This window comes from Cricetulus griseus, chromosome 2, assembly GCF_003668045.3.
Source record: "Cricetulus griseus strain 17A/GY chromosome 2, alternate assembly CriGri-PICRH-1.0, whole genome shotgun sequence".
Taxonomy (NCBI): domain Eukaryota; kingdom Metazoa; phylum Chordata; class Mammalia; order Rodentia; family Cricetidae; genus Cricetulus; species Cricetulus griseus.
Window position 1 is genome coordinate 178,736,250 of NC_048595.1, and position 288,358 is coordinate 179,024,607.

General features: G+C 39.9%; 7 protein-coding genes and 6 pseudogenes across 7 annotated transcripts; 1 reads left to right on the forward strand and 12 right to left on the reverse strand.

The window, feature by feature from the left end:
- Positions 1–5,154: 5,154 nt before the first annotated feature.
- LOC100761033 lies at positions 5,155–9,600 on the reverse strand (annotated as a pseudogene).
- A 5,354-nt stretch (positions 9,601–14,954) lies between these two features.
- On the reverse strand, positions 14,955–23,596 carry LOC100762078 (interferon-inducible GTPase 1). The gene is made up of 2 exons (XM_027400955.2): positions 23,416–23,596; positions 14,955–18,015 (listed from the first exon to the last, which is right to left on the reverse strand). The coding sequence occupies exon 2, from the start codon at positions 17,993–17,995 to the stop codon at positions 16,652–16,654; it is 1,344 nt and encodes a 447-aa protein (XP_027256756.1). The 5' UTR covers positions 17,996–18,015; positions 23,416–23,596; the 3' UTR covers positions 14,955–16,651.
- A 6,635-nt stretch (positions 23,597–30,231) lies between these two features.
- Positions 30,232–41,147, reverse strand: LOC100760047 (interferon-inducible GTPase 1). Its single transcript, XM_027400953.2, has 2 exons — positions 40,947–41,147; positions 30,232–32,456 (listed from the first exon to the last, which is right to left on the reverse strand). The coding sequence occupies exon 2, from the start codon at positions 32,435–32,437 to the stop codon at positions 31,196–31,198; it is 1,242 nt and encodes a 413-aa protein (XP_027256754.1). The 5' UTR covers positions 32,438–32,456; positions 40,947–41,147; the 3' UTR covers positions 30,232–31,195.
- A 1,741-nt stretch (positions 41,148–42,888) lies between these two features.
- On the reverse strand, positions 42,889–191,544 carry LOC100759759 (interferon-inducible GTPase 1-like). Its single transcript, XM_035440135.1, is given in 2 exon segments — positions 42,889–45,344; positions 191,466–191,544. A coding segment is annotated over 1 exon segment (1,242 nt). The 5' UTR covers positions 45,326–45,344; positions 191,466–191,544; the 3' UTR covers positions 42,889–44,083.
- LOC100761789 lies at positions 76,251–77,510 on the reverse strand (annotated as a pseudogene).
- Positions 87,641–89,841, reverse strand: LOC100761502 (annotated as a pseudogene).
- LOC100761212 lies at positions 100,048–105,417 on the reverse strand (annotated as a pseudogene).
- Positions 107,402–108,643, reverse strand: LOC100762960 (interferon-inducible GTPase 1). Its single transcript, XM_035440137.1, has one exon. The coding sequence runs from the start codon at positions 108,641–108,643 to the stop codon at positions 107,402–107,404; it is 1,242 nt and encodes a 413-aa protein (XP_035296028.1).
- Positions 137,282–138,509, reverse strand: LOC100760925 (annotated as a pseudogene).
- Positions 155,929–157,268, reverse strand: LOC100762669 (interferon-inducible GTPase 1-like). Its single transcript, XM_035440136.1, has one exon. The coding sequence runs from the start codon at positions 157,266–157,268 to the stop codon at positions 156,027–156,029; it is 1,242 nt and encodes a 413-aa protein (XP_035296027.1). The 3' UTR covers positions 155,929–156,026.
- On the reverse strand, positions 178,957–191,575 carry LOC100760635 (interferon-inducible GTPase 1-like). Its single transcript, XM_027400948.2, is given in 2 exon segments — positions 178,957–181,221; positions 191,466–191,575. A coding segment is annotated over 1 exon segment (1,257 nt). The 5' UTR covers positions 181,202–181,221; positions 191,466–191,575; the 3' UTR covers positions 178,957–179,944.
- A 9,598-nt stretch (positions 191,576–201,173) lies between these two features.
- On the reverse strand, positions 201,174–211,242 carry LOC100762377 (interferon-inducible GTPase 1). The gene is made up of 2 exons (XM_027400947.2): positions 211,103–211,242; positions 201,174–204,125 (listed from the first exon to the last, which is right to left on the reverse strand). Exon 2 carries the CDS (start codon positions 204,102–204,104, stop codon positions 202,848–202,850), a length of 1,257 nt encoding a protein of 418 aa, XP_027256748.1. The 5' UTR covers positions 204,105–204,125; positions 211,103–211,242; the 3' UTR covers positions 201,174–202,847.
- Positions 211,243–241,858: 30,616 nt separating this feature from the next.
- On the forward strand, positions 241,859–251,061 carry LOC100760341 (annotated as a pseudogene).
- Positions 251,062–288,358: the final 37,297 nt, after the last annotated feature.

The window sequence follows — 288,358 nt, forward strand, 5'->3', positions numbered from 1 at the left end:
TTTTCCTTCTGTTTGTTTTGTTCAATTCCAGTGTGTTAGTTTTGCTTTATCTTATTATATTATATATTTTATTTTATATATTTTATTTATGTTATCTATTAGAAGTCTGTTTTCTAATGAGATACAGAAAGGGAGTGTTTCTGTATGGGACATGAGATGGGAGGAACTGTGAGGAATATAGGGAGGGGAAACTGTAATCAGGATATAGTATGTTAGAGTTTATATTTTCAGAAAATTGGGGAAAATAAAACAAAGAATAAAAAATTCTGTCCACAATGTGGGGCAATGGAAACACTTTTTCATGGTTTGTGGAAGGACAAACTAGTCTAGGTATTGTGGAAATTGTTGTGGATGTTTGTTTCTTAAACAAACCAACAAAACTATTATAAATAGTTTTTATTAACCCTTTGTCCAGATATATCAATCCTAGGCATATATCTAAAAAACTCCAAGAACAGAGATATTTGCTCATTCATGTTCATTCTAACTCCATTCCCCATAGCCAGGAAACAGAAACCGTGTAGATGTTCATTGATAGACTTGTGAGTAGGCAATGAAAATATGACAAATATACACAGTAGAATTTATTCATCTGTACAGGATAATAAAACCACAAAAATTTCAAGTCAATGGATGGATCTTGAAAACATATTGTGTGATGTTTCCCTGATCCAGGAAGACTAACATCACATATTTCTCATATATAGATCCTAGAACTGAATCTTTGCATTTGAGTCATTCAACTGGAACAACCATGGAAGCCAGGGAAATGGAATGGGTTCAATGTAGAAAGGGAAGTAAGATGTTAAGGGAGGGTGTTATAATTGATTTTAATGTTAACTGGCCACAAATTAGACTCCCTTGATATGGAGCCTCACCAGAAGTGCCCTGGTTGTCTTAATGAACATTGGAAGACCCACCCAGATGCCAAGAGAAAGGCAGGGAATGAGCACTTGCCATGTGCTGTCTTGATATTCCTTCTAACTGTGGGTTGATTTACCTAGTCTCTACTCTGGCTCCTTCACTGATATCAGAACAGGCATTTCCAGGCATCTGACTCTGGATTAGAGATTCTCCAGGAAACTTCCAGGTTTTTCTGTGCCAGTTGGACTGCAGATGTTTCCAGCCTTGTGGCCTGAACAACTACAGAGTTGTTGGCCTGCCTAGTGAGAGATAGCCATTGTGCAACTGCCCTGACTGCTGAGGCACTCTCCTTAATGGAGCTGCAACAGGTTGTCAGCCTCTCAGCTGGGACTCAGCTCTTGATAATATTTCAATGTAAGCTGTCTTAATATAGTATTCTATATTATGCACATATTATAGATATATTCACTCTATTTTGATTCTCTTCCTCTACAGAATTCTAGTGCCAAGGGGATTAGTAGAGAACAAGAGATATGAAGAGGGAAAAGTGAATATCAGGGAGGAGGAGGGAGTGAGAGAAGCAATCACTGAGGATGTCTGAATTCTACTATTTTATGTGTGAAGTTGGAATGCAGGTGTGCTGTCTGTTGATTAAATAATTTTAATAAAACATTTCCCTTCCTCTGTGGTTCTGTTTAATACACAATTTGATATAAGTGCATTTATATCAATCCTCTATTCATAATATAAATTATAACATAATTTATATAATGATATGATAATAATATAATATATATTACATAATATAAAAGAAACTTATATTATGAATGTAGAAATAGTTTATATATTTCATTATATAGTTTAATATAAAGGCAAAAATGATACACACTGAACATCACCATAAGTCATGCGGTCTCCTTGGTTCTTTTCAATATTTCATTTCATTTTGTTGAGATTTCTGTACATGTTCCCTCTTAAACCCTAAAAATTCATAAGAATGCTAGTGTGTATTCCAGGTAGGTAACACGGTGCATGGTGAAATTTAGCCAGCAAAGGGAGTGTACAGGGGAAATAATAGACAGGCAGAGCAGGGGCACCCAATGATCCAGAAAGGACAGATGACAGGATAGGTTTCTGACAGAAGAAACAACTAAATGGATTTACATCCATGGAAAGTAATCAAGAAGAGGAAATGGATTTGAAGAAGTTGTGTAGATTTCAGGCTGAGTGAGTGCTAAATAAAAAAAAGCATCATAAACTCAAAGAAGAGACAGACAGACAGACAGAGAGAGAGAGAGACAGAGAGAGAGAGAGAGAGAGAGAGAGAGAGAGAGAGAGAGACAGACAGACAGAGAGGAAGAGGAGGAGGAGGAAAGCAAGACGTAAAATAGATGGATGCAAGGAAAGGAGGGACAAAAGAAAGGAAAGAAGGAAGAAAGTAAAGAAGGATGAAAAAGAGAAAGGACAAGGAAAGGGAGAGAGGAAGAAAAAAGGGAAGAAAGGAAGGAAAGAAGGAAGGAAGAAAGAAAGAAAGAAAGAAAAAAGAAAGAAAGAAAGAAAATGTGCAGGAAATTGCAAATTTCTTTATCTTGTGAGTGTAAAAGATCTGTGGTCTGGATGAGGGCAGCAGTCTAGCACACTTGACTGGTGCTCTGCCTACTTCATTGTGGTCAGGAAGAAGAAGAACGCGAGGGCTTTCTCAATGCAGAAGTTGTTCTAAAAGTCATGAAAAAGGGTGAGGAAAGATGTCACAGGCAGCTCTAGTGGAGATGGAGAACATGGAGGGAGGATCTATTTGACCTTAGGGACTATTTGAAATTTATCTGCAAAGGCCAACAAAATAGTTTCTAAGACTTTGTGAATCCCCTGACATTGACCCATGGTTCTTTTCTTTTGTAAGTGGAAAGAAATCACACTTCTCCAAGTTCTCAAGATTTATAACCAAATTCTGAAACATTATCTTATCTTGACAGCAAAATTCCTGGTTTTGTTCATGAAAATGGAACCATCCTTCTAACAAGCCACTGATATCTGCTGGTAGCAAGTAGTTAACATTCTGTTGATTACAGAAGTTGGCTTTTAATTGTGCCAAGGAAAATAACACTCTTTGGGAATACGGCAGAGCTTAATAACTGGGCTCAAGATACTGAACTCATTATTGCTGTGCGTGGACTGGTTTCTTCTCTTTGAATATTGGAATGTGTTCTCTCCATCAGCGGAAAAGAACGTGGTGCAACCAACCTCATGTGTATTGTCAGACCCAAAGGAAACACCATTTATTGCTCACACTTTGGCTCAAAACAGCCCCAATTTAATTTGTATATTAAAGTATTTCAATGAGTTCTAGTCAGCTAACAAAATCAGTTGTGTAGCCAGGTCCATTAGTTCTGCCTTTACTAATCTTCATTACAGCAGATAATGAAGACCAGGGCAGTGGCTTAAGAAGTTTTACTGGAGTTACTGTATGCAGAAATGAGTGGGTAATGCTCATTCAAGAAGACACAGCTTATTGTATTCGTTAAAGTTCTCTAGAGTGACAGAACTTATGGAATGAATCTCTCTATATAAAGGGGATTTATTGGAATGACTTACAGGCTGCAGTCCAGATACTCCACCCATGACCTTCTGTGAATGGAAAGGGCAAGAATCTGATTGTTCAGTCCCACAAGGCTGGAGCTCTTAGCTGGTCGTCTGTGTAGGCTGGAATCCCAAAGGAGTAGATTCCAATGCCAGTGAAGGAATGGATGTGCTAGCAAGGGGAAGGCAAGAAGATAACGAGCAAAAGCTTCATTCTTCTATGTCCTTAAATAGACATCCAGAAGAAAGTATGGACCAGATTAAAGGCTCTTGCCTTCCTGCTTCAGAGATCCAGACTAGAATTGAATTCACACACTTCAACCCCAGCATAAAAATGTATTCTTAGTCTAGCTTAGCAAATAAGTGAATTTATTAGGGTGAGGGTTGCTTATGGGAACATGGATCACTCAGAAGCAGATCATCACTGAAAATTCCACCTCACCAAGGCAATGACTTACCATAGTTGCAGTCATGCAGCCCCTGGATGATTTACAGGCACCTCAGCTGCTCTGAAATCCCCATTGCTGTAGAATGCTTTTTGCTTATATAACCATGAGGAGAGCTTCATAAACCTGATATGTTCCTTACTTTCTAAGACTTGTGATTTATATTTACTTCCTGAGTATTATTTTCTTTTATATGTAACATGCATCTGTGTGTGGGGAGTACATGTTTATATGTGTGTGGACATGTCAGATCTATGTTGTACCTCCATCTCAGATACTTTCTACCTTTGTTAGCATGGCAGGGTCTCTCAACTTAATCCTGAGATTGTAGATCTACACAGTCTAGGAAGCCAGCTACTCCACGGTTCCACTGTTTCTGCTTCTGAGTGTGGAAGGACAAGGTGGTTGCTACACCAACTCATCATTTATGTGGGTTCTGGAAAGTGAACTCTGGTCCTTATACATTCATGGCAAATGATTTATGCACTGAGCATAGAGCCTCCAACTTCCTGGATTTTCATTGAAATGATTTGATGGGAAGAAATAGGTACAAAATACCTATTCATATCTTTTGTGTGTGTGTGTGCCTTCACATGTTTGCCTCTTGTATATGGGCATGTGTTCATTCATTCCAGTGTGTGTGTGTGTGTGTGTGTGTGTGTGTGTGTGTGTGTGTGTGTGTATTCAAGCGTGCAGGTAGGGTTGAAAGAAGGAGAGGGAGGTAGAGAGGTGAAAATGGATTGGGGATGTCCAATTCTGACATATTAAGAAGCATAGTTGTTGTTGGGGTTTCTTTCCAGCCTGGTCCCACAGCTTCTTTGCCCCAATAAACACACAGATGCTATATTAATTATAAATCTGTTGGTTGATAGCTAGGGCTTCTTATTGGATAGCTCTATCTTGATTATTAATCTTTAAATATATATATATGTAAATCTGTATATATATATACATATATATATATATGGCCTTCTTTTACCAGAGAACACCTGGCACTTCCAATTCTCCTGGTCTCTATATGCCGTCTCCTCATGGTGCCTCTCTGCCTCTCTCATCACCCCAGAATTCTCCTCATTCTGAGCCCCACCTATCTTCTTGCCTCTGTTGGCCAAACAGTGTTTTATTCATCAACCAATAAGAGAAACATATACATAAGGACACCTCCCATTACATGGTCCTTATCTTTAGGTTTTCCCATGGTGGAAGTGGATTTGCTGGTATAAAGAAAATATACCACAGGGGTAAATTTATATAGTGATTCCTGGTATTAACCATTTGATGTTGTCATGGTCAGTAGCTGTGGGTGAGGTGAGTTTAAACTATTTTTTTTAATATGTCTAAGTAGAATTTTGGCATCTTCAGTCACTGTGTCAAGGAAGATATGATGCAAGTAAAAGTGTTTCTAAAGCAAAGACCTGTAGCAAGGAGCCTACCATTAGCTGAGGCAAATTTCTCCAAATATTTCAAAAATATTTGTTTGTCTTAATGTTTCTTCTTTGTTAGTTTCCAAAATATAGTGAGATTGAATGATTTTTTTCAGTTGTTCAACAGGCACTTGGGAATCATTGGCCATGAATTCCAGGAACTCATCATCCAGTCAAAAGAGGACTTCATAGTGGTTTAAGCTTGCTTTCAGGTTTTTCATACTATCCCTGAGGTTGCCCATTGCAGGAGCAGTAGACAAAATTCTAGCCTTGAAGGCTTCCAACCAGATAGTCTGCAGCATAAACTTGGGTTTTTTGTCAATGGATGCCTTTGTAATATTAATCATGGAAAGTGCAACATTGTTGCGCATTTGAGCAGGAAGATCTTTTATCAGGGTGTCCATGAGGACTGGAAAATCATAGTCACACAAATCACTGTTAGAAATCAAGAAAATATGTGGTGCCTTCATGTTATTCTTGCTAAATGTATCCACATAGTGGCTTCGGATATTCTGCAGGATCTCTTCTCTGTAATAGGTACCAGGTTTGGATATCTTTTCATTGTCTAAATTAATGTCCACCTTGGTTCTCACCATGTAGTAATTTTTTTCATAAATCTGATTGCATTTGCAAGTTGTGTTTCAAGATTTGTAAAATGTGTGGCAGAAACAATAATGAAGAAGTCATACTCTTGGAATTACACTTTCTCCAGATAATCTTTTGGTGGAAATTTCATAGTTCTAATGCCAGGCAGGTCCCATAAAGTCAAACTTTTAGTTTTGGGGTGTTCTCTTCATGGTTGTCTCTACTACCCCAACTTCAGCTGCACCTTTGTCTTCTGGTCTAACGCCACTCAGGGCATTGATGAAGCTGGACTTCCCTTCACCAGACTCTTTGGTCATAGCAGTTTTTATTGGGGACTTATCAATATTTTTTAATGCATCACTGATTACAGAGTTTGCCCCAAAATTTTTCCTTTTTTCAGATGAAATTCTATTAAACAGATGGTTTCCTGAGGAATGAGTTTGTTTTCTCTCTTAATCTTCTTAAAATAAGCAGTGAATCTCCATGTTCTTCATCCTGAGCAGAGAATAAAACTGACTCATAGCTCTCTCTGTTTGAAAAGGACCCTGAAAGAAGGAAGGGAGAGTGAGTTGCAAGAGACTAAAGGTGCCTTTATGCTTAGCACTGTATTCTCTGTGCTGCATCATTAGTTATGTTGTGATGTTAATTAGTTTGCATGTATTTGTGCTTTCTTTATTGTCAACAAGATACAAGCTACAGTCCTTTGTTTGGGAGAAAACCTCATTTGAGGAATTGTCTCCATCAGATTGTTCTGGGGGGATGTTTATGGGGCATTTTCTGTATTGAGTATTGTGGATGGTAGCCCCCTTGAGCAGATGATCCTGGGCAATTTAAGAACGCATTGATGACCTATGACTTTTTCATCAGCTCACCAGCTTCCCAATTATAACATGGAGACTTATTTTTTATTTAAAATAGAAACAAGCTTTATTTACATGTCAATCCCAGTTCCCACACCCCTCCTCCTCCTCTGCTCCTCACCAACCCTCTTTCCTATCCACTTTCTGCTCCCTAGGGAGGGTGAGGCCTTCCATGGTGGATCTTCAAAGTCTGGCATATCATTTGGAGCAGGGCCTAGGCCCTTCCCCATGTGTATATGCTGAGACAGTATCACTCTATGTGAAATGTGTTCCCAAAGTCCATTCATGTACTAGGGATACATACTGATCCACTATCTCTGGCAGTGGCCCCATAGATTAACCAGACCTCCAAACTTACATCTCCTTTAGGGGGTCTGGAACAGTCCTATGCTGGTTTCCCAGCTATCAGTCTGGGGGGACATGAACAACCCCTTGTTCAGGTCAGCTGTTTCTGTGGGTTTCTCCAGCATGGTCTTGACCCCTTTGCTCATCACTTCTTCCTTTCTGCAACTGGATTCCAGGGTTCAGCTCAGTGTTTAGCTGTGGGTGTCTGCTTCTGCTTCCATCAGCTACTGGATGAAGGCTCTAGGTTGGCATATAAGGTAACCATCAATCTCATTATTGGAGAAGGCCTTGTAAGGTAGCCTCTCCACTATTGCTTAGGTTGTTAGTTGGGGTCAACCTTGTAGATCTTTGGATATTTCCCTAGTGCCAGATTTCTCTTGAAACCTATAATGGCTCCCTCTATTACCGTGTCTCTTTTCTTATTCTCCTCTATTCTTCCTCTGACTTGATCTTCCAGCTTCCTCATGTCCTCCTCTCCCTTCTTCTCCCTTTCTCTTCTAACCCCGCCCAAGCTACCAATTAGCTCAGGAGATCTTATCCCTTTCCCCTTCTCTGGGGGGGACCATGTATGTCTCTCTTAGGGTCCTCCTTGTTTCCTAGTTTCTCTGGTGGTGTGGATTATAGGCTGGTAATCCTTTGCTCTAAGTCTAAAATCCATATATTAGAGAGTACTTACCATTTTTGGCTTTTTGTGACTGGGTTACCTCACTCAGGATGGTTTCTTCTAGTTCCATCCATTTTCCTCTGAATTTCAAGATCCCATTGTTTTTTTTTTTCTCTGAGTAGGACTCCATTGTGTAAATGTACCACATTTTCATGGAGAATTACTTTTTAAAATTTATTTATTAGTTCAAGATAGGGAACAAGCTTGTTTCACATGTAAGTCCCTTCTCCCTCTCCCTCCCATCACCCCATCCCTCCTCCCCCACCCCCAACTACCCCCACACCCCATCAACCTACCACTCCTCTGGCAGGGTAGGGCCCTCAATGGGGGCTCTGCAACGTCCACCAAATCTTCCTGGGCTGGGCCTGGGCCCTTCCCCATGTATCCAGGGCCAGAGTGTAACCCTTCACGTGGGATGGGCTCTCAAAGTCCCTTCTTGCACCAGGGAAAAATACTAATCCACTACCAGAGGCTCCCTGGAGTGCAGAGGCCTCCTTATTGACATCCATGTTCAGAAGTCTGGATCAGTCTTGTACTGGCCTCCCCGACAGCATCTGGGATCGATGTGCTCTCCCTTTTTCAGGCCAACTGTTTCTGTGGGTTTTCCCAACCTGGTACAGACCCCTTCGATCTTCATTCCTCCTTCTCTTCAACTAAATTCCAGATTCCAGCTCAGTGTATATCTGTGGATGTCTGTCTCTGCTTCCATCAGCCACTGGGTGAGGGCTCTAGGATGGCACAAAGAGTAGTCATCAATCTCATTTTAGGGGAAGGGCTTTTAGGTTATCCTCTCCACCATTGCCTGGATTGTCAGATCATGTCATCCTTGTAGGTCTCTGGAGATCTCCCTAGTTCCAGATCTCTTCTCGGCCCTATAGTGGCTCCCTCTGTTATGGTATCTCTCATCCTGCTCTCTCTCCTCTATTCTTCCCCCAACTGTATATTTCTGCTCCTCCATTTCCTCTCCTCTACTCCTCTTCTCCTACACTTATTGTGGCAGCTCCCTCCATGGAGAATTATTTTTAATTAGAAAAATTTCAGCTGATAGCTTAGGCTTGTTTCTAACTAGTCATTATAATTTAAATTAATGCATATCTTTTATCTACATTCTTTTAATTTAATTTTCATCTTTTTATTTTATTTATTTTTTTATTTAATTTTTTTCATTTTACATGCTAACCCCAGTTCTCCCTCCCTCCCCTTTTCCTGTCCCAATCTTCCCCATTGCCACCCCCCATTCAGTCCTCAGAAGGCATAAGTCCTCCTTGGGGACTCAAGAAAGCTGGCTGGCATACCAAATTGAGGTGGTACCAAGCCCTTCCCCCCTGTATTAAAGCTGAGCATGGTATCCCACTTTAGGGAATTGTCTCCAAAAACCCCAGTTAATGAACCTGTGATTGGTCCTGGTCCCACTGCCAGGGCCCTATCCAAAAGATCAAGCCATATAACTGCCACCCACATTCAGAGTACCTGGTTCAGTCCCATGTAGGTTAACTAGCTATCAGTCATAATCCATGAGCTCCCACTAGTTTGGGTCAGCTATCTCTGGTTTTCTCCATCATGTTCTTGACACCCCCACTTGTTCATATTATGCCTCCTTTTGTCATCAACTGAACAGAAGGAGCTCAGCCCACTGCTTGACTGTGAGTCATTACATCTGCTTCCATCAGTTTACTGGATGTAGGTTCTATGATCAAAATTAGGGTGGCCACTAATCTGATTAAAGGGGAAGACCAGTTAAGAAATCTTCTTCACTATTGCTAGTAGTCTTACCTGAGGTCATCCTCGTGGATTCCTGGGAATTTCTCTAACACCAGGTTTCTCTCTAACCCCATAATGACCCCCTCTATCTTTCATTACTCTCCCCCTCCATCCTTCCCTCAACTCTGCCTTCTTGGTCCCTCAAGTTCCCATCCTACCTCCTGTCCCTTCTACTGTACTCCCAATTTACCCAGGAGATATTAACTATCTTCCTTTCTTTGGGTCCTCCATGTGAGTCCCATTTAGGATTCCCCTTTTTACTTAGCTTCTCTGGGGTTGTGAATTGTAGCCTGATTATTCTTTGCTTCAGGTCAAATGTCCACTTATGAATGAGTAATACTGTGTTTGTCTTTTTGGGTCTGGGTTACCTCACTCAGGATGTTTTTTTCTCGTTCCATCTATTTCCCTGCTACAGATTGTTTTTGAGTTAATCTTGTATCCTGAGTCATTACTGAAGGTGTTTATCAGCTGTAGGAGTTCCCTGGTAGAAATTTTGGAGTTACTTACGTATAATACCATATCTTCTGCAAATAGTGAAAATTTGACTTCTTCCTTTCCAGTTTGTGTCCCCTTGATCTCCTTTTGTTGTCTTACTGCTTTAGCTAGAACTTCAAGTACTATATTGAATAGATATGGAGAGAGTGGACAACCTTGTCTTTTTCCTAATCTTAGTGTTATAACTTTGAATTTCTATTTTGTTTGAAGTTGGCTGTTGGCTTGCTGTATATTGCCGTTATTATGTTTACGTATGTTCCTTGTATCCCTGATCTTTCCAAGACCTTTATTTAGAAGGGGTGTTGAATTTGTCAAAGGCTTTTTCAGCAACTAGTGATATGTTCATGTGGTTTTTCTTTTAGTTGATTTATATGGTGTATTACAGTGACAGATTTTCATATGTTGAACTATTCCTGCATCTCTGGCATGATGCCTACTTGATCATGATGGATGATTTTTTGATGTGTTCGTGGATTTGTCTTGCCAGTATTTTTGAATATTTTTGTATCAATGTTCATAAAGGAGATTGTTCTGCAATTCTCTTTCTTAGTTGTGTCTTTGCGTGGTTTGGGTAAAAGGTTAATTGGAGCCTTGTGAATAGTTTGGTGATGTCCTTTCTGTTTCAAGTGTGTGAAACAATTTGAGAAGTATTGCTATTTTCTCTTTGAAATTCTGGTAGAATTCTGCACTGAAATCATTTGTTTATGGGCTTTTGTTGGTTGGGAAACAACCAACTGCTTCTATTTCCTTGGGAATTATAGGTCTATTTAAATGATGACTGCTTCTATTTCCTTAGGAATTATAGGTCTATTTAAATTGTTTACCTGTTCTTGATTTAATTTTGGTATGTGGTACCTATCCCGAAAATTGTACATTTCTTTTAAAATTTTCAATTTTGTGCAGTAAAGATTTTCAAAGTATGACCCACTGATTCTCTGGATTTCCTCAGTGTCTATTGTGGGTACTGACCAGAAAGCTTCCTGTTTCTGGCTAGCACTCACATTATTGGAGTGTGCTATGCAGGCTAATGAGGGAGAAAAATCCATCAACCTTATTACCCGAGTGACCCCTGGCTTTTTTCAAAGATCAGTCCCCATGGGAAGAACACTTGCCTTCCTCTTCTACAGAAATTTGGTTATCTAAACCTTGACCACTGCCCCATGAAATCAAGACCCAAGGTCCAACTATGCCATTGCCAGCTTATTTTCCTCTACCTTACACTTGGATTTATAGAGACTAGTGAGTTCCAAGTCCCTATATTCCAGTGTCCAGAGTCACTACTTCATGCCTCATCGCCATGGGTCTGAAATGCTATCTTGTTTGCAAGTAGGACCCATGTTGTAATAGAGTCCTGTTCTACCGTGTGTGAACCTGGAGCACCCCTATTCTGTTAGAGCCATGCCAGTGCTGTGCTGTGTTCCCCAGGGACAAAGATACTGTCACATCCCTTTTCCTGGAAATGAGCTATTGAGTCACTTTTTAAAGTCATAGATTGTGTGTGTGTGTGTGAGAGAGAGAGAGAGAGAGAGAGAGAGAGAGAGAGAGAGAGAGAGAGAGATCAGTACTCTCCTGAGCCTCAAAAATAAATATGAGCCTCAAGTCTTGTGTGTCACAGACTCTGAGCTCAGGACACTCACTTTACTGCAGCTCTGAACACATCTGTCCTAGCTTGAGTGATGCTATAATTTCTTGTGTTCTACATATATCTTGAACCTTTGTAAATAGCCCTGACTTACACTGAGTCTTCAAAAGCTTAATACATTGCACATAACGTCCATAATCAGCACACTCATCAAAAATTTTCAGAAGAATCTTTCCCCTTTTTTATCTGAAATGTGCTGTCCACATTCTTTATTATAAGCAAAACCAAGCAAACCAACCAACCAACCAACCAACCAACCAACCATCCCAAATGAGAGCAAACCATGCCTGGTTACTGTTTTCTTCCCAATTGTATTGGGACTTTCATTACTAGAAGAATTACTGAAAATGGGAAGAACAGAATGTAGTAAGTATATGGGGAACTGGAATATCCTAGGAAATATGATGGTTGCTTTGGCCAGGAAGACTTTGACATGACTGTAATTATATCTGGGGATAAGAAATCTGCCAGGCGGTGGTGGCGCACGCCTTTAATCCCAACACTCAGGAGGCAGAGGCAGGGGGATCTCTGTGAGTTCGCGACCAGCCTGGTCTACAAGAGCTAGTTCCAGAACAGCCTCCAAAGCCACAGAGAAACCCTGTCTGGAAAAACCAAAAAAAAAAAAAAAAAAAAAAAAAAGAAAGAAATCACCAGAGTCCTGTGATTAAAGGCATGAACAACATTGCCTCACTTGGAAGAGGAACTCTAAATTTGGAACTGCTTGCATTAGATCTGCAGTTTTGTATGCCTGTGGGGGGCATTTTCTTGATTTATTAATTGATGTAGGAGGACCCAGCTCACTGTGATGAGTGCAAGCCCTAGGAATGTAATCCTGGGTAAGAAATCAGGGAGATCAAGCTGTGGAGAGCAAGTCAGTAAGCAGTGCTTCTTTGTAGTTTCTTCTTTACTTCCTGCCCTTGCTTCCCTTGATGATGGACTGTAACCTGCCAGCCAATTAAATCCTCTCTGTTCTCAAGTTGCAATTGGTTAGTTTTAGTCAACAGAGAAACAAGCTAAAACAATGCACAAATTGCTTCTTAGGTCCTGTGACACCAATGTCAGTATAGTGATCAAAGCTAAATCATCTCTCCTATTGTATGACTTTTCCTAGGAAGATATGAAGAAATGTCTATTTGCCCCAGAGAGGGCTCCAATGATAAATTAGTGATTCCATCCATGTTCAGGTTGATGAGTCAGTGAGTTCATTATGGTTTTATTAGAACTTTATTATTACCCTCTGGCATCCCCTTAAGGCAGGCACGAACACGAGGATAGCTTAGCAACCTGGGACTGCACTTGCCTTGGGTTTTACATACACTCCTCTTCTGACAAATCACTGGGAAACCTAGGACCTTCACCTGCATGTATTATTCATGGGAATTCCTGTCTGCACCTACCATCCAGGCACGCTTCTCTAGCTGAGGTGCATATGTACCCACTACAGACAAAAGATAGCATTCCTTGTGTCCAAAGGCCTACCAATACCTACCCTCTTGTGCCTAGCTTCTGCTCAGATATGAGTGGGTATGGGATTGAGGGGGCTGATTGCATGGACAGCCTCACTTCCATAATCAGCACCCGGTGTACAGACAAGACAAGCAGTCCTCCTCAATTAATCTTTGACTCCTCTGGTCCCTGTTCTAGACAGAAATTGTGTTGTACTATTTTTTCCTGAGGAGACACAAGCAATTGACTTTTTACTCGCATCTGTAACTGACCAAGAAACAGTGTCTTCCTAGTCTAGTTTCGTGAATAGGTGAGTTTATTAGGGTGAGGGATACTTATAGGAACATCAACAACTCAGAGGCAGCTGTATCACTGAAAAGCCCACCCCAGCAAGGCAATGATTCACCATAGCTCATCCATAGAACCCCCTTATGCTTAGCAGGAACCTCAGCTACTCTGAACTGCCTTCCACCCAAAATCCTTATTGCTTACTAACTTTGAGGAGAGCATCATGAAACTTTGAAGTTTCTATATTTTCCAAGAATTGTGTTTTTTATTTCTTTCTTGAGTCTTATTTTATATTTTAAATGTGTCTCTCTGTATGGTATGTATGTTCTCATGTGTGTGGTCTATCAGGTTTATGTTAGACTTCCTCCTGAATTTCTATTTTTTTCATCAAGTTAGACTCTCTGAGGTGAATCTAGAGCTTCTAGATCTCTGCAGCCTAGCTGGCTAGCTTTCTTCATGTTTCCCCTCCCTCTGCCTTCTGCACTCAACATTTTTATGAGTTCTGGAAATTGAGCTCTGCTCCTTCTATCTGCATGGCATGACAAGTGCTTTATGCACTGTGTGTGTGTGTGTGTGTGTGTGTGTGTGTGTGTGTGTGTGTGTGTGTGTGTTTGTGTGTACAAGTGTCTCCCTGTGTTGAGTCTATTGGTCTAAGTTGATTGTCTTCCTTGATCAATGACTCCTCCATCATTTTAGAGACAGTTTCTCAGTGAACCCTGAGAGTGCCAATTTCTAGACCATCTTGCCAGTGAAAAATAGATATAGATCTTCACTTAACAGACAATCATCTGTGTATAACATTCCTGGTTTTTCTAGTGCATATCTGTGAGCACAATGATCTCATGCCATTGACAATAACTGTTGGAATTTGTGCTTGTCTTAAAATGCTCTTAATTTTCTGCCAAATTTAAAATATAACTTTGTGGACATAGTAATATTAACTGGCAATTATTTACATTTAGGGGTTGAAATATATGATACCACATTTTCTGTTATTTATGGTTGCTAATGAGAAATTTGATGTTAATTTTGATATGTTTGCTTCTTGAATTGGGGCTTTCCTTTACAGCTTTAATATGGTTTTTATGCATTTATTTGTACCTTTTTGTGTATGGCCTTGTTACAACAATTTTCTCTTTTTGGGAGGACCAAGCACTGTCTACCCTCTTCTCATAAGGTTCCAATAAAAACTAAAGTTTGGTTCCATCAAAGTTTTCACCTTGAGTGAAATTTACAGCAAACAGCAAAGTGGCATGATACAAGGGTGATACACACACACACACACACACACACACACACACACACACACACACACACACAAACCCCACTAGCCTTTCTCTATATCAACTGCAAACAAATAGAAAAATAAATTGGGGGAAATAATCCCATCATAATTGCTTTAAAAAAAGAAGAAATGAAGGAAAAGAAATTCTATGGAATAAAGCTAACTGAGGACATGAAATACCTTACAATGAAAGTAAAACATCTGAGAAAGGTATTAAAGAAGACCCTGAGAGATGGAACAATTTCTCCATGATCATGGATTAGAAGAAGCAATATTGTGAAAATGGCACTTTTATTGGAAGCAATCTACAGAGTCAATGGAATCCCAATGAAAATTCTAATGTCTTTCTTCACAGAGACAGAAAAACATCTTACAACTCCTATGGAAGCACAGGGAAGCCTTGACAGCCAAAGCAATCCTGTATAAAAAGCATATTGTTGGAGGTATTGATAAGCCTGTTTTCAAGTTACACTACAGAGACATAGTAATAAAAACAGCATGGCACTGACACAAAAGCAGACTCACAGATCTATGCTATAGAGCAGAGGACCCAGGTACAAGGACATACAACTACAATCATCTGATTTTCCACAAAGACACAAAAGAAAAATCAATTGGAGAAAAGAACTTCAACACACAGTGCTGGGAAACCAGACATACATGGAAGACAATAAAATTAAATTCTTGTCTCTCACTCTGAACAGAAATCTACTAAAAAATTCTACTCCAAGTAGACCATGGACCTCAACATAAGACTGGACACTGCAAATTTATAAGGAAAAGCAGGGAGTCCACTTAATGACAGGGGAATAGGCAAGGACTGTCTGGATCAAATTCTGATTCTCAGCAAATGGCAATAATCAATAAATGGGACCTTGTGTAATAAAAACATTTTGTATAAATAGACTATTGTCAAGCAAAGAAGAAACACCCCCACAGAATGGGAGAAACCTATGCCAGTTATAAATCTGATAGAGGACTAGCTAGAATGTATAAAGTATTTTTAAAAAGTAAATCCTAGGATAACAAACAAACTAATAAAAATGGGCTGTGGAACTGAATGGAGAATTCTCAAAAAGGAAAAAAAATGTCTAGTTAGCATTTGAAAAAATGTGCAACATCGTTGGCCACCAGAGATATACAAATTAAAACTTCTAAGGGGCTGCAGACCTAACTAATGTCTGCCTCTCAGTGAGGGGTGCTCTGTGTCCCTCCTTCCTTTTATGCACTTGAGAGAAAAGACTACCTAGTCCTGCTGGTCCTGTGCACTCCACAGTCAGCTCAGCATCCTCTGAGGAGCCAAAGCATTTACTCTGTGCAAAGTGCCTTGTCTAGGCTCATCCTGGCTTGAGTATGAGATGCCTCTGCAGGTCCTGGCCACAAGTCTGAGTTGCTGAGTTAGATGCCCTGAACCCTCATGGTGGAACTAGACAAGTTGTCCTCTGGGCTCCACATGCACCTGTAAGTTAAATAAGATAAATGCATTAAAAAAAGAAAAAAAATTCAAATGTCCTTAAGGGAGTCACATTAGTTCTGATTACTATTAAGGACTTAAAAATATCTGACTATTGCTTTGCTACATATGATTATGTTGAACATTGAAGAACCTATTTCATTTATATTATCTGTCCGAATTATGAATATATGTAATCCACATTTTATAATTTTTTGTTAGGACAGATATGACAATTAAATAATATGAATTCAGAATTCCACAATAGTAAAATTATTGATTTATTGTCTTCTTTAAAACTTAAAGCTATCACAAGATGAGATGTGTAGTTTAGTGACAAAATGCTTGCCTAGCACGTACAAAGCCTGAGTTGGAGCTCTAGCCTCACAAATAACTGAATAAAAAGGCTATTGTTGAGTTAACTATTTGTTTAAAAATTTACAAATCTGTGTTTTTTATAGTAAAATTGAAATAATCTGAATATTAAAAATTATTTGAAGATTACACCTTATTCCATTACCAAAGGCCAAGATAAAACAAAACAAAACAAATGACAACAAATCCTGTCAAGGACATGAGATAAGAGTAACACTTATCCATGGTCAGTAGCTGTGGGTGAGTTGAGTTTGAACTAGGTTTTGAATATGCCTCTCTGAGGAGAACCTTGGCATCTTCAGCCACTGTGTCAAGGAAAAGAAGCTGAAGGTAAAAGGTTTTCCGAAAGTAAAGACCTGTAGCAAGGAGCCCACCATTAACTGAGGCAAATTTCAAAAGCTTTCCATCTAAAGTTTCCATTTTCTTAGTTTCCAACAAATAAGGAGATTTAATGATTTTTTTCACTTGTTCAACAGGTACTTTGGAATTCTTAGCCATGACTTCCAGGGATTCATCATCCACTCCAAAGAGGACTCGATAGTGGTTTAGCTTCACCTTCAGCTTCTCCACATCATCCCTGAGAATGCCCACTGCAGGAAGAGTAGCCAGAAGTCCAGACTTGAAGGCCTCCATCCAGATATACTGCTGCATAGACTTGTGCTTTCTGTCAATGGCTGCCTCTGTAATATTAGACAAGGAAAGCACAAAACTGTGGCGCTTTTGATTAGGAAGATCCTTTACCAGGGTCTTCATCAGGCGTGGAAAATCACAGACAGATAAATTATTATTAGAAATGAAAAAAATCTGTGGTGCATCCATGCCATTTGTCTTTAAGGTATTTATATAGTAGTTTTCCATCTTCTGCAGGATCTCCTTTCTGTCAAATGTGTGTGGCTTGTCTTTTTTTTCATTTTCTAAATCAACATCTATCTTGGTTCTCACCAAGTAGTAATTCTTTTTCATAAATCTGATTGCTTTGGCAAGGTCTAGTTCAAGTTTTGTAAAACGTGTGGCAGAAAGAAGAACGAAGAAGTCATACTCTTGGAATTTCACTTTCTCCAGATAATCTTTTGGTGGAAACTTCATAGTTCCAATGCCAGGCAGGTCCCACAAAGTCAAAGTTTTAATTTTGGGGTGTTTGTATGGAGTTCTCTTCATAGTTGTCTCTACTACTCCAACTTTAGCTGCACCTTTATCTTCATGCCCAACCCCTCTCAGGGCATTGATGAAGCTGGACTTCCCTGCTCCAGACTCTCCTGTCACAGCAATGTTTATTGGGATGTCATCAATATTTTTTAATGCATCAGTGATTGCAGACTTTGCCGCCCGAATGTCTCCTTTTGTCAGGTGTAACTCAATTGAACGGATGGTTTCCCGAGGAATGATTTTGTTTTCTGTCTTAATCTTCTTAAAATAATCAGTGAAGCTGGACTCCAAATCTCCACTGTCTTCTTTCTTAGCTGTATCAGAGAAGGCCTGACCCATGGCTGTGTTGGAAGAGTGCCCTGAAAGAAGGAAGGGAGAGAGGGTTGCAAGAGATTGAAGATGCCTTTGTGCTTAACATTGCGTTCTCTATGTTGCAGCCTCAGTTATGTTCTGATGTTGACTAGTTACCATGTATGTATGCTTTTTTTTGTTAACAAGATATAAACTATAGTCCTTATGGAGAAAAATCCCCATCTGAGGAACTGCCTTCACCAGATTGGACTGAGGAAATGCCTATGGGGCATTTTCTATATTGATGATTGATGTGGGAGGTCCCAGTCCATTGTGAGTGGCATGCCCCTGGGCAGGTGGTCCTGGGTAATTTAAGAAAGTAGTATTGAACTTTAGTTAAACTTTTTTCATTGGGACTGTCAGCTCCACAATTATGACATGAAGACTTATTATTAATTATAAAAGCTCAACCAATCGCTTAGGCTTGTTTATAACTAGCTCTTATAAATTAAGTTAACCCAGATTTTCTATTTACATTCTTTTACATTGCTCAATTACCTTTACTCTGTACTGAACCGATACTTCCTTTGACTGCAGGTGTCTCTGCTTTTCTTCCTCCCAGAGTTCTTTGTCTGGCTGTCCTGCCTATCTCTCCTGCATGCATAATGGCCATTTAACTTTTTATTAAACCCATCACAAGGTGCCTTGCAATGACACATCTTCATATTTTACAAAACATTCTTCCACAACATTGAACTATGTGGAGCAACACAGTAAACAGCATTCTCCCATTGTTCCTGCCTCTATTCCTTCAGAGTTTCTGCCCTGATTCCCCCAGTGATGGACTGTGATCAGATTATGTAAACCCACAAAACTGTTTTCTCTTCAAAATGCTTTTGGTCATGGTGTTTATAAAAGCAATAGAAAGCAAACTAGAGCAAATTTCTAATAGCTCTCAAATAAACCTTTCATTACGGAAAATGAAAGTAAAGCAAGGGAAATAATATAAAAAAATCTGTATGAGTCTTTTAGCCAGTATCAGCAACTATAAAAACATGAGCAACTATGTTGCATCTAACCTTCTTAGAGTATTACATATGAAATCAAGTGTCTTCTCCATCTGTGCATACTTCCTTAAGTGTGTGCCTTCAAATGGATGGAAACTTAGTCAACATATGCCTAGTTTTACACATTGAAAATTATATAATAACGAATGATACTTGACATCAGTGTTTAATCAATGCCAAATCTCTCATGATCACATAAATCTAGTATGTTTTATTTTTGTTTTCAAAATATTTCAGTAAGTTTTGTTGAAATAATTCTGTATTTGCCTAGATTTACTTACTTACTTTTTTTGTATCTAATATATTCAGTTTATTCATTTAGGCCAGAAATACAAATATACACAAGACATATTTTTGGAGAAGCATATTTAAATTTTTAAATGACAATGTCAAAAATATTCAGGGCAGTAGTGGTGCATGCTGGGCAGTGGTGCTGCATGCCTTTAACCCCAGCACTAGGGAAGCAGAGGCAGGTGGGTCTCGGAGTTCCAGACCAGCCTGGTCTACAGAGTGAGTTCCAGTATAGCTAGGCCCACACAATGAAGCCCTGTCTCAAAGGAAAAAAAAATCAAGAATCCCAACATGTATGCACCCACTAATTGAGAGTGTGATTTTTCTTCTCTACAGGCTATGCAGAAAATATACTTGGGAGTGATGTTATTAAAATATTTATTTATTTAGAGACAAGGTCTTGCCATGCAGCCTAGGTTGGCCTGGAACTCAAGCCCCTAACTTCCTCTGCTTTCCAAGGGCTAGAATTCCAAGCGATTGCCACTATGTCTGACTCTGATGCCATACTATCCTCTACCTGAACAAAATAAAATGTATGCTTAACAGGCTTTCTGTTGTTAGCCATCCATTGAATACTCACTTGAATCAAATACTGAGTACGCTACCAGGGTCAAAGTCTTAGAGCAGCCTAGGATGCCAAGAAAAACAGATGCTCATCAAATGGTTTTTGATCATTCTGAAGGTGTTTGTCTTGCAAAAATCAATTAAAATATTTTATCTGCCTTGCTATGACTGCAATTTCCTTCCCAGCTAAATTAACTCTTAAGACTTTTTATTTTCTTTACATTACTGTTTTTACTAGTGTAAAAATGCTGGGGCAGGGTGGGCAGTTTGGTTTGGTTAGCTTTGTTTTTGTTTTGTTTTGTTTACTTTCCAAGCTTTCAATTTTCGTTTATAGTATTATTTTGTAAGCAAGAAAAATCTACTTCTCCTAAGAATGTTCCTGCGCCTTTAAATCCATTCCACTCTAAGACTGTCCTAAAGGTGGAGAGCGCCAGGCATGCCACACTGTTGGGCCTTGTTCTCATTCTGGAGCATATTCCTTGGAGGCAGCTGGAGTATGGGTAGAATGGTGGGACCCTGCACGCGATACACTGTGACCCTCCTCGTAATATACTACATCAAGCACCCAGAAGGTGGTGCAGCACCCGCAGTTAGCTCCTTCTGAAGCGATAAACCAATGTGCCCAGTGCACACACATTTCCTAGGCTCTCCACTGAACTGGGCAACGACCCCGTGTGATCCCCAAAGTGTGCAGTGCTCGGATGAAGTGGGGATTCTGAATCTCACACCTGGTGCAACACAGGGATGACCAGCCCCATGGTGCACCGGCCTGGAACAAGGTGACAGACATTAAACGCCGATCTGAGATGCTCAGGATCACCTGACCCTGCTCGAGTCACCACATCCCACCCCTCCAACTCGGAGCGGAGGGAGCTGCCCATCTCCGAGATAAAGAACATCCATGAGCTTACTCTGTCCCCAAGAACTGATCTCCTGGTCCTTGCTCCAGCCCCTGTGTGGTACCCTTGGCCTCTGCGGTGCAAAGCACATACCCACATCTCCCAGAAAGCAGCCTTCCCCTGAGCGGGCCTCCTTGCAGCTGGGCGGCTGGGGACCCCCTGCCAACCAGCTTTGTGACTCTAGAAGCAGGGCTTAACCAGGACCAAGCCCTAGATTTACTTTCCTTATGTCCTTTTCATGAGGTGCAGCTCATCTCCATGACCATGCAATAATATAAAAGTTCTTTACCCTTAATGTCCATGTTCAAATCCATTTCTTCAATACAACATTTCAGTGTTCTCAAGTAATTATTTAGACTCATTATTTTCTTTTAAATATTTTATTTTATGAAAGCAATCTAACTGTGCACTGGAGACATTGGTCAGTTGGTAGAGAGCTTTCCTAACATGAATAAGGCCTTGGGTTCAATCCCCAACATCTCATCAAATGCAGACACCTATGGATCCCTTTAATTTTGGTAGTGGGAAAGTAGAGCTAAGAGGATCAGTACTTCTAGGTCATCCTTGGTACACAGTGAGTTAGAGGCTAGCCTGGACTACTTGAGACCCTGTGTCAAAAAAAAAAAAAATGATTTAGTTCAGTAAGATTACTCAGCTGGTAAGTACACTTGACAGGTTTAGGACCTGAGTTTAATTGTTGGCTACTTAGCTCAGATCTCATAGTTCTGCCCTTTGTTCTCCACAAACCTGCCTCCAAGTCCTCACTAGGCAGCACAATTAGGGAGACAGGAAATCCCCACCGTCACCCAGGAGCCTCCTCTTTCTGTTTTACCCATATCAAATCAGTTCACAGAGCTCCTCAATTCCAGCTTTGATTATGCCATGGGCAGTACTATAGTTTTTGTGTCTGTTCTTAAAGCAGTATGGATGATCAAATAACCACAGTTATGACACTGAAGTCATATCATGTCAAGTCAATCCTGAGAGGAACCACAAGGATTCTGGTTTCATTCAGGGAACATTCATTAGGTATACAGTATACATACTACAGACAATAAACCTTTGAACTTGATTATTACATGTTTGAAGCTGATGGTGTCTGAATTCTCGCCTCCCTGATATCTCAGGCTGTCTTCTCATCTCAGGACATTGTACTTAGTGACGACTTCCATAACTTTGTGCTCTACCCAGTAGCCATATGGCTATTAATCAACCCTCTCTAGGCTCTGCTTAAATTAGGCTGGCTTTATGATTTATATTCACATTGGGGTGTAAATATGTACCTGCCTCCATCATTCACCATCCTTTTGTTATGTTTCAGTTTCTCCACAGCACTTGCTGCAACACAATGTGTACTTTTCTAGGTTCGTTTTTTGTCATCCTTCCACAGTATAATGAACCTCAGGTAACAGAAAGTGCATTTGTCTCACACCCTTCTTCACCACTAACACAGAGATATATCATTAGGCAATGAATGAGGGCTATGAGGAAAGCACTTGGATTTTATTGTGAACATTTGTGCCTATTGTATAGTTCTAACTGCTCAGTGGGAAACTGAAGTCTTACTACATTCATAAAACAGTGAGTACCAAGAGTCTGGGGAGAGCACAAAAGCTTACTAATACAACAGAGGAATGTCCTTAGAATCCTACTGTGAATTAGCACAAGAACATATAGAGTCCCTGCACAGGGAACACCTGTCCAATCTACAGGACAGATGGGGACAGCTGTGCAGGAAAGCAGAACCGCAGAACTTTGTTCAAACTGACTGCAGACACAGGACAGAAAGGGGTGGGTAAAGAAGATGTCCTAAAAGGGAAGCTAGAGAAGCTAAACCTGGTTGAATAAACTCTAGCCAGATTTCCTGTTGAAGGGGACAGTCACACACAGAACACAGACACTATTTCCCTGAAAGCACAAATGTTGTTCTTATCTTTTTAGTTTTCCTATTCTTCTTTCAGTTCTAGGTCCTGGATTTGTGATGCAGACTCCAGTGAGACAGTCATCTGCAAGGTCTTTCCACTGAATATGAACACAGGGAAGGAAAAGGCTGTGACACAGCAAGTGTTACAAAAGGAAACCTGCGTGAATGACAACTGTCACCACATCCTGACACAGCTTATGCTCCTCACAGATGAAGAGAAGATCCTTAGCTCCTACTTTACAGTAAAGAAAACCACAGTGAAGAACATTCTTCAGACACAGGTTCCCACAGCCTGAGACAGCAGAAGCAGCATGCAGAGAGACTTCTTTCCACAGGCCAGAGGCCTCAGGATGTAAGTAATTGAGCAAGTGACTCTGAACTAAGTAGCAATTTGAGATAATATACAACAAACCTCACACACATTGCAGAGATACTCCATTACTTGAGTCATCTATTCACAATCATTTTAGGGAGAGACAAGACAAAACAACTAGATGTGTTTTGCCAAAACCAATATCAGCATCATTTGACTTTAGGTCTACCTCATCTTGGATAATTGGCTAAGACCATCTACAAGCCTGCCTCCCACCAAAGCTCCAGAGCTTCCAATCTTAGTATCCCCACTCTCAGGGCATGTTCTTAAATGTCTTGCTACCTCTCACCTTTCATGAGAAAACAGTTTGTGAGGGTTAGAATTTAGATCTTAATGCTCCTGCTCCTTACCAGATTATCCTGTGTTTGGTGTATGTGTTCACTGAAGTTTAGCTGCAGGAACTATGCTCTTGTGTGCTTCAGTCTCTTCACTTGCAACCCACTTCTGCTTCTTCGTGGAAAAGCAGCAGGTTCAAGGCAGTTGGGCAGAATTTATACACTCTTTGACTGCTGCCCCTTACTTCTATGTGTGTGTTGGCCAATCATTAATGCTTATGAATCTTGTTGTTTTTCAGAATCTCTTGCATTTCCAAGAAAAAGAAAGAGAAAATGAAACTATCAGTTACTTCTCATTCTAGTATCTCATTTCTTTTCAGCAAATGCTGGACAGTCCTGAAATCATCAAGTATGTGGAATGTGGAGTTTGGAAACTGAGGGGGAACACAGAGGAGCAGCTTACTAGATAGGCAGGAATATAATTCGTGAATGATAATTTTTCTGATCAGCAACTTCACAAATGCTGGCTAAACAACCACACAACACATTGTCTGGGGTACAGTGCAGATGCCAAATTTAGTCTCATCCAAGACACAACTCATTTTACTTCTCTCTGAACACAACCTAATTTTCTCATGGTTGTAAACTCATGTTCATTAATTCTTGTCATTCTCAACTCCTCTGTCTATGCTGGTTTTCAGTTGAGCTTGGGTTTGACAGGTCTTACACATGCTGTCACAACCATGGTGTGTTCTGTGTGGAACTGCCCTTTTGTGTCCAGAAGACACCGTTTCCCTGCCATCCTCCACCAACTCTGGCTGCGACAGTCTGTTCAGCCCCTCTTCCACAACCATTCTTGTGCCTTTGGAGGTAGAAGTAATATATTCAATTTAGACCTAGATACTCCTCCATGTCCTAGTATCTGCTTGTTTGCCAGTTGTGTGTCTCTGGACTGATGATCATCTACTGCAAACACCAGCTTCCATGATAGGGGTTGAGAGATGCTTTATTTTATGGGTATAATTATAGCTCATTAGGAAATGGCTAAATATTATGTCCATTTAGCAGGATAATAATAATTCTCACCCAGGACTATGATCTGTCTAGCCTTAGGTTCTTGCACAGGTTTCATCCTGTGCAGTGACTATTAAATCTGACCAGCATGCAATTGTTTACTCCCAAGACGTTTTTTGCCACCATTACTCTGGTAAGTTTATCTTGTCTGGTCAGTCATTATTATAGCTCACAGAGTTCACAGCTCATTATGATTAATGATCACTCCCCACCCCGGTATTGTGGATAGAACTTTCCAGCACTATAAAAGCTAGCCAGTAGGGATGAAGCTTCTGACCAGCATCAGCTAGATCTCTCCAGGTTCTCTAACTCAAATATATGGTGTCTTCACTAATAGATTATCACCATCATGTTCTGGACAGTAGACAAGAGCACTGACAATGACTTGTAATGTTTAGGGACCTCACTGGATAACACCTCAAAAAATCAAGCAAATTCCTGGGACTGGGCTTTTAATTTGTCACCCTTTGCTGTCTAGGAGGGATATTGTTTTCCTAGTAGAGGGCAACTCCATCTCACCTCCTTCTATATATCACATAGCTTATTTTAAGAAATGTCTCAGTGGTAGATTTCCACATGACTTGCTGAAAATCCTTCAGTGTTCTTTACTCCTCCCATTTTTCTTCCTCTTCCTTATCCTCTATCCCCTCACTCTCCATTTTAACCTTTCATCAGTCATAATATTCTTTAACCCTTTCTACCACTGTGTACTATTTCTCCTATCTTGGCCACATGGTAATTTTAAACCTCTGTGGGTAATCCAAATGGAACACAGATATTTGAATAGTGACCTCTAAAATCTACAATGAGAGGAACAAAGTGATGTTCTTCTTTTGGAGTCTGTGTTACCTGCATCAGAATCATGTTTCCAGCTCCATCCATTTTCCCATATTTGTAGTTTCATTTTGCTTAACTGATGAGAAATATTCCATTCTACAGTGGTGCCACACTGTCATTATCCTTTCCTCAGTTGATGGCTGTCTAGACTGTTCCCATTTTCATGGGTATTTTGGATAGAGCATGAATGAACCTGGATTCACAAGTAGCTCTGTAGTTGGATACATAATTCTTGTGAATATTTCTTTGAGAGACACAGCTGGCTCTTGTGGTAAATCTATTTTCACTGTCAGAGTTTGTGCTTGTCTTAAAATGTTTTTAATTTTCTGCCAAATTTAAAAGATAGCTTTGTGGATATAGCAATATTAAGTGGCAATTATTTACAGTTAGTGTTTGAAGTACATCATTCCACATTTTCTGTCATTTATGGTTGATAATGAGAGACTTGATGTAATTTTGATATGTTTGCCCTTTTGAATTTAGCTTTTTCTTACAGCTTTTAATATGGGTTTTATGCATTTACTTTTACTTTTTTGTGTATGGCTTTGTTACAACAATTTTCTATTTTTGGGAGGACCAATCAATGTTTACCCTCACCTCATAAGGTTCCAATAAAAAACTGAAGTTTGATTACAACAAAGTTCACCCTGAGAGAAATTATCAGCAAAGTGGAAAGATAAAATAAATTGGGAAACAATCCCATCATAATTGCCTTTAAAAAAGAAGAAATGCAGGAAAAGAAATTCTATGGAATGACTCTAACCAAGGATATGAAACTAAAACATTTGAGAAAGACATTGAAGAAGACCCTGATAGATGGAACAATTTCTCCATGATTATGGATTAGAAGAAGCAATATTGTGAAAATGGCACTTTTATTGGAAGCAATCTACAGAGTCAATGGAATCCCAGTGAAAATTCTAATGTCTTTCTTCACAGAGACAGAAAAACATCCTACAATTCCTATGGAAGCACAGGGAAGCCTTGACAGCCAAAGCAAACCTGTATAAAAAGCATATTGTTGGAGGTATTGACAAATCTGTTTTCAAGTTACACTACAGAGACATAGTAATAAAAACAGCATGGCACTGACACAAAAGCAGAGTCACAGATCTCTGCTATAGAGCAGAGAACCCAGTTACAAGGACATACAACTACAACCATCTGATTTTCCACAAAGACACACAAAACAATGAAATGAACATCTTCAACTCACAGTGCTGGGAAATTGGAGAGCTATATGTAGAAGAACAAAGTTATATTCTCATCTCTCACTGCTCACAAAAATCTAGTCCATGTGTACTAAGGACCTCAATATAAGATGCATTTGTCCTTAGCACTGTGTTCTTTATGCTGTAGCCTCAGTTATGTTATGATGTTGGCTAGTTTCCATATGTGTTGTGCTGGTTATTTTATGTCAACAAGATACAAATTAGGTTCCTCTTGGTAGAGGAAGTCTCAGTTGAAAAACAAGGGGAGAGTCCTGCTTACTGGCTTGTTCCCCATAGTTACATTATTTACATTATTATGCAACCCAAGACCACCTGTTCAGGGATGGTACTACCCACAGTGGCTGGGAACTCCCACATCAATCCTCAATCAAGAAACTGGCCAATAGGCATGTCCCTCATTAATATGATGGAAGTCTACCTTGAGTTTCTTAACAAACTCTCTTTCTCTCCCTCCCTCCCTCTCTCTTTCCCTCCCCTCCTCTGAACAAATGACAATTGCCAGCCTAAGAAACTGGTGAGTCCACTGCCACTTGATGACTTGTGGACCAAAATCTTCACTAAAAAATAATTTCTACTCCTTCTCACTTTCACTTTGTAGATCATTCCTAAATGGGTTTTTTAAATATGAAGAAATAAATCCCATCTACAAGCAACTCTGTCGAGGCTCTGGAATAATTCAGCAGAAGTATAAATGCCTGAATTCTAGCCCAGACCCTCCTAGCGCACAACCAGTCAGAACCTCATAACGGTGTGCAAACTGATCAAGAGTTTAGAGCTACGGAAACTAATGTTACTGAGAAAATCTTATGTGCACTGTATTGAACATCTGTACCTACGGAACAAAGGAAGGTATAATAATTAGAACAGTGAGGCTTTCCCACTGTTTAATAGTTTCTCAGTATCCACTGAAACAGGGAGGGAGTCTTCACTCAGAACCCCCTCTCTGAGGTGAAGGGCTTGTAAGGAAAAGAGGTTAAACACAAAAGGATGAGTCACTGGTGTGGACAGGAGACTAGATGACCCCTGTATTCCAGCCCCACACTGCATCAACTGCACAGAAACGTTTACATTTCAACATTTCCAATCTTTCAAGCCACAATCTTTGCTCAGTTGGAGTAGTGACTACTTATTGTCTGCCTTCCTTTTTATAGCTTTTTTCCACTTACCAATCTCAAATTTGTTTGACTTTCTTCATGTGAAACTAAAACATAGCCTCGCTTGGTGGCACACACCTTTAATCCCAGCACTCGGGAGCCAGAGGCAGTCAGATCTCTGTGAGTTCGAGGCCAGCCTGGTCTACAGAGCAAGTTCCAGGACAGGCTCCAAAACAATACAGATAAACCCTGTCTCAAAAAACCAAAACAATCAAACGAACAAAAACAAAAACAAAAACAAAAACAAAAAAACCAAAACAAAACAACAAAAAACAAAAACCAAACAAAACCAAAACTAAAATGTATCTCTCTACTGAGAAAAAAAATTGCCTTTGTCAAAACCAAGGTGGGCTTCCCTTCCTTGGACATCTGGAGACAGCAAGAGCAACCCTGAGGTAAATTAGGAAACCATGGAGAAAGAACATCCAAGGGTGGGCATTTCATGCCAGCTTCAGCGATTCCTTTTCACTGTCCTGCTCTACCTCTAGTGTGAGAAGGACTTGCTGCATCCACTTGCAGAAAGAACAGGCATTATTGGTTCTCTGGAATCTTCCTCATGAAAGATGCACTCCCACCCAAGGATAAGTTGTCACTATGTAAAGATGGGACATTTCTGCCCATGGAGATACTGCAGGGTCAGTTCCAGAAGGAGAAGAGATAGTATCTCTCCATAGGACCAGACATATCACCTCACAGTGTTTGCAGTGATGGGTGCTCACACCCTGTCAGCATTAAGGGTGAAAGCTGTGGCCAAGGCATCTCCCTGAGCCACAGGGATATACGGTAAGCCTTTCTTTGTCTCCATGCTAAGGGAATTACTTGTAAGTTTTAAAAGGGGGTTGCTGATGAGTCAGAATGCTTCCATAGAGTCTGTGTTTATTTATTGTCTGAGCACCAAAGGGGAAGGCAGGTTGCCTTAAAGCAGTACAGTGTTGTATGAGATGGGAAAGGAAGAGACATTGCCATTCTCTTTAATCTGAAGCTAGTATTACCCTGATACAAAAGCAGATATAGACACAACAAAAGAGGAATTTTAGATCATGTTCTCTGATGAACTTAGATTAAACTTTTTCAATAAAATGCTGAATTTACACCTTGTCAAAAAGTTGATTCAACCATATCAAGCTGGCTTTATTCCAGAAATGTCACTCTAATCCATGCTCAAGAGAAGTCTTGTGATCTTTTAGTGTCCTCTTCAATGCCTTTCTTTGATGTGCAAGGGTAGTTCAGTATGTGGAAATAAATAAATATTATGAATTACATGTCTTATTTAGGATTTCTATTGCTGTGAAGAGACACCATGACCATGATACCTCTTTTATTATTGCCATTATTATTATTATTATTATTATTTTGCTTTTTACATCAAAACCACAGTTCCCTTCCTTCTTCCCCTCCCATTCCATGTCTTCTCCTCCCCTTTCCCCTCCCATCCTGTTCTCTTCTATTTCTCTCCAAAACAGGCCAGGCTTGCTGTGGATATCAACTAAATATGGACATCAAGTTTCAGTATTTCTAGGCACCTTCCCTCCTATTGACACTGGACAAAAAACCAAGTTTGAGGAAAAGGGTCCCCAAAGCAGGCAAAAAGAGTTAGAGACAGTCCCTGCTCCCATGTTAGGAGTTCCAGAAAAGATGAAGCTACACAACTAGAAAATATATGCTTAGGGCCTAGATCAGAGATCCAGGTAGGATCTCTGGTTTTTGGTTTAGTCTCTGTTGGCCTCTATCAGCCTAGGTTATTGGTAAAAAGGAGATTCTACCCATGTCTCGTCTAATGAGCCAGTGAGTTTACTAAGGTTTTATTAGAACTTTTTATTGCCCTCTGTCATTCCCTTCAGGCAGGAAAGCACACGAGGATAGCTTAGCATCCTGGGTTTCCACTTGGTTTGGTTTTTACATACACTCCTCTTCTGATAGTGCTCTGAGCAACCTAGGACCTCCCGCTGCATGTATTATGCATGCAACTCCCCATTTTAAGACTGTACATACCATGTGAGGACATTACCCAGGCCCAGTTGGGCTGTATGTACTCCCCGCTACCTACAATGGGTAGGATTCTCTGTCCTAACAACCCACCATGATCTACCCCAATTGTGTGACCACAAGAGACGATCTGTAATCCGTGAGGTCAAGATAGCTTTATTGAGATAAATACCAACCAAATGCAAGCTGGAGTGAGCCCAGGGCAGCAGAGCAGCGAGGTCAGGGAGAAGGGGCTTTCATGTGCTCTGCATCCCCTTAAGAGACCATGCCTCCTCTTCATGACCACACCTTGACCACGCCTTGAAAGGCATGATCAGACACCTGTAGCCAGCCTCTAATAGGCGTGGCTTACTGTTCCCTACATACCCCTGTGTGTCTAGTTTCTATTCAGGTATGTCTGGGTATGGAATTGAGGGGACAAATCACATGGACAGCCTCACTTCCATATCTAAGCATCCATTGTAAGTCCTCATTAATTCATCTATGCTTCGTTTGGTCCCTGTTCAATACATCAATTTTATTGTATGATATTTAATGGGGAGACACAAATGAACACCTGTTCACCCCACCTAGGTACCCAGAAACAGACCAAAGAACCATCTTTCTAGTCTAGTTTTGCATGAGTGAGTTTATTAGAGTGAGAGTTACTTACAGTAACACTGACCAATCAGAGGCTGCTTCATCCCTGAAAAGCTCACCTCAGCAAGGCAATGATTCTCCACTCCTGCTGTCATGGAGTGCTCCTGCATGATTTACAGGCACTTTGGCTTCTCTGAAATCCCAATTCATGCAGAATGCTTTTTGCCCATATAATCTTGAGGAGAGCTTCATGAGCCTGTTATTTTCCTGTACTTTCTAAGACTTGTGATGTTTTATTTACTTCCTGAGGTTTATTTTACTTCATATGTAACTTGTATCCTTTTTTAGGGTATACATGTTTGCATATGTGTGGGCATGTCAGACTTATGTTGGGTCTTGTCCTCAGTTAATTTCTACCTTTTTCATCAAGCCAAGTTCTCTCACTGCATGCCAGGCTTGCAGATCTACAGTCTAGGAAGCCAGCTTGCTCCGTGCTTCCACTGTGTCTGCTTCTGAGTGTGGAAGTACAAAGTGGCTTCTACCCCAACTCAGCATTTATGTGGGTTCTGGGAAGTGAACTCTGGTCCTCACTCATGCATGGCAAGAGACTCTAACTTCCTGAGTTTTCATTAGAATATTTTGATTAGGGGGAAATAGCTACAAAACACATATTCATATGTTTGTGTGTGTCCTTGCACATGTGTGTCCTTGCACATGTGTCATATATGGGCACATGTTTTTTTTTTTTTGTGTGTGTGTGTTCAAGTGTGCAGGTAGGGTGGAGCGAAAAAGAGGGAGGCAGAGTGGTAAAGAGGGATTTGGACTGTCTGACTCTGACATATTAAGACTCATGTTCCTTATCTTTAGGTTTTCCAATGGTGGAAATGGATTGATAGTATAAAGAAAATACACAAGGGGGAAATTTATCTACTGATTCCTGGTATTAACCCTTTGATGTTCATGTTCAGTAGCTGTGGGTGAAGTAAGTTTGAACTAATTTTTTAAGTATGTCTGTCTAAGGAGAACTTTGGCATCTTCAGCCACAGTGTCAAGGAAGAGATGATGCAAGTAAAAGGTTTTCCTAAAGTAAAGACCTGTAGCAAGAGGCCCACCAGTAGCTGAGGCAAATTTCTCAACATATTTCAAAAACATTTCTCTTGATGTTTCTTCTTTCTTAGTTTCCAACAAATAAGGAGATTTAATGATTTTTTTCAGTTGTTCAACAGACACTTTTAAATCCTTAGCCATGACTTCCAGGGATTCATCATCCACTCCAAAGATTTCTTGATAGTGCTTTAACTTCACCTTCAGCTTCTCCACATCATCCCTGAGGATGCCCACTGCAGGAAGAGTAGCCAGAAGTCCAGACTTGAAGGCTTCCAGCCAGATATACTGCTGCATAGACTCGTGCTTTCTGTCAATGGCTGCCTCTGTAATATTACTAATGGAAAGTGTAAAATTGTGGCATTTCTGAGCAGGAAGATCGTTTATCAGTGAATCCATCAGGACTTGAAAATCATAGTCAGACAAATCACTGTTTGAAATCAAAAAAATCTGTGGTACATCCATGTTATTCTGACTAAAGGTGCTCTCACAGTAGCTTCGCATCTTCTGCAGGATCTTTTCTCTGTCAAATGTACGTGGTTTGGATTTCTTTTCATTGTCTAAATCCATATCCACCTTGGTTCTCACAAAGTAGTAATTCTTTTTCATAGATCTGATTGCTTTTGCAAGGTCTAGTTCATGTTTTGTAAAACGTGTGGCAGAAAGAAGAACGAAGAAGTCATACTCTTGGAATTCCATTTTCTCCAGATATTCTTCTGGTGGAAAGTTCATAGTTCCAATGCCAGGCAGGTCCCATAAAGTCAAACTTTTAATTTTGGGGTGTTTGTATGGAGTTCTCACCATAGTCGTCTCTATTACCCCAACTTCAGCTGCTCCTTCGTCTTCAGTTCCAACCCCCCTCAGGGCATTGATGAAGCTGGACTTCCCTGCTCCAGACTCTCCTGTCACAGCAATGTTTATTGGGGCACTATCAATATTTTTTAATGCATTACTGATTACAGAGTTTGCTCCCTGAATATTTCCCTTTTTCAGATGTAGCTCAATTGAACGGATGGTTTCCTGAGAAATGATTTTGTTTCCTCTTTTCATCTTCTTAAAATATGCAGTGAAACTGGGCAACAAATCTCCATGGCCTTCATCCTTAGCTGTTTCAGAGGAGGACTGTCCCATTATTGTGATTTTTAAGTCACTGAAAGAAGGAAAGAAGAATAAGTTGCAAGAGATCAAAGGTGCTTTTGTGCTTACTATTATGTTCCTTCACTATGTTTCAGCGTTAGTTACATTCTAATATTGACTAGCTCCCATATATATTTTGCTGATTTTTTTCAATCAGATACAAATTATAGTCCTTTTGGAGGAGAAAGTCTCATTTGAGGAATTGCCCCCATCTTTTTGGACTTGGGGAATGCCCATGGAGTGTTTTGTTGATTGAGGATTGATGTGGGAAGTCCCATCCTACTGTGGGTGGTGCCACTCTTTGATGGTGGTTCTGGGTAATTTAAGAAAGCATTATTGAACTATGAGGAGCAAGGCAGCATACAGCAATCTCCCATATTCTTTTCCTTGACCTCTGCTGATTTTCTATCCTGACTTCCCTCAAAGACAGACTGTGAACAGAATGTTTTAGGCCATTTTCTTTTCAACATTTTCTTTTCAAAATGTCTTTGGTCATGATGTTTACAAAAGCAATAGAAAGGAAACTCAATAGAAAGGAAACTAGAGCAAATTTCTACTAGCTCTCAATTAAACCCTTAATTTTGAAAAATGGAAACTCAAGTTAAATAAGAGAAAATAAAATAAAAATTTGTACGACTCCTTAGTCAGCACCACCAACTACAAAAACAAGAACAACCATGTTGCCTCTACCATGACTGCAGTTTTGTATAAAAATCCAAGATATTGTATGCATCTGTGCACACTTCCTTTAGTATGTGCTTTCAAATGAATGGAAACTTAACATAGTCTAGCTTTGTACACTGAGAAATCAGTAACCATGAGTGAAAATTGACATTAGTTATTAATTGATGCCAAATCCCTCCAATTATTACTGAAATCTATTTTGTCTCTTTTATTTATGTTTTCAAAAGTTCTCAGTAGGAGGTGATTGTACCCTCTGTTCCAGCCCTACTCCTTCCCAAAGTCCCCGTCACATCGGATTTCTCTGGGCCTGCTCCTGCTTAGAGTGTACCTGCCCAGGCAGGGAGGAGCTCCGTGAGTCTGGAAACACCTCAGTCTTCCTTCCCTGTCAACCGGAGGAAGGAGACTACCAGGAGAGGGAAGACCATCCAGAGCGACGGACATTCAAGTCTTGGCCCACACACACCACCAGGTGATAAGAGGAGATAGAGAGACCCCACCTGTACCCACTGGAAGAAGAGATGGGAAGAAGACAGAATGAGAACACACTCAACAACAGAAAGACCAATATGACAGCACCAGAATCTAGGGACTCCACAACAGCACGATCTGAGAAGCCCAACACAGAGGATGAAGAAGAGATGGACCTCAAAAATTATCTTAGGAAGATGATAGAGACCTTTAAAGAGGAAACAAGAAAATGCCTTAAAGAAATAGGAGAAAAAACAAGCCAAAAATTACATGAAATAGAGGAAAAGAAACCAAAAATTTCAAGAAGTAAACAATTCTATTGTAGAATCTAAAGAAAGCCAAGAAAAAACAACCAAACAAGTGAAGGAAGCACTCCAAACAGTTTAAGGCATGAAAGCTGAAATACAAGCAATAAAGAATACACAGAATGAGGTGATGCTAGAAATGGAAAGACTGGATAAACGATCAAGAACTAAAGATGTGAGCATAACCAATAGAATACAAGAGATGGAAGAGAGAATCTCAGTTGCTGAAGCCTCGCTAGAGGATATGCACTCATTGAAAAAAGAAAATCTCAAGTCCAACAAATCCTTAACACAAATTATCCAGGAAATATGGCACTCCGTGAAAAGGCTGAACCTAAGAATAATAGGTATAGAAGAAGGTGAAGAAATGCAGCTCAAACGTACAGAAAACATATTCAACAAAATCATAGAAGAAACCTTCCCCAACCTACAGAAGGATATGCCTATGAAAGTACAAGAAGCTTACAAAACACCCAACAGACTGGACCACAAATTGAAGTCTCCTTGACACATAATAATCTGTCCCGCTCGATTGTCTCGCCAGCAAGAATGACACAGGACACTCAGATCCGTCTGCAGTAAAGCTTTAATGCATCTTGAGAGACAGATGGTCAGCTTCCGATTAGGGAAACCCCGAGCCAAGAATCCCGTCCCCTTATAAGGCTCATAAGCTCCGAGCAGTGCGTGTACAGCTGGGATAGGTGGATGACTCATCACCCTATATGTGGCAAGACTAGGCAAGTGGAAAAACACTGGGCACATGCGCACCAACGTTGTTTATTTGATCCGGAAGCTGATGTCAGCGCCATCTTGTAATGGCGAATGTGAGTGCGGCTCCTCACAATAATCAAAACAACAAACCTACAGAATAAAGAGAAAATATTAAGAGCAGTAATGGAAAAAGGCCAAGTAACATATAAAGGCAGACCTATCAGATTCAAACCCGACTTCTCAATGGAAACTTTGAAAGCCAGAAGTCCTGGATAGATATCTTACAAACACTAAGGGAGCATGGATGCCAACCCAGACTATTGCACCCAGCAACACTTTCAATCACTATAGATGGAGAAAACAAGATATTCTATGACAAAACCACACTTAAACAATACATATCCACAAATCCAGCACTACAGAAAGTTCTGGAAGCAAAACTCCAACCCAAGGATGATAACTACACTCACAAAAACATAGGCAATAGATAATTCAGTTTTACCAAACATGAAAAGAAACAGGAGGGTGAAATCCACACACAATGACACCACCAACAATAAATCCAAAACAAACAAGAACCAACAATCAATGGACATTAATATCCCTCAATGTCAATGGTCTTAACCTGCCTATAAATGATACAGGCTAACAGAATGGATATGAAGACAGAATCCATCCTTCTTCTGTATACAAGAAACACACCTCAACATTAAAGACAGGCATTACCTCAGAGTAAAGGTTTGGGAAAAGATTTTCCAACCAAAGTTCTATGAACATCGTTGAACATATGTCCTTGTTGTATGAATGTGATTCTTTAGGGTATATGCCTAAGAGTGGAATTGCTGCATCTTGTGGTAGACTCATTCCCATTTTCTTGAGGAGTTGCCATACTGATTTCAAAAGTGGCTGTAAGAGTTGGCACTCCCACCAACAGTGGAGAAGTGTTCCCCTTTCCACATCCTCTCTAGCCTAAACTGTCATTGGTGTTTTTGATTTTGGCCATTCTAACAGGTGTAAGATGGTATCTCAGAGTTGTTTTGATTTGCATTTTCCTGATGGCTAAGGATGTTGAACTCTTTCTTATGTGTATTTCAGCCATTTTAGATTCCTCTATTGAGAATTTTCTATTTAGTTCTGTTCCCTACTTTTTAATTGGATTGTTTGGTGTTTTGGAGATGAGTTTCTTGAGTTCTTTGTATATTTTTGAGATCAGCCCTCTGTCATATGTGGGCTTGGTGAATATATTTTCCATGTCTTTTGGCTGCCGTTTTGTCTTGCTGACTGTTTCCTTTGCCTTACAGAAGTTTCTCTGTTTCAGTAGGTCCCATTTATCAATTGTTGATCTCAGTGTCTGTGCTACTGTCTTAATGTTCAGGAAGTTGTCTCCTCTACCAATTAATTCAAGGGTATTTCCCACTTTGTCTTCTAATAGTTTCAGTGTGGCTGGATTTATGTTGAGGTCTTTGATCTATTTTGACTTAAGTTTTCTGCCTGGCAATGGACCTAGGCCTATCTGCAGTCATCTACATGTCTGCAGCCAGTTATGCCAGCACCATTTGTTGAAGGTGTTCTCTTTGTTCCAACATATAAATTTAGATTGTTTGTCAAAAATGAAGTGTTCATAGGTATGTGGGTTTTAAATATCAGGGTTTTCAACTCTATTCCATTGGTCTACCTGTCTATTTTTGTGCCAATACCAAGCTGTTTTCTGGACTGTAGTTCTATAATAGAGCATGAGGGTTGGGGAAAGGGAGCTGGCAGAAAGAAAGGAGGAGAAGAGGAGGGGAGAGGAGGATATGTAGGAGCAGAAATCTTGACTTGGGGAAGAATAGAGGAGAGCAGGGTGAGAGATACCATGTCAGAGGGAGCCATTGTATGTCTGAGGAGAGATCTGACACCAGGGAGGTTTCCGGAGATCTACAAGGATGATTCCAAGTGACAATCTAGGCAATGGTGGAGAGGCTACCCTAAATGCCCTTCCCCTATAATGAGACTGATGACTACTTTATATGTCATCCTAGAGCCCTCATCCAGCTGCTGATGGAAACAGAGGCAGACACGCACAGATATACACTGAACTGAACTCTGGAACCCAGTTGCAGAGAGGGATGAATGAAGATCTAAGGGATCGGTACCAGGCTGGTGAAACCCATAGAAACAGCTGGCCTGAACAAGGGGGAGCACATGGACCCCAGACTGTTGTTGGAGAGGCCAGCACGGGGGACTGATCCAGATCCCTAAACATGGATGTCAAAAAGGAGGTCTTCACACTCTATGGGGCCCCTGGTAGTGGATCAGTATTTTTCCCTGGTGTAAGAAGGGACTTTGAGAGCCCATCCCACATGAAGGGATGCTCTCTCACATGGGGGAGCACCCAGACCTGACCCAGGATGAAGTGGTGGACTTTGGGGAGGCCTCATCAAGGGCTCTACCCTGACTGGGGAGTGGAGGGGAATGGGATAGGGGTCAGGTGTGAAGTTCGAGGGAGGGGGAAGGGAGGGGAGGGAGACAGAGTAGGGATTGACATGTGAAGCAAGGTTGTTCCTAATTTGAACCAAAAAAAGTTTGTATAAAGGTTTTAAGTAAGTTCAGCTATCGTGTTTTCTTGAAATAATTCTGTATTTGCCTAGATTTACCTTCCTTATATCCTTTACATGACTTGGAGCTCATCTTCATAAAAAATATAAACTTACAATAATAATAAAGTTCCTTACACATAAAGATAGTGTTAAAATCCATTTCTTGAATCCCCCATGGAACACTTCACCCTCCCTGGGGATTAGAAAGGAGATAGAAGTGGGGAATAGTGGAGGGCAGGGGAGGAGGGGAGGGAGAGGGAACTGGGATTGACATTTAAAACAAGTTTGTTTCTAATTTAAATAAAAATAAAAAGCCAAAAAATCCATTAGTTAAGTGCAATATTTAAGTGTTCTGAAGTACTCGTTTAGATTCACTGTTTTCTTTTAAACATTTTTCAATGAAAGCAATCTAACTGTTCAATGTAGATACTGGTCAATTGGTAGAGAGCTTTCCCAGCATAAAAAAATGCCTCAGCTCCAATCCCACACAGCTTATTAAATGCATGTGTTTGCAGATCCCAGAAATTCTGGTAATCAGGAAGTAGAACTTTGGGGTCAGTACTTCAAGATTATTCTTGGTATACAGTGAGTTAGAGGCTAACCTAGGCTAATTGGGACCCAGTATCAAAAAATGAATTTCAAGTCTAGCAGGATGTCTCAGCTGGGAAATAAGTTGCTGCCAGGCCTAAGGACCTGAGTTTGAATGTTGTGTATTTAACTAATTTATATCTCGTATTTCTAACTTTATTTGGCAGCACATTGGACCTCACCATTAGTTAAGGAAACAAAAATTCCCAAGTCACCCTGGAGCCTCTTCTGTCTGTCTCACCCCTATCAAATCAGTTCACAGACTTAAGTTGGATCTACATTACCTTCCTTAAGATCTCCTCAATACCAGTTTTGATGTCATTGACATTACTAACTTTCCTGTGACTGTTGTTGCAATACCATGGATGACTCAACTGCCAGAGTTATGCTAGTGACACTGAAGTCATGCCATGTCAACTCAATTCTAAGAAATACTGTAAGGATCCCCATTTCACTCAGGGAAAGTTCATTAGGTATGCAGTGCATTAGGTTATGCTTCAATTAGGCAGGCTTCTGCACTGACATAACCACTGGGATATAAAATTGTACCCAGCCTCATCATTCACCATCTTTTCCATTTTTTTTGTCTCTCCACAGCCTCACTGCCACATAATGTGTATGTGTCTAGGATCATTTGCTGTCACCCTCCCACCGTAAAGTGAACCTCAGGTAACAGAATGTGCCTTTGTCTTGCTCACTTCATGAAGAATATAAAGTTGAAATAACTAAATCTTTCCTCTTGAACCCATGTTAAAATCCATTTTTTCCATACAGTATTTCAGAGTCCACAAGTCATCATTTTGATTTACTGCTTTCTTTTAAAGTTTTATTTTATGAAAGAAATCGAGCTGTGCATCACAGATTAAGTCAATTGGTAGAGATCCTTTCCAGAAGGAAGTAGACCTTGGGTTCAATCCCCAGCAACTCACCCATGCAGCTGCTTGGGGATCCCTGTAATTCTGCAACTCAGGGATTAGAGGTAAGATAGTCAATGCTTTCAGGTCATCATTGCTACATAGCCAGCTAGAGGCTAGCCTGGGCTACTTGAGTCCCTGTCTAAAAATATGAGTATCGAGTTCAGCAAGATTACTCAGAAGGTAAATACGTTTCTTGTCAGGATTCAAGCCCTGGGTCTGATTGTTAGATATTTAATTCAGTTCTCAAATTTCTGACCTTTATTCTCTGCAAACCTGCCTAGAAAAACTCCCACGGCAGCACAATGGACTTCACCATCAGCAGGGAATGAGCAAATTCCCACTGTCATCCTGGAGCCTCCTCTTTTGTTTCACCCATAGCAAATCAATTCACAGTGTTAATCTCTGTTTCCAAATCCACTCACAATTGATCATCCCTCCTACTTTATCTTCTGCAAGACCTCCTCATTTCCAGAATTGATTATGTCATTGACTTTACTGTATTTCCTGTGATTGTTCTAGCAATAACATGGATGATCAAACACAATTATGCACTGAAGTCATATCATGTAGAGTTAATTCTGAGATGCCCCATAAAGATCCCCACTTTACTTTGGGATGGTCATTAGGCAATCAGGGCACATGATACATACAACATACCTATGAAGTTTATTATTACACTTCTGGAGCATCTAGTGTCTGATTCCAGCCTCCCTGGTATCTTGGGCAGTCTTCTCATCTCAGGACTTTGCACATAGTTGCTGCTTTCTCTCCCTGTTGTTCTGCTCCAGTAGTTGCATGGCTAATAAATTAACCAAATCTCAGGGTTCTGCTTCAGTTAGGCAGGCTTTAGCATTGACATCCCTACTGGGATATAAAATTGTACCTGCCTCTGTCATTCACCATCCTATCACTATTTTTCTGTCTCTCCACAGCGCTTGCTGCCATGGAATGTGTCCCCATCGGAATTCAGTTGCTGTCAACTTCCCACAGTGTAAGAATGTCAAGTAGCACTTGTGCCTTTGTCTTTTTCACTTCTTCATGAACAACCCACCAGTTTATGGTGGTTTATCATCAAAATGAATGGGTACTATGAGGAAATACCAGACATTTTTTGTGAACATTTGTGCCTGTTCTGTAGATCTCCCTGGTCAGTAGGTTATTGAAGGTCTAGTCCATTCATAAACAGTGGGTCCCAAGAATCTGGGGCTGCAGAAAACAGTTTAATACACAAGAGGGATGTGCTTATAATCCTACTGAAATTTTAGCACAAGCACATACAGAGTCACTGCACAGGATTACCCTGTCCAATCTACAGGACAGATGGAGATAGTTATGCATGAAACCAGAGCTGCAGAACTTTGTTCAGTCTGACTGCAGGCACAGGACAGGAAGAGTTGTGTAAAGAGAATGTTCTCAAAGGGAAGCTAAACCTGATTAAATAAACGCCACAGCCTGATTTACTGTTAAAGTGGACAATAACCCACAGGGCACAGACAATGTCACCGAAAGCACAAATGCTGTTCTATCCTTTCATTTTTTTCTCTCCTTCTTTCAGTTCTAGGTCTCAGATTACTGATCAGACTCCAGTGTGATAGTCCTCTGCAATGTCTTTCCCCTGAATATGAATACAGGGAAGGAGAAGGCTGTGATACAGCAAGCATTACAAAAGCAAACCTGCCTAAATGACAGCTGTCACCACATCCTGACACAGCTCATGTTCCTCATAGATGTAGAGAGACCATGTCTCCTGATTTACATTAAAGAAAACAACAGCGAAGAAGATTCTTCAGACACAGGTTTCCTCAGTCAGATACAGCCGAAGTAGCATGCCGAGAGACCTGTTCTCTACAGGCCAGAGGCCATGGGTTAAAGAAATGAAACAATTGGCCCTGGACTAGTAAGCAAGATGCCAGTGAGATACAACAACCTCTCACACACTGCAGATGTTCTACCACCTGTCACATCCATTACAGCCATTTTAAGGAGAGGAATAAGAAACATGCCAAAACAATTAGACATGCTTTACCAAAGCCAACATCTATATCAACTCCTTTAGCTCTACCTCAACTTGAAGGACTGACTGAGATCATCCATGAGACTGTCCTGTCCACCTTTCACCAAAGCACCCCAGTTTCCAAGCTGAGGATCCCCACTCTTAGGCATGTTACTAAATGTCTTGTCACCTCTCAGGTCTTGGGAGAAAAGAGATGGTGAGGGTTAGAATTTACATCTGAATGCTCCTGCTCCTTACCTGATAATCCTGAGTCCAGTGTATGTGCTCAGTGCAGTTCAGATGCAGGAACCACTGTCCGCTGTGCTCCAGTCTCTTCTCATGAAACCCACCCTTTCCTCCTATATAGGACTTTTATACTCTTCTGGCTTCTGCCCATCTCCTATCAGTGTGTTTTGGCCAATCATGGAAGAGCATGGATGCAGCTGCTTTTCAGAATTAACTGCATTTCCAAGAAGAGGAAAGTGAAATAAAATAAACAGCTGTTTGTAATTCTCTCAACACTTCATTTCTTGGCAGAAGAAGTCGGACTTTCCTAAAATAACACTGTGGAATGGGGCTTGTGCAAAGAAGGGGGACAAAGAGAAGCAGCTTACTAGCTAGTCTGGCCAGCTTCCCTTGAGAATTGATTTCCTGATGTGTGACTCCACAATGGAGCCTGAACTAAACTCACACTATATATTGGGTGTGGTCCTGTATCAATGCCAATTTTAGTCTCAGACAAGAAACAACCCATTTGACCCAATCTGACTACAACCTTATTTCTTCACAATTGTAGATTCATTTTCCTTAATTCTTGTCATTCTGAGCTCACCTCTTAATACAGGCATTAAGTCTGGCTTGGGCTTGACAGGTCTTAAACATGTTGTCACATCCACAGTCAGTTTATAAGAATAGTTGTCTTGCTGTGTCCAGAAGACACTGTTACCTTGTATTCATCTACAGCTCTGGCTCTTACAGTCTTTTCACCCATTCTTCCACAAGCATTCCTAAGCCTTTGGAAGTGGAAATATGTATATTCCATAAGGGCCTGGACATTTATCGATGCATCTTGACCATATTGTATTGACCATCTCGTGGATATTTGTATTGATTATTATCTAATGCAAATTAGAGCTTCCATGATAAGGGTTAAGCAATGCCTTAACCTATGGGTATTATGGAAAATTATTTGGAGCTGGTTTAATATAATGCCCTTTTAGCAGAATAAAAATAAAAATAGTATGTTTTCACTGGTGTGTATGACCAATATAACCTTGGGTGAATGCCCAGATATCTTACCAAGGATGTATGTCATCTTGTGGAGTATATTAAATCCAATCAGGAAGTATTTGGTTACTACCATGACATCCTTGTCACTACTACATTGGTGGTTTTGTCTTTTCTGGCCAGTATTACTGTTGATCACAAAGTTCTTACCTGCATTTGATTAATGTTCTATTTTCTTCTCTGCTAGTGAGGCTAGAACCTTCCAGCTCTATGAAAGCTAAATATTAGGGCTGGATCTTCTGGGTCAGCATCAGCTTGATTTCTACATGTTTTGTAACTCGGGGGTTTGGTGATTTCACTCACAAGATCTTATTACCAAGTTCTGAAAGGTAACAAAGAGCAATGACAAGGAGTGTATATATCAGGGTCATCACTCGCCAACAAATCCAAAAAGGCTAAGTCATTCCTGATTCTGTACTTTTTTTTATTTATTACCCTGTTCTGTCCTACAGGGACTTTGTTGCCACAGTTGAGGGCAACTGCATCTTCTTTTATATGATGTAGATATATTATAGGAAGCCTCTACATTATTAGATTGCATACATTTGATTTTGAAAATTCTTTTGTGTTGTTTATCTTTCCTACTTTCAGTTTCCTTCCCTACTGTAGCTCCAAGCTCAATTTAACATGTCTTGGTCCCAAATTCTCTTTTAAATCCCATCTTCCTTCTCCTGCAAGTCCTACTCCATGATATCATAGTAATTTCAAAACCTCTGTGGGTATTCCAAATGGAACTCACATATCTAAGGGTTGAAGAGAAGATCTACCCATGAGAGGGATCAAATGATGTTTGTCCCACTGTGAATCTCTTAAGTCACTTAATGTGGGGAATTACCAATATGGAGCCAGGTAAAAATACAAGGGAATTCAATTGGGAAAAACCTTACTTACAGTGCGAACTTTGTGTCTAGTTTCTATTCAGGTATGTCTGGGTATGGGATTGAGGGGACAAATCACATGGACAGCCTCACTTCCATATCTAAGCATCCATTGTAAGTCCTCATCAATTCATCTATGGTTCTTTTGGTCCCTGTTCAATGCATCAATTTTATTGTACGATATTTAATGGGGAGACACAAATGAACACCTATTTACCCCATCTAGGTACCCAGAAACAGACCAAAGAACCATCTTTCTAGTCTAGTTTTGCATGAGTGAGTTTATTAGAGTGAGAGTTACTTGCAGTAAAACTGACCAATCAGGGGCTGCTTCATCCCTGAAAAGCTCACCTCAGCAAGGCAATGATTCTCCACTCCTGCTGTCATGGAGTGCTCCTGCATGATTTACAGGCACTTTGGCTGCTCTGAAATCCCAATTCATGCAGAATGCTTTTTGCCCATATAATCTTGAGGAGAGCTTCATGAGCCTGTTATGTTCCTGTACTTTCTAAGACTTGTGATGTTTTATTTACTTTCTAAGTCATATTTTACTTCATTTGTAACTTGTATCCCTTTTTAGGGTATACATGTTTGCATATGTGTGGGCATGTCAGGCCTATGTTGGGTCTTGTCCTCAGTTAATTTCTACCTTTTTCATCAAGCCAAGTTCTCTCACTGCATGCCAAGCTTGCAGATCTACAGTCTAGGTAGCCAGCTTGCTCCATGCTTCCACTGTGTCTGCTTCTGAGTGTGGAAGTACAAAGTGGCTTCTACCCCAACTCAGCATTTATGTGGGTTCTGGGAAGTGAACTCTGGTCTTCACTCATGCATGGCAAGAGCCTCTAACTTCCTGAGTTTTCATTAGAATGTTTTAATTATGGGGAAATAGCTACAAAACACATATTCGTACCTTTTGTGTGTGTGTGTTTGCACATGTTTGTCGTCATATATGGGCACATGTTCGTGTGTGTGTGTGTGTGTGTGTGTGTGTGTGTGTTCAAGTGTGCAGTTAGGGTGGAACAAAAGAGAGGGAGGCAGAGTGATGAAGAGGGATTTGGACTGTCTGACTCTGACATATTAAGACTCATGTTCCTTATCTTTAAATTTTCCAATGGTGGAAGTGGATTGATAGTATAAAGAAAATATACAGAGGGGGAAATTTATCTAGTGATTTCTGATACTAACCATTTGATGTTTATGTTCAGTATTTGTGGGTGAAGTGAGTTTGAACTAATTTTTTGAGTATGTCTCTCTAAGGAGAACTTTGGCATCTTCTGTCACCGTGTCAAGGAAGACATGATGCAAGTAAAAGGTTTTCTTAAAGTAAAGACCTGTAGCAAGGGGCCCACCAGTAGCTGAGGCAAATTTCTCAACATATTTCAAAATCATTTCTCTTAATGTTTCTTCTTTCTTAGTTTCCATCAAATAAGGAGATTTAATGATTTTTTTCAGTTGTTCAACAGACACTTTTAAATCCTTAGCCATGACTTCCAGGGATTCATCATCCACTCCAAAGATTTCTTGATAGCGCTTTAACTTCACCTTCAGCTTCTCCACATCATCCCTGAGAATGCCCACAGCAGGAAGAGTAGCCAGAAGTACAGACTTGAAGGCTTCCAGCCAGATATACTGCTGGATGGATTCATCCTTTCTGTCAATGGCTGCCTCTGTAATATTACTAATGGAAAGTGTAAAATTGTGGCGCTTCTGAGCAGGAAGATCATTTATCAGTGAATCCATCAGGACTTGAAAATCATAGTCAGACAAATCACTGTTTGAAATCAAAAAAATCTGTGGTACATCCATGTTATTCTGACTAAAGGTGCTCTCACAGTAGCTTCGCATCTTCTGCAGGATCTTTTCTCTGTCAAATGTACGTGGTTTGGATTTCTTTTCATTGTCTAAATCCATGTCCACCTTGGTTCTCACAAAGTAGTAATTCTTTTTCATAAATCTGATTGCTTTAAGTAAGGTCTAGTTCAAGTTTTGTAAACGTGTGGCAGAAACAATAACAAAGAAGTCATACTCTTGGAATTTCACTTTCTCCAGATAATCTTCCTGTGGAAAGTTCATAGTTCCAATGCCAGGCAGGTCCCATAAAGTCAAACTTTTAATTTTGGGGTGTTTGTATGGAGTTCTCACCATAGTCGTCTCTACTACCCCAACTTCAGCTGCACCTTCGTCTTCAATTCCAACCCCTCTCAGGGCATTGATGAAGCTGGACTTCCCTGCTCCAGACTCTCCTGTCACAGCAATGTTTATTGGGGCACTATCAATATTTTTTAATGCATCACTGATTACAGAGCTTGCTCCCTGAATATTTCCCTTTTTCAGATGTAGCTCAATTGAATGGATGATTTCCTGAGAAATGATTTTGTTTCCTCTTTTCATCTTCTTAAAATATGCAGTGAAACTGGGCAACAAATCTCCATGGCCTTCATCCTTAGCTGTTTCAGAGGAGGACTGTCCCATTATTGTGATTTTTAAGTCACTGAAAGAAGGAAGGAAGAATAAGTTGCAAGAGATCAAAGGTGCTTTTGTGCTTACTATTATGTTCCTTCACTATGTTTCAGCGTTAGTTACATTCTGATATTGACTAGCTCCATATATATTTTGCTGATTTTTTTTTTACAATCAGATACAAATTATAGCTCTTTTGGAGGAGAAAGTCTCATTTGAGGAATTGTCCCCATCTTTTTGGACTTGAGGAATGCCCATGGAACATTTTGTTGATTGAGGATTGATGTGGGAGGTCCCATCCTACTGTGGGTTGTGCCACTCTTTGATGGTGGTTCTGGGTAATTTAAGAAAGCATTATTGAACTATGAGGAGCAAGGCAGCATACAACATTCTCCCATTTTCCCTTCCTTGACTCCTGTTGTGTTTCTGTCCTGACTTCTCTCAAATATGGACTGTGAACAGAATATTTTAGGCCATTTTCTTTTCATCATTTTCTTTTCAAAATGTCTTTTGTCATGGTGTTTACAAAAGCAATAGAAAGGAAACTCAATAGAAAGGAAACTAGAGCAAATTTCTACTAGCTCTCAATTAAATCCTTAATTATGAAAAATGGACACTCAAGTTAAATAAGAGAAAATAATATAAAAATTTGTAGGACTCCTTAGCCAGCACCAGGAATTACAAAAACAAGAACAACCATGTTGCCTCTACCATGACTGCAGTTTTGTATAAAAATCCAAGATATTGTATGCATCTGTGCACACTTCCTTTAGTATGTGCTTTCAAATGAGTGGAAATTTAACATAGTCTAGCTTTGTACGCTGAGAAATCAGTAACCATAAGTGATAATTGATATTAGTTTTTAATTGATGTCAAATCCCTCCAATTACTACTGAAATCTCTTTTGTCTCTTTTATTTATGTTTTGAAAGGGTCTCAGTAGGAGGTGAGTATACTCTCTGTTCCTGCACTATTCCTTCCCAAAGTCCCTTTCACCTGGGATATCTCTGGGCCTGCACCTGCTTAGAGTGGACCCAGGCAGGGAGGAGCTCCCTGAGTCTGGAAACACTTCACTCTTCCTTCCCCCTCCACTGGCCTGACCCCTACCAAGGTGAGTATACCTTATGCTCCTGCCCTACTGCTGCCCAACGTCCCCATCACCCCAGATCTCTCTGGGCCTGCACCTGCTTAGAGTGTACCTGCCCAGGCAGGGAGGAGCTCCCTGAGTCTGGAAACACCTCAGTCTTCCTTCCCTGTCTGCCGGCCTGACCCTTAAGGAGTAAGAAGTCTACTAGGAGAGGCAAGACCATCCAGAGCTATGGACATTGAAGTCTAGGCCCACACACACCACCTGGTGACAAGAGGAGATAGAGAGACCCCACCTGCACCCACTGGAAGAAGAGATGGGAAGAAGACAGAATAAGAACACATTCAACATCTGAAAGACCAATATGACAGCACCAGAATCTAGGGACTCCACACCAGCAAGATCTGAGAAGCCCAACACAGAGGATGAAGAAGAGATGGACCTCAAAAATTATCTTAGGAAGATGATAGAGACCTTTAAAGAGGAAACAAGAAAATCCCTTAAAGAAATAGGAGAAAAAACAAGCCAAAAATTACATGAAATAGAGGAAAAGAAACCAAAAATTTCAAGAAAGAAACAATTCTCTTGAAGAATCTAAAGAAAACCAAGAAAAACCAACCAAACAAGTGAAGGAAGCACTCAAATCAGTTCAAGGCATGAAAGCTGAAATACAAGCAATAAAGAATACACAGAATGAGGTGATGCTAGAAATGGAAAGACTGGATAAATGATCAGGAACTAAAGATGTGAGTATAACCATTGAATATAAGAGATGGAAGAGAAAATCTCAGTTGCTGAAGCCTTGCTAGAGGATATGCACTCATCGACCAAAGAAAATCTCAAGTCCAACAAATCCCTAACACAAATTATGCAGGAAATATGGGACACTGTGAAAAGGCCAAACATAAGAATAATAGGTATAGAAGAATGTGAAGAAATACAGCTCAAAGGTACAGAAAATATATTCAAGAAAATCATAGAAGAAAACTTCCTCAACCTACAGAAGGATATGCCTATGAAAGTACAAGAAGCTTACAAAATACCCAACAGACTGGACCACAAAAAGAAGTCTCCTTGACACATAATAATCAAAACACCAAACCTACAGAATGAAGAGAAAATATTAAGAGAAGCAAAGGAAAAAGACCAAGTAACACGTAAAGGCAGACCTATCAGATTCAAACCCGACTTCTCAATGGAAACTTTGAAAGCCAGAACATCCTGAATAGATATCTTACAAACACTAAGGGAGCATGGATGCCAACCCAGACTATTGCACCCAGCAACACTTTCAATCACTATAGATGGAGAAAACAAGATATTCCATGACAAAACCAGACTTAAACAATACATGTCCACAAATCCAGCACTACAGAAAGTTCTGGAAGCAAAACTCCAACCCAAGGATGATAACCACACTCACAAAACCATAGGAAATACATAATTCAGGTTTACAAAACATGAAAAGATACAGGAGGGTGAAATCCACACACAATGACACCACCAACAATAAATCCAAAACAAACAAGAACCAACAATCAATGGACATTAATATCCCTCAATATCAATGGTCTTAACCTGCCTATAAATGATAAAGGATAACAGAATGGATATGAAGACAGAATCCATACTTCTTCTGTATACAAGAAACACACCTCAACATTAAAGACAGGCATTACCTCAGAGTAAAGGTTTGGGAAAAGATTTTCCAACCAAATGTTCTATGAACATTGTTGAACCTATGTCCTTGTTGTATGAATGTGATTCTTTAGGGTATATGCCTAAGAGTGGAATTGCTGGATCTTGTGGTAGACTCATTCCCATTTTCTTGAGGAGTCACCATACTGATTTCCAAAGTGGCTGTAAGAGTTGGCACTCCCACCAACAGTGGAGAAGTGTTCCCCTTTCTCAACATCCTCTCCAGTCTAAACTGTCATTGGTGTTTTTGATTTTGGCCATTCTAACAGATGTAAGATGGTATCTCTGAGTTGTTTTGATTTGCATTTTCTGATGGCTAAGGATGTTGAACTCTTTCTTATGTGTATTTCAGCCATTTTAGATTCCTCTATTGAGAATTGTCTATTTAGTTCTGTCCCCCACTTTTTAATTGGATTGTTTGGTGTTTTGGAGATGAGTTTCTTGAGTTCTTTGTATATTTTTGAGATCAGCCCTCTGTCAGATGTGGGCTTGGTCAATATATTTTCCACGTCTTTTGGCTGCCGTTTTGTCTTGCTGAATGTTTCCTTTGCCTTACAGAAGTTTCTCAGTTTCTCAGTAGTTCCCATTTATCAATTGTTGATCTCAGTGTCTGTGCTACTGGTGTAATGTTCAGGAAGTGGTCTCCAGTACCCGTCAATTCAAGGGTATTTCCCACTTTGTCTTGTAATAGTTTCAGTGTGGCTGGATTTATGTTGAGGTCTTTGATCCATTTTGACTTAAGCTTTCTGCATGGCGATGGGCCTGGGTCTATCTGCAGTCATCTACATGTCTGCAACCAGTTATGCCAGCACCATTTGTTGAAGGTGTTCTCTTTGTTCCATCATATAAATTTAGATTGTTTGTCAAAAATGAAGTGTTCATAGGTATGTGGGTTAATATCAGGGTTTTCAACTCCATTCCATTGGTCTACCTGTCTATTTTTGTGCCAATACCAAGCTGTTTTCAGGACTATACCTCTATAATAGAGCAAGAGGGTAGGAGAGAGGGAGCTGGCAGAATGAGAGGAGGAGAAAAGGAGGGGAGAGGAGGAAATGGAGGAGCAGAAATCTTGACTTGGGGAAGAATAGAGGAGAGCAGGGTGAGAGATACCATATCAGAGGAAGCCATTATATGTCTGAGGAGAGATCTGACACCAGTGAGATTTCCAGAGATCTACAAGGATGATTCCAACTGACAATCTAGGCAATGGTGGAGAGGCTACCCTAAATGCCCTTCCCCTATAATGAAACTGATGACTACTTTATATGTCATCCTAGAGCCCTCATCCAGCTGCTGATGGAAACAGAGGCAGACACGCACAGATATACACTGAACTGAACTCTGGAACCCAGTTGCAGAGAGGGATGAATGAAGATCTAAGGGATTGGTACCAGGCTATAGAAACCCATAGAAACAGCTGGCCTGAACAAGGCGGAGCACATGTACTCAATACTGCGGTCGGGGAGGCCAGCACGGGGGACTGATCCAGATCCCTGAAATTGGATGTCAATAAGGAGGCCTCCACACTCTTTGGGACCCTTGGTAGTGGATCAGTATTTTTCCCTGGTGTAAGAAGGGACTTTGAGAGCCCATCCCACATGAAGGGATGCTCTCTCAGCATGAGCACATGGGGGAGCACCCAGGCCTGACCCAGGATGAAGTGGTGGACTTTGGGGAGGCCTCATCAAGGGCTCTACCCTGACTGGGGAGTGGAGGGGAATGGGATAGGGGTCAGGTGTGAAGTTGGGGGAGGGGGACGGAGTAGGGATTGACATGTGAAGCAAGGTTTTTCCTAATTTGAACCAATAAAAAAGTTTGTATAAAGGTTCTCAGTAAGTTCAGCCATTGTGTTTTCTTGAAATAATTCTGTATTTGCCTAGGTTTACCTTCCTTATATCCTTTACATGACTTGGAGCTCATCTTCATAAAAAATATAAACTTACAATAATATAAAAGTTTCTTACACTTAAAGTTAGTGCTATAATCCATTTCTTGAATCTCCCATGGAAGACTTTTACCTCCCGGGGGTGGGAATAAAGGGGATAGAAGTGGGGAATAGTGGGGGGCAGGAAAGGAGGGAGGGAGAGGGAACTGGGATTGACATTTAAAACAAGCTTGTTTCTAATTTAAATAAAAAATAAAAAGCCAAAAATCCATTAGTTAAGTGCAATATTTCAGTGTTCTGAAGTACTCATTTAGATTCACTGTTTTCTTTTAAACATTTTTCAATGAAAGCAATCTAACTGTTCAATGTAGATACTGGTCAATTGGTAGAGAGCTTTCCTAGCATAAAAAAAATGCCTCAGCTCCAATCCCACACAGCTTATTAAATGCATGTGTTTGCTGATCCCAGAAATTCTGGTAATCAGGAAGTAGAAACTTTAAGATCATTTTGGTATACAGTGAGTTAGAGGCTAGCTTAGGCTAATTGAGACCCAGTATCAAAAAATGAATTTCAAGTCTAGTAGGATGTCTCAGCAGGGAATTGAAGTTGCTGCTAGGCCTAAGGACCTGAGTTTGAATGTTGGGTATTTAACTAATTTATATCTCATATTTCTAACTTTATTTGGCAGCACATTGGACTTCACCATTAGTTAAGGAAACAAAAAAATCCCAAGTCACCCTTGAGCCTCCTCTGTCTGTCTAACACCTATCAAATCAGTTCACAGACTTAAGTTGGATTTCCAAATACAATTGCAATTTGTCATTCCAACTACATTACCTTCTTTAATATCTCCTCAATCCCAATTTTGATGTCATTGACATTACTGCCTTTCCTGTGACTGTTCTTGCAATACCATGGATGACTCAACTGCCAGAGTTATCCTAGTGACACTGAAGTCATGCCATGTCAACTCAATTCTAAGAAATACTGTAAGGATCCCCATTTCACTCAGGGAAAGTTCATTAGGTATGCAGTGTATTAGGTTATGCTTCTATAAGGCAGGCTTCAGCACTGACTTCCCACTGGGATATAAAATTGTACCTGGTTTATCATTTACTATCTTTTCCTTATTTTTTTATTTCTCCACAGTCTCACTGCCACATAATGTGTGTCTGTCTAGGATCATTTGCTGTCACCCTCCCACAGTCTAGTGAACCTCAGATAACAGAATGTGCTTTTGTCTTGCTCACTTCTTCTTTACCAACACACAACTATATGGTGATTTATAACCAGGGAATGAATGGGGAATATGAGGAAAACACTTGGAATTTATTGTGAATATTTGTGCCAGTTTTGTTATTCTAACTGGTGGTCAGTGGAAATTGCAGTGTAAATACATTCAAAAGGAGTGGGTGCCAAGAGTTCGGTGAGGGAATAAAAATAATCTAACACAAAAGAGGGATCTTAAGGTCCTTCACAAGCACCTACAGACTCACTGCACAGGCAACCCCTGTCCAATGCAAAGAACAAATGGAGAGGTTTTACAGGATACCAGAACTGCAGAACTGTGTTTACCCTGACTGAAGCTCTAGTCCAGGGAGGTGTGGGTAAAGAAATGTCCTAAAAGGAAGTCTAAACCTGGTTAAATAAACACTATTGCGTAATTTACTGCTGAAGGTGATAGTCACAGACCCACAGGGCACAGACACAATGTACCTGAAAGCGTACAAGTTGTTCAGTCCTTTCAGTTTTCCTCTCCTTTCAGTTCTAGTTGCTGGATTTGTGATGCAGACTCCAGTGTGATAGATCTTTCCCCTGAATATGAATACAGGGAAGGAGAAGGCTGTGACACAGCAAGAATTACAAAAGGAAACCTGCCTCAATGGCAGCTGTCAACACATCCTGACTCAACTCACAGATGGAGAGAAGATCCTTAGATCCTGCTTTACAGTAAAGAAAACCACAGCGAAGATCTTCACATACAGGTTCCCAAAGCCAGCTACAACAGAAGCAGCATGCCATCCCAGAGGCCATGGGATGTAAGGAATGTAGCAACTGACCCTTAATTAGTAAGCAAGATGAGAGTGAGATACAACAACCTCACACACAGCTGATGTTCTACCATCTGTCACACCCATTTACAACCATTTTGTGGGAGGAATTAGGCAAGCCAAAACAATTGGACATGTTTTACCAAAGCCAACATCCAGATCTTTTCCTTTAGATCTACCTCAACTTCAAGAATTGGCTGAGATCATACATGAGGCAGTTCTGTCCAACTTCCAACAAAGTACACCGGCTTGCAAGTTGAGGATCCCCACTCTCAGGCATGCTTCTAAATGTCTTGTTACCTCTCAGCTCTTTAGAGAAAAGAGATGGTGAGGCTTAGAAGTTAGATCTGAATGCTCCTGCCCATTACCAGAAAATCCTGAGTTCAGTGTATGCGTTCACTGTAGTTCAGCTGCAGGAACCACTGTCTACTGTGCTCCAGTCTCTTCACTTGAACTCACCCCTGCCTCCTCGGCAGGACTTATACACTCTTCAGGCTTTTGACCCTCCCCTTTCAGTATTTTTTTAGCCAATCACCGAAGAGCATGGATCTCGTTGTTTTTCAGAATCATCTGTGTTTACAAGAAGTGGAAAGTGAAATAAAATGAACAGCTGTTTGTAACTCATCAACACTTCATTTCTTGGCAGTAAAAGAAGGACTTTCCTAAAATAATACTGTAGAATGGTGCTTGTACAAATAAGGGGAACACAGAGAATCAGCCTACTAGCAAGTCTGGACAATTATCCTTTGGAAGTAATTTTCCTGATCTGTGACTTCACAAATAGAGCCCGAACTAAAGTCACACAACGCATTTACTGGGGTCCTGAATCAATGCCAAAGATAGTTTTAGCCAAGAAACAACCCATTTGACCCTTTCTGACTACAGCCTTATTTATTCGCAATTGTAGATTCATGTTCCTTAATTTTTGTCATTCTCAATTTCCCTCTCAATGTAGGCATTAATTCTAGCTTGGGCTTGGCAGGTCTTACACATGCTGTCACATCCACAGTCAGTTTATATGAGTAGCTGCCTTGCTATGTCCAGAAAACACTGTTAACTTGTATTTGTCCGTAACTCTGATTCTTTCAGTCTTTTCACCCTTTCTTCCACAGCCATTCCAGAAATATGCATATTCCATTTAGTGCTGGACACTTATCAATGTCTCATTCCATGCATCTTGGCCAGTTGTGGCTATCTGTATTGATTATCATCCTCTGCAAATAAGAGCTTCCATGATAAGGCTTAAGCAATGCTTTATTCTATGGTATTATAGAAAATTATTAGGAGCTGGTTTGATATAATGTCCTTTAGTAGAATAATAGTAGTAGGTTTTCACTAGGGTATATGAGCAATATATCCTTAGGTTAATGTCCAGATACCTTACCAAGTATGGGTATCATCTTATGGAGTAATATTAAATCCAATCAGGAACTATTTGGTTAGTACCCTGGCATCCTTGTCACTATTACATTGGTAATCTTGTCTTATTAAGACAGTCATTATTGTTGGTCACAAAGTTCATACCTGTAGATGATTAGTATTTTATTTTCTCTTCTGCTAGTGAGGGTATATCCTTCCAACTCTATGGAAGCTAAATACTAGGGCTGGATCTTTTGGGTCAATATCAGCTTAATTTCTATATTTTCTGTGACTCAGGGATGTGGTGTTTTTACTCACAGTATTTTACTACCAATTATGGGAGGTAACTAAGACCAGTGACTATGGCCTGTAAAGATCAGGGTCATCACTTGCCAACAAGTTCAAAAGGGTTAGTAAATCCTCATCTTGGCTCTTTATTTGTTACCTTATGTTGCCCAACACAGACATTGTTGACCCAGTAGAGGGCAAGTACATCTTTTTTTAAAAAAAATATGTTTGTAGATATACTATAGGGAGCTCCACATAGTAGGTTACATGTGACATTTTGAAAATCCTTTTGTGTTTTTTAATCCCTCATACTTTCAGTACCCTCACCTATTGTCACATCCCAGATCAATTTAACCCTTCTTTGTCCATAAATCTCTTTTAAATCCTATCATCCCTCTCTTGCAAGTCCCACCCCATGGCACCACAGTAATTTGAAAACCTTTGTAGGTATTTCAAACGGAACACACACATCTAATGGTAGAAGCCAAGATCTACACATGAGAGGGATTAAATAATGTTTGTACACCTCAGCCTCTCTTATCTCACTCAGAATGTTTGTATTCATCTTCATCCATTTCCTTGGGGATTTCACAGTTTCTATTTTGTGAACAGCTGTGTAATATTTCATTCTGTAGACATCCACATTCTCATCATCCATTCACCAGTTGATGGGCATCGGGACTGTCTCAATATCCTGGCTATTGTGAATAGAGCATGAATGATGGAGAATGAGTAGCTCAATAGTAGGAGATAAAGTCATTTGGCTTGGAGTCATTGCCAGAAGTGGTGCAGCTGGATCATGTAGTAAATCATTTCCCCTTTTTGTGGTACTTCCATTCATTACCTCAGTAACTGCCACATTTTGCCCTCCCACCACCAGGGGCTGAGTTTTCTACTTTCTCTGCCTCCACAACAGCCTTTGTTGCCAGTAGTATTTTTGTTTCTAGCCACTCTGACTGGGGTGAGGTGAAATCTTAAAGTAGTTTGGACTTGTGTTTCCATGATGCACAAGAATTTTGATAAGCTTTCAATCACTATAAATAGAGAAAACAAGATATTCCATGACTAAAACAGATTTAAGCAATACATATCCACAAATCCAGCCCTACAGAAATTACTGGAAGGAAAACTCCAATGCAATGAAGATAACTACACTCAAAAATCCATAGGTAATAGATAATCCCACTTTATCAAACACCAAAAAAGTGGGAAATCCACACATAATAACACCACCACCAACAAATCCAAAACAAACAAGAATCAACAATCAATGGTCATTAAAATCCATCAATGTCAATGGTCTTAACTTGCCTATAAAAAGATACAGACTAACAGAATGGATACAAAGACAGAATCTATCCTTCTGCTGCATACAAGAAACACATCTCAACTTCAAAGACAGATGGTACCTCAGAATAAAGGGTTGGTTTCTTGTGTCCATTTGATTGGACACAAGAAACAAGCTGGTGTAGCAATCCTAATATCTAACAAATTAGACTTCAAACTAAAATCAAGCAAAAGAGATGAAGAATGGCATTTCATACTAAGCACAGGAAGAGTCCAGAAGATGAAGTCTCATTCCTGAACATCTATGACCCAAATACAAAGGCAATCACATCTGTAAAAGAAACATTACTAAAGCTCAATCACACATAAAATCACACACACTTATAATATGAGACTTCAACACCCCACTCTCACCACCAGATAGGTCCACAAGACAGAAACTTAACAAAGAAACAAAAGAATTAACAGATATTATTACCCATTTGGGTTTAACATATATCTATAGAACATTCCACCTGAACACAAAAGAATATACTTTCTTCTTGGCCCCACATGGAACCTTCTCTAAAATTGATCACATACTCAGCAATGTAGCAAACCTACACAGATACAAAAAAATAGAAATAACCCCAGTATCTTATCAGACCACCATGCTTTAAAGTTAGAATTCAACAACGCAAATTGCAGATGCCCTACAAACTCATGGAAATTAAATACTTTGCAATTGAACCATTCCTGAGTCAAGGAAGAAACAAAAAAGAAATTAAAGACTTCCTAGAATTCAAAAAGAATGAAGACACAACATACCCAAACCTATGGGACACTTTGAAAGCAGTGCTAAGAGGAAAGATCATAGCACTAAACGCCCACATGAAGAAACTGGACAATAGTCACACTAGAGAATTAACATCGCAACTGAAAGCTCTAGAACAATAGGAAGCAAACACTCCATGGATGAGTAGATGCCAGGAAATAATCAAATTGAGGGCTGAAATCAATAAAGTGGAGACTAGGAAAACACTACAAAGACTCAATGAAACAAAGAGCTGGTTCTTCGAGAAAGTCAACAAGATAGACAAACCTTTATCGAAACTACCAAAAGGCAGAGAGAGAGCATTCTGATTAACAAAGTCAGAAATGAAAAGGTGAACGTAACAACAGACACTGAAGAAATCCAGAGAATCATCAGGTCATATTTTGAAAACCTATACTCCACAAAACTCAAAAATCTAAAGGAAATGGACAATTTTCTGAATAGATATAACTTACCAAAATTAAATAAAGAACTGATAAGCAAGTTAAACAGACCTAAAATAAATCCCCAATGAAATAGAAGCAATCATCAAAATTCTACCAAACAAACAAACAAACAAACAAACAAAAAAAAAAAAACCCAGGGCCGGATGGATTCACTGCAGAATTCTACCAGAATTTCAAAGGAGACCTAATACCAGTACTCCTCAGTTGTTCCACACAATATCAGAAGAAGAGACATTGGCAAACTCTTTTTATGAGGCTACAATTACCTTGGTCCCCAAGCCACAAAAGACAAAATGAAAAAAGAGAATTACAGACCAATATCCCTCATGAGCTTCAATGCAAAAATATTCAACAAAATACTTGCAAATCAAATCCAAAAACACATCAGAGAAATCATTCACCGTGATCAACCTGGCTTTATCCCAGGAATGCAGGGATGTTTCAACATATGAAAACTCATCAATGTAATCCACCATATAAACAAACTGAAAGAGAAAAACCACATGATCATCTCACTGGATGCTGCTGAAAAAGCCTTTGACAAAATCCAACATCCCTTCATGATAAAGATCTTTGAGAGATCAGGAATAACAGGAACATACCTAAACTTGATAAAAGCAATATACAGCAAGCCAACAGCCAACATCAAACTAAATCAAAAGAAACCCAAGTGTATTCCTCTAAAATCAGGAACAAGACAAGGCTGTCCACTCTCTCCATACATCTTCAATATTGTACTTGAAGTCCTAGCTAGAGCAAAAAGACAACAAAAGGAGATCAAGGGGATACAAATTGGAAAGGAAGAAGTCAAACTTTCACTATTTGCAGATGATATGATAGTTTACATAAGTGGTCTGGAAAAACTCTACTACAGCTGATAAACACCTTCAGCAAAGTGGCAGGATACAAGATTAACTAAAAAAATAAGTAGCCTTACTATATCCAGAAGATAAATGTGCTAAGAAAGAAATCAGAGAAACATCACCCTTTACAATAGCAATTAACAAAAGAAAATATCTTTGGGTAACACTAACCAAAAATGAGAGAGACCTGTATAATAAGAACTTTAAGTCTTTAAAGAAAGAAATTAAAGAAGATACCAGAAAATGGAAAGATCTCCCATGCTCTTGGATAGGTAGGATCAACATAGTAAAAATGGCAATCTTGCCAAAAGCAATCTACAGATTCAATGCAATCCGAATTAAAATCCCAACACAATTCTTCACAGACCTTGAAAGAACAGTACTCAACTTCATATGGAAAAACAAAAGACCCATGATAGCCAAAACAACAATAGAGAAACTTCTGGAGGCATCACCATCCCTCACCTCAAGCTCTATTATAGAGCCATAGTCCTGAAAACAGCTTGGTATTGGCACAAAAATAGACAGATTGACCAATGGCATAGAATTGAAAACACTGATATTAGCCTACACACCGATGTACACCTGGTTTTTGACAAGAAAGCTAAATTTATACAATGGAAAAAAAGTAAGCATTTTCAACAAATAGTGCTGTCATAACTGGATTCAGACATGTAGAAGACTGCAGATTGATCCATATCTATCAGCATGCACTAAACTTAAGAACAAATAGATAGAAAAACACAACATAAATTCAGCCACACTGAGCCTCCTAGAAGAGAAGGTAGGCATCACCCTTGAACAAATTGGTACAGAGACTCCTTTCTGAACATAACACCAGTAGCTCAAACATTGAGATCAACAATTAATAAATGGGACCTCCTGAAACTCTGAAGCTTCTGTAAAGCAAAGGACACAGTCAGCAAGACAAAACACCAGCCTACAGAATGGGAAAAGATCTTCACCAACCCCACATCTGATAGTGGGCTGATCACCAAAATATACAATGAACTCAAGAAGCTAGTCACCAAAAAAGAAGAAGAAGAAGAAGAAGAAGAAGAAGAAGAAGAAGAAGAAGAAGAAGAAGAAGAAGGAGGAGGAGGAGGAGGAGGAGGAGGAGGAGGAGGAAGAAGAAGAAGAAGAAGAAGAAGAAGAAGAAGAAGAAGAAGAAGAAGAAGAAGAAGAAGAAGAAGAAGAAGAAGAAGAAGACAACAACACAACTAAAAGACGGAGTGCAGAACTAAATAGAGAATTCTCAACGGAGGAATCTGAAATGGCTGAAAGACACCTGAGGACGTGCTTAACATCCTTAGCCATCAGGGAAATGCAACTCAAAACCACTCTGAGATACCATCTTACTTCTGTCAGAATGGCTAAAATCCATAACACCAATGACAATCTATGCTGGATCGATGTGGAGAAAGAGGAACTCTCCTCCATTGCTGGTGGGAGTGCAAACCTGTACAACCACTTTGGAAATCAGTATGGCGGTTTCTCAGGAAAATGGGAATCAGTCTACCACAAGATCCAACAAACCCCCTCTTGGGCATATACCCAAATAATGCACACTCATACAATAAGGACATATGTTCAACTATGTTCATAGCAGCATTATTTGTAATAGCTAGAACCTGGAAACAACCTAGATGCCCCTCAACTGAAGAATGGATAGAGAAAATGTGGTATATTTACACAATGGAGTACTACTCAGCAGAAAAAAAAACAATGGAATCTTGAAATGCGCAGGCAAAGGGATGGGACTAGAAGAAACCACCTTCAGTGAGGTAACTCAATCACAAAAAGATAAACATGGTATGTACTCACTCATTTTTGATTTTTTGCCATAGAGCAAAGGATTACTAGCCCACATTCCACACTGCCAGAGGAGATAGAAAACAAGGAGGACCTTAAGTGAAGATTGCATAGTCCCTCCAAGAAGGGGATGGGGACAAGAACACCAGACCAAATTGGATCCGGGGGCAGGGAAAGGAAGGAGACTCTTCATTCAGTTGCTCTTTGAAGCAGAAACAGACACCCATAGCTAAGCACTGAACCATACTACTGGAATTCAGTTGTGGAGAGGGTGGAGGGTTGAACAAAGGAGCCAAGATGGGGATGGAGAGACCTGCAGAAATAGATAGAATGGAGACCCTAGTCATAAATTTGGGGAAACAGCATTGGACCAAACCAAACCCTCTGAATGTGGGTACCAGCTAGGAGCCCAAGACAGTCTGTAGCTCCTCTAACAGTAGAGCCAGTCTGTATCCCTAGAGAACAAATGGACTTTAGGTGCCCATTCCCTATGGAGGGATACTATTGCAGCCCACATATAGCAAGAAGATCTAGACCGTCCCTCAAAGAATATTACAGACTTTGAAGGTCCTTGGTAGAGGGCATCACTATCCCTGGGGCTTGTTGGGGGGCGGTTAGGGTGGGTTGGGTGAGGAACATGAGAGGAGGGGAGGGTGAGGGGGGATGGATATGTAAATATGAGTAATTAAAAATAATAAAAATTTTGATAATAAAAATATTTCTTAGGCATTTGCAGGTCATACGTTGAAAAATTTCTCTTTGGATTTTGTTCCTTATTTAGATTGGTTTGCTCATTTTCATGAAGTTTAATATTTATTTACAGGTTATTTACTAACCCTATGTCCAGGACTTAGGTGGTGAATATTTCTCCCATTTTGTAAGCTGCCTCATCACTCAAGTGATGGTCTCTTCTAAAACTATTTTGAGTCAGCATCTTCCTCTGTATACCATGTAAGTCTAGGATCCCTGTAGGACTATATAGTTCACACTGACCTTGAGCTCCTGATTATTCTCTTGCCTCAGCCACCTGACTGCTGAGATTGCAGCTGTGAATCGCTGGGCCTGCCTGGCTCTGACCACGATGCTTTAGTTAGAAATGGATTTACCCATGTTAGCTGAGAAGTACATAGGAATCTAGGAAGTAGTAAGTTTTAGGTATCCAGTCATCAGCTATTTTTTGTGTGTGTATGTGTGTGTGTACACTGGCTGGTTTATGCTATATATTTCACTTTCTAAAGTTTGTATGCAATGACCTTTACATCTGCTTTTAGCTTGGGCTGATTTGTACCATCAACTTACAATTTTTGCCCAATGTGTTTGCTTCTGTGAGTTTGTGAGCAGCTGAGCAACACTCTGGTGTTTGTTTGATCTTCCAGGTCTTTGTCCACTTCATCTGTGGGGGATACTTCGCAGATTGGAGATGAATTATCACTGAATTTACCACCTTCCACTGCAGGGCATTTTGTAAGTTCTCTGAGTATCCACCATCTGTCAGTGTCTACACCATCAGCCCAACGTGTAGAGTGGCATGGAAGGCTCTCTCTCCAGGCAGGTTGTCTTCAGTTCAAGATTTGTTTTGCTGATTTAAATCCTAGAGCTATTAATTTTTCTAGATTTAAAACAAGGGAGGAGTGGTACATGGGGGTTTTCCTTCCCAACAACTTTCTTCCAGGTTCTTAATTGAAATCTGTTGTTTCATTATTAGTCTATCTAAGTAGTGGTTTCAAGAAAGGTTAGAATCACTCCTATGTGGGAGGGAGATCCAAGAAGGGAGAATTTACATAACTGCATTGCAGGCACTTTGGACAAATCCTGGGGTCATTTCTCCTGAGATTGATGAATTTTTCTGGACTTTTCCTGGGCTGAATAAATTAGGATGTGTCACATTCTACATAGATGATCATGTGGTGTTCCTGTGATATTTGTCCAGTTAGTGGTGGACACATTTGAAGCTTCCTGATATGTCCTTGGCTCCTCTGCTAGCCATTAGCCTGGAATATACTGCCATTCATCAAGCTTCCAAGTTGTTTCTTGTCTCTGACCTTGACAGAGGATGCCAGCTCTTCATGGAACTGTGCTGTTTTTACTTTTAGGTTACATGACTTGCTTGTAGTTTGAGCATGGGCTCCTCTCCCTTCTCTGTCTATGCAGAGTTAACTCTTAGCACTGTTACCAAGACACACCTGTAGCTTTCCTCAGTTGCCACCAAGCTCCTTGTCTGTGGGTGATCTTCCCGGAGTAGGCAGAGGTCTTTGGGATCTTTTTCAAAATTTAGGCTGTTACAATTAGCCACATTAGAAGACAGGCTTGGTAAGTGGGCAGTGGTGCCTGGCAGTGTTTCTCAGTGTGTATGGCTTCATGGGAGGCAGAAAGAGCTTGCCCAAAAGGTCAAAACGGTGCCTTTTTTCTTTCTGGTCAACTTGGTCATCTCATGGCTAACTGCAAGCCCTTTTATTTTGTTTCCTAAGTGTTTGAGGTCAGGCCTATAGCACCTAACATTCCTGTTTTACTATCAACACTTTTCTCTGCTTCATGGTTTGGTTCCACTTTTCTCTTAGTGGTCCCAGTCCCTGCTTCCTCATCCCTAAAGCCCTCTGTTTGTTCTTTCTTTGTCAGAATGTAGCAAAATCCTTGATACCCTGGCTCTTCATTTTCAGATACTTGAGGGCATGTTTCATGTGTTAGTCCAGGAAGCCTAAACTGTCATTTTAAGTTAACTCACTGATTTATTTAGACTCAAAGCTTATGGGTTTTTATTTTTTTAATCTTTCCAGACAGGGTGTCTCTGTGTAGCTTTGTAGATCAGGCTGGTCTTGAATTCACAGAGATCTGCCTGCCTCTGCCTACTGATTTGGGGGACTAAGGAGAGTACCACCATTGCCTGGGTATGTTTTGCTTTAATATGTAAAGGACAAATAGAAGATATTGTATTTCTCTGGTGGCATAATTTCGTCTTGCTTTTTTCATACTCTTCCCCGTGTGTGTGTGTGTGTGTGTGTGTGTGTGTGTGTGTGTGTGTGTGTGTGTGTGTGTGTGTATGTGGTGTGTGTGTGTGTGTTTGTATTCTTGTTTGAGCTTGTGCTGCAGCACAAATGTAAAAGTCAGAGGACAACCTCAACTCCTGGTCCATGGTTTTCTTCTTGTTTGAGGCAGGGTCTCTTATTGTTTGCACTGCATCTGCAAATCTACCTGGCTGACAAGCTTCCAGGCATTCTGTCATCTCTGCCTGCCATCTTACTGCTATGTTACTGGGTTTACAGAAATCCTTTGCCGTATCTGGCTTCACTTGGTATGATGGCTATTCTTGGTTGTCAGTGTGACCAGATATGGAATTAACTAAAACCCAAGCATGTAGGTCCACCTGTGAAGGATCCTTTTTTGTAATTAAACCATTTGAAGTTTGAAGATCCACACTAAATCAGGATCTCTCTGTCTGTCTGTCTGTCTGTCTGTCTGTCTGTCTCGGAAACAGGGTTTCTCTGTGGCTTTGGAGGCTGTCCCTGAACTAGCTCTTGTTGACAAAGAGGGTCTCAGCGTTTGGGGCAGGGGCAATCTTCTGAATGCCTCATGGCAGTTACACAGGTGAACCCATAGCAGCTGGAGTTTCCTGCAGGATGTTTACACACAATCTCTGTCCATTTTTCAGTGTGAAAGAGACCATGGGCTCATGATCCCTTTTCCTTAGATGATGGGATTTTAGGATTAGTTACTGATGGGGGAGAGAGAGTCATTTTTCTTTAGAGATTGTGGTCACAACAAAGTGGCCCATAATCAAGTAAATACCCACACCAGAACATACAGTGATCCTGATTAAAATCAGTGGGGTATTAAAAAAGACAGAAAACACAGGGACAAAGTTGGGAAAGATGAAGGGTCCCAGAGAGAATAAGTGTGGGAAGAGAGAGAAGAATAGTGGGTGAAGACGATAAAGAAAAATGTCATGTAGATATGTGAAATTTTCATACTTTCTAAAAACACACATATCCTAAAATTATTTTCCAGCAGGATACAACAGAAGAATCTTACAGACCACATCTTTCTCCCCAGTCTAGATACCACTGGAGTTTACAGTAAATATACTGAGATAGGTAGAAAAAGACATTCAAAGAGTAAGCGGAAGTAACAGATTTGAGGCACAACAATTTTCATGTATTCTATAGTGACATTTCATAACAAATGTCCTGAAAGATTCTTTTGCATCCTCTCTGGTGGTCCTAGGTATATTAAGAAGTCTTTATCAAACTATGGGGAGCAAGCCAGTAAAATGCTTTCTCCCATATTTCCTTCTTCTACTCTTGTAGAATTTCTGCCCTGACTTCCCTCAGAAATGGACTGTGATCAGAATGTGCAAGTCCATAAATCATTTTCTTTTCAAAATGCTTTTGGTCATTGCATTTATAAAAACAATAGAAATGAAACCAGAGCAAATTCATACTAGCTCTCAATTAAATCCTTAAGAATGGCAAAATGAAAATTCAAGTAAAATAAGGGAAAATAATATAAATATTTGCATGACTCCTTAGCGAGCATCAACACCTACAAAAACAGGAAAAACTGTGTTGCCTCTAGCCAAACTGCAGTAAGGTATATCTTTCCATGATATTGCCTCCTTCTGTGCACAGTTCTTTCAGGATGAGCTTCAAAGGATTAGAAGCTTAACATAGCCTAGATTTGTACAGTGAAAAATCAGTAACAAAGAGTGATAATTGACATCAATGTGGAATCAATGGCAAATCTCAAATATCAAAAAAGTATAATTTGTCTGTTTTATTTATGTTTTCCAGAGATTTTAGTAGGTCCAGTTTGTGTACTTGGGTGGAATAATATTTAATTTTTCTAGATTTACTTTCCTTCTGTCTTTTATGTGACATGGAGCTCATCTCCATGAGGAATATAAACTTGCAATAATGTAAAACTTTTTCATCTTAGATCCATGTCAAAATACATTTCTTCAGTACAATATTTCAGAGTCCCCAAGACATTATTTAGATTTACTGTTTTCTTTTCAAACTTTTATTTTATTAAAGCAATCTAACTGTGCACTGCAGATGTAGCTCATTTGGTCGAGAGCTTTCCCAGCATGAAGAAGGCCTTGGTTCAATCCCCAGTACCTCATCTAATGCAGCTGTTTGTTATCCCTGTAATTTTGGAAATCAGGGAGTAGAGGTAAGAGGTCAGTAACTCAAGGTGATCCATAGTACAAAGTGAGTTAGAGGCTGGCCTGGGATATTTGAGGCCCTGTCTCAAAAATATGAATATCAAATTCAGCAAGATTACTCAGGAGGTAAATACATTTGTTGTCAGGCTTCAAGACCTGAGTTTAATTGTTGGATGCTTAACTCAGTTCTAATATTACTGGCCCCTATTCACTGCAAACCTGCCTGAAAAAACTCCCATGGCAGCACAATGGACCTCACCATCAACAGGGAATGAGCAAGTTCCCACTGTCAGCTTGGAGCCTCCTCTTTTGTTTCACCCATACCAAATCATTTCACAGTGTTAATCTCTGTTTCCAAATCCACTCACAATTGATCATCCCTCCTACTTTATCTTCTGCAAAACCTCCTCATTTCCAGCTTTGATTATGTCATTGACTTTACTGAATTTCCTGTGATTGTTCTAGCAATAACATGGATGATCAAACACAGTTATGTCACTGAAGTCATATCATGTATAGTTAATTGTGAGATGCCTGATAAGGATCCCCACTTTATTCTGGGCTGGTCATTAGGCAATCAGGGCACGTACTATATACAACATACCTTTGAAATTTATATATATTACACTTCTGGAGCCTCTGGTATCTTGGGCTGTCTTCTCATCTCAGGACTATGCACTTAGTGACTGCTTCTTCTTCCTGTTGTTCTGCCCCAGTAGTCACATGGCTACTAAATTAATCACATCTCTAGGTTCTGCTTCAGGTAGGCAGGCTTTAGTATTGACATTCCTATTGGGATATAAAATTGTATCTACCTCTGTCATTCACCATCCTATCTCTATGTTTCTGTCTCTTCACAGCACTTGCTGTGTTTCCATCTGAATTCAGTTGCTGTCATCCTCCCACAGTGTAAGAATGTCAAGTAGCAGCATGTGCCTTTGTCTTGTTCCCTTCTTCATGACCAGTTTATGGTGGTTTTTCATCAGAATGGACGGGGACTATGAGGAAAACACTAGATATGTCTTGTGAGCATTTGTGCCTGTTCTGTAGTTCTCACAGGTCTGTAGGTTACTGGAAAACAACTCCATTCATAAATCATGGTTGTTGAGAGTCTGTGGAGAGCACAAAATAGTTTAATACAGAAGAGGGATGTCCTCAGATTCCTACTGTAATTTTATCACAAGAACATACAGATTCACTGCACAGGATTACCCTGTCCGGTCTATAGGACAGATGGGGACCGTTGTGCAGGAAACCAGAGCTGCAGAACTTTGTTCAGTCTGACTGCTGGCACAGGACAGGAAGAGTTGGATAAAGAGAATGTCCTGAATGGGAAGCTAAACCTGATTAAATAAACCCCATAGCCTGATTTACTGTTGAAGGGGATAGTCACACACAAGGCACAGACACAATGTCCTTGAAAGCACAAATGCTGTTCTTATATTTTCAGTTTTTCCTTCTTATTCTTTCAGTTTTAGCTCATGCATTTTTATGCAGTCTCCAGTGTGATAGTCGTCTGCAAGGTCTTCCTACTGAATATGAACACAGGGAGAAAGAAGACTGTGATACAGGAAGTGTTACAAAAGGAAGCCTGTGTAAATGACAGCTGTCACCACATCTTGACACAGACCATGTTATTGACAGTTGGAGAGAAGATCCTTAGCATCCCTGATTTACAGTAAAGAAAATCACAGTGAAGAAAATTCTGCAGACACAGATTTCTCCAGTCAGCTACAGCAGAAGCAGCATGCTGAGAGACCTATTCTCCACAGGTCAGAGGTCTTGGGATGTAAGCAATGAAGCAATTGACCCTGAACTAGGAATCAAGATGAGAGTGAGATGTGACAATCTCTCACACACTGCAGATGTTCTATCACCTGACACATCTATTTACACACATTTTAGGGGAGGAATAAGGCAAGTCAAAGCAATTGGACATGTTTTCCCAAAGCCAATATCTAGACCTTGTCTTTTGGCTCTGCCTCAACTTGAATTATTGGCTGAGACCATCTTTCTCTGCTATCCACTTCCCACCAAAGCAACCCAACTACCAAGCTGAGGATCCCCACTCTCAGGCATGTTCCTAAATGTCTTGTTACCTCTCAACTCTTTAGAGAAATATGTTGAGGATTAGAAGTTAGATCTGAACGCACTTTTTCCTTACCAGAAAATCCTGAGTCCAGTTTATGTGCTCCCTGTAGTTTGGCTATAGAAGCCACTGTCCACTGTTCTCCAGTATCTTCACAGGAACCCACCACTGCCTCCTATAAAGGCCTTATACACTCTTCTGGCTTCTGCCCCTCCCCTTACAGTGTGTTTTGGCCAATCACAGAAGAGCATGGATCCAGTTGCTTTTCAAAATTAACTGCATTTCCAGTAAGAGGAAAGTGAAATAAAATGAACAGCTGTTTGTAATTCTATCAACATTTCATTTCTTGGCAGAAAAAAGATGGACTTTCCTAAAATAACAATGTGGAATGGGGCTTGTACATAGAAGGGGAACAAAGAGAAGCAGCTAAATAGCTGGTTTGGACAAATACCTTTGAGAAGGAATTTTGCTGATCTGTGACTCCACTAATGTAGCCTGAACTAAAGTCACACAACACATTTGCTGGGGTCCTGTGTCAATGCCAATTTTAGTCTCAGCCAAGACACAATCCATTTGACCCCCTCTGACTACAACCTTATTTCTTCACAATTGCAGATTCATGTTCCTTAATTCTTGTCATTCTCAACTCACCTCTGAAAGCAGGGATTAAGTCTGGCTTGGGCTTGGCAGGTCTTACACATGCTGTCACATCCACAGTCAGTTTATATGAGTAGCTGCTTTGCTGTTTCCAGAAGACACTGTTTCCTCATGGTCATCCACCAACTCTGGCTCTTAAAGTCTTTACACCCTTTTTTTCCACAATCATTCCTATGCCTTTGGAAGTGGAAATGTGTATATTACATATAGTGCTGGACATTTATCAATGTGTTATTAATGCATCTTGGCCAGTTGTGGATATCTGTATTGATTATTATCTAATATAAATTAGAGCTTCCATGATAAGGGCTAAGCAATTACTTAATTTATTGGTATTATGGAAGATTATTAGGAGCTGCTTTAATATCATGTCCTTTTAGCAGAATAATATTAGTAGGTTTTCACTAGGGTTCATGAGCAATATAGCCTTAGGTTCATGTCCAGTTATCTTACCTAGTATAGGTATCATCTTGTGGAGTAATATTAAATCCAATCAGAAAGCAATTGGTTACTACCATGACATCCATATCATTATTATATTGGTAGTTTTGTCTTATCTGTCCAATAATTATTGTTGGTCACAAAGTTCACACCTAGCTTTGATTAATCTTTTATATTCTCCTCTGCTAGTAAGGCTAGAACCTTCCAGCTCTATGAAAGCTAACTGTTAGGGCTGGATATTATGGGTCAGTATCAGTTTGATTTCTACATGTTCTGTAACTCAGAGATGTGGTGTTCTCACTTACAGGATCTTATTAGCAAGTTCTGGTAGGTAACAAAGAGCACTAACAATGACCTGTAAAGATCAGGGTCATCACTCGCCAACAAATCCAAAAAGGCTAAGTCATTCAAGGGTCTGTTTTTTTTCAGATTTTTAAAAATTTCAGTTAGAAACAAGATTGTTTTACATGACAATCCAAATTCCCTCTCCCTCCCCTCCTCCTCGACCACCCCCCAAAATAAAACCCTACCTATCACATATCCTTTATGCTCCCCCTGGATGGTGAGGACTTTCATAGGGTGTCATCAGACTCTATCATATCCTTTGGGATAGGGCCTAGGCCCACCGCCGTGTGTCTTGGCTCAGGGAGTATTCCTCTATGTGGAATGGGCTCCCAAAGTCCACACCTATGCTAGGGATATGAACTGAAATAGTACAGGAGGTCCCGTAGATTTCCAAGATTTTCTCAATGAAACCCATGTTCCTGGGGTCTGGATCAGTCCATGCTGGTATCCCAGCTATCAGTCTGGGGCCCAAGAGCTCCCGATGTTCAGGTCAGTTGTTTGTGTGGGTTTCACCAGCCTGGTCTGGACACATTTGCTCTTTATTTGCCCTTCTCTGCAACTGGATTCCAGTTCAATTCAGTGATTAGTTGTGGGTGTCCGCTTATACTTCCACCAGCTGCTGGATGAGGACTATCTGGTGGCATATAAGTCAGTCATCAATCACATTATCAGGGGAGGGCATTTAAGCTAGCCTCTTCTCTGTTGCCTAGATATTTGGTGGGTGTCATCTTTGTAGATTTCCAGACATTTCCCTAGTGCCTGAATTATCTGTAAACCTAAAATGTCTCCCTCTATTATAGTACCTCCATTCATGTTATCTTCTATTCTTACCCTGACTCAAACTTTCTGCTCCCTCATATCCTCTGTATCCCTCCTCTTCTCCCCTTCTCATTCTCCTAGCTCCCTCACCCCTCTTCCCATGCTCCAGATTTTCTCAGGAGATCTTGACCCATTCATCTTCTCCAGGGGACCATGTATGTCTCTCTTAGGGTCCTCCTTGTTTAGAAGATTTTTCTGACAGTGTGGATTGTAGGCTGGTAATCATTTACTCTATGTCTACAATCCACATATGAGTGAGTACATACCATGTTTGTCTTTTTGTGTTTGGGTTACCTTGCTCAGAATGGTTTTTTCTAGTGTCATTCATTTGTCTGCAAATTTCAAGATTCCAGTGTTTTTCTGCTGAGTAAGTACTCCATTGTGTAAAAGTACCACATTTTCTCTATCCATTCTTCGGTTGAGGGGCATCTAGGCTGCTTCCAGTTTCTGGCTATTACAAATAGTGCTGCTATAAACATCGTTCAACAGATGTCCTTGTTGTATTCATGTGATTCTTTTGGGTATATGCCTAAGAGTGGAATTGCTGGATCTTGTGGTAGACTGATTTCCATTTTCTTGAGGAGTTGCCATACTGATTTCCAAAGTGGCTGTACAAGTTGGCACTCCCACCAGCAGTGGAGGAGTTTTCCCCTTTCTCCACATCCACTCCAGCCTAAACTGTCGTTGGTGTTTTTTATTTTGGCCATTCTGACAGGAGTAAGATGGTATCTCAGAGTTGTTTTGATTTGCAGTTCCATGATAGCTAAGGATGTTGAACACTTTATGAGTCTTTCAGCTATTTTAGATTCCTTTATTGAGAATTGTCTATTTTGTTCTGTACCCCACTTTTTAATTGGATTGTTTGGTGTTTTGGAGACTAGCTTCTTGAGTTCTTTGGATATGTTGGAGATCCACCCTCTATCAGATGTGTGGTTGGTGAATATCTTTTCCCAGTCTGTGGGCTGCCGTTTTGTCTTGCTGACTGTCTCCTTTGCCTTACAGAAGCTTCTCAGTATCAGGAGGTCCCATTTATCAATTGATGATCTCAGTGTCTGTGCTACTGGTGTAATGTTCAGGAAGCAGTCTCCTGTACCAAGGAATTCAGGGGTATTTCCCACTTTGTCTTCTAATAGTTTCAGTGTGGCTGGATTTATGTTGAGGTCTTTGATCCATTTTGACTTAAGTTTTCTGCATGGTGATAGATCTATCTGCAGTCTTCTACATGCTAGTATCCAGTTATGCCATCACCATTTGTTGAAGATGTTCTCTTTATTCCATCGTATAAATTTAGATTGTTTATCAAAAATGAGGTGTTCATAGGTGTGTGGATTAATATCAGGGTTTTAACACTATTCCATTGGTCTACCTGTCTATTTTTGTGCCTATACCAAGCTGTTTTCAGGACTATAGCTCTGTAATGGAGCTTGAAGTCAGGGATGGTGATGCCTCCAGAAGTTCCTCTATTATACAGGGTTGTTTTGAGTATCCTTTTGTTTCTCCATACAAAGTTGAGAATTATTCTTTCAAGTTCAGTGAAGAATTGTGTTGGGATTTTGATGGAGATTGCATCGGATCTGTAGATTAAATTTTTACTATGTTGATACTACCTGTCCACAAGCATGGGAGATCTCTTCATTATCTGGTATCTTTCTTTCTTTCTTTCTTTCTTTCTTTCTTTCTTTCTTTCTTTCTTTCTTTCTTTCTTTCTTTCTTTAGAGGCTCAAAATTCTTACGGTACAGGTCTTTCACTTTTTTGGTTAGTGTTGCCCCAAGGTATTTTATGTTGTTTGTGTCAATTGTAAAGGGTGATGTTTTTTTGAATTCTTTCTCCACCAATGTGTCATCCATATATAGTAGGGCTACAGATTTTTTTGACTTAATCTTGTATCCTGCCATTTTGCTGGAGGTATTTATCAGCTGTAGGAGTTCCCTGGTAGAGTTTTTCAGGTCACTTCTGTAGACTATCATATCATCTACAAATAGTGAGAGTTTGACTTCTTCCTTTCCGATTTGTATTCCCTTGATCTCCTTTTGTTGTCTTTTTGCTCTAGCTAGGACTTCAAGGACAATATTGAAGAGGTATGGAGAGAGTGGACAGCCTTATCTTGTTCCTGATTTTAGAGCAATTACATTGAGTTTCTCTCCATTTAATTTGATGTTGGCTGTTGGCTTGCTGTATATTGCTTTTATTATGTTGAGTTATGTTCTTGTTATCCCTGATTTCTCCAAGACTTTTATCATGAAGGGGTGTTGGATTTTGTCAAAGGCTTTTTTTCATCTAGTAAGATGATTGTTTGTTTTTTTTTCCTCAGTCTATTTATATGGTGGATTACATTGATGCATTTTTGTATGTTGAACCATCCTTACATTCCTGGGATGAAGCCTACTTGATCATGGTGGATGATTTCTCTGATATGTTGTTTGATTTGATTTGCCAGTATTTTATTGTGAATTTTTGCATCAATATTCATGAGGGATATTGGTCTGGAGTACTCTTTCTTAGTTGTGTCTTTGTGTGGCTTGGGTACCAAGTTAATTGTAGCTTCATAAAAAGAGTTTGGCAATGAACCTTCTGTTTCTATTTTGTGGAACAATTTGAGGAATATTGGTATTAGTTCTTCTTTCAATTTTTGGTAGAATTCTACACTGAAGCCATTTGTCCCTGGTGTTTTTTTTGGTTGGGAGACTGGATGACTGCTTCTATTTCCTTAGAGGTTATAGGTCTGTTTAAGTTGCTTATCTGTTCTTTATTCAGTTTTGGTAAGTGATATCTGTCCAGAAAAATATCCATTTCCTTTAAATTTTCCAATTTTGTGGAGTATAGGTTTTCAAAATTATGACCTGAAGATTCTCTGGATTTCCTCAGTGTCTGTTGTTATGTCCCCCTTTTCCTTTCTGACTTTGTTAATTTGCATGTGCTCTCTCTGCCTTTTGTTTAGTGTGGATAAATGTTTGTCTATCCTGTCGATTTTCTTGAATAACCAGCTTTTTGTTTCATAGATTCTTTGAATTATTTACTTTGTTTTGACTTTATTGATGTCTGCCCTCAGTTTGATTATTTCCTAATGTCTACTCCTCCAAGGTGAATATGCTTTCATTTGTTCTAGAGCTTTCATCTGTGATGTCAACTCTCTGGTGTGATTATTCTCTAGTTTCTTTATGTGAGCATATAGAGCTATGAACTTTCCTCTTCGTACTGCTTTCAAAGTGTCTCATAAGTTTGGGTATGTTGTGTCTTCATTTTCATTGAATTCTAGCAAGTTTTTAATTTTTTTCTTTATTTCTTCATTGACGCAGGAGTGGTGCAATTGCGGGTTGTTCAATTTCCATGAGTTGGTAGATTTTCTTTAATTTGTGTTGTTTTTTAATTCTAACTTTAAAGCACGGTGGTCTCATAAGACACTGGGTTTTTCCAGTTTTTTGTACCTGTTGAAGTTTGCAATGTTGCTGAGTATGTGGTTGATTTTTGAGAAGGTTCCATGTGATGCTGAAAAGAAGGTATATTCTTTTGTGATCAGATGAAATGTTCTATAGTTGTCTGTTAATCCCAATTGGGTCATAACTTCTGTTAGTTCTTTGTCTCTTTGTTAAGACTTTAATTTCTTTCTTTATTCATTCTTTGACCCACATATGGTGCAATTGTGCAATTTCCATAAGTTGGTAGGTTTTCTGCAATTTCTGTTGTTTTTGAATTCTAACTTTAAAGTATGGTGGTCTGATAAGACACAGGGGGTTATTCCAATTTTTTTGTACCTGTTGATGTTTGCTATGTTGCTGAGTATATGGTCAATTATAGAAAAAGTTCCATGTTGTGCTGAAAAGAAGGTATATTCTTTTGTGTTTGGATGGAATGTTCTATAGATGTCTGTTAATCCCATTTGGGTCATAACTCCTGTTAATTCCTTTGTCTCTTTGTTAAGTTTCTGTCTGGTGGTCCTGTCCAGTATGAGAGTCGGGTGTTGAAGTCTCCCACTATAACTGTGTGAGGACTTATTTGTGATTTGAGTTTTAATAATGTTTCTTTTACAAATGTTGGTGCTTTTGTATTTGGGGCATAGATGTTTAGAATTGAGACTTCTTCCTGATGGATTTTTCCTGTGATGAATATGAAATGCCCTTCTTCATCTCTTTTGATTGATTTTCATTTCAAGTTTAATTTGGTAGATACTAGGATAGCTACCCCAACTTGTTTCTTGGGTCCATTTGACTGGAATATTTTATCCTGACCCTTTCTCTGATATAATGTCTGTCTTTGAATGTGAGGTGTGTTTCTTGCATGCAGTAGAAACATGGATTGTCTTCTTATCCATCCTGTTAGTCTTTTTATAGGCAAGTTAAGACCATTAATATTGAGGGAAATTAAGTTACCATTGAGTGTTTATTCTTGTTTGTTTTTGATTTGTTGTTGGTAGTTGTACTGTATGTGGATTTACTCTGCTTTTTCTTTTTGATAAGCTACGATTATCTATTTCCTGTGATTTTGTGAGTGTAGTTGATTCTTTAGGTTGTAGTTTTCCTTCCAGAACTTTCTGTAGAGCTGGATTAGTGGATATGTATTGCTTAAATCTGGTTTTGTCATGGAATATCTTGTTTTCTCCATCTATGAAATCTTTGCTGGGTATAGTAGTCTGAGCTGGCATCCATGGTTTCTTATTTATTTATTTTGTTTTTGTAGAATGTCTATCATGGACCTTCTGTCTTTCAGAGTTTCCATTGAGAATTTATGTGTGATTGTGATAGGTTTGCCTTTATGTGTTACTTGGCCTTTTTCTTTTACTGCTCTTAATATTTTTTCTTTATTCTGTGTGTTTCAGGTTTTGATCATTATGTGGGAATGGACTTTTTGTGGTCCTCACTATTTGTTGTTATGTAAGCTTTCTTTACTTTTGACTTTTTGAGGCAGGTTTCTCCTTGTATCTTTGCAGCCTGTCCTGGAACTAGGTCTTGTAAACCAGGCTGGTCCCGAACTCACAGAGATCCTCCTGCCTCTACCTTCCAAGTTCTGGGACTAAAGGCGTGCACCACCACTGCTCGGCATTTCTTGTATTTTCATTATCATGTCTTTCTTTCAGTTAGGAAATTTTCTTCTATGATTTTGTTGATGTTTTCTGCAAATTTGAGGTGGGTTTCTTCACCTTCTTCTATACCTATTATTCTTAAGTTTGGTCTTTTCATAGTGTCCCATATTTCCTGGGTATTTTGTGTTATGGATTTGTTGGACTTAAGATTTTCTTTTGTAGACAATTATATTCCTCCTAGAATCTTTTCAGAACCTGAGATTCTCTTCCATCTCTTGTATTCTGTTTGTTATGCTTGTGTCTGTAGTTCCTGATTGTTTATGCAACTTTTCTATTTCCAGCATTTCCTCTATTCATGTTTTCTTTATTGTCTCTAAGTTTTCAGGTCTTGACCTATTTCCCCCATCTGTTTGATTGTTTTTTCTTGGGTTTCTTTAGGAGATTTGTTGACTTCTTATAATTTTTGGTTTGTTTTTTCTTCCATTTCTTTAAGGGTTTTTTCTCATCTGCTTTGAGGGCCTCTATCATTTTCATGAAGTTGTTTTTAAGGTCATTCCCTCCTGCTTCATCTGTGTTGGTATGTTCAGGTCTTGCTTGTTAGAGTCCCTAGTCTCTGGTAGTGTCATCTTGGTTTTTCTGTTGTTGAATGTGTTTTTATATTGTCTTTTTTCCATCCCTTCTTCTAGTGGGTATTTTTAGGAGTCCCTTCCCTTGCTGGTGAGTTTGGGTACAAGGTTCCCTTCTGATGGGTGTAAACAGGTCCAGTATTGAGGTGACTCTCCTTTGCCCCTGGGTGGAGGCAGGAATAGTACCCTGGGTGGGCTGTTCCTCTGGGAAGGGTTCCCTAGTGTGCAGTCCCCAGGCCTCAGGAGACTCTTAGCAGGGCACCAGAGATGGGCCAGAAACAGGTCCATGCTATGTGCTGTCAGCCTTAACATGGAATTCCAAATGTAGAGAAGGGTCTGGACTTGTTACTCCTTCCTCTGCTACATAGCATCTCTCCATGCTTGAGGTGAAATCTTAAAGTGCTTTTGACTTGTGTTTCCCTGATGGATAAGAATGTTGAACATTTAAAAACTATTTCTCAGGCATTTGTGTTTCATCTTTGGAGAACACTTTGTTTAGTTCCATGCTCCAATTTAATACTTCTTTTTTTTCCATGTGTTGTTGTTACTCATAGATTCTGGATTCTAACACTCTGTCTGATATATAGGTGGTAAAGACATTTCCCTTTCTGTTTGCCATCTCTTTACTAGAATGCTGGTATCAGTCTTTTTCTGTGTCCCAGAATGTTCTTGAACTTATTAGGTAGTCATGATTGCCATGAGCTCATAGTGATCATTCTGCCTCGGCCATCTGAGTGCTGAGATTACAGCTGAGAGCCATTGTCTGCCTGTCTTAGAAACTTTATTTATAATTTTGTGAGTCAGCCTTAGCTTATGTACATATTAAACAGTCATCTGCATGTATTGTGCATGCAAACACCCATTTTAAGACTGTATCTACCATCTTAAGACAATATCCAGCCCCAGTTGGGATGTATGTACTCTCCACTACATACAATGTATAGGATTTTCTGTCCTAACAACACACCATGATCTACCCATTTGTGTCTAGCTTCTATTCAGATCTGTCTGGGTATGAGACTGAGGGGACAAATCACATGGACAGCCTCCCTTCCATATCTAAGCACCCACTGTAAGGACAAGACAACTAGTCCTCCTTAACTCATCTATGGTTCTTTTGGTCCCTGTTCACTGCATCAGTTGTATTGTATAATATTTAATGGGGAGAAACAAATGAACATCTTTTCACCCCATCTAGGTACTCACAGCAGACCAAAGAAACATTTTTCTAGTCTAGTTTTGCATGAGTGAGTTTATTAGAGTGAGAGTTACTTACAGTAACACTGACCAATCAGAGGCAGCTTCATCACTGAAAAGCTCACCTCCACAAGGCAATGATTCTTCATTCCTGCAGTCATGGAGGCCTCTCCGGCCCCTCATGTGACTTACAGTCCCCTCAGCTTGTCTGAAATCTCCATTCCTGCACAATGTTTTTTGCCCATATAATCTTGAGGAGAATTCCATGAACCTGTTATGTTCCTGTACTTTCTAAGACTTGTAATGTTTATTTACCTCCTGAGTCTTATTTTACTTTATTTGTAAAGTGTATCCCTTTTGGGGTTGTGCATGTTTGCATGTGTGTGGGCATGTCAGGCTTATGTTGGGTCTTGTCCTCAGTTAATTTCTATCTTTTTCACAAAGCAAAGTTCTCTCACTGCATCCCAAGCTTGCAGATCTTCAGTCTAGGAAGCCAGCTTGCTCCATGCTTCCACTGTTTCTGCTTCTGAGTGTGGAAGGACAAGGTGGCTGCTGCGTTTATGTGGGTTCTGGAAAGTGAACTCTGGTCCTCACTCATGCATGGAAAGTGCCTCCAACTTCCTGAGTTTTCATTAGAATGTTTTGATTAGGGGGAAATAGTTACAAAACACCTATTCGTATCTTTTGTGTGTGTCCTTGCTCATGTTGGGTGTTATAAATGGGCATGTGTTCATTCGTGTGTGTGTGTGTGTGTGTGTGTGTGTGTGTGTGTGTGTGTGTGTGTGCATTCAAGTGTACAGGTAGGGTGGAAAGAAAGGGAGGTAGAGAGGTGAAGAGGGATTTGGGCTGTCTGACTCTGACATATTAAGACTCATGTTCCTTATCTTTAGGTTTTCCCATGGTGGAAGTGGATTGGCTAATATACAGAAAATATACAGAGAGGGAAATTTATCTAGTGATTCCTGGTATTAAACATTTGATGTTGACATGGTCACTAGCTATGGGTGAGGTGAGTTTGAACTAAGTTTTTGAATATGTCTTTCTAGGAGAACTTTGGCATCTTCAGTCACTGTGTCAAGGAAGATATGAAGCAAGTAAAAGGGTATACTATAGTAAAGATGTGTAGCAAGGGGTCCACCAGTAGCTGCGGCAAATTTTTCACCATATTTCAACAACATTTCTCTTAATGTTTCTTCTTTCTTAGTTTCCAACAAATAAGGAGATTTAATGATTTTTTTCACTTGTTCAATTGGCTCTTTGACATCTATAGCCATGAGTTCCAGGGATTCATCATCCACTCCAAAGATGACTCGATAGTGGTTAACTTCACCTTCAGCTTCTTCATATCCTCCCCGAGGATGCCCACTGCAGGAATAGTAGCCAGAAGTCCAGACGTGAAGACTTCCTTCCAGATACACTGCTGGATGGACTCACGCTTTCTGTCAATGGCTGCCTCTGTAATATTACTGATGGAAAGAGTAAAATTGTGGCGTTTCTGAGCAGGAAGATCCTTTATCAGTGAATCCATCAGGACTTGAAAATCATAGTCAGACAAATCCCTGTTTGAAATAAAAAAAATCTGTGGTACATCCATATTATTCTGACTAAAGTTGTTCTCATAGTAGCTTCGCAAATTCTTCAGGATCTTTTCTTTGTAAATGTATGTGGTTTGAATTTCTTTTCATTGTCTAAATCCATGTCCACCTTGGATCTCACAAAGTAGTAATTCTTTTTCATAGATCTGATTGCTTTTGCAAGGTCTAGTTCAAGTTTTGTAAAACGTGTGGCAGAAACAATAACAAAGAAGTCATACTCTTGGAATTTAACTTTCTCCAGATAATCTCCTGGAGAAATCTCACAGTTCCAATGCCAGGCAGGTCCCATAAAGTCAAACTTTTAATTTTGGGGTGTTTGTATGGAGTTCTCACCATAGTCGTCTCTACTACCCCAACTTCAGCTGCACCTTCGTCTTCAGTTCCAACCCCTCTCAGGGCATTGATGAAGCTGGACTTCCTTGCTCCAGACTCTCCTGTCACAGCAATGTTTATTGGGGCACTATCAATATTTTTAATGCATTATTGATTATAGACTGAGCCCCCTGAATATTTCCTTTTTTTCAGATGTATCTCAATAAAACGGATGGTTTCCTGAGAAATTATTTTGTTTTCTCTTTTTGTCTTATTAAAATATGCAGTGAAGTTGGACACCAAATCTCCATGGCCTTCATCCTTAGTTGTATCAGAGGAGGACTGACCCATGATTGTGATTTTAAAAAAGTCACTGGAAGAAGGAAGGGAGAATAAGTTGCAACAGATCAAAGGTGCTTTTGTGCTTTTCATTACGTTCCTTCACTATGCAGCAGCCTTAGTTACATTCTGATATTGACTAGTTCCCGCATGTTTTGTGCTGATTTTTTTCAACCAGATTCAAACTCTAGTCCGTTTGGAGGAGAAAGTCTCATTTGAGGAATTGCCCCCATCTGATTGGACTTGGGGGAATGCTCAGGGAACGTTTTGTTGACTGAGGATTGATGTGGGAGGTCCCATCCTACTGTGGGTGGTCTGGTGGTCCTGGGTAGTTTAAGAAGGCATTATTGAACTATGAGGATCAAGGCAGTAAACAGCATTCTCCAATTTTCCCTTCCTGTACTCCTTGACAGTTTCTGCTCTGATTTCCCTCAGAGATGGACTGTGAACAGAATGTGTAAGCCCACAAAGTCATTTTCTTTTCAAAATGATTTTGGTCATGGTGTTGGTAATAGCAATAGAAAGGAAACTCAATAGAAAGGAAAGCAGAACAAATTTCTACTAGCTCTCAATTAAACCCTTAATTATGAAAAATGAAAACTCATGTTACATAAGAGAAAATAATATAAAATATGACAGGACTACTTAGCCAGCATCAACAATTACAAAAATAGGCACGACTGTGTTGCCTCTACTCTGACAGCAGTATTGTATATAAATCCAACGTATTGTCTCCATCTGTCCACACTGCCTTCAGTATGTGCCTTCATGTGAATGGAAACTTAATGTAGTCTAGTTTTGTATACTGGAAATGAATAAAAATGAATGATAATCGAGATTTGATTTTGATTGATGGCAAATCTATCTAATTACTACTTAAATCTATTTTGTCTCTTTTATTAATGTACTCAAAAGATTTCTGTAAATTCAGCTATTGTGTTTTGTTGAAATAATTCTGTATTTGCCTAGATTTACCTTCCTTATGTACTTTACATTACTTGGATCCTATATCCATGAAGAACATGAACTTTCAATAATATAAAAGTTCTTTACCCTTAAAGTCCATGCTAAGATCCATTTCTTCCATCCCCCTCACCGTATCTGGGAAGCAGAAATGGGATAGAAGAGGAGACTAGTGGGGTGCAGGGGAGGAGGAGAGGGAGAGGTAACTAAGATTGACATGTAAAACAAGCTTGTTTCTAATTTAAATAAAAAATGTTCTTAGCAAAAAAATCATTAGTAGAATGCAGTATTTCAGTGTTCTGCAATTCTCATTTAGATTCACTGTTTTCTTTTAAGGATTTTATTTTATGAAAGTAATCTAACTGTGCAATGGAGATACTGGTCAATTGGTAGAGATCTTTCCCAACATAAATAAGGCCTTGGCTTGAATCCCCAACACCTTATTAAATGCATGTGTTTGCAGATCCTTGTAATTCTGGTCACCAGGAAGTAGAGCTAAGAGCATCAGTGCTTCAAGATCATTTTGGTTAGAGGATAGCTTGGGCTACTTGAGACCCTGTATCAAAACTTGAATATCAAGTCCAGTAAGATGGCTCAGCATGTATATACACTTGCTGGCAGGCCTAAGAACCTGAGTTTGCTTGTTGGGTATTTAACTAATTCAGACTTCATTTTTCTAACTTTACTTGGCAGCTCATTAGACCTCACCATTAATTAAGGAAACAACAAATCCCAAGTCACCCTGGAGCCTCCTCTGTCTGTCTCACCCATATCAAATCAACAATTCCTGGACCTCTTACTCATGAACTCTTTACCCTGCCAAACATCCTCTTTTTGTGGTTTCCTAATATACTGCCTACACTAACACCTGGCACACAAACAACCCATTCTACCCATCCCCATATCCTGCTCTGCTGACTATATAAGCTAGCCTGAGAAAAATAAAGTTTGCCGCTTGATCAGAAACCTATCTTGTGGTCATTCTTTCTGTGTCTCTTGTACCCATTCCCTATCCCTGACTCTCTTGCCCCAGGTTGACATCCCGCAGGTTGGAACAGAGCCTGAACTAAATTCACAAACACATTTGCTGGGGTCCTGAATCGATACCATATATAGTTTTCGCCAACAAACAACCTATTTGACACCCTTAGACTACAGACTTATTACTTCAGAATTGTAGATTCGTGTTCCTTAATACTTGTCATTCTCAACTTCCCTCGCAATGGAGGAATTAAGTCTGTCTTCGTCTTGGCAGGTCTTACACATGTTGTCAAATCCACAGTCAGGTTATATGAGTAGCTGCCTTGCTCTTTCCAGAAGTCACTGTTTCCTTGTATTCATCCACAACTCTGACTCTTTCAGTCTTTTCACCCTTTCTTCCACAGCCATTCTGGAAATATGCATATTCCATTTAGTGCTGGACATTTATCAATGTCCCATTCAATGCATTTTGGCCAGTTGTGGCTATCTGTATTGATTATCATCTATTGCAAAAAGAGCTTCCATGCTTTGGGAGGACAGTACAGGACTAATCCAGCCCCCTGATCATGGATGCCAATGGGGAGGCCCCTGCACTCCTGGGAGCCTCTGGAGGTGGACTGGCGTTTTGTCCTGGTGGTTGGGATGGACTTCGAGAGCCCATCCCACTTGAAGGGATTTGCTCTGTCTCTGAACACATGGGGAGGGGCCTAGGCCCAGCACAGGAAGATTTGGTGGACTTGGTGGAGCCCTGGTTGGGGGCCCTACCCTGCCTGGGGAGTGGTGGGTGGATGGGGTGGGGGGTAGGTTGGAGGTGGGGGAGAAGGAATGGGGGTGGGGGGAGGGAGAGGGAGAGGGAAAGTACATGTGAAAATATTAATAATTTAATAAAAAATGCAAATAAATAAATAAATAAATAAAGAGCTTCCATGATAAGGGTTAAGCAAAGCCTTATCCTATGGTATTATGGAAAATTATTAGGAGCTGGTTTAATGTAATGTCCTTTAGTAGAATAATAGTAGTAGGTTTTCACTAGGGTATATGAGCAATATAGAGTTCTAATTAAGATGTCAACTTTGTTAAAATGTATTAAAGAAAAAAACAACACTGTTCTATTCTCCATCTACAACAAATTACTTTAAACACAAGTATGAATCTGGTTATAATCAATATAGAACAAATATACCACAAAAATATAACAAATAAATAAGTAAATAGTATAATTGCAGGTATAGACTGTAAGGGATCAAGATATATATGTGTGAAAATGACAAATCCATTATGATGGAGAATTAATAATAAGTGTATTAGTTTTCACTTACCATAAATGCAGCAAGTTAAAGCATTGCAAGCTCATTCATCAGAAGTTCTGGAATTAGAAGGCTAATTCAAGTGTCACTATGTCAAGTGTTGGCTGGATTCTCTTTCTTTTTGTACATTCTCTTCTAGGAAAATCCATTTGCTTTGTCTGCCACCTTTCAGAGATCATCAAGGTTTTGGGTTTGTGGTTCCTTCCATCATCCTCAAACCATGAGTGCTGTAACTGTGTAACCATTGTTCAGTATTCAGGACCACCTCAGACCCCTCCTGTTTCCCTTTTCTTCAAGTAGGGGCATGTTATGGTTGGGGAAAGTATTCCAAAAGCAAAATCCATTGCTCACCATCATGGTGCTGTTGGGACATGGTAGGACTTCTAAGTAGTGAGACCTAGTAAGAAGTGTTGTGATCACTAGGGGTATGCTGTTGAGGGGACACTGGGACCTAGGCCTATTTCTCTTTCTCTACCTTGCTTCTTGCCCATGAGCTGAGTGTGTGTGTGTGTGTGTGTGTGTGTGTGTGTGTGTGTGTGTGTGTGTGTGTGTGTGTGTGTGTGTGTGTGTTTCCTTTCACCTGCTCTTCACTCTGATATACTACTGCAGATTAATAGCAATGGGGCTATCTAATCAGACCACACCCACTGAAACTGTAAGCCAGAAGTAAATCCTTTTTCTTTGTGTGATGATTATCTCTGATATTTGTTATTGTGACACTAAGTTGACTAACACAAGGCTTCTTGGTTTATAGTGTGACAATATAGAAAAACTTATTTCAAGGCAATTAACAGACTTAATCCCTGGACACTTTAAAGGTTCTTTTTCATTTGACTGAGTACATTTACTTATTTCACAGATAAAAGATGTAGGCACATTTCTTTTATCATCCTTACCACAATAGAATAATATGGGAAAATGTCCAGTTCACACCTGACAGCAAATTGCACAACTTGAATAAATCAGTGATTCTGTGAGAGGTATCCATTTTCCAAATTACTCCAGAGGAAATAGACTAAAGAGCCTTTTTTTATAATAAACAAATTCATTAATAAAACTCCAGGCTTAAAAATGTTTGTTCCTTTAAGATCTGTTTCAGTGTTTTTTTTTTTTTTGTTTTGTTTTGTTTTTTTTGTATGTCATATGTGTCTAGAAGTTTCCCCATTTTTCTTATAGTTTTCCATTTTTTGGAATATATGTTTTTAAAGTACTCTTCAGTGACTCAGATCTCTGTCATGTATGTGTTGTCATGTTCAATTTTTCATCTCTAACTTTATTAATTTGTATCTTGTCTATTTTTGGTTAGTTTGCCTAAAGTTTTGTAATTTTCACGTATCACTCTGAAAAAACAAATCTTTGCTTCCTGGGTGTAGCCAAAGTTTTGCAAATGTATGGTTACAATTGTTATTTTAACATTTATTATGTATACAGTGTTCTGCTTGCATGTAAGTCTGCAGGCCAGAAGAGGGCACCAGATCTCATTGAAGATGGTTGTGAGCCACCATGTGGTTTCTGAGAATCGAACTCAGAAACTCTGGAAAAGCAGCCAGTTCTCTTAATTGCCAAGCCTTCTTTCCAGCTCTACAATTGTTATATGTTCATGATGAATTGTTACTTTATTAATGTAGAGCAGCCTTCATCATCTCTTCTGACTATTTCCGGTTGGAAGTTAATTTTATCAGCAGATTAGCTATGCCAGGTTATTTTCAGTTTCTGTTTGCTTCCACCCCAACACATGTTTTGATTATGAGCTTGTGAGTATCTTAAGTTATGTGTTTCTTAATGATAATTGAAAGTTTTAAATTAGCTTTAATTCTGTGGTCAACCTTAAGGGCTTCTTCCCATGTAACATTACATATCCACAGTCTAAAATACAGGCAGATTTATAATAATGTCCCTGTCACAAAAGGATAGTACCAACAAAGCTTGTTTCTAGTTAGGATCTCTCCAGCCATCAGCTAGTTTTGTGTGTGTGTGTGTGTGTGTGTGTGTGTGTGTGTGTGTGTGTGCATATGTGGTTTGTATTCTTGTTTGAGCTTCAGCTACAGCACAAATGTAAAAGTCAGAGGACAACCTCAGCTCCTGGTCCATGGTTTTCTTCTTGTTTGAAGCAGGGTCTCCTATTGTTTACACTGCCTCTGCAAGGCTAGCTAGCCCACAAGCTTCCAGGCATTCTGTCATCTCTGCCTACTATCTCACTTCTGTAGTACTGGGTTTACAGAAATGCTTTGTCATGTCTGGCTTTACTTGGTATGATGGCTCTTCTTGGTTGTCAATGTGACCATATCTGGATTTAACTAAAACTCAACCCTCTAGGTTCACCTGAGAGGGATTTTTTCATAATTAAACTATTTGTAGTTGGAAGATCCACACTAAATCTGGATCTCTTGAGGTGGGAAGATCCACCTTCAATCTAGACCACACCCTATGCTGGCAGCCTACCTATATGAAGGTCATGGAAGAAGGAGTTCTTGTTCTTAGCCTCGTGTCTTTACTTTCACTGTCAAGTTCATTCCCTCACTGGTATTAGAGCCTTGGTTTTCAGGATTCTAGTCTTTACTGACAGCCAGCTGAGACTTTCAGCCTAGTGGGCTGAGCAACTACTAGATTCTTGGTCTTTCCATTGGTAGACAGCTATTGTTGATCTAACTGGAACACAAAGCACTTGAATCCTTTATCTCTATCTGTCTGTCTGTCTGTCTGTCTGTCTGTCTGTCTGTCTATCTATCTAATCTATCATCTATCTATTTATCTATTATCTATTTATTTACCCCTTCCTATTTATCTTTGTAAACAATTCTGTTCCTCTAGAGAATCCAATAAACACACTTGGAATCTGGCAATCTGAAGTCTTATACCTGCAGAGAAAATGTTTTACCAATTAACCTCCCCAGTCCCCAGCATTATTTTAAAAAGAAAGATCTCTACTTCACTGATGAACTTCTCATTATTCATATAACAGATTGTGTTAAAACTTTTAATGTGATGATGCTCTACATTTTCTTTATTCTCAGGCAATTTTCTTAGACTTATCTTTTTTCTGGCATATCTTCAACTTCCTGTGCAGTGTTCATTGATGGAAGATTTTGTGTTTTCTTGGTGATATCATTTTGCCTTGTATTTCTATACTTCTTGATCATCTTTGATACAACTAGTTGTCAGTGGCTTACCAATTGGATAGGAAAATTAATCAGAAAAATATATTCTCCTGAAGGTATTATGTATCATGTTAGAGGCTGCATAGGCTTTGTTTCTGCTTGAAAACCAATGGTGTCTCCACAAACTATAACTGAAGACTGTGAGGACATGATGAATATGCTAACAAATTCAGAGACCCTGATCTGCAGCAGGTCACACAGGGTGATGGTATTTTAAAAGCCAAAGGGGTACATACAATTTGTGGTGCAGTGATTGAGCCACTCAAGCAATCTTTGAGGGTAAACCATAAATGGATGTTGGGGTGAAGTGTGATTAACTTTGGTCTTAAAATGGCACCATACACCATTATCTTATACAGGGGAGGGAGCCATGTAAACAGAGGTACCCATGTGGAACTGTGCATTTCATTACAACTCCTTGTGGAGCTCAAAACCATTGATGGCTGTAGTATTGCCTTACAGAAAAATCCATGACTCCATGGTGCCAATTTGGACAATTTAGCCTTTACTATGTGCAATTTCTGAGTTGTGAGAGGATTTATCACTTTCAAAGAAGCTCACTGGGAATCAACAACACACTATGCAAGGTGCTTTCTTCACTTCCCTACCTGACTTTCTGGAGCCTCCATTTTTCATAATTCTCTTTCATGTACACTGTATTCTAGCATCTCCAGATATTCTCAGCAAACAACAACTGGTTGTTCTTTGGTTGTATTTCTTAAGTAGAGGAGTAGTTGTCTGGCATCTCTCATTAGCCATGTTGTTTTTGGCAAGTCTGCATCTCAGTTAATGGTACAAAATACTTTGGCTTATTTGGTGTTGGTGAGTGGCATAGCTTCTATTAGGGAAGCAACTGCATCACCAGCAAAATTTGCATAACAGACTGATTGTTCCTCCACACCTGAAATCATATGTTAATAATTTAACCCTTTAGTTGGATCATATTTGGAGCAAGGACTTTAAGAGGCATGTATGGTTAGACTAGGTCATTAAAATGGGACCCAAATGATAGGGTCATAAGAAGAGGTGACAAGGGAACAATTCTCTGCTCACATATACCATGGTAGGCAATGTGAGGCATGACCAGGAAGAATCCTTTCACTGAGGGTCTGGACATACTGTCACCTGAATCTCCAATATCATTCACTAGAAATGAGAGAACAAAATTCTATTGCTTAACCCACCTAGGATAGGAATATAGCATCCCAAACTTTAAGAAACCACTCCCTGCCATGAACAATGTTTCTCCATTCCTCTGGGTCTCTCTTTCAGTCTTACTAACACATGTAACTTTTTATTTGTATTTTATTTCAAAGAAGATAAAACATAGGCCAGGGAATGGGCAATGAGATAATCAGCTAAAAATAGTAATACTAAGGACAGTCACAGTGAAGCTATTATGAGTCTTGGAAATGTCAAGCAGAAACAAATGTTTTTTTTTTTCAGAAAGAAATTATTAAATGCCTTTTGGTATTGATAAGGAGTAAATCAGTCATTTCATAATTACAACATTGAAAAACCTATCAATATAAAGTAGAGAAATCTCATCTTCACTGGTTGTGGCACAAAATTAGAGAACTTCTTTAGTATTTTCTCAAGGATTCTGACTAAATAGGATATTTCGGGTTTTGTGTTGTTATTAAGGCAATTGCAATCCCTATGGTTATAGTCTGTCTCCCTCTCTTTTTATTTAAGCATATGTTGAATGTTTGCCTTGCATATATACTTGTTCACCACATCTGTGTATTGTCCCTGTGTAGGTCAGGAGAGGGTATCAGATCCCTTGTAACAGGAGTTATAGGCTACTTGGTGCTACTATGTGGGAATCAAAACCAGGCCCTCCGTGATTGCATTGTCATGTCAGTTCTTAACCTCTGAGCTATCTTTCCAGCCCCACTCCTTGCCCTTTTTCTGGAGTTCTTGGGATTGAACTTGAGATCTCAGGCATGTGAGGCAAACATTATACCACTGAGCCACTGCCCCAACCCTTCGTTCTTTTTTATAGTGAAAAAACTTTTGCATGTACATTTAAATGTGTGATTTCAGGCATGAACATGCCATGGCATGTATGCAGAGGTCAGAGTACAACCTTGGGTCTTGGTCTTTATCTTCCACTTGCTTGTATCAGGTCTCTTATTCACTGCTGCATATGGCAGGTTAGCTGGCCCCAGAAATTCCAGGGTTCTCTATGTTTGCCTCCTACCTCACCATAGGATTTTTGTGGATTATAGATGCTTAGCTGGCTTTATGCGGCCTCTGGGCATCTGATCTCAGAATTGCACAGCAAGTGCTTTATCTACTTAGCCAACTCTCCAGTCCAGTTATGGTTTCCCCTTGTGTATGGCTGTCAAGAGAGGCCATAAGTATCAAATTCAAGGTTATAGAGGCCATAGTAACCAAGAAGTGACAGCAGCAGCTGGTGGCAGCCAGTGCCACTCCACCTACAGTGAAAAAGTAGAGAGCAATGGATGAATGAAAATATGCTGCTGAATTGTCCCTCTTTCCACATACACAGTCAGGGATCACTAGATAGGGAATTGCACCACCCACAGTGGGCAATTTTTTGCAAACATTAACATAAGCAGAATATTTCCACAAATGCAAGCCCAGAAGTTCATCTCCTATGTGATTCTAGAGTCTGTCTACAACACCAAACATCACAATGTTAAACCTAAAAATGGATACTGATTTATATTAAAGTATTTTTAAAAAGTGCAATCAATTGATCTGAGGGTTTATTCAAAGTGAGGAGATAGATTTTTTTGCAGATTTTTTAATTTGAATTAGAAACAAGATTGTTTTACATGTCAATCCCAGTTCCCTCTCCCTCCCCTCATCTGCTACCACCCCTCCCAACTAAAACCCTTCCTATCACATATCCTTTCTGCTCCCCAGGGAGGGTGAGGCCTTCCATAGGGTATCATCAGAGTCTATCATATCCTTTGGGATAGGGCCTAGGCCCACCCCCGTGTGTTTTGGCTCAGGCAGTATCCCTCTATGTGGAATGGGCTCCTAAAGTCCACAGCTATGCTAGGGATAAGTATTGAACTACTACAGGAGGTGCTGTAGATTTCCGAGGTTTCCTCACTGAAACACACATTCAGGGGTTCTGGATCAGTCCCGTGCTGGTTTCCCAGCTATCAGTTGGGGACCAAGAGCTCCCCATTGTTCAGGTCAGCTGTTTCTGTGGGTTTCACCAGCCTGGTCTGGACCCATTTGCTCATCACTTGTTCTTCTCTGCAACTGGATTCCAATTGGGTTCAGTGATTAGTTGTGGTTGTCTGCTTCTAATTCCACCAGCTGCTAGATGAAGGCTATAGTATGGCATATAAGATAGTCAATCTCATTATCAGGGGAGGGCATTTAAGGTAGCCTCTTCTCTGTTGCTTAGATTGTTAGTTGGTGTCATCTTTGTAGATCTCCAGAACTTTCCCTAGTGCCTGATTACTCTGTAAACCTACAATGTCTCCCTCTATTATGGTATCTTCTTTCTTGTTTTCTCCTATTCTTCCCCCGACTCAACCTGTTTGCTCCCTCATGTCAAGGAGATAGATTTTTACCTCTATGCTTTTTTACACATATCTGATGCCCTTTCTACTGCTAATGTAGATATATGACCACTAAGTATGGATAAAGTCTGTATGGCTGAATACACCCAGTATATTGTTTTGCAATGTAATTGTCCTATTTTTCCACCACTGATTCTGAGTTTTGGCAGCTACAGGATTTCAGACTATTCAGAAATCAAGTTGTTTCTTAAACATATCCCTCTGAGAAGAGCATTAGCATCTTCTGTCACCATGTCAAGGAAATGTAATTTCAGGCAAAACAATTGTTTAGCATAAATGTTCTTTGTAATTAAATCTCCCTTAGACAAACAGAACTCCTGATAATGTCTTGAAAGTCTCTCTTGTACTGTTTCTTTCCCTGTAGTTTCGAACACATTCGGAGATTTCATCTTTGCCTTGAGCTGATCCAATGACACTTGCCAGTCCTTAGCCAGACTCTAAGGACAAATCATCCACTCAAAACACAGTAGTGGTTCATGGTTTTCTGAAGAGTTTCCACATGACTGCCCATTAAGTGGGTCAGTGAAGGTATGATACTCAGTAGAACACTCCCAAAGGCTTTGAGCCAAATCCTCTGATTCAGCCAATCCTGGCACTCTCTCTGGAAACCAGGCTGGCCTCGAACTCACAGAGATCTCCCTGCCTCTGCCTCCAAAGTGCTGGGAGTGAAGGCATGCGCCACCAATGCCTGGATTGTTGGTTCATTTAAATGATTGGACTTGTAACATTAGGCAAGGAGAGCATAAAATTTTATCGTTTGTGTACAGTGAGAGCGTTCACCACCTTGTCCATCAGGCTTGGGAAATCATAGTCAGATAAATGTTTGTTAGAGATCAGGAAGACTGGTGATTCTTCAATGTTACTCTCCTGAAAGGTCTTCACACAGTTGTTGTGGATCTGCTGCAGGACTTTCACTCTATCAAAGCTTTGAGGTTTGAATCCTTTTTCATTTTTTAAGTCAGAGTCCGCTTTCATTCTCACAAAGCAAAAATATGAACCCCTGGTAGATTTTCATGTAGCATTCCATCATCATGCCCTTGAAACCAGGAAACAGAGGTCATCAGCAAAGTGCCTATTAATCTTCTGGTGCCACAAGACTCTATTCCTTGGGTTCATGTAAAATCTGGATACAAGAAACTATCATGAGATAGAAAACAGGTAAAGCCACTGACATTCCTATGAAAATATTTGGGTATCCTGAACACTGTGCAGTAATGTGAGGTCAGCCTCCATGTACGGATACTTAGATAGGAGAAGAACATGTGTCAGTCTGTTAATGAGTAAGCAAGGCAGGCACCTTCTCGGACAGATTCCTGCATTCAACACCTAAAATCTATCCTTTTCTTCATTGTCAGTTAAAATGTTATTGTGAAATGTGGGGATTCAGGGGCATTTCTGTCCATCATTTTAGAATGAGTATACTCAGGGAATGTAATGCTAAAACAATCATGCTTAAAAGTTGGCCTACCCTTACATGAATATATATGGACCCTATGAATAAAACTGCCATACTTCCTTATTGGGGAATGAGTTAGAGCATCACTTATGAGATAACTCCTGTGCCAGCTTTGCCTGACTTAGGTAATAAGTGTTTTTCCACTGTATTATGTTTGGCTTGTTTATTTTGACTTTGAGTTAACTAAGATGTGAACTTAGTTCACTGGGTGTTTATTGCTGGTTGAATTAAAGTGTCATGGCTCAGGAAGGGCTCTTCTCCACTGCCAGAGTTAAAGCAGGGAAGTGACACATCTAAGGGATTTCAGCTCTTGTATAGCCTGTTGGTCCTGAGAAAACTTTGTGTCCTTTCTGAATCTTCAGAAATTTATCCCTTCTCTCCAGTGTTGTAGGAGACTTGAGCCAGCTCTTCTAAAGAAGTCTCAGGACAGTGGAAGAAATCCTGACAAAATTTCTAGCAATCTAAAGTAGGAGCCATGACCATCTCATTTCAGAAATGATAGTGATTTGGTTTCCATGACTAAACTAACCTCACCCCTAGATTCTGACCCACCACTCCCCATAGATCCTTGATTTCAAGAACACATTATAGGCGTCTCATCATCAAATGGCACAGAAACACCTCTCTCTCTGAACTCAAGAGAAGTGTATCCCAGTCTGCCATGTGGGGCTGATCTCAGAGACTCTGCCATTCTGCTGTCAGCCTTTCCATCTTTAGCATTTAAACCCTTGTAACAAGTATCTTACTCAAATAACAATCTGCCTAGTGTGCTTCTTGAACCCCAGTCCTGGGATCTTTCTTAATGGTACAGAGATGGAGTTTTCTCATCCTATAGATGTGCATAAAGGCATCGCAATGGGAAAGGTGGTTTCTGTGTTTGTTTTACTGATTGGATGATTTGCTTTTCATGTTCCAGAACATCCAGATGTGTGATTTTTCAACTTAGTTGTGTAAACACCAAAGTCAAAATTTCAAGGGAGTAAAGAAAATAGTTTTTATATCGACTGATTTCTTTTTCTGCTTCATTCCACACCCTGTTTAATCATCCTGTTTAGGGAATTACATACTGAGACATAAGTTTTCTATTTTACTTCAACTGAGAATTCAAGCATTTAAAGAATAGATTCAAGATTGAGGCTCAATTAGTGATACTGGAAAAAATAATCAAAGAAGAAGACTTTAAAAATTATCTGAGAGGATAAGTTTAAAAATTATGATGGGGGATGTCATTCTATATATATGCTCATCTTATTGGTTGATGACTAAAACATTGTTTGGCAGATAGAGGCAGGAAGATAGGCAGGCCTAGGAGTTAGGGAGAATTCTGGGAAAGGAAGGCAGACAAGAGCCAGAGAATGTCACCATGTGGATACGCTTAGGATAAGTTGTGCCAGGATTTATCTGGTAACATAAGGCCATGTAGAAATATGTAGAATAGTAGTTATTGGTTAATATTTAACACAGAGGTAGCCAATAATAAGCCCTAGGCATCGGCCATTTGTTTTATAGTTAATATAGCATCTATGTATTCCTTTGGGGCTGAAGCAGTGGGATCTGGAAGGACATGATTATCTATCAACAAAGTTCTTTTGATTTTCTTAAAATGCATTTGATGTATGATTATATGTATGTGTATATTATGTTATGTCTATATGTATGCTTATGCTCATAAGCTGCTTACAAGTTACCAATTTTTCTTGTAGAGGGCATTAAACTAAATTAAAACTCTTAGATTAGCCTAAGTGCTTGTTAGTTCATATAACATAAATAAGTCTTTGACAAATAACTTAGATTAGCTGGTGAAAGTTGTATTTACCCACAGAATTTTAATGTGTAGCTTTCATGAGCTTCTGGCCATCGGGTTAATAATTATCTGTTAACTATTACAATGTTCTTTACTTTCCTAAGACAGATGGTGGTTGGAAGTGTTATGGTAAACTCCCTATAAGACAAAGTTTCTTCTCAGAGAAAATGGTGGACCTAGTATAAATAATGAAAACTGGAAACTGAACACAGCCACTGCCCAGAATGTCATTCACAGCTTTGTTTAAGTTTCTTAAGGTCAATAAATGGTTCGAGTTAAATCTTCACTGCCTTCGAATTTAAAAGTACACATCTCTTCTGGCTTGTCTTCCTGGGGTATGAACTGTGTAGCCTCCAGTTTAAGGTATTTGTGTGTTCTGTTGTCTGTGTCATTTCAGAGCTCTGCTGCTGCAATGGGGGGCATAGCCTCAGCTTTGATAACAGCTCCTAGGTCCTGTTTTGACAAATTGGTCTGATTATGCTCATGACTCTAAGATTAAGCAATCAGTTCAAAGTCCTCCCAGTTCACCAGGGCAACAAATACCTTTTCTACCTAAAAGTTGTTTATTCATATCATTATGTCTTACAATATTAAAAAAGTAAAAAAAAGGATCCAATAAACAAGAGTCAAATGTTTAAAAGCTTGTAAGTATGCTGTTATGATTTTAGAAATGTTGAGGGAAAACAATTTTTCAGTTGGGTTTGTACTAAGATAGAGGATGAATACAGAGCAATCAATGTGTATGTGTATAACTGAGTTAGCCATAGTTACAGGTTATTAAAATTCCTAGGATCCAATTGACAATGCTTATACAAATCTAAAATCTAGTCTTATTTATATTGACAAGTTCTCGGAAGATATGATTTGCTTTTGCTAACATTTACAAATGTAGATTTCAATTAAAACAACATTCATCAGAAACATAGGATAAAGGTTGTGATAAGCTACAAAAACTGTACCTAACAGCAATTCATGGATAGTAGGTAGTATATTTTTATAAAATATTATGAAATTATATATTTTAATATCTAAATTGATACGTACTTTTTTGGCAAAATTTTCTAAGCTTTATATTTCCTTAAGGCAACTACTTCCATTTCCTCCTGAAAGGCTGACTTCTGACAGGGACAATCACTCAGTCCCAGCACTTCTAGCAACAAAACAGAGCACCAAGCAACAATGACCACAAAGCCAAAAGCCTGCTCTCCATACTCAGAAAAAAATGTGACTCTACTTGATGGTGAGGGTGCTGCTCAGCTCCTGGTCTCCTGGCTAGGCAACTCCTAATGAAATACCAGGGTCCCCTCTGAGTTTTGTTACTCATCTCCCAAGTTGTATAGACATGGAGGTTCTACTCTCAATAGGTCTAATGTAAATCTAATGGTGACAGGGGTGGGGGGCAGACTTAAGCTTTTCTGATATCTGCTGAAATTAACTATTTGGTAGCAAATTTCACTAATTCAGAAGCTCCCTGGACCGTGAAGTAACTGAAAGTAGTTACATCTTTCAGAACAATTATGAGTCTGGATCTACTGTAGTTAGCCTGGGAAATCTATCAAGACAGAGTTTTTGGCGATCTTTTACAAAAGCCTTCCATTCTTTTGGTGGGCATCCTGATTCTAATTATGCACACTCTAAACTTTCTGAATTTGCAGATATGGACATTTGTCACTAAGCCAGATGATCAGAGTTCTAATCCAGAGACTCACAACTTGCTCTTTTACCCCCACATGCATGCTCTAGCATTCGGCACCTAGCTCCAGTACATCAGTACACAGAAAAGAAATAAATGAATGTAATCAACTAACAAATAAAACACACTGTAGAAAATTCTCAAGAAACTACTAACAATTAAAAGGAAAATAAACAACAAAAACTTGTCTTAAATGTCTTGCACTGAGTATGAACCTAACAATGATAGCAATATGAAATATCAATCATTAGAAGGATGATTTTCTTCATTATCACTCCAACTGTACATTAAAAACCATGAAATTAAAGAGGGTACCCTAAAAACATGCCCCACAGCATCTACTACTGATGTTTTAAAAAATGGGCTCGCTGACAAAAATTTCCTTCTAAATATTTCTCACCATACCAGAGTTTTGCGGTGTTTTCCAGCTTGCTCAGACAAGAGTTTTGTTGTTGCTGCTGCTTATTTCCCATTTGTCTTGTTTTTACAGGGAGTAGTGTTTAATGCACAGTATCATTACTAGTCAAAGTGGTCAGAATAAGTGAAGGTTGAGTGCTCATCCCTAAGTATAACAGAGATATGTTTACTAAACCCCCACCTGAAACAGCTTCTGCAAACACTGTGGAAGCACCACAGGATGGGGCAGGGGCAATCTTCTGAATGCTTCATGGCATTTACACACGTGAACTCATGCCAGCTGGGGTTTCCTGCAGGAGATTTACACACAAGGTCTGGGTAAATATTTCAGTGTGAACAATACCATGGGTACATGAGGCCTTTTCCTTAGCAGAGGAGATATTAGGATTAGTGACTTGTGGGGGAGTGAGAGTCATTTTTCTTTAGAGATGTGGTCATTACAAAGTTGCACATGATCAAGTAAATAACCCCATAATAGATCACAAGTGAACCTGATTAAAATCAGTGGGGTATTAAGAAAAAAAGACAAGAAAACATAGGGGCAACGGTGGGGAAGAGGAAGGATCCCAGATAGAATATGAGTGGGAAGAGAGAGAGGAACAGTGTATGACGTTGATAAAGATGTTATGTAGATGTATGAAGTTGTCATACAGTAAATTAAAATATTTTCTAAAAACCCCACATCCTTAAATTGTTTCCAGCAGAAGCACCTTACAGAGTACATCTTTCATCCCAGTCTAGCTTCCTCTGGAAGTAAATTATAGTAAATATGCTGAACTAGGCAGAAAGTGGCAAGAAAATAATCCTGTTACTAGGAAGTAACAGGATTGAGGCACCACATTTTTTTTTTTATATTCTATAGCGTCATTTCACAACACATATCCTGAAAGGTTCATTTGCATCTGGTCTGTTTGTCCTGGGCAATTTAAGTAGGCTTTAGGGAACAATAGGGAGCAAGCCAGGAAACAGCTTTCTTCCATTTTTCCTTCCTCTACTCTTGTAGATTTTCTGCCCTGACTTCCCTCAGAAATGGACTGTGATCAGAATGTGTAACTCCACAAATAGTTTTCTTTTCAAAATGTTTTCTGTTATTTTGTTCATAAAAACAACAGAAAGGAAACTAGAACAAATTTATAATAGCTCTCAGTTAAATCCTGAAGTATGTCAAAATTAAAACTCAAGTAAAATAAGGGAAAATAATATAAAAATTTGCACAACTCCTTAGCCAGCATCAACAATTAAAAAAACAATAACAACTTTGTTGCCTTTACCTTGACTGTGATATTGTATATTAATTTAAGATATATTCTCCATCTGTGCATACTTCCTTCAGTATGTGCTTCAAATGAATAGAAACTTAACATAGTCTAGATTTGTACACTGAAAAATCAATAACAATGACTGATAATTGCTATCAATGTTTAATCAATGGCAAATTTCTAATGATCACACACATCTAATTTGTCTGTTTTATTTATGTTTTCTAAAGACTTCAGAATGAGAAGGGGAGAAGAGGAGGAGTGAGGAAGACATGATGGGGCATGGAGGTTGAGTTGAGGGAAGAACAGAAGAGACCAAAATAAGAGATAATATTATAAAGGGAGACATTATAGGCTTAAAGAGAAATCAGGTACTAAGGAAATGTCTGGAGAGCTACAAAGATGACACCAACTAACAATGGAAGGAATAGAGGAGAGGCTACCTTAAATGCCCTCTCCTGTTAATGAGATTGATGACTAATTCATATGCCATCTTATAGCCTTCCTCCAGCAGCTGGTGGAAGTAGAAGCAGACACCCACCTAGAACTGAACTGAAATCCAGATACAGAGAAGGAGGACTGATAAGCAAAGTGTTCCAGACCAGGCTGGTGAAACCCACAAAAATGGCTCACCTGAACAAGGGGAAGCTCTTGGTCCCCAGAATGATCCTGGGAAACCAGCATGGGACTGATCCAGACCCCCTGAATGTGGGTGTCAGTGGGGAGACCTTGGAAATCTATGGGGCCTTTTGTAGTAGATCAGTACTTATCCCTAGCTTAGGAATGGACTTTGGGAGCACATCCCACATGGAGGGATACTTCCTGAGTCTAGACACAAGGGGGTTGGCCTAGGCCCTATCCCAAAGAATATGACAAAAATTGAAGACCCCTATGGAAGGCCTCACCCTCCCTGGGGAGCAGAAACGGTATGGGATAGGTAGGCTGTTAGTTGGGGGGGGGGTGCAGGGGAGGAGAGGTGGAAGAGGGACCTGGGTTTGACATGTAAAATAACCTACTTTCTAATTAAAATTTAAAAAGAAAAATACTTGTTACCTAGTTGTATTTTTTTTTTTAAATTCTCGCTGGTTTTCCCCCACTTTCTTAATTCTTTAGTGCTAGTTATGCACTGTGCTCTCAGTCCTTAAGAAACTCACAGAGAGCAAAATATCTTGGGCCATTATTTAGCTTTTATTGTAATTGAGAATGTGTTTATAAGCAAGAAGTACAATTAAAACTTACAAAATAGTTATAGAGAAAATGCTGCAGGGATCAAAGGAGGTGACGAGAGCCTGTGGGGGAAATTCACAGAAATGGTGTCCTTTATGTTGTGCTTTGAGGATGAGAATGCATGCTCCATGCTAGTGCCAGGTACCTGTGATGGATTTGCAGTGATATTCTAGACAAAACCAAAATTTGAATTAAAACATGGGATAGAAAATGAAAATACCCTTTCTGCTTGTGCTTTCTGATATATGATAGAGGATGTAAAATACAAAATCCCTTTGGGGTCAGACTAATGAAGGCATTAAAGGATTTTGTCTTCATCCTACAAGTATGGACATTCAGACTCGTCAAATAATTTGGACTATATCATTATGCTCAAAACTCTATTTTACTAAAATGAATGTGGAGAAAATAGTGATGATAAATTGGCAGACAAAAAAAAAAAAAAAAGATTTCAGTAGGTCCAGTTTTTGTACTTGGCTGAAATAATACTTATTTGTCCTAGATTTACTATCCTTCTGTGTTTTTCATGACATGGAGCTCATCCCCATGAGGAATATAACCTTGCAATAATGTAAAACATTTGTTCTTAAAGTCCATGTTAAAACCCATTTCTTCAATACAATATTTCAGAGTCCTCAAGTCATCATTTAGATTTACTGTTCTCTTTTCAAACGTTTATTTTATGAAAGCAATCTAACTGTGTACTGCAGATGTAGTCAATTGGTAGAGAGCCTTTCCAGCATGAAGAAGACCTTGGGTTCAATCCCCAGCACCTCATTCAATGCAGGATCAATGTATAAAATATGAAAAAACTCAAAAGACTAAACACTAAGGAAAGAAACTATCCACTTCAAAATGAGTGTGGAATTGACGAGAGAGTACTCAAAAGGAGAAACACAAGTGACTAAGCCTGGCCACCAAGATATTTGAAATCAAATTTATTTTCAGATATCATCTAACCCCAGTCAGAATGGCTATGATTAAAAAACAAACAGTACTCTGGCAAGAGGGCTATCCTCAGATCTTCACTTCTCCTTCCTCTCTTTAAAATCCAGTCCTGCATTCTCATGCCCACTTCTGCCTCAGACCAAGAGAGAATTCTAGGCATTGAAGACAGGAGAGAAAAAGTGAATATCTTGGTCAAAGGACGTATTAAACAACAACAACAACAACAACAACACTCCTTACTGTCTCAAAACATTCAGGAAATCTGGGACAATATGAAAATGCAAATCAAAGAATTATAGGAATAGAGGAAGAAGAAAAAACCCAGGTCAACATCATAGAAAATATTTTCAACAAAATTATAGAAGAAAATTTTCTTACCCTAAAAAAGAAGAATTATATCAAGGTACAACAAGCATATAGAATATCAAATAGAATGGAGCAAAAATACCCCGCAGCACATAATAATCAAAACATTAAATGTATAGAACAAAGAAATAATGTTAAAGGTGGCAAGGGAAAAAGAAACATATAAATGCAGATCTATTAGGATAACACCCAAGTTCTGAATGGCAACTCTAAAATCCTGAGGGACCTGGAAAGATGTTTCTTATAGACTCTAAGTGATCACTAAAGCCAGCCCAGACTAGTACACCTAGCTAAACTTTCTATCACAGTAGAAGAAGTAAATTTACAATGAAACCTAATTTAAAAGCATCTATCTCCAAAACCAGCCCTACAGAAGGTACTAGAAGGAAAATTTTAGCCCAAGGAGGTTAAACACAGCCAAGAAAACACAAGGAATAAGTAATTCCTGAACAGTATATCAGAAGTGGGGAAACACACACACACACACACACACACACACACACACACACACACACACAGAGAGAGAGAGAGAGAGAGAGAGAGAGAGAGAGAGAGAGAGAGACATTCACACATCTCTACTCCACCATCACTATCACCACCACCACTAAAACAATAGCAAGAACAACAAAATAACAGTAATAAATAAACATTGCTTATTGCTAACCTCTCAACATCAATGGTTTCAATTCTCCAGTAAAAAGACACAGACTAACAGAATACATGCAAAACAAGGATCTATTATTTGATTGCATCCAAGAAACATTCATTAACTTCAAGGAGATATCACCTATGGGTAAAGGCTTGAAAACAATAGTCCAAGCAAATGGACTCAAGAGGCAAGCTGGTGTAGCCATTTTAATATTTAACAAGATAGACTTCATACCAAAGGTAATCAGAACAGATGGGGAAGGACACTACCTACTCATCAATGGAAAGAAACTCCTAGTGGACATTCCCATTCTTAAGATTTATGCACCAAACAAAAGGGCACCCAAGTTCATAACAGGAATACTACTACAGCTTAAATTATATACTGACTCTAAAACACTAATACTGAAAGACTTCAGTATCTCACCTTTGCCAAAAACTTGACAGAGAAATGCTGGAGCTAACTGATGCTACAAACCAAATGTACCTATCAGGTATTTATAGAACATTTTACCCAAAGACAAAAGAATATGCTTCTGAGAAGTTCATGGAACTTTCCCTAAATTGGCTACATTTTTGACACAAAATAAGTCTTAACAGATACAATAAAATTGAGGTAACACCCACATCATATCTGACCACCAATTATTAAAGTTGAATATCAACAACAGACACCAAACAAACTCATGGAATCGGAATACCTCTCTAATGAGTGAAAAATGGATTAGGACAGAATTAAAGACTTTTTATAATTGAATAAAAATGAATTCACAGCATACACAAACTTATGGAACACAATGAAGATGTTTGTCCAGTTATAATGTGTTAGGTTTTTTTTTCTAGACAGTGTTTCTCTGTATTGCTTTGGAGCCTATCCTGGGACTTGCTCTGTAGACCAGGCTGGCCTCAAACTCACAGAGATCCCCCTGCCTCTGCCTCTTGAGTGCTGGAATTAAAGGTGTGAGCCACCAATGCCCAGCTAGTTTTCTTTATCATATATATATATATATATATATATATATATATATATATAATATATATATATATCTTTGTTGGTATCAAGTCTGGTTTCTATTTATGTATTTTTCCATTTTTAAAATTTCATTTATATTCCAACCACAACCCCCCCCCCTTGTCCCATCTCGCCCAGGGTACTCCTCCTCACAGGCAAGGGATTCCATGAGGAATCAACCTAGTCTGGCTCATTAGGTTGTGGCAGGACCTGGTCTCTCTCCCATGCATTGAGACTGAACATGCCAACCCACCATAGTGAATGGGCTAGAAGTTTGTTTTCTAATGAGACAGAAAGGGAGTGGATGGGTGAGGCAGGGGAGGAGGGGAGGCAGAGGGGTCTGGGATTGACATTCAAAATAATCTTGTTTCTAATTTAAATAAAAAATGGAGAGAAAGAAAAAGTTCAAAACAAGAAAGGAAGTGGATTTGTATGGGACATGGGGGAAGGAGATATTACGAGGTGTAGAGGGAAGGGAAACTGTAATCAGGATATAGTATGTTAGAACACACAACTAATTTCAGTAGAGGTGGGAGAAACAAAATCAAACAATGATAAATTCTGGCCAGGATGTGAGATAATGGAAATACTTATTCCTGGTTGGTGGAGTGCAAACTGGTCCAGCCATTATGGAAATCATTGTGGGAGGATTTTCAAACAAACTCTTCCCAAGTGTCTGTTTCATTTGTATGAAAATATGTGTCTGGAAGGTGTGTCTTTTGATTCTGAATGCCAGTGTTTGTATGTATGCAGGTTATTATTGTTTAGAAAACCATTGTTTACTAAGGTTGTTTTTTCAGCTTTGAGATCTTTTTATTTCCAATCTCTTTCAAGAATATTGAATGCTGTTCTTTGTTGTTGCTAATAATGAATGACTGAAAAGAACACTGACAAAAAGGGATTGCTTGCCTGTGCTTCCAATCACATCTCCCGTCTCAACTTGTTCAAGGCACACATGGGTATTGTGTAGTACTAGGATTTGCTCTGCCCACACAGTGAGTAGAAGCTAATACTGAATTACCTGGAAGATTTCTGTCCTTTGATTTAATTTCCAATTTCAATGCCAGAAAAACAACCCAAACTACATGGCCAGTTTAATTCTCTGTATAATCAGGTTCTCCAAGGAAGAAATGAAAATAGAGTAAGGTATTCAACAAGAAAGTAATTGATTTAGAAAGTCCAGGTTAAGGTACCGGAAAAAGGAGTGTCTGCCTTAGGACATTTATAAATTGATCACAATGACAGCAGCACTTTCTAAAGCCAATAATTAGGTTGTTATAATTGTCCAGTCTCAGATTAACATCTGGAAATTGTTGAGATGATATGTATCTCTGCTTCTTGCTGCTACAGTTTCAAGAGTGCCTCTTTGTGGCATCTGCCACCAATGTGTTTTGCAAGCCTCCTCCTTTCAAATCAGGGAGTATATATAAAGTGCAAATAAGAGTCACTCCTGGGCTCCTGGGGCTCTTGTCTCAACAGCAGTATCCCCAAATCTATCAGTGAAACGCTGGCCAATAAGGATGCTGGCAAGTATTTCTAGAGTTAGCTAATGAGTTCATCTGGCAAAGAGAGTATGTGAAGGTCAACGCAGCCCTGGAAAGAAATCATGAAGTACCCCAAACAAAACGGGGATGTGAGTAATGGAGGCAGTGGGGGGATTTTACAGACTCTTTGGCTCTTGACTCTTAAAACTTCAGGAACCACTACTAAATGAACGAGGCCAGAGGATTTCACACCACAGTCAGTCTTTAGTTTTCCTAGTTAAATTCCTGAATTTCTTTTTGGCTTCTGCCTTTTCTTCAGCATCAAAGTATCAGACAGTCATAGCGTACCTGGTAGCATAGGAGGGTTGAACTTCATATGGGTTCCTACGGTCCGACCAGAAGAATAGGAGTCTGTCAAAAATGGGCTCCATGTCAGCTACAAATGATTTCTCTTCTGGAATTATCTGCAATACCCTTCCATGTAACTTGGCATCCCAATTCTTATTCAGGTAGTAGATACAGGTGATACAGGCCATCACCATTGGGGTTATCCACATGGCAGACATAACCTGTTCCATTTCCTGGATAGCAAGCCACCATTGCCTTGGACCTCTCCTTGACATAGTATTTGCCCAGTGGGCTCCCGTAGTACAGGGCCAGCCTGTCGATCCTGTCGATGACGGACAGGAGGAAGTTGATGGCCTCATTGCCTCTGATCCACGTGATCTGGTCACCCCGCAGGTGCTCAGGTGCCACACCTGCTGGCCACCATCAGGGCCCCGTTGTAGTGCAGCTGCTTGACTCGCTCCAGCACACAGTTGCCCACCACCTCACCTAGGAAGTTGTCCGGGTAGCAGAAGCCGACCTTGTGCAGACAGGGCATGATGGACTCCAAGGCGATCTTCTCCAGATCCAACCTCATAATGTGTCACAGAGGCAGCTTGCACGCAGAGCACACACCAGGGACCCCGATGGTTCATGCACCTAGGGCTTGACCTGAGAGAGTGCAGTCAAGTTGCAGAGAGCCTGGCCCCCAGGTCCCCAAGCCACTTTAGTGCCAGGGGCAGAGAAAGTTGCTCATAACTCTGGGGAAAAGCGAGTCCAGCTCCAAGACTGCCTGGAGCAGTGTGGGGCTCAGCCACTCAGGGCCTGAGTGGCCCAGGGAGAAGTCTGAGGGCACCTTTTGGAGATGCACAGCCACCACCAGAGCAGCCACAGATAGGGGCTGTTTACTAACGTTAAAGACTACGTTTCTTAGTCCTAATGAGCCCAGCCTCTGTTTTTAAAAGTGCCCGCCAGGTCAGCAGGAAGCAGACTCTCAAGTACTTGACCCCCTCTTTTCCTTAACCTGCCACGCCTAACTCCTCGCCTTTTTTAATAAAGAAGGGAGGAATGTTAGCATTCAGGTACACCTAGCCTCACCACTTGGAGACTTGGCACAGTGCATCACTCCTGTGCTCATGGCAAGCAGTACCCCTGCTCTGTACACAGAAGCAGAAGGTCCCTTTCTGGCCTGAGGGTGATGGCATATGCCTTTAATCCCAGCACTCAGGAGGCAGAGGCAGGCTGGTCTCTGTGAGTTTGAGACCAGCCTGGTCTACAAGAGCTAGTTCCAGGACAGCCTCCAAAGCCACAGAGAAACCCTGTCTGGAAAAACAAAACAAAACAAAACAAAACAAACAAACAAAAAAAGAGACAAGCTCTGCTCATTACTGCTCTTGCTTTCCCACTGTTCCTCTGAAAATGCGGACAGGTCTTTGCCTCTCTCTTCCTGACCCCCTCTCCCTCTTTTCCCTCTCACCCTTCCCCTCCCCTACTCCTTTCCCTTCTCTCAACAAAATTTCCCATCTAAACTCTGTCTGCATGCCTTTTGCCCCTCACCTGCCATGCTTTGGTCTCACCCACCAAGGTACCCCTCCTGTATTATTGTAACAGTTCTGTTCTAGTGTGAGTCTCTGGAGCATCCCTTTTCTGTTAGAGCCACACCGGTACTGTGCTCTGTTTCCAGGGACAAAGTGTCACATCCTTCTTCTGACATGAACTTAGTAAGCCATATGTCTGAGTCACAGGTGTGTGTGTGTGTGTGTGTGTGTGTGTGTGTGTGTGTGTGTATACGCGCACACGCGTGTGTCACTCAGTAGTGATCTGTACTCTTCTGAGCCTTAAGAGTGGATAGGGGCCTGAGTCCTAGGTGACACAGTCCCTGAGCTCAGGACCATCACTTCAATGCAGCTCCAAAAATATCTGCCTCAAACAGGTTAAAGTGATGCCGTGACTTCCTGTGGGACACAAACCTGGACCCTTTCCAAATAGCCCTGACTCATACTGAGTCTTACAAAGATCAATTATATTGCACATAAACTCCATACTGACCCCACTCCCAGGAAAGTTTCATGAGAATTTAGTTTCCCTTTTTTTGTGAAATGTACTATCCATTTTCTTTGGTACAAGGAAAACACAGACAAACAAACAAAGAAAATGAAGGGCAAAGCCTTTCTAGTTGCAGGTTCCTCCCCAGTTGTACCAAGGTTTCCATTACTAGAAGAATGATTGAAAATGAGAAGAGAAGAATGTGGTAGACATATGGGGAACTGTAGTAATCCAGCCGATATGATGGTGGCTTTGGCCAGGAAGGCTTTGTCTTGTTTCTCTGGAGTCTCCTCACAAGCTCTCAGAAATCTCACATAGCTTCCTTCATGGACTGTGTTCTCACAGTGTTAATCACATCCACAGAGAAAAAAAACTAAGACAACATGAAAATTATTTCTTAGGGCCTGTGACACCTTTATGTAAGGTGACGATGTCTACTTATGCCAACATATCTCTGTTATTAGTGGCTTTTCCTGGGAGGAGAGAAAGAAATGTCTATTCAGACCACAGAAGGGTACTATGAGAAGGTAAAAAGGAAATTCTACTCATGTCTTGTCTAATAAGTCAGTGAGTTTACTAAGGTTTTATTAGAACATTTTATTGCCCTCTGTTGTTCCCTTCAGGCAGGGAGGCACATGAGAATAGCTTAGCATCCTGGATTTCTATTTGGCTTGGAGTTTACATACACTACTCTTCTGACAGTGCTCTGGGCATCCTAGGACCTTCACCTGCATGTATTATACATGTAAATACCTATTATTATTATTATTATTATTATTATTATTATTAGTTCAAATTAGGAACAAGCTTGCTTCACATGTCAATCCCTTCTCCCTCTCCTCCCCCTCCCCCAATCCATCACCAGACTCCTCACCCCTCCCCCCTCTGCTCCCCATGGATGGTAGAGCCCTCCATGGGGGCTCCCCAAATTCCACAACATCATCCTGGGCCCAGCTGTAGGGGAAGCTGTAGCCACACCTTCTTAGGGGCTGGCTACAGCTTCCCCTACAATTCCCCTTTTAGTCTAAAAAGCAAAGGACACTACATGGGTAGATACTTAAGAAAAAAAGGTAGCTATAACCATCAAATAGAATAAATGTGCCATACTGTAAACTTTACAGATGTCTCTCAAAAAACTCTATTTCTCTTTATTTCCTAGTTCCTATTCAATTAAACCAATGCTGGATTTAGAGGTGGATTTGGCTTTCCTCCTCTAAAATCCAAACACGTTATTTAATTAAACTTTAGTGTTTCTGTGTTGTATCAAGATGCCAATTGATGTAATACAAAATAAAAGAAGAATTTAGGGACTGTCTTTGTCTTTTCTTGGATCTTTCTCTCAAGATGTACACCCTCTCATAATTGTTATGCTCTCATGGTTGCATTCCCCAGCATATGTAAATACACAAGCAAACATTTCTCTGCTAACTGTTTATGTTTGAGTCCCACACAGCCAATGAAGACCTGCCTAACAGCAATCCCTGGACACCCTAGAAAGAAAATGAGCCACACCTCTTCAACTGCACTGGATCCAACTTGCTCCATTTCAATGGACACTCCGGCGAGAGGTTCGGGTACTGACTTCAATCAAGTTGAGGATTTCAAGCGAGATCTTCAATCAAATAAATCCCATCTAACATGGACTGGATACAATTCATTCAAGACTTTCACTATACTAACATTTTCTTCCTACAGGACCCCACATGACTATCATCGTCCCATTTCAACAGAAAGTAACTCGGAGGATGCTACGCCCGCTTTCCCCATTGTTATCACTTAGGATAGTGTATATACCTAGTTAGGGATAGCTTCCTATTGTTTTTGGTTGGGATTGGAACGAGGTGTTTAGGCTTAGATACCTCTTTCAGATGACTTTAGGGTTCAGTTAAAATAGATAGTTAGGATGTGACATAAACAGATTGTTATATCTTCTTATATTTTACCTTTATAATTGTTCATTTTGGATAAGATTTAATCCTCTTTTAGACTAAAAGGGGAATTGAAGGGGAAGCTGTAGCCACGCCTACTTAGGGGCTGGCTACAGGTGTGCCTGACCACGCTTATGAGGGCATGGTCAGAGTGACGTAGTGTGACTGCGTTTGCACTTTCGGTTTCTCTTTGCTTCTTGCTGTACAGGCTACTGCCACGCCATCTGGCTAGGTCGCTCTGTAAGTAAGGCTTTTCCCTATTAAATACCCTTATATTTCTATCTGACTCCGTATTGGTAATTTCCCACTATACCCAGCCTAGGCCCATGTGTCCAGGCCAAGAGAGCATCCCTTCATGGGGGATGGACTTTCAAAGTCACTTCTTACACGAGGGAAAAATACTGATCAATTACCAGAGGCCCCCTAGAGTGCTGAGACCTCCTCCTTGTTTATACCATTGTTCAGGGATCTGGATCAGTCCCATGCTGGCCTCCCAGACATCAGTCTGGGGTCCATATGCTCCCCCTTGCTCAGGTCAGCTGTTTCTGTGGGATTCACCAGCCTGGTCCAGACCCCTTTGATCTTCATTCCTCCCTCTCTGCAACTGAGTTCCAGAGTTCAGTTCAGTGTATAGCTGTGGGTGTCTGACTCTGCTTCCATCAACCACTGGAAGAGGGATGTAGGATGGCATATAAGGTAGTCATCAGTCTCATATATGGGAAGGGCATTTAGGGTATCCTCTTGAAAGACCCCCAAAGAGGTACTTTCGTAGGAGGAGACCCCTGTACTCAGGAACCAACGAGACCACGATCTTGGATGCAAAACCGCAAGAGGCTTTATTTAGGAGACGGGTACCCGGACGACTTAGCTTTTCTGAGGCCAAGCGCCCCGAGCCAAGGGAGAGGTGCCTTTTTATAGAAAAAAAACGCAAGTGAGGAACAGGGATTCTATTGGATGGTTCAAATGAGGCACAGAGCCATTCCAGATCAGCATATTCTCAAGGTCTGGTGTCTGGTACAACAGACTTGATTCCTCCCTCCGCGCCCAGGTGGCTGACCTTGGGACGAAGGTTCCCCATCGGGGGGCGTGGGGGCAGGGGTGCCCTTTCCCCGCTCGGCCCCAGCCCCGGGGCGCGGTGCCAGGCGGGTGGGCCTGGGTCGCGGCCCCGCCTGGGTGAACCGGCTTGCTTGGGAGGGAAGACGGCAGCCGGGCGTGCGCGGCGGGGGAAGTGGCAGGGACAGCGGGATGAGGGGGAAGCAGGGCGGCTCCGCGGCAGCTCGCAGCTCCCGGACAAGCAGCATCGCCCGCGCTGCACTCTCCAGCCCCCATCCTTCCCAGCCCATCCCGGCTGCTCCAGAGAGAACACCCAGCATCGGCATAGGCGGGGGGAGACAGAGAGGCAGCGGGCCTTTTACTCTCAACCATTGCCTGGATTGTCAGTTGGTGTCATCCTTGTAGATCTCTGGAAATCTCCCTAGTGCCAGATGTCTCCTCGTGCTTATAATGGCTCCCTCTATTATGGTATCTCTCATCCTGCTCTCCTCTATTCTTCCCCTGACTCAACCTTTCTGCTCCTCCATTTCCTCCTCTCCCCTCCTCTTCTCCCCCTCACATTCTGCCAGCTCCCTCTCCCTTACCCTCATGCTCCTAATTTGCTCAAGAGATGCTGCCCCTTCCCATTCTCCAGGGTCCATGCATTTTTCTCTTAGAGTCCTTCTTGGTTTCTAGCTCCTTTGGTGAAGAGGATTATAGGCTAGAAATCCTTTGCTCTATGTCTAAAATTCATATGTGAGTGAGTACATACCATGTTTGTCTTTTTGTGATTGGGTTACCTAACTCAGGATGGTTTCTTCTAGTTCCATCCATTTGCCTATGAATTTCAAGATTCCATTGCTTTTTTTCCCACTGAGTAGTACTCCATTGTGTAAATGTACCACATTTTATCTATCCATTCTTCAGTTGAGGGGCATATAGGTTGCTTCCAGGTTCTGGCTATTACAAACAATGCAGCTATGAACATGGAAATACCCCATTTTAAGACTGTATCCACAATCTGAGGGCATTACCAGTTGGGCTGTGTTTACTCCCCACTACACACAATGGATAGGATTCTCTGTCCTAACAACCCACCATGATCTACCCCTTTGTGTCTAGTTTCTATTCAGGTATGTCTAGGTATGAGATTGAGGGGACAAATCACATGGACAGCCTCCCTTCCTTCATATCTAAGCATCCATTGTAAGGACAAGTCAACTAGTCCTCCTTAACTCATCTATTGTTCTTTTGGCCCCTGTTCAAGGCTTCAATTGTATTGTATGATATTTAATGGGGAGACACAGATGAACACTTATTCACCCCATCTAGTCACCCAGATACATACCAAAGAAACATCTTTCTAGTCTACTTTTCCATGAGTGAGTTTATTAGAGTAACATTGACCAATCAGAGCTGCTTCATCCCTGAAAAGTTCACCCCAGCAAGGCAATGATTCTCCACTCCTGCAGTCATGGAGTGCCACTCATGATTTACAGGCACCTTGGCTGCTCTGAAACCCAATTCCTGCAGAATGCTTTTTGCCCATATAATCTTGAGTAGAGGTTCATGAGCTTGTTATGTTCTTGTACTTTCTAAGACTTGTGATATTTATTTACTTCCTGAGTCTTATTTTACTTTTTGGGGTGTACATGTTTGCATGTGTGGGGGCATGTCAGGCTTATGTTGGGTCTCCTCCCCAGTTAGTTTCTACATTTTTCACCAAGCCAAGTTCTCTCACTGCATCCCAAGCTTGCAGATCTTCAGTCTAGGAATCCAGCTTGCTCCATTCTTCCACTGTTTCTACTTCTGAGTGTGGAAGTACAAGGTGGCTGCTACACCCACACAGCATTTATGATGGTTCTAGAAAGTGAACTCTGGTCCTCACATATGCATGGCAAGTACCTCCTACTTCCTGAGTTTTCATTAGAATGTTTTCATTAGGGGGAAATTGATAGAAAACCTTATTGATATCTTTTGTGTGTGTGCTTGCTCATGTCTGGGTGTCATACATGAGCATGTGTTCATTCATATGTGTGTGTGTGTTAAAGTGTGCAGGTAGGGTGGAAAGAAAGAGAGGGAGGCAGAGTGGTGAAGAGGGATTTGGGTTGTCTGACTTTGACATATTAAGAATCATGATTCCTGATATTTAGGTTTTCCCACGGTGGAGGTGCATTGGCTAGTATTAAGAAAATATACAGAGGGGGAAATTTATCTACTGATTCCTGGCATTAACCCTTTGATGTTCATGTTCAGTAGCTATGTCTGAAGTGAGTTTGAACTAATTTTTTGAATATGTCTTTCTAAGGAGGATTTTGGCATCTTCAGCCACAGTGTCAAGAAAGATATGATGGAAGTAAAAGGTTTTCCTAAAGTAAAGTCCTGTAGCAAGGACCCCACCATTAACTGAGGCAAATTTTTCCAAATATTTCAAAAATGTTTCTCCAAATGTCTCTTCTTTCTTAGTTTCCAGCAAACAAGGAGATTTAATGATTTTTTTCAGTTGTTCAACAGACACTTTGGAATCCTTTGCCATGTATCCCAGGGATTCATCATCCACTCCGAAGAGGACTCGATAGCGGTTTAAACTTGCCTTCAGGTGTTTCATATCATCCTTGAGGATTCCCACTGCTGGAGCATTTGCCAAAAGTCCAGTCTTGAAGGCCTCCAACCAGATAGTCTGCTGCATAGACTCGTGCTTTCCATCAATTGCTGCCTCTGTAATATTAGACATGGAAAGCCTAAAACTGTGGCGCTTCTGAGTAGGAAGTTCCTTTATCAGGGTGTCCATGAGGACTGGGAAATCATAGTCAGATAAAGAATAGCTAGAAATCAAGAAAATCTGTGGTGAATCTATGTTATTCTCCCTAAATGTGTCCACACAATAGCTTCGGATATTCTCCAGTATCCTTTTTCTGTTAAATGTACGTGGTTTTGTTTTCTTTTCATTGTCTATATCCATGTCCACCTTGGTTCTCACAAAGTAATAATTCTTTTTCATGAATCTGATTGCTTTGGAAAGGTCTAGTTCAAGTTTTGTAAAACGCGTGGCAGAAACAATAATGAAGAAGTCATACTTTTGGAATTCTACTTTCTCCAGATAATCTTTTGGTGGAAATTTCATAGTTCCAATGCCAGGCAGGTCCCACAAAGTTAAAGTCTTAATTTTGGGGTGTTTGTATGAAGTTATCTTCATGGTTGTCTCTACTACCCCAACTTCAGCTGCACCTTTGTCTTCTGGTCTAAGACCCCTCAGGGCATTGATGAAGCTGGACTTCCCTCCACCAGACTCTCCAGTCACAGCAACATTTATTGTGGCACTATCAATATTTTTTAATTCATCACTGATTACAGAGTTTGCCCCAAGAATGTTTCCTTTTTTCAGATGAAATTCTATTAAACGGGCAGTTTCCTGAGAAATGATTGTGTTTTCTCTCTTAATCTTCTTAAAATATGCAGTGAAGCTGGACTCCAAATCTCCAAGGCCTTCATCCTTAGTTATATCAGAGAATAACTGACCCATGGCTGTGTTGAAAAAGAGCTCTGAAAGAAAGAAGAGAGAGTGAGTTGTAAGAGATTGTAGATGTCTTTGTGCTTAGCACCATGTTCTCTATGTTGCAGCATTAGTTATGTTGTGATGTTAACTAGTTCTCATGTATTTGTGCTTTCTGCTTTGGTCAACTAGATCAGGTTATAGTCCTTCTGGAGGAGAAAACCATATTTGAGGAACTGCCTCCATCAGATTGGACTAGGGGGATGCCTATGGGGCATTTTCTGTATTGAGTATTGATGTGGGAGGTCCCAGCCCACTGTGGATGGCACCCCCTTGGCAGCTGATCGTGGGTAATTAAGAAGGATTAATGAACTGTAGTTGGACATTTTTGTCGGCTTACCAGCTCCCCAAGTATAACATGGAGACATATTATTAACTGGAAGATCAGGTGATAGCTCAGGCTTGTTTCTTACTAGCTTTTATAACTTAAGTTAATGCATATTTTTTATCTACATTCTTTTATATTTAATTTTATTTTTAAATTTTATCACTTTTTATTTAATTTTTTTCCATTTACATATTAACCCCAGTTCTCCCTCCCCTTTTCCTGTGCCCCCCCCACCTTTCCCCTTCCTGTTCCCATCCACTTCTCAGAGGGAGTAAGGCCTCCCTTGGGTAGTCAACAAGTTTGGCATACCAAGTTGAGATGGGACCAAGCCCTTCCCCCTGTGTCAAGGCTGAGCAAGGTACTCCACCATAGTTAATGGGCTCAAAAAAGACAGTTCATGCACCTGGGATAGGTCCTGGTCCCATTGCCAGGACACTCCCCAAAAGATTAAGCCATATAACTGTCACCCACATTCAGGGGACTTAGTTCAGTCCCCTGTAGATTCCCCAGCTATCAGTCATAGTCCGTGAGCTCCCACTAGCTTGGGTCAGCTGTCTCTGGTTTTCCCCATCATGATACTGACATCCCCTTTTTAATATGATCCCTCTTCCTCTCCTCAGCGGAACTCCAGGAGCTTGACTGTGAGTCATTGCATCTGCTTCCATCAGGTACTGGATATAGGTTCTACAAGGACAATTAGGGTAGTCACTAATCTGATTAAAGGGAAAGACCAGTTAAGACACCCTTTCCTCTACTGCTAGTAGTCTTAGCTGGGGTCATCTTTGTGAATTCCTTGGAATTTCTCTAGCACCACGTTTGTTTCTTGATAACCCCTTAATGGTCCCCTCTATCTTACATTGCTCTCCCCCTCTATCCTTCCCTCAACTCTGCCTTCTTGGTCCCTCATGTTCCCATCCTCTATCCCTTCCCTTCACCACACTCCCAGATTACCCTCCATGTGTGTCCCATTTAGGGTTCCCCTTTGTTACTTAGCTCCTTTGGGGTTGTGAATTGTAGCCTGTTATCCTTTGCTTCAGGTCTAATATCCACTTATGAGTACATACTGTGTTTTTCTTTTTGGGTTTGGGTTACCTCACTCGGGATGGTTTCTTCTAGTTCCATCCATTTGCTGGTATCTTTTGAGATACCATTTTTTTTTTTATTTTTTACCACTGAGTAATACTCCAATTTGTGTAAATGTACCACATATTCTTTATCCATTCTTCCATTGATTGACATCTAAGTTGTTTCCAGGTTCTGTCTTTTATAAATAAGGCTGCTATGAACATTGTTGAGCAAACATCCTTGTGATATGATTGTGCATCCTTTGGGTATATGGCCAAGAGTTGTATTGTTGGGTCTTGAGGTGGATTGATACCCAATTTTCTGCTAAACTGCCATGTTGATTTCCCAAGTGGCTGTATGAGTTTGCACTAGCACCCTCAATGGGGGAGTTTCCCCCTTACTCCACACATCTCTAGCATAAGCTGTCATCAGTGTTTTTTATTTTAGCTTTTCTGATAGGTGTAAGATGGTATGTCAGGGGTCGTTTTGATTTGCATTTCTCTGATGGCTAAGGATGCTGAGCAATTACTTAAATGTCTTTCAGTCATTTGAGTTTCTTTTGTTGAGAATTCTCTTTCAGATCTGTACCCCATTTTAAAATTGGGTTGTTTGGTTTCTTGAGTTCTTCATACATTTTGGAGGTCAACCCTTTGTCAGATGTGGGGTTGGTGACAATCTTTTCCCATTCTGTAGGCTGCAGTTTTGTCTTTTTGACCATATTCTTGGCCTTACAAAAACATCTCAATTCCAGGAGGTCCCATTTATTTATTGCTGCTCTCAGTGTCTGTGCTTCTGGTGTTATATTTAGGAGGTGGTCTCCTGTGTCCATGCATTCAAGGTTGCTTACCAATTTCTCTTCTATCAGGCTCAGTGTGGCTGGATTTATGTAGATGTCCTTGAACCACTTGGACTTGAGTTTTTTGCATGGGGATAGATATGGATCTGTTTGCATTCTTCTACATGTTGACATCCAGTTATGCCAGCACTATTTGTTGGACATGCTTTCTCTTTTCCATTGCACAATTTTGGCTTCTTTGTCAAAAATCTGGTGTTCATAGGTATCTGGGTTACTATCAGGGTCTTCAGTTTGAATCCATTAATCCACATGTCAGTTTTTATGATAATACCAAGCTGTTTTTTTTTTTCTACAGCTCTTTAGTTGAGCTTGAAGTAATGTTTCTATGATTTCTTTCTGAGCCCTTTTATCATCTGTAAATAGTAGAGCTATTGATTTTTTTGAGTTAATCTTGTATCCTGCCACATTGCTGAAGGTGTTTATCAGCTGTAGGAGTTCCCTGGTAGAAATTTTTGGGTCACTTATGTATATTATCATATCATATGCAAATAGTGAAAGTTTGACTTTTCCCCTCCAATTTGTATCCCCTTGATGTCCTTTTGTTGTCTCATTGCTCTAGCTAGAACTTTGAGTACTATATTGAATATATATGGAGAGAGTGGAAACCTTGTCTTGTGCCTGATTTTAGTGTCATAACTTTGAGTTTCTCTCCATTTATTTTGAAGTTGGCTGTTGGTTTGCTGTATATTGCTTTTATTATGTTTAGATATGTTCCTTGTATCCCTGAACTCTCCAAGACCTTTATAATGAAGGGATGTTGGATTTTGTCAAAGAATTTTCAGCATCTAATTAGATGATCATGCAGCTTTTACCTTTCAGTAAAAAACCTTTTAAACCTTTGTTTATATGGTGCATTACATTGACAGATTTTCATATTTTGAACTATTCCTGCATCTGTGGCATGAAGCCTACTTAATCATGTTGGATGATTTTTTTATGTGTTCTTGGATTTATTTTGCCAATATTTTTGTGTCAGTGTTTATCAAAGAGATTGGTCTGTAATTCTCTTTCTTAATTGCATACCTGTGTGGTTTGGGTAAAGATTTTTGGTGATATCCCTTCTGTGTCTGTTGTGTGAAATAATTTGAGGAGTATTGGTATTAGTTCTTCTTTGAAATTCTGGTAGAATTCTGCACTAAAACCATCTGGTTCTGGGCTCTTTTATGTTGGGAAATTTTTGATGACTGTTTCTATTTCATTGGGGGGTGTAGGTTTATTTAAATTGTTTATCTGTTCTTGATTTAATTTTGGTATGGGGTACCTATCCAGAAAATCATCCATTTCTTTTAAATTTTTGAATTTTGTGGAAAACAGATTTTCAAAGTATGACCTGGTGATTCTCTGGATTTTCTCAGTGTCTGTTGTTATGTCTCCATTTTCATTTCTGATTTGGTTAATTTGGATATTCTCTCTCTTCATTTTGGTTATTTTGATAAGGATTTGTCTATCTTGTTGTTTTTCTTGGAGAATCAGCTCTTTGTTTCATTGATTCTTTGTACTGTTCTCTTTGTTTCTAATTTATTGATTTCATCCCTGTGGACTCCTCCTGGGTGATTTTGCTTCTTTTCATTGTAGAGCTTCTGGGTGTGGTGTTAAGTCACTAGTGTGAGATTCTCCATGTTCTTTATGTAGGCACTTAGTGCTATGAACTTTGCTCTTAGCACTGCTTACATAGTATCCCATAAGTTTGGGTATATTGTGCTTTCATTTTTGTTGAATTCTGGGAAGCATTTAATTTCTTTCTTTAATTCTTCCCTGACACAGTGATGAGAGTTGAGCATTGTTCAATTTCCATGAGTTTGTAGGCTTCCTGTGATTAGTGTTGTTGTTGAATTCTAGCTTAAAGCCATGGTGATGTGAAAAGATACAGGGGGTTATTCCATGTTTTTGTTATCTGTTGAGGTTTGTTTTGTTGCCAAGTATATGGTCAATTTTAGAAAAAGTTCCATAAGGTGCAGAGAAGAAGGTATATTCTTTTGTGTTTGGGTGGAATGTTCTGTAGATGTTTGTTTAATCCATTTGAGTTATAACATCTGTTAGTTCCATTATTTCTGTTAAGTTTCTGACTGCCAGACATGTCCAGTGATGAAAGTGGGGTGCTGAAGTCCCCCACTATTAGTATTTGGGTTTTGATGTATGATTTAAGCTTTAGTATTGTTTCTGTTACACATGTGGGTGCCCTTGTATTTAGTGCATAGATGTTTAGAATTGAGACTTTATCTCAGTGGATTTTCCCTGTGATGAATATGAAATGTCTTTCTCCATGTCTTTTTATTAATTTTAGTTTGAAGACTATTTGTTAGATATTAGGATAGCTAACCTTGATTGTTTCCCAACCTTTTATTCTGAGGCAATGTCTATCTTGAGGTTGAGGTGTGTTTTTGTATGAAGCAGAAGGATGGGTTCTGTTTTTGTTTCCATTCTCTTAGCCTATATCTTTTTATAGGTGAATCAAGACTATTTATAGGTGAATCAAGACTATTGATATTAAAGAGATATTAATGACCAGTGGTTGTTAATTCCTGTTATATCTGGGTTTGTTGTTGGCTGTGGTAGTGTTTGTATGCTTCCCTTCTTTGGTTATTTATTGCTTGTGTTTTCATGGGTGTAGCAAACCTTTTTGAGTTGGAGTTTTCCTTTTAGTTCTTTCTGTGGGGCTGGATTTGTGGATTTGTTTAAATCTGCTTTTGTCATGGAATATTTCATTTTCTCAATCTATGGTGATTGAAAGCTTTGCTGTGTATAGTAATTGGGACCGGCATCCATGGTCTCTTAGTGTCCACAGAACATTTGTCCAGGGCCTTCTGGCTTTGAGTGTCTTCACTTAGAATTCAGGTGTTATTCTGATGGGTCTGCCTTATTCGTTACATGGCCTTTTTCCTTTGCAGCTCTTAGTATTCTTTCTTCATTTTGTATGTTTAGTGTTTTCATTATTACATTGTGAGGGGACTTTTTTTCTTTGATCCAATCTATTTGGGGTTCTCTAAGCTTCTTGTACATATAGGAATATTCTTCTAACAATATTTTTTAATAATCTTGTTGAATATATTTTCCTGTGTCTTTGAGCTGGAATTTTTCTCCTCCTTGTATCCCTGTTATTTTTAGGTTTGGTCTTTCAATGGTGCCCCAGATTTCCTGAATGTTTTGTGTTAAGGTTTCTTGGTTTTAGCAATTTTTTTTGACTGATGAGTCTATTTCCTCTATTGTATCTTCAACACCTGAGATTTTTGCTTCCATCTGTTACATTCTGTTGGATATGCCTGTATCCTGATTGTTTGCCCAGATTTTCCATTTCCAGATATCCCTGGGTTTGTTTCCTTTATTGACTCTATTTCAATTTTCAAATCTTGGACTCTTTCCTTCTCTTGTATGATTGTTTTTTTCCTTGGTTTTCTTGGCTTTCTTTATGGGATTTATCTATTTCTTCCAACTTTTTGTTTGTATTTTTCTTCATTTCTTTAAAGAATTGTTCATTTCTTCTTAAAGAGCCTCTATCATCATCATAATGTTATTTTAAAGGTCATTTTCTCCTGCCTCTTCTGCGTTGGGATGTTCAGGTCTTGCTGTTGTAGAACCACTGGGTTCTGGTGCTGCCATATTGTTCTTTATGTTGTTGAATATATCCTTACACTGCCATCTACTCATCTCTTCCTCCAGTTGGTGCAGGTTGGGTCTGTGGCTCTGGTAGTCTCTCTTCCTCCAGGAATAGGGAGGGCTTATGGCTTCCTTATTTGTTGATGTAGTGTGGGGATGGTTGGCTGGAAGGTGGGGAGGATGTTGCTGCCCAGTCATTGTGGCTATAGTAAATGGGTTGGGGCATGGCATGTGCCCATGTGGACTAGGTCCTAGAGATCAGGGTTGTCCAGTTGGGAGCTCAGACACTCATTTCTTTCTCCAGGTATAGGTAGGGAGTGTCTGTTTAGCTTTTTATTAAACTAATCAGAAGGTGACTTGCAAACACATATATTCACAGTGAACAAAAAGATTATTTCACAACATTGAACTATGGGGAGCAGCTGGTAAACAGCATTCTTCCATTGTTTCTGCCTCTATTACTGCAGTTTCTACCCTGATTTCCCCAGCGATGTGAGCAGAGTGTGCACACCCAAAAAACTGTTTTCTTTTAAAAACACTTTTGGTTACAGTGTTTATTAAAACAAGAGAAAGGAGATTGAATCAGCCCAAGGACCAAGCGCCCCTGACTCTGCTGAGATTGCTGAGCTACTCCTGCCCCCACACAGTGCAGAATGCATAGAGGTGAGCAGCTTTGGCCCCAGCCTTGGGCCCAACTTCCACCTCCCCACTCTGGGAACTCCCATCCTGAGGTCTGCAGGCAGGCCAACTCTTCCCCTGAGGACCAAGCAACCCAGAGTCTGCTGACATCTCTGCACTAGTCCTGCTCTCACCCACCTGGAGAGTGAGTGCCTAGAACATGCCTGCACCCACCTTGAGATCCATCAGAGTATTGGAGCCAGTTTCACCCATGGGAAGAGAACCTTGGACCCATACACAACAGGAAAGGAAGAGACACCACCAGCACCCACTGGAAGAAGACATGGGAAGACGACAATATAAGAACACATCCAACAACAGGAAAACCAATATGACACCACCAGAGTAAAGGGGCTCTACACCATCAAGACCTGAACATCCCAATACAGATGAAGCAGAAGAGAGCAACCTTAAAAACAGCTTCATTCAGATGATAGAGACCCTATAAGAGGAATCAGAAACTCCTCCAAGGAAATGGAAGAAAAGACAAATCAAATGATGCAAGAAACCAAGGAAAGCCAAGGAAATACAATTAAACAGCTGAAGGAAACAGATCAGGACCTGAAAACTGAAATAGAGACAATAAAGAAAACATGAAATGAGGGAATTCTGGAAGTGGAAAAGCTGAGTAAACAATCAGGAACCACAGATGCAAGCATAACCAACAGAATACAATAGATGGAAGACAGAATCTCAGATGCTGAAGATAAACTAGAGGAAATAAATTCATCAAGCAAAGAAAATCTTAAGTCCAACAAATCCTTAACACAAAATATCCAGGAAATATGGGACACCATGAAAAGACCAAACCTAAGGATAATAGGTATAGAAGAAGGTGAAGAAACCCAACTCAAAGGTGCAGAAAATATATTCAACAAAATCATAGAAGAAAACTTTCCCAACCTAAAGGAAGACATGCTAATGAAAGTACAAGAAGCCTACAGAACACCAAATAGAGTGGACCACAAAAGAAAGTCCCCTTGTCACATAATAATTAAAACACCAAACATACAGAATAAAGAAAGAATATTAAGAGCAGCAAAGGAAAAAGTCCAAGTAACATATAAAGGCAAACCTATCAGAATTACACCAGACTTCTTCATAGAATATCTGAAAGCTAGAAAGACCTGGATAGATATTCTCCCAACTCTAAGAGAACACGGATGCCAGCCCAGACTACTATACCCAGCAAAGATTCCAATCACTATAAATGGAGAAAACAAGATATTCCACGACAAAACCAGATTTAATCAATATGTAGCCACAAATCAAACCCTAAAGAATATGTAATGGAAGGAAAACTCCAACCTAAGGAAATTAACTACACTAAAAAAACATAGGCAATGGATAATCCCACTTTACCAAACCCCAAAAGAAAAAGCAGGGTAAATCCACATACAATACCACTACCAACAACAAATCAAAAACAAACAAGAATAAGCACTCAATGGTACTTAATTTTCCTCAATATTAATGGTCTTAACTCGCCTATAAAAAGACACAGGCTAACAGAGTGGATTCGAGGACAGAATCCATCCTTCTGCTGCATACAAGAAACAGATCTCAATTCAAAGACAGACATTACCTCAGTGTAAAGGGTTGGGATAAGATATTCCAATCAAATGGACCCAAGAAACGAGCTGAGGTAGCCATCCTAATGTCTAACAAATTAGACTTCAAACTAAAATCAATCAAAAGAGATAAAGAAGGTCATTTCATATTCATCACAGGAAAAATCCTTCAGGAAGAACTCTCAATTCTAAACATCTATGCCCCAAATACAAAGAAACCAACAATCATAAAAGAAACATTACTAAAACTCAAATCACAAATAATACCTCACAGAGTTATAGTGGGAGACTTCAACACTCCACTCTCACCACTAGACAGGACCACCAGACAGAAACTTAACAAACAGACAAAGGAACTAACAGAAGTTATGACCCAATTGGGATTAACAGACATCTATGGAACTTTCCATTCAAACACAAAAGAATATACCTTCTTTTCAGCATCACATGGAACCTTCTCTAAAATCGACCACGTACTCAGAAACATGGCAAACCTCAACAGGTACAAAAAATTGGAATGTGTCTTATCAGACCACTATGCTTTAAAGTTAGAATTCAAAAACAAGACAAATTGCAGAAAACCTACCAACTCATGGGAATTGATCAACACACAATTGCACCATTCCTGGGTCATGGAAGAAATAAAGAAAGAAATTAAAGACTTCCTATAATTCAATGAAAATGAACAACAACATACCCAAACTTATGGGCCACTTTGAAAGCAGTACTAAGAGGAAAGTTCATAGCTCTAAGTGGTCACATGAAGAAAATAGAGAATAGTCACACCAGAGAGTTGACATAACAACTGAAAGCTCTAGAATAAATGGAAGCATATTCACCTCGGAGGAGTAGACACTAGGAAATAATCAAACTGAGGGCAGAAATCAATAAAGTTGAAACAAAGAAAACAATTCAAAGAATCAATGTAACAAATTAAATTCATACAAGAAACACACCTCAACCTCAAGATAGACATTTCTACCAGAATTTCAAAGAAGAAGTAATACCAATACTCCTTAAATTATTTCACACAACAGACACAGAAGGGATATCGCCAAAAATCTCTACCCAAACCACACACCTATGCAACTAAAAGAGAATTACAGACCAATCTATTTGATGAACATTAACACAAAAATATTGGCAAAATAAATCCAAGAACATATAAAAAATCATCCAACATGATCAAGTAAGCTTCATGCCACAGATGCAGGAATAGTTCAAATTATGAAAATCTGTCAATGTAATGCACCAAATAAACAAACTGAAAGGTAAACAAGGATGACCCTAAGGGAGAGGTACATGGTCTCCTGGAGAAGGGGAAATGGAGAAGATCTCCTGAGCAAATTGGGAGCATGGGGGAGGGGAGAGGGAAATAGGAGAATGAGAAGGGGAGAAGAAGAGGGTTGAGGAAAACATGATGGAGCAGGGAAGTTGAGTTGGGAGAAGAAATGAAGAGAGCCAGATAAGAGATAATATAATAGAGGGAGACATTATAAGTTTAAAGAGAATTCAGGCACTGGGGAAATGTCTGGAGAGCTCTAAAGATGACACCAACTAACAATCTAAGCAACAGAGGAGAGACTACCTTAAATGTCCTCTCCTGATAATGAGATTGATGACTAATTCATATGCTATCATATAGCCTTCATCCAGCAGCTGGTGGAAGTAGAAGCAGATACCCACAGCTAAACCTTGAACTGAACTGAAATCCAGATGCAGAGAAGGAGGACTTATGAGCAAAGGGTCCATACAGGCTGGTGAAACCCACAGAAACAGCTGACCTGAACAAGAGAGAGCTCTTGGCCCCTAGACTGATAGCTGGAAAACCAACAGGGGACTGATGCAGACCCCCTGAATATGCCTGTCAGTGAGCAGACCTTGGAAATCTATGGGGCCTACTTAGCGGATCAGTACTTATCCCCTAGCATAGGAATGGCCTTTGGGATCCCATCTCACATGGAGGGATACTCCCTGAACCTAGACACAAGGGGGTTTGCCTAGGCCCTATCCCAAAGAATACGACAGTCTTTGAAGATCCCCTATGGAAGGCCTCACCCTTCCTGGGGAACAGAAAGTATATGGGTTATATAGGGTGTTAGTTGCGGGAGCAGGGAAGGAGGGAGGGAGAGGGACCTGGGATTGACATGTAAAGTTCTTTTCTTTGTAATTAAAATAAGAAAAATTTAAAAAGTAAAAGAAGAGGAAGGAAACATGAAGTTTGGACTAGCTCTCAATTAAACCCTTCATTATGGAAAAATTAAAACTCAAGTAAGGGAAAATAATATAAAATCTGCATATGTCCTTTAGACAGCATTCCAAGTATAAAAAAATATGAGCAACTGTGTTGCATCTAACCTAACTGCAGTATTTTTAATCAAATCCAAATATTCTCTCCATGTGTGCACACTTCCTTCAATGTCTACCTTCAAATGAATGGAAACATAAGGTAGTCTAGCTTTGCACAGTGAGAAATCAATAATAATGAATGGTAACTGACATTAGTGTTCAATTGATACTTAATCTCTCCAATTATTACTTACATTTATTTTGTCTGTTTTAAAAATATTTCAATAAGATAAGCTATTGTGTTTTGTTGAAATATTTCTTAATTTTCCTAGGTTTACTTTCCTTATGTCCTTTTCATGCTTTGGAGCACATCTCCATGAAGAATATAAACTTGCAATAATATAAAAGTTCTTTACCCTTAAAGTCCATGCTAAAATCCATTTCTTCAGTGCAATATTTCAGTGTTTTTTAGTAATTTTACTTTATGAAAACAATCTAACTGTGCCCGGGAGTTATTGGCTGATTGGTAGAGAGTTCCCTAGCATAAATAAGGCCTTGCCTTAGATCCCAAACACCTTATTAAATGCATGTGTTTGCAGATCCCTGAAATTCTGGTATTCAGGAATTAGAGTTAAGAGGGTCTGTACTTCAAGGTCATTTTTGAGACCCTGTATCAAAAAAAAAAAATACCAAGTCCCGTAAGACTGCTCAGCAGGTAAATATACTTGCTGCCAGGCCTAAGGACCTGAGTTTGATTGTTGGATATTTAACTAATTCAAACCTCATATTTCTAACTTTATTTGGCATCACATTGGACCTCACCATTATTTAAGGAAACAACAAATCCCCCATTACCCTGGAGCCTCCTCTGTCTGTCTCACCCATATCAAATGAGTCCACAGATTTAAGCTCAATTTCCAAATCCAGTCACAATTGATCATTCCATCTACATTACCTTCTTCAAGATCTCCTCAATCCCACATTTAAATTTTTTATTAGGTCAAATTAGGAACAAGCTTGCTTTACATGTCAATACTTTCCCCCTCCCTCTTCTCCCCCCACCCCCTATACCCCTTCTACCTACCCCCATCCCATTCACCATCCAAGAGTTCCTGAATCCCACCTTAGATGTCATTGACATTACTATCTTTCCAGTGACTGTTCTTGCAATCACATGGATGACTAACCTGCCAGAATTATCCTATTGACACTGAAGTTATGTTCTGTCAAGTCAATTCTGAGAAATACCTCAAGGATTCCCATTTCACCCAGGGAAAGTTTATTGTGTATACAGTGCATTAGGTTCTGCTTCAGTTAGGCAGGCTTTAGCATCGACATACCCATTGGGAAATAAAATTGTACCCGGCTTTATCATTCACCATCTTTTCCTTATGGTTTTGTCTCTCCACAGCACTCACTGCCACATAAGGTGTGTCTGTGTAGGATCATTTGCTGTCACCCTCCCACAGTCTAGTGAACCTCAGTTAACAGATTTGCCTTTGTCTTGCTCACTTCTTTTTCACCAACACACAGGTATATGGTGGGTTATAACCAGGGAATGAATGGGAAATATGAAGGAAACACTTGGATTTTAATGCGAATATCTGTAATTATAACTGGTCAGTGGGAAATTGAAGTCCTATTACATTAAAAAAGAGTAGGTGCCAAGAGTCTGTTGAGGTCATAAAAACAGTCTAATACAAAAAGGGATCTCCATAGACTAATAGTGGGCATCAGGGCCTTCACAAGGACATACAGACTCACTGCGCAGGGGGGAGCTGATTGCAGGATACCAGAACTGCAGCACTGTGTTTAAACTGACTGTAGATCTAGGCCCGGAAGGTGTGGGTAAAGAAATGTCCTCAAGGAAAGCTAAACCTGGTTAAATGAACAACATTGCCTGATTTACTGTTGAAGGTGACAGTCATCCACAGGGCACAGACACAATGTCCCTGAAAGCACAAATGCAGACTCCAGTGATAGTCGTCTGCAAGGTCTTTCCACTGAATATGAACGCAGGGAAGGAGAATGACACAGAAAGCATTACAAAAGGAAAACTGCCTAAATGACAGCTGTTACCACATCCTGACAGAGCTTATGCTTCTCACAGATGGCGAGAAGATCCTTAGCTCCTTCTTTACAGTAAAGAAAACCAAAGTGAAGAAGATTCTTCAGACATAGGTTTCCACAGCCCTCTTCTCCTAGGCCAGAGGCCTCACCATGTAAGGAATTAAATACTTGCCCCTGAACCTGGTAGCAAGATGAAAGTGAGATAGAGCAGCCTCACACACACTGCAGATGTTCTCTCACCTGACACATCCATTTACAGCTGTTTTAGGGGGGAATGAGGCAAGCCAAAACAAATAGACATGTTTTACCAAAGCCAACATCCAGATCTTTTCCTTTACCTATGCCTCAACTTGAAGGACTGGCTGAGCTCGCCCCTGAGGAAGTGCTGTCCACCTCCCACCAATGCACCCCAGCTTCCACACTGAGAATCCCCACTCTCAGGCATGTTCCTAAATGTCTTGTTACCTCTCAGCTCTTTAGAGAAAAGTGATGGTGAGGGTTAGAAGTTAGATCTGAATGCTCCTGCCCCTTAGCAGAAAATCCTGAGTCCAGGGTATGTGCGCCGTGCAGTTCAGCTGCAGGAACCGCTGTCCGCTGCTCCAGTCCCTTCACATGAACTCACCCCTGCATCCCCTGCAGGACTTATACTCTTCTGGCTTCTGCCCCTCCCCTTTCAGTGTGCTTTGGCCAACAACGGAAGAGCATGTATCTAGCTGGTTTTCAGAATCACCTGTGTTTCCAAGAAGAGGAAAGTGAAATATAATGAAGAGCTGTTTGTTATTCTATCAACAGGTCATTTTTTGGCAGAAAAAGTTGGACTTTCCTAAAATAACACTGTGGAATGTGGCTTGTATAAAGAAGGTGAATAAATAGAAGCAGCTTACTAGCTAGTGTGGACAACTAACCTTGAGATTTTTTTTCCTGATCTGTGACTTCACAAATGGAGTCTGAACTAAATTCTCACAACACATTTCCCGGGCTCCTGTGTCAATGCCAAATATAGTCTTAGCCAAGGAACAACCCATCTCACCCCCCTCTCACTACAACTTTATCTCTTCACAATTGTAGATTCATGTTCCTTGATTCTCAACTCCCCTCTCAATGCAGGGATTAAGTCTGGCTTGGGCTTGGCAGGTCTTACACATGCTGTCACATCCACAATCAGTTTATAGGATTGTGCCTTGCTGTGTTCAGAAGACACTCTTACCTTGTATTTATTCACCCTTTATTCCACAACCATTTACATTCCTTTGGAAGTGGAATATTCCATTTAGTGCTGAGGATTTATCAGTGTCTCATTCTATGCCTCTTGGCCATTGGTGGCTATCTGTATTGATTATCATCTACTGCGAATAAGAGCTTCCATGAATAGGGCTAAGCAATGCCTTATTCTATGGTATTACGGAAAATTATAAGACACTTGTTTCTCAGGATGGTGTCTTGAGCCGTATCCCAGAAGCCACATGGCTGAAGAAGTGAACCAGCTTGTTACTCATTCTTTTTATCAGCAGACTATGTAAGTGTTGCGTTTGCATGTCAACCTGAGGAATGTTTTGTAAATATATAGCTAAGATAATAAGCCAGAAAGGGAAAGTAGCACATCCTCATTAACTAAAAATGGGCAAGGAAAGGAGATTCCTTCCACCCCCCCCCCACAAAAAAGGCAAGGAAATATAAAAGAGCAAATTGATAGACATAACTATAAGCATATCAATATTTATAAAATTTAAATGATTTAAGAGGTCCAATTAAGATGTCAACTTTGTTGAAATGTTTAAAGAAAAAAATTCAACACTTTTCTATTTGCAATCTACAACAAAAGCACTTTAAACTCAAGTGTACATCAGGTTTAAAAAACAGAGGAAATAAATCACGCAAGGATAGCAAATAAAAAAGTATATAGGTACCATTGTAGGTATAGACTGTAAGGGATCAAGATTGACACGTGTGAAAAATCACAGCAAATCTATTATGTTGGAGAATTAATAAATGCATTAGTTTTCACTTATCATAAATGCAGCCAGTTAAAACATTGCAAGCTAATATCTCAGAAGTTTTGGACTTAGATGTCTAACTCAAGTGTCACTAATGTCAATTGCTGCCTGGATTCTCTTTCTTTTTGGACATTCTCTTCCAGGAGAATCCATTTGCTGTCTCTGCTGCCTTTAAGAGATCAAGGTTTTGGGTTTGTGGTTCCTTCCATTATCTTCAAACCGAGTGCTGTAACTGTGAAACCATTGTTCAGTATTCAGGGACCACTCAGACCCATTCTGTTTCCCTTTTCTTCAAGTAGGGGTATGCTATGGTTGGGCTAAAGTATTCTCAAAGCAAAATCCATTGCTCATGAGCATGATGCTGTTGGGACATGGTAAGACCTCTAAGTACTGGGACCCAGTAAGAAGGGGTGGGATCATTAGGGATACGCTGTTGAGGGGACACTGGGGCCTAGGCCTATTTCTCTTTCTCTCCCTTGATCCTCCCCCATGAGCTGAGTGTGTGTGCGTGTGTGTGTGTGTGTGTGTGTGTGTGTGTGTGTGTGTGTGTGTGTGTGTGTGTGTGTGTGTGTTCCTTTCACCTGGTCTTCACTCTGATATACTACTGTGGATTAATAGCAATGGGGCTATCTAATCAGACCACAGATCTGAATCTATAAGTCAAAAGTAAATCCTTTTACATTGTGTGATGATTATCTCTGATATTTGTTGTAGTAACACTAAGTTGACTAACATGAGGCCTCTTGGTTTATAGTGTGACAATCCAAAAACTTATTTCAAGGCAATTAACAAATTTAATCCCATGGTCACTTTAAAGGTTCCTTTTCATTTGACTGAGTATATTTACTTATTTCACAGATAAAAGATGTAGGCATTTTTCTTTTATCATCCCTACCACAATAAAATAAAATGGCAAAATGTCCAGTTCACACCTGACAGCAAATTGGACCACTTGATTAAATCAGTGATTCTGTGAGTGGTATCCATTTTCAAAATTACTCCAGAGGAAATAGACTACCTAAACAGCCTTTTGTATAATAAACAAATTCATTAGTAAAACTCCAGGCTCAAAAATGTTTGCTTCTTTGGGATCTGTTTTAGTGTTTGATATGTCATATGTGTCTTGAAGTTTCCCCATTTTTCTTATAGTTTTCCTTTTTTTTTGGAATATATGTTTTCAAAGTACTCCTCAGTGACTCAGCTCTCTGTCAGTATCTGTTATCATGTTTATTTTCATCTCTAACTTTATTAATTTGTATTTTGTCTTTTTTTGTTTGTTTGGCTAAAGGTTTGTTATTTTTGCTTATCACTCTGAAAAACCAAATCTTTGTTTCCTGGGTGTCGCCAATGTTTGGAGAATATATGTTTACAATTGTTATTATTTTAACATTTATTTATTATGTATACAGTGTTCTGCCTGCATGTAAGTCTGCAGGCCAGAAGAGGGCACCAGATCTCATTGAAGATTGTTGTGAGCCACCATGTGGTTTCTGAGAATTGAACTCAGAAACTCCAGAAGAGCAGCCAGTGCTCTTAACTGCCAAACCATCTTTTCAGCCCTACAATTGTCCTATGTTCATGACAAATTGTTACTTTCTTAATGTAGAGTAGCCTTCATCATCTCTTCTGACTAGTGTCCATTGGAAGTTAATTTTATCAGCTAGCAGAATAGCTATGCCAGGTTATTTCCAGTTTCTATTTGCTTCATAGATTCCCCCCACCATGTTTTGATTATGAGCTTGTGGCTATCTTTCTCAGTTAGGTGTTTCTTTAAGATAATTGAAATTTTGAAATTAACTTTAATTCTGTGGTCAACCTTAAGGGCTTCTTCTTATGTAACATTACATATTTTCTGGTTCCAAAGACTAAAATATAGACAGATTTCTAATAATCTGCCTGTCACAAAAGGATAGTACCAAAAAAAACTTGTTTCCACTTATGATATCTCCAGCCATCAGCTAGTTGTGTGTGTGTGTGTGTGTGTGTGTGTGTCTGTGTGTGTGTGTGTGTGTGTGTGTGTGTGTGTCTGTGTGTGTGTACTGGCTGGTTCCAGCCATAAATTTCATTGTCTGAAGTTCTGAGGGGATTGCATGTACAAGCAATGACTTTGGCATCTGGTGAAGCCCAGCTTTTGAATTGGGCTGCTTTTGTATCAGCAACCTACAATTTTTGCCCAAGTGTGTTTGCTTCTGAGAGTTTGTGAGCAGTTGAGCACCTCTCTGGTGTTTGTTTGATCTTCCAGGTCTTTGTCCACTTCATCTATGGGTGTGTACCTTGAAGAATGGAGATGAATTATCACTGTATTTACCACCTTCCATGGCAGGGCATTTTGTCAATTCTCTCAGTATCCGCCATCTCTCTTTATCTATACCATCAGCCCAACATGTACAGTGGCATGGAAGGCTCTCTCTCTAGGAAGGTTGTCTTCAGTTCAAGTTTTGTTTTGCTGAGTTCGCTCCTGGAATCTTAATTTTTCTATATTTAAACCCTAGAACAAGGGAAGAGTGGGTGCAAGTGTGTTTTCTTTACCTATAACTTTCTTCAGGGTTCTGAACTGACATTTGTTTTTTCATTATTAATCTATCTAAGCAGTGGTTTCCAGAATGGTTAGAGTCACTCCTGTGTGAGAGGGAGACCCAACAAGGGAGAATTTACATAACTGCATTGTGGAGACTTTGGACAAAGCCTGGGGTCATTGCTACTGAGATTGATGAATTTTCTGGACTTATCCTGGGCTGAATAAATTAGGATGTGTCACATGCTACATAGATGATCATGTGGTGTTCCTGTGATATTTGTCCACTTAGTGGTGAACACATTTGAAGCACCCTGATCTGACTTTGGCTCCTCTGCTATCCATTAGCCTGGAATGTACTGCCACTCATCAAGCTTCCAAGTGTTCCCTGTCTCTGACCTTGGCACAGGATGGCAGCTCTTCATGGAACTGTGCTGTTTTTGCTTTTAGTTTACATGACCAGCTTTTAAATTGAGCATGGGCCTTTTTCCCTTCTCTGCCTATACATGGTTAAAAACCTTAACACTGTTACCAAGACATACCTGCATTTTTCCTCTGTTACCACACAGTTAGCTCCTTGTCTGTGGGATGGCCTGTGAGTCATCTTCCTGGAGTAGGCAAAGGTCTTTTGGAAATTGTTCTTTTTCAAATTTAGTTTGTTACAATTAGCCACATTAGAAGACAGGCTTGGCGAGTGGGCAGTGGTTCCTGGCCAGTGTTTCTCAGTGTGTGTGGTTTCATGGGAGCCAGTCCCAGCCTGCCAAGAAGGTCAAAGCCTTGCCTTTTTTCTTTCTGGTCACCTTGGCCATCTGGTGCCTAAACACAAGCCCTTTAATTTTTCTTCCTAGGTGTTCCAGGCCATATCTTTTGACCTTAACATTCCTGTTTTTGCCATCAACACTATTTTCTGCTTCCTGGTTTTGTTCCTCTTTGATCTTAGTGGTCCCAGAACCTGTTTCTTCATCCCTAAAGCCCCTCTGTTTTTCTTCCTTTGTCAGAATGCAGCACATCATTGACACCCCAACTCTTCATTAACAGAGATATTGAGGGAACGTTTCATCTGCTATATTCTCCATGAAGCCTAAACTGTAGTTTTAAATTAACACATTGATTTATTTAGACACAAGATTTATGTTACTTTAGTATATAAAGGGTAAATAGAAGATATTGTGTTTCTTTGGTGGCATAATTTTGTCATGCCTTTTTCATACCCATCAGTGTGTGTGTGTGTGTGTGTGTGTGTGTGTGTGTGTGTGTGTGTGTTTGTTTGTGTTGGCATGTTTGGTTTGTATTCTTGTTTGAGTACGTGCTATAGCCCCAGGTGTAGAAGTCAGAGGACAACCTCTGCTCCTGGTCCTAGGTTTTCTTCTTGTTTGAGGCAGGGTCTCTTATTGTTTGCACTGCCTCTGCAAGGCTAGCTGACCCACAAGCTTCCAGGCATTATCTCTTCTCTGCCTGCCATCTCATTGCTGTGGTACTAGGTTTATAGAAATGCATTGCTGTATATGGCTTTAATTGGTATGATGGCTATTCTTGGTTGTCAATGTGGCCATATATGGATTTAACTAAAACCTAAGCATCTAGGTTCACCTGGGAGCGATTTTTCTTTATCCATTCTTCAGTGGAAGGGCATCTAGATTGCTTTCAGGTTCTGGCTATTATAAACAATGCTGTTATGAACATGGTTGAACATATGTCCTTGTTGTATGAACATGCACTATTTGGGTATATACCCAAGACGGAAATGGCTGGATCTTGAGGTAGACTGATTCCCATTTTTCTGAGCAACCGCCATACTGATTTCCAGAGTGGTCTTACAAGTTCGCACTCCCACCAGCAGTGGAGGAATGTTCCTTTTTCTCCACATCCTCTCCAGCATAGATTGTCATTGGTGTTTTTGATTTTAGCCATTCTGACAGGTAAGAGGTGGTATCTCAGAGTTGTTTTGAGTTGCATTTCTCTGATGGCCAAGGATTTTGAGTACTTTCTTAAGTGTCTTTCAGCCATTTCAGATTCCTCTGTTGAGAATTCTCTATTTAGTTCTGCACCCCACTTTTTAATTTCAATGTTTTGGTGGCTAGCTTCTTGAGCTCCTTGTGTATTTTGGAAATCATCCCTCTGTCAGATGTGGGATCGGTGAAGATCTTTTCCCATTCTGTGGGCGGTCATTTTGTCTTACTGACTGTGTCCTTTGCCTTGCAGAAGCTTCTCAGTTTCAGGAGGTCCCATTTATTAATTGCAGACCTCAATGTCTGTGCTACTGGTGTTATGTTCAGGAAGCAGTCTCCTGTGCCAACTTGTTCAAGGATAATTTCCACTTTCTCTTCTAGAAGATTCAGTGTGGCTGGATTTATGCTGAGATTTTTGATCCATTTGCACTTAAGTTTTGTGCAATCTTCTGCATGTCCGAATCCAATTGTGCCAGCACCTTTTGTTTAAGATGCTATCTTTTTTCCATTGTATAGATTTAGCACCTTTGTCAAAAATAAGGTGTTCGTAGGTGCCTGAGTTAATATCAGGGTTTTCAATTAGATTCCATTGTTCTATAGGTCTATTTTTGTGCCAATACCAAGCTGTTTTCAGAACTATGGCTGTATAGTAGAGCTTGAAGTTAGAGATGGTGATGCCTCCAGAAGATCCTTTATTGTAAAGAGTTGTTTTGGCTATCCTGGGTTTTTTATTTTTTCCATATAAAGTAAAGTATTTTTCTTTCAATGTCTGTGAAAAACTGTGTTGGGATTTTGATGGGGATTGCGTTGAATCTTTAGATTGCTTTTCGTAGGATTGCCATTTTTACTATGTTAATTCTCCCTATCCATGACCATGGGAGATCTTTCCATTTTTCTGGTATCTTCTTTAATTTCTTTCTTTAAAGTCTCAAAGTTCTTATTGTACAGGTCTTTCACTTTTTTGGTTAGTGTTACCCCAAGATATTTTATGTTGCTTGTGGATATTGTGAAAGTTGATGTTTCCCTGATTTCTTTCTCATTGGATTTATCATCTGTATATAGTAGGGCTACTGAGTTTTTTGAGTTAATTTTGTATCCTGCTACCTTGCTGAAGGTGTTTATCAGCTGTAGGAGTTCCCTGGTATAATTTTTTGTGTCACTAATATAGACTACCATGTCATCTGCAAATAGTGAAAGTTTGACTTCTTCCTTTCCAACTTGTATCCCTTTAATCCCTTTTTCTAGAAGATCAAGTACAATATTGAAGAGATATGGAGCGAGTGGACAGCCTTGTCTTGTTCCTGATTTTTGAGGAAACATTTGCGTTTCTCTCCATTTAATTTGATGTTGGCTATTGGTTTGGTGTATATTGTGTTTATCATGATTAGATATGTTCCTGTTATTCCTGTTCTCACCAAGATCTTTATCATGAAGGGATTTTGAACTTTGTCAATGGCTTTTTCATCGTCTAGTGAGATGATCATGTGGTTCTTCTTTTTCAGTTTGTTTATATGGTGAATTACATTGATGGATGTTGGATGTATGTTGAACCATCCTTGTATCCCTGGGATGAAGCCTACTTGATGATGGTGGATGACTTTTCTGATATATTCTAGGATTCAGTTCGCCAATATTTTATTGAGTATTTAAGCATCGGTGTTCATGAGGGATATCAGTCTGTAGTTCACTTTCTTAGTCATATCTTTGTGTGGCTTGGGTATCAAAGTGATTGTAGCCTTGTAGAAAGAGTTTGGCAATATCCCATCTGCTTCAATTGTGCAGAACAGTTTGAGGAGTACTGGAATTAGCTCTTGTTTGAATTTCTGGTAGAATTCTGCAGTGAAGCCATCTGGCCCTGAGTTTTTTTTTGGTTGGGAGGCTTTTGAGGACTGCTTCTATTTCATTAGGGGTTATAGGTCGATTTAAACCACTTATCTGATCTTCGTTTAATTTTGGTAAGTGATATTTATCCAGAAAACTGCCCATTTCCTTTAGATTTTCAAATTTTGTGGAGGACAGGTTTTCAAAGTATGACCTGAAGATTCTCTGGATTTCCTCAGTGTCTGTTGTTATATCCCCCTTTTCATTTCTGAGTTTGCTAATTAGCATGCTCTCTCTCTGCCTTTTGGTTAGTTTTGCTAGAGGTTTGTCTATCTTGTTGATCTTCTCAAAGAACCAACTCTTTGTTTCGTTGATTCTTTGTACTGTTTTGCTAGTTTCTACTTTATTGATTTCGGCCTTCAGGTTGATTATTTCCTGGTGTCCACTCCTCCTTGGTGAGTTTGCTTCTTTTTGCTCTAAAGATTTCAGTTGTTCTGTCAATTCTCCAGTGTGACTTTTCTCCAGTTTCTTCATGTGGGCACTTTGTGTTATGAACTTTCCTCTTAGCACAGCTTTCAGAGTGTCCCATAAGTTTGGGTATGTTGTGTCTACATTCTCATTGAATTCTATGAAGTCTTTAATTTCTATTTTTATTTTTTCCCTCAACCCAGGATTGGTGCAATTGGATGTTATTCAATTTCTACGAATATATAGGTTTTCTGCAACTTGTATTGCTGTTGAATTCTAGCTTTAAAGCATGATGATCTGATAAGATACAGGGGGTTATTTCAATTCTTTTGTAACTGTGGAGGTTTGCTTTGCTGCCAACTATGTGGTCAATTTTAGAGAAGGTTCCATGTGGCGCTGAGAAGAAGGTATATTCCTTTGTGTTTGGATGGAATGTTCTATAGATTTCTGTTAAATCCTGTTAGGTCATAACTTCTGTTAGATCCTTTGTTTCTTTGTTAAGTTTCTGTCTGGTGGTCCTGTCTAGTGGTAAAAGGGGGGTGTTGAAGTCTCCTACTATAAGTATATGTGGTTTTATTTGTGGTTTGTGCTTTAGCAATGTTTCATTTACAAATGTGGCTGCCTTGGTGTTTGGGGAATAGATGTTCATGATTGAGACTTCATCTTGATGGACTTTTCCTGTGATGAGTATGAAATGCCCTTCTTCATCTCTTTTGATTGATTTTAGTTTCAAGTCTAATTTGTTAGATATTAAGATTGCTACACCAGCTTGTTTATTGGGCCCATTTTTTTGGAAAATCTTTCCCCAACCTTTTACTCTGAGGTAACGCCTGTATTTGAAGTTGAGGTGTGTTTCTTGTAAACAGCAGAAGGATGGATTCTGTCTTGGTATCCATTCTGTTAGCCTATATCTGTTTATGGGTAAGTTAAGACCATTGACATTTAGGGATATTAGTGTCCATTGATTGTTGGTTCTTGTTTGTTTTGGATTTATTGTTTGGTGTCATTGTGTGTGGATTTCGCCCTCCTGTTTCTTTTTGTGTTTAGTTAAATTGGATTATCTATTGCCTATGTTTTTGTGAGTGTATTTATGTTCGTTCGGTTGGAGTTTTCCTTCCAGAAACTTCTGTCATGCTGGATTTGTGGATATGTATTGTTTAAATCTGTTTTTGTCATGGAATATCTAGTTTTCTCCATCTATAGTGATTGAAAGTTTTGCTGGGTACAGTAGTCTGGGTTGACATCCATGCTCCCTTAGTGCTTGTAGGATATCTATCCAAGACCTTCTGGCTTTCAGAGTTTCCATTGAGAAATCGTCTGTGATTCTGATCGGTCTGCCTTTATATGTTACTTGGCCATTTTCCTTTGCTGCTCTTAATATTTTCTCTTTATTCTTAAGATTTTGTGTTTTGATTATTATGTGTGAGAGGGGGACTTCTTTTTGTGGTATAGTCTGTTTGGTGTTCTGTAAGCTTCCTGTACTTTCATAGGCATATCCTTCTGTAGGTTGGGGAAGTTTTCTTCTATGATTTTGTTGAATATGTTTTCTATACTTTTGAGCAGTGTTTCTTCCCCTTCTTCTATACCTATTATTCTTAGATTTTGTCTTTTCACGGTGTCTCATATTTCGTGGATATTTTGTGTTATGGATTTGTTGGACTTGAGATTTTCTTTGGTTGATGAATGTATATCCTCTAGCGTATCTTCAATAACTGAAATTCACTCTTCCATCTCTTGAATTCTATTATTTATACTCACTTCTTTAGTTCCTGATCATTTATCCAGCCTTTTCATTTCCAGCATTGCCTCATTCTGTGTTTTCTTTATTGTTTTTATTTCAGCTTTCATGCCTTGAACTGTTTCGAGTGCTTCCTTCACTTGTTTGGTTGTTTTTTCTTGGGTTTCCTTAGATTCTTTAAGAGATTTGTTTATTTCTTGACTTTTTTGGTTTGTTTTTTCCTCCATTTCGTGTAATTTTTTGCTGGCTTTTCTTCTATTTCTTTAAGAGATTTTCTTGTTTCCTCTTTAAAGGTCTCTATCATCTTCCCAAGATAATTTTTGAGGTCCATCTCTTCTTCATCTTGTGTTGAGATTTTCAGATCTAGCTGGTGTGGAGTCCCTAGATTCTGGTGGTGTCATATTGGTCTGTCTGTTGTTGAGTGAGTTCTTATTCTGTCTTCTTCACATATCTTCTTCCAGTGGGTGCAGGTAGGGGCTCTCTATCTCCTCTTGTGACCCAGTGGTGTGTGTGGGCCAGGGATTTAATGTTCGCAGCTCTGGATGGTTTTGCATCTCCTGGTAGTCTCCTCACTCCAAAGGAGCAAGGCTTGGGTAGGTGTCAGGTCGGTGGAGTGGGACAGAAGAGTGACATGTTTCCATACTCAGGGAGCTCCTCCCTGGCTGCGTGGGTCTATACCAATCAGGAGCAGGCCCCAAGAGATCGGGGTGAATGGGGCTTTGGACATGAGTTTGGAAGAGGACAGGGTCACTCCCCTCATTATGGGTCAGGTCGGGAGAACGGGAAGGAAGACTGTGGTATTTCCAGACTCAGGGAGCTCTTCCCTGGCTGGGCGGGTCTACTCCAAGAAGGTGCAGGCCCAGAGAGATCAGGTGAAAGGGACTCCTTATGGGTCAAGTCGGAACAGGAAGGAAGCACAAAGCAATTCTGAACAGATACAATAGAATTGAAATTACACCCCACATCATGTCTGGCCAGGAAGGCTTTGTCTTGTTTACTTGGAGTTTTCTCACCAGCTCTCAGAAATCTCACACAGCTTCCTTCATGGACTGTGTTCTCACAGTGTTTAATCACATCCACAGGGGGGGGGGAACTAAGACAACATGCAAATTACGTTTTAGGGCCTTGATACCAAATTATGTCAGGTGACATTGTCTACTTATGACAAAAACATCTCTGTTTTTATGTGGCTTTTCCTGGGAAGAGAGAAAGAAATGTCTATTCAGACCACAGAAGGAGGGCATTATGAGAAGGTAAAAAGGAGATGCTTCCCATGTCTTGTCTAATGAGTCAGCGAGTTTACTAATATTTTATTAAAACTTTTTATTGCCCTCTGTCATTCCCTTTAGGCAGGCATGCAGCACATGAGTGTAGCATAGCATCCTGGGTTTCCATTTGGTTTGGTTTTTGCCTACACTCCTCTTCTGACAGTGCTCTGGGTAACCTAGGACCTTCCCCTGCATGTAATATGCATGCAACCCCCCATTTTAGACTGTATGTACCACCTGAGGACATTACCCAGTCCCAGTCAGGCTGTATGAATTCCCCACTAGATATAATGTATAGCATTCTCTGTCCTAACAACACACCATGATCTAAACCCTTGTGTCTAGCTTCTATTCAGGTATGTCGGGGTATGGGAGTGAGGGGTAAATCACATGGACAGTCTTCCTTCCTCCATTTGTAAGCATCCCTTGTAAGGACAAGGCAACTAGTCCTCCTTCACTCATCTGTGGTTCTTTTGATCCCTGTTCAATGCATTAATTGTATTGTATGATATTTAATGGGGAGACACAAATGAACACCTATTCACCCCATCTAAGTACCCTGAAATGGACCAAAGAAACACCTTTCTAGTCTAGTTTTGCATGATTGAGATTATTAGAGTGAGAGTTACTTACAGTAACATTGACTGATCAGAGGCTGCTTCATCCTGAAAAGCTCACCTCAGCAAGGCAATGATTCTCCACTCCTGCAGTCATGGAGTGACACCCATGATTTATGGGCGCCTCAGCTGATTGAAATTCTCATTCCTTCCAATGCTTTTTGATTTATTCCTGTACTTTCTAAGACTTGTGATTTTTATTTACCTCCCGAGTCTTTTTTATTTTATATGTAAAGTGTATCCCATCTTGTGGTTTATATGTTTGCATGTGTAGGGGCATGTCAGGATTATGTTAGGTCTCCTCCTCAATTAGTTTCTTTATTTTTCACCAAGCCAAGTTCTCTCACTGCATCCCAAGCTTGCAGATCTTCAGTCTGGGAAGCCAACTTGCTCAATGCTTCCACTGTATCTGCTTCTGAGTGTGGAAGGACAAGGTGGCTGCTAAACCAACACAGCATTTAATGTTGGTTCTGGAAAGTGAACTTGGTCCTCACACATGCATGGCAAGTGCCTCCAACATCCTGAGTTCATTCGAATGTTATGATTAGGGGGGAATAGGTACAAAACACCTATCCATATCTTTCCTGTATCTGACAAGAATTTGAAGCACAGCTGACACTAGACATTCCCAATCTGTGGGTGTCACCCCATTGAAGGTTGCCCATGGATTTAATAATTGTGTCACAAATGGCTATGGAGACCATATGAAACACTGACTCCTTAACTCCATTAAGGTCTTTTAATTATAAGGGTTCCCATTGATAAGCCATCTGGCCATTTGCATAGTTTTTGGACGTTACTTTTTCTGTCATAGTTGCTGGGAACACCATTGGTGAATTCATAACAACCTTAGGAAAAATTTCCCGATGTTGGAACGGAGTAGGTGCATCAGAATGGGAGAAGTCTGTTTCTGTGTCATCCCTAGCCTGTAGATTGGCAACCATAGCATAGTCTCATGTAGAGATTGAATCTCATCAGTCATGTGAGATTCTAAGAATTTCATAGAATTAGTAAGTTTCCTTATTTCTTCATCTATATGTGCTTGTAACCTCTAATGTTTTCATCCTTAGGTAGTATTTGAATTGTCTGTGTATTGCCTTCTAAATATCCAGTCCTAGACTCCAGCTTTTGGTCTGTGGCAGTAGATTCTTCAGAGACAGATATAACTGCCTGTGCTAGGTAGCCAATCCTGTCTCAGCTATTTTTGCATCCAAAGCATGAGACATAAGACATATTTTGGTTTCTATTTGGCCATCAGTTTTTTCTACCTGTGTTAGTAATGTGATATGGAAGACTGTGTATTCTCAACTTCTTTACATAAACGTTCCATGTCTTTTACTTCAGAATGATATTTTCCCGACTGGCTTTTATATCCTGCATCCAATTTGCTAAGCTGTCTGTTTCCCTGTGTCTCAATCCTTGGTTACAGATATCATATGGACTATAAAGCTGACTGCTAATGTAGCATATAGGTAAATCACTGACAAGTCATAAGCCTCCTCTATCATTGAATTCTTGTAAGTAGCAAGAATATTCCCAATTTTGTGCATTGTCTGATATTCAGCCAATCTGCCTGTTTACCTGTACTACAGTTGCTGTCCAACTGCAGTACTGAATTTGACCAGCAGGTGGCACAGGTGGCCGGTTTTGATGACGTGGTGTTCAAATGCAGAGGTGAAGTCCATCTCAAGCCTACCTGAAAAATATCTGAACGATTTCCCAGCCAAGTTAGAACGGATGGAAGGGGTTTGTTGTTATTAGCAGAAAAGGCTTTGGAAAACCTGCAGGGCTGTAGTTAGCCACGGCAATGAGAGGTATGGGTTCTGGATACCAGTGGATGACTCACTTAGTCATCTTTAGTGAGCAGCATCTTTAGTAAGGCTTAGTCTCTTTAGTGAGCAGCAGCTGGCTGTAGCACTTGGCCTGCAAGCAGCAGCAGCAGCAGCAGGCTTGTAGGCCTGTGGGGAATGAAAAAGGAACTCTACTGCTTGGGCTGAGCTTATGGGACACCACACTGCTGCACGCCAGGAACTATGTACAGTGGCTGCAAAGGTTAACGTGGAACAGGAGGAGCCTTGGGCTTCTAAAAATGGAGGAAAACCGAGGAAGACACAGGGCAGAAACTTTATAGCCAGAAACTTGAAGCAGCCTAGATGCCCCTCAACTGAAGAATGGATAGGGAAAATATGGCACATTTACACAATGGAGTACTACTCAGCAGAAATAAACAATGGAATCTTGAAATTTGCAGGAAAATGGAATGAACTAGAAGAAACCATTCTGAACGAGGTAACTCAATCACAAAAAGACAAACATGATGTGTACTCACTCATATGTGGATTTTAGACATAGAGTAAAGGATTACCAGCCTACAATCCACACTGCCAGAGAAATTAGTAAACAAGGAGGACCCTAAAAGAGACAAACTTTGTCCCCTGGAGAAGGGGAAAAGGGTCATAATCCCCTGAGCAAATTGAGAGCATGGGAGGAGGAGGGAGGGAGCTATGAGAATGAGAAGGGAAGAAGAGGAAGGATGCAGAGGTCATGAGGGAGCAGAAAGGTTGAGTCAGGAGTAGATTAGAAGAAAGGATATGCAAAAGGTAGGGAGTTAGTTGGGGGGGGTGATAGGGAAGGAATGGAGGAAGAGGGAAGTGGGATTGTCAAGTAATTCAATCTTGTTTCTAATTCAAATAAAAAAAAATGAGCCGGGTGTTGGTGGCACATGCCTTTAATCCCAGCACTCGGGAGGCAGAGGCAGGCAGAACTCAGTGAGTTCAAGGCAAGCCTGGTCTCCAGAGTGAGTGCCAGGATAGGCACCAAAGCTACAAAGAGAAACCCTGTCTCAAAAAACAAGACAAAAAAATGATAAAAAAAATTGAAAAGAAACTTTGTTCGGTTTGGACAGTGGAGAGGGCTGAGTAGGGTCTTAGACACGACTGGAATGGGATCACAAATGGGGTCAGAAAATGCTCTTGGGCTGGGAGACTGACTAGGAGGGATGAAAGCCCCAGGCAAATACAGCAGTGGCATGCTCCTCCCAGCACAAACAGTGCTGGAGAAAACTGGAGCAATTAGTGTCATGGGCGTTTCTTGTCAACAGTGTTGGTAGGGAAAGGTGAAAGGTTTCCCTGGTGCTGAAGTGGCAGGAGAATAAATCTCTCCAAAGGTCAACTCCCACCTGTGGGTTCAGAATCAAAACTACTCCTGACCCAGCTAATGAGGAACACATGGAATCAGAATTAGAACGATCATAGATAGTTTATTAAGAAAGTACTCACATAGCAGAACCAGTGACCAGGTTTATACCAAATGACTGCTCATCATTTCAGCAAATTTGGAGAGGTAAAAGAGGGTCACATGTGTGCATCTCCAATATTTAAAGCCTTGCTGCCTCACTCCGACCACGCCCAAGTAGGTGTGGTCAGCGGCAACTGTGGCAGTCCCCAAAAGGTTTGTTCAGCATTTTCCCCTACAGTTTCCAGTGTGTGCTTGTACATATTTGCGTGTGTTCATACGTGTGTGTGTGTGTGTGTGTGTGTGTGTGTGTGTGTGTGTGTTCAAGTATGCAGGTAATGTGGAAAGAGAGGGAGGCAGAGCAGTGAAGAGGGATTTGGGTTTTCGGACCCTGTTATATTGAGACACAAAGTCCCCATATTTAGTTTTTCCCGTGATGGAAATGATTTGGCTAGTGTAAAGAAAATATACAGAGGGGGAAATTTATTTACTGATTCCTGGTATTAACCATTTGATGTTCATGTTCAGGAGCTGTGGGTGAAGTGAGTTTGAACTAATTTTTTGAGTATGTCTCTCTAAGGAGAACTTTGGCATCTTCAGTCACCGTTTCAAGGAAGATATGATGCAAATAAAAGGTTTTCCTAAAGTAAAGACCTGTAGCAAGGGGCCCACCAGTAACTGCGGCAAATTTCTCAACATATTTCAACAACATTTCTCTTGTTGTTTCCCAACAAATAAGGAGATTTAATTATTTTTTACAGTTGTTCAACAGACACTTTGAAATCCTTAGCAATCAGTTCCAGGGATTCATCATCCACTCCAAAGATGACTTGATAGCGCTTTAACTTCACCTTCAGCTTCTCCACATCATCCCTGAGGATGCCCACAGCAGGAAGAGTAGCCAGAAGTCCAGACTTGAAGGCTTCCAGCCAGATATACTGCTGGATGGATTCATGCTTTCTGTCAACGGCTGCCTCTGTAATATTACTAATGGAAAGTGTAAAATTATGGCGTTTCTGAGCAGGAAGATCCCTTATCAGTGAATCCATCAGGACTTGAAAATCATAGTCAGACAAATCACTGTTTGAAATCAAAAAAATCTGCGGTACATCCATGTCACTCTGACTAAAGTTGCTCTCACAGTAGCTTCAGATCTTCTGCAGGATCTTTTCTCTGTCAAATGTACATGGTTTGGTGTTCTTTTCATTGTCTAAATCAATGTCCACCTTGGTTCTCACAAAGTAGTAATTCTTTTTCATATATCTGATTGCTTTGGCAAGGTCTAGTTCAAGTTTTGTAAAACGTGTGGCAGAAATAATAACGAAGATGTCATACTCTTGGAATTTCACTTTTTCCAGATAATCTTCTGGAGGAAATCTCATAGTTCTAATGCCAGGCAGGTCCCATAAAGTCAAACTTTTAATTTTGGGGTGTTTGTATGGAGTTCTCACCATAGTCGTCTCTACTACTCCAACTGCAGCTGCACCTTTATCTTCTGGTCCAACCCGCCTCAGGGCATTGATGAAGCTGGACTTCCCTGCTCCAGACTCTCCTGTCACAGCAATGTTTATTGGGGCACTATTAATATTTTTTAATGCATCACTGATTACAGAGTTTGCCCCCCCCCCCCCGAATATCTCCTTTTTTCAAATGTAACTCAGGATGGTTTCCTGAGCAATGATTTTGTTTTCTCTTTTCATCTTCTTAAAATATGCAGTGAAACTGGGCACCAAATCTCCATGGCCTTCATCCTTAGGTGTTTCAGAGGAAGGCTGACCCATGATTGTGATTTTTAAGTCACTGAAAGAAGGAAGGTAGAATAATTTGCAGGAGATAAAAGGTGCTTTTGTGCTTAGTATTATGTTCCTTCACTATATTTTAGCCTTAATTACATTCGATATTGACTAGTTCCCATATATATGTGCTGATATTTTTTCAACCAGATACAAACTATAGTCCTTTTGGAGGAGATAGTTTCTTTTGAGGAATTGCCCCATGTGTTTGGACTTGGGGAATGCCTATGGAGCGTTTTTGTTGCTTGAGGATTGATGTGGGAGGTCCCATCCTACTGTGTGTGGTACCACCCTTGGCCTGGTGGTCCTGGATAATTGAGAAGGCATTTTGGAACTATGAGGAGCAAGCCCTGTAAACAGCATTCTCCCATTTTCCCTTCCTCTACTTCTCTACAGTTTCTGCCCTGACTTCCCTCAGAGTGGATTGTGATCAGAATGTGTAAGCCCACAATATCATTTTCTTTTCAAAATGTCTTTGGTCCTGATGTTTATAAAAGCAATAGAAAGGAAACTCAATAGAAAGGAAACTAGAGCAAATTTCTGCTAGCTCTCAATTAAACCCTTAATTTTGAAAAATAAAACTCAAGTTGAATAAGAGAAAATAATATAAAAAAATGTCGTTACTCCTTAGCCAGCATCAACAACTACAAATCATGAACCACTGTGTTGCCACTCCCCTGACTGTGTATTTTATATAAATGCAAGATATCTTATCTGTCTGTGCACACTTCCTTTGGTATGTGCATTTAAATGATTGGAAACTTAATATAGTCTAGCTTTGCACACTGAGAAATCAATAATAATGAATGATAATTGACATTACTTTTTACTTGATACCAAATCTCTCTAATTACCACTTAAATCTATTTTGTCTCTTTTATTTAAGTTTTCAAATTTTTTTAGTAAGTTCAGCTTTTGTGTTTTGTTGAAATAATTTTGTATTTGCCTAGATTTACCTTCCTTATATCCTTTACATGTCTTGGAGCTCATCTTCATAAAGAATATAAATTAGCAATGATATAAAATTTCTTTTCCCTTAAAGCCAGTGTTAAAATCCATTTCTTGAATCCCTCATAGAAGGTTTCACCCTTGCTGGGAACCAGAAAGGGAATAGATGAGGGGACTAGTTGGGGGCAGGGGAGGGAGAGAGAACTGGGATTGACCTGTAAAACAAGCTTGTTTCTAAATTAAATAAAAAACAAAAATAAAGTTCTTCCAAAAATTCCATTAGTTCAGTGCAATATTTCAGTGTTCTGAAATACTCATTTAGATTCACTGGTTGCTTTTAAACATTTTTTTATGAATGCAATCTAACTGTTTAATGTAGAGATTTGTAAAGATCTTTCCCAACATAAATAAGGCCTTTGCTTCAATCCTAAACACCTTATTAAATTCATGTGTTTGCAGATTCTTGAAATTCTGGTGATCAGGAAGTAGAGCTATATGGGTCAGTATTTCAAGATCATTCCTTGGTACACAGTGAGTTAGAGGCTAGCCTGGGGTAGTTTGGACCCTGTATCAAAAATGATTTTGATGTCTAGTATGATGCTTAAGCAGGGAAATACACTGGCCTCCAGGCCTAACCACCTTAGTTCAATTTTTCGGTATTTAACTAATTCAGATGTCATATTTCTAACTTTATTTGGCAGCTGAGTGGACCTTACAATTAGTTAAGGAAACAACAAATCCCATTTCACCATGGAGCCTTCTCTGTCTGTCTCACCCCTATCAAATCAGTTCACAGACTTAACCTGGATTTTCAAATCCAATTGCAATTGGTCATTCCAACTACATTACCTTCTTCAAGATCTCCTCAATCCCAACTTTGATCTCATTGACATTACTATTTTTCCTGTGCCTCTTCTTGCAATATTATGGATGACTAAACTGGCAGAGTTATCCTATTGACACTGAAGTCATGCCATGTCAACTCAAGTCTAAGAAATACTGTAAGGATCCCCATTTCACTCAGGGAAAGTTCATTAGGTATGCAGTGCATTAAGTTGTGCTTCATTTAGGCAGGCTTCAGCATTGAAATTCACATTGGGAAATAAAATTGTACCCGGATTTATCATTCACCATCTTTTCCTTATGTTTTTGTATCTCCACAGCACTCACTGCCACATGAGGTGTGTCTGTGTAGGATCATTTATTGTCACCCTCCCACACTATAGTGAACCTCAGGTAACAGAATATGCTTTTGTCTTACTCACTTCTTCTTTACCAACACTCATGTATATGGTGATTTATAACCATGAAATGAATGGGAAATATGAGGAAAACACTTGGAATTTACTTTGAATATTTGTGCCAGTTCTGTAATTCTAACTGGAGGTCGGAGGGAAATTCCAGTGTTACTACATTCAAAAGGAGTGGGTGCCAAGAGTCTGCGGAGGGAATAAAAATAATCTAACACAAAAGAGGGATCTCCATAGACTAATGCTGGGCATAAGGGTCTTCACAACCACCTACAGACTCACTGCACAGGCAACCCCTGTCCAATGCAAAGGACAAATGGGGAACTATTTGCAGGATACCAGAACTGCAGTGCTGTGCTTAAACTGAGGGTAGATCTAGGCCGGGAAGGTGTGGGTAAAGAAATGTCCTAAAGAAAAGCTAAACGTGGTTAAATAAACACCATTGCCTAATTTAGTGTTGAAGGTGACAGTCACCCAAAGGGCACAGACACAATGTCCATGAAATCCCAAATGCTTTTCTCATATTTTCAGTTTTCCTCTCCTTCTTTCCGTTCTAGCTCCTGGATTTGAGGTGCAGACTCCAGTGAAATAGTTTTCTGCAAGGTCTTTCCACTGAATATGAACACAAGGAAGGAGAAAGCTGTGACACAGCAAGCATTACAAAAGGAAACCTGTGTGTATGACAGCTGTCACCACATCCTGACACAGCTCATATTCCTCACAGATGGAGAGAAGATCCTTAGCATTCCTGCTTTATAGTAAAGAAAACCACACCGAAGAAGATTCTTCAGACACAGGATTCCACAGCCAGCGACAACAGAAGCATCACACAGAGAGACATCTTCTCAACAGGCTAGAGGCTTGGGATGTAAGGAATTAAATAATTGCCCCTGAACCTGGTAGCAAGATGAAAGTGAGATAGAGCACCCTAACACACACTGCAGTATTCTCCCACCTGACACATTAATTACAGCCGTTTTAGGGGAGGAATTAGGCAAGCCAAAAAAAAAAATGGACATGTTTTACCAAAGCCAACATCCAGATCTTGTCCTTTAGCTCTACCTCAACTTGAAGGACTGGCTGTGATCATCCCTTTGGCATGCTGTCCACCTCACACCAAAGCCACCCAACGCTGAGGATCCCCACTCTCAGGCATGTTTCTAAATGTCTTGTTACCTCTCGGCTCTTTAGAGAAAAGAGATGGTGAGTGGTACAAGTTAGATATGAATGCTCCTGTGCCTTACTGGGAAATCCTGAGCCCAGGGTATGTGCTCCGTGCAGTTCAGCTGCAGGAACTACTGTCCACTCTTCCTCAGTCTCTTCAAAGGAACCCACCCTTGCCTTTTATACACTCCTCTGGCTTCTACCCCTGCCCTATCAGTGTGTTTTGGCCAATCACAGAAGAGCATGGATCTAGGTTTTTTTTGTTTTTGTTTTTGTTTTTGAAATTCCTCTGTTTCCAAGAAGAGGAAAGTGAAATAAAATGAACAAGTATTTGCAATTCTATCAACACTTCATTACTTGCCAAAAAATGTTGACTTTCCTAAAATAACACTGTGTAATGGGGCTTGTACAAAGAAGGGGAACATAGAGGAGCCTGGACAACTACCCTTGAGAAGTTTTTTTTTTCCTGATCCATGACTTCACAAATGGAGCCTGAAATAGAGTCACACAACACATTTCCTGGGGGCTTGTGTTGAAGTTAAATTTAGTCTTAGGCAAGAAACAACCAATTTGATCCCCTCTGACTACAACCTTCCTTCTTCACAATTGTAGATTCATGTTCCTTAATTCTTGTCATTCTCAACTCCCCTCTCAATGCAGGACTGAGTCTGGCTTGAGCTTCACAGGTCTTAAACATGCTGTCACATCCACAGTCAGACTCCATGTCTGAAATTTTAGGAAGACAAGAGCCTGTGTCAGTCTCTTATTCCCTATGCAAGGGAGGCACCTTCATGGACAGATTTCTGCATTCAACCCCTAAAATGTATCGTTTTCCTTATTGTCAGTTCAAACATTATTGTGAAAGCTGGGGATTCCAAGAGGCATTTCTGTCCATCACTTTAGAATGAGTATGCTCAGGGAATGTAATGCTAAAATGAGCATGCTTAAAAGTTGGCCTACACTTATATGAATATTTGAACCCCCAAAATAATATTGCCATATTACCTTATTGGGGAGTGAGTTAGAGCATCCCTTTGGAGATAACTCCTGTGCTAGTTTTGCCTGACTTCGGTAATACATGTTCCTCCACTGTGTTATGTTTGGCTGTTTATTTTTAGTTTGAGTTCACTGAGATGTGAACTCAGTGAAATGGGTTTTTATTGCTGGTTAAACCAAATGGCCAGTCTCAGGAAGGTCCCTCTCCTCTCCCAGATAAAGGAGGGAAGGGACACAATTCAGGGACCTAGATTTCAGCTCTTATATAACCTGCTGGTATTGAGAAAGTTTTGTGGCCTCTCTGAATCTTCAAAAGTTTTTCCAATCTTGTCAGTGTTGTAGTAATGGTTCAGGAATGGAATTTTCTCTACCTATAGATCTGCATTAAGGCATAGCAGGGGGAAAGGTGGTTTCTGTGTTTGTTTTACTGTTTGGATGATTTGCTTTTCATGTACAAGAACATCCAGATGTGTGATTTTTCAACTTACTTGTATAAACACCAAAGTCAAAATTTCAAGGGAGTAAAGAAAATAGTTTTTATATCGACTGATTTCTTTTTCTGCTTCATTCCACGCCCTGTGTAGTCATCCTATTTAGGGTATTACATACTGAGACATAAGTTTTCTATTTTACACCAACTGAAAATTCAAACAGTTAAAGAATAGATTCAAGATTGAGGTTCAATTAGTGATACTGGAAAAAATAATCAGAGCAGAAGAGTTTAAAAATTACCTGAGAGGATAAGTTTAAAAAAATTATGATGGGGTATGTCATTCTGTATATATGTTCATCTTATTGGTTGATGAATAAAAGATTGTTTGGCAGATAGAGGCAGGAAGATAGGCAGGCCTAGGAGTTAGGGAGAATTCTGGGAAAGGTAGGCAGACAAGTGCCAGAAAGTGTCACCATGTGGATACTGGTAGGATAGGTTGTTCCAGGAGTTCTCTGGTAACATAAGGCCATGTAGAAATATGTAGACTAATAGTTACTGGTTAATATTTAAGACCAATGTAGCCAAAAATAAGCCCTAGGCATCGGCCATTTTTTTATAGTTAATATAGCATCTGTGTATTCCTTTGGGGCTGAAGCAGTGGGATCCGGCAGAACATAATTATCCATCAACAAAGTTCTTTTGATTTTCTTAAAATGCATTTAATGCATGATTATATGTATGTGTTTATTATGTTATGTCTATATGTATGCTTATGCTCATAAACTGCTTACAAGTCACCAATTTGTCTTGTGGAGGGCATTAAGCTAAATTAAAACTCTTAGATTAGCCTAAATGCTTGTTAGTTCATATAACATAAATAAGTCTTTGACAAATAACTTAGATAAGCTAGTGAAAGTTGTATTTACCCACAGAATTTTAATGTGTAACTTTCATGGGCTTCTGGCCATCGGGTTAATAATTATCTGTTAACTGTTACAATGTTCTTTACTTTCCTAAGACAGATAGTGGCTGGAAGTATTATGGTTAACTGCCTATAAGACAAAGTTTCTTCTCAGAGACAATGGTGGCACTAGCATAAGTAACAAAAACTGAAACCTGAACACAGCCACTGCGTAGAACAGCATCCACAGCTTTAAGTTTCTTCTTTGATGTATTTTTTTAGGTCAATATATGGTATGAGTTAAATCTTCACTGCTTTCGAATTTAAAAGCACACATCTATTCTGGGTTGTATTCCTGGGGTATGAGCTTTGTAGCCTCCAGTTTATGGTATTTGTGTGTTCTGTTTTCTGTGTCATTTCAGAGCTCTGCTGCTGCAATGGGGGGCATAGCCTCAGCTTTGATAATAGCTCCTAGGTCCTGTTCTGACAAATTGGTCTGATTATGCTCATGACCCTAAGATTAAACAATCAGTTCATAGTCCTCCAAGTTCATCAGGGCAACAAATACCTTTTCTACCTAAGAGTTGTTTATTCATATCAGTATGTATTACAATATTAAAAAAGTAAAAAAAAGGATCCAATAAACAAGAGTCAAATGTTTAAAAGCTTGTAAGTATGCTGTTATGATTTTAGAAATGTTGAAGAAAAATGATTTTTCAGTTGGGTTTGTACTAAAATAGAGGATGAGTACAGAGCAATCAATGTGTATGTGTATAACTGAGTTAGCCATAGTTATAGGTTATTAAAATTCCTAGGGACAAGTTCACTATGCTTATACAAATCTAAAATCTAGTTTTATTTATATTGACAAGTTCTCGGAAGATAATGATTTGCTTTTGCTAACATTTACAAATGTAGACTTCAATTAAAACAACATTCATCAGAACCATAAGATAAAGGTCGTGATACGCTACAAAAAACTGTACCTAACAGCAATTCATGGATAGTAGGTAGTATATTTTTATAAAATATTATGAAATTATATATTTTAATATCTAAATTGATACGTACTTTTTTGGCAAAATTTTCTAAGCTTTATATTTCCTTAAGGCAACTACTTCCATTTCCTCCTGAAAGGCTGACTTCTGACAGGGACAATCACTCAGTCCCAGCACTTCTAGCAACAAAACAGCACTAAGCAACAATGACCACAAAGCCAAAAGCCTGCTCTCAATACTCAGAAAAATCATGACTCTACTGGATGGCGAGGATGCTGCCCAGCTCCTGGTCTCCTGGCTAGGCAACTCCTAATGAAATACCAGGGTCCCCTCTGAGTTTTGTTACTCATCTCCCAAGTTGGATAGACATCGAGGTTCTACTCTCAATAGGCCTAATGTAAATCTAATGGTGACAGGGGTGAAGGGGGCAGACTTAAGCTTTTCTGATATCTGCTGAAATAAACTATTTGATAGTAAATTTCACTAATTGCAGAAGCTCCCTGGAGCCTGATGTAACTGAAAGTAGTTACAACTTTCAGAGCAATTATGAGTCTGGATAGACTGTTGTTAGCCTAGAATATCTATCAAACATAGTTTTTGGCGATCTTTTACAAAAGCCTTCCATCCTTTTGGTCACCATCCTGATTCTAATTATGCACACTCTAAAACTTTCTGGGGACAGCAAGAACATTTTGCAGATATGGACATTTGTCACTAAGGCAGATGATCAGAGTTCTAATCCAGAGACTCACAACTTGCTCTTTGACCTCCACATGCATGCTCTAGCATTTGGCACCTAGCTCCAGTACATCAGTACACAGAAAAGAAATAAATGAATGTAATCAACTAACAAATAAAACACACTGTAGAAAGTTCTCAAAGAACTACAACAAGGAAAAGGAAAATAAACAACAAAAACTTGTCTTAAATGTCTTGCACTGAGTATGAACCTTACAAATGATAGTGATATGAAATATCAATCATTAAAACAATGAATTTCTTCCTTAGCACTCCAACTGTACATTAAAAACCATAAAATTAAAAAGAGCACCCTAAAAACTTGCCCCACAGCATCTACTACTGCTGTTTTGATAAATGGGCTCGCTGACAAAAATTTCCTTCTAAATATTTCTGACCATACCAGAGATTTGCGGTGTTTCCAGCTTGCTCAGACAAGAGATTTGTTGTTGCTGCTTCTTATTTCCCATTTGTCTTGTTTTTACAGGGAGTAGTGTCTAATGCACAGTTTCATTACTAGTCAAAGTAGTCAGAATAAGTGATGGTTGAGTGCTCATCCCTAAGTATAACAGAGATATGTTTACTAACCCCCCACCTGAACCAGCTTCTGCAAACACCTTGGAAGAGACAGAGGATGGGGCAGGGGCAATCTTCTGAATGCCTCATGGCATTTGCACACATGAACTCATGTTAGCTGGGTTTTCCTGCAGGAGATTTACACACAAGATCTGTGTGTAAATATTTCAGTGTGAACAATACCATGGGTACATGAGGCCTTTTCCTTAGCAGAGGAGATATTAGGATTAGTGACTGGTGGGGGAGAGAGAGTCATTTTTCTTTAGAGATGTGGTCATTACAAAGTTGCCCATGATCAAGTAAATAACCCCATAGCAGATCACAAGTGATCCTGATTAAAATCAGTGGGGTATTAAGAAAAAAAAGACAAGAAAACATAGGGGCAACGGTGGGGAAGAGGAAGGATCCCAGATAGAATATGAGTGGGAAGAGAGAGAGGAACAGTGTATGACGTTAATAAAGATGTTATGTAGATGTATGAAGTTGTCATACAGTAAATTAAAACATTTTCTAAAAAAACCCCACATCCTTAAATTGTTTCCAGCAGGTTACAGCAGAAGCATCTTATAGAGTACATCTTTCACCCCAGTCTAGCTTCCTCTGGAGTTTAGAGTAAATATGCTGAACTAGGCAGAAAGTGGCAAGAAAAGAGTACTAAGAAGTAACAGGATTGAGGCAACACATTTTTTTTTTTATATTCTATAGCCTCATTTCACAACACATATCCTGAAAGGTTCATTTGCATCTGGTCTGTTTGTCCTGGGCAATTTAAGTAGGCTTTAGGGAACAATAGGGAGCAAGCCAGGGAACAGCTTTCTTCCATTTTTCCTTCCTTTACTCTTGTAGATTTTCTGCCCTGACTTCCCTCAGAAATGGACTGTGATCAGAATGTGTAACTCCACAAATCGTTTTCTTTTCAAAATGCTTTCTGTCATTTTGTTTATAAAAACAACAGAAAGGAAACTAGAGCAAATTTATAATAGCTCTCAGTTAAATCCTTAAGTATGTCAAAATTAAAACTCAAGTAAAATAAGGGAAAATAATATAAAAATTTTCACAACTCCTTATCTAGCATCAACAATTAAAAAAACAAGAACAACTTTGTTGCCTGTACCTTGACTGCAATATTGCATATTAATTTAGGATATCTGCTCCCTCTGTGCACACTTCCTTCAGTATGTGCTTCAAATGAATAGAAGCTTAACATAGTCTAGATTTATACACTGAAAAGTCAATAACAATGACTGATAATTGATATCAATGTTTAATCAATGGCAAATTTCTAATGATCACATAATCTAATTTGTCTGTTTTATTTATGTTTTCTAAAGATTTCAGAAGGAGAAGGGGAGAAGAGGAGGGGTGAGGAAGACATGATGGGTAAGGGAGGTTGAGTTGAGGGAAGAACAGAAGAGACCAAGATAAGAGATAATATAATAGAGGGAGACTTTATAGGTTTAAAGAGAAATCAGGCACTAGGGAAATGTCTGGAGAGTTACAAAGATTATACCAACTAACAATGGAAGGAATAGAGGAGAGGCTACCTTAAATGCCCTCTCCTGATAATGAGATTGATAACTAATTCATATGCCATCGTATAGCCTTCCTCCAGCAGCTGGTGGAAGCAGAAGCAGACACTCACAGCTAAACCTTGAACTGAACTGAAATCCAGTTGTACAGAAGGGGGACTGATGAGCAAAGGGGTCCATACGTTTGGTATGGTGAAACCCACAGAAACTGCTGACATGAACAAGGGAGAGCTCTTGGTCCCTAGACTGATAGCTGGGAAACCTGCATGGGACTGATCCAGACCCCCTAAATGTGGGTGTCAGTGAGAAGACCTTGGAAATCTATGGGGCCTCTTATAGGGGCTCAGTATTTATCGCTAGTATAGGAATGGACTTTCGGAGCCCATCCCACATGGAGGGATATTCCCTGAGCCTAGACACAAGGGGGTTGGCCTAGGTCCTATCCCAAAGAATATGACAAACGTTGAAGACCCCCTATGGAAGGCCTCACCCTCCCTGGGGAGCAGAAAGGTTATGGGATAGGTAGGGTGTTAGTTGGGGGACAGGGAAGGAGGGGTGGAACTGGATGCTGGGATTGACATGTAAAATAACTTACTTTTTAAGTATAATTAAAAAAAGAAAAGTACTTGTTACCTAGTTGTATTTTTTTTTTTAATTCTCGTTGGGTTTCCCCCACTTTCTTAATTCTTTAGTGCTAGTTATTCACTGGCTCCCAGTCCTTAAGAAACACACAGAGAGCAAAACATTTGGGCCATTATTTAGCTACTATTGTAATTGAGAATGTGTTTATAAGCAAGAAGTACAGTTAAAACTTACACAATAGTTATAGAGAAAATGCTGCAGGGATCGAAGGAGGTGGTATGAGCCTGTGTGAGAAATTCACAAAAATCGTGTCCTTAATGTTGTGGTTTGAAGATGAGAAAGCATTCTCCATGCTAGTGGAGGGACCCGTGATGGATTTGCAGTGATATTGTAGACAAAATCAAAATTGAATTAAAACGTGGCATAGAAAATGAAAATACCCTTTCTACTTGTACGTTCTGGTGTATGAAAGAGCATATATAATACAAAATCCTTTTGGGTTCAGACTAATGAAGGCATTAAAGGATTTTGTCTTCATTCTACAAGTATGGACACTCAGACTTGTCAAATAATTTGGACTATAGCATTATGCTTAAAACTCTATTTTACTAAAATGAATGTGGAGAAGATAGAGGTGATAAATTTGCAGGAAAAAAAAAGATTTCAGTAGGTCCAGGTTTTGTAATAGGCTATGATAATATTTATTTGTCCTACCTAGATTTCCTTTCTTTCTTTTTCATGACATGGAGCTCATATCCATGAGGATATAACCTTGCAATAATGAAAAACTTTTGTTCTTAAAGTCCATGTTAAAATCCATTTCTTCAATATAATATTTAAGAATCCTCAAGTCATCATTTAGATTTACTGTTTTCTTTTAAACTTTTATTTTATGAAAGCAATCTAACTGTGCACTGCAGATGTAGTCAACTGGTAGAGAGCCTTTCCAGCATGAAGAAGATCTTGGGTTCAATCCCCATCACCTCATTCAATGCAAGATTAATGTATAAAATATGCAAAAACTCAAAAGAGTAAACACTAAGAAAACAAACTATCCACTTAAAAATGAGTATGGAATTGTCCAGAGAGTTCTCAAAAGGAGAAACACAGTGACTAAAAAATATTTAAAAGATTGTTCAACATCCTAGCCTCCAAGATACTTGAAATCAAATCTGTTTTCAGATCTCTTCTCCCCAGTCAGAATGGCTAAGATTAAGAAAACAAACAGTACTCTGGCAAGGTGGCTATCCTCAGATCTTCACCTCTCCTTCCTCTCTTTAAAATCCAATTCTGCATTCTCATGCCCGCTTCTGCCTCAGATCAAGAGAGAATCCCAGGCTTTGAAGACAGGATAGAAGAAGTGAATATCTTGGTCAAAGGACGTGTGAAACAACAACAACCATCAACAACAAAAAACTCCTTACTGTCACAAAACATTCAGGAAATCTGAGACAATATGAAAAGTGCAAATCTAAGAATGAAAGGAATAGAGGAAGAAGAAATGCAAGTCAAAGTCATAGAAAATATTTTCGACAAAATCATAGAAGAAAAATTTCTTACCCTAAAAACGAGAATTTTCTCAAGGTACAACAAGCATATAGAAAATCAAATAGAATGGAGGAGAAAAATTTCACACAGCCATAATAATCAAAACACTAAATGGATAGAACCAAGAAATAATGTTAAAGGTGGTAAGGGAAAAAGGCCAAGAAACCTATAAATGCAGATCTATTAGGATAACACCCAACTTCTCAATGGAAACTTTAAAATCCAGGAAGGCTTGAACTGATGTTTCTTATAGATTCTAAGAGACCACTAAGGCCATTCCATACTAGTACATCTAACTAAACTTTCAATCACATTAGAAGAAGCAAATTCACAATGAAACCTTTTTTTTAAAAAAACATCTATTTCCATAACCAGCCCTACAGCAGGGAGTAGAAGGAAAATATTAGTCCAAAGATGTTAAACACAGCCAAGAAAAAAACAAGGAATAAACAATTCCAGAACAGTAAATCAGAAGTGGCGATACACACATGCACAGACACACCCACCCACCCACCCCCACATAGAAACAATCGCAGGCACACAGAGACACACAGAGACACACACACATCTCTGCATCACTACCATTATCACATCACCACTACAACAGCAGCAAGAATAGCAAAATAACAGTAATCAAGAAACATTGCTTATTGCTAATCTCTCAATATCAATGGTTTCAATTCTCCAATAAAAATACACAGACTAACATAAGAGATGCAAAAAGAACCAGGATCCATTGTTTGTCTGCATCCAAGAAACATGCATTAACTTCAAGGATAGATATCACCTATGGGTAAAGGCTTGGAAACAATATTCCAAGCAAATGGACTCAAGAAGCAAGCTGGTGAAGCCATTTTAATATTTAGCAAGATAGGCTTCATACCAAAAGTAATCAGGAGAGATGGGGAAGGATACTACCCACTCATCAAAGGAAAGAAACACCAAGAGGACATTCTAGTTCTTGAGATTTATGCACCAAACAAAAGGGCACCCAAGTTCATAAATGGAATATTACTTCAGCATAAATTATATACTGACTCTAAAACACTAATACTGAAAGTCTTCAGTACCTCTCCTTTGCTGACAGACAGGTCATCTATACAAAAACTAGACAGAGAAATGCTGAAGCTAACTGATGCTATCAACCAAATAGACCTACCATATATTTACAGAACATTTTACTCAAAGACAAAAGAATATACATCTGAGAAATTCATGGAACTTTCCTCAAATTGGCTACATTTTGACACAAAGCAAGTCTTAAGAGATACAATAAAACTGAAGTTACACACCACATCATATCTGGCCAGGAAGGCTTTGTCTTGTTTGCTTGGATTTTTTCACAAGCTCTCAGAAATCTCACATAGCTTCATTCATGGACTGTGTTCTCACAGTGTTTAATCACATCAACAGAAAAAAAAAAACTAAGACAAAATGCAAATAACTTTTTAGGGCATGTGATTCCAAATTATGTCAGATGACAATGTCTACTTGTGCCAAAACATCTCTGTTATTATGTGGCTTTTCCTGGGGAGAGAGAAAGAAATGTCTTTCTCAGAAGGAGGGCATTTTGAGAAGGTAAAAAGGAGATGCTTCCCATGTCTTGTCTAATGAGCCAGTGAGTTTATTAATGTTTTATTAAAACTTTTTATTGCCCTCTGTAATTCCCTTTAGGCAGGCATGCAGCACATGAGGGTAGCTTAGCATCCTGGGTTTCCATTTGGTTTGGTTTTTACCTACACTCCTTTTCTGACAGTGCTCTGGGTAACCTAGGACCTTCCCTGCATGTAATATGCATGCAACCCCCCATTTTAAGACTTACCTACCATCTGAGAACATTACCCAGTCCCAGTGGGGCTGTATGAATTCCCCACTAGATATAATGTGTAGGATTCTCTGTCCTAACAACACACTATGATCTTAAACCCTTGTGTCTAGCTTCTATTCAGGTATGTGGGGGTATGGGAGTGAGGGGTAAATCACATGGACAGGCTTCCTTCCTCCATTTGTAAGCATCCATTGTAAGGACAAGGCAACTAGTTCTCCTTAATTCATCCATGGTTCTTTTGGTCTCTGTTCAATGCATCAATTGTATTGCATGATATTTAATGGGGAGACACTAATGAACACCTATTCACCCCATCTAGGTACACAGAAACAGACCAAAGAAACACCTTTCTAGTCTAGTTTTGCATGATTGAGTTTATTAGAGGGAGAGTTACTTACAGTAACATTGACTGATCAGAGGCTGCTTCATCCCTGAAAAACTCACCTCAGCAAGGCAATGATAGTCCACTTCTGCAGTCATGGTGTGCCCCCCATGATTTATGGGTGCCTCAGCTGGTCTGAAATTCTCATTCCTTCAAATGCATTTTATTTATTCCTGTACATTCTAAGACTTGTGATTTTTATTTATTTCCCGAGTCTGTTTTTATTTTATATGTAAAGTGTATCACATTTTGTGGTTTATATGTTTGCATGTGTGGGGGCATGTCAGGATTACGTTGGGTCTCCTCCTCAGTTAGTTTCTACATTTTTCATTAAGCCAAATTCTCTCACTGCATCCCAAGCTTGCAGATCTTCAGTCTGGGAAGCCAGCTTGCTCCATGCTTCCACTGTGTCTACTTCTGAGTGTGGAAGGACAAGGTGGCTGCTACACCCACACAGCATTTATGACAGTTCTGGAAAGTGAACTCTGGTCCTCACACATGCATGGCAAGTGCCTCCAACTTCCTGAGTTCATTCGAATGTTTTGATTATGGGGGAATAGGTACAAAACATCTATCCAAATCTTTCCTGTATCTGACAAGAATTTGTATCAACTACAGCTGATAGTAGACATTCCCAATCTGTGGTGTCACCCTATTGAAGGTTGCCCATGGATTTAATAATTCTGTCACATAAGGGTTATGGAGACCATATGAAACAGCGACTCCTTAATTCCCTTAAGGTCTTTTAATTATATGGGTTCCCATTGATAAGCCATCTGGCCATTTGCATGCCTTTTGGGGGGTGCTTTTTCTATCATAGTTGCTGGGAACACCATTGGTGAATTCATAACAACCTTAGCAAAATTTTCCCGATGTTTGAATAGATTAGGTGCATCACAATGGGAGAAGTCTGTTTCTATGTCATCCATAGCCTGTAGACTGGCAACCATAGCATAGTCTCATGTAGAGACTGAATCTCAACAGTCATGTGGGATTCTAAGAATTTCATAGAATTAGTAAGTTTCCTTATTTTTCATCTATAATTGTTTGTAACCTCTAATATTTTCATACTTAGATAGTATTTGAATGGCCTGTGTATTGCCTTCTAAATAGCCAATCCTAGACTCCAGCTTTTGGTCTGTGGCAGTAGATTCTTCAGCGAAGGATTTAATTGCTGATGCTAGTTGGCCAATCCTGTCTCAGTTCTTAGCTATTTTTGCATCCAAAGCATGAGACATAAGACATATTTTGATTTCTATTTGGCCATCAGTTTTTTCTATCTGTGTTAGTAATGTGGTATGGCCAGACTGTGTTTTCTCAACTTCTTTATGTAAAAGTTCCATGTCTTCTACTTCAGAATGAAATTTTCCTGACTGGCTTTTATATCCTTCATCCAATTTGCTAAGCTGTCTGTTTCCCTGTGTCTCAATTCTTGGTTACAGATATCATATGGACTATAAAGCTGACTGCTAATGTAGCATATAGGTACATCACTGACAAGTCATAAGCCTCCTCTATCATTGAATTCTTGTAAGTAGCAAGAATATTCCCAATTTTGTGCATTGTCTGGTATTCAGCCTTTCTGCCAGTTTACCTGTACTGTTGCTTTCCAGCTGCAGTACTGAATTTGACCAGCAGGTGGCACAGGTGCCCGGTTTTGATGACGCATGTTCAACTGCAGAGGTGAAGTCCATCTCAAGCCTAACCGAAAAATATCTGAACGATTTCCCAACCAAGTTAGAACGGATGGAAGGGGTTTGTTGTTATTAGCAGAAAAGGCTTTGGAAAACCTGCAGGGCTGTAGCTAGCCACTGCATTGAGCAGTATGGGTTCTGGGTGCCAGGGGATGACTCGAGACACCAAGGCTTAGTCTCTTTAGTGAGCAGCAGCTGGCTGCAGCACTTGGTCTGCAAGCAGCAGCAGCAGCAGGTTTGCAGGCCTGTGGGGAGTGAAAAAGGAACTCTACTGCTTGGGCTGAGCATATGGGGAACCACACTGCTGCACGCCAGGAACTATGTACAGCGGCTGCAAAGATTAACATGGAACAGGAGGAGCCTTGGGTTTCTAAAAATGGAAGAAAACTGCGGAAAGCACAGGGCAGAAAGTTTATAGCCAGAAACTGGAAGCAGCCTAGATGCCCCTCAACCGAAGAACGGATAGAAAAAATATGGTACATTTACACAATGGAGTACTACACAGCAGAAAAAAAAAAACAATGGAATCATGAAATTTTTAAGAAAATGGATGGAACTAGAAGAAACCATTCTGAATGAGGTAACCCAATAACAAAAAAACAAACATGATATGTACTCACACATATGTGGATTTTAGACATAGAGTAAAGGATTACCAGACTAGAATCAACACTGCCAGAGAAACTAGTAAACAAGGAGGACCCTAAAAGAGACCAACATTGTCCCCTGGAGAGGGGAAAGGGTCATGATCTCCTGAGCAAATTGAGAAAATGGGAAGAGGGGGGAGGGAGCTATGAGAATGAGAAAGGAAGAAGAGGAATTCAGAGGTCGTGAGGGAGCAGAAAGTTTGAGTCAGGTGTAGATTAGAAGAAAGGATATGTGAACGGTAGGATTTTACTTTGAGGGGTGGTAGGGGAGGAAGGGAGGGAGGAGGGAAGTGGGATTGTCATGTAATTCAATCATGTTTCTAATTCAAATAAAACAATGATAAAAAATGGAAAGAAAATGTGTTCGGTCTGGACAGTGGAGAGGGCTGAGCAGGGTCTTAAACGACTGGAATGGGATCACAAGTTGGGGTCAGAAAACGCCCTTGGGTTGGGAGACTGACTGGGAGGAATGAAAGCCCCAGGCAAATGCAGCAGCGGTGGCATGCTCCTCCCAGCACAAACAGTACTGGAGAGAACTGGAGCAATTAGTGTCATGGGCGTTTCTTGGCAATGATGTTGGTAGAGAAAGGTGAAAGGTTTCCCTGGTGTTAAAGTGGCGGGGGAATAAATCTCTCCAAAGGTCACCACCCACCCGTGGGTTCAGAATCAAAACTACTCCTAACACCAGCTACTGAGGAACACAATGGAATCAGAAGTAGATTGATCATAGATAGTTTATTAAGAAAGTACTCACACAGCAGTGACAGTGACCAGGTTTATACCAAATGACTGCTCATCCTTTCAGCAAGTTTGGAGAGGTAAAAGAGGGCCACTTGCATGCATCTCTGATATTTAAAGCCTTGCTACATAACTCCGACCACACCCAAGTAGGTGTGGTCAGCGGCACCTGTGGCAGCCCCCAAAAAGTTTGGTCAGCAATTTCCCCTACAGTTTCCTGTGTGTGCTTGCACATATTTGCATGTCATATATTGGCATGTGTTCATTCGTGTGTGTGTGTGTGTGTGTGTGTGTGTGTGTGTGTGTGTGTGTGTGTGTGTGTGTGTTCAAGTATGCAGGAAGTGTGGAAAGAAAGAGAAGGAGGCAGAGCAGTGAAGAGGGATTTGGGTTTTCCAACCCTATCATATTGAGACACAAAGTACTCATATTTAGTTTTTCCCGTGATGGAAATGATTTGGCTAGTGTAAAGAAAATATACAGAGGGGGAAATTTATCTACTGATTCCTGGTATTTGATGTTCATGTTCAGTAGCTGTGGGTGAAGTGAGTTTGAACTAATTTTTTGAGTATGTCTCTCTAAGGAGAACTTTGGCATCTTCAGTCACCGTGTCAAGGAAGATATGATGCAAGTAAAAGGTTTTCCTAAAGTAAAGACCTGTAGCAAGAGGCCCACCAGTAACTGCGGCAAATTTCTCAACATATTTCAACAACATTTCTCTTGATGTTTCTTCTTTCTTGGTTCCCAACAAATGAGGAGATTTAATGTTTTTTTTCAGTTGTTCAACAGACACTTTGAAATCCTTAGCCATGAGTTCCAGGGATTCATCATCCACTCCAAAGACGACTTGATAGTGGTTTAACTTCACCTTCAGCTTCTCCACATCATCCCTGAGGATGCCCACTGCAGGAATAGTAGCCAGAAGTCCAGACTTGTAGGCTTCCATCCAGATATGCTGCTGGAGGGCCTCACGCTTTCTGTCAATGGCTGCCTCTGTAATATTACTAATGGAAAGTGTAAAATTATGGCGTTTCTGAGCAGGAAGATCCTTTATCAGTGAATCCATCAGGACTTGAAAATCATAGTCAGACAAATCACTGTTTGAAATCAAAAAAATCTGTGGTACATCCATTTTATTTTGACTAAAGGCGTTCTCACAGTAGCTTCGGATATTCTGCAGGGTCTTTTTTCTGTCAAATGTACGTGGTTTGCTATACCTTTCATTGTCTAAATCAATGTCTACCTTGGTTCTCACAAAGTAGTAATTCTTTTTCATAGATCTGATTGCTTTGGCAAGGTCTAGTTCAAGTTTTGTAAAACGTGTGGCAGAAATAATAACGAAGAAGTCATACTCTTGGAATTTCATTCTCTTCAGATAATCTTCTGGAGGAAATCTATTAGTTCCAATGCCGGGCAGGTCCCATAAAATCAAACTTTTAATTTTGGGGTGTTTGTATGGAGTTCTCACCATAGTCATCTCTACTACTCCAACTGCAGCTGCACCTTTATCTTCTGGTCTAACACCCCTCAGGGCATTGATGAAGCTGGACTTCCCTGCTCCAGACTCTCCTGTCACAGCAATGTTTATTGGGGCACTATCAATATTTTTTAATGCATCACTGATTACAGAGTTTGCCCCCCGAATGTCTCCTTTTTTCAAATGTAACTCAATGGAACGGATGGTTTCCTGAGAAATGATTTGGTTTTCTCTTTTCATCTTCTTAAAATATGCAGTGAAACTGGGCACCAAATCTCCATGGCCTTCATCTTTAGCTGTTTCAGAGGAGGACTGACCCATGATTGTGATTTTTAAGTCCCTGAAAGAAGGAAGGAAGAATAAGTTGCAAGAGATCAAAGGTGCTTTTGTGCTTAGCATTATGTTCCTTCACTATGTTTCAGCCTTAGTTACATTTGATATTGACTAGTTCCCATATATGTGCTGATATTTTTTCAACCAGATACAAACTATAGTCCTTTTGGAGGAGATAGTTTCATTTGAGGAATTGCCCCATGTGTTTGGACTTGGGGAATGCCTATGGAGCGTTTTGTTGCTTGAGGATTGATGTGGGAGGTCCCATCCTACTGTGTGTTGTACCACCCTTGGCCTGGTGGTCCTGGATAATTGAGAAGGCATTATGGAACTATGAGGAGCAAGCCCTGTAAATAGCATTCTCCCATTTTTCCTTTCTCTACTTCTATAGAGTTTCTGCCCTGACTTGCCTCAGAGTGGATTGTGATCAGAATGTGTAAGCCCACAATATCATTTTCTTTTCAAAATGTCTTTGGTCCTGATGTTTATAAAAGCAATAGAAAGGAAACTCAACAGAAAGGAAACTAGAGCAAATTTCTACTAGCTCTCAATTAAACCCTTAATTATGAAAAATGAAAATTCAAGTTAAATAAGAGAAAATTATATAAAAATTTTCGGGACTCCTTAGCCAGCATCAACAACTACAAAAACATGAACCACTGTGTTGCCACTACCATGACTGAATATTGTATATAAATCCAAGATATCTTCTCCATCTGTGCACATGTCTAGTATGTGTTTTCAAATGATTGGAAACTTAACATAGTCTAACTTTGTACACTGAGAAATCAATTATAATGAATGATAATTGACATTACTTTTTAATTGATACCAAATCTCTTTAATTAACACTTAAATCTATTTTATCTCTTTCATTTAATTTTTCAAAATTTTTAGTAAGTTCAGCTTTTGTGTTTTGTTGAAATAATTTTGTATTTGCCTAGATTTACCTTCCTTATATCCTCTACATGTCTTGGAGCTCATCTCCATAAAGAATATAAATTAGCAATGATATAAAATTTCTTTTCCCTTAAAGTCAGTGTTAAAATCCATTTCTTGAATCCCCCATAGAAGGTTTCACCCTCACTGGGAAGCAGAAAGGGAACAGATGAGGGGACTAGTGGGGGGCAGGAGAGGGAGAGAGAACTGGGATTTACATGTAAAACAAGCTTGTTTCTAAATTTTTTTTTAAAAAAAATAAAGTTCTTCCAAAAATTCCATTAGTTCAGTGCAATATTTCAGTGTTCTGAATTACTCATTTAGATTCACTGTTTTCTTTCAAACATTTTTTTATGAATGCAATCTAACTGTTTAATGTAGATACTGGTCAATTGGTAGAGATCATTCCCATCATAAATAAGGCCTTGGCTTCAATCATAAACATTTTATTAAATTCATGTGTTTGCAGATTCTTGAAATTCTGGCGATCAGGAAGTGGAACTATGTGGGTCAGTACTTCAAGATCATTCTTGGTACAGAGTGAGTTAGAGGCTAACCTGGGCTACTTGGGACCCTGTATCAAAAATGAGTTTCATGTCTAATAGGATGTTTCAGCAGTGAAATTACACTGGCCTCCAGGCTTAACCACCTGAGTTCGATTGTTGGGTATTTAACTAATTCAGATCTCATATTTCTAACTTTATTTGGCAGCACATTGGACCTTACAATTAGTTAAGGAAACAACAAATCCCATTTCACCATGGAGCCTCCTCTGTCTTCTCACCCCTATCAAATCAGTTCACAGACTTAAGCTGGATTTCCAAATCCAATTGCATTTGGTCATTCCAACTACATTACCTTCTTCAAGATCTCCTCAATCCCAACTTTGATGTCATTGACATTACTATTTTTCCTGTGACTCTTCTTGCAATAACATGGATGACTAAACTGGCAGAGTTATCCTATTGACACTGAAGTCATGCCATGTCAACTGAAGTCTAAGAAATACTGTAAGGATCCCCATTTCACTCAGGGAAAGTTCATTAGGTATGCAGTGCATTAAGTTGTGCTTCAGTTAGGCAGGCTTCAGCATTGACATACCCATTGGGAAATAAAATTCAAACTGGAGGTCAGAGGGTAATTCCAGTCTTACTACATTCAAAAGGAGTGGGTGCCAAGAGTCTGCGGAGATAATAAAAATAATCTAACACAAAAGAGGGATCTCGAGGGAGGAGCTCCCTGAATCTAGGTACAGGACACTCTTCCTTCCCCTTCCGCCGACTCATCACAGACCAGACCAGAGTCCTCATCCAGTGGCTGATGGAAGCAGAGACAGACATCCACAGAAATACACTGAGCTGAAATCTGGAACCTAGTTGAAGAGAGGGAGGAATGAAGAACGAAGGGGTCTGTACCAGGTTGGAGAAACCCACAGAAACAGTTGGCCTGAAAAAGGGAAAGCATGTCGACCCCAGATGCTCTTTGGGAGGCCAGTACCGGACTAATCCAGCCCCCTGATCATGGATGCCATCGGGGAGGCCCCTGCACTCCTGGGAGCCTCTAGAGGTGGACTGGCTTTTTGCCCTGGTGTATGTGGGGGACTCGAGAGCCCATCCCACTTGAAGGGATGCACTCTGTCTCTGAACACATGGGGAGGGTCCCAGGCCCAGCACAGGAAGATTTGGTGGACTTGGTGGAGCCCCGGTGCCTGCCTGTGGATGGTGGGGGGTTTGGGGGGGGGGGGGAGGGAGGAGGGAAAAGGGGGGGGGGGAGGAGGGAAGAGAATTTGATTTGAAAATCTGTAATCCAATAAAAAAAAAAAAAAAAAAAGGTTCCCAAAATTCAAGACAAAAAAAAAAATGGGCAAAAATGAATCAGTGAAAAATGAAAAGAGAATGGGAACCACAAACAACACAACCCATGTTGTACAGTCCAGAAGAACCTGATCTCTGAAAAGAGAAAAGGCTTAATGTTACTCACACAAAAAAGCAATGCCCCAGAAAATGCCAGAAATGGATGAATGAAGAAACCAATGAGCCAAAAAAAACCAAAAAAAATGTCTTGGAATTTAGAAGAGCAACAGTGGCTGAAATCTGAAAGAAAAAGAAATTCAAAGGGGCAGCCCAGCTTGGGCTGGGGCAGGGCAGAGAGAGCTGAATGAGAGGAGAGGAGAGGAGAGAGAGAGGAAATGAGGAGAGCAAAAAGAAGAAGAAGAAGAAGAAGAAGAAGAAGAAGAAGAAGAAGAAGAAGAAGAAGAAGAAGAAGAAGAAGAAGAAGGAAAGAAAGAAAGAAAAGAAAGTGCTCAAAATTCTTGGCCATCAGAGAAATGCAACTCAAAACAATTCTGAGATACCACTTCACACCTGTCAGAATGGCTAAAATCAAAAACACCAATGACAATCTATGATGGAGAGGATGTGGAGAAATAAAAAAGGAACACTCCTCCATTGCTGGTGGGAGTGAAAACTTGTAAGACCACTTTGGAAATCAGTATGGTGGCTGCTGAGAAAAATGGGAATCAGTCTACCTCAAGATCCAGCAATTCCTCTCTTGGGCTTATACACAAATAATGCACGTCCATACAAGGACATATATTTAACCACGTTCATAGCAGCATTGTTTGTAATAGCCAGAATCTGAAAGCAACCTAGATGCCTCTCAACTGAGGAATGGATAGAGAAAATGTGGTACATTTATACAATTGAGTTCTACTCAGCAGAAAAAAGCAATGGAATCTTGAAATGCGCAGGCAAATGGATGGAACTAGAAGAAACCATCCTGAGTGAGGTAACCCAGACACAAAAAGACAAACATGGTATGTACTCACTAATATATGAATTTTAGACACAGAGCAAAGGATTACCAGCCTACAACCCTCTTCACCAAAGAAACTAAGAAGCAAGTAGGATTCTAAGGGAAAATGCATGGACCCCAGGAATGGGAAGGGGCAGGAATGCCTGAACTAATTGGGAGCATGAGGGTAGGGGAAAGAGAGCTGCCAGAATGAGAGGAGGAGGAGAGGAGAAGAGAGGAGGAAATGGAGGAGCAGAAATATTGAGTTGGGGGAAGAACAGAGGAGAGCAGGATGAGAGACACCATATCAGAGGGAGCCATTATAGGTCCGAGGAGAGATCTGGCACTAGGGAGATTTCCAGAGACCTACAAGGATGACACAAACTGACAATCTAGGCAATGGTGGAGAGGATAACATAAACGCCCTTCCCCTATGATGAGACTGATGACTACATTTTATGCCATCCTAGAGTCCTCATCCAGTGGCTGATGGAAGCAGAGGCAGACACCCACAGATATACACTGAATTGAACTCTGGCACTTAGTTGCAGAGAAGGAGGAATGAAGATCAAAGGAGACGGTACCAGGCTTGTGAAACCTACAGAAACAGCTGCCCTGTACAAGGGGGAGCACATGGACTCCAGATTGCTCTCTGGGAGGCCAGTACAGGACTGATCCAGACCCCTGAACATGGATGTCAATTAGAAGGCCTCTTCACTCTAGGGGGCCCCTGGTAATAGACTAGTATTTTTCCCTGGTGTAAGAAGGGACTTTGAGAGCCCATCCCATGTGAAGAGATGCACTCTCAGCCTGGACACATGGGGGAAGGCTTAGGCCAAGCCCAGGATGACATGGTGGACTTTGGGGAGCCCCCATCAAGGGCCCTACCCTGCCTGGAGAGTGGAGGGTGGATGGGATGGAGGGTAGGGAGGGGGGAGAGGGGAGAGCTGGAGGGAGGGGAGGGATTGGGAGAAGGGATTGACATGGGAAACAAGCTTGTTCATAATTTGAACTAATAAAAAATATGTGTATATTTGAAAAAAAAAGAGGGATCTCCATAGACTAATGCTGGGCATAAGGGCCTTCACAACCACCTACAGACTCACTGCACAGGCAGTCCCTGGCCAATGCAAAGGACAAATGGGGAGCTGTTTGCAGGATACCAGAACTGCAGTGCTGTGCTTAAACTGAGGGTAGAACTAGGCCGGGATGGTGTAGGTAAAGAAATGTCCTAAAGGAAAGCTAAACGTGGTTAAATAAACACCATTGCCTAATTTAGTGTTTAAGGTGACAGTCACCCAAAGGGCACAGACACAATGTCCCTGAAAGCACAAATGCTTTTCTCATATTCAGTTTTCCTCTCCTTCTTTAAGTTCTAACTCCCAGATTTGAGGTGCAGATTCCATTGAGAGTTTTCTGAAAGGTCTTTCCACTGAATATGAACACAGGGAAGGAGAAGGCTGTGACACAGCAAGCATTACAATAGGAAACCTGCATGAATGACAGTTGTCACCACATCCTGACACAGCTCATGTTCCTCACAGATGGAGAGATGATCCTTAGCACTCCTGCTTTACAGTAAAGCAAACCACACTGAAGAAGATTCTTCAGACACAGGATTCCACAGACAGTGACAGCAGAAGCATCACACACAGAGATATCTTCTCCACAGGCCAGAGGCCTTGGGATGTAAGGAATTAAATAGTGGCCCCTGAACCTGGTAGCAAGATGAAAGTGAGATAGAGCACCCTCACACACACTGCAGTATTCGCCCACCTGACAAATCCATTACAGCCATTTTAGAAGAGGAATTAGGCAAGCCAGAACAATTGGACATGTTTTTACCAAAGCCAACATCCAGATCTTGTCCTTTAACACTACCTCAGCTTCAAGGATTGGCTGAGATCATCCCTGTGGCAGTGCTGTCCACCTCTCACCAAAGCACCCCAGCTTCCAAGCTGAAGATCCCCACTCTCAGGCATGTTCCTAAATGTCTTGTTACCTCAAAGCTTTTAAGAGAAAAGAGATGGTGAAGGTTAGAAGTTAGATCTAAATGCTCCTGTCCCTTACCAGAAAATCCTGAGACCAGGGTATGTGCTCAGTGCAGTTCAGCTGCAGGAACCCCTGTCCACTCTGCTCCTGTCTCTCCACAGGAACCCACCCTTGCCTTTTATACACTCTTCTGGCTTCTGCCCATGCCCTATCAGGATGTTTTGACCAACCACAGAATAGCATGGATCTAGCTGGTTTTCAGAATCACCTGTGTTTCCAAGAAGAGGAAACTGAAATAAAACAAAGAGCTGTTTGTATTTCTATAAACACCTTATTACTTGGCAGAAAATGTTGACTTTCCTAAAATATCACTGTGTAATGGGGCTTGTACAAAGAAGGGGAACACAGAGTAACCGCTTACAAGCTAGTCTGGACAACTACCCCTGAGAAATTTTTTTCCTGATCCATGACTTCACAAATGGAGCTTGAATTAGAGTCACATAACACATTTCCTGGGGTCTTGTGTTGAAGCTAAATTTAGTCTTAGGCAAGAAACAACCCATTTGATCCCCTCTGACTACAACCTTCCTTCTTCACAATTGTAGATTCATGCTCCTTAATTCTTGTCATTCTCAACTCCCCTCTCAATGCAGGATTGAGTCTGGCTTGAGCTTCACAGGTCTTAAACATGCTGTCATACCCACAGTCAGACTCCATGTCTGAATGTTTAGGAAGACAAGAACATGTGTCACTCTGTTATTCCCTATGCAAGGGATGCACCTTCATGGACAGATTTCTGCATTCAATCCCTGAAATGTATCCTTTTCCTTATTGTCAGTTAGAATGTTATTGTGATAGCTGGGATTCCTAGAGGCATTTCTGTCCATCACTTTAGAATGAGTATGCTCAGGGAATGTAATGCTAAAATGAGCATGCTTAAAAGTTCACCTACCCTTGCATGAATATTTGAACCCCCCAAATAAAATTGCCATGCATCTTTATTGGGGATTGTGTTAGAGCATCGCTTTGGAGATAACTCCTGTGCTAGTTTTGACTTACTTAGGTAATACGTGTTTCTGAACTGTGTTATGTTTGGCTTGTTTATTTTGACTTTGAGTTGACTAAAATATTGACTCAGTGCAGTGGGGTTTTATTGCTGGTTAAACCAAAGGGACCAGTCACAGCAAGGGTCCCTCTCCTCTCCCAGAGATAAAGCAGGGAAGGGGCACAATTCAGGGATTTGGATTTCAGCTCTTGTATAGCCTGCTGGTCTTGAGAAAGCTTTGTGGTCTCTCTGAATCTTCAGAAGTTTTTCCAATCTGGCCAGTGTTGTGGAACCCTTGATTCAGTTTTTACACACAAGTTTCAGGTGAGTGGAAGAAATCCTTGCTTTTATTTCTAGCTATATTAAGGTATTAAGCTTTACCAAGGCAACCTCCCTTGGTAAAGCAACCTCATTTTGGTTGGACTGTGATCATTTCAGTAATGATACTGATTTGATTTTCATGACTAAAATCACCTTACCCTTAGCTTTCTGCCCCCTTAACCCAGAGATGCTTGACTGCAAGCACACACTATAGGCTTCTCATCAATCACATGGCACAGTAACACCTCACTCTGAACTCATAAGAAGGGTTTCCCACTCTGCCGTGTTAGTGGGATCTCAGAGCCTCTGCTATGCTGCTGTCTGCCTGTCCATGTACAGCATTCACAACCTTGTAACAAGTTTCTTGTCTTACTCAAATACAATCTTCCCAGTGTGTTTCTTGAACCCCAGACTTGAGATCTTTCCTAATGGTACAGAGATGGAGCTTCTCTTCCTATAGATCTGGGTAAAGCATCGAAGGGGAAAGGTGGGATCTGTGTTTGTTTTACTCATTGGATGATTTGCTTTTCATGTTCCACAACATTCAGATGTGTGTTTTTTCAATTTAGTTGTGTAAACACCAAAGTCATAATTTCAACCCAGTCAAGAAATGGTTTTTAATGTAGACTGATTTCTTTTTCAGCTTACTCCTAAACCCTGTTTAATCATCTTATATAGGGTACTACATACTGAGACTTTAGTTTTTTAAGTGCCTCAACTGAATAATCTAATTTTTAAAGAATAGATTTAATATTGAAGCTTACTTAGTGATATTGGAAAAATAATCAAAGCAGAAGATTTTAAAAATAACTTGACATGATAAATTTAACAAAAAAGTTCTGATGGGGGATGTCCTTTTGTATATATGTTTATCTTATTGGTTGATGAATTAAACACTCTTTGACTGATAGAGCCAGGATGATAGGCAGGGCTAAGATATGAGGAGAATTCTAGGAAATGTAGGCAGAGAAGCACCAGAAAGGGTCACCACATGGAGACCAGGAAGCTATGTCATGCCAGGTGTTCTCAGGTAAGATAAGGCCATAGATTAGCAGTTATGGGTTAACAATTAAGACAGAGGTAATCAATAAAAACCCCTAACCACTGGCCATCCATTTTATAATTAGTATAGCATGTGTCTATTTATTTGGGGCTGAAGCAGCAGGATCATGCAGGACAAGAAAATCCATCAACAAATTTCTTTTGGTTTTCTTAAAATGTATTTGAAGTATGAATATATGCATGTATAAAATGTGTTATGTCTACATGTATGCTTATGCTCATAGACGGCTAACCTGGCACCAAAGTACCTTGTGGAGGGCATTAAGCTAAATTAACAATGTTAGATTAGCCTAAATGCTTTTTAGTTCACATAACATAAATAAATCTTTAACAAATAACTTAGATTTGCTGGTGAAAGCTGAGTTTACCCTCAGAATTGTTAATGTGTAGTTTTCCTGGGCTGCTGTCCATTGGGTTAATAATTGTCTGTTAATTTTTACAATGTTCTTTGCTTTTTAAAGACAGATTGCAGCTGAAACTGTTCTGGTTAACTCCCCATAAGACAAAGTTTCTGCTCAGAGACAATGGTGGCCCTAGCATAATTAACAAAAACTGGAAACTGAACACAGCCAGTGTGCAGAACAACATCCACAGCTTTGTTTAAGTTTCTTAAGGTCAATAAACGGTATGAGTTCAATCTTCACTGCCTTCTAATATAAAATCACACATCTATTTTGTCCTGTCTTCCCAGGGTATGAGCTGTGTAGCCTCTAGTTTAAGGTACGTTTGTGTTCTGTTTGTCCCTTTTCAGGGTCTGCTGCTACAATGAGGGACATAGGCTCAGGTTTGTTAACAGCTCTTAGGGCCTGTTCTGACAAATTGATCTGATTCTGCTTATGACCCTATGATTAAGCAATCAGTTCTTAGTCCTCCCAGTTCGTCAGAGAAACAAATAGACTTGTTTATTTATATCATTATGTCTTACAATATTAAAAAAGTGAAAAGGTTCCAATACGTAGGAGAAAAATGTTTAAAAGGTTGTATGTATGCTCTTATGATTTTAGAAATGTTGAAGGAAAAGGATTTTTAAATTGGCTTTGTACTAAGATAGAGAATGAGTATAGATTGAAAATGTATATATTTTAATAAGATTTTAAAATTCCTAGGGTCATGTTCACCATACAGATACAAATCTCAAATCTAGTCTTTTTATATTGACAAAGTTCTCAATAAGATATTTAATTACCTTTGGTGACATTTACAATTTTAGACTTCAAATAGTGCACCATTCATCAGAATCATAAGATAAAGATTGTGATAAGCGACAGAAGAACTGTATCTAACAGCAATTCATTGATAGTAGGTAATACATTTTTATATAATGTTATGGGATTAGGTATTTTAATACCTAAATTGATAAGGATTTTTTTGGCAAAATTTTCTAAGCTTTATGTTTCCTTAATTTTCCTCCCAAAAGCCTGACTGTTGACAGGACAGGCCCTCAGTTTCAGCACTTCTAGCAGCAAAATAGAGCACCAAGCAACAATGGCCACAAAGCCAAAAGCCTTCTCTCCATACTCAGAAAAATGCTCTCATAACTAGTCAAAATGGTGAGAACTAATGACAATTGAGTCATCATTCTTAAACATAACATGTACATCTTTATCAGTCTCCCACCGGAATCAGCTTCAGGAATCACCTTGGAAAAGCCAGAGTTTGGGGCAAGGGGCCATCTTCTGAATGCCTCATGGCAGTTGCACACGTGAACCCATGGCAGCTGGAGTTTCCTGCAGGATGTTTACACAAAGGTCTGTCCATATTTCAGTGTGAAAGAGACCATTTTCCTTAGCTGAAGCGATGTTAGGATTAGTTACTGATGGGGGAGAGAGAGTCATTTTTCTTTAGAGATTGTGGTCACTACAAAGTGGCCCATGATCATGTAAATACTCTACACCAGAACATACAGTGATCCTGATTAAAATCAGTGGGGTATTAAAAAAGACAGAAAACACAGGGACAAAGTTGGGAAAGATGAAGGGTCCTTTATAGATTAAGTGTGGGAAGAGAGAAGAATAGTAGTGAAGACGATAAAGAAAGATGTCGTGTAGATATATGAAATTGTCATACTCTCTAAAAACACCCATATCCTAAAATTATTTCCCAGCAGGATACAACAGAAGAATCTTACAGACTGCATCTTTCTCCCCAGTCTAGATTCCACTGGAGTTTAGAGTAAATATGCTGAGCTAGGTGGAAAGAGACATGCAAAGAATAAGCGGAAGTAACAGGTTTGAGTCACAACAATTTTCATGTATTCTATAGTGACATTTCATAATATATGTCCTGAAAGATTCTTTTGCATCCTCTCTGGTGGTCCTAGGTATATTAAGAAGTCTTTATCAAACTATGGGGAGCAAGCCAGTAAAATGCTTTCTCCCATTTTTTCCTTCTCTACTCTTGTAGAGTTTCTGCCCTGACTTCCCTCAGAAATGGACTGTTATCAGAATGTGCAAGTCCACAAGTCATTTTCTTTTCAAAATGCTTTTGGTCATTGCATTTATAAAAACAATAGAAATGAAACCAGAGCAAAGTCATACTAGCTCTCAATTAAACCCTTAAGTACAGCAAAATGAAAACTCAAGTAAAATAAGGGAAAATAATATAAATATTTGCATGACTCCTTAGCGAGCATCAACATCTACAAAAACAGGAAAAACAGTGTTGCCACTACCCTAACTGCAGTATTGTATATCAATCCAAGATATTGCCTCCATCTGTGCACAGTTCCTTCAGTATGAGCTTCAAATGATTAGAAGTTTAACATAGCCTAGATTTGTACACTGAAAAATCAATAACAAAGAGTGATAATTGACATCAATGTTCAATCAATGGCAAATCACAAATATCACAAAAATATAATTTGTCTGTTTTTTGATGTTTTCCAGAGATTTCAGTATGCCCAGATTTTGTACTTGGCTTGAATAATATTTATTTTTTTCTAGATTTACTTTCCTTCTTTCTTTTATGTGACATGGAGCTCATCTCCATGAGGAATATAAACTTGCAATAATGTAAAACTTTTTAATCTTAGATCCATGTCAAAATCCAATTCTTCAGTACAATATTTCAGAGTCCCCAAGTCATTATGTAGATTTACTGTTTTCTTTTCAACCCTTTATTTTATGAAAGCAATCTAACTGTGCATTGCAGATGTTGCTCATTTGGTCGAGAGCTTTCCCAGCATGAAGAAGGCCTTGGTTCAATCCCAGTACCTCATCTAATGCAGCTTCTTGTGTATCCCTGTAATTTTGGAAATCAGGGAGTAGAGGTAAGAGGTTAGTAACTCCAGGTCATCCATAGTACATAGTGAGTTAGAGGCTGGCCTGGGTTATTTGAGGCCCTGTCTCAAAAATATGAATATCAAATTCAGCAAGATTAATTCAGGAGGTAAATACGCTTGTTGTCAGTCTTCAAGACCTGAGTTTATTGTTGGATGCTTAACTCAGTTCTAATATGTCTGGCCATTATTCACTGCAAATCTGCCTGCAGAAACTCCCATGGCAGCACAATGGACCTCACCATCAGCAGGGAATGAGCAAATTCCCAGTGTCACCATGGGGCCTCCTCTTTTGTTTCACCCATACCAAATCATTTCACAGTGTTATATCTGTTTCCAAATCCACTCACAATTGATTATCCCTCCTATTTATCTTCTGCAAAATCTCCTCATTTCCAGCTTTGATTATGTCATTGACTTTACTGAATTTCCTGTGATTGTTCTAGCAATAACATGGATGATCAAACACAGTTATGTCACTGAAGTCATATCATGTAGAATTAATTCTGAGATGCCCTATAAGGATCCCCACTTTACTCTGGGATGGTCATTAGGCAATCAGGGCACATACTATATACAACATACCTTTGAAATTTATTATTACACTTCTGGAGCCTCTGGTGTCTGAATGCAGCCACCCTGGTGTCTTGGGCTGTCTTCTCATCTCAGGACTATGCACTTAGTGACTGCTTCTTCTTCCTGTTGTTCTGCCCCAGTAGTCACATGGCTACTAAATTAATCACATCTCTAGGTTCTGCTTCAGGTAGGCCGGCTTTAGTATTGACATTCCTATTGGGATATAAAATTGTATCTACCTCTGTCATTCACCATCCTATCTCTATGTTTCTGTCTCTTCACAACACTTGCTGTGTTTCCATCTGAATTCAGTTGCTATCATCCTCCCACAGTGTAAGAATGTCAAGTAGCAGCATGTGCCTTTGTCTTGTCCACTTCTTCATGACCAACACACCAGTTTATGGTGGTTTATCATCAGAATGGACGGGGACTATGAGGAAATCCCTAGACATGCCATGTGAGCATTTGTGCCTGTTCTGTAGTTCTCACAGGTCTGTAGGTTACTGGAAAACAACTCCATTCATAAATCGTGGTTGTTGAGAATCTGTAGAGAGCACAAAACAGTTTAATACAGAAGAGGGATGTCCTGGATTCCTGCTGTAATTTTATCACAAGCACATACAGACTCACTGCACAGGATTACCCTGTCCAGTCTACCGGACAGATGGGGACCATTGTGCAGGAAACTAGAACTGCAGAACTTTGTTCAGCCTGACTGCTGGCACAGGACCGGAGGAATTGGGTAAAGAGAATGTCCTGAATGGGAAGCTAAACCCGATTAAATAAACCCCATAGCCTGATTTTCTGTTGAAGGTAACAGTCTCCCACAGGGCAGAGACACAATGTCCCTGGAAGCTCAAATGCTGTTGTATCCTCTCAGTTTCCCTTTCCTTCTTTTAGTCCTAGATCCCAGTTTTGTAGTGCAGACTCCAGTGTGATGGTCATCTGCAAAGTCTTTCCACTGCAAATGAACACAGGGAAGGAGAAGGCTGTGACACAGCAAGCATTATAATAAGAAGTCTGCCTAAATGATAGCTGTCACCATATCCTGGCACAGCTCATGTTCCTCACAGAAGGAAAGAAGATTCTTAGCATCCCTGCTTTACAAAAAAGAAAACCACAGTGAAGTAGATTCTTCAGACACAGTTTTCCACAGCCAACTACAGCAGAAGTATCACACAGAGACATCTCTTCTCCACTGGCTTAAAGTCTCTGGATGTACGGAATGAATCAATTGATTCTAAACTAGTAAGCAAGATACCAGTGAGACACAACAACCTCTCACACACTGAAGATGTTCTACCCTCTGTCACATTCAATTAGAGTCATTTTAGGGGAGGAATAAGGCAAGTCAAAACAATTGGACATGTTTTACCAAAGCCAACAAACAGACCCAGTTCCTTTAGCTCTACTTCAAGTGGAAGGATTGGCTGAGACCACACATGAGGCAGTCCTGTCCTCTCCCACCAAAACCCCAGCTTCCAAACTAAGGATCTCCACACTCAGTCATTTTCCTAAATATCTTGTTACCTTTCAGCTCTTCAGAGATTAGAGATGGTGAGGGTTAAAAGTTAGATCCGAATGCTGCTGCCCCTTACCAGAAATTCCTAAGTGCAGGGTATGTGCTCAGTGAAGTTCAGCTGCAGGAACCACTGTCTACTGTGTTCCAGTCTCTTCTCATGAACTCACCCTTGCCTCCCCTGCAGGATTTATATTCTTTTCTGTTTTCTGCCCCTGTCTTATCAGTGTGTTTTGGCCAATCATGGAAGAGCATGAATGTAGCTGCTTTTCAGTATTAATTGCATTTCCAAGAAGAGGAAAGAAATAAAATGAACAGCTGTTTGTAATTCTATCAACACTACTTTTCTTAGTAGAAAAAGATGGACTTTCCTAAATTAAAAATGTGGAATGGGGTTTGTACAAAGAAGGGGAACACAGAGAAGCAGCTTACTAGCTAGTCTGGACAACTACCCTTGAGAAGTAATTTTCCGTATTTGTGGCTTCACAAATAGAGCCTGAATTAAACTCACACAACATATTGGCTGGGGTCCTGTGTCAATGCCAATTTTAGTCTCAGCCAAGAAACAACCCATTTGACCCCCTCTCACTACATCCTTATTTCTTCACAATTGTAGATTCATTTTCCTTAATTCTTTTCATTCTCAGATCCCCTCTCAATATTGGGATTATGTCTGGCTTGGGCTTGTCAGGTCTTACACATGCTGTCACATTCACCATCAGTTTATACGAGTAGCTGCCTTGCTGTGTCCAGAAGACACTGTTTTCTTGTATTTGTCCACAACTCTGGATCTTACATTCTCTTCCACAACCATTCCTGTGCCTTTGGAAGTGGAAATATTTATATTCCATTTAGTGCTGAACATTTATCCATATCTTATTAATGCATCTTGGCCAGTTGTGGATATCTGTATTGATTAGTATCTAAGGCAAATTAGAGTTTTCATGATAAGTGTGAAGCAATGCCTTAATCTATGGGTATTATGGAAAATTATTAGAAACTGGTTTAATATACTGTCCCTTTAGCAGAATAATAGTAGTAGGTTTTTACTGGTGTGTATGACCAATATAACTCTAGGTGAATATCTAAATATCTTACCAAGTATGGGTATCTTCTTGTGGAGTAATATTAAATCCAATCAGGAAGTATTTGGTTACTTCCATGACATCCTTGTCACTATTACATTGGTGGTTTTGTCTCATCTGGCCAGTCAGTATTGTTGGTCACAAAGTTCACAAAAGGCTTTGATTAGTGTATTATTGTCTCCTCTACTAGTGAGGCTAGAACCTTTCAGCTCTATGAAAGCTAAATATTAGGGCTGGATCTTCTGGGTCAGCATCAGCTTGTTTTCCACATGTTCTGTAACTCAGGGATGTGGTGTTTTCACTCACAGTATATTATTACCAAGTTCTGGAAGGTAACAAAGAGCACTGACAATGAGCTGTAAAGATCAGAGTCATCAATTGCCAAGCCAACAAATCCAAAAAGGCTAAGTCATTCCTGGGTCTGGGCTTTTTATTTATTACCCTGTCCTGTCTTAGAGGGATGTTGTTGCCCCAGTAAAGGGCAACTGCATCTTCTTTTATATGCTGTAGATATATTATAGGAAACCTCTACATTAGTAGTTTGAATACATATGACATTTTGAAAATCCTCTTGTGTTGTTTATCCCTCCTACTTTCAGTCTCCTCATGTATTGTAGCTCCAAGCTCAATTTAACCCTTCTTTGTCCATAATTGTCTTTTAAATCCAATCATTCCTGTCCTGCAATTCCCACTCCATGGCACCATATTAGTTTCAAGACCTCTGTAGATATTCCAAATGGAACCCACATATCTAAGGATGGAAACCAATATCTACATATTAGAGGAATCCAATGTTGTTTGTCCCTCTGGGACTCTCTTAGGTCACTTAAAATGATTCTGTCCACCTACATCCTTTTCCTCATGGATGTCATATTTTCCATTTTGTTGACAGATGACTAATATTCCTTTATGTAGACGTCCTCATTTTCATCATCCATTCATCAGTTGGTGATGATCTAAAGTTTTTCCTTTTCTTGGTTATTGTGAATAGGGCATGAATGATAGAGAGTGAATAGCTCATTAGTAAAAAGTCAAGTCATTTGGGAATATTGCCAGAAGTGGTGCAGTTGGATTATGATGTAAATTGATTTTCCCTTTTTATATTATACTTTCTCTGCCTGCACAGCAGCATTTGTTGCCATTTGTATTTTTGTTTCTAGCCACTTTCACTGTTGTGAGGTGAAATCTTAAAGTACTTTTGACTTGGGTTTCCATGATTGACAAGAATTTTGATAATAAAAAATGTTTCTTAGACATTTGCAGGTCATCCTTTGAAAAATTTCCATTTAGTGTTTCTTCCATTTTTAGATTGGTTTGCTTATTTTCTTGATGTTTAATATTTCTTTACAGATTCTAGATACTAACCCCACGTCCAGTAAATAGCTGGTAAAAATTTTTCCCATTCTGCAAGCTGCCTCGTCTCTCAAGTGATGGTGTCTTCTAAAAATATTTTGAGTCAGTATCTTTCCTTGTATCCAATGTAGGTCTAGCATCCCTTTAGGACTGTATAGTCCACACTGACTTTGAGCTCCTGATTATTCTCCTGCCTCAGCCTCCTGACTGCTGATATTGCAGCTATGAATCCCTGGGCCTGCCTGGCACTTAGCCATGATGCTGTAATTAGAAAGGGATTTCTTCATATTAGTTGAAAAGTACATAGGAATCTATGATGTAGTAGTTTTTGATATTAATTTTAAGCCAAATTTAAAAGTTTGAGATAGTCCCTTAGATTTCTTTTGTGTGGTGTTTGTGCTTATGTGCATGTTGTATCCATGTAGTGTATTGTATATGGCGTATGTGCAAATGTGTGTGTAGTGCGTGCGTGTGTGTGTGTGTGTGTGTGTGTGTGTGTATGTGTGTGTATATATAAATATGGTTGTGTCTTTACATGCATAGAAGCCAAAGTTATCCCATTATTTCATGGTATGTTTATTCATTTCAGAGAGGATCTCTCAATGAATCTGGAGCTATGCTCATGACCAGACAGCCTTGGCATCCTCCCTGTCTTTCTCCTTCCCCAGTGTGGCCATGTCAGCCTTTTATCTCATTGCAGTTCTTCTGTGAACTGAGGTCCTCATTATTTTGTGGCAACCACTCTAACATACTGAGCCATTTCTCCAGCTCAGTTTCTGAGATTTCTGAGTGGCATAAAAACGTGTTATTACCTCAACCATATGAGTTATTATGAGAAAATTACTACAATGACAAAAATGTTGAGAAGAAGGAAAATGGGAAGCAGACTAAGGTATAGTTATGATAGCAAAGTCACCAAGAAGGCTCAGTGGATTCAGACACTTGCTTCTCTGGCGGGTGTCTTGAGTCATATCCTAGAAGAAACATGGAGGAAGATGAGAAAAAACTTGTTATTAGCTCTTTTTATCAGCAGACTGTATAAGTGGTGAGTTTGCATTTTAAACCTGAGCACTATTTTGTAAACATATAACTAAGAGATACTAAGTCAGAAACGGGAAGTAGTATATCATCATTAATTAAAATTAGGAAAGAAAAGGAGATTCCCCCCGACAAAAAACAGGCAAGGAAATAGAAAACAGCAAATTAACAAACATAACTATAAGAGTATTAATACATATATAAAATTTAAATGATTTAAGAGGTTCAATTAATATGTCAACTTTGTTGAAATGTATTAAAGAAAAAATCAACACTGTTCTATTCTCCATCTACAACAATACTATTTAAAACACAAGTATGAATCAAGTTAAAATCAATATAGAACAAATATAGCACACAAATATAGCAAATAAAGAAGTAAATAGGTACCATTGCAGGTATAGACTGTAAGGGATCAAGATACATATGTGTAAAAATCACAACAAATTACATTATGCTGGAGAATTATTAATAAGTGTATTAGTTTTCACTTACCATAAATGCAACAAGTTAAAACATTGCAAGCTCATTTTTCAGAAGTTCTGGAATTAGAAGGCTAACTAAAGTGTCACTATGTCAAGTGTTGGCTGGATTCTCTTTCTTTGTGTACATTCTCTTCTAAGAGAATCCATTTGCTTTGTCTGCCACCTTTCAGAGGTCATCAAGGTTTTGGGTTTGAGGTTCCTTTCATCATCTTCAAACCATGTAACCTTTGTACAGTATTCAGGGCCTACTCAGACCCCTTCAGTTTCCCTTTTCTTCAAGTAGGGGCAAGCTATGCTTGGGGTAAAGTATTCCTAGAGCAAAGTCCATTGTTCACCATCATAATGCTGTTGGGACAATGTAGGACCTCTAAGTACTGGGACCTAGAAAGAAGGGGTGGGATCACTAGGGGTTTGCTGTTGAGGGGACACTGGGACCTAGGCCTCTTTCTCTTTCTCTTTCTTGTTCCTCGCCCATGAGCTGAGTATGAGTGTGTGGGTGCATGTGCCAATGTGTTTGTGTGTTTATGTGTGTGTTTTCCTTTTACATGTACTTCACTCTGATATACTACTGCAGATGAATAGCAATGGGGCTATCTAATCACTGACCACAGATCTGAATCTATAAATCAAAAGTAAATCCTTTTTCTTTGTGTGATGATTATCTCTGATATTTGTTATACTAACACTAAGTTTACTAACATGAGGCTTCTTGGTTTGTAGTATGATAATCCAGAAAAATATTCTAATTTCAAGGCAATTAACAAATTTAATCCCATGGTCAACTTAAAGGTTCTTTTTCATTTAACTGAATACATTTACTCATTTCACAGATGAAAAATGTATACATATTTCTTTTAGCGCCCATACCACAATAGGATAATATGGAAAAATGTCCAGTTTACACCTGGCAGAAAATTGGACAACTTGATTATATTGGACAACGTGATTCTTTGAGTGGTATTCAATTTCAAAATGACTCCAGAGGAAATAGACTACCTTTTGTATAATAAAAAAATCATTAGTAAAATTCCTGGCTCAAAAGTGTTTCCTCCTTAGAGATCTGTTTTTGTGTTCTATGTTCTCTTGGTGCAAATTTTGGTATGTCATATGTGTCTAGAAGTTTCTCCATTCTTCTTATAGTTTGCCTGTTTCTTTTTCTTTTTTTTTTGAATACAGGTTTTCAAATTACTCCTCTATGACTCAGCTTCCTCTCACTAGTATCTGTTGTCATGTTTATTTTTCATCTCTAACTTTATTAATTTGTTATCTTGTCTTTTTTTGGTTAGTTTGGCTAAAGGTTTGTTATTTTTGTTCATCACTCTGAAAAACCAAATCTTTGTTTCCTGGGTGTCACCAAAGTTTGGTGAATGTATGTTTACAATTGTTATTATTTTAACATTTATTTAATATGTATATAGTGTTCCACCTGCATGTAAGTCTGCAGACCAGAAGAGGGCACCAGATCTCATTGAAGATGATTGTGAGGCAGCATGTGGTTTCTGAGAATTGAACTCAGAAATCCTGGAAGAGCATCCAGTGCTCTTAACTGCCAAGCCATCTTTCCAGTCCTACAATTGACCTAAGTTCATGACGAATTGTTACTTTATTAATGTAGAGTAGACTTCATCGTCACTTCTGAGTAGTTTTTTTTTTTTTTTGGAAATTAATTTTATCAGCTAGCAGAAGAGCTGTGTCAGGTTATTTTCAGTTTCTGTTTGCTTCATAGATTCCACCACCTGCCCCATGTTTTGATTATGAGCTTGTGGGTATCCGTATCAGTTAGGTGTTTCTTTCACCTAATTGAAGTTTTAAAGTTAGCTTTAATTCTGTGGCCAACCTCAAGGGCTTCTTCCAATGTAACATTACATATGTTCTAGTTCCACAAGTTTAATATAGGCAGATTTCTAATAATCTGCCTGTCAGAAAAGGATATTACCAAAAAAAAAATTGTTTCCAGTTAAGATCTCTCCAGCTCCCAGCTAGGTGTGTGTGTGTGTGTGTGTGTGTGTGTGTGTGTGTGTGTGTGTGTGTGTACTGGCTGATTCCAGCCACAAATTTCTTTGTCTGAAGGTCTGAGGAAATTGAATGTGCAAGCAATGACTTGGGCATCTGGTGAAGCCAAGCTTTTGAATTGTGTTGCTTTTGTACCAGTAAACTACAATTTTTGCCCAAGTGTGTTTGCTTCTGTGAGTTTGTGAGCAGGTGAGCACCTCTCTGGTGTTTGTTTGATCTTCTAAGTGAATGTCCACTTCATCTGCATGTGTGTAATTTGCAGATTGGAGTTGAATTATCACGGAATTTGCCAATTTACATGGATGGGCATTTTGTCAGTTCTCTCAGAATCCACCATCTCTCTGTTGTCAGCCCAAGATGTAGAGTGGCATGGAAAGCTCTCTCTCCAGGAAGGTTGTCTTCAGTTCAAGTTTTGTTTTGCTGAGTTTGCTCCTGGAGGTCTTAATTTTTCTAGATTTAAACCCTGGAAAAATGGAGGCATGGGTGTAAGGGGGTTTTCCTTCCCTACAACTTTCTTCAGGCTTCTGAATTGACATATGTTGTTTCATTATAAATGTATATAAACAGTGGGTACCAGAAAGGTTAGATTCACTCCTTTGTGCTAGGGAGACCCATGAAGGGAGAATTTACATAAGTACATTGTGGGGACTTTGAACAAAGCCTGGGGTCATTGCTACTGAGATTGATCAATTTTCTAGACTTATTCTGGGTTAAATTAATTAGGATGTGTCACATGCTACATAGATGATCATATGGTATTCCTGTGATATTTGTCCAGTGAGTAGTGGACACATTTGAAGTTCCCTGATCTGACCTTAGCTACTCTACTACCCATTAGCCTGGAATGTACGGCTGCTCATCAAGCTTCCAAGTGTTTCCTGTCTCTGACCTTGGCACAGGATGCCAGCTCTTCATGGAATTGTGCTGCTTTTACTTTTAGGTTGCATGACTGCTTGTAGTTTGAGCATGGGCCCTTTTGCCTTTGTTGTCTATGCAGAGTTAAACTCTTAGCACTGTTACCAAGACATACCTGTAGTTTTCCTCAGTAACCACACAGTTAACTCCTTGTCTGTGGGATGGGCTGGGGGTAGACAGAAGTCTTTTGTAAAGTTTTTTTTTTTCAAAATTAAATTTGTTACAATTGGCTACATTAGAAGACAGGCTTGTCTAGTGGGCAGTAGTGCCTGACCAGTGTTAGACTAGGTCATTAAATGGGACCCAAATGATAGGGTCATAAGAAGAAGTGACTAGAGAACAATTCTCTGCCAACATACGCCATAGAAAGCCATGTGAATCATGACCAGGAGGAATGCTTTCACTGAGGGTCTGGCCATACTGGCACAGGAGTCTCAGACATCAGTCATTTAGAAGTGTGAGGACAAAAATTCTATTGTTTAACCCTCTTAATCTAGGGAATACAGCAGGCCAGACTTTAAGAAACCACTCTTGCTCTGCACAATTTTTCCCATTTCCTCTGTGTGTCTCTTTGACTCTTACTAACATATGTAACCATTTATTTGTATTTTATTTCAAGGAAGATAAAACATAAGCCAGGATATGGACAATGAGATAATCATCCAATAATAGTAATACTAAGAACAGTCACGGTGAAGGTGAAGCTATTATGGGTTCTTGGAAATGTCAAGCAGAAACAAATGTTTTTTTTTTTCAAAGAAATTATTAAATGTCTTTCTGTATTGATATGGAGTAAATCGGTTATTTAGTAATCACAACATTGAAAAACCTATCAATATAAAGTAGAGAAATCTCTTCACTTATTCTGTCACAGAATTAGAGAATTTCTTTAGCATTTCTCAAGGATTCTGACTAAATAGGATTTTTAGGAATTTGCATTGTTATTAAGGCTATTGCGATCTCTATAGTTATTGTCTCTCTCTCTCTCTTTATCTAAGCATAACTATTTTGAATGTTTGCCTTACAAGTATACTAGTTTACCACATGTCTGTCTTTTCCCTGTGGAGTTCAGGAGAGGATATCAGATCCCCTAGAACAGGAGTTATAGACTACAATGTGCTACTATGTGGGAATCAAGAACAGGCCCGCTGTCAGTGCACCTGGTGTTCTTAGCCTCTGATCCATCTTTCCAGCCCCACTCCATACCCTTTTTCTCGAGTTGTTGGGATTGAACCTTAGGTCTCAGGCATGTAAGGCAAACATTATAACACTGAGCCACTGCCCCAAACCTTCCTTCTTTTTTATAGTGAAAAGACGTTTGCAGTACATCTGCATGTGTGATTGCAGGCATAAACATGACATGGAATATATGCAGAGGTCAGAGTACAACCTTGGGTGTTGGCCTTTACATTCTACTTCCTTGTGTCAGGCGTCTTATTCACTGTTGCATATGGCAGGTTAGCTGGCCCCAGAGATTCCAGGATTCTCTGTGTCTGCCTCCTATCTCACCATAGGAGTGGGTGGATTATAGATACTAAGCTGGCTTTATGTGGCCTCTGGGGAGCTGAACTCAGGTCTTCAGACTTGCAAGGCAAGTGCTTTATCTACTGAACCATCTCTCTAGTCCAGGTATGGTTTCTCCTTGGGTATGGCTATCAAGAGAAGACACAAGTATCAAATTCAAGGTTATAGTGGCCATGGTTACCAAGAGGTTACAGAAGCAGCTGGTGGCAGCTAGTGGCACTCCACCCACAATGCAAAAGTAGAGAGTAATGGATGAATGCAAATATGCAGCTACTTAACCTTTCTTTCCACAAACACAGTCAGGTAGTCACTAGCTAGGTATTGGCACCACCCACGGTGGGCAAGGTTTCTCACCACATTAACATAAGCAGAAAAATTCCCCAAATCTAAACCCAGAGGTTCATCTCCCATGTGATTCTAGATTCTGTCTACAACACTGACTATTACAATGTTAAACGTAAAAGTGGATGCTGATTTATATTAAAGTAATTAAAACAAAATTGCAATTAATTGATCTGAGGGTTTATTCAAAATGAGGAGATAGAATTTTAGCTCTTAGCTTTTTTACACATATCTGATCCCCTTCCTGCAGCTAAAGTGGATATATGACTAGCAAGTTTGGGTAAAGTCTGGATGGCCTGAATAAACCCAATATATTGTTTTACAATGTCCTTGTCCTATTTTCCCTGTCATTGATTCTGATGTTTGGCAGCTACATGATTTCAGACTATTCAGAAATCAAGTTGTTTCTTAAATAAATCTCTCTGAGGAGAGCATTAGCATCATCTGTTACCATGTCAAGGAAATGCAATTTCAGGCAAAACAACTCTTTAACATTAACATTCTTTGTAATTAAATGTCCATTAGACAAACAGAACTCCTCATAATGTCTTGAAAGTCTTTCTTTTATTGTTTCTTTCCCTGTGGTTTCGAACACCTTAGGAGATTTCATCTTTGCCTTGAGTTGATCCACTGACACCTACCAGTCCTTAGCCAGACTCTCCAAGGACACATCATCCACACCAAACACAGTCTGATAGTGGTTCATGGTTTTCTGAAGAGTCTCCACATCACTGCCCATTAAGTGGGTCAGTGAAGAGATGCTACTCAGTAGGAAACTCCCAAAGGCTTCGAGCCAAATCCTCTGATTCAGGAACTGCTGCTTCCTTTCAATGGCTGCACTTGTAATATTAGGCAAGGAGAGCATAAAATTGTGTCGTTTGTGTACAGGGAGAGCATTCATCACCTTTTCCATCAGGATTGGGAAATCATAGTCAGATAAATGTTTGTTAGAGATCAAGAAGACTGGTGGTTCTTCAATGTTACTCTCCTGAAAGGTCTTCACACAGCTGTTGCGGATCTGCTGCAGGACTTTCTCTCTGTCAAAGGTTCTTGGTTTGAATTCTTTTTCATTTTTTATGTCAGAGTCCACTTTGGTTCTCACAAAGTAGAAATCCTTCTTCATCAGGCTGACTGCTTTGGCGAGGTCTATATCGTTTTTCTTAAAGCGTGTGGCAGAAACAATGATGAAGAAGTCATACTCATTGAATTTCATTTTCTCCAGATAGTCTTTGGGTGGGAACTTTATGCTTCCAATGCCAGGCAGGTCCCAAATCACCACATTGGGAATATTGTGGTGTTTGTATGGATATCTCTTCATGGTCGTTTTCACCACACCAGTTTCAGCTGCACCTTCCTCTTCATGCCCAACCCCCCTCAGTGCATTGATGAAGCTGGATTTCCCTGCTCCAGTCTCTCCGGTTACAGCCACATTGAGTGGGGTACTGTCAATTTCTTTTAATGCATCGGAGATCGAAGAGTTTGCCCCCTGAATGTTTCCTCTTTTCAGGCTTGATTCAATTAAAGTCAGGGCTTTCTGAGGAATAATTGTGTCTACTGTCTTAAACTTGTTAAAATACTGGGTAAAGCTGGAGGCCAAATCTTTGTGACGTTTATCCTCAGGTGAAGAGGACAGCTGTCCCATGACTGTGAGCAAATAAAGGCCTGAAAGAAAGAAGGGTGAGTCAGGAGGGTGTGTATGAAATTTAAGATCTATATTTTAGCAAATTTCAAGTATATTGCTGCATACATCCTTAATGGCTGAAATTATGCATCTGATCTCCCAATGTGTTCAATTTACACAATTGGGACTTTGTGTCCTTTGATTAGCATCATCCAATGCCCCTTTCCCCACAGCTATGTCTACCTCCATCTATGAGCTTAGCTTTTCTAAATTTCACCTGTAAGGGACACAGTGGGGCCATTCTTTCTGCAGGTGGGTGAGACCATCACTGGAGCATTTAATGGTTTATTCTCCTTTGCTGTCTCTTCACAGATTCACCTCACCTTTTCAGCCTGCTCTGTGCCTCTGTGCTAGGTAGACTACATCAGCAGAGGCCCCTCACCTTCTAGCTCCTAGTGTAATTCATCTGAATCTGGTCACAGCCTTCCTGTTCCTGCTTGGGCTGATCATCTTTCTTTGTAATCTATGCTATTTGGCCTTAGTGAACTGTTTAGCACTCTGGTATTTTTAAGTGAAATACTTTCTTCTTATTCCTTCTACTTAGATCTGATAATGACTCCTCACACTTCCTGGCCTCTGGTTGTCACACAGGCTCTTATTTATCTGCTTGGCATATCCAACTTTCTGAATTTCTTCTTTGAGTGAAATCTCTTCATTTGAACATTTATTAATGAGTCCTTCATGTAACACTTTTCCAATAAAGAGTTGCATTGACAGCCACCTGTCTAACCTGTTTCTAAGATGAAATGTGACCAACCTTTGCAAAGTATAATGCATATTTGTATGGAGTGTAGTGTCTACCAGTCCAGCCACCAATGCCACACAGATATGTCCTAGGATCAATTTCCTTTGATGACAGTTAGCCTCCCTAAATAACTGAATCAATAGCCACTCAAAATAATTTACTGCTATGGATATCATTGATCCCAGTGGATGCTTGGTATACAGATGTTACAAGGAAGACATCTGCAGCATTACAAATGAACAGAGACAACAGGTGCTGGAGTCAGGAGAAAGAGTAAACATTAGGCTGAGTTAATATAGATAATAGTAACTCTGAAATTTGGGTTTGACAATCTGTATTGACACTTGGGTTATATCTAGAGGCTTCGTTTCATGGATAGCCCATGTTAAAAGAGAGAAGTAGAAGGTACTGTGTAAGCTGCTCTGAGGACAACAGGTATAGACGGACATGTGTAACTCAGTTTTACAGCAATAAGAACTCTGGGTAGTTTTTCATGTAGCATTCCATAGTTCTTAGTGTCCTTGAAACCAGGACACAGAGGCCATCAGCCAAGTGGCCTATCAACCTATTCCTTGGGTTCCTGTAAAATCTGGACACAAGAAAATATCATGAGATGGAAAAATTAATACTACTGGTATTCTTATGAAAATATTGTGATACCCTAAATGGTGTGCAGCAACCATGTATGGATGCTTAACTAGGACAAGAACATAGTGTCAATCTGTTATTGACCTAGCAACACAGGCACCTTCATGGACAGATTTCTGCATTCAACACCTGAAAACTATCATTTTCTTCATTGTCATTTAAATATTATTGTGAAAGCTGGGGATTCCAAGACGCATTTCTGTCCATCATTTTTAGAATGAGTATGCTCAAGGAATGTAATTCTAAAAAGAGTATGCCTACCCCTAAATGAATACATATGGACCCCATGAATAAAATTTCCGTACTTTCTTTTTGGGGCGTGAGTTAGAGCATCACTTTGGAGACAACTCCTGTGCTAGCTTTACCTAACATAGGTAATAAGTGTTTTCCCACTGTGTTATGTTTGGTTGTTTATTTTGACTTGAGTTAACTAAGATGTGAACTCAGTGCAGTGGGTTTTTATTGCTTGTTAAACCAAAGAAGGCTGTCTCAGGATGGGCCCCTCTCCACTGCCAGAGATAAAGCAGGGAAGGGACATACCTCAGGAACTTGGGTTTCATCTCTTGTATAGGCTGTTGGTCCTGAGAAAGCTTTGTGGCTTCCTGACACTTCAGAAGTTTTTCCCATCTGGCCATTGTTGTAGGACCCTTGAGACAGCTTTTCTAATGATGTTTCAGGAAAATGGAAGAAGTCCTGGGCCTAATTTCAAGCAATCTGAAGTGTTAGCCAGGGCAACGTCGCTTTGTAAAGCAACTTCATTTTGTTTGGACTGTGATCATTTCAGAAATGATAGTGATTAGGTTTCCATGACTAAAATCACCTCACCCCTAGATTCTTGTCCCCCCCACCCCATAGATGCTTGGCTGTAAGCACACACTATAGGCTTCTCATCAATCTAATGGCACAGAAACACCTTACTCTGAACTGGTAATAGGGGTTTCCCACTCAGCCACATTGGCCTGATCTCAGAGCCTCTGACATGCTGCTGTCTACCTATCCATCTACAGCATTCAAACCTTTATAACAAGTCTCTTACTCAAATCACAATATGCCCAGTGTGTTTTTTGTACCCCACACCTGGCATCTTTCCTAATGGTACAGAGATGGAGTTTCTCTTCCTATAGACCTGTGTAAAGGCATCACATGGGGAAAGGTGGAGCTCTGTGTTTGTTTAACTGATTGGATTATTTGCTTTTCATGTTACAGAACATCCAGATGTGAGATTTTTCAACTTAGTTTTGTAAATGCCAAAGTCAAAATTTCAACTCAGTAAAGAAAATAGTTTTCATGTCGACTGGTTTATTTTTCAACTTCATACCACACCCTGTTTAGTCATCCTGTTTAGGGTACTACATTCTGAGACATAAGTTTTCTAATTTGCTTCAACTGAAAATTCAAACAGTTTTAAGATTGAAGCTAACTTAGTGATATTGGAAAAATAACAATCAGAGCAGAAGACTTTAAAAACAACCTGACAGGATAAATTTAACAAAAAAATATATGATGGGGATGTCCTTCTATATATATGTTCATCTTATTGGTTAATGAATAAAACATTGTTTGGCCGATAGAAGCAGGAAGATAGTCGGGCCTAGGAGATAGGGAGAATTCTGGAAACGGTAGGCAGACAAGCGCCAAAAAGTGTTGCCATGTGGATACCGGTAGGATGGTGGTGCCAGGTGTTCTCCAATAATATAAGCCCATGTAGAAATATGCAGAATAGTGGGTTAATATTTAAGACAGAGGTACCAGTAATAAGCCCTAGACATTGGCCATTAGATTTATAATTAATATAGCATCTGGGAATTCTTTTGGGGCTGAAGCAACAGGAACCAGCAGGAGATTATCCATCAACACAGTTCTTTGGGTTTTCTTAAATGCATTTGATGTATGATTATATGAATGTGTATATTATGTTATGTCTACATTTATGCTTATGCACTTATACTGCCTTACAGAGGGCATTAAGCTAAATTAAAACTGTTAGATTAGCCTAAATGCTTTTTAGTTCATATAAATAAGTCTTTGACAAATATCTTAGATTTGCTGTTGAAATGTGAGTTTACCTTCAGAATTGTTAATATGTAGGTTTCCTGGGCTGTTGGCCATCGGATTAATAATTGTCTGTTAAACATTACAATGTTCTTTGATTTCCTAAAACAGATCGCGGCTGGAACTATTCTGGTTAACTCCACATAAGACAAAGTTTCTGCTCAGAGATAATTGCAGCCCTAGCATTAGGAACAAACCTGGGAACTGAACACAGCCACTGCCCAGAACGGCATCCACAGCTTTAATTTCTTAAGGTCAATAAATGGTCCCAGTTAAATCTTCACTGCCTTTGAATTTAAAAGCACACATCTGTTCTGGTTTCTCTTCCTGGGGTACAAGCTGTGTAGCCTCTAGTTTAAGGTAAGTGTGTGTTCTGTTGTCTGTCCCCTTTCAGGGTCTGCTGCTCAAAGGGTCTGTCCCCTTTCAGGGACAGCCTCCTCTTTGATAACAGCTCCTAGGCCCTGTTCTGACAAATTGGTCTGATGATGGGTATGCCCCTATGATTAAGCAATCATTTCTTAGAACTCCCACTTCATCAGGGCAACCAATACCATTTCGACCTAAAAATCATTTATTTATATCATTATGTCTTACAATATCAAGAAAGCAAGAAAGGATCCAATAAGTAGGAAAAAATGTTTAAAAGGTGATAAGTATGCTGTTATGATTTTAGAAATGTTGAAGGAAAAGGATTTTTAAATTGGTTTTGTACTAAGATAGAGGATGAATATAGAGTAAAATATGTGTATGTGTATAACTGAGTTAGCTATAGTTAAAGGTTATTAAAATTCCTGGGGTCAAGTTCACCACGCTGACACAAATCTAAAATCTAGTCTTATTTAAATCAACAAGGTTCTCTTAAGATACTAATTTGCTTTTGGTAACATTTACTAAAGTAGACTTCAATTAAAACACCATCAGAACCATAAAATAAAGGTTGTGATAAGCTACAAAAAACTGTATCTAACAGCAAGTCATGACTAGTAGATACTACATTTTCATATAATGTTGTGGAATTAGATATTTTAATACCTAATTGGTATGGACTTTTTTGGCAATATTTTCAAAGTTTTATGTTTCTTTAAGGTAACTATGTCCATTGCCATCAAAAGCCTGCCTGGTGACAGGCACAGCCCTCAGTGCCAGCATTGCTAGCAACAAAACTAAGCACCAATCAACAATGGCCACAAATCCAAAAGCCTGCTTCCCATACTCAGAAAAATGGTGACCCTACAGGGTAGTGAGGGTGCTGCTCGGCTCCTGGCCTCCTGGCTGGGCAATTCCTACTAAAATACCAGGGTCTTCTCTGAATTTTGTTACTCATCTCCCAAGATGAACAGACCTCCAGGATCTACTCTGACTCAGCCTCACGTAAACCTAATGGTGGCAGGGTGGAGTGGGGGACCCTTCAGGACTATCCATCTTGTTTGTAAGTTCAGCAGTCACTTTCCTGTGGGCTCTGCATGTCCAGTTTATACAGCAACAAACAATCCAAGCAAGATCAATTTCTTGCCCAAATAGCTAATCTTGCTATGTTGAAAGTAAACTCCATAAGGAGTTTCTTCCATGCCTATCTTCCTCTCAGATGCAATTGGTGTGCCAGGAGCAGTTGTGTCTTACTGTCATGAAAAACCCTAAATCATTTTAAATGCCATTTTCTGTAGGTCTTTGAAAGGTTTGAAGACTGTCTATCCATCTCAAATATATCTCTGTATATCTAGAAAACCTAACTAACCTAAGTATAAGTTTTGTATATTATAGGTAACTATCTATAATCTGTACTTAATTATATATTACATTTTTAAAAGAGTGGTATAAACACAATACCTAAACAAGAGGGGAATTATACATATAACAAAATTGATCTTAAATTTGTATCAATAAATGAAAATCCATTCCAAGACAAAGTATTCATTTCTATACCATAATCCCCCTTTACCTTTAAAAAGAGATTGGTTGTGATCATTAACCATCTTATAGCCAACCTCATTTAAATGAAAACAGAAATTTATAAACGATATTTGGGAATTTGGGTGTTGTTCATTCCAAACTATTTCCTGCTGGTTGGGGGCACTGTCCATACCATGGGGATCATGAAAAAACACAGAAACCTGGCCAGGTCCTTATTTTTGTAGTCTGGAAGTCTCTATCATCTTAGCTGTTTTAGATGTTGGATCACCTGGGACACTGTTTCAGGGTGTCTTGGTTCGTCAAACCACATTATTCTGGAAGGAATCTATAGCTTTACATTTTCTGTGGAAACACAAGCAAAAACTCTTTTCCCAAGTAACCTGTCCTTATACTTAAATTTTGAAGTCAAAGCATTTTTAAAATATATAAATTGGATTACTCTATCGGCCTTTGTTTTAGCAGTTGTTATTAGTTTTTCAGTAGTTAAACAATTGAAACACATCATAATAGCATACAGTATCCAGATACTCTGTATACTTTCCTCCTTGGCGTGCGTGGCTTTTTTATTATCGTATTTTCTTATTTTATTTTTTTCTGTTTTTGAGACAGGATTACTCTGTGTAATTTTGGCTGCCCTTAAACTCACTCTGTACATCAGGTGGGCCTTGAAATCACCAAGATCTGCTTGCCTCTGCCTCCCAAGTGCTGGGATTAAAGGTGTGTGCCACCATACCCAGCTACCTGTTTTTTTCTCCCCAGTAATTAAGATATATATTATATTATATTATATTATATTATATTATATTATATTATTACTGTAAATCTTTATCTTCATGTAACCACATGAGACTATCTGCTCAATAACAGCCATGGTTTTGGCCAGTTAAGTAAATGAGGGAGCTGCTCTTAAAAGGAGTTGAGGCATGTCTCTCAACACCTAGGAAACAGAACTCACCCCCCAAAATGGTGCTATCAAGAAGCTGTGCTTGTCTCTGTTCTTTTGTTTCTAAAATCCCTTTTTAAGTTTTTGTTAAGTTTTAAATGGAAATTGGTACCCCAAATCTGGGCGCTTTTTTGTTATGGGACTCCTGCCTGGGTCCTGTCGATGCTTCAGCAACCAAAATAACACGTGGAGATTCTATTAGTTACAATACTGTTGGCCAATGTATACAGCTTCTATTGTATAGTTCTGTCTTAAGTATTAAACCATAACTACTAGTATGTATATTTTTACAAGGACTTATCATACCGAGGATGCCACCTCATGTGTCCTCTCTTCCCAGGATCACATGGTGACTCCTTTTTACTACAGTTCCCAGAATATTCCTTCTCTCCTAGTCCTGCCTATCTTGCTTCCCTATTGGCCAACAGTGTTTTATTCATTAACCAATAAGAGATACATATGCCCATAATGACTTCCCCCATCAATGTTATGTAGATGTATGAAATTGTCATACAGTAAATAAAAATATTTTCTAAAAACAAACAAACAAACAAAAATGAATCTTAACTTTTTTTCCTGGAAGGTTACAGCAGAAGCATCTTACAGTGTGCATCTTTCATCCCAGTCTAGCTTTCACTGGAGTTTAGAATAAATATGCTGAACTAGGTAGAAAGAGACAGGGAAAGAGTCCTAGGAAGTAATAGGATTGAGGCACAACATTTTTCATATACTCTATAGCAACATTTCACAACACACATCCAGAAAGGTTCATTTGCATCCAGTCTGTTTGTCATGGGTAATTCAAGAAGGCTTTAGAGAACTATGGGGAGCAAGCCAGTAAACAGCTTTCTCTCATTTTTCCTTCCTCTACTTCTGTACATCTTCTTCCCTGGCTTCCCTCAGAAATGGACTGTGATCAGAATGTATAACTCTACAAAATCAGTTTCTTTTCAAAATGTTTTCAGTCATTGTGTTTATAAAAACAATAGAACGAAAACTAGAGCAAATTAACTCTCAATTAAACCCTGAAGTATGGCAAAATTAAAACTCAAGTAAAATAAGGGGAAATAATATAAAAATTTGCATGACTCCTTAGTCAGGATCAACAATTTCAAAAACATGAAAAACTGTGTTGCCTCTACTCTGAGAGTAGTATTTTATATCAATCCAAGAATCTTCTCCATCTGTGTATAGTTCCATTAATATGTGCCTTCAAATGAATGGAAACTTAACATAATCTAGATTTGTACACTGAGAAATCAATAACAATGAATGATAATTGATATCAATGTTTAATCAATGGCAAATCTCTAATGATCACATACATCTAATTTGTCTATTTTATTTATGTTTTCTAAAGATTACAGTAGGTACAGGTTTTGTACTTGGTTGAAATAATAGTTAATTTTCCTAGATTTACTTTCCTTCTGTCTTTTTCATGACATGGAGCTTATCTCCATAAGTAATATAAACTTGAAATAATGTAAATCTTTCCTCTTAAATCTATGTTAAAATCCATTTCTTCAATACAGTATTTCAGAGTCCACAAGTCATCATTTTGATTTACTGCTTTCTTTTAAACTTTTATTTTATGAAAGAAATCTAACTGTGCATCATAGATTAAGTCAATTGGTAGAGAGCCTTTCCAGAATGAAGAAGGCCTTGGGTTCAATCCCCAGCAACTCATCCAATACAGCTGCCTGGGGATCCCAGTAATTCTGCAACTCAGGGATTAAAGAGGTAAGAGAGTCAGTGCTTTCAGGTCATCATTGCTACATAGCCAGTTAGAGGCTAGCCTGGGCTACTTGAGACCCTGTCTAAAAATATGAGTATTGAGTTCAGCAAGATTACTCAGCAGGTAAATACTTTTGCTGTCAGGATTCAAGCCCTGGGTCCAGTTGTTGAATATGTAATTGAGTTCTCAAATTTCTGCCCTTTATTCTCTGCAAACCTGCCTACAAAAACTTCCATGGCAGCACAATGGACTACCATCAGTAGGGGGAAAGGCAAATTCCCTCTGTCATCCTGGAGCCTCCTCTTTCTGTTTCACCCATACCAAACCAATTCACAGTGTTAATCTCTGTTTACAAATCCACTCACAATTAATCATACTTTCTACTTTATCTTCTGCAAGACCTCCTCATTTCCAGAATTGATTATGTCATTGACTTTACTGTATTTCCTGTGATTGTTCTTTCAATAACATGGATGATTAAACAGAGTTATGGCCCTGAAGTCATATGTAGAGTTAATTCTGAGATGCACCATGAGGATCCACACTTTACTCAGTGATGGTCATTATTTAAACAGGGCACAGGTTATATACAACATACCTTTGAAATTTATTATTACACTTCTGGAGCCTCTAGTGTCTGAATCCAACCACCCTGGTATCTTGGGCTGTCTTCTCATCTCAGGACTTTGCACATAGTGACTGCTTTCTCTCCCTGTTGTTCTGCTCCAGTAGTTGCATGGCTAATAAATTAACCAAATCTCAGGGTTCTGCTTCAGTTAGGCAGGCTTTAGCATTGACATCCCTACTGGGATATAAAATTGTACCTGCCTCTGTCATTCACCATCCTATCACTATGTTTCTGTCTCTCTACAGCACTTGCTGCCATGGAATGTGTCCCCATCGGAATTCAGTTGCTGTCAAATTCCCACAGTGTAAGAATGTCAAGTAGCAGCTTGTACCTTTGCCTTGCTCACTTCTTCATGAACAACACACCAGTTTATGGTGGTTTTTCATCAAAATGAATGGGGACTATGAGGAAACACTAGACATTTTTTGTGAACATTTGTTCCTGTTCTGTAGATCTCCCTGGTCAGTAGGTTATTGAAGGTCTAGTCCATTCATAAACAGGGGTCCCAAGAATCTGGGGCTGCAGAAAACAGTTTAATACACAAGAGGGATGTGCTTATAATCCTACTGAAATTTTAGCACAAGCACATACAGAGTCACTGCACAGGAAGCCCCTGTCCAATCTACAGGACAGATGGAGATAGTTATTCATGAAACCAGACCTGCAGAACTTTGTTCAGTTTGACTGCAGGCATAGGACAGGAAGAGTTGTGTAAAGAGAATGTTCTCAAAGGGAAGCTAAACCTGATTAAATAAACTCCATAGCCTGATTTACTGTTAAAGTAGACAATAACCTACAGGGCACAGACAATGGCCCTGAAAGCACAAATGCTGTTCTATCCTTTCATTTTTTCTCTCCTTCTTTCAGTTCTAGGTCTCAGATTACTGATCAGACTCCAGTGTGATAGTTCTCTGCAATGTCTTTCCACTGAATATGAATACAGGGAAGGAGAAGGCTGTGATACAGCAAGCATTACAAAAGCAAACCTGCCTAAATGACAGCTGTCACCACATCCTGACACTGCTCATGTTCCTCATAGATGTAGAGAGACCATGTCTCCTGATTTACATTAAAGAAAACAACAGCGAAGAAGATTCTTCAGACACAGGTTTCCTTAGTCAGATACAGCCGAAGTAGCATGCCGAGAGACCTGTTCTCTACAGGCCAGAGGCCATGGGTTAAAGAAATGAAACAATTGGCCCTGGACTAGTAAGCAAGATGCCAGTGAGATACAACAACCTCTCACACACTGCAGATGTTCTACCACCTGTCACATCCATTACAGCCATTTTAAGGAGAGGAATAAGAAACATGCCAAAACAATTAGACATGCTTTACCAAAGCCAACATCTATATCAATTCCTTTAGCTCTACCTCAACTTGAAGGACTGACTGAGATCATCCATGAGACTGTCCTGTCCACCTTTCACCAAAGCACCCCAGTTTCCAAGCTGAGGATCCCCACTCTTAGGCATGTTCCTAAATGTCTTGTCACCTCTCAGGTCTTGGGAGAAAAGAGATGGTGAGGGTTAGAATTTACATCTGAATGTTCCTGCTCCTTACCTGATAATCCTGAGTCCAGTGTATGTGCTCAGTGCAGTTCAGATGCAGGAACCACTGTCCGCTGTGCTCCAGTCTCTTCCCATGAAACCCGCCCTTTCCTCCTATATAGGACTTTTATACTCTTCTGGCTTCTGCCCGTCTCCTATCAGTGTGTTTTGGCCAATCATGGAAGAGCATGGATGTAGCTGCTTTTCAGAATTAACTGCATTTCCAAGAAGAGGAAAGTGAAATAAAATAAACAGCTGTTTGTAATTCTATCAACACTTCATTTCTTGGCAGAAGAAGTCGGACTTTCCTAAAATAACACTGTGGAATGGGGCTTGTGCAAAGAAGGGGGCAAAGAGAAGCAGCTTACTAGCTAGTCTGGCCAGCTTCCCTTGAGAATTGATTTCCTGATGTGTGACTCCACAATGGAGCCTGAACTAAACTCACACTATATATTGGGTGTGGTCCTGTATCAATGCCAATTTTAGTCTCAGCCAAGAAACAACCCATTTGACCCATTCTGACTACAACCTTATTTCTTCACAATTGTAGATTCATTTTCCTTAATTCTTGTCATTCTGAGCTCACCTCTCAATGCAGGCATTAAGTCTGGCTTGGGCTTGACAGGTCTTAAACATGTTGTCACATCCACAGTCACTTTATAAGAATAGTTGTCTTGCTGTGTCCAGAAGACACTGTTACCTTGTATTCATCTACAGCTCTGGCTCTTACAGTCTTTTCACCCATTCTTCCACAAGCATTCCTAAGCCTTTGGAAGTGGAAATATGTATATTCCATTAGGGGCTGGACATTTATCGATGCATCTTGACCATATTGTATTGACCATCTCGTGGATATTTGTATTGATTATTATCTAATGCAAATTAGAGCTTCCATGATAAGGGTTAAGCAATGCCTTAACCTATGGGTATTATGGAAAATTATTTGGAGCTGGTTTAATATAATGTCCTTTTAGCAGAATAAAAATAAAAATAGTATGTTTTCACTGGTGTGTATGACCAATATAACCTTGGGTGAATGTCCAGATATCTTACCAAGGATGTGTATCATCTTGTGGAGTAATATTAAATCCAATCAGGAAGTATTTGGTTACTACCATGACATCCTTGTCACTACTACATTGGTGGTTTTGTCTTTTCTGGCCAGTATTACTGTTGATCACAAAGTTCATACCTGCATTTGATTAATGTTCTATTTTCTCCTCTGCTAGTGAGGCTAGAACCCTCCAGCTCTATGAAAGCTAAATATTAGGGCTGGATCTTCTGGGTCAGCATCAGCTTGATTTCTACATGTTTTGTAACTCAGGGATTTGGTGATTTCACTCACAGGATCTTCTTACCAAGTTCTGAAAGGAACAAAGAGCACTGACAAGGACCTGTATAGATCAGGGTCATCACTTGCCAACAAACCCAAAAAGGCTAAGTCATTCCTGGTTCTGGACTTTTTATTTATTACCCTGTTCTGTCCTACAAGGCATTTGTTGCCACAGTTGAGGGCAACTGCATCTTCTTTTATATGATGAGATATATTATAGGAAGCCTCTACATTATTAGATTGCATACATTTGATTTTGAAAATCCTTTTGTGTTGTTTATCCTTCCTACTTTCAGTTCCCTTCCCTACTGTAGCTCCAAGCTCAATTTAACATGTCTTGGTCCCGAACTCTCTTTTAAATCCCATCTTCCTTCTACTGCAAGTCCTACTCCATGATATCATAGTAATTTCAAAACCTCTGTGGGTATTCCAAATGGAACTCACATATCTAAGGGTGGAAGAGAAGATCTACCCAGGAGAGGGATCAAATGATGTTTGTCCCACTGGGACTCTCTTAAGTCACTTAATGTGGGAAATTACCAATATGGAGCCAGGTAAAAATACAAGGGAATTCAATAGGGAAAAGCCTTACTTACAGTGCGACCTAGACAGCCGGTGCAGGAGCGGTAAGTACAGCAAGACGAAGATTAAATGGAAGAAGGGGCCGCCACTTCAGCGCCCCTCACTCTTAAACCTTCCATACATCACCCTGACCATGTCCTCGGAGGTGTGGTCAGGCTCACCTGTATCCAGCCCCTAGCAAGTGTGGCTACAGCATCCCCTAATATTCCCCTTTTAGTCTAAAAGAGGATTAAAACTTAACAGTTTAAAGTATCCAAAATTAACAATCATAAAGGTGAAATATAAGAAGATACAACAATATGCTTATGTCACATCCTAACTATGTTTATTTTAACTAAACCAAATAGCCATCTGAAAGAGATGTCCAAGCCTGAACACCTCCTTCCAATCCCAACTATAAACAATAGGAAGCTATCCCTAACTAGGTATATACACTATCCTAAGTGACAACAATGGGGAAAGAGGGGTGTAGCATCCTCCAAGTTACTTCCTACTGAAATGGGATGGCGATAGCCTCCTGGGGTCCTGTAGGAAGAAAATGTTAGTTTAGTGAAAGTCTTGAATGGATTGTATCCAGTCCATGTTAAATGGGATTCCCTTGATTGAAGATCTAGCTTGAAATCCTCAACTTGATTGAAAACAGTACCAAAACTCTCGCTGGAGTGTCAGTTGAAATGGAGCAAGTTGGATCCAGTGCAGTCGAAGAGGTGTGGCCCTTTTTATTCCAGGGCGTCCAGAGATTGGTGTCAGGCAGGTCTTCATTGGCTGTGTGGGACTCAGACATAAATGTTAGTAGAGAAATGTTTGCTTGTGTATGTAAGGATGCTTGGAAAGGCAACCTTGGGAGAATAACAATTATGACAGGGTGTACACCTTGAAGGAAAGAGCCAAGGAAAGACAAAGACAGTCCCCAAATTCTTCTCTTATTCTGTATTAAATCAGTTGGCTTCTTGATAAAATACAGAAACTCTAAAGTTTAGTTAAACAACATGCTTGAATTTTAGAGGAGGAAAACCAAATCCACCTCTAAATCCAGCATTGGTTTAATTAATAGGGACTAGGAAATAAAAAGAAATAGAGTTCGCTGAGAGACAGCTGTAAAGTTTACCGTATGGCATGTTCCTTTTGTTTGATGGTTATATCTACCTTCTCTTCTTAAGTATCCACCCATGCAGTGTCCTTTGAATCCAGAGATGACTTTTCCTGTGAATATAAAAGCATAACACTTTCCTTTCTTTTGGAAGCTTTCTTTTTTATTTTTTATATATTTGAATTACAAACAAGATTGAATTACATGACAATCCCAGTTCCCTTCTCCCTCCCTTCCTCCTTTACCATCCCCCCAATTAAAATCCTACTTATCGTATGTCCTTTCTTCTAATCTACACCTGACTCAAAATTTCTGCTTCCTCATGACCTCTGCATCCTTCCTTATCTTCCCTTCTCACTCTCATAGCTTCCTCCCCCCTCTTCCCATGCTCTCAATTTGCTCAGGGGATGGTGAACCTTTCCCCTTCTCCAGGAGACAAAGTTTATCTCTTTTACAGTCTTCCTTGTTTACTACTTTCTCTGGCAGTATGGATTATAGGATGGTAATCCCTTACTCTATGTCTAAAATCCACATATGACTGAGTACATACCATGTTTGTCTTTTTGTGTTTGGGTTACCTCACTCAGAATGGTTTCTTTGAGTTCCATCCATTTCCCTGCAAATTTCAAGATTCCATTGTTTTTTTCTGCTGAGTAGTATTCCATTGTGTAAATGTACCACATTTTCTCCATCCATTTATCGGTTGAGGGGCATCTAGGCTGCTTCCAGTTTCTGGCTGTTACAAATAGTGCTGCTATGAACATCGTTGAACAGACGTCTTTGTTGTATGCATGCACATCTTTTGGGTATATGCCTAGGAGTGGAATTGCTGGATCTTGTGGTAGACTCATTTCCATTTGCTTGAGTAGTCGCCATACTGATTTCCACAGTGGCTGTATAAGTTGGCACTCCCACCACAGTAGAGGAGTGTTCCTTTTTCTCCACATCCTCTCCACCATAAACTGTCCTTGGTGTTTTTGAATTTAGCCATTCTGACAGGAGTAAGATGGTATCTCAGAGTTGTTTTGATTTGCGTTTCCCTGATAGCTAAGGATGTTGAACACTTTCTTATGTTTCTTTCAGCCATTTTAGATTCCTCTATTGAGAATTGTCTATTTAGTTCTGGCACTGAGCCATGATGCTCTAATTAGAAATGGATTTCCTCATATTAGTTGGAAAGTAAATAGGAATCTATGAAGTAGTAGTTTTTTTCACATGTTACGAATATTTTTTTTCTTCTTAAAAATGTACAAAAAATAAAATAATGTATTTATAATTTATAGATTCCCCCTTTCCCATTTACAAAACTATTAAGTTACATTTACTCTTTTTTATGTGGGAACAGAACTGAACTGTAGGCATATTAATCTCCCCTTCCTCACCTTTCAGAAAGAGCCATTCTTAGAATTTGGCACAAACCCCTCTTTTCCTTTGGTTTTTCATGACTGTTAAATATGAAGGAAAAGAAATAAATGTTTTAACTGATTTCATGCTTCCCAGGTTCCTGCATTAGGACATATTTAGTCTTTTAGGAACTGATTTGCAACATGACAGCCCACTGTGTACTTTTTGTCGGTTCCAATCTCTAAACACCAGGGAAGTTTCAACAATTTAAGGTCATGGACCAGAAGTAGTAGTTTTTAGGCATTAATTTTAAGCCAAATTTGAAAGTTTGAGGTAGTCCCTGAGATTTCTTGTGTGTGGTATATATGCTTATGTCTATGTTCAACTTAAAGGTTCTTTTTCATTTAACTTAATACATTTACTCATTTCACAGATACTAAATGTAGGCATATTTCTTTTAGTGTCCCTACCACAATAGGAAAATATGGGAAAATGTCTAGTTGACACATGACAGCAAATTGGACTTGATAAAAATCAGTAATTCTTTGAGTGGTATCCATTTTCAAAATGACTCCAGGGAAAATAGACTAGCTTTTGTATAATAAACAAATTCACTAGTAAAATTCCAGGCTCAAAAGTAATTCCTCCTTAGAGATCTGTTTTTGTATTATATGTTCTCTTAGTTTAAATTTTGGTATGTCATATATGTCTAGAAGTTTCTCAATTTTTCTTATAGTTTTCTGTTTTTTTTTTTATTATAGGTTTTCAAAGTACTCCTAAATGACTCAGCTTTCTCTCATTAGTATCTGTTGTCATGTTCATTTTTTCCATCTCTAATTCAATTAATTTGTATCGTGTCTTTTTTGGTTAGTTTGGCTAAAGATTTGTTTTTTTTTTTTGTTCATCATCTGAAAAACCAAATCCTTGTTTCCTGGGTATAGCCAAAGTTTTTCGAATGTATGTTTACAATTGTTATTATTTTAACATTTATTTATTTCGTATAGTTTTCTGCCTGCATGTAAGTCAGCAGGCCAGAAGAGGGCACAAGACATCATTTGAAGATGGTTGTGAGCCAGCATGTGGTTGAATTGAACTCAGAAACTCTGGAAGAACAGCCAGTGCTCTTAACTGCCATGCCATCTTTCCAGCCCTACAATTGTTATATGTTCATGACAAATTGTTACTTTATTAATGTAGAGTAGACTTCATCATCTCTTCTGACTACTTTCAGTTGGAAGTTAATTTTATTATCAGCTAGCAGAATAGCTATGCCGGGTTATGTTTGCTTCATAGATTCCACCATCTGCCCCGTGTTTTGATTATTGGCTTGTGGGTAACTTTATCAGTTAGGTATTTCTTTAAGATAATTGAAAGTTTTAAAGTTAACTTTAATTCTGTGGTCAACATCAAGGGTTTCTTCCATTGTAACATTAAATATTTATTAGTTCCACAGAATAAAATATAGACAGATTTCTAATAATCTGCCTGTCACAAAAGGATAGAACCAAAAAAGCTTGTTTCCATTTAGGATCTCTCTAGACATCAGCTAGTTCTGTGTGTGTGTGTGTGTGTGTGTGTGTGTGTGTGTGTGTGTGTGTGTGTGTACTGGCTAGTTCCAGCCATAAATATCTTTTTCTGAAGGTCTGAGGTGATTGCATGTGCAAGCAATGACTTTGGCACCTGGTGAAACCAAGCATTTGAATTGAGCTGCTTTTGTGTCAGCAACCTGTGATTTTTGCCCAAGTGTGTTTGCTTCCGTGAGTTTGTGAGCAGGTGAGCACCTCTCTGGTATTTGTTTGATCTTCCAGGTCTCTGTCCACTTCATCTGTGGGGGTGTACTTTGCAGTGTGGAGATGAATTATCACTGAATTTACTACCTTCCATGAAGGGCATTTTATCAATTCTCTCAGTATCCACCATCTCTTAGTATCTACACCATCAGCCCAAGATGTAGAGTGGCATGGAAGGCTCTCTCTCTGGGAAGGTCACTTCAGTTCAAGTTTTGTTTTGCTGAGTTTGCTCCTGGAGGTCTTAATTTTTCTAGTTTAAAGCCTAGAACAAGGGAGGAGTGGTGCAAGAGGGTTTTCCTTCCCTACAACTTTCTCCAGGGTTCTGAATTGACATCTATTGTTTTATTATTAATCTATCTATGCAGTGGTTCCCAGAAAGGTTAGCTTACATGGCCATCTTGTAGTTTGAGCATGGGCCCTTTTCCCTTCTCTGTCTATGCAGAGTTAAAACTCTTAGCACTGTTACCAGGACATACCTGTAGTTTTCCTCAGTTACCACAAAGTTAGCTCCTTGTCTGTGGGATGGGTTGTGGGTGATCTTCCTGAAGTAGGCAGAGGTCTTTTGGAAATTGTTTTTCAAAATTAAATTTGTAACAATTTGCTGCATTAGACGACAGGCTTGGAGAGTGGGCAGTGTTGCCTGGCCAGTGTTTCTTAATGTGTGTGGCTTTATGGGAGCCAGTCCCAGCCTGCCAAGAAGGTAAAGGCCTACCTTTTTTTCTTTCTGGTCACTGAGGCCTTCTGGTACCTAAACACAAACCCTTTTATTTTTCTTCCTAAGTGTTCCAGGCCATAGCTTTTGTCCTTAACATTCCTGGTTTACCATCAACACTATTTTTCTGGTTCCTGGTTCTGCTCCTGTTTGCTCTTAGTTGTCCCAGCACCTGCTTCTTCGTCCCTGAAGCCCCTCTGTTTGTTCTTCCTTTGTCATAATGTAGCTCATGCTTGAAACCCTAACTCTTAATTTACAGAGATATTGAGGGGATGTTTCATCTGCTATATTATCCCTGAAGCCTAAACTGTGGTTTTAAATTAACTCATTGATTTATTTAGACCCAAGGTTTATGCTACTTTAATATATAAAAGACAAATAGAAGACATTGTGTTTCTTTGACATAATTTTGTCTTGCCTTTTTCAGACCCCATTCCTCTGTGTGTGTGTGTGTGTGTGTGTGTGTGTGTGTGTGTGTGTGTGTGTGTGTGTGTGTGTTTGTATTCCTGTTTGAGCATGTACTACAGTGCAGGTGCATAAGACAGAGGACAACCTCAGCTCCTGGTTCTAGGTTTTCTTCTTGTTTGAGGCAGGGTCACTTATTGTTTGTATTGCATCTGCAAGGCTAGCTGACCCACAAGCTTCAATGCATTCTCTTATTTCTGACTTCCATCTCACTGCTTTGGTACTGGGTTTACAGTAATGCATTGTTATATCTGATTTTACTTGGTATGATGGCTATTCTTGGTTGTAACTGTGACCACATCCGGATTTAACTAAAACCCAAGCATCTAGGTTCACCTGTGATGATTTTTTCATAATTAGACAATTTGTATTTGGAAGATCCACACTAAATCTGGATCTCTTGAGGTGGTAAGCTCCACCTTCAATCTGGACCACACCTTATGCTGGCAGCTTATCTATCTAAAGGACATGGAAGGAAAAGTTCTTGTTCTTAGCCTTTTGTTCTTACTGTCACTGGCAAGTTCATTCCTTCACTGGCATTAGAACCTAGTCCTTCAGGATTCCAGTCTTTACTGGAGGCCAGCTGAGAATTGCAGCCAAATGGGCTGAGCAACTACTGGATTCTTGGTCTTTCCAATGGTAGATAATTATTGTTGATCTAACTGGAACACAAACCACTCTAATCCTTTATCTCTATCAGTATGTATATCTATATATCTATGTATCTATGTAACTGTCTATCAACTATCTCCTTATTTGTCTATCAAATGAGTTCTATTCTTGTAGAGAATCAATCCAGCAAACACACTTGGAATCTGGGAATCTGAAGTCAGGTCTTATACCTGCAGAGAAAAGATTTTACCCATTAACCTCCCAATTCATAGAGTATTTTTTTAAAGATAGACCTCTACTTCATTGATGAACTTCTCATTAATCATACAATGAATTGCATTAATACTTTTAATGTAATGATGATATACACTTCCTTTATTCTCAGACAATTTTCTCAGAATTATCTTTTTTTTCTGGCATTTCCTCAACTTCCTGTGCAGTATTCATTCATGGAAGATTTTGTGTTTTCTTGGTGGCATCACCTTGCCTTGTATTTCCATATTTCTTGATCCTCTTTGCTACATCTGCTGTATCAGTGTCTTACCAATTGGGTAGGAGAATTAGTCAGTAAAATACATTCTCCTGAAGGTATTGGGTATCATGTTAGAGGCTGCATAGGCTTTGTTTCTGCTTGAAAACCAATGGTGTTTCACAAACTATAACTGAAGACTGTGAGGATATGATGAATGTGCTAACAAATTCAGAGACCCTGATCTGCACAGGTCACACAGGGTGATGGTATTTTAAAAGACAGAGTTACATACAATTTGTGGTGCAGTGATTGAGCAACTCAAGCAGGCTTTGAGGGTAAACCATAAATAGAAGTTGGGGTAAGTTGTGATCTACTTGGGTCTTAAAGTGGCAACATATACTAATATCTTATATAGGGGAGGAAACCATGTAAATAGAGGTTCCTATGTGGTGTGCATTTCATTACATCTCCTTTTGGAGCTCAAAACCACTGATGGCTATAGCATTGCCTTACAGAAAAATCCATGACTCTGTGGTGCCAATTTGGGCAATTTAGCCTCTACTATGTGCAATTTCTGAGGTGTGAGAGGATTTATCACATTCAAAGAAGCTCACGGGAATCAACAGCACACTATGCAAGGTGCTTTCTTCACTTCTCCACCTGACCCTCTGGAGTCTCCATTTTTCATAATTCTCTTTCAGGTGCACTGTGTTCCAGCATTCTCCAAATATTCTCAGCAAACATCATCTGGTTGTTCTTTTGTTTTATTTCTTAAGTAGAGAAGGGAATGTCTAGTATCTCTCATTAGCCATCTTTTTTTGGACAAGTCTGCATCTCAACTTATGGCACAAATACTTTGGCCTATTTGGTGTTGATGAGTGGCATAGCTTCTTCTAGGAAAGCAACTGAACCACCAGCATAATTTGCATAACAGATTGATTTTACCCCCACACCTGAAATCATATGTTAATATTTCAACCCCTCAGTTGGATCATACTAGGAAGAAGGACTTTTTAAGAGGCATGTATGGTTACATTAGGTCATTAAATGGGACCCAAATGATAGGGACATAAGAAGAAATGACAAGGGAATAATTCTCTGCCCACATACACTATGGAAGGCCATGTGAATCATGACCAGGAAGAATGTTTTCACTGAGGATCTGGCCATACAGGCACCTGAATCTCAGACATCAGTCATTTAGAAGTATGAGAACAAAATTCTATTGTTTAACCCTCTTAGTCTATAGGAATATAGCAGGCCAAACTTTAAGAAACAACTCTGGTTATAAACAATTTTTCCCATTTACTCTGTCTCTCTCTTTGAGTCTTACCAACACATGTAACCATTTATTTGTATTTTATTTAAAGGAAGAGAAAACATAGGCCAGGATATGGACAATGAGATAATCAACCATTAATTGTAATATTAAGGACTGTCATGGTGAAACTATTATGGATTCTTGGAAATGTAAAGCACAAACAAATGTTTTTTTCAGAAAGAAATTATTAAATGGCTTTTTGTATTAATATGGAGTTAATCAGTCATTTAGCAATCACAACATTCAATAACCCAGCAATAGGAAGTAGAGAAATCTCATCATCTACACTTTTTCTGTCACAGAAATAGAGAACTTCTTTAGTATTTTCTCAAGGATTCTGAATAAATACGATTTTTAGGAATTTGTGTTGTTATTAAGGCTACTGTGATCCCTATGGTTATTGTCTTTCTCTTTATCTAAGCATAACTATTTTGAATGTTTGCCTTACATGTAAACTTGTTCACCACATGCCTGTCTTTTCCCTGTGGAGTTCAGGAGAAGATATCAGATTCCCTGGAACAGGAGTTATAAGCTACTAGGTGCTACTATGTGGGAATCAAAACCAGGTCCTCTGTAAGTGTACCTGGTGTTCTTAACCTCTGATCCATCTTTCCAGCCCCACTCCATACCCTTTTTATTGAGTTCTTGGGATTGAGCCTGAGGTCTCAGGCATGTGAGGCAAACATTATACCACTGAGCCACTGCCCAACCCTTCCTTCATTTTTATAGTGAAAAAAACTTTTGCATGTACATTTGAATGTGTGATTGCAGTCATGAATATGAGATGGCATGTATGTAGTGGTCAGAGTACAATCTTGGGTGTTGGTCTTTACCTTCCACTTGCTTGTGTCAGGGTCTATTATTCACTGCTGCATATGGCAGGTTAGCTGGCCCCAGAGATTCCAGGATTCTCTGTGTCTGCCTCCTATCTCACCATAGGAGTGGGTGGATTATAGATACTAAGCTGGCTTTATGTGGCCTCTGGGGAGCTGAACTCAGGTCTTCAGATTTGCAAGGCAAGTGCTTTATCTACTGAACCATCTCTCCAGTCCAGGTATGGTTTCTCCTTGGGTATGGCTATCAAGAGAAGACACAAGTATCAAATTCAAGGTTATAGTGGCCATGGTTACCCAAGGTCACAGAAGTAGCTGGTGGCAGCTAGTGCCACTCCACCCACAGTGCAAAAGTAGAGCATAATGGATGAATGCAAATATGCAGCTACTTAACCTTTCTTTCCACAAACACAATCAGGGATCACCATCTTGATATTGATACCACCCATAGTGGGCAGGGCTTCTCAACACAACTAACATAAACAGAATAATTTCCTGAATGCAAGCCTAGAGGTTCATCTCCTATGCGATTCTAGATTCTGTCTACAACACTAACCATTACAATGTTAAACCTAAAAGTGGATGATAATTTATATTAAAGTAACTAAAATAAAATTGCAAATAATTGATCTGAGGTTTTATTCAAAATGAGAAGATAGAATTTTGCTCTCTGCCTTTTTACACTTATCTGATTGCCTCCTTATAGCTAAAGTGGATATATGACCACTAAGTATGGATAAACTCTATATGGCCTGAATAAACCCAGTATATTATTTTGCAATGTCCTTGTTTTATTTTCCCTGTCATTGATTCTGAAATTTGGCAGCTACAGGATTTCAGACTATTCAGAAATCAAGTTGTTTCTAAAACATATCTCTCTGAGAAGAGCATTAGCATCATCTGTCACCATGTCAAGGAAATGTAATTTTAGGCAAAACAATTCTTTAACATAAACCTTCTTTGTAACTAAATGTCCATTAGCCAAACAGAACTCCTCATAAAGACTTGAAAGCCTTTCTTGTATTGTATCTTTCTTTGTATTTTCAAACACCTTAGGAGATTTCATCTTTTCCTTGATTTGATTCAGTGACACTTGCCAATCCTTAGCCAGACTCTCCAAGGATGCATCATCTACTCCAAACACTGTTCGATAGTATTTCATGCTTTTCTGAAGAGTCTCCACATCACTTTCCATGAAGAGGGTCAGTGAAGGGATGATACTCAGTAGGTCAGTCCCAAAGGCTTCGAGCCAAATCCTCTGCTTCAGAAACTGCCGCTTCCTTTCAATGGCTGCACTTGTAATATTAGGCAAGGAAAGCATAAAATTGTGTCGTTTGTGTACAGGGAGAGCATTCATCAACTTTTCCATCAGGATTGGGAAATCATAGTCAGATAAATGTTTGTTAGAGATCAAGAAGATTGGTGGTTCTTCAATGTTACTCTCCTGAAAGGTCTTCACACAGTTGTTGCGGATCTGCTGCAGGACTTTCTCTCTGTCAAAGGTTCGTGGTTTGAATTCCTTTTCATTTTTTAAGTCAGAGTCCACCTTGGTTCTCACGAAGTAGAAATCCTTCTTCATCAGGCTGACTGCTTTGGCGAGGTCTATATCGTTTTTCTTAAAGCGTGTGGCAGAAACAATGATGAAGAAGTCATACTCATTGAATTTCATTTTCTCCAGATAGTCTTTGGGTGGGAAATTTGTGCTTCCAATACCAGGCAGGTCCCAAATCACCACATTGGGAATATTGTGGTGTTTGTATGGACGTCTCTCCATGGTCGTTTCCACCACTCCAGTTTCAGCTGCACCTTCCTCTTCATGCCCAACCCCTCTCAGGACATTGATGAAGCTGGATTTCCCTGCTCCAGTCTCTCCGGTCACAGCAACATTGAGTGGGGTACTGTCAATTTCTTTTAATGCATCTTCAATGGAAGAGTTTGCCCCCTGAATATTTCCTCTTCTCAGGCTTGACCCAATTGAAGCCAGGAGTTCCTGAGGAATGATTGTGTCTACTGTCTTAAACTTCTTGAAGTATTGGGTAAAGCTGGAGGCCAAATCTTCATTGCGTTCATCATTCTGCGAAGAGAACAGCTGTCCCATGACTGTGAGCAAATAAAGGCACTGAAAGAAAGAAGGGTGGGGCATGAGGATGTTATGAAATTTAAGATCTACATTTTAGCATTTTGCATTTAGCTATCTGCTTTACAAAGCATATTGCTGCATACTGTCCATAATGGCTGTAATTATGCATCTGATCTCCCAATGTGTTCAATTTACACAATTGGGACTTTGTGTCTTTTGATTAGCATCACCCTATGTCCAATTCCCCACAGCTTTGTCTACCACCCTCTATGAATTTAGCTTCTCTAGATTTCACATGTATGGGACACAGTAGTGACATTCTTTCTGTAGGTGGCTGAGACCATCACATGAGTGTTTAATGATCTATTCTCCTTGTCTCTTCACAGATTCACCTCACCTTTTCAGCCTGCTCTGTGCCTCTGTGCAATGAAGCCTACATAATCAGAGGCCCTTCACCTTCTAGTTTCAAGTATAAATCAGCTGTATCAGATCATGGCCTCCCTATTGGGCTGACTTTACCTGTATCCATCATTCTTTGTAATCTATGCTATTTGGCCTTAGTGAACTGTTTAGTACTCATGGTATTATTAAGTGAAATGTTTCCTTCTTATTCCTTCTGCTTAGATCTGATAATGACCCCTCACACTTCCTGGCCTCTGGTTGTCAAACAGGCTCTTATTTATCTGCTTGGCATATCCAACTTTCTGAATTTTTTCTGTGAGTGAAATCTCTTCATTTGAACATTTATTAATGAATCCTTTCTATAACACTTTTCCAATAAAGAGTTGCATTGACAGTCACCTGTCAAGCCTCTTTCTAAGATGAAATGGGACCAACCTTTGCAAAGTATAATGCATATTTGTGTGGAGTGTAGTGTCTACCAGTCCAATGCCATACAGATGTGTCCTAGGATCAATTTCCTTTGATGACATTTAGCCTCCCTAAACAACTGAATCAATAGCCAAGTGAGATAAAGAACTGCTATGATATCACCGATCCCAGTGGATACTTGTAACAGATGTTACAAGGCAGACATCTGCAGCATTACAAATGAACACAGACAACATGTGCAGGAGTCAGGAGAAAGAGTAAACAGTAGACTGAGTTAATATAGGTAAATTGCATCTCTGAAACTTGGAATTGGCAATCTGTATCAACATTTGGGTTATATTCAGAGGCTTGCTTTCATGGATATCCCAGTGGGAAAAGGATAAATTGAAGGTACTAGGCCAGCTGCTGTGAGGACAAGAGGTGTAGATGGACATGTATATTTCAGTTCTACAGCAATAAGAACCCCTGGTAGTTTTTCATGTAGTATTTCATAGTTCACAGTGTCCTTCAAACCAGGAAACAGGACATAAGCAAAGTGGCCTATCAAATTCCAGGTGCCACTATACTCAATTCCTTGGGTTTCTGTAAAATCTGGACACAAGAAAATATCATGAGATAGAAAACAGGTAAAGCCACTGGCATTCCTATGAAAATCTTTGGGTACCTTGAACACTGTGCAGTAATGTGAGGTCAGCCTCCATGTATGGATGGCTAGATAGGACAAGAACATGTATCAGTCCTTTATTGACTAAACAAGGCTGGCACCTTCATGGACAGATTTCTTCATTCAACACCTGAAAACTATCCTTTTCCTCATTGACAGATAAAATGTTATTGTGAAATCTGGGGATTCCCAGGGGCATTTCTGTCCATTATTTTAGAATGAGTATGCTCAGGGAATATAATCCTAAAGCCAACATGCTTAAAAGTTGGCCTACCCCTATATGAATATATATGGACCCTATGATTAAAATCTCTGTGCTTCCTTATTGGGAAGTGAAATAGAGCATTACTTTGGAGATAACACCTGTGCTAGCTTTGCCTGACATAGGTAATAAGTATTTCTCCACTATGTTACCTTTGGCTCGTTTATTTGGCTTTGAGTTCACTAAGATGTGAACTCAGTCCTTGGTTTACAGAAACATCACCTCCACTGTGTCCTCATGTCTCATGATGTTCTCTGTGATTCACTCTCATCTTCCCCCTTTTTCTATATGTGTGTCTTGTGTCCAAGTCACAAATGTCTTGTAAGGATACTGTCATATTGAGCTGGAATTCATGTTAGCAACCCTATTGCAACTTGACTCTGTCACCTGCAAAGACCCTATTTCCAAATAAAGCCCTGGTCACATTCATACATTCTTGGTCATGGCTAACTACATCCTTAAACTGTGAGCCAAAATAATCCCTACTTTCCAAAAAATGTGAAGTCAGTGCACTGGGTTTTTATTGCTGGTTAAACTAAAGGGGGGCATCTTAGGAAGGGCCCCTCTCCACTGCTAGAGATAAAGCAGGAAGGGACATGTCTTAGGGACCTGAATTTCAGCTCTTGTATAGCCTGCTGGTCCTGAGAAAGCTTTGTGGCCTCTCTGAATCTTCAGAAGTTTTTCTCATCTAGCCAGTGTTGTAGGACCCTTAAGTCAGCTCTTCTAGAGAGGTTTCTGGACAGTGGAAGAAATCCTGGGCCTAATTTCTAGCAATCTAGAATATTAGCCAGTGCCACCGAATTTTATAAAGCAACTTCATGTTGTTTGGACTGTGATCATTTCAGAAATCATAGTGATTTGGTTTCCATGACAAAAATCACCTCACCCCTAGATTCTTGTCCCCCCCACCCCATAGATTCTTGCCCCTCGTCCCACCCATAGATGCTTGACTGCAAGCACACACTATAGGCTTCTCATCAATCACATGGCACAGAAACACCTCACCCTGAACTCATAAGAAGGGTTTCCCACTCTGCCATGTAGGCCTGATCTGAGAGCCTCTGACATGCTGCTGTCTGCCTGTCCATCTATAGCATTAAAACCATTGTAACAAGTAAATTACTCAAACAACAGTCTGCCCAGTGTGCTTCTTGAACCCCATTCCTTGGATCTTTCCTAATGGTACAGAGATGGAGTTTCTCTTCCTATAGTTCTGTGTAAAGGCATCACAGTGGGAAAGGTGGGGCTCTGTGTTTGTTTTACTGATTGGATGATTTGCTTTTCATGTTCCACAACATTCAGATGTGTCACAACTTAGTTAGCCGTGTAAACACCAAAGTCAAAATTTCAACCGAGTAAAGAAAATAGTTTTCATGTCCACTGATTACTTTTTCAGCTTCATCCCACACCCTGTTTAGTCATCCTGTTTAAAATATTACATACTGAGACATAAGTTTTGTAATTTGCTTCAACTGAAAATTCAAACTTTTAAAGGATAGATTTAAGATTAAAGCTTACTTAGTGATACTGGAAAAAAATAATCAGAGCAGAAGACTTTAAAAAGAACCTGACAGGATAAATTTAACAAAAAAATTTTTGGTTTTCTTAAAATGTATTTGATGTATGATTATATGCATATGTATATTGTGTTATGTTTACATGTATGCTTATGCTCATATATGCTTCATGGCACCAAAGTGCCTTGTAGAGGACATTCAGCTAAATTAAAACCGTTAGAGTATTCTAAACGCTTTTTAGTTCACATAACTAACATAAATAAATCTTTGACACATAACTTAGATTTGCTGGTGAAATGTTAGTTTACCTTCAGAATTGCTGATGTGTGTTTTTTTCTGGGCTGCTGGCCATTGGGTTAATAATTCCCAATGCTCTTTGCTTTCCTAAGACAGATTGTAGCTGGAACTATTATGGTGAACTCTCCATAAGACAAAGCTTTTACTCAGAGGCTATGGCAGCCCTAGCACAAGTAAGGAAAACTGGAAACTGAACACAGCCACTGCCCAGAACGACATCCACAGCTTTGTTTAAGTTTATTAAGGTCAATAAATTGTCCGAGTTGAATCTTCACTGCCTTCAAATTTAAAAGCACACATCTACTCTGGTTTGTTTTCCTAGGGTGTGAGCTCTGTAGCCTCTAATTTAAGGTATCTGTATGTTCTGTTGTCTGTCCCCATTCAGTGTCTGCTGCTGCAATGTGTGTGGGGGGCATAGCCTCTGCTTTGGTAACAGCTCTTAGGGCCTGTTCTGACAAATCTGATTATACTTATGACGTTAAGATTAAGCAATCAGTTCATAGTCCTCCCAGTTTGACAGGGTAACAAATACCTTTTCTACCTAAAAGTTGTTTATACATATCTTACAATACTAAAAAAAGCAAAAAAGATCCAATAAGTAGGAGAAAAAAATGTTTAAAATGGTATAAGTATGCTGTTATGATTTTAGAAATGTTGAAGGAAAAGAATTTTTAAATTGGGTTTGTACTAAGATAGAGGATGAGTATGGAGTAAAAAATGTGTATGTGTATAACTGAGTTAGCTATAGTTAGTTATTAAAATTCCTACGGTCAAGTTCACTACACTGATACAAATCTAAAATCTAGTCTTATTTATATCCACAAGGTTCTCTTAAGATACTGATTTGCTTTTGGTGACATTTACAAAAGTAGACTTCAATTGAAACAACATTCATCAGAACCATAAGGTTGTGGCTGGGCGGTGGTGGCACACACCTTTAATCCCAGCACTGGGGGGGAGGGGGCAGAGACAGGAGGATTTCTGAGTTCGAGACCAGCCTGGTCTACAAGAGATAGTTCCAGGACAGCCTCCAAATCACAGAGAAACCCTGTCTCAACACCCCCAAAATAAAATAAAATAAAATATAAAGGTTGTGATAAGCTATAAAAAACTGAGTCTAACAACAAGTCATGTCTATTAGATAATACATTTTTATATAATATTATGGGATTAGATATTTTAATGCATAAATTTGTATGAACTTTTTTTGGCAAAACTTCCTAAGCTTTATGTTTCCTTAAGATAACTATTTCTGTTTCCTCCCGAAAGCCTGACTGCTGACAGGGATAGGCCTTCAGTCCAAGCACTGATAGCAACAAAACAGAGCACTAAGCAACAATGGCCACAAAGCCAAAAGCCTGCTCTCCATACTCAGAAAAATGGTGACCCTACAGGGTGGTAAGGATGCTGTTCAGCTCCTGGTCTCCTTGCAAGGCAATTCCCAATAAATACCAGGGTCCCCTCTGAATTTTGTTACTCATCTCCTAATCTGGATAGACATCCAGGTTCTACCCTTAGTCTGCCTCACATAAACCTAATGGAGACAGGGGTGGTGGGGGGCAGACTTAAGCTTTTCTGATAGCTTCTCAAATTAACTATTTGGTAATAAATTTGGCCAATTGCAAAAGCTGACTGCACCCTGAAAAAATTAAAATAGTTACATCTATCTGAGCAATAAGGAGCCTGGATCTACTGTATTTAGCCTGGTGAAAGCTATCAAGACAGAAGTTTCTGGGGGAATCTTTTTACAAAATCCTCCCATCCTTTTGGTCCCCATTCCTGGTTTTAATTATGTACACTCTAAAACTGTCTATGGACAGCAAGACGATTGAGCAGGTAAGGACTCTTGTCACTAAGCCTGGTGATCTGAGTTCTAATCCCAAGACGCACAATTTGCTCTTTGACTCCCAAATGCATGCTCTTGCACTTTGGCACCTAGCTCCAGTACAGGAGTGCACAGAAAATGAAAAAATGAATATAATCCAAACAACAACTAAAATGTACTGTACAAAATTCTCAAAGAACTACTAAGAAGGAAAAGGAAAATAAACAACAAAAAACTTTTCTTAAATGTCTTGCACTGAATATGAATACAACAAATAATAGCAATATGAAATATCAATCATTACAAAAGGATGAATTTCTTCATTGTCACTCCAACTGTACATTAAAACCATGAAGTTAAGGAGGGTTCCCTAAAAATGTGCCCCAAAGCTTCTACTACTGCTGTTTTGATAAATGGGCATGCTGGCAAAGATAACTTCTAAATATTTCTGATTATACCAGATATTCCTGGTATTCTCAGCCTCGCCCAGACAAGGTTTTTGTTTTTTCTGCTGCTTGTCTTGTTTTTGCAGTGAGTAGTGTTTAATGCACACTCTCATAACTAGTCAAAGTGGTGAGAACAAGTGACGGTTGAGTGCTCTTTCCTAAATTTCTTTAACAACCCCCCATCTGAACCAGCTTCAGGAAACAACATGCAAGAGACAGAGGATGGGGCAGGGGCAATCTTCTGACTGCCTCATGGCAGTTGCACAGGTGAACTCATGCCAGCTGGTGTTTCCTGCAGGAGATTTACACACAAGATCTGTCCATATTTCAGTGTGAACCATACCATGGGTACATGATACCTTTTCCTTAGCAGAGGAGATATTAGGATTAGTGACTGGTGGGGGACAGAGAGTCATTTTTCTTTAGAGATGTGGTTACTACAAGGTGGCCCATGATCAAGTAAATTACCCCACACCAGAACATGCAGTGATCCTGATTATATTCAGTGGAGTATTTAAAAATAAAAAAGACAAGAAAACATGGGGCAATATTGGGGAAGAGTAAGGATCCTAGATGGAATAAGTGTGGGAAGAGAGAGGAATAGTGGATTAAGATGATAAAGATGTTATGTAGATTATGAATCTATCATATAGTAAATAAAAATATTTTCTAAAAAAACCCAAATCCTAATTTTTCCCGGCAGGTTACAGAAGAATCTTACAGAGTGCATCTTTCACCCCAGTCTAGATTCCACTGGAATTTAGAGTAAATATGCTGAACTACACAGAAAGAGGCAAGAAAAGAGAACTAGGAAGTAGCAGGATTGAGGCACAACATTTTTCATATATTCTATAGTGACATTTGACAACATATATCTTGAAAGGTTAATTTTCTTCTATTCTAGGTAGTAGAGGTGCTCAAAACAAACAAAACCCCAAACCAAAACAACTAGGCAAAATTTAAACAATAACTTGGTTATTTACTTCAGGTCCATCTAAACTTGAATGGTTACCTAAGAACATCTGTAAGTCAGCCCCTGCCTGCCTCCAATCAAAGACCCCTAGATTCCAAACTGAGGGTCCCAGCTCTGAGGATATGTCTCTACAATTCTTGTTATCCACGGGATCCCTAGGAGACAGTGAGGGCGAGAAGTCAGATCTGAATGTAGAGTTACCAGACAATCCTGAGTCCAGGGGATGCTCTCCCTTCTCGGGACAGAGGAATAGTCCTTGGCTGCTGTTGCACTTGAGTTCCTTCACTCTGACCTCAACAGCAGCTTCTTCAACAGAAATGAGGAAGTTGAGTAGCACTTGTATATTCTTTGGCTTTTGTCTCCACCTCCAGAGTGTGGAGCCAATCACAGAGGAGAGTGGGTCCAGTTTCATCCCAGAATCTCCTACATTTACAAGAACAGGAAAGTGAAACTAAACTCACTTTTGTTTCTCTTCATTGATTCCAGAATTCAAGGAAGTGGAAATGGTCTTGTCATAACAAAGCTGCATTTTATCCTATGGCTTAGCAAGTGAGAGGATCTCCAGAAGCCACTTATTAACTAGGTTAGATCTTTCATGACCCATTAGAGTTCAGTTTTTTTGATCTCTGTGCTCGATAGTTTTATGTCAATTTGACACAAGCTGTAGTCATCTGAGAGGAGGGAACCTCAATTAAGTAAATGTCTTCATAAGATTGAGGTTCAGGCAAGCCTGTAGGGCATTTTAAAATTCGTGATTGATTTGGGAGGGCCTAGACCCTTGTGCGTGGTGCCATGCTTTGATTGGTAGTCCTGGGTTCTATATGAAAGCAGGTTGAGCAAGCCATGGGGAGTAAGCCAGTAAGTAGCATCCCTCTATGACCTCTCCATGAGCTCCTGCCTCCAGGTTCCTGCCCTGTTTGAGTTCCAGTCCTGGCTTCCTTTGATGATGAACAGTGATCTGGAAGTGTAAGCCAAATAAACCCTTTCCTCCCTAACTTGCTTTTTGGTCATGGTGTTTCATCACAGAAATAGAAACTGTAAAATAAGTTGCTAATAGGATCATGGGGTGTTGTGAGAGACATGACATGTTGTTTTGAGAAGGATTGTGAACGGGCCTTGGAACTTTGGTCTAGAAATCCATTAAGAGTTGAAAACTTGATAACTTTTCTGTGGAAGCTTGCAAGATAAGAACGTTGAGAGGAAAGCAGTCAATAGAGGCCTGGCTTGTGAAGTTCCAAAGGGAAGTTTGAGAGTCATTTAAAGATTAAAAATGGGAATCTGTGGTTCTGGTTAGCTGGGGCTGAAGCATTAGCTGTAATTACAAGAGAACAGAACTACTGAAATAAGTCTTTGTTTTATTGGGACAATAGATGCTAGCCAACAGAAGCTAAGAAATTATCGGTGATTGAGACGAGACCAAATCACTGAGGCAAAATCTTTTGGAAAGTGTTTCCTCAGAGTTATTGCACAGAGCTGTGTTCCAGAGGCCACCAAGATTTTACCACTCACTGGCAGCCAAACTTGGTCATGTACAAGTCTCTCATGTGGTACTGCTTTTGAAAGCATGAAGGGCTCATGGAGATCAGCTAAGGCTTTGCACTGTGAGAGACCACGATACAAAACTGGTACATGAATTAGCTTGTTGCAGCACATTCCTTACGGTGGGATGCCATGTTCAGTCTTAATACATGGGAGAGGGGCCTGGCCCTTCCCCAAACTATTGTGCCAGACTATGTTGACTCATCATGGGAGCCCTTACCCATTAGGAGGAGTGAAATGGGGGTGGGCTAGGAGAGAGGTAGGGAGTGGGAAGAGGGGTGGCAGGAAGAACTGTGGTTGGAATGTAAAATGAAATAAAAACAGGAAAAAAAAAGAAGAAAAAAAGCATTTCCTGAAACTATTTGGATGACCATGTGATTTTTTTTTTTTTGTCTTTAAGTCCATTTATGTGGTTTACTACATTTATTGACTTGTGGCTGTTGGACCATCCCTACATTTCAGGTATAAAGCCAACCTGGTCATAGTAGATATTGTTTTTAAAGTATGTCTGTGTTCTATTTGCAAGTATTTTTCGATCATTTTTGAGTCTGTGTTCATCAGGGATAATGGCCTGTAGTTCTCTCCCTCTTTCCCTCTCTCCCTCTTTCCCTCTCTCCCTCTCCTTCCCTATCTCTCTCTCCCTCCCTCCTTTTAGTTTGGTTATCACTGTGATACTGGCTTCATAGATAAAGTATTGTAGCACCACTTCCCTCCCTCCCTCCCTCCCCTCCCTCCCTCCCTCCCTCCCTCCCTCCTCCCTCCCTCCCTCCCTTCCTCTCTCCCTTTCTTCCTTCTCTCCTTCCCTCCCTCCTCCCCTCTCTTTTTTTCTTCATTAAAAATATTGGTTAGAGATCTTTGAAAGGCTGGTGAATCCATCTGGCCCTGGACTTTCTTAAACTTTTATTGTAATTTCAATCTCATTTATAACAGGCCTGTTTTGGTGACTTGGCTGAATCTAGAAACTCATCCGTTTCTTTTAGGTTTTCCAGAATAATGCAGTACAGGCTTTTAAAATATTCCCTTATAATAATCTGAGGGTTTTTTTGGTGTCTATTGTAATGTTTTCCTTTTCATTTCTGGTTTTGTTGTTTAGGTCCTCTCTTTCTTTTGATTAGTTGAGCCAAGTGTCTGTCAATATTGTTTATCTTCTCAAAGAACCAGCTCTTAGATTTGTTGATCCTTCATATTGTTTTCTTTGTTTATATTTCTTTGATTTCTGCTCTGATTTTTATTATTTCTTGCCATTGATTGGGTTTGGGTTTGGTTTGTTTTTCTAGTGTTTTCAGTTATATCATTGAATCATTTAATTATTCTCTTTCTGATTTTTTAATGTAGACAATTAGAGCTGTAAATTTCCCTCATATGACTGAATCCCATGTGTCCCTGAGGTTTTGTTGTATTGTGTTTTAATTTCCATATAGTTTCTGGAAATTTTTATGTTTTTCTTGATTTCTTCTTTGACCTATTCATATTTGCTTAATCTCTATAAGTTTGTATGCTTGCTAGAGATTTGGTTGATGTCAGTTTTATTTAGAGAATAAAAAGAGTGATTTCAAACTTATTGCATATGTAAAGATTTTTTTGTGTGTATCTCAGTTTGTTGGCTAAGTAAAATGTGCATTCTTTGGTATCTGGGTGGAATAATCTGTAGATATCCCTTAAGTCCATTTGATACATTATGTCAATTGATTCTGATGTTTCTCTGTTTATTTTTTGTTCAGATGACCTGTCTATTGCAGAGGGGTACTGAAACCACTTAATATTATTGGATTGATGTTAATATATATCTTGAAATCCCGTAGAGTAAGTGTGTGAGTGTGTGTGTGTGTGTGTGTGTGTGTGTGTGTGTGTGTGTGTGTGTGTGTGAAACTGGGTGCATAAGAGTTTTGTACATATATGTTTAGAATAAAAATGTCTTCTTGGTTAGCTGTTCCCTTGATTGGAATGAAATGTTTCTTTTTATCTCTTTTGGTTAGTTTTAGTTTGAAGTCTATTTTATCAGATGTTAGGATAGTGACACCTGCTTGCTTCCTGTTTCCATTTGATTAAATACTTTTGTCCACCTTTTACCCTAAGGTAGTGACTATCTTTAAAGTTAAGAAGTGTTTCATGTAGACAACAGATAGATGGATTTTGTTTCTTGACCCATTCAGTTAGCCCATATCTTTTGATTGAAGAATTAAGGCCATTGATATTTAAAGATTTAAATGTGGTATGTTGTAGTTATCATGGTGTAGATTTTTGGCATTTTATTTGTGTTCTCACTGGTATTTTGTGTTTTAATAATTATGGCCTTATGTTTCTTTCCACAGTGTCCTTGATATTATTCCTGTCTTTTGCCCTAAATATTGATTTTTATATTTTCTTTAGTTTTGGTTTGTTGGATACATTTTTTAGGATGTTTATATTGTGGAAAGTTTTTCTTTCTTCTTCAATAATGGTGGACAGTTCTTCTGGGTATATTAGTCTAAGCTAGCTAATGCAGGCTTTTAGCACTTAGAATACATTGTTCTATGCGCTTCTGATTTTCAATGTTTCCATTGAGTAATCAGCTGTTATTCTGATGGTTTTTTCCTTATAGGTGACTTTCATTATTTTCTATTGCAGCTTTCAATACATGTGCCCTGTTATTCATATATATGTATATATGAATCTTATATATATATGAATTCATGTATTATATATCATAATACATACATATATATCATAATATATACATATATATATATATACATATATATATATACATATAATCTTCTGATCTTACTTATTAGATGTTCTGTGTATTTCTTGAATCTCTGTGGATGTGTATTCCTTTAGTTTGGGGAGGTTTTCTTCTATGATCTTGTTGAATATTTGGTCTATGCCATTAACTTGGGATTCTTCCCCTTCATCTATGTCTATAATTAGAAGGTTTTTAAAAACAGTGTTCCACATTCCCTGTATGTTCCATTCTGTCTTTTAAAAATTATTTTTTCAAGTTCTTTACATGTTTTATCTAGACTCTCTCCTTTATCCTTGAGACCTGATATTCTATCATCTCCTTGATTCCTTGTACTTATAAAGCTTTCCTTTGAGTTTTCTAGTTATGTCATTGGGTTTTTCAATTTCAACTTTATTCTAGTTGAAAGGTTCAGGCAGATGCCTAGGCAGCTTAAAGGGCCCTATGTTGCGTGGCCACCTCATGGCTAAGTCATTCAAATACAGGGCTGTGTAGGGACTCAGTGCAAATATGCGAGCTCCCCCTTATAAACCCTAAGCAGCATTCTCCCCTCCTTCTCTTCTCTCTGGCGGCCAACCATGGTGGTCAGCCATTAACTCTCTCCCTCTCTTCTCTCTTCTCTCTTCTCTCTTCTTTCTTCTCTCTTACTCTCTGCCTTGCTCTATTCTTCTATTTCTCTCACTGGCTCTGTCATCCTATAATAAACTATGGTTGGTGTATCTCTTGTTCTCACCTCTCATCTTGCCCCTTTCTGATAATTTAAGCAAAAGAATAACACTAGTTTGAATCCAATTCAGCCTTTATATTTCTATTAAATGCTTGTCTTCCTCCTTTCTATCAGCCTCCTCTTTATGTTTTCTTGGTCATCACTCAAGGGTTTTGTTTTGTTTTTGTTTTTTGTTGGTGTTATTCTTAATTTTATTGAGATGTTTTTAATATGTGTGTGTTTTCTTTAAGCTACTTGGATTGTTTGGTGAAGTTAATGATTGTACTTATAAAGGTCCCAAGGTTTATTTAGGTAATTCTCATTGGTAAACATTTATAAAGGACTGGTAGGCTTTGGAAAGACGACGCAGGCTTGATTTTTCATATTTTTGGCATTTTTGCAATGAGATTGGGCATGTGAACTTCTTTTATTTGTTCTAAGTCTGCTATAGACAAGTAGGTTGGGGCAAAAGAGAGTATGTTAGGGCAGATTGGGCCTAGAGTTTGGAAATGGCTTGTGTGGAATGAAGTCAGGTGATCAGATGGGACTGGACTGATTTATAGGATTACTTCCTGGGCTAGAAAGTGGAAGGTCTGGTTGAGTGGAGAGATTGGATGAGGTGCAAAAATGACTGTGAATGGTGGCATGTAGGCTGGTTCTAGCAGAAGTCTAGAGGTTGGTTGGGTGTAGGCAGGGGTCTTCATTTCTTTATCATGTTGTCTTTCTTATTTCAGTGGAGGGTTACAATTTGGAAGAGAAGATTAGATCTTAGTAGGGTTGAGATGCCCATTTTTCTTCGTGAGGCTCGTATTAGTTCTGGAGTGGCATAGATGGTACTAAACAGTAGAAGCTGTGGTGCCCTACTTGGTGCAGAAGGACATAAAGGATGAGTTCCTGGAGCAAAATTCCTGAAAAATGTAGGTTATTCTGGTACAGGAGGCTCTAACAGTGGTTCCTGAGGGGTGGTCATGTAGGAAGACCTCATCTGGGAAAGCCAGGGTTTTTTATCTGACACAAGAGGTTCTTGGGTGATGTAGATCTCAATATGACTTTTAAAAACATATTGATCACTGTACCTGCCTCACATTGCTGTTTTATGTCCTCTGGTACCACCTACAGCAGAAATCTTATAAGCAACTATTACTTGTTCCTTTCTTGCTAACAAAAAGTATTAAGATCTATATGTGTTAGAAACACATACACACAGCCGGGCATTGGTGGTACACACCTTTAATCCCAGTGCTGGGGAGGCAGAGGCAGGCTAATCTCTGTGAGTTTGAGGCCAGCCTGGTCTCAAGAGCGAGTGCCGGGATAGGCTCCAAAGCTACACAGAGACACCCTGTCTCGAAAAACCAAAAAAAAAAAAAAATAAAAAAGAAAACACACACACACACACACACACAGAGAAGAGAGAGAGAGAGAGAGAGAGGAGAGAGAGAGAGAGAGAGAGAAGAAAGAGAGAGAGCAAGAGAGGATGCATGAGAGAAAGAGAGCCCCCGCACCCTAACTTGGCTCTTCTGTCTTCAGGAGCCTTACTGCCCACTGTGGCAGTGTGTCCAGTGTTTCCTCATTCTCCATTGTTTTGCCATAACACAAGGACTTGGGCTTTTATGAAGCAGAAACCATGAAATGTAAGATAATGTTGGGGGTTGGAACTTGTTGAAGGTTGTCTATGTCACTAGAGAGACTCTGGACATGGTATCCAAAGTGTTGGTCAATGTTTCTGTGACAAGATGCTGGAAATGGCATATACACTTTTGTCAGCTTGCTTTGGAATGTAGGTGGACCCAGGAAGGACTTGGCTCCCATTTGGATAATAAACAACCCAACATGTGCCTTCTGTTTACCTGTGATGCCATGAGACCTGTATGGCACAAAAAAAAATCACTTAACACCCCCAAAACTACCTGAAAGAAATGCTCTTTTTTTTTTCTTTCACCATAACTGGATTGGAATCACAGGAATCCTGCCCAAACTGTTGAGGGTGTGAAAGAAATTCTGTATTGTTCTGACCAATCTAAAACCCCATTGCAGGAATCCCATTGAGAAACAGCTACCAAAGACTGTCCTGGAAAGTGTACAGAAGGAGCAAGAATATGAAGCCTCAGTATTCTGATCACTGACTTTGAGCCTTTCTTCTAGGACCACCCTACTCCACCAATTTTTCTAATGAAGTGTCAGCCTAATAACCTTCTTCTACATTTGTGGAGAAAAGAAAACCATGCCAACATACACTGGTCAAATGATGCTATGCAGACATGCATCCTTTATAAGGAATTCATGTTGTTATCATTTGCTGTGTTGAAAGATATAACATTGGGGGGATGTATAATTAGAACAAGGGATGGAGACTGAAAGAATGGGAGGGAAAAGTGTGCAGTCTGATGAAGAATAGCATGCATTCCTTCAGTGGCACTCTGTGTATTCCTGGTGGGAGTCCATGTCTTTCCCCAGAGACCCTGGATGCACTGTTTATTTCTGTGGTCACTTTCAGGCTTGCTTTCCTTTCCTGCATTCCTTTTATTCATATCCTCTTGGTTAAAATTGTGTGGTATTCTTGCCATGGTATTCTTGACATGAATATTACCTTCAAACTTGGCTCTACCATGTCCTAGTGTTCCCACTTGCTTTGAGGCTGGATCCAACCCACAAGGGTTATGCAGCCCACTGGATTCCCAAAAACAAGCAGCACAAGTAGAAGGGAAAGATGTCAGGCTGCCTCTCCTGTGTTTTTTTTTTTCTTTTTTTTTCTTTTCTTTTTTTTTTTTTTTTTTTTTTTTGTGTGTGTGTGTGTGTGTGTGTGTGTGTGCGCGCACGCGCGCGTGTGTGATCATCCCCATCATCTAGTCTTCTCTGGGTATTGCTATGAGTAAAACTCTCATGTGACAATCAGAAGATACTAACACTTCTGATTGTCACATGAGGGTCAAGTATTTTCATAGACCCTTCTTTCTGTAATCCAGCACACTGGTGGATCCTTCATGTTTCAGTGTGCCTGCTTTTAAGCAAAGTGATTGGTTTCCCTATTAATGAGGTCTGCTGCTGTGGGCATACCCTGGTGGTTGACAGGTCCCAGAGTAGGTAAGGGAAGAATTGAGCCAGGCCATGGTAGTGGTGACAATCTTGTAGCTTGACTAATTAGCAGTCAGAGTGCTCCTTTATTTATACAGAATTCAGTAAGCAGTGTTAGATTCATACTGTTCCAAAATGTAGATTGCATAATTTTTGTTTCTGGACACATGTTTAACTTTTTCTTTGACATATCTGAAGTGATAAGTTTAGTCATTTTTGATAAACCGTGACAGAATGGGGTCATCTTTTACAGTCATTTTACCTCAGGTTTGGTCATTATAGATCAACATAGTTGGTTTTTTACAATCATTTTTACTCCCCAACCTATCATCCCATTTTTTACTTTCTTTTTATTTATTCTATGTCTTTTACATCATGTATCTTGAGACCATTCATTTCCCTGTCCCTGCATCCATCCTCCACCCCTGTACTCCACCAGAATAAAACAAAATTTTAGAGAAAAAAAGAAAAAAGAGAAAAATAAACAAGCAAAAATTTTTTAAAAAGGAAAAATTAAAAATATCGTCGTTGAGGCTACATTGTGATGCAGTGAATAACACAGTAATCCCCTTTGTCCATACATCTTCACTTGCAAGTGTTTGTTGCAGAGAGTCATAGGTCTAGTTCAGTGCCTCTGGTTTCTACTACACTATCAATGCTGAGCCCTCACTGGGACTCTTCTTGGATATCCTGTGCTGCCCTCTGTCATTGAGATACTGCTGCTTTGCATCTGCAGGACTGGTACCTTCATGTGTGCCTGAAGATCATAGATAGAGTGGATGTTGGGGCAGGTCATCTCATAACCCCTGTTCTGGGCCTGGGCAGGTGCAGCGTTGGTCTGCTAGCCAGTTCTCTTCTGTCCTCACCACCAGGGTGAGTTCTCCAGCATTGCCCCAGTTAATTCACCCCTGGTAGCAATTTGTGAGAGGCTGAGCTGGTTCTCCTGCCTTCACACGCTAACAGTTAGCTCTGCCATACCTACACCATCAGGGCCAGCTCTATTCTGTTGCTCAGACAAGGTACAGGGGCCACTCTCCACAGTGCTGCAATTGGTGAGGGCCAAGGACAGCCCTCCCACTCTTATGACCCAGGGTCAGCTCTTCCACCTGTCTCAGGTATTGATGGGCATGGGGTGGTGGGGGGAGGGCACATCACTTCTGCCCATACTGCCACGTGTTGGGTGATGAGTAATGGGGGCAGCTCTTCCTTGCTTACAACATTGGGGCTGGGTCACCCTTGCCTCCAAAATAACCCAAATTTTAAGAATCTAGAAGCATATAATAGTCTGTTCTCAGGCTGGCATCTCTTGTGTCTTCAAAGATGCTAGACAGAAAGAAAATCTCCAAGCCAGCTGGGGCAGAGTTCTGAGCAGTGTATTATTAACTCATAATGGTCAGAGTGCTCCACAAAAATCCTCAGGCCATAGCTTCTGAAGTTATTCAAATTTTGGCAAAATACAATGTTTTTGTTTATATGTCTAATCCTGGAATTCTTTTGTTCCCTGGTCACAAGACATCACAGTGGCTCTGAATGAGACAATTTTTCTAAGAAAGGGAGGTCTTGACATCTCATTTTTTAAATCATCTTCTCTACATCATTCTTTGTCCATCAGTATAAATCTCTGTGTAGGGCAGAGGTAACCTTCAGCTAATCTAATTTAGTTGTTATATGTGCCATGTAATTGCCTGGGTGTATAGTGGGAAGAGGCTTGCAATCTGAACTGTGGTCAAGTCCTCTAGCCCACAGAATCTTGATGAACTTTCTAAGTTTACTTTACTTTGGTTATCTTGTTCCTGAGTAAGCAGAGGGGCAGATGTTTCAAGAATATCCCACAGCCTTATAACGAGACCTCTGGCATCTTTATGTGTGTCACAACCTCCAAGGCATGAGGGAGATCTTCAAATAGATAAGGATATCTCTTAAAAGTGAGAGGGATAGTATGTTCAGGACTTTCCTGCAGAAGCTTAGAAGTAGAACTCCTGGGAGAAGGCATACATGATTCATAAGAAGTTCCTATCAATCCAATGTCCACAAATTGTACAAATATTAAAATCCCCAAGTATGCAGCACACAGAGATCAAAACCAAAATTAGTGCTGTGGCCATCATGTGATTGTTTTGCTGGATCACTGTCAAGCAGCTGTACTGGTCTTATGACTTTGCTATACCCACTAGATATGGCGGTGCCAGTCTCACAGTGAGACCCCTGTGAATTAGGTAGGCACGATATATAAAATGATCATAACTTCTTCCATAGTTTTTCAACTGTGATCAGTGACCACAAAAGCAATGCATCCAGTGACCGTGATGTGCACTAAACATGACAAACTGGATGACTTAATCCTATGGCATGATTTTCCTCAAAGTTTTTTGTGACCAAGTTTTTGTGACTTTGGATGTATGATAAGACTTTAGGATATTGTAAGAGTGAAGAATAGTATTGAAGAGGGAATTTCCTGTCTTACAAAATATTGGGAATTTAACAGTATCCCTGGTCTCTGTACAAGAGATGCTACAGCCATCTTGCCTTTCAGTTGTGAGAATTGCAAATGTCTTCAGGGATTGTTAAGTGTCCAAGGGGGATACAATAGCTCAGAAGCACTGTGGAAAGTCCTTGAAGGTCTTCACATTGATTACACCATTACTACTGGACATGTCATGTGTTTCAGTGTCCTGGTGCCCTCTCTCTGTATTAATATGATTCCAGAAGCCATACTACATGTATAGTCAGCATGCCAGTATCCAGATGTCTATGATCTGACTTAGCTGTAAGTCAACGGACACTTCATACTTCCTACCACAGTATTTTGCTTTCATCTTTCTTTCTTTAAAAAACATGTTCTTTGAAATGTGGACTTACTGTTAGATTTAGCTGGCTATACATTTGCTATTTAGCTCAGAGTGGCCCCAAATTCGCAATCCTCCTGTCTGTGCCTCCCAAGTGCTGGGATTAGAGGTGTGGGTTACAATATCCAGCTTGATTTTCTTCTTCTGATGCGTGCATTTTGTGCATATATGAGCACTAGAAATGTATTATTACTTTTTAGCTTTTCAAATTGCTCTTTCCTTTATTTAATGTTTACTAAGTTCATAAAGCAATAGGTACCATTACGATACTTTCACATGTAAAAATAATATACTTTGATCATATTAAGTCCTACACTATCCTTTCTTATCTTCCTTTCTCCACCTGCTCCATTCCTCTCCCTTCAAAGTCTGCTGCTTCTTGTCTTTTCTCCCTGGATTCTACATAGAGAAAATGTGGTGCTTGTTTCTCTGAGTCTGCTTATTTTACTTAAATTGATGATCTTCAGTTCCACTTATTTGACCTGCAAATAACATGATGAGATTTCTTATGAATAGCAATACTCTGTTATGAATATCATGCTTCCTTTATTAATGAATTTGCTGATGAATACCAAGGACTAGTAAGAACCACAGAACACAAAACTGGGTGTGGTTTTAAATCACAGCAAATTTTATATCACAGCACACTGGAGACACAGGAAAATCAATGAGGACTCTAAATAAATGTTTCCCCCTATTGATTCATGGTGATGGTTAAATCTCAGAAGATATGGATGTGACATTTTAAATGAGATTTGTCCCTCTTAGGTTCATATGAATGAATACTTAATGCCTAATTTGTGGAACTGTTTGGGAGGTGTTGGGAAGTGTGTCCCATTGAAGGAGGTGCATCACTCAGAGTGGCCTTTGAGGACACATTATACCAAACTATATTTGGAAAGTTAGCTATATTGGTGTTGCCCAGGGGACTACTTCATGATTGCACATCCATGAGATGGGTGATGAGACATACAGTTGAGGATGATCTGATGGTTAAAGGGTAACTGAGCCATGTGAAAGGATGCAGATTAATAAAAGCAGATTAATTTAAGATATAAGAGGTAGTGGGAAAACAAGAGCTAGTGTGAAAAGCCTAAGCTAATGGCCAAGGTTTTATAATTATTAGTAAATCTCCAGGTGATTATTTGCAGACTGGTGATAAAGTACTGCTATACTTCTTCACATTGGGCATCTGTAGGGCTTTGTACCTGTCTGAAGTCTTTAATGAGTAACAAGGTGGGACTTTTCATGGAAAGCTCTGCCACATTCAGTGCACTCATATGCCTTCTCTCCAGTGTGAGCTCTGTGATGTATAATAAGCTGTAACTTCTGGGAAAATGCCTTTCCACATTATTTACCTTGATAAGGTTTCTCACTACTGTGAATTCTCTGATGTATAATGAGGGGTTATTTCTAAGAGGAGGCTTTCCCACATTCAGAGAGTCATAAGGTTTCTCCCCAGTATGAATTCTCTGATGTAAAATGAGATGAAACCTCTCATTGAAGGCTTTCCCACATGTACCACAGTCATACAGTGTCTTTCCAGTATGGACTCTTTGATGCATAGAGGGCTGTGACTTCTGAGCAAAAGCTTTTCCATATATAACCAGACACATATTTCTTGATACTGAATAAGGGTATGATTATTGCTGAAAGTGTTTATAAGCTGAGTACTGCCAGAGGATGTTACCTCATGGTTAATGTTTTCAAGATTTGAATTAGACACATTGTAGCTAAAAGATCTTCCTCAACCAAAACTTTAATCAAGGTTTCTTCCTATATTCTTCTTACAATGAAGGAGGTCAATATTTGATTTTATGTTCTTTTTAAATATATCATATTCATTGAGTCTTTGTTTGCCTCCTCTTCCAAAGAAATCCCTGAGCAGGGAGGAGAGGGATTTGATGGAGACATTCCATTTAGGACTGACTGTTCAGTCAGTCTACTAGTGGGTCTCTGTATTTGTTCTGATCTGCTACAGGAGGAAGCTTTTCTTATGATGAATGAGCAAGACACCAATCTATGAGTATATCGGAATGTTATTAAGAGACATTTTGTTGGTATATTTCTTTTTCAGCGGGAATGGAGGACACCAAGGAGCAAGACTGTCTAGACTGACACATATATGAGCTCACAGAGACTGGCAGTGTGCATAGGGGCTTGCATAGGTCTAAGCCTGGTGGGGTTCCAGTGCTGAGAACAGAAGGCATAAGCCTCTATCCTTAACCCAAAAGTTATGTTCAATTGACCACTTCTCACAAATGAAAACTTAGCTTTCTCCAACAGCGTCTCACTAGGAATACATACCACACTTAAGGGCAAGCCCAATGCCCAGCTACAGATGGTCAACACAGAATAAACTCAATACTAGTTTTAGAGTTTTTTTTTTCTTCATAATACATTGTTTGAATATTTTTTAAAAACTTACCTGTCTTTTGCTTATATATTATGGTTTCTAATTTTGTGCCTTTATGAGGTTTTTCTGTGTGCAAATGTGTGCATCTCTGCATTTGTATGTGTATCTCATGCTTTTCGGTTTGTTTGTTTTGTACTATTGCCTTTTTGTTGTTATTGTCTATTTGTTTTCTAATGAGAAGAAGAAAGAATATGGATCTGAATTTGGGTGAGTGGGGAAAAGGGGAGAACCTGGGAGGAGTTGTGGAGCAGAGGAAAGCATGATCAGGATATATTGTATGAAAAAAAACAATTTTAAATAAAGAAATAAAATTAAAATAAAAAAGATTCATAAAGCAAAAAAAAAAAGAACAAGGAAACACATACTGAAGAAAGAGTAAATTATCTTTACTTTCAGACCCTACACAAAACTTTTATAGCTAAAAGTGCATTTTAACAAACTGTTGTGCATAATGAACTTGAGTTTCAATCACCACAAGCTTTGGTTTTGCATATGAATAAGTAGCACTTTACCATTTGCAGTTCAGCTTCTTATTCCAGAAACAAACCCAGCCTTAGAAGGAGGGATTTCAGCTCAGTTGATTTCATCAGAAATAACATTGTAAGGCTGAAAGGAGGGCTCTGCCATTAAAGGATAGGCTCACAACCAAAAGTATAGAAATAACATTGTAATCTCAGATCTGCAAATACTCCAAGAATCAATGAGAAAAAGATCTTTTTACAGAAGTAAGAATGGTCAATGGGAATTTTCTGAAGGAGGAGTCAAGGTGTGTGTGTGTGTGTGTGTGTGTGTGTGTGTGTGTGTGTGTGTGTGAGCCTGGGGGGAGGGCAGTGTGGGATGTGTGATGGAGAAACTAGGGAATCTCTCCAGGAAGTGTTTCTATGAGCTAGGGATTCTGAGAAGAATGTCTTGTGAAGGCGGGGATTCAAATGAGTCCACCAGACCCAAGATAATGATATAAATAGGGATTTATTAGGGAAGCACTTACACAGATAGGTGTAAATAACTGCTGAGGCCTTTCTGCCCTTTGGATGCTTTCCACAACCCAAGAGATTGAGAGCCAGCCCCTCCTCTACCTTACAATAGGTGAAGTCTGCACATGAAACCACACCCAAAGGGTATGGCCACCACTACAAGTTCACTGGCAAGGCAAGATGCCACTACAGTCTTTCATTTTAGTGCCTCAGTGCATGTTTGAAGTTGGAGGTAAGAGGAGGATGTGATGGTTAATATTTCATTTAAAGGTTAAGCTTACTGTGAGTGCGAGCCCAAATCTCAAAAAAAAAGCCTCTAGCACAAAAGCCCCTAGCTTGTACAGCTGTATGCTAGCAGCCCACTTCCCCTTTTTTCCTAGATGTCGAAAACTATTCTTAAATTGACTGGTCTTGTACAATCTGATGTTCTTGCAAGATAGTAGATCATAAGATTAACTGCTGTTTCTGCTTTGGTAATCAAATTTGCTTACTCTGCTCACAAAAAAAAAAAAAAAAAAAAAAAAATGTGTTTGACTGCCTCAGGAATCCTGGGGTGATGTGATTCCTGCCAGTTTGCCTCGTGTGCCTGGTCGTCTCTGGCGGTCTCTCGGTCCCGGGTGAGGCGTCTTCCGGGGGCCGTTCCCATCGCCCCTGCCGCTGCTGAGCTGTGTCATTCCCCCTCCCAGTCCCTGAGCAAACAAACAAACAAACAAACAAAAAATTCAAGGAACTGCCTATATATGTAATCTTGTTGTTTTTGCCATTCTATGCCCAGGCTGATATGGCTAGGTGCTACATCTTGGGACCCCTCTCGGGTACAGACCTGGTCCCAATGGGTCCAGGTACCAGTATTTAATAAAAAGCCACTTCTTATTAAAATTTATTCAGGTTCATTGTGAATCTCTGTGCGACCTCTGACCCATAACAGAGGACAGGATCCTGACTAAAGCGATGCTGAGTCAAAACTGGCTGATTGTCACTATGTTCCAGTCACATCAACATTTGATGGCTTGTAGCCACTAAATTAAGCATTAAGGGTATAATAATGATTAATTCTGAATCTTCTATTCAAGCTGTAATGACAGTGGAAGCTGTCATCATAGGAAGGGGTCACATTCTGTTTTATTTTCCAGAGAGCTGCCCTTTTTTTGTTTGTATATTACTGTAACAAAGTACCTGAAGCTGGGCACTTGTTTTTACAAAGGAAGTTTATTTAGCTTATAGTATTAGTTGGCTGGTAAGTCTAACACAATAATGTGGAAAAGAAGCAGAAAAGGAAATTGTGGTTCACAGAAGTACCATTGATTAATACTAACCTGCTTTCCCGAGAAGTCACTAGATTCACAAGAGTCACTTTAATCCCTTGCAACAGGTAGTGCTTCCTGAACTAATTACTTTCCTCCAGACCTGTCCTCTTTAAAAAGTCACACCACTTGTGGTAGTTTGAATGTAATTGGTCCCCATAATCTTATAGGGAGTAGCACTATTAGGAGGTGTGGTCTTGTTGGACGAAATGTGTCACTGTGGTAGAGGGTTTTGAGGCCTCTTTTGCTTCAGTGTCACTCAGCAAGACAGGCGATTTCCTGCTGCCTGAAAGGTGTAGGACTCTCAGCTACTACTCCAGCACCATGTCTGCCTAAATGCCACGATGCTCCCTATCATGATGATAGGGTCTGAACTTCTATAACTATAAATGAACCACCCTGGTCAAATATTTTCTTTTTAAGAGTTGCTATGGTCATGGTGTCTTTTCACAGCAATAAAAATCCTAACTAAGTCACCTCCCAATATTGTTTCATTGAGTGACACTTCTTAGTGTATTTACTATTAGATGACAGCCTTAAACTACAGCTGAACCATAGAAAGAGCATTCATAGTAGGAATTACAAATTTTTATCTGTTTATGCTGAGTAACAGAAAGCTGAATGTGATAGTTTGAATGTAATTGACCTTCATAGCTCATAGGGAATGACACTGGCAAGGCAAGTGTGGCCTTGTTGGAGGAAGTGTGTCACTGTGGGTGTGGGCTTTGAGGTCTCCTTTGTTCAAGGTATGCCCAATGTAGGAGACTTCCTGTTGTCTTCGGATCAAGATGTAGAACTCTTAGCTCCTTCTCTAGCACGATGTCTGCTTGCATACATCCCATCATGATAATGAACTAAACTTGTGAAACTGAAAACCACCACAATTGAATGCTTTTCCTTTATAAGAGTTGCTGTGGTCATAGTGTCTCTTCACAGCAATAGAAACCCCAATTAAGACACTGTCCTTGTATGGTAGGTACCCATAGTAAAACCTAAGATGACATAACTTATGAAAGAACTAAGGCCCTGGTAAAATACCATTTCCTATATGTTATTCCATAAAAGCTTAGGGTTAGTAGTGCTATTACAAAGAAACAGGAAACAGAAACTCTTGTTATTGGGTCAACAACAACATGATATAGTTCGTATGCTTGTGGTATAACAATATCTAGTAACACATGTTTATCTATTGCTATGTAGCAAGTTATCCAAAATTTAATTCCTTAATATCATAAGTATTTATTGTTTCAGTTTCTGTGATAGAAGAATCTGGGTGCTTTAGGTTTAGTTTCTTACAAGGTTATAGTAAAACTATAGGGCATGTGGAAATAAATTACAAAAAATATCTCTCATGTTCAAAGAGACTGGAACTTCTGTGACTGTCAAAGCTGTTAATATTATATAATACAACTTTAGGTCATGTAGCTTGGGCTGTTCTACTGTGTATGCAGCTGTTTGTTTACCCTGACTTAAAGAAAACATTGTAATAACTAACATTCCTTGCCTTGAACTTTCCATCTAATCACCCTTTACAACCTAAGCTAATGCATAGCTTTAATTTTAAGTTATATACTCTTCCTTGTCCCTGACCTAGAGTAATACATATATATGTATGTTATGGTAATGCTGGAAACAGCAAATAGGTCAAAATCAACCCTATAAAATGAATAAACACCATAAACATTACATCAACATATGAATATTGCTTGGAAAACAACAATTTTTGTAGTTGTTTGTTGTCTGGGTCAGTGGGGTCAGTTGAAGTCAGTGATTTAATCCCTTGTATAAACTATTAAGATTTCTGTAAAGAATCCACCATCATTGCCCCATGTGATGCTTTCTGTGGTGTTCAATAAAAGAGGGAGCAAGGCCCTTTTTTAGGGACACACACAGGGACACACAGGGACAGACAGATTCACAAACATCATTCATAGAAAGGCACAGATTCAGACTCATACAACACACAGATGAGACCATGGAAGAAAGAGAGTGGGAAGTAGAGAATTTAAATCTGTGGTTGCTCTTGGTTAAATTGCTCCAAGAGGAAGTGCTGACACTAACAGGTTATTGGGGTTCTGAGTTTATCATTAATATATTCAAATCAATGTATTTTGGTGCTTTGTGTGAGGAATCTTTATTAAATGATTCAGGACCAGAGGACAATTATTTCAAGACGCTACTGAAGAAGGATGTGCTTCCAAACCCAAGAGACTGTTGGTATCCTTTAGCATAACAGCTCCACAGGTCCAAATTCCTCCTCACTGTTCTCATGGCACGATTAAGTGTCTTGGCCCTCTTCCAGGCTGCCTCATGATAATGGTAGCTGATTTTCACACAGACAAAGTAACTTGAGGAACCACAGCACACACAGGGCAGAAACCATGATCATTTACATGCTAAACTGGAAATGACCTTTCATTTCTTTTGTGTTCAGTTTGCTGAAAGCAAGTTTGGCTTACAAGCAAAAGATTTGACGTGAACACCACTTCCTTTTTTGTTTTTCTGATTTGGCTTTCAAAACTGATTTTATCTTTAAGCTGAACAATACCTTAAATCCTTCAGTATTTGGCTTGGGTTGCTTGTAAACATGCTCACATATGTTTTTTTCCACAAAGAAGGCAATCAAAATAATTGACTGAAGCTACAAAAGCCAAAATTTGGAGCAAAGAATGTAATTATATTAAGTAAAGTATCAGTTTTATATGAAAGCAGGTATTACAATTCATTCTGATATAGAATTTAAGAATCTTGCTAATATTTGGACAGCATACTTCAAAGCTATGGCTACACTAATGGTGCCTTCCTTCCTCTTCAATAAACTGTGAAGACTTCATAATTTCAATATACTGCTGAGTTTGGTTTGAGTGACTCTGCACTTTGCCAAGCCTGTGGCTTCACTCTTTCTAGCTGCCACTCTTTCAAATCTTGCAGTCTTTTTTTTTTTAATGAAAATAGATTTTTGTTCATACAAAATATAAAATATATTCTTACTATGGCTTCTTCTGGCCACCTCTTCCCAGATCCTCTCCATTTCCTTACCCAGTCAAATCAACAACCTCTCTTTCTTTCTTTCATTAGAAAATGAACAGTCTAATGATAAAATAAGAAAAATTCCAAACAAAAAGAAAAATCTACCAGAGAAAAAGCACAAGAAAAATACACAGATTCCGAGACTTGCACATTTTTGTACATAGAAAACCCATAAAAATAAAACAGAAACTACAATATATCAGCAAAATATCTGTAAGGTTAAAATAAAAGCCCACACAAAGCATTATAAGACAAAAACTCCAAAAATACCATTGAGTTCATTTTGTGTTGGCCTTCTAGTAGGCACGGGGCTTCCCCTAAAGTGTGGTTTATATATCCAGTGAGACTCTATTGGAGAAAACTAATTTTTACTTTGTGAAAGTTATCAATTGGAGATAACTTATGGGTGAGGGATGGGGGCTTATATCTACTTTCCCTGTCAGCACTGGAACCCCATCTGGCTTAGACCTGTGCAGGCCCTGTGGATGCTGCCACAGTCTCTGTGAGTTCATATGTGCACCAGCCCTGTTGTGTCTAGAAGACCCTGTTTCTTTGGTGTCTTCCATGTCCTCTGACTCCTACAATCTTCCTCCCTCCAATTCCACAAAGTGCCTTGAGTCCTGAGGGAAGACATTTTGGAAAAACATCTTATTTAGGATGGAGTGTTCCAAGGTCTCTTAACATGGCTGCAAATATGTTTCAGGTAACAGAGTATCTCTGCACTGTGAGTGAGGCTGTTGTATCTCAGTCTCATCTTGCTTCTTAGTTCAGGGCCCTTACATTCCTTACATTACTGAGGCCTCTGGCCTGTGGAGAAGAGGTTTCTCTACATGCTGCTTCTGCTGTAGCTGGCTGTGGGAACCTGTGCCTGAAGAATCTTCACTGTGGTTTTCTTTACCATAAAGCAGGAGCTAAGAGTCTTCTCTCTATCTGTGAGAAACATGAGTTGTGTCAGGATGTGGTGACAGCTGTCATTTAGTCAGGCTTCCTTTTTTTTTCCTTCTTTATTTCCCCAAGAGATTATTTTTTTAATTAGTTCAAATTGGAAACAAGGCTGCTTCGAATGTCAATCCCTTCTCCCTCTCCCTCCCCTCCCCCCAACCCCCACCAGGTTTCCCCACCTCATTCCCCTCTGCTCCCCAGGAAGCTAAGGCCCTTCATAGGGCCCAAAGTCTGTCTCATCATCCTGGGCAGGGCCTAGGCCCTCCCCAATGTGTCCTGGCTGTGAGAGCATCCCTGGTGGCAGGCTTTCTTTTGTAACACTTGCTGTGTCACAGCCTTCTCCTTCCCTGAGTTCGTATTCAGTGGAAAGACCTTGCAGGTGACTCTCACACTGGAGTCTGCACCACAAATCCAGGAGCTAGAACTGAAAGAAGGAGAGGGGAAAATCGAAAGGACAGAACAACTGTGTGCTTCCAGGGACATTGTGTCTGTGCCCTCTGGGTGACTGTAACATCTCACCATGTGTAAGATGTGGCAGGCCTAGACAATATATTATAATCATGATTCTCTCCTTGGTTTAAAGTACCTATGTGAGAAACCGCAGGTGCTTTCCCATTAAGCACTCTTATTTCCCCAGCTGACATTGTACAGCTTTTTAAGGTCATTCCCTACAGTCCCTTATGCCTAGAATTAGGTGAATCAACATTGCCTCCTAGTAGCCAGTGAGGTGCATGGCAGTGTGTCTCTTCTGAAATTCTTTATGGCCTCCATCTAACCCAAGAAATGGTAGCCAGGAAACTGCTGGGGTCATTGCATTTCTCTGTATACAGGATTAGAATTGCAGTGTCAAACAGCCTTTGTGTGTCCTGATGGCAGATTCCCTTTTGTAAGCAACTGACGACATTTACCCCCCTAGAGAAAGCTAGTGAGGCAACTAAACCAGTATGCCTTTCTGCCATGTAACTGTTAATCCTGGGTAAGGCAGTTACACTACAGTCCTACAAAGGTTGCCACTGGTTCTGTTTCAAGCTGTTACTGATAAACATGAAAATACTGAATTCATCCTACACATAAGATAATTTTCAAATAACTGACATCTGTAGCAAACAATACAATGAGATTAGTGTACATGCATCTTGTTCTCCATTACTTAGGCAAGGCTTAAATCAGACTCAGAAGATGGGAATCATTTTCTGCTCATGTCATTTGCTAGATATGGCTCTTTACCTTTTAATATATTTTACAAAAGCTTTTTGCCATTTTTGGAAATTCAAATTTGATTTTTGTGTGTTTTGTATATTCTTGTATGTGTACGTACTTGTGTCTATGTGTACGTACTCTTGTGTCTTGTGTACGTACTCAACCAGGAATGTACATGTGGAGGCGGTGGTGGGGTCATTGTATGATGTCTTTCTTTAGCATTCTCCACCTTATTTTTTTTTTAAGTCAGGGTCTCTTATTGAACCTACTAACCATTGGTGAGTAAAAGAATGCACAGTGATCTCACCTCACCACACTTGACTTTTGTAGGTGTAGCAGTCCTAAGTGAAGTCCTCATACATTTACAGCAAGTGCTTTGCCACTGAGCCATCACTCCAACCCTCAGTATTTCACTAAGAAATAAATGGTCCTACAGTGGTAGCACGTGCCTGTAATTCCACAATGTCTATATCTAATCTATATCTATATATCTTATTTTAAAAAAATTGAGTAGAAACAAAGGCTAAATCTGGGGGTGTAGTTCAGTTGGTAGAGTTCAGAAAGGCCTGAATTTATCAATGACCATGAAATCACACCTGTGATGCCAACACTGGGAAGCTAGAGAAGAAACAAACAGAAATTCAAGTTCATCAACTGTTCCATTGCAACACAAGGACAGCCTGGCTGCATAAGAAAGTGTTGAAAAATACAAAACATGGCAGTGAATGTACTATGGTGAAGCTGAAGAATGGGTGTGTTGGTGAGAAATGGAAAGACAGGGAGACGGGACAGTGAGGTATCTACATGGAGCAGGGAGGCTCACCCAAACTTCTCCGTTGCTTCTATTTTGTTTCGCATTCAGCATGTGCACCATTTATGACTAGCAAGCAGCATGGAGAAGTAGTTTCAGTTTCGCATTACTGGCAATGAAAGCCTAAGAGTCCACTGGGAGTCCCACATTCCTTCCACTGTCGGAACAGCTTTCACTTTTCTCTAAGAACTGTGAGCAGACAGTGCTCCAAGGCCTGATCCAGCTGGAGGGAGGCTGGGAACAACCCTGGATATAAGCTTCAGTGGCTCAGACAGTGGAATTGAATGTAGGAGGTGTCTTCATTGGTGTTGACTGATCTCTGCCACTTTTGACCAGATGTTATTCAGTATTCATTCAGCTGAGTTGTTTAAGATGAACTTGAGTTCCTAAAAATAGGTATTATAGGTGATCTGTGTGTTATTTCTCATGGGAACTCAAAGGAATTGAAATTGTTTGGGCACTTAATATCCCCCCAATCTCCATCCAGAGAAGGCTATTTAATGTACACACAAGGCCAATAATCTGTAGACTGGCTCACAAAATCAAGAAGGTAATTTCTGGTCCAGGCAGGCAGAGCTGTAATCTCAACAGGAAAGGAGGCTGAGGCAAGAGAATCACCAGAAGCTCAAGATCAGTGTGGACTATATAGTCCTAAAGGGATACGAGGCCTTCATAATTTATGAAGGAAGATGCTGACTCAAAATACTTTTAAAAGACGCCATCACTAGAGTAACCAGGCAGCTTACAGAATGGGAAAAATCTTTACCAGTTATGTACTGGACATAAGGTCAGTATCTAGAATCTGTAAGGAAATGTTAAACACCAAGTAAACAAGGAACCCAACATAAAGGATGTATAAACTAAACATAAAGTTACATAAAATTGTAAATTGCTGAGAAATACTTTTTTTGTGTGTTCAACATTTTTATCCAGCAGGGAAATGCAAGTCAGAACTACTTTGAGATTTCATCTCACCCTAGTGAGAGTGGTTAGAAACAACAAGAAAAATAGCAACATATTCTGTTGTGAATGTGGGGAACATAGAACATTCAGTCCCTGCTGGTGGGAATGCAAACTGGGGCTATTGTTAAGTTATTTTGTGTGGGCACTCCACAGAAAGGGAAAATAGATTTATGATCCATCTGTACTACTCCTGGCAATTGTCCCAAATGACTTTATCTCCTAATATTGAGCTAGTCACCCTCCATCATTCATGCTCTATTCACAATAGCCAAGATATGGAAACTGTCTAGATGCCCATCAACTGACGAATGGATGATGAAATGTGGACATCTACAAAATGGCATATTACTCAACTGTTAACAAATGGAAACTATGAAATCCATGAGGAAAAGGATGTAGATGAATACAATCATTCTGAGTGAGGTAAGAGAGGTCCACAGGGACAAACATCATTTAATACCTTTCATGTGTCGATCTTAGCTTCCACCCTTAGATATGTGTGTTCCATTTGGAATATCCACAGAGGTTTTGAAATTGCTATGAAGTCTATGATGACAGAGACTTGCAAGAGAATGCTGATGGGGTTTTAAAGAGAATTATGGACAAAGAAGGGTTAAATTGAGCTTGGATGTGACAATGGGGAAGGGGAGTGAAAGGAGGGATAAATAACACCTTAAGATTTTCAAAATGTCAAATGTATGTAACCTACTAATGTAGAGGCTTCTGAAAATACATCTATACACATATTTAAAAAATTGGAGTTGCCCTCTACTGGAGCAACAATGTCCCTGTAAGACAGCACAGGGTAACAAATGAAAAACCCAGACTAGTGAGAACTTACTACTATCATTCTGATAAAAGAACATTAATCCATCTCCTAATGATTTTCAATAATACCCATAGATTAAGGCATTGCTTAAACCCTTATCATGGAAGCTCCTTTTTGCAGTAGATGATAATCAATACAGATAGCCACAACTGGCCAAGATGAATTAATAAGGCATTGATAAATGTCCAGCACTAAATAGAATATACATATTTCCATTTCTAAAGGCATAGGAATGGTTGTGGAAGAAAGGGTGAAGAGACTGTAAGAGCCAGAGTTGTGACCAAATACAAGGAAACAGTGTCTTCTGAATACAGCAAGGCAGCTACTCATATAAACTGACTGTGGATGTGACAGCATGTCACAAGCCCAAGCCAGACTTAATCCCGGCATTGAAGGGGAATTGAGAATGACAAGAATTAAGGAACATGAATATATAATTGTGAAGAAATAAGGTTGTAGTGTTAGACCCTCAGAAAGCTGAGGCTTCCAGAATCTTAGTCCAGGACGGCGGCCACCCCAAACATAGAATGGAGGCGAAAGCTTGATGCAAACTGCATGAGGCTTTATTGTAGTTTTACGAGCTAACCCCATGTTAGCTCGGGTCTTTCACCCACCCGCCATGGCAGACGGCTAGAAAAAGACGGCTTGAAGCTGCTGCGCATAGATTTTTATAGGGCAGTGTAAGGGGAGTGTCTAGGGGTATGCACAGGCTCACGATTGGTGTGCTTCCAGGCTTGGAGGGCTTGCCCTGTGTTGATTGGTCAACTGGTTGTTATGGCTCATAGGCCCTCCCAGGGTGGTTGCTATGCTCTCTACGTCATTGTCGTGCGCTTGTCCGTAAAGCACACCCAGGGTCGTAAAGCATAGCGCCACCAGCTAACTTCCGATTGGCTCCTTGTCATGAGACAGGCATCTGACTTTCTAGTGAGTAACTTCTGATGGGTTCCTTGTCACGAGACAGGCATCTGACCTCTACGTGACCAAGGCAGGTTTATGGCAAGCACATGTTCGGCTGTAATGGCTGCCAAAAGGGAAGCCGGTTCCTTCAGTAGTCAGAGGAGGTCAAATGTGTTGTATCTTGGGTGAGACTAAAATTGGCATCTACACAGGACCCCAGTCAATGTGTTGTGTGACTAGTTCAGGCTGTATTTGGGAAGTCACGGATCAGGAAAATTACCTTTCAAAGGTTGTTGTCCAGACTAGCTAGTAAGCTACTTCTCTTTGTTCCCCTTTTTTGTATAGGCCCATTCCACAGTGTTATTTTAGGAAATTCCATATTTTTCTGCCAAGAAAACAAGTATTGATAGAATGAAAAACAATGGTTTGTCTTATTTCACTTTCCTCTTCTTGGAAACACAGAAGATTCTGGAAACAGCTAGATCCATGTTCTTCTATGATTGGCCAACACATACTGAGAGGAAAGGGGCAGAACCTGGAAGAGTGTGTAAGTCCTGCCAAACTGACATGAACCTGATGCTTTCCACAGAGGAGGCAGTGGTGGCTTCCTGTGAAGAGACTGGAGCACAATGGACAGTGGTTCCTGCAGCTGAAATACAGTGAATGCATACACTGGGATTTGCTGGTAAGGGGCAGAAGCATTCCGATATAACTTCTAACCCTCACCATCTCTTTTATCTAAAGAGCTGAGAGGTAACAAGACATTTAGGAACATGCCTGAGAGTGGAGATCCTCAGTTGGAAGCTGGGGTGCTTTGGTGGGAGGTGGACAACACAGCCTTATGGGTGGTCTCAGCCTTCAAGTTGAGGTAGACCTAAAGGAAGTGATCTGGATATTGATTTTGGTAAAATATTTTAAATTGTTTTCCCTTGTTTCTTATTCCCCTCTCTAATGTCAGAAGCCAGGCTTGGCGACCCCATACCTAGTTAGATGCCAGAAAGTCTGGCATATCACAGGAGATTCCGGATATCTGCCTGAGAAGGAACTAACACCTATCCCCTCCCCCATTTCCTTAGTTAGTGCTTGAAATAAACACAGGAGATTCAGAATACCTGCCTGAGAACAATTAACTCATCCCTCCCCCCACCTCCTTTTTCTCTGCTCCTCCTTCTCTTTAAAAGGCTCCTTGGTTTCAATAAAGTCGGCCTTGACAATGGAATCTGCTTGGTCCCGCTTCTTCTTTCTCTCCCATTATTTGCAGGCGTGATCCACCTCGGACCCACAAATTACCGGAGCCCCGCGGGCCGGGGCACTCTAACATGGCTGCAAATATGTCTCAGGTAATGGAGAATCTCTGCAGTGTGAGTGAGGTTGTTGTATCTCAGTCTAATCTTGCTTCCTAGTTCAGGGTTAATTATTTAATTCCTTACATCCGGAGGTCTCTGGCCTGTGGAAAAGGGGTCTCTCTGCGTGATGCTTCTGCTGTAGCTGGCTGTGGGAACCTGTGTCTGAAGAATGTTCTTTGCTGTGGTTTTCTTTACTGTAAAGCAGGAGTGCTAAGGATCTTCTCTCCATCTGTGAGGAATATGAGCTGTGTCACGATGTGATGACAGCTGTCATTCAAGCAGGTGTCCTTTTGTAACGCTTGCTTGCTGTGTCACAGCCTTCTCCTTCCCTGTGTTCATATTCAGTGGAAAAATCTTGCAGATGACTATCACACTAGGATCTGCACCACAAATCCGGGATCTATAACAGAAAGAAGGAGAGGAAAACTTAAAGGATAGAACAGCATTTGTGCTTCCAGGGACATTGAGTCTGTGCCCTGTGGGTGATTATCACCTTCAACAGGAAAGTGGGCAATGGTGCCTGTTTAACAGAATTAGCTTCCCTTTTAGGACATTCTCTTTACCCACCCCTTCCTGTCCTGTGTCTGCAGTCAGTTTGAACAAAGTTCTGCAGCTCTGATTTCATGCACAGCTGTCACCATCTATCCTGTAGACAGGTGTTTCCTGTGCAGTGAGTCTGTATATGCTTGGCCTCAAACACTGTAGGATTCTAGGATATTTCTGTTTTGTATTAGACTGTTTTTGTTGTCGAGGCCTAGGCCGTCTCAACCCTAAGCCACAGCAGCCTTGAGGTCCGGGCTGAGAGGGGGAGCGGGGACTTTGAAAGTCCTAGCAATCCGACGGCGATAAACACTAAACACAGGTATCTTGTAATCTTTAGAGAGCTCTCAGTTCCATGTTGTAAAACTAGAGTCTCTTGTTTATTTAGCATCTTCTTGGCTGTTTCTTAACCAGGCTTCCATGGCCACTAGGAGGCCATTTCTCTCCTCCTGACCCCTCTCTGCTTCATGGCTCCTAACTCTCTGTTCTTCTTGTTACTCACACACCTAACCTCCCGCCCAGGTGCAGTCCTATTCAAATGCTTAGTCCTGTAGAGATGCAAACTAGGAGGCATTCTATACTGAGGCTATAATAAACAATAGCAGACCTGCCAGCATTAGCAATACAATACAATACTGGGTGCTCCTGTTTACTAACTATCTATTAGATTGATAGTATTTAAATTTCATACACACTAGTTAGAATTACAGAACAGGCACACATGTTCATAATAAAGTCCAGGTGCTTTCCTCATATTCCCGTCTATTCACTGATGATAAACCTCCATATAGCTATGTGTTGGTGATGGGGAAGTAAGCAAGAGAAAAGCAGTTTCTGCTACCTGAGGTTCATTATACTGTGGGAGGCTGACAGCAAGTGAGCCAAGAAAAATACACATTCTGTGGCAGCAAGTGCTATGGAAAGACAGAAACATAGTGAAAGAATGATGAATAATAGAGGCAGGTACAATTTTTTCTTCTATCTATTTTTGAGACTTTCATAAATACCTATGACAAAATATGATCATAATCCCCAATTCTCTCCTCTGGCTTCCTCTACATCCTCCCCAACACACCTTCCTCTCAACCACATGTGTTTTTCTAGTAACCAACTAAATTCAGTTAGTGTTTTACATATGCTCATGGGTATATGGCCATTCACTGGAGCATGGGAAACCTACCAGTGGCCATACCATCAGTAAAAAATGGTTCTCCTCCCTCACCCTGCCCCACAGCAATCATGTAAGAACCCCCGGAAGCTCAGGCCTCCAGAATCTTTTCCCAGGACCTCGACCACCCCAATCACCATGAGGAAGAGGAAACTTGATGCAAACAGCAAGAGGCTTTAATGAAAGGTAGACATTTGTACAAACGGGCTCTCTCAGCATGCAGGCTAGAGAGCAGCCCCACCCCCCAGGCACAGGTGTTTTTAAAGGCAAAAACCACAAGCTTAGGGAGGGGTGTGACCAGAGTCATGGGTTCCTAGGAGGCCCTTTGTCTTGAGGAGAGGGCTGGGAATCAGATGGCCTCCTGACCCACCAGTTGTAAAACCTGCAGACCTCAGGATATGCTTATCTTGCTTGAGCAAATGGTAGCTATCTCTTTGTTTCATAGGGACCCTTAATTGTTAATTATTGACACATTGGCCAGTGGGGCAATCTGTTTCCTCCATGAGCCCCTTGAGGAGGGTGGCCATCTGGGAATTCTTGGTACCCAGTTATCTTATGGCCTTGTAAGCTGGTAAATTCCAGGCCCTAAGTCATAGTAGTGGCCTTAGTTTCTGGGTTAGGCTGCCCTACATTCAGTTTGGAGAGTTTCCTTATCTGGGCTATATTTCTTTGCTAATTTTTAAGTCTTTCAATCAACTGCTGCTAGAAGCTCTGCGAGGGATAAGGCCTGAAGATCATCCACTCCTGTTTGCCAGGATTTAGACTAGCTTAGTCTCATTTTGACCTCTCTTGAAGCTTCTGGGGGTTATGTGTCAAAGTTCTGACCAATAAGGCTCTAACAGACTTCTAAAGAGGTGAGGAAGGGAAGGATATGTTTCTGGGCAACGTTTTTAAAACTCATTTTTTTTTCAACTGATAAGCAATGGTATATATCCATCTGTACAACGTGCTATTTCAACACACATCTACAGTACATAAGATCTCAGCATGAGTGGCAGGTCCATGACTTCAGGCATTTATCATTGCTGTGTGTGGGATCATTCACAATCTTCTCTACTAGCTATTTTGAAATATTTGCTTTCATCTATATTTATCCTACTGTGCTGCAGAACATTGGAAGTTATCTTCCTTTCCAACTGCACCCCTGCATCATTAACCACTCCTTTGATTCCATTTCACCCACTTTGTAGCCTCTGGTTCTCCCTGAAGATCAGCTTTCAACTTCCACATGCAAGTGGGGACAAGCAGGGTCTGTCTGTCTATACCTGACTGCTGCTTAAAATAATGTGTTTCTTTTGTATTCATATTGCTGCAAATGGCATCATTTTTATGGCCAAATAATATTTTGCTATGTGTGTATAATATTTACAAATGAGTCTTCTGTCAGTAGTATTTACATTTTTTTAGATCCTGGTTTATAGCCTTTTTTGTTTTTTGGTTTCTTCTTTTTTAAAAAATTCATTTATTTTTTACATTTCAATCCCAGTTCCCCCTCCCTTCCCTCCTCTCTCTCCCCCTCCCCCTCCTCTTATCTGCTCCACCGAGAGGTTAAGGGCTCCCCTAAGAAGTCTACTAATTCTGTCCCATCATCTAGTTGAAGCAGGACCAAGGCACCTCTCCAACCCCACACCCCTGTGTCTAGGCTGGGCAAGGTATCTCTCCATATAGAACGGGCTCTACTAAGTCAGTTTGTGCATTGGTGTTAGATCTTGGACCCACTGCCAGTGGCCTCATGCATTGTCCCAATCACACCATTGTCACCTATATTAAGGGAGTCTAGTTTGGTCTTATGCAGGTTCCCTATTTGTCAGACCTGAGTCAGTGATCTCTCACTAGCTCCGGTCAGCATTTCTGTGGGTTTCCCATCATGGTCTTGACTCCTTTGTTCATATTTTGCTCCTCCCTCACTTTGATTGTACTCCAAGAGCTTGGCCCATTGGTTAGCTGTGGATTTCTGCATCTGCTTCCATCTGTTTCTGGAAGAGGGTTCAAGCTTCTCTAGGTTTATAGATTGCAGGCTGGGTATCTTTTGCTTTATGTCTGGTATTCCATTATGAGTGAGTACATGCTAGATTTATCTTTCTGGTTTTGGGTTACCTCACTCAGGATTTTTTTCTAGCTCTGTCCATTTGCCTATGAATTTTAGGATGAGTAGTACTCCATTGTGTAAATATCCTACATTTTCTTTATCCATTCTTCAGTTGAGGGACATCTAGGCTGTTTCCAAGTTCTGGCTATTACAAATAATGTTGCTATGAACATAGTTGAGCAAATGTCCTTGTGGTATGAATGTGCCTCCTTTGGGTATATGCCCAACAGTGGTATTACAGGGTCTTGAGGTATGTTGATCCCTAATTTTCTGAGAAATCAAGGCAGGTGCAGTTTTTATAACCTGATGTGGATATAAATGCTAAATCCTGCCTAGTTGAGAAAGGGGATTAAGGTAATAGCCATGTGGCTACTGGGGGAGAGCAACAAGGAAAGGTAGCAGTCACTAAGTACAAAGTACTGAGATAAGAAGGGAGCCTGAGATACCAGGGTGACTGGAATTCAGACATGAAAGACCCCAGAAGTGTAATAATTAAATTCAAAGGTATGTTGTATATAGTGTGTACATTGTATACCTAATCAACTTTCCCTGAGTGAAATGGGGATCTTATGGTGGTTCTCAGAATTGACTTAACATGACATGACTTCAGTGTCAATAGGATAACTCTAGCTGTTTGATCATCAATGTTGTTGCAAGAACAATCACAGGAAATAAAGTAATGTCAGTGACATAATCAACACTGGAATTGAAGAGGTCTTGAATAATGACAGAAATATGACTTCTGAGCTAAATGCCCAATAATCAAACTCAGGTCTTTAAGCCTGTCAGAAAGAGTACTTACCTTCTGAGTAATCTTGCTGAATTCCATATTCATATTTTTAGATAGGGTCTCAAGTAGCCCAGGCTAGCCTGTAGCTCAATATGTACTAACAACAACCTGGAGGCACTGACACTCTTACCTCTGCTCCCTGAGTTGCAGAATTACAGGGATCCACAAGCAGCTGCATTTGATGAGGTGCTGGGGATAGAACCCAAAGCCTTCTTCATGCTGGGAAATCTCTCTATCAATTGACCTACATCTGCAGTCCACAGTTAGATTGCTTCCATAAAATAAAAGTTTTAAAAGAAAACAGTGACTTAAATGATTTGAGATTCTGAAATATTGTATTGACAAAATGATGTTAACACAGACTTCAAGAGTAAGAGTTTTATGTTATTGCAAGGTTATATTCTTCACAGAGTTGAGTTCCAAGTCATGAAAAAGACAGAAAGTAAGTAAATATAAGCAAATTAATAGTTATTTCAACCAAATACAATAAATGGACTTACTGATGTCTTTTGAAAGCAAAAATAAAAGACATGGGGTGATGGTAGTGCACCCCTTTCTCCAATCTGATGGAGGTAATTCCTCAACTGAGATTTTATCCTCCAAAAGGACTCTAGTTATCTTATTGACCAAAAATAACTAGCACAACATATATGGCAACTAGTCAACATGAGAACATAACTGAGGCTGCAGCATAGTGAAAGAACACACTCAAGCCCAAAGGCATCTTCAGTCTCTTGCAACTCACTCTTCCTCTTTCTTTCAGTTCACTTTTCCAACACAGCCATGGGTCAGTTATTCTCTGGTACAGATAAGAATGAAGGCCATGGAGATATGGAGTTCAGCTTAACTGCATATTTTAAGAAGATTAAGAAAGAAAACAAAATCATTTCTCAGGAAACCATACGTTCAATTGAGCTACACCTGACAAAAGGAGACATTCGGAGGGCAAACTCTGCAATCAGTGATGCATTAAAAAATATTGATAATGCCCCAATAAACGTTGCTGTCACAGGAGAGTCTGGAGCAGGGAAGTCCAGCTTCATCAATGCCACGAGGGGAGTTGAGCATGAAGACGAAGGTGCAGCTGAAGTTGGGGTAACAGAGACAACCATGAAGATAACTTCATACAAACAACCCAAAATTAAAAGTTTAACTATGACCCGTCCAGCAGGCCAGGTTATTCGCGGGTCTCGAGGGGGTTGTCACCTAAAGGGGTCATGAGGGCGAGAAAGGAATGGAGACCAAGCGGCTCAAGAAAGGACAAGAGTCCGTCTGTGCAATGTCAAGGTCTCATTTATTGAAAGGTAAAGCTTGCTTATATGCAGGAGATTTTTACTCAGGGCGGGGTAAGGGAGCAGGAGGAATGGAAAATTTTCAAGAGGAAATAGAGGCAAGGTAAATCTTAGCCCATGGTCCCATTGTTAGCGAACCGCAGCTATTTCTGAGAAAAGGGAGAACATTTTGCAACATGTATTGTGCAGCTTAACCGGAAAAAACATCTTGTAGTCGAAGCGATTCTGGTCATCTAACAATGATTAACTCTTGATTCAGTATGAGGCCCCTTTTGGCCCTCGACATCTCCCCCTTCTGTATACAAAAAGGGATGATGAATCTTATTATCAAGAGAGCCCCTGTCTTAGGCCGCATAGGCTGCGCCCCTGGACAGGCAACGTGCCTTGTTGAGCCGGTCTTGACGACCTCTGTACGTTGTTGCCCCCTGTTCCAGGACCTATGCATACTCCCGTCATTGAGTACTCCCTTGCTGCATCAATCTTGAGTTATTAAACCTGAGTCCTTGATTACTGAACCTGAGCTCTTGCTGCGACCCTCGCTCCTCCCCCGGGTCAGCTGCTACTAATTTGTGGTAATGGACCGAAATACTTTTAGGTAAGGCCGAATCAATTTGTCTTTTAATAAGCTGGGTTAGCCGTTGAAGGGCCCATGGGCCAAAAGAAAGAAGCAATAGGAAAACAATTAAGGGGGCTATAATAGTTGGGAGTAAAGTAGACAACCAGGGGGATCCCTGTAGCAAATTTGAGAACCATCCTTTTTGGTTCTCAAACTCTCTCTTTCTTTTAGCCAACCGTTCTCTCAGGATTTCCATAGACTCTTTGACAATGCCAGTATGGTCAGCATAGAAACAACATTCTTCCCTTAAAGCAGCGCAAAGGCCACCTTCCTTAAGGAACAGGAGATCCAGCCCTCTTCTATTTTGCTAAACCACCTCGGATAGAGAGGTCAGCGATTTTTCCAGAGCACTGATGGATCTTTCTGTGGCCTCAAGATCCGTGTTCATAGCTATTTGTAATTGCAACAGTTGATTGTTTTGTACAAGGGCAGCTGTTCCGGTTCCTATACCGGCAACAAGGCCACCAATCCCCAGCATAAGGGCAATGGTCATAGAGACAGGCTCTCTCAGCACTCTGTGCTGTGCCTGTGAGACCAGGATCTCCCCTGAATAGTATTTGATTTGAGGCAAAAGCTGTACCAAAATGCAATATTCATGTGAAACATCAAGGCTTAAAGCAAATATACAGGGTGTTAATCCTGTGTTACAAGCCCAATAGGTACCATTGGGTGCCTCAAGATAGTAGCTTCCTATATAGGGAATTATAGTTTTATTGCAAAACTGGGTGTAACTGGAGGGCACCTTTCCTAAACAAAGCCCTTGTCCTGAAACTCCGGGCAGGGTAAGTTGGTGAGGGACAGCCCTGCACCTTGCTGATGGGGAGGTGATATTGGATGTACTGGCCATAAAGGCAATCCCTTCATAATAGGGGGGCTCAGCAGACAAGCAGAGCCAGCAATCTCGAGTAGAATTAGGACTGGATGCATTGAGTGCTAGATAGGCTCCCTGTACCAAATTGAATAATCTATCTACAGTGCCTGGATCTGGGCTAATAGAAGGGGTAATTGGGGTAAGCTTAGGGGTAGACGACTGGGTAGGAGTCTGAGCAGCTTAGGCAAAGTCTTTATCCCTCGATCGGGGAGGACCGGATTTGGGCCTACAGGTAGCATTCTTAGGGGGTCTTTGTTCATGACCGTCTCTGTCTTAGGTTAGTTCGACCTTGCCACCTTACTGACTTTACCCGTCTTTGGGTGATAAAAACCCGCCATCCAGGGGTCCCGTGTCTTAGGTTTAGTCAAGGAGGGAAGGAAGTTGCCCGTCGTTGAGGCAGCCATTTGTACCCGGGGCTACCAGTGTTGCATGCCTAGGGATGGCAAGTATGGCTCTAAAGCCTGTGACTAGATCTGTAACAGTTTAGAAAAATTAAGCCTCTCTTGACCCAAGGGGTTGCCTGGTTCGCTCTGCTCGTCACGCTGCTCATCACCTGGGTTCTGGATCCGGTGATACTGTACGGAGACAAAATCTTTAGAGAGAAGTGAATCTATCTGACTTTTTATAAAGCGAGTCATTCTTTGGAGAGCTCACGGGCCAAAAGAAATCAGCAGCAATAGTCCTATAAGAGGTCCCAGGAGAGATGGTAGCAAACTAGAAAGCCAGGGGGAGGTTGAAAACCAATTTTTATACCAGGACTCTTGTTGTTCTCTTTGTTTCTTTCTCTCCTCTAGATTTTTTTTTTTTTATTTTTTCTATACTATCTTTTACTAACCCAGTTATCTTTGTAAAAACAGCACTCTTTTTTGAGAGCTGCACAGAGTCCGTCTTCTTTGAGGAAAATTAAATCCAGTCCTCTCCTGTTTTGCAGTACCACTTCTGACAGGGAGACCAGAGGGTCCTTTAGATTTTGGAGTCCTGTTTGTAGTTCTTTTATATCTTTATCTACTGCTTTGGACAATTGAGTCAAATGTGCATATTGCCGTTTGGAAGTTATTAGGGAAGCTATTCCTGTTCCGGCTCCAGCTGCCCCTAAGCCCAGCATGACAGCTAAGGTGATGGCTGAAATGGACTCTCTCTTGTGACAGGGCCTCTCCTCCCAGCTAGGGAGCAGCTCCTCCGGGGCCTGTGCTGTTAGGTGGGGCAAAAGCTGTAACAAAACGCAATAATCTTTACTCTCTAGAAACTGAAAGATGGAAAAAAGGCGGTGAGTCCCTGAGAGCAAGCAAAATAAGTTCCATCAGGTGCAGCTACATATGTAGATGACTGGCTAATAATGATAGTTTGGCTGTACATTGGCTGTAAGGGTTCTGGGAAATGGAGTTCCGGTCCTCTAATACGGAGGCCTTTGCCTGAGACCTGACTTAAGGTCAAGCCCTCATGATTCACGGAATGCCATCTTAGTGAGGAAGTCTCATTAGTGAAGAGAAGATTTTTGAAAGTTAGCATGTCCTCATAGAAGGGTGGCTTAGGGGAAAAGCAAATCCAGCATTCCTGATGGTGAGAATTATTAAGGGACTGTAAGGCTAAAGCAGAAGCATTTACCATGGATTTAAGGCCTGAGAATTCCAGTCCTTTAGGACTGTGGGGGTTTTTATAGTCGTCAGGCAGCTCAGAATCTAATGCCTCTAGGAGATGGTAGAGGACTAAAAACCAGTTTTTCGAGGATGGCGTCAATCTGAAACTTAATGAATCTGGTTAGTTTTTGAAAAGGTAGAGGTGACAATTTAAGTAGTTAATCTAGTAGAACAGGCAAGGTAGGAATTAGTAAGTGCCTGCAATTCCCTGATAAAGGGGAGGGGTGGAAGAATAACAGACCCAACAGTCCTCTATAAGGGAGTGGTTGGCTTGATGAAGGGCCTGAACAGTAGGGTTAATTAAGGAGAGAATAAGGTAAAAATGGTCAGAGGTTCCCTAGTCTGGAAAGGCCCCAAAGGCTAAAGCACATAAATCAACTATCAGGGGGGAATAGGAGGGGGTGGTCGTAATAGTTGTGGAAACATTGGCAGCATCACTGGCTTGGTTGAGGATCATCCAGGTGTAGTTGTAGATCTGATAAGGGTTTCCAGCAGCAATGGCAATTGAAGGTGGGAAACATAAGTAGCCAAAAAGACAGCATCTTTTATCTAGAATTAAGCAGAATTAAAAGGCTTCTCAGGGGCTTCCCCTGGGTGGATTATTTAGTTTTAAAAGGCATTTAGGCAACCATCTAGCATTATTGGCCTGAGTATCAAAAATCCATGCATGTCCTTTTCCCCAAATGAGGACTGGATCAGATCTGTGCCATTTGTAAGTTAGGGGATCTTTCCATAAGGCTTGAGTATAATTTTGAGCCATTGATGGATGCCAGAGGCTATCCTCGGCTGATTAAGGCATGCCCCACCACTGCCTGGCTTGTGGGCTAGCCTCATATCTGGCCACTGCTACAGAAGCATGGAGGCAGGCGTTTCACTCCCCCAAGTGCTGCGTCCCCAAAGGCCCAGCCATCCCGAGCTGCTACAGGCAGCTGGGCGGGACTAGGCCACAAGGGCTGTCCCAGTAGCACCGGTCTCAGGAATTAAGCACAAAATTGCTGGAAAGCTTTGTTAGTATATCCAGACCCATTATCTGTTTTTATAACTTTTGTCATTCCCATGTAAGCAAAACATCTTAAACAGTGACTTATAACATGCCTGATGGCTTCTCCTGTTTGTGGAGTGGCACATTTTTAACTTGCCAAACTCTGTAATGTGAGTCACATCCATTTGCCATAAATGGTTGGGGAGCAGGCCTTGAGGATTCATCCTTAAATTAGCCATAGCCATATTGTGGACCTATTTTACATTGTTTGATGATTTGACCAGCAGTCTCTCTGGTTAAGCCAAATTTCTTACTTAGACTTTTGCTATTATGAAGAAAGTTACAAGCCTGTCAAGCTTTTTCTATTTGAGGCAAATCAACTGATTTTGTTAATCAGTTAATTCATTCCATTTGGCCAGTAATCAGTGAAAGGCCTATTTAATAGGTTCCCAATGTGACCCATAAACATGATAATTCTCTTAGGTGAATAACATTTTGAATTTGCTCAAATTAATCTAATATTGGATCCTATGTATGGAATTGTCTCTATTGCCATAAGATCCTTGAAGACATAGTGACTGTCAGAATATAAATTAAATGAATTATTTACCAGGATTTAAAAGACCATTATAACAGCTTGCAATTTAATTATTTGAGCTGAAGTCAGAGCTGTCTGCTCTATTTCTTTGTATTAATAACCTATATAAGTGACTCTCCCAATAGAACCATTGGTAAAAATTAACATAGCATATTTTTATAGGACTGCTTTTTACAATTTTGGAAATACAAAAATGCATTAGTGCAAACTGTAACAGTTCATGAGCTAGAAACTGATTATTAATTCTTCCTGAAAACTGAGCAAAGACAATCACCCATAAATCATTGTTCTGAAACCATCAATTAAACTGTTGCTTAGAGTAGGAGACATGTATCATACTTTGTTCTCTTTTAAAATACTTTCTAAAACATTGAACAAATGCGCATTTGGGTGTCAGCAATATCGGGGAAGCTGCACACCCCAGCAAGGGTTACAGGCTCCTTATACAGAAAAAAACACAGATCAGCATACAGGCAAGAGGCATAAAGTGATTGATTACAAAGTATGATGTCATGTTAGAGTGGTCACCCAGGTGTGACTTGCTTTTCTACAAAGGAAAAACCATAGAATGTACCCTGGGAAGTCCTTGATTGTTTGTTGGCCAGCCAGGTGTGACCCAAGAGGATTGTTTTGGCGATTGGCCCTGTCTAAACCATAGGACGTGCCCGGGGTTGGGGCCAACCCCCTTGTAATGGGCCAAGGCCTGTGGGAAACTTTTTCTCTCTGTGAACTAAAATCTTTTAAAACTTTTTCTCTCAGCAAACTAAAATATTTTATTCCCCCATCTTTTTTTGTGAGGTTTTAATCCTAAAGCCCATGGTCCTGCTTATTGCCTGAGAGCCTGATATTGCTGATTAAGAACTAGGGCTTGGGTTATGGATAAGCATTCTTTAATATAGGTATATCTGGATCATTATCTCCTTATAGAATATTACTTAAAGGATTTAAATCATCATTAGATGTCCAAAAAAATACTTAACCAATGAATATTTTATAACAATTTCTAAAAAACTCATTTAAAAGATTTTTAAATTATCTTTTCTAATTGTTATCTATTAAGCCCCAATTTCTTTAGAATATAACATATGTCTTTAACAGTTCTCTAGATTTATTTAGAGTTTTTGAGTAGCCTTTTCTAATCTAATCTTTGAGGCTGACAAGCTGATAAGACCTCACTTGCATGTTAGCTGACCTGCCAAGCTGTGAATCTAACAGGTTGGCTCTTTTTTGAGGCTTCTCATAAATCCTTCTCAAAATCATGTATCAACCCTTATTTTCTAGATGTCCTTTTTTAACCATAAAATTTTAGTAAGACCTACATCCTCTCATCTGCCAAATTTTATAGTATCATAGATTCCTCATATCTCTAAGCTAATGCTATAAACTTTTGCTAACTTTTTAATTGACTATTTTCTAGGGCTCAAATCATAATTTTTTCTGTTAAGACATTGACTCATTAACTGGATGCTCTTTTGACTCTATTAAAGTGAATTTGATATTTTTTAAACAATATCCAAGGCAATGTAAATATCTCTAATCATATCCAAGGCAATTTAGGCATTTCCATTCATCCGCATTCATAAATTCACAATCACATCACGCATCCAGGTGTGGCCACACCGTTCATTCATAACTTGCATACGTCTCACATTTCTCCTTTTGCCTAGGCTATGATCAGCTTGTAGAAAAGAAAAATCCTAATTGAAATTTTGAACATAGTAGCTTATAGTCAATCATTGAAATATGAGCATCCAAAATTTGAACAATTCTAAGCTTAAATATGTTGCCTTTTCTTTTCTATAAGTCTCAAAAACAGTTTCTGTCTGGCTGTATCAATAGCATTTATATACATTAATTAGCCATCAACCATGGTGGCATCTCCCAAGGCTGTAAGTTGCAGCCTTCAAGCTTGACCGCCTCTAAGAAATGCTGCCAGCAACGAGAAGACCAGTGAGTCCTCTGTGGCTTGCAAGTATGCAGAGCCCCAGGAGGGTGAGAGCACAGGCTGAGGGAATAGGGGAAGGTCAGTCATTGGCTTCTGTACATGACAATGGTCGCGACTTCTGAAGGAAGTCTTTAACAGTCAGCAAGAGGCGAGACCTCTCACCAACGAGTTCAGGGCTCTGAATGACGTCCCTGAGAAGAGCCCAATAATTAAGAATAACTTCAGGAACATTTTTTTTTTAGGGGGGATTTAATTAATGGCGGAGGAGACTTAATCAATGGGGGACTTAAATTTTTTTCCCGAATATCCTCATCTATGAGAGAAGGTGTGCGTGACTCCGAGGGAGGGCCTTTAGCTTTTGTTTTTGTGCCGTCAGTCTGACTCCCTTTTGTCTCATAGTTTTCAGACAAGTCATTCAGGAAATCTTCTGCTAGAGCAAGCAGGTGAGAAACCTTTCCTTCTGTCTCAGATTCCTTAAGAATATCTCTAATAACTCCATAAAAACTAAAGAAGGAATCTGGGATCTCCTCTCCCTTTTTGAGGAGACCATTAATATCCTTTCCCACTTTATTCCAACTTAGTGGATGAATGCCAGGCCCATGAATCACCAGCCAAGGACATTTCTCCTCCACAAAACAAACAAACAAACAAAAAAATTAAAGAGATCCTTTTTCTTAACTCTACTTCCTCTCTCCCTAAGACTACTCTTTATTTCTCTGATAAAGAGGGCCTCCTTAGAGGCTGAATTGCCCATGACGATAATGGGACAGCAGTACTTACCTCGAGACAGACCGGTGCACGAGCGATGCAGGGCGTCTCCATTTTGGGTCGGCTAGCCTCTTCTTCTCTTGGCGCTGTCCGGAGACCACCGTACCTCGAGCCCCACGTTTGGGCGCCACTTGACCCGTCCAGCAGGCCAGGTTATTCGCGGGTCTCGAGGGGGTTGTCACCTAAAGGGGTCATGAGGGCGAGAAAGGAATGGAGACCAAGCGGCTCAAGAAAGGACAAGAGTCCGTCTGTGCAATGTCAAGGTCTCATTTATTGAAAGGTAAAGCTTGCTTATATGCAGGAGATTTTTACTCAGGGCGGGGTAAGGGAGCAGGAGGAATGGAAAATTTTCAAGAGGAAATAGAGGCAAGGTAAATCTTAGCCCATGGTCCCATTGTTAGCGAACCGCAGCTATTTCTGAGAAAAGGGAGAACATTTTGCAACATGTATTGTGCAGCTTAACCGGAAAAAACATCTTGTAGTCGAAGCGATTCTGGTCATCTAACAATGATTAACTCTTGATTCAGTATGAGGCCCCTTTTGGCCCTCGACATAACTATATGGGACCTGCCTGATGTTGGAACTCAGAAATTTCCACCAAAAGATTATCTGAAGAAAGTAGAATTCCAAAAGTATGACTTCTTCATTATAGTTTCTGCTGCTTGTTTTATAAAACTTGAACTAGACCTTGCCAAAACAATCAGATTTATGAAAAAGAATTACCACTTTGTGAGAACCAAGGTGGACTTTGATTTAGACAATGAAAAGAAATGCAAACCACGTACCTTTGACAGAGAAAAGACCCTACAGCAGATCTGAAGCTCCTATGTGAATACCTTTAGGGACAATCAAATGGAAACACCACAGGTTTTCTTGATTTCTAACCACAGTTTATCTGACTACGATTTTCCAGTCCTGATGGACACCCTGACTGATGATCTTTCTAATCAAAAGCGCCACAATTTTGTGCTTTCCTTGCCCAATATTACAGAGGCAGCCATTCAAAGAAAGTGCAATGTTATAGAGCAGTTCATCTTGTTACAAGCTTCCATGCTTAGATGGTTCACTGTTCCTCATGTACTTGGCAAGGACTGTGACATGGAGAAGCTGGTGACAAGTTTAAACCACTATCGAGTTCTCTTTGGAGTGGATGATGCATCCCTAGAAGTCATTGCTAAGGATTCCCAAGTGCCTGTTGAACAACTGAAAAAAAATAATTCAATCTCCTTATTTGTTGGAAGCTAAGAATGGAGAAAAATTAGAATAAAAGCTTTTCAAGTATTTGGAGAAATTTTCAATGACTGCTTTTAGGAAAAGCTCTTACTATCAACTTCTTTTCCTTGACACAGTGACTGAAGATGCCAAAGTTCTCCTTAGAGAGACATTTAAAAAACTAGTTCAAGCTCAGCCTATCCACAACCACTGACTGTGACAATATCAAATGGTTCACACCAGGAAGTAATTACATAAATTACCCCCTGACATATTTTCTCTACACTGGCCAATTCAATATCACCATGGAAAAATTTAAGGATAAGGGTCATATGAGTTAATATGTTAGAATCTGGCAATCCCCAATCCTTTTTTTTCAACTCTACATTTCCCCACACTTTCCTCTGTGTCTTTCAACTTCACATGCACATTCGAATACACACACACACACACACACACACACACACACACAGAGAGAGAGAGAGAGAGAGAGAGAGAGAGAGAGAGAGAGAGAGAGAGAGAGAGAGAGAGAGAGAGACTTACACACATATGCATACACACAACACCCCAAACATGCACAAGCACACACAAGGTATGAATATGTGTTTTTATAGCTATTTCCTCCTAATCAAAACAAGCTAAGAAAGACTCATGAAGCTGGGGCCTTTATGCTCAGTGCATAAAGCACTTGGCACATACATTTGAGGATCAGAGCTCAATTTTCAGAACTCACATAAATGTTGAGTGTGATTCTGCACTCAGAAGGCAGAGACAGTGGAACCATGGACCAAGCTGGCTAGCTAGAGCGTGTATATCTGCCAGTTTTGGGTTCAATTGAGAGACTCAATTGATGACAAAGGTAGAAAGCAAACAAGGAGGCCCAATGTAAGTCTGAAAATACCCACACACATGTAAATATGCACAAACAAGACACATTTTATTATAAAATAAAATAAGATTCAGAAAGGAAACCACAAGTCTCAGAAATTTAACAGATTCATGAATCTCTCATCAAGGTTATATAAACAGTACAACTTTGAGGGGGATGGGGATGTAATTCAGACCAGCTGAGGTGCCTGCAAATCCTGAAGGGAGGTCCATGGATGCAGGGGTGGTAAATCATTGCCATGCTGGGGTGCACTTTTCAGTGATGCAGCTGTCACTGAGTGATCAGTGCTCCTGTAAGCAACCCTCATCCTAATAAACTCACTTATTCATGAAGCTAGACCTGGAAGATAATGTTTCTTTGGTCTGTCATGGTTGCCTAGATGGAATGAATGGACATTTGCTTGTATCTCCCCCTGCCCCCAAGTCATATAACACAATAGGTGCTTTGAATAGGGATCTGAAGAACCAAAAATGAGTTGAGGAGGATTGTTTGTCTCTTCCTTACAATGGGTACCTACATATGGAAGTGAGGCTGACCATGTGATCAGCCTCCTCAGTCTTCTACCCAGGCATATCTAAATAGAAACTAGACACAAAAGGTTAGATCTTGGTGGGTTTTTGGGACAGAGAATCCTGCCCATTGTCTGTAGTGGGTATACATGCAGCACAAGGGGGGTAATGCCTTAGGATGGTAGGTGCAGTATTAGGGTGGGGATTTGCATGCATAATACATGAAGGTGAAGGTCCTATGTTGCCCAGTGCATTGTCAGTATAAAACCCAAACAAAGTGGAATCCAAGTTTGCTAAACTATTTTTGTGTTTACCTGCTTGAAGGGAATGACAGAGGGCAATAAAAAGTTCTAATAAAACTCTAATAAAACTCATTAAACCAGACATGGGTGGTATCTCTTCTTTGATTTGTCATTGGTACCTTTTATGGGTTAAATATACATTTCTTCATCTCTTCCCAGGAAAAGTCATACAATAGCAGAGATATTTTAGCATAAGTAGTCATTGTCACAATATTTAGTTTGGCAATCACAGCCCCTATGAAGTAATTTGTACATTATTTTAGTTTGTTTCTTTATTGATATGATTAAATATTAACCAAATCAACTTGGAGGATGAAGGGACTTAATTGGCTGGCAGGTTACAGTCCACCATCAAGGGAAGCCAAGGCAGGAACTGAAGCAGAGATGTGAAGGAACACTGCTTATTGAGTTGTTCTCCAGGGCTTGCTCACCCCACTTTTTCACACAATCCAGGACCACATTCCTAGGGGTGGCATTCATCACAGTGGGCTGGGTCCTCCTACATCATTTATCAAAAAAAAATGCCCACAGACATTTGAATAGGCTAATCTGATGGAAGCAATTCTTCACCCTAGAGTTCCTCTTCCAAGTGAGGCAATGTAGTTCATGGCACCAATCATAGCACTCTGGTGATTCCTTATTCCCAGGTATAATTATGGTCATGTCAAAACATCCCTAGTCAAAGTCACCATCATATTGACTATATTATTCCAGTTTTCCATATATCTACCATATTCTGCTATCCCCATTTTCAATCATTCATCTAGTATTGTAAGTCCCAGGACAATTGGGAAGGTTTGGCCCTTCATTTGTGATTACTGGTTTGTTTGTTTTCCTTTTAATAAAGAAAATGTACAGCACATTTCAGAAAAAAAGAAAAGAAAATTCTTATATAATTTTTTTGGGAGTGGGGTAAATATGGATTTTTTTCTCCATTTTAAAATATAAGTTAGAAAAAAGATTATTTTACATGTCAATCCCAGATCCCTCTCCATCTCCTCCTCCTTTACCCCCCCCCCCCCAGCTAACACTCTACCTATCCCATACCCTTCCTGCTTCCCAGGGAGGGTAAGTCCTTCCATAGGGGGTCTTCAAAGTCTATTATATCCTTTGGGATAGGGCCTAGGCCCACCCCTGTGTGTCTAGGATCAGGAAGTATCCCTCTATGTGGAATGGGCTCCCAAAGTTAATTGCTATGCTAGGGATAAGTACTGATCTACTACAAGAGGCCCCATAGATTTCTGAGGTTTCCTCACTGACACCCACGATCAGGGGGTCTGGATTAGTCCCATGCTGGTTTCCCAGCTACCAGTCTGGGGACCAAGAGCTCCCGCTTGTTCAGATCAGCTGTTTCTGTGGGTTTCACCAGCCTGGTCTTGACCCCTTTGCTCATCACTCCTTCTCTGTAACTGAATTCCAGTTCAGTTCAGTGTTTAGCTGTGGTATCTGCTTCTATTTCCACCAGCTGCTTAATGGAGGCTATAGGATGGTGTGTAAGTTAGTCATCAATCTCATTATCAGGGGAGGGCATTTAAGGTAGCCTCTCCTCTGTTGCTTAGATTGTTAGTTGAAATTAAAGAAGATACTAGAAAATGGAAGGATCTTCTGTGTTCTTGGATAGGTAGGATCAACATAGTAAAAATGGCAATCTTGCCAAAAGCAATTTACAGACTCATTGCAATCCCCACCAAAATCCCAGCACAATTCTTCACAGACCTTGAAAGAACAATTTTCAACTTTATATGAAAAGACAAAAGACCCAGCATAGCCAAAACAACTCTGTACAATAAAGGAACTTTCAGAGGCACCATCATCCCTGACTTCAAGCTCTATTATAGAGCTATAGTCCTGAAAACAGCTTGGTATTGGCACAAAAATAGACAGGTAGACCAATGGAATTGAGTTGAAAACCCTGATATTAACCCACACACCTACAAACACCTGATTTTTGACAAAGAATTTAAATTTATACAATGGAATAAAAAAAGCATCATCAACAAATGGTGCTGGCATAACTGGATGCTGGCATGTAGAAGACTGCAGATAGATCCATGTCTATAGCCATGCACAAAACATAAGTCCAAATGGTTCAAAGACCTCAACATAAATCCAGCCACTGAACCTATCAGAAGAGAAAGTGGGAAATACCCTTGAATGAATTAGTACAGGAGACTGCTTCCTGAACATTACACCAGTAGCACAGACACTGAGATGGACAATTAATAAGTGGGATCTCTTGAAACTGAGAAGCTTCTGTAAGTCAAAGGACACAGTCAGCAAGATAAGAGTGAACATAAATGAATAAATATCTCTGTGGTAGAATATGGAGTCCTTTTGCTATATTTTCAGGCTTGATATAGTTGGATATGTGGTAAATCTACTTCTAGTTATTGTTTTATTTATGTATTTGAGAAACATCCACAGTAATTTCCATAATGGCTGTATGATTTTGCATTCTCACCAACCATGATTTCATTAATAGATATATGTCTAAGGTCCTTGAATGTATTCATAATAGGTATTTTGAAATCCTTGTCTCGTACTTCAGCTATATTACATTTTTCCAGTTCTGTTACGGTTACTTAGTTCTTGTGGAGACATATTATCATGGTTGTTACCAATTATGTTTTTATGCTAGTATCTAGACATCTGGATTTGGGATAATTTTAATTCTAGGTGTTTATATCTGTTTTTTAATCTTTCCTGGATGGGTATTCTGTTCTTTGATTTCTGTTGCCCCCTAAGGATCTTAGGATTGGGTGATGACTGTGGGTTGCCTGGTATACAGTGCTTCTGAGTCTTAGTTGGGTATGGCTATCAGGGATTCCAATAGAATGGCTTTCTAGGTATTGGGGCTGTGATGATTATTCTTGGTTGTCAACTTGACCACATCTGAAGTTAACTGGAGCCCCTGTGACTGAGTATACTTGTGAGAAATTTTTTCTTGGTTAGATCATTTGAGGTGGGAAGATATATCTTTAATCTGGGTCATAACTTTTGGTGGCAGCTTATAGAGGACTTGGAAGAAGGAGGCTTCTGCCTTGTCTGCTTACCCTCATTCTCACTGGCAAGTTTGTTCCTTCACTGGCATTAGAGACTACTTCTTTGGTATTCTGGCATATACTGAAGAGGAGCTGAGTCATCCAGTCTTGGGGACTGAACAACTACTGGATTCTTGGACTTTCTGTTGGTAGACAGAGATTATTGGACTAACTTGACCACAGGTAGTAGTCTACTCTAATAAGTCATATATTTATATCTATATATTTCTCTATTTATATGTCTACTTATATTGTCATTCTGTCAGTTCTGCTCCTCTATGACTAATATAGGAGCTGACATGAAGGAATGGGGAAGGGCTAGAAGTGGCAGGGCTGAGACGACGGTCCACAGAGGGCCTGCCAAGAGGATATACAGAGTCCCCAGGGAGTGGAGTCAGACAGGAAGGACAAGCCCTTCTAGGTAGTCTACTACATGGTTGGAGATGGGACTAGGGAATTGGAAATGGGGGACAGAAAGGAAGGTGAAAGTCCCCTAATTGATTACCAGGTTCATGTGGCTACTGGCTTCTCAAGGAGAGAGTGCTGGTCTATGAAAAAAAGGTATGGGGTGAGAAAGGAAGGCTAAATCCCCTGAAGGGTATTCAGAGCACTCAGGGAATATAGACTATGAGACAAGAAAGGTCCTGTAGGTGTCAGTTGCAGAGCTGGGTTTAAGACTGGAGAATTATAAATGGGGGGCATGAAGGGAGTGAAGTTCACCTACCTGATTCACTCACCAGTTGGCATGGCCAGTGGGTTCCAAGGTAGAGTCTATTTGTTTTTTAAATTTTATGTGTATAAGTGCCTGCATATATGTATATGTGCCAGATATGTTCAATACTCATGGAGGCCAGAAGAAGTCACTGGAATTCCTATAATGGAAGTTGCACACAGTTGTGAGCTGTCCCATGGGTGCTGAAAATAGAACCCCACTCCTCTACAAGAGACAAAAGTACTCTTTAACCACTGAGCCATCCCTTCAGCTCCTGAAGTTAATTTCTTAAGGGGATGAAAATTTTCAAGGAAAGTACATAGAGAATATTTTTAATAAAATCATACAAGAAAATTCCCCAAATCTAGGGAAAGAGAATCCCATCCATATACAAGAGCCGTACATACAGAACTCCAAACAGAAAGGACCAAGTAAAGAAAGTTTCCATGATATGTCATAGTTAAAATGATAAATGTGCAGAACAAAGAAAGTATATTGAATGATGCAAAAGAGAAGGGTCCTATCACATACAGATGCAGGTCCATCAGAATAATTTCTAACTTTTCAAAGTTCAAACCATAAAAACAAGAAGGGCTTGCACTTCAAAGTTTGAAAGATCATATTTACCCGCATTTACATTTATGGTGCTTGTATACTAATTATGCTTCATGCATGGTAAAGTATAGCTGTTTCTATTATAATTTTGTCTCATTCTTAACAACAGCGTGTATGTTTGGACATTGTGGAAACCATGCCCCCCTTTGTTGTCATTTCTGAAGACATTTAGTGGTCCAGAGTCTTTTCTAGGAATACGAAGAGTATTTTTTCTCAAGAAATTACTTTTATTAGTTCAAATTAGAAACAAGCCTGCTTCACATATCAATCCCTTCTCCCTCTTCCTCCCCTCCCTCCCAACTCCCTACACCAGCCCTCCACCTCATCCCCCCTCTGCTCCCCAGGGAGGGTAAGGCCCTCCATGGGGGTTCCCCAAAGTTGGTCTTATCATCCTGGGCAGGGCCTAGGCCCTCTCCCATGTGTCCAGGATGAGAGAGCATCCCTCTATGTGGGATGGGCTCTCAAAGTCCCTTCTTATGCTAGGGGTAAATGCTGATCCACTCACTACCAAGGACCCCATAGATTGCCAAGGCCTCCTCATTGACATCCAAGTTCAGGGGTCTGGATCAGTCCCGTGCTGGCCTCCCAGACACCTGTCTGGGGTCTATGTGCTCCCCCTTGTTCAGGTCAGCTGTTTCTGTGGGTTTCACCAGCCTGGTCCCGACCCCTTTGTTCATCACTCCTCCCTTTCTGCAACTGAGTTACAGAGTTCAATTCAGTGTTTAGCTGTGGGTATCTGGCTCTGCTTCCAACAGCCACTGGATGAGGGCTCTAGGATGGCATATAAGGCAGTCATCAGGTGAAAGAGTATTTTTAAAAACATCAATTCCAGAGGTGTTGCAGATGTCACTGACATGTAACACGGGATTTCCAGCCTCAACAAATATGCCCATCTCATATCATTGTTTTTTCTTGTCGACAACAGTGTTCTGATGTGATGGCTAATCTTGGCTGTCAACTTGACTGCATCTAGAATCAACTAAAATTCAAGCTGCTGGACATACCTCAGAGGAATTTTCTTCATTAGACCAGTTGAGTTGGAAAGATCTACTCTAACTTAGCCGCACCTTCCAGTGTCAGTCCACATAGAAAGACAAGGAAGGAGGAAGCTTTTGCTTTTGCCTGCCTGTCTTCAGGGTCACTGGCAAGTTCATCTATCATGTTGCTGAGTTATTCCTTCACTGGTATTAGAATCTACTTCTTTGGGATTCCAACATAGACTGAAACAGTAGTTCTCTAGGAATTCTCCTAAGACTACAGCACCAGATTGGGACTGCTGAGAGAGATGTCCATTCTTGTGGAATGGACAACTCCCAGATTCTGGGCCTTTCTGAAGGTAGACAGTGATTGCTGGACTAGTCAGAACACAGCCTGTAAACTGATCTACTAGACAACTTTATATGAACACACACACACACACACACACACACACACACACACACACACACACACACACACACACAGAGAAAGAGACACAGACACCATCAGTTCTCTTCTTTTAGAGAACTCTGACTAATGCAATGGAGATCTCTTTAATGATCTATTTGCAGAGCTTTCTTTCATGTTGGGAAGAATAGTTTTTTTTTTTTTTTTTCTGTTATCAGCATCAAGCCTGTTGAGACAACCAATGACCCATGTAGCCCTGGGGCACATTGCCATGAATTCTAGGGTGGAGTGACCTTTGCTTTTGTGAACACTCTGTGAAGTCACAGTGACAAACCAGAGAATGACCCACTTTCCTTCTTTTTGCTAACTATTGTGAATCTGTTTTGTCTTAAAGGGATGAACAAAATCTGAAAATAATTTTCCATTTAGTAATATATGAGTACTATTCACCTTGAAAGGAAAAGTTTTCTTTTGTGAGAGTCACTTATAAAAAAATCATTAAAAGAGAAATTTCACTAAAATCCTTGCAATGAGAATAAATTGGAGCATGGAATAGTTTTGCACCATTAAAGGCCTTTCTTTGTAAATGCCCCTTATCAGAGAGCAATAGTTTAAATATAGAAGCCAAGAAAAACCCCAATAGTGTTCACTTAGTGTAAAAATAATACCAACAAGGGGCTGCAGAATCAAAGAGATTTTTATCAAATCCTTCTAATTTCTAAATTATTCCTCCCCTGGAAGCCTTCAGAAGTAAATGAAGTCAGTTTGGTCATTAACACTGGGGATTATTTTCCCAGATACCAACAAAGGAGAGCATAGCCTTTGGTTGTTTGCTGTCTCTCAGAACTTGTCTCCCCAACTTTTCTAAGTAAGAAGTAAAACAGAAAGTTCTTTTAAGTCATAATGATGCTATAGGATAAATATTTATGAAAAGCTTTGTGGAAACAATGAAAGTTGTTATGTAGTACCAACTGCTGACATTTTTAAATCATAATATGCATCTAAAACAAGAAAGATTAGGTAATGTTGGCATGCCAACTATTCTCATCACAGTAAGTGGCTTTTGTGAGGTGTTGATTAGTGTGCTCTTAATACATATGCACTTAGCTATTAGTGGCTACACTGGTTTGGACAGAAAACGAAGCTCATTAAACAGCTCTGTAAAGAAAACACAGCTTGAAAGTATTGTTACAAGGCTTTTGGAATTCTGTAACCCCACACATTCTAAATTCAATTTCATGGTGTACTTATTCAGACCTTTTTATTACCATTTGTCTTACTTAGGGTTACTATTGCTGTGATAAAACACCATGGCCAAAATCAACTAAAGGAGGAAAGGGTTTATTTGGTGTACATACCTAGAGTCACAGTCCATTAGGGAAAGCCAAGGAAGGAACTCAAACCAGGCAGGGACCTGGAGGCAGGAACTGGTGCAGTTATCATGGAGGAGTCATTGACTGGCTTGCTCCTTGTGGCTTGCTCAGCCAGCTTTTTTATAAAACCCAGGACCATCATCCCTGGGTGGCACCACCCACACTGGATTGGGCCTTCCCACATCAATCAGTAATTAAGAATATGCTCAACAGGCTTGCCTACAGCCAGATCTTATGGAGGCATCTTTTCAACTGAGACTTTCTCTCTAGTGACTTCACCTTGTGTCAAATTGTCATAAAAGCTAGCTGATTTCATGCTAATATAATTTTTGTTTTTTATTATTTCAAATTGAGTTTGGAGACTAAATTTAAGGTGTTTTAACATGCTATAATTAGTTTTATTTTATTTTTAATTATGTTAAAAGATAGATAGATAGATAGACAGACAGACAGACAGACAGACAGACGGACAGACGGACAGACGAATGGGCAGACAGAGTACATGCCATGCGTGGTATGCCTATAGATGTCAGAAGGCAACATGCAGGAGTACATTCTGTCTACTATGTGGGTTTCTGGAATTGAATTCAGGCCATTGGGTTGATGGAAAGTTTCTTTATCCCTGGGTCATCACACTGGCTGTAAATTAATTTTTAGAAGTAAATCATTATGAATATACATATATATATATATATATATATATATATACACACACATACATACATATATTTTCTTGTCTCCAGTTTCCTGCCATGTTAGAGTTTTAGTCCTGACTTCCTTAGATGATGAACAATGATAAGGAAGTGTAAGCCAAATAAATCCTTTCCTCCCAACTTGCTTTTTGGTCATGGTGTTTCATCATAGCAATAGAAATCCTAACTAAGACATTAGCCAAACTCCTCTGTCTCTTGAGCTCCATAAGAGGAAGCCAAAACTATAATTAATCTGAATATGTCTTTTCATGTGGCTTGTTATCAATTTTGAAAGTGTTCTGCTTCCTAATCATCTCTATTACTTTGAATAGTTTTTTTATTAGTAGTTTTCTTGCTACATTGAACATCAGTGTGTGTGTGTGTGTGTGTGTGTGTGTGTGTGTGTGTGTGTGTGTGTGCGTGAGCAATTTTATGTATGCTTTAAATACCTGAAATGACTTACTGTCCTTATGAAGCCATTGATAATGCCTTGTTCTTATTCAACACCCTGGAACACAAACCTGGGAACTATGGACAATGAACCAGTTCATATCAGACTGGTTTGGGATGTATGCACAGTAAGGTGAAATGTGTTCTCAAGTGAATCTTTAGTGAGGATCCTCTATTTACAGTCTTATGCAGAAGTAGGTGTGTGTATGATTAGTCAGGTACATTGTGGAAAGGGACAAGTGTAGTGAACAAGGGCTTAGATAATCCAAACTTGCCCATCAAAATAAAGACTCACCCAGATTGTGTACTGACTGGTTTTATGTCAACCTGACACAAGCTAAAGAGAAGCAAGGACATAAGCTAGAGGAGGGAGGCTCAATTGAGAAAATGCCTCCGTAATATCCAGCTGCAAGGCATTCTCTTAATTATTGATCAGTTGGGGAGGGCCCAGCCCATTGTAGGTAGTGCTATACCTGGCCTGGTGGTCCTGAGTTCTATAAGAAAGTAGGCTGAGTCACAGGCCACAGGTGTATCATAATGCAAATGCTAAACAAGATGGTAGTGAATTTGGGTAAGTCATCAGACCTTCTTTGACATGAAAAGACTGCAATCCTCCAAGAGTCCAGCTGTGCTTCTTTAAAGTGCTTGCTATCCACCTCATCTTCTCCCTTTGTAGTTACAGCATTGTTTACTATGTGAAATAAATTGTCATGTGTGCCTTTTTTGAAATTTAAGAATACCTAAAAATAGTGCATTAATGACTTTTCTCATTGCTGTAGCAAAACACAGGACAAAAGTAACTCAAGGAAGGACTTGAGGATGCAGTCCACTGTGGCAGGGATGCTGGTCACATCACATTCACTGTAAGGAACCTGAAAAAGATGAATGGTGAATCCCAGATGAATGGTGGCTCTCCATTAGTTTTCTCCTATTTTGTTTAGCTCATTGAATCTATTGACATTCATGGTGAGTCTTCCCATTTCAGTTAAGCCTCTTTGGAGACACCTTCACAAGCATGCCCAGAAATGTGTCTTCTGGCTAATTCTGTAACCTTTCAATCTGACAAGACCATTACACATACCTTTCAAATCTCTGTATTGTTGTCATACTTCCTAGAATATATTTCTAGACTCCTCTACTTTACTAGTTCTGCTGGCCCATCAACAAAGAATTTTTATGTTCTTGAGATCCTGGGCATTGATTCCATATCCCTCAAATTTGCATTTTAAAAGGACTGCTAATAAAAGAACAAGAAAACCCTTCATAGTAAACTGTAGTAAGGCTTGTAGTTACTTATGGAACGCGTCTGAATTTATTTATTTTTCCTAAATCCCTATATGATTTTTATCTTCATGGATTGCTCCTGTCAGATAAAAATGCAATTCCTGTTTGAATAAAACCCTTCCTCTTGAGGCTGTTATTCCTGCTATTATCGTCTCCTTCTGTTTCTCTTTGCAAATTGAAAGGGCTGTCTGTTTCCATTGTTTCAAATCTCTCTTCATTCTCCTACAAACCCATTCTATTCCATGTTTTCATGTCCTCATTACTGTGCTGTGTACAAGGGCATCAGTAACTTCCACATTACTGACTCCAATGATTAATTCTCAATCTATAGGGTAGTTGACTCTGCAGCAGCCCTTGCCAGAGTTGATCACAACTCTCCAGTTTGACACGCATTGCTCACTTGGCTTTGGCAACATGGAATCTCTCCCCTTTCTTTTCTGTTTTGTTGGATAACTGATTTCTCCCATGCTTCAAAAATACCTTGATGTTGGGAAAGTATAGTTTTTAGTTCTCCTCTCTGGCAAAGAAGGGATGGAGTTCTAGTGTGCCATGTGAATAAAATTCAGTTTTTCTCAAGCAGTATGTAAGAATGAACAGTAGAATGTGAGCCTTCCTTATTCTTTTTTTTTATTTAGGAACAATCATTTTACATATCAGTCCCCCTAGTTCCCTCTCCCTCCCATCCTCCCATACCCCCTACCAATCCCCCCAACACACCCCCTACCCTCTCCCGAAGGACAGTGAAGCCTTCTATGAGGAATCAGAAAAGTCTGTCCCATTATTTGGGGGAGGGCATAGGCCCTCCTCCGTGTATCTGGGGTGAAATAGTATCACTCCAAAGGGAATGGGCTCCCAAAGTCCATTTGTGCACTAGGGATAAATAGTGGTTCCACAGACTACCCAGGCCTCCTAACTGGCAGTCACATTCAGAGGGCTTGGTTTGATCCAATGTTGGTTCCCCAGCTTTACCAGTAGGGTCCATATGCTCTCATTAGGTCATATCAGCTGGTTCTGTAGGTTTCTCCAGCACGGTCTTGACTCCTTTGCTCATCCCTCCTCCCTCTCCACAACTGGATTATGGGAGTATGGCTCAGTGCTTAGCTGTGGGTGCCTGCTTCTGCTTCCATCAGCTACTGAATGAAGGCTCTGATGAAGGTAGCCATCAATCTCATTTTAGAGGAAGGGGATCAAAGGCGGCCTCTCCACTACTGCCTAGATTCTTAGTTGGTGTCATCTTTGTGGATCTCTGAACATTTCCCTAGTGCCAGTTTTCTCTTTAATCCTATACTGGTTCCCTCTATTACAGTATGTTTTTTCTTGTTATCCTCTATTCCTCCCCTGACTCAGTGTTCCTAATCCATCATGTTCTCCTCCCCCCTCCTCTTCTCTTCTCTTTTTCCTACTTTTTTTCCCTCTCCCCCTTGCTCCCAATTTGCTCAGGAGTTCTTGTCCCTTTCCACTTCTTTGAGGGACTATGCATTTTTCTCTTAGGGTCTTCCTCATTTCCTAGTTTCTCTGGTGGTGTAGCTTTTCTTATTCTTAAAACTGTTCCTGCAAAGTTGGCTGTCCTATCAGACATTCACCACTGAAGGTGGGTTGAAGGAAGTCCATGCACGCCTAAATAAAGAGTGACAGGTATTTATTTGGGGAGCACTCACACAATGATGGTAAATAACTGTTTCGGTCTTCTGCCTCTGGAGGTGCAGGGTCTACAATCCAGGATGCTGAGACCACAACCCAAAAGAAGACCTGAGTGAGCTCCTCCTCTTCCTTTTAAGGGGTCGAATCCACAAACTGAAGCCACACCCTAAAGCTATTACCTCAAGATGCCACTACATACCCCAGCTCTATAAACAAAATATAAAAAAGCCCTTTTAATGCATGTCGAATAGGATTACACAGTACTCCATTCCTTTTTGTGAGTTTATCATAATTTATAGAGAGAACTGATCTTCAGATTGCTTCTATTTTTATTTCAGTGTAGTGCTATGATTAATCTTATAAAGGTGGCTCATGAACATATAAGCATATCTATATTATATGAATTAATAGGCATAGTCAAGAGCTTAAGACACACATATATAAACTTTTCTACTTCCATATTTGTGAATTTATCTACTTTTAAAATTTAGGGCTTTGCTGAACACCATGCAACAACAACACAGTCAGTATTTGCTCATCTGTCACCATCATTTGTTGATATGTTATAGTAGTAAAACATTTCAGTTGCTTGATGTGCTTATTCCTGGCTGAGATTAAATAAGGTGATCTTCTCCTTTCTAGTTTCAGGTCCAATAATGCAAAAGAGTCCTGCTCATAGTTTATTTAGTGTCCACTCCTGCTCAGTTTTGTAGGTGAGGAAGTTTTGCTCATTTAAATGGATTTGAAGCCTCATTTTTAAGTGCCACATATTTTATTTATTTATTTATTTATTTATTTATTTATTTATTTATTTATTTATTTATTTATTACTGTAGGAGGGCTGGTGACCCTGATGGATAAAATACTTATGTTAGATGAGTCCATTCGGGCACGAGGTACAGTTTGGTTGGTGTTGAGTTCAGTGTTAACAAAGGAATACAGTGTATTAAATACACCATACACCATGTTTTAGAATAGAAATACAGCTTTACAAAGGTTATGTAGGTATTAACCAATGGATACAAGTGCCATGCCCAAAAGCTTGCAGAAATTTGTTTTGTATTTTTCCTAGAAGCTATAATTCAGCATTCACCAACACAGTGTTTCTGGTGCCTTCACAGAAGTAACTACCACAAATAATGAGGAGCACTGTGTTTGTGATTTCGATAGGAATGCTTGGTTTCTGAGAAGTCTGTGATAATTAATAATGTGGCCAATAATAAATGAATGGTTATTTATTCATGTTTTTAGGCATAAGGAGTAGGAAAGAGTTTGAAACTTTAGGAAGATGGGTACTAAAAATAATACCTTCCTATTACTGACTTACACATCTCTAATCATGGATATTTTGTCTGTCTATCTATCTATATGTCTGTCTGATCATTGTATCTATCTATCTATCTATCTATCTATCTATCTATCTATCTATCTATCTATGGTTTTCCTTTATCCTTTCTTTCCATGCCAGTGATTGTGGTTCATAGGCTTCGCAGCTGGGTGGGACGATCAGTTGCTTTTCTCCCTGACAGCAGCACAGCACCTTCAGTTATATGAAGATAATCTCAGAGACTCTTATGTTATTTCTAGCTGGGCTCTTCCAAGTCCTATGTCTGAAGTGCATGGTCTTTAGCAATAGAGTCATGTCTTAAAGTTCTGGGAGGCAAGGGCAACAGCAATAGACTATATGGTTTGGAATATCTCGGATTTCCCTTACCAACAACTTGAAAGGAGGTTTCCCATGCTGGGATATTTTTTTTTTTTTCTTAGTCTACAGATCTTGCAGGGTGATCATTATTATTCCAAGTGGCAAAACTTAAATTATACATTTGTACACACACATATATCTATATTGTATGTGCATTTTAATTAAATATAATGTTTTCCTAAGTTTATTTTCAAACACCCTAAGTGATATTTATCCCTCCTCCCTACCTCCATTTCTGCACTGGCCTCCCATCCACCCAGTTACAATCTCCTCACTTTCTCCATTTCCCCATTTATAGTGCCTGCATCTGACTATTTCTCTTTCTAGAGCTCCTACTCCTGCCCATCCATGGTCCTTTCTCATTTTCCTGATTTCTGAGATTACTCCAGGTCACATACTCACATAGAATGATTGGGAGCTATGAGTCTCAATTGAGAGAGAAAATGAGAGTTTGTCTTTCTGGGTCTAGGTTACCTCATTACCTCAGTGTAATATTTTCCACTTTTAATGCATCCCAGATTTTGTCCTGTTGTGTTTTCATTTTGATGTTGTTTCAAGTATTTTTTTCCAGTTTTTTTCTTTATTTCTTCTTTGACTCAGTCATCATTAAGTGGTACGTTTGCTGTCTAATTTCCATGTTTGTGCACTTATTACAGATTTGTCTTCTTTATAATTTGTATTATTGCACTATGCTCAAATAGGATACACAGAGTTATTTCATTGTTTTTGAACTTGTTAAGGTATGATTTGTTGTGGCTGAAGAGATGGCTTAGCAGTTAAGAATTCTGGTTGCTCTTCTAGAGGCCCCAAGTTCAATTTCCAACAACCAGATGGCTCACAACTATTTATAGTGGGATCTGATGCCCTCTTGTGGCATAAAGTTGATAGAGCATTCATATCCATAAAATAAATAACTAAATCTTGAAACATACGTTTTGTGTTTCAATATGTCATCTATTTTACAGAAAGTTCCATGCGCTGCTGAGTAGAATGTATATTCTTTAGTGTTTGAGTATAATATTCTGTTCTAGGTTGATTGATCTAGGATCACATTTAATTCTGGTGTTTGTTTTTTATTTTTTTTATTTTTTGTTCATGTGACCTGTCTACTAGAACATGTGGACACTGAATTGGACTTAATTTGTATTTAAGTGCAACAGTACACCCTTTATGAAGTTGGGTGTATCAGCGTTTGTTGTATATATGTTTAGAATTGTAAAGTCTTCTTAGTTAATTTTTAGTTCCTTTGATTAGAATGAAGTGTCCTTTTTAATTTCTTCTGAACTGTTTTAGTCTGAATTCTATTTTGTCAGATAATAGGCTAGCTAGACCTGATTACTTCATGATCCCATTTGCTTGACACGTTTTTCCATCCTTTAAAAAGTGGCTCCTATTTTTGAAGATACAGTTTCTTGCTGACAACAGAGAGAAGGATTTTGTTTCTTAACATACTCACCTTATCTTTGTCTTTGGATTGGAGAGTTGGGGACATTAGTATTTGAAAGTATTGATTACTGTCATTTTTGTGCCATTTGTCTTCTAATGCCTATTTGTGTTTCAGTAATTATAGCTTCATTTATTCTCTCTATAGTTTTGGTTATACTTACTTCTCTCTTAAGTCTAGAGTATTGCTTCTGGTATTTTCTGTAGGACTTGTTTGGTGAAACATGGATCATTCTACCCTATTTATATCATGGAAAAATTTTCTTCCTCCCCCAGTGATGACAGATAGTTTTGCTGGATACTATGCATGTAGACCTCTTTCCTTGGTTATGTACCTAATGTGAGATGATAGCCTACCTCAGAATGGGCTAATGCAGGGGTTGGTGACCAAAACTATGCCTATGAGAATGGGAATAACACTATAATTTGAGATTTTGTGGACACACCAGGCAAATCTGGCCACTCTATCTGCATATCCTGAGGTAAGGCCTGGGAGTCTGTAGATGGTGCAGACAGGGTTGGCTCAGGAAAATGACCATGTATAGTGGTTTGAATGAGAATGATCCCAATAGGCTCATATATTTGAATGTTTGGTCCCCAGTTGGTGGAACTATTTGGGAAGGATTAGGAGGTGTGTCCTCATTGGAGGAGATATGTCCCTGAGGTGGGCTTTGAGGTTTCAAAAGCCCACAGCTTTTGAATTCCCAGTTAGCTCTCTCTCTCTCTCTCTCTCTCTCTCTCTCTCTCTCTCTCTCTCTCTCTGCCTTGTGCTTGTGGATCAGTTGTGATCTCTTAGCTACTGGTCCAGCAACATGTCTGCCTTCATGATGCCATGGCACCCTCCATGGTGGTCATGGACTCTGATCCTCTGGAACTGCGAGCCCCCAAACTAAATGCTTTCTTTTATAAGTTGCCTTAGTTATGCTGTTTGGTCATGACAATAGAAAAGTAACCAAGACACCAAGGAAAGTCAGTGCAGAAACGGTGTGACTGGGCCAGGCTTGGGAATTTGGGGATGGTGCTGGTGGTTCTGTGGAGTATAGGGGTAGAGGGAGAAACCCTGGACACCTGTGCTGCTGACCATGCCTGTTTGGGTGTGGTCACAGGTATGTAGGGGGATAGGATAAAGAGCAAGGAGGAGAGGCACTCGCCCTCTCTCTGGGTTCAGGCCAGGTAACGGAGGCTTCTCGGAGTGCCAATCTGGTTATCGGCTTCTCTTGTGAATATTCTTTCTTAATAAATATACCAGTTAATAACCCATCCCATGTTCTATCTTGTTCCTTTCCATGGAGCTCAATAGGCAAAGCTTCTCTGAAATCTATGCCTCCTGAACTAGGCCTGGGCTTGATGAGATGGCACCAGCAGGTTTGTTTCTGGGTGACTCTGCAGGGAAGGCTGATGCAGGAGCTGTGTGATTTGGGGTAGGCCTGGGAGTAAGGCGATGACAATCCTAAGGGTTTTCTTTTTTCTTTTGTTTTTTTGAGACAGGGTTTCTCTGTGGATTTGGAGGCTGTCCTGGAACTAGCTCTTGTGGACAAGGCTGGTCTTGAACTCACAGAGATCCTCCTGCCTCTGCCTCCCAAGTGCTGGGATTAAAGGTGTGTGCCACCACTGCCCAGCTCTAAGGGTTTTCTTTAAAAGCTAAATGTTTGTATAGTAAAGACCATCACTATTTCTCTCTGCCTTTGGCTTTGCTTGAGAAAGACCTTCCTCCTATGTTAAAGTAATTTTGGAAGAATCCTCCATGCTTTCTTCTAAGTGTCTTTAAATTTCATTTTTTAGTACTTAAACATTTGATTTACTCAGAAATTGTTGAGGTATTTTTTAAAAAAATAACTAATTGTTTAAAATAATCATTTAAAAATACAATGTTTATTCATTGGATTTAAGCCATTCATAATGTGTATACATATTCAAATATGTTGTATACCATGCCATATATATATACATATATATATATATATATATATATATGCACATATATTGTTAGTTAAGATAGAAAAGAAATAACTTTTTATTACTTGAAATCTTTAATGCTATCCATGAACAGCCACACCTGTTATTTTTGTTCAGCATTTCCAATTTGAGAAAAAATACCTGCTTAGAAAGACAGCAAAGGAATATGTCAATATGTTTATATCAGATGAATTGTAGTCAAGCTGGCCCTGGTGGCCACAGACCTATCATCTCAACTACTCAGAAGATTGAGTCAGGAGGATCTCAAGTTCATGGCTATCCTGGAAAACTTTGTGAGAAAAAAAGTCAGCAGAGATGGAGTTGTGCATCAGTGGTATAGGACTTGCCTGGAAATTTAAGTTCTTACATTCAATGCCAGAAACCCAACAATAACTAAGTAAATGTCAAAATGAAATAAAATAAAGTGGAGTGTAAATAATGGAATTAATTGGACTGGTTTGTATTGTTTTCCAGATGTTTTAGTGTGTCATTTCTGTGGCAGATTCCAAAACCAATATAAAATTTGAACAGATGCTGATTCATTCACTTCTTAGGGTTCATAGTTGAAAAGAAAAGCAAAAATGTCTTAAATTTGCTGATGTGGATTTTGTAAGTTCTTGGCATATTGTCACTTCTGTCAGGTCAGCAGATATTGAAATGATTCAACATAACACTTTTATTGGGACTTGCAGGGTGACTGCCTGAAATAGATTCACTTTCCTAGTTAAATCTCACACTGTTTGGAAATGCTTAGTTAATTCTTCAAAAAAACCCTGTGTTAACCTGCAAGGCAGATAATAACCTACTAAATATAACAAACCACACACACCCCTATAATTCTACAAATTAACGGTTGTATACATAGTGAACCCCTACCATGGTCAAGAAACCCAAATTAGTTATTTATGCAAGCCTTTCTAAAACCAAGTGCTCAAGGAGGTGCCACAGATTGGAGATGGTAAGCACTAATAGTACTTATCTTGCTGACAACCCTCCAATTTTAGAAATAATTGGGTCCTTTTTCTTCAGTTTTCTGTGTGGCATTAAAGGCTGACAGTTCCTTAAATTGCAATGTGACACTATTCTCGAAGGACCTTCAACAGTTACCCTCCTTACTCCTCAAATCTCAGCACCAAACCACAAAGGAAACAGTAAGAGAAGTGAGGTCAGGATTTTACCAAGTGGTTTCCTTAGGATTGAGGTTAGGTAATATTCTAATTCTTTTTCTTTTCTTTTTCTCTTCCTTTTTTGCTGAGTCAATAGTTTTTGAGCCAACTGGAAGTTTCCATATGTTTAATGATCTCTTTCTACCAAGAGCAGAGCACCAGCTTCCGTGGTCTCCTACAATGAGTTAGCTAGTGCTTGAGTCATTGACCAGATTTATTTTCACACACAGAACAAGTCCTAATTTGGAAATGTGAATTCATGCAATAGATCTCGGCTTTTTAAAGTGATTTTCACGGGGCTTGAAAGATGGCTTGTGGTTAAGAACAATTACTGCTGTTCCATTGGATCAGATTTCAGTTCCCAGAACCCACATTGAGCTCCTAACTCCAGCTCCAGAGGATCTGGTGCCCTCTTCAGGTCTCTGAGGACACTGCCCAGGTGCATGCTACTTGCCCCACATATGCACATTTAAAGATAAAATAAGTATATATTAATAAGTTACCTATTTACTTGCTTGTGTCTGAGTGTACGCTCATGTGTCTATGCCAGGGAGGGTGTCAGGTGTCTTCCTCTATTGTTTTGACCTGTGCTTTTGATGCAGCTTGAACCTGAACCTGAACCTGGGACTTGTATATTCTTATTCAGGTTGGCAGTCAGCAGAAATCCTCCTGTCTCTGCCTGGCTTGGAGCTGAGGCTATAGGTATGAGTAGGATCATTGGCATGTGGATATTGGTACTCTAACCCCTGTCTTCTGTGTAGCAGGTGCTTATTGGTTGCCTTTGTACCAGAGTTTATGGTGACTAAAGACACCAGCAGTTTTCAGCGGGAGATCTGATGGCTCCTTGGAACTTTGTCATTGTAGCATCTTCAATTAGCATGGCTATCATAAACACTAAGAGAAATGACCTTATTGAGTATTTGTCCCACCTAATTCATTCTGATCTCCTAAAGGGAAGACCAGCTGATGGGGTGTCAGTGACTGGAACAGAGGGCATCCATGGAATCTGTTTAGTGGCCAAGGGACTGACTTTCAAATTTTCTGAACTTCAGATGGGGAAGTGCCATGTTGTGTGCAAATCTTTCCAAATCCCTTCTGCCAAACTGAACTGTTCATGTCTTTTTGGCAAAGTGTAATTTGATGCAGTTGAAGGCTGTGTGCTGAGTACTTAAATAAGCTATACATAATGTTTCAGCTATATGCTACTATGCAGCTCACTACTCCAAAATGTGGTGGCTCAAAACAATGTATTTCTATCTCATATTTCTAAGGATCGATTGTTCTTTGTGGGCATTTTTCATGTAATCTTTCTTGTAGTTGTAGGCAGACTGTGAGTAGGCTGGCATCATAACAGGTTCAGCTGGGATTTGTATTTCAGTAACAGTTTCTTCCCTCATGAATGTGGGTCCTCACTGGGGTGGCTGAACTGATGGAATTGCTGGAACTGCTGGAACTGCTGAAACTATTGGTCATTGGCCAGGTAAAACCTTCTCCATGATACCTATGAAATTAGTAGACATGGCTCAATCAATTTTAGGACATCTCTTTTAGTCTACCTGTGATTTCAATCCCTGCTCCTAGTTTTGTTTACAAAAAACTGAAGCTTCTTGGAGTCAGGGTATCTTTAAGCATTCTGAAAGATAAGCATCCTACAAATATCATCTCATGTTATCTAGAGTAGCATGTACCAAGGCCAACCAACAGTGCAAACTGAAGGTTTTGGCATAATGCTTCCCAGTATTTGCCCGCTTATATTTCTGCTTTGTAAGAAATGAACAACAACAACAAAAACCTTATGTGCTGCAGATGAACTGTTTAAGAGCCCCACTACCAAACTCCATGTTCTAAGTTTTCCTTTTGTATACTGTTATAGCTGTGTAGAAATTAAATTTTACACGAATCTTTTGTTCTATTATTCATTGTTTTACTGTTGTTTGTTTCGTATGTACACAAATGACACCTTTTCTCTAGCTCTTTCTGCTTTGAGGAACATCTAATCTGTTCTACATGTAATAACCCATGTTTTTCACTGTAGTTTTTTTCCTTCATGAAGCCGACACTTGTTACCCAGGGGAACTAAACAAATATATAGGTGCTGCATTAGAGCATGGTGTGGGTTTGGTCTCAGGCTGGCTTTGAATGATCTAGATAAAGGGATTTTGTGTGAACCGTTCTTCATGGTTCACCGTGGGATAATCATGTTGCCTTTCATTTGTTTTGGTATGATATCCAGCATATCCAACTTCAGCACCCAGAGGGTTTAAGGCCCTCCCTGAGAGACGAAGAAGACTGTATCAGCATTTCCAAACATTGCCACGTGGGGGAGCCCTTGTGGTAAGAAATGGCTGAGAAAGATTTTAAAAATTAGGACTTATTCCTAGATCAGACACTAATGGCTCTTTTTGTTGTTGTTGTTTGTTTGTTTCCTTTTCCTTCTCTTTTCTGGTTCATCTGTGAAATTCTTCCTAGATTGGAGAATTCGTCTAAAAATTAAAAACTAAAACAAATTTAAAATCAATTGCCAAAGTCTTGCTAGTTTTTCTGCCCTGTGGCCAACATTTTATTAACCATTATGTCAGTGAATTGTTACAGTGAAATAGCAATATTTTGTTTTGTCTTTAGAGACAAAGTCTCACTGTGTATCTGACTGTTCTGGAGCTCAGTATGTAGACAAGGAGGGCCTTAAACTCACAGATCCACTTGTAGCTGTCTCATGAGTGCTCAGATTAAAGTCATGCACCATCACATCCAACTTTTGAAATAGTAATATTTATAAGACTCTTACTGATAAAGCATACACAGTTCACTAGTATTTTTCCTTTATTAAAAATAGATTTTTTTCTGCACATAATATTTCTTGATTATTCCTTCCTTCCATACCTGTCAGTTCTTCCCACCTTCCTTCCCATTCAGATCCACTCCCTTTATGACTTTTATTAAAAAAAAAACAAGCAAGCTTCTAAGGGTAATGATAAAATAAGATAACATAAAATAAATTGAAATAAAACAAAAACAAACACATTGAAATAGGACAAAAATGAACAGAAACAAAAGGGCCCAAGGAAAGCATAATAAACAAATGTAGACATGGAGACCAACCCATTCACACATCTTCTTTTCTATCAGGTCCAGGGTATCTCGTTTTATGTTGAGGTCTTTGATTCGCTTGAACTTGAGTTTTGTGTAAGGTGATAAAGATGGATCTATTTGTATTCTTCAACATACAGACATTCAGTTTCATTGGCACCATTTGCTGAAGATGGTGCCTTTTTTCAAGTGTGTAATTCTGCTTCTTTATAAAAAAAATCAGGTGGTTACATGTATGTGGTTTTATGTCTAGGTCTTAATTGGATTCCAGTGATCGATATGTCTATTTTTATGCCAATACCATGTATTATTTAAATTACAATACCTCTGTAGTACAACTTGAAAAAATGGACTGTGATCCCTCCAGTAGTTCTGTTATTGTTCAAGATTATTTTAGCTATCTCAGCTTTTTGTTTGTTTGTTTCTCCATATGAAGTTGAGCATTGTTCTTTCAAGGTCGGCAAAGAATTGTGTTGGATAGTAAAAATGGCAATCTTGCCAAAAGCAATCTACAGATTCAATGCAATCCCCATCAAAATCCCAGCACAATTCATCATAGACCTTGAAAGAACAATTCTCAACAGTATATGGTAAAACAAAAGACCCAACATAGCCAAAACAACCCTGTTTTGTTGAAACTTCCTGAGGTATCACCATCCCTGATTTCTATTATAGAGCTACAGTCCTGAAAACAGCTTGGTATTGGCACAAAAATAGACAGGTAGACCAATGGAATTGAGTTGAAAACCCTGATATTAACCCACACACTTACAAACACCTGATTTTTGACAAAGAATTTAAATTTATACAATGGAATAAAGAAAGCATCTTCAACAAATGGTGCTGGAAATAATTGGATGCTGGCATGTAGAAGACTGCAGATAGATCCATGTCTGTCACTATGCACAAAACTTAAGTCCAAATGGATCAAAGACCTCAACATAAATCCATCCACACTGAACCTATTAGAAGAGAAAATGGGAAGTACCCTTGAATGACTTGGTACAGGAGACCACTTACTGAATATTACACCAGTAGCACAGACACTGAGATCGACAATTAATAAATGGGACCTCCTGAAACTGAGAAGCTTCTGTAAGGCAAAGGACACAGTCAGCAAGACAAAACGGCAGCCCACAGACTGGGAAAAGATATTCACCAACCCCACATCCAACAGAGGGCTGAACTCCAAAATTTACAAAGAACTCAAGAAGATAGTTTCCAAAACACCAACTAATCCAATTAATAAGTGGGGCACAGAACTAAATAGAGAAGTCTCAATAGAGGAATCTAAAAGTGGTCAACATCCTTAGCCATCAGGGAAACGCAAATCAAAACAACTCTGAGATACCATCTTACTCCTGTCAGAATGGGTAAAATAAAACACAACAATGACAATTTATGCTGGAGACGTTGTGGAGAAAGGGTAACACTCCTCCACTGCTGGTGGGAGTGAAAACTCATACAGCCACCACTTTGGAAATCAGTATGGCAATTCCTCAGGAGAATGGGAAGCAGTCTACCACGAAATCCAGCAATTCCATGCTTAGGCATATACCCAAAATAAGCACATTCATACAACAAGGACAGCTGTTCAACGATGTTCATTGCAGCGTTATTTGTAATAGCCAGAACCTGGAAACAACCTTGATGACCCTCAACTGAAGAACGGATAGAGAAAATGTGGTATATTTACACAATGGAGTATTACTCAGCAGAAAACAAAACAAAACAAAACAAAAACAATGGAATCTTGAAATTCACAGGCAAATGGATGGAACTAGAAGACACCATCCTGGGTGAGATAACCCAGTCACAAAAAGACAAACATGGTATGCACTCACTCATATATGGATTTTAGACATAGAGCAAAGGATTACCAGCCTACAATCCACACCACCAGAGAAGCTAGTAAACAAGGAGGACTCTAAGAGAGACATACATGGTCCCCCAGAGAAGGGGAAAGAGAGAAGATCTCCTGAGCCAATCAAGAGTAGGGGAGGAGGGAAGAGGGAGCTAGGAGAAAGATAAGGGGAGAAGAGGAGGGATGAGGAGGACATAAGGGAGCAGGAAGGTTGAGTTGGGGGAAGAGTAGAGGAGAGCAAGAAAAGAGATCTACAAAGATAACACCAACTAATAATCTAAGCAACAGAGGAGAGGCTACCTTAAATGCCCTCCCCTGATAATGAGACGGATGACTAACTTATATGCCAACCTATAGCCTTCATCCAGCGGCAGACAGCCACAGTTAAACACTGAACTGAGCTGGAATCCAGTTACAGAGAAGGAGGAGTGATGAGCAAAGAGGTCCAGACCAAGCTGGTGAAACCCACAGAAACAGCTGACCTGAACAAGAGGGAGATCTTGGTCCCCAGAATGATAGCTGGGAAACCAGCATGGGACTGATCCAGATCCCATGAACGTGGTGTTAGTGAGGAGGCCTTGGAAATCTATGGGGTCTTTTATAGTAGATCAGTACTTATCCCTACAATAGAAATGGACTTTGGGAGCCCATTCCACATCGAGGGATACTCCCTGAGCCTAGACACAAGGGGGAGGACCTAGGCCCTATCCCAAAGGATATGACAGACTCTGAAGACCCCCCATGTAAGGCCTCACCCTCCCTTGGGAGCAGAAAGGGTATGGAACAAGTAGGGTGTTAGTTGGGGGAGCAGAGGAGGAGGGGAGGGAGAGGGAAATGGGATTGACATGTAAAATAATCTTGTTTCTAATTTAAATAAAAAATGGAGGAAAAAAAGAGAATTGTGTTGGGATTTTGATGGGGATTGCACTGAATCTGTAAATTGCTTTTGGTTGGATGGTCATTTTTACTATGTTAATCCTACTAATCCATAAGCATGGGAGATATTTCCATCTTATGATATTTTCTTCAATTTGTTCTTCAAAGACTTGAAGTTTTTACTTCACTGGCTTTGTTAGAATTACATCAAGATACTTTATATTATTTGAGGCTATTGTGAAGGATGTTGTTTTTCTGATTTCTTCTTAGCCAGATTGTGATTTTTATATAGGAGAGTACGGTGTCAAGTTTGATAGCTATGGCTCCCATAGACTCATGTGTTTGAAAGTTTGGCCTACAGAGAGTAACACTATTTGGAGTTGTGGCCTTGTTGGAGGAAGTGTGGCACTGTGAGGCCAGGCTTTGTGGTCTCATATGCTCAAGCTATGCCCAGTATGGAACATGGTTCTCTTCCTGTTGCCTGAGGATCAAGATATAGAACTTTCAGCTTCTTCTGCAGCACTACATCTGTCTGCATGCTGTCTTATTTCCTGCCATGATGATAATGTACTAAACCTCTGAAACTGTAACTCAGACCTAATTAAATGTTTTTCTTTATAAGAATTGCTGTGGTCATGGTGTTGAAAGGCCCGCTGCCTCTCTGTCTCCCCCCGCCTATGCCGATGCTGGGTGTTCTCTCTGGAGCAGCCGGGATGGGCTGGGAAGGATGGGGGCTGGAGAGTGCAGCGCGGGCGATGCTGCTTGTCCGGGAGCTGCGAGCTGCCGCGGAGCCGCCCTGCTTCCCCCTCATCCTGCTGTCCCTGCCCCCGCCGGCCTCCACTTCCCCCGCCCCCACGCCCCCCCATGGGGAACCTTCGTCCCAAGGTCAGCCACCTGGGCGCGGAGGGAGGAATCAAGTCTGTTGTACCAGACACCAGACCTTGAGAATATGCTGATCTGGAATGGCTCTGTGCCTCATTTGAACCATCCAATAGAATCCCTGTTCCTCGCTTGCGTTTTTTTCTATAAAAAGGCACCTCTCCCTTGGCTCGGGGCGCTTGGCCTCAGAAAAGCTAAGTCGTCCGGGTACCCGTCTCCTAAATAAAGCCTCTTGCGGTTTTGCATCCAAGATCGTGGTCTCGTTGGTTCCTGAGTACGGGGGTCTCCTCCTACGAAAGTACCTCTTTGGGGGTCTTTCAGTGTCTTTTCACAGCAATAGAAACCCTAAGACAGAGAGCAACTGGTTTTCTTTGAGTTAGTCTTATATTAAGTGCTATATTGAATAGACAATAGAGTAGACAGCTTTGTCTTGTTCCTGATTTTAGTGGAATTGCTTTGAGTTTCTCTCTGAGTAATGTGATGTCGGCTATAGAATTGTTGTAAATTGCTTTTATTGTTTTTAAACATGTCTCTTGTATCCTGATCCCTCCAGTACATTTATCATGAAGAGGGTGTTAGATTTTGTCAAAGGCCTTTTTTACATCTAATGAGATGATAATGTGTTTTTTTTTCTTTCCAGTTTGTTTATATGGTGGATTACCTTTACTGATTTTTGTATATTGAACCATCCCTGCATCTCTGAGATGCAGCCTACTTGATCTTGGTGGATGATCTTTTTGAAGTTTTCATAGATTTGGTTTGCAAGTATTTTATTGGGTACTTTTGCATCTATGTTTATAAGGAAGAGCAAGCTGTACTTATCTATTTTTGTTGAGTCTTTATGTGGTTTTGGTATCAGGGTAACTGTGGCCTCATAAAATAAGTTGGTCAATGTTCGTTCTGTTTCTATTTTGTGGAATAATTTGAGGACCATAGTGGCTTAGCTCGTCTTTGAAAGTGTGGTAGAATTCTGTGCTACAACTATCTGGGCCTGTGCATTTTCTTTTTTGGGAGATTTTTAATGCTTGCTTCTATTTCACCAGGGGTTGTAGGTCTATTTAATTTGTTTTCCTAATCTTGATTTAACTTTGGTAAGTGGTATATATCAATAAATTTTCTTTTAGATTTTCCAATTTGGTAGAGCACAGGTTTTTAATGATTCTCTGGATTTTGTCAGTGTCTGTTGTTATGCCCCCTTTTTGTTTCTAATTTTGTTTTCTCTGTGTCTTTTAGTTTGTTCAGATAAGGGTTTTTCTAGCTTGTTGATTTTCTCAAAGAAACAACTCTTCTTTCATTGATTCTGTATATTGTTTTCTTTGTTTCTATTTTATTGATTTCACACCCCCCCAGTTTGATTATTTCTTGCTGTCTACTCCTTTTCTGTGTGCTTACTTCTTTTACTTCTAGAGCTTTCAGGTATGCTGTTAAGTTGCTAGTATGAGATCTAGTCATTTTTTTTTAGTGAATAAGCCCAGGACTTGAATTAAGATTGAACAAATCCAGCACTGTTTAAATAAAATAGTTCAATATTGTGAGCTTAAGTGGCATTTGGTGCAGAAAGTTCTTTGCTATGACAAAAACTCCCATGATTTCCCTGATTACTCTCTTTTTGTCATAAGGTGTTTTAAAATCACGTTTATTTATTTGGTGTGGTGTGTGTGTGTGTGTGTGTGTGTGTGTGTGTGTGTGTGTGTAACAGAAATGGACCATTTAGTTCATTATGGCCTAGATTACCATTTTAATTTTAGTGATTATGATATAATCATTTGTGCAAACTTTCTTTGGATATTCAATTTGAAGTCATGTTGTCTTTGATATATTACATTAGTTAACTTTGTTCCTCAATTTATATACTAAAAACTTTGAAACATAGGGAATTAAGTATTATCATTTTACAATGGTATGTATGTGGGTGTACATGTGTGGTGTGTTAATTACATCTATTGGACAAACAAATGTTATGACCAGATCTCCCACTTTATCAGTATAAAATAACAATTCTAAATGATTCGGTAGTTTCTTATGATACATGCCTTCAGTCTTTTTTACCTTCTGAGTTTTAAATTTAATCCATGCAAAACTTTGCCTTTCTGAAGAATTTAATTCACAACAATCTGTTGCCATTCACTGCACCATGCCTGAAGAAATGGAAGGAGTATTGATTAGATCTTTAAAGACATCAAACTATAGTGGTTTTGTCTCTTGCCTAAAGTGGAAATTTGGAGTTGCCCATCAGAATTTATATGTATTAGACAGTATGATACACATTTCAATATTAGGAAGCAAGAAAGAAACCTGGAGGGTAATGGCACTGGGATTCTCAAAATTCATCCTCTTGATGACAGGACCTGGTATACAGATGGAGAATGGAAAGGCAAGAAGCCCTCCCTACCCACCTCTTCTAGGGAAGGGGCAGAGGGTCACGCAGGAAGCCTAACATGGCACTATGTGCAGTCTGTGTCAGATCTGAAGCTGAGAGAGCATTCTAGTAGATTCTGGCTTCAAATTGGAAAGATGATCTACCCCCAGCACATTATTTCTCAGTGCCCCAGTTGGTGGATTGAGGCTTTCCTTTCCTAATTTTGGAGAGGGTAGGCAAGTTTAAGTGGGATTTTATCCTGCCTGGTAGAATGCTGCCCAAAGAAGACAGGGCTTTCTGATTCTCTCTAAATATGATGGGACACATTTTACACAGCTTCAGGAACTTTGTCTGAGCTGTGTTGATGAGGTGAGAAGCATCTCTAAACAACAACAAAAAAACCCATAAAATTTGCATGTCACCTTTCCAATGAAATCCATGGTGTCTTCAAAATCCTATAGGTACTTGAAAAGCAGTCTATTGCTGGCACAGTCTTTCAACTGTTAATAGTGAGGTACACTGAGTGTTTAAAAACTTTCCCTCCCTCCCTTGTTCTTTCCCTGTCTTTCCTTCTGTCTCCCTTCTAGAGGAAAAAATGGGAGGAGGGAGGGGAGAAAGGGCATGCTTGATGGTGGTCAGAGTCTTCTGATATGAGCTCAGAAACCTGTGTGTGCTGTGTGTGTGTGTGTGTGTGTGTGTGTGTGTGTGTGTGTGTGTGTGTGTGTGTGAGCAACTTTGCTACAGGACTCAGCAACACCTGCTCACCACTGGGTGGCTCCTATAGACTGTCAGGGTCTCAGTTCCCTCAAGTAGAGATGAAATCAGACAGGACTGAGCTGTGGCATTCTGAGGAGATAGATGGTCTCACGTTTGGTTGCTGGAAGAGAATATAAGAGTTGGTTGGCAGGAATCATCTACCTTTTTGTAAGCATGTCTTCATTTTTGGATTCCCAGAATAGAACAGTTCAGAGCCTCCAGTGTGAAGCCTTGTTTCCTTTGCTGGGAAAGGAACAGGGCCCTGGGGCTGACTGCTGAAGTGGCTAGACCTGCCAGAGGTATTCTTCACAGGAGAGTTGGGATTTGGGATCGCTTTCTTCTTTTTGAAGCTCAGTTTCCAGATCTGAGAAAACCCCAAACTAAAGCAACACTAACTCAAACCCAGCAAGCTGTTTGCCTGTCACTTTTTCCTCCTTATATTTTATAAATGAGAGCTTGGGAGGAGAAAAAATAGGCATGAGAGGAAAATCACCAAATTGTTCATATTCGCCACATGTCATTATTTCCAAAGACAGGCCCTGCCCTTGGATACAGTCTCTTGTTCAATGATCCTTAGAAGAACTTGGAACATGGTGGGCTGTCAAGCGTACTTCCACCCCTCCCTACCTCCCTACATTCCTTCTTGTCTGTTTCTTCCTTCTTCCCTTGCTTTTTTGTTATGTAGCTCTGGCTGGCCTCAAACATGAAATCCCGCCTGCCTCCTTCTTCAGGGTTCTGGGATCACAGGTTTTTGGAGTTTCTTATGCCACTCTTCATGTTCATATCCTGTTGCAGACCACATCCAGCAGTTCTGGGATAGCGGGGTATGTCTGAGAAGGTATGACAAGCTCAAGATGTAGCTGGTAGAACTGCTTTCTTTTCTAAGGCTCCTTTCTCTCCTGGTAGGAGGCCAGTGGTGCAGCTAATTGATCAAAGTGCCAGGGATGTGGGGTGGGTTCTCACAGCAGGGTATCACAGGCTCTTTGATCTCAGGTTTTGCTTTCTCCTACCCTCTGGCGTCTTAGCTCACTCTCATCACTACTGTGTTCTCCAGGCAGCCACCCAGGTGCAGGGTAGTCTCTAAAGCTGCTTTCTCACCATATGGGCTCAGATTTGGGAAGGGTCAGAAGCATCAGTGTGTTCCAAGGCTAAACTTTATTTTTCCTCAAAGTGAACAGCTGAGCCCTGCTCCCATGTGCTAGGGCTATTGGTACTGCCCTGATTAGTAACACAATTGACAGTGATTCCTGTTTGGCCATCTGGACTTTACAGAACTTGTCCATACTCTAGAGCTTTTGTGGGGACAAGAGGAAACAGTCAGCTGTGATGGCTATTTTTGTTTGTCAATTTGATTTCATCTGGAACTAACAAAAACTCAAGTTTCTGGGTACACCTGTGAAGGATTTTTTTTTCTTAATTAAATCAGTTGATGTGGGAAGACCCATTTTAATCTGGATATTTTGAGATGGGAATATACACATTTAACCCAGATCTTTTGAGGTGGAAAAATCCACCTTTAATCTGGACCAAACCTTCTAGTGGCAGCCCATATAAAGGACATGGAGTAAGGATGCTTTCACTCTTTGCTTGGACATCCTCTCTCTCATTGGCAAGCTCATTCCTTCACTGGCATTAGAGCCTACTTCTTTGGGATTCTTGTGTATACAAAAGACCAGATGAGACTTCAGCATCAAGGACTGAATAACTACTAGATTCTTGGACCTTCCATTGGTAGGGAGCCATTGTTGGACTAGCTGGACTATAGCCTATTAGCCATTTGAATAAATCCCTGTACTGGCTGGTTTTGTATATCAACTTGACACAAGCTAGAATCATCAGAGAGGAAGAAGTCTCAATTGAGGAAATGCCTCCATGAGATCCAGCTGTAAGGCATTTTTTCAATTAGTGATCAGTGGGGGATGGCCCAGCCCACAGTGGGTGGTGCCATCCCTGGGCTGTTGGTCTTGGGTTCTGTAAGAAAGCAGGCTGAGCAAGCCAGGGGAAGCAAAACAGTAAGCAGCACCCCTCCATGGCCTCTGCATCAGCTCCTGCCTCCAGGATCCTGCCCTGTTTGAGTTCCTGTCCTGATTTCCTTCAATGATGAACAGTGATGTGGAAGTGTAAGCCAATTTAGCTCTTTCCTCTCGAACTCGCTTTTTGGTTATGGTGTTTTTGCATAGCAATGGAAACCATAATAAAGACAATCCTATTCATTCATTTTTAATTTTTAAATCAGGTCTCTTCTTCTGGAGAACTCTGATTAATACATCAGCTAAGGGTCAGAAACTGGCAATTTTGGTGTCTCGTTCCCCCAATTTACCCATGCTACTAGAGGGCGAATTTTCTGTCTACTGGATGATTTTTGTTCTCTTTTTAGCTTTAATTTCTCTCTTTAATTCACACTATACTTAATGGAAATTATATTTTGGAAGAACTGCTTTGCTTGGGGGGAAGAAAATGCATTTACTCGACACCTTTCTATTGAACAGCATAGATATTTATGTTATTACCCATAACCATATGGCCATAAGTTTATGTTATTGCCAGTAACAACTCAGTCACAGTGGGGGAGGCTCAAGAGGTCATTTGGATGTTTCCATTTGGATGGTATCTATTGAGTGTCAAGCATGGAGCATAAGTGGTTTACAGCCTGTGTTTCATTTAATATGCACTCTAATGCTGCCAGAGGGATATTGTTATAGTCTTTGAAAAATTAACAAGAGATGCAGATTGAAGATGAGGAGGAGACAGACTTTGAAACCATGTTTTTACGATTGTAAAGCAGCCTATTGTTTTAACTTTACTTTCTTACACAAATGCTCATTATTCAATAGACTTTTGAATCATTAGAAGGACAAGGTTTATGGTTTTTGCACTGCACAGACTTGTGGGTAGCAGTTAGAGTTTAGGTTTTTCATATTCCCCTCAACTTTTCTCTCATTGGTGGGACAGGTGAGAGAGAATTCAAGAATACTGATATGCATACATGTGAATTTGCTTGGGATATTGTTGTGAAAACTGGAAACTCCTTAGAGGAAAGTGGGAACCTTCCTAGCTCAAATTTCTGCCCAATAAATCTGTGGATTCTAGAGCTCTTACTTTAGAGTGTGTCCTGGGCACATGTTCATTCCTTGCTTGGTATTTACTTTTGTCTATAATCCCATTTGCTGGCTTCTCTCTTTGATGCTTACACACACACTAGCAAGAGACCTGATCCTGGGAAAGTTAAAAGAAATGACTTGATTGGGCAAATGTTTATGAAAATTTTGCTTCAAACATTTTGAAAAGTTCAGATCAGCAACATACAACCTTTTCTCTTTGTTTTTGTGTCATTACAGTGTGCCTAACTGTATCATACTTTAAGGAGACAAAATGAGTAAGGGGCACTGTTTCTACTTGTCTATGTCTGAAAATCTTATATAACCAGGTGGATTTGAAGGTCAGGGTGTCTCACTAAGCCGGGGAGTAAGTTGGTAACTACTGGGGAGAACAAATGTGCTCAAGCTTGAGTTTTGGTTGCTCCTGAAGATACCAGTGGGACACCTAAAGAAGAATGCAGGGTTCCAGCAGAATGCTTGAGAGGCCAGGATGAGGAACTTGAGTTGGAATGTAGTGGCTCCACAGTGAAGTGACAGCCAAAAGCTGGAGATGATGGTAGGGTAGGTTGAGGGCTGCTTATTTGCTTATTATAGTCGATTGCAAACCTATGCCTGTAGGACAAATACTAAAAAGAGATGTTCTACATGGGGAATCATTCAGTGACAATGCCAGTGTTCTCATTTCCTTGGATAAATGGCTATTTCTTCCTATACTTATTTAGCTAGTTTATTGAGTGGTCTGAATTGGGTGTGTATGGGGCAAGTACTTCCATTTTTTTTTGTTTTTTCCTTATTCTTGTCTTGATTTGTACTCATTCTAGTCTCCTTTTTTTGTGTTTTATAACAACTTGGACAGATTCAAAGTGTTCTAATTGCTTTCAGTTTTGGGGAAGAAAATCTAATATATGCCAACTTATGCCTCATGAAAACTTTAACCTTATCCTATGTGACCCTTCCCTGGACTCAAATTCCTACACAAGGAGGCCATCAGTACTCTGAAGAAACATCTATTTTTCCTCCCCCTTCTCTTCCTTCTCCTTTTACTCTCATATATTTGCATGAGTAGGGGTCAGGAAGGAAAGAAGTCAACTTGGCCACAATTCTTTTCTCACAGCTGGCGTTACTCGGCCCTCTTGGGATGGCTGGGAGGAAGGAGGTGATACGCTGGGACAATGTACAACAACCAACTCTTTGAAAGACGTGTGTGTCTATTACAGTCCTAGCAGTATTAAAAGTTAAAAGATGGTGATATAGCTCAGTGGTATAATACTTGCCTAGTGAAGACTTAGGTTCAATACCCAGTAGTATAAAAACCAAACCAAACCCAAAGTATATTCTTATTTTTATCAGTTTCCTTTTCTGTCACTGTGACAAGCATTGTGACTAAAATAACCCAGTGGAGGAAAGACTTTATTCCAGTTAATAGGTTATTGTCAGTCCTTGAGGGAAGTCAGGGCTGAAACTCAAGCATGAATTTAAAACAGAAATGATGGAAAATGCCGAGTTTTGGCTTACAGACTCATGTGAGCTTTCTCATACCTGCCCAGAGAATGGTACTGGCCACACTGGTCTGAGCTCTCCTACATTGATTAACAAGTGGGATAAACCTCCACTGATGTGCCCACAGGCCAGTATAATCTGAGAAATCCCTCAGCTGAAACTCCTTTGTCAGATGACTCTCGGCGGTGTCAAGTAGACAGTTAAAGCTAACTAGGATGTTATTTTATAACATACTTATTTGAAATTTTACCATAATAAGATTTTACTGATTTAATAAGTAATAAAATCCACAGTACACTTTGCCATGAACAAAAGTAATGGCCTATTATCTCTCAGAATGCTGCAAATTTATATGTGTAGCCAGCTTATATTTGCAATTAGACTAAAAGCAGGTTTGGAAAGTATGAAATTACTGAGTAAGACTTTATTTTGTAAACTATGTGGGCTGCAGTTTGCTGACACATGATATAGATAGTCTGTAAAGCTATAAGTGGAGATTTGATCTGTTGTATGGGCAGGCTCTATGGTGCAAGTACTCTCACTGTGGTTGGTTGCAAGGGGCTAACATGGTGCCACCAAAGACAGAGTTGATACAGTAGTGTAGTAGTGTGTCTAGTACTCTTCATGTCAAAAATAATAAAGAACTGCTATGGTTTGAATATAAAAATGTTCCAGGAAGGCACAGGTGATAAAAGATTGGTTGTCAGTTCATGGCCTTGTGATTAGATCATAAGGATTTTAACTTTATCATTCATTCAGGAGTTTATAGCTGAATGGACTATTAGGAGGTAGTGCCTGGATGGAGAAAATAGAATCAGAAGAGTAGTCCCAGTCAGCTTTAACTGTTAACATGACAGCCTAAAGTCACCTGAGAAGGGAGTGTCAAGCGATCGCTAATGTCAGATTGGACTGGGCATGTCTGTGGGGGATTATTTTGATTGTTAATTGATATAGGAGGGTTCAGATTGTTGTGGGTGGTGTCATTCCCTAGGCAGGTGGTCCTGGACTGTATAAAAATCCAGATAAGCATGAGGCTCTGAGAAAGTGGTTCTTACTGTTTCTTTGATGTGAGTTCCTTGGTCAGAGATGATGCTGTATAGTGTAATAAACAGATCTTCCTTTAAGTTCTTGCCTTGACTTCTGTCAATGATGGACTATATAGCCTGTACTCTAAAATAAATGTTTTCTTCACTCAAGTTGCTTTTAGTCAGAGCTTTGAAATTTATTTATTTAATTACAGCAACAGAAATCAAGCTAGAACAAAGATGTATCTTGTCCATTCTCAACTGACTCCCTATTTCCTTGCTACCAGTGACTGTATCATCTCAGCTACTTCTGAGATGATAAAATCCCACTTGACTTTATACTATCTTTATAGGGTTATATGTTCTCTAAGAGACTACTAAAATTATTGAATTTTAAAATGCCAATTTTGTGTTGAGCAAATGAAAAATAACTGACAAGAACTATGTTCTAAGTGAAGGGAGAGTGGGACTATTGCTTCATTTTAATTCACAGGCATAGGGAACTCCCTCCATCCTTGTAGATGTTTGCTACATTTCTTAACTAACAAAACAATTCAAAAACACCACCGCACTTTATTTTGTGACTTAATAATTTAATATTATACATTTATATGCTTAAAAATCAATGCCACCCTTACTAAGAAATAAGTTCTTTTTAAATGGAAGAATGCAGCCACCCAAGATCTAACCATTTAGATATCCATTGTTACTGTGCCTTTTCTTTTAATCACATCACTTTAGAGTTTAAATATGCCAGTACCCTCTTGAGTACTTATGGTCTTCACTGGCCTGGTGGGAAAGAGTTCATAACCAAGGGTTGACATCTGATCCTAAAACTACCACTGTCCTCTATAAACACTAAGCCAACAGACCCAAAGCAATGGGTGCCCCTCCCCCATATCACTCAGTTGTTTGTTCACTCTTCTTCTTTACAGTTTTCTCTACAAACATTTCAAACTGATGTTAGGGTTTATAGAGTGTTATTTATCATTGTATCCAGTTTTTTAAAAAGGGAATAATCCTTATTTGGCGGATTAAAACTGGTATTTTCAATTAACTACCTCTATATGGCGATAGCTCACAATGTCCTTCTCTCCAGCCAAGCTTGTGGTTCCATTATGGCAAACATTTACAAAGGAGCAGGTGTTTAAGAAGTGATGATATGTGTTTTTTATTTCAATTGATACAAGGAGTAAAAAAAAAGTAAGTTATGTGAATATCAATTTAGTAAGTGTGGGATTTAATGACTACAAATAGGGTCTGACAGATGAACTGGCTCTTCAAAATGATTGCATTAGACCTATAACCAGGGAGATTCTGTTGGTGGCCTTATATGTCCGAAAAGCCTGATATAATCATTTAAGTTATTTCCATGAGAGTAATTTTAAAACCAAAGCATACTAATGACTGGGTGATTCATTATCAGTCTTATGGGGAAGGACATAGAACATCAGAAAAATGGGACATTCCTCTTAGGTTATGTGGTTTCAAGTACTTACACAGTGAGAAAGGGAGGCTGCTGGCTGTTGATATGATACGGACAAGGAAATCTATTACTGTTACCTGCCAGCCTGGTCCCAGTGTTGTGTCAACTCCAAATAACACACAAGACACTATACTAATCATAAAGCTGTTGGCCTTTAGCTATGGTTTCTTAATGGCTAGCTCTGACTTAATTATTAACCCACAACTACTAATCTATATATTTTTACAAGGACTTATCTTTACCAAGGATGCCAGCCTTATGCATCCACTCTTCCAGAGATCACATGGCGACTCTACTCTTTACTGTATTTTCAAGAATCCTCCTCGACTCCTACTCCCACCTATTGCTTCTCTATTGGCTAACAGTGCTTTATTTATCAACCAATAAGACAAACATATATACAGAAGGACTTCCCCCATCCATATTACACTTAAGGAAACTTTAAAACTTTAAATAAAATCGAAGAATTTGCAAAGATTAATAATGCCAAAACACATGATTTTTCTATCTCAAGGAAATTTGACTTTCAAATATAATTGTTTAATTAGGTTGTGGTATATTTTTTTAGGATTTTTCACTATGTACCTCAGGATGGCCTGGAACTAACATTGTAGACCAGACTGGCCTCTATCTCACAAAAATCTGCCAGCCTGTGCCTTCTGAGTACTATAATTAGAATTTTTAATAATTTGCATTTTTCATTTATAAGAATTTTTTAGGTGGCCACAAACGTACTGCTTAATAAAGGAATACACACATTTCTTTGCCAGGTAGAACGTTCTTTTTCTGGAATTTCCCTGTGCTCATGAGTGAAGTCAGGTTCTGCCCTTGGCATCTGTCAGGCAGGAACAAGTAAGGACCACCAGATCTTTGTTCCTCTTTACCCAAAGGAAAAGTGAAAAATGATGTGTAAGTATGATAAAAAACAGTTGTGGGTATTTCTCCCCTTTCTATCTCTGGTATCTGAAAAAGTCAAGGCAAGAAAGAGTAAGGCATCTCACCCATTGGAGTCCTTGATATGAGTTGTTGAGATATCAGGATTTATTTATTATTCTAGCACGATCTACTGTGATTGGAATAATATGCAGGTTCACTATTACATTGCCAGGAAAAATGGCATTTCCTGTTTGGGAAGAAAAGCTATCTCTTGACACTTGACTTATTTCATTTTTTACCATTTCATTCTTCATTGATCTTGAAAATTTACTCCTGGCAGCATATTCAAAGGAGATAAATAAGGTGATGAGTGCAGAATGCT

Bases quoted from the DNA above. Each gene is read 5' to 3' on its own strand.
- LOC100762078 (XM_027400955.2), bottom strand. From the start codon at position 17,995: ATGGGTCAGGCCTTCTCTGATACAGCTAAGAAAGAAGACAGTGGAGAT.
- LOC100760047 (XM_027400953.2), bottom strand. From the start codon at position 32,437: ATGGGACAGTCCTCCTCTGAAACAGCTAAGGATGAAGGCCATGGAGAT.
- LOC100762960 (XM_035440137.1), bottom strand. From the start codon at position 108,643: ATGGGTCAGTTATTCTCTGATATAACTAAGGATGAAGGCCTTGGAGAT.
- LOC100762669 (XM_035440136.1), bottom strand. From the start codon at position 157,268: ATGGGTCAGTCCTCCTCTGAAACAGCTAAAGATGAAGGCCATGGAGAT.
- LOC100762377 (XM_027400947.2), bottom strand. From the start codon at position 204,104: ATGGGACAGCTGTTCTCTTCGCAGAATGATGAACGCAATGAAGATTTG.